The sequence below is a fragment of the Catharus ustulatus genome, chromosome 9 (assembly GCF_009819885.2).
Source record: "Catharus ustulatus isolate bCatUst1 chromosome 9, bCatUst1.pri.v2, whole genome shotgun sequence".
NCBI classification, from domain to species: domain Eukaryota; kingdom Metazoa; phylum Chordata; class Aves; order Passeriformes; family Turdidae; genus Catharus; species Catharus ustulatus.
Genome location: NC_046229.1, coordinates 29431823 through 29667717, shown reverse-complemented (window position 1 = coordinate 29667717; position 235895 = coordinate 29431823). Strand labels below are relative to the sequence as shown.

The window sequence follows — 235895 nt, the reverse complement described above, 5'->3', positions numbered from 1 at the left end:
TGTCACAGCTTTCCAAGAGCATGAGAGAGGCTTAAGAAGCATTGGAAAGCCTTAGTGGAGTTTCAGCCCTAGTCTACAGGAGCAGAGAAAGAGAAAGCTTAATTAATTTGAATTTCAGATCTCTCTGTGCCTGAGCACTCCTACTGTCCTTGTTTCTCCCAGAGTGTTTTGGGGTCACGACAAATCAATGGGCAAAAATGGGATAAAAATGGGGCTCCAAGGGAGACATGCCAGTAGGAAGCCAGGGCAGGATGCCTTCTTGGGGCAACCCCTGGGCACTCTGAGTCCCAATCTCAGGGGCACAGGCTGTGCAGGTGGCACAGAGCCACAGTGGGAGACCCCAGTGGGAATACTGAGTGAAGGAAGAGATTTGGGTTCTCTGGCACCCTGTCCTGGCTTGTTCCTCATGCACTGTGTGCCCTGGTTTTCATTTCTATCTGTTTGTATTCCATTCAGCCCCTGGCTGCTAGGCTGGCAGGGGTCAGATCTGCATAGTGACTGAAATTAGGGGTGGGTGAAGCAATGCTTTCATCTTGAATGGGATCTTGGAAATTTGCCATCTGGGTATGGCCACAAGGGTTGAGTGTCTTCATCAGCCTAGCGGAAAAGAGTGGAACCCAGAGAAATTGTAAAGCCATGTTGTCTTTGGCTGTGTTTTCAGCAGGGACAGGTAAGGGTTGTCCTTTGGGTCAGGAATGCCAGGAGGGAAGCCTGCTCCAGGCCCTGGGTAAAGGATGTCAGGGCTGCAGGGATAACACTTTTTGTTGCAAAAGCAGAGAGAAGAGATTGAGAGTCCAATTGCCCAAGTCCTGCATCCAAACCTCAACAGGAGCAGAGGACTTCAGGGGGGGAGCTTGTCCTCTGTCCGACACCTTGTAGGAAAAGAGTGATTTGCCTCGTCCAAAACTCCACAAAGAAATTCCTGATTTCTCAGTCCTTGTCACTGGGGTTGGAGGAAGCAGTGCAATCTCATTAACTTTATTGAAGACTTTGTCACTGGGGTTGGAGGAAGCAGTCCACCCTCTTTCTCTGCTGCCTCTTGCTGCAAAAAGTAGGGGAGCTCTGGGGTGAGGGTGTAAATGGAAACAGTGCCAATGGGACAGGACAAAAAAGTGCTAATTGTGGTCTGCTAAAGACGCCAAACAGAGAGGTGGCTGTTCTCACATTTTCACTCTGCTCACCCAGAGAGCACAGTGATCATGGCTACTCTGGAAAATCACAGTGGTTGTGCACCAGTCTCAGAAAATCCATTTGATATTTGCAGACACATGGGGGAGTTCACTTTCCAAGCCTCAGCAGAGCTGTTGCAGAAACCCAGCATTTGTTTTCTCCTTCAGCTGCCCAGGGAGCTCCTCTGCCCCCTCACCTCACCCCACCCCATGGCAGGTTGGTTCTGGCATGGTACCTGAAGGGAATTCATGCAGCTGAAGATCCCAAAGAGACCCTCTGCTCTAGGTCTTCATTCTCCTTAAAAAATGTGGAGTTTGTCCTCAGTCTTCCATGAGTTTCCAGATTAAGCCTGTGGTCCCTTTCCTATCCACCATGCTCAGGTTTTTCCTTTCTCTCTGCATCAGTCATTTAAGGACAAGACTTTCCAGAGGACAGCAGGACTCTTGGGAGATGTTTCCCACATCTCCAAATATCCCAGTTTTCCTTCTGGGTATCTGTGACTGATTCATGCCCTTTCAGGACATGATTCTAGACTCAGCCCTCCCACACACATCTTCAAACTTCCATGTACAGAGTGATTTCTGCCTTTTTCATCTTCAGCCTGGTCCCTGGTTCTGGGAAAAATATTGGGAAAAACTCCTAAAAAACTCACACTAAAATAGAAAAAAAAAAAAACAAACCCAAAATCCTGCCAAAAAATCGGTCACCAGAGACCTAAAATCTGCACTGAAACACCCAAAGTCTGCACTAAAACATGCCAAACCTGTCAAAATTCTGAACATTTCTGGGAAAAACATCAGGAATATCCAGGAAAAATTCCGTCTAATAAAACCCAGAAAAATCCCTAAAAATTCGCTCTAAGAAACACAAAAATACCCCCCAAATGGCACTAAAAGTGGCCAAAAAACTCCTAAAATCTGCACTAAAAAACTCAAAAAAGGTCCCAAAACTCAGTGAGATTCTAGGGATTTGTGGGGGGAAAAAGGGGGAAAAGTTGGTAAACACTGAGAAAAAATCCAGGGAAAATCTGACTCTAAATGGTTAAAAAACCCCCAAATCATACTAAATCTGCAGTCCACAGATGCTTTTCTCACAAACTATTTGCTCCTTATTTCATTTCTACTGCAGATCTTGCTTCTGCAGAGCAGGAACCTGCACCTTCTTCTTCCTCAGTGGTGTATCATTTTTTCAGACACTTTCTCCAGACCATTTGATTTTCACCCTGCCCTTCTGTGACATTTTTGCTCTCTATACCCAGCCCTGCACACAGCATGCTAAATCCAAAGGGATTGTAGGGAAAAGGAGGCAGAAGGGTCCAGGAAAACCTCATTGTTCTGTCTCTCCATCTGTTTCCCTGCAGGTATTTTTGCACACAAAGCTGTGTGTGGCTGTACCCACAACAGCAAGGAGGAATCCTGGGCTTTTCCGGAATGGGGCAGCTGGGGTTTCTGGCTGCAGCTATGACAGTGCAAACATCAGGGTTTGGCACATGGGCTCAGGAAGGCAGCATCCAGCCCTGCTTCTAGAAAGGACATTTCTGGAAAAAGGATCAAGCACGAGGAGATGACTTGGATTATTGAAACTAACTGGAAAGGCAGTGAGATTTTTGTCCTGTGAGCTGGAGCAAACCTTTTCTTGCAAAGTGTGGGTGCTGCTGGGGCCAGTGGATAATCTGAGTGTTGTCAGGGTGGGTGAGCAGCCACCAGAGTTAGTTCTTCACATTCTCAAGGATGGAACACAGCGAACCATAAAATCATTTTGGCTGGAAAAGACTTTTCAGACTATCAAGTCCAGCTGATATCCTAGCACATGGGAGACATTAAAGAAGTTTCTTGCTGGCAGATGTGCCAGTGTCTCTGGGGGCTTATTGAGGGCTTATGACAAAGGTGAGGGCTGCTTAGACAGACAGGAAAAGGGGCAGTGGTTTTACACTAAAAACAGCTCAGTTAACATGAGATACATGGAAGAAATGTTTTATAGTGAGGGTGGTGATGTTCTGGCATGGAACAAGTATGTAGCAACGTCTGTTCCAGTGTGGGAGGTTGTGTACAGAAGGATGGGACTGTTTTTTGTGTGACATTTCTGAGCTCTTGGGCATGCTGTGCAGGGCACGGGTGCCTGGCATACCCGGGGCACGTTGTGGCAGGGAGCCCAGAGGGAGGAGGGAGGGAAAGGAGCACTTGTTACCTCATTCAGCTCTTTCACTCGCCTTACAAATTGCTTTAGGAAAGTGAAGCGCTGTTTGTTTATTCACCCATCCTACTCCTTCTCTGGCAGAGATCCCAGAATGCTGAGATGGGAAGGAAGAAAGTTGTGAAACCCTTGGCATGGTTCTTTCCCAGCCCAGGGCTGGGAGGCTTGCATCACTCACCCAGACACTGACATTTATCTTCTTCTCCTTCTAATGCTTCAAAAGGCTCAGAGCTCAGAACCTCGCATTACATCAGCATCTGGCAGCCTGCCTCTCTCTGCTTCTGCCCTCCCTGGTAAAATGAAACTGCCCTGCTCTTGCTGTCACTCAGCTTGGGGCTCTGTGTCTCTTCTGGGCCAGCCTGCCAACAAACCCAGCTCTGAGAACACTGGCTGGAAACCTGGGTTGCTTGCTAGCTCAGCAATGTCAGGGAGCTGTGCAGGGTGAGCCAGGCACCTCCTGGTGCTCCCCAGCTGTGGGGTGAACCCCCAGCCCCTGTCCTGCTCCCACAGCGCTGCTCCAGGGTGGCTGTGCTAATTAAACCCTCTTCTCCTTGTGCATGGATATCTTTACAGCTCCCCCCTCCTGAATTTCTTCCCATTACATCATTAGATGCTGCTTTTATTTCCTCCATGCCTTTGAAGAACTTCTGCCCTATGATGGAGCTGGGGCTGTGCCATCAGCACCTCCAGAGCTGCCTTGCACAACTCCCTGCCCTAAATCATCACATGAGCTTTGCAAGAGGGGATTTCTTGCCCTGGCAGGGCAGCAGATGACGAGCACTGCCACAGGGACATCCAGCCCTGGCACATGGCACAGAACTCAGCTCTGGGAGTATTTTGGAGTATTGGAGCATTTTTTGGAGTATTGCCCTTCCCATTCAAGTTTGTGTAACAGTGGTTAAGTTGAGGGGCTCAGAGGCTCATCCAGTGTGGAATCCTGCCTCAGACACCAGGTCTGATGTCTATTCTGGCTTTTCCTTTCAGTAGCTTCTGAGGGGCTCCTTGTGTGTGAATCTGCTGCTACCTGAGCCTGTCCAACCTTTCAGCTTCCTGTTACAGCAATGACTTCAGCAGGTTATTTTATATGGCCTATTGCACTAACAAACTTCTAGAGGTGCTTGTTTTCCACTTTATCCCGCTACCTGTTCATTTAACAAGGTGCTCCCTTCTACCTGAGCCCACTTTGTAAGGAGCAGCCAGCACAGATCCCATGTCACCCTCCCAATGCTTTTGGGTCCTGTGTGGTCCAGGCAGGGTCCTGCAGCTGCAGGCTCCTCTGTGCTCTTCCCAGAGTGATGCAGGATGCTCCTTCCTCCCCTGAGGCAGGGATCTGGTGCAGAGGAGTCTCTGGAATACGGAGCTGGGCTGACCCAGCGCAGGGTTTTTGGAATCCATGGCATTGCGCCACGCAGAAGAGCAAGAAGCTCCTCGTGTGCTTGTGGTGAGTGAGCTATGCTGTAAATCCAGCACCACGCTGTGCTGTGGCTGGGCCTTAAATCCACAGCCCCACAGACACGCTCCAAAAGGGCCACAGGCTGGGACAGGCGCGTGTCAGCCCGTCCCTCTGCTCCCTGGGGAGCCTGGGAGTGACATCACACAACACTTCTTTTATCTGGTTTTAACCTTTGGCTTCTCTGCATGCTGCCCTGCAAATTAAATTCATATCTTTTCTCTCTCCTCAAGGCTCTGTTCTGTTGTTTTTACACTCTCTGGCAACCTGAGAGTCAGCAATTTTGGGGTTTTTTTGGTGTCCTGGTTCTTGTGGCTGATATCTAATCATTCAGATAAGATAGTCCATAACTGATTCACACTATTATCTGAGTTAGTCACACAAATAAAAGCATTTTAATGTGACATAGTTTTTAGTTTAATGTTATGCTAAGGCCTAAATGTCATATATATTTATTACACTACTATTTATATAAGCTATACAGTGCATATATAAGCTGACAGATTATACTATACTAAAAAGCAGCTAAAAGGAATTACAAATTGTAGTATGTTAGAATCTTTGTGATCAATAACAACTTGTAAAAAGCCACTATATAAATGTGAAAGCCAATAACTACATTTGTCATTTGCCCCTTCTCCCCTTGTGCTTGCCTGTGTGAGAAACAAGGCTCACTATTTAAAATTTTTATAAAAGTTTATTAAGGGATAAAAGGGACAATATCCAGCACTGGGGTGCTTTGGCAATCTGCCCCAGGTTAGTTTAAAGCAATGTTCTTTTATACTTTTACATGGGTTAATGCATATTCAGGAGGGTTTACACATACTAAAAATTTTTTGTGAGTTCAGTTGTTCTAGGAGTTTTGATTTTGTTTGGTTTTAACCTTCGGCTTGTCTGCCTGCCATCTTGTAGGCGAGATTAATGTATTTTATTTCTTCCTGTGGTTTCATCATGTTGTTTTTACACTCCCTGCTAATGAAGAGTTAACACATTTTTCTCTCAGTGCTCTGGTTTTTGTTACTATTATCATTCAGATAGGTCAAATGTGAGAAAAAATTATTTCACACCATCCTCTGAGTTAGTTGCATGAATAAAAACATTTTAACATTACATAGTTTATATTTTAATGTTATGCTGAGCCTTCAGCTATATTTATCACATTACTATTTATACAAGCTATGAGGTGCACACAAAAACTGGCAGATTATACTATATTAAAAACAGTTAAAAGGGATTACAAATATACAAATTATATATACAAATTATACATATCCAGATTGTTATGGTTAATAATAACGTGTAAAAGCTAATATATGAATGTGAAAGCCAATGTTTATATTGTCAGAAGCTGGGGAGAGACATCTGAACACTCCTGAGCTTCTGTCTCTGCTGTCTCCAGTAAGGTTTAGAAAAAAGGAGTCATCCTCCCCCCAGGTCAGAAGCAAGGAAAAACAAATATTCCATCCCTTCAGACACCTTGGTGCATTATTTGTGCATTATCTCTGCCAAGTTCCCCGGATTTGTGCTTCTTTGCACAACATCTGGGAGATGTCTTGGCTTCACCCAGGATGGAAAACCTCCCTAAGAGTGTGTGACTGTCTGGTTTAGGAACTGCTAATTTGTAAAGGTCAAGAAGGAAAAACATCTGCTCCTCCTTACAGACAAAAAACGCTACAAGTTCAGACCTAAGGGTAAGACATTTTGTTTTGCTCTTAAGGCTTTTTTGTTTGGGTTTGTTAAAAAAAACATTGTTATTTTTGAAATTAAGCCCTCTTTTTTTTTTTTTTACACAAAACATGGAAACAATCTCGAAAGGAATTAAGAGTAAATTGCTGCTGACACTGGGAATGTATCTTCATTTGTATCAAAATTATATTAATGGGGTTCAGTCCAACACTTCAACTGATTTTATCCAACTGCTGAATTGTGTTCTTGGAGGATTTGGCAGAAATTAGTTACAGTTGGGATTGAAGTACAAGAGATAGGATTTTTGTGTTTGGACTTGGCTGTTGATTTATTTTTATTTATAGTACAGTGAGTTTTTTAGCACTTCTAGCTAACAAGCTAAAAGTCAGAAAATGGTGTATCTAGCTAGTTATTACAAGGCTTTTTAAAGCTTAATTTTCTAATTAAAAACTAACATTGATACTATTTATACTTTTGACTCAATTACTAAATACTTGTGACTTGCAGTGCTATCTAACTAAAAATTACTTCTTAAAACTAAGAAGAAGAAACAAGAAGGAAGAAGAGGCAACGCCCAAGAACTTTCATCTTGTCCCGTACCTATTTCTATATTTTAAAACCCCAAATTCCAAGCCTTTCACCATGAGAAATTACACACTTTTATTTAAATTACACACCTGTGATTCTAACTCCATCACTTAATTTTGGAAGCCTTCTCCAAGGCCCCAAGTCACAGGCAGTGTTCTCCTGGGGGTCAGTGTCAGAAAGCATAGAAAACTCAAAAAAACCAGGTTTCTGGGTTCCAACAAAGGGAGATCATCTCTTTTTTTGGGAGATTTTTTGGCTTCTGCACACTCTTCCCACGGTGCAGGCATCAGTTTTGGAGTTTGTTCCTGCAGGGAGCTGGGAGCAGGGACACAAGGCAAATACTGAGTCACAAGTATTTAGTCATTGAGACAAAAGTATAAATAGTATCAATGTTAGTTTTTATTTCGATAATTAAGCTTTTCAAAACCCTGCAACTAGCTAGATCCACCAACATTTTCTCACTTTAAGCTTGTTAGTTAAAAGTGCTAAAAAACTCACTGTACTACAGTATAGTCACTTTATATGTGTCACTCTATATGTCACTTTACTGTAGTATAGTCAAACCCCAAGCTGGTTGAGACTCAGGCAGAAGGAAAATTAAGATTTCAGTCAGCTTTGCAGCCACTGTGACCTTTTCTGCCCTGCCCAGAAACTGATGGGCTGGCATTACCATCTGGGAGCTGTGGCATTAATTGAATTCTCAACCTCCTTCAGAAACCCTTCCCATCAGTGTCCCCAGGCAAAAGAACGGAACTGAAATTCCTTTCCTGCTTCCTTTGGTTGAGTGAGATGTCATTTGTGGGCTCACAAGCTGTGTGGGACAGGTTGCTGACAGATCTCAGCTGCCCACACAGCACCTGGCAGGATGATCTCATGTGCTGCAGCGAGGTGCTCCTCTCCTGAGGTGAGCAGGCAGGCAAGGAGGGGAATTTTCAGGTTTGCAGGAATTCTCACCTCAGGGCATCCCAGGAAATTGCTGCCAGAAAGGTCTTGTGGTGGCAGGGCTGTGAGATTCCCTCTCACTCCTGCTGTGAAGCCATCCCTTGGGAGCTCCCACCTCCGTAATTTGTTTTGTTTACAAAGACCCAGATGTTTCCCCCACACAGCTGAGCTACCACCACCACCTGCCAGCACACCAGGAGATATCCAAACCTTAGAAATGCAGGGACATCCCAGGCATCTTTTACCCCTCAAGCCTGCCCAAGATACTGGCATGCATTGCAGTGAGAAGTGTCTGAACAGAGGCAGCTGATTTTCCCTTCCTGACACGACTCTCAGCAATGCCAGGTTCTTCTCACCCTGCTCAAGTCCTGTGGCAATGTGGGTAGAGATGGGAAATAACCTAAAACCTTCATCTCCCAGGGAAACTTGAAAAATCAGGCGAAGACTGAATCCTGCCAGTGATGCTGGCCTGTTTTTGCACAGGGAAAAAATCCCCATCGTTCAGCTTTGGGTAAGACTTGACCTCTGTCACTGCTGCACTGGCCTCAGCCTTCCTCTGAGCTTGTGTGGCCATGCAAAGGGGTGGCACAGGGAGAATGGGACCCCAACCCCATTTGCAAGGCTGTCATGGGGGGCACATCCTTCCTGGATTCTGCTTTGGGATTCTTTAGGGTGAGCACCAAAACAAAGTGCAGGAGCAGAGGGCAAGACTCCAGCCCTGTGCTTGATGGGGACCTGCCCCAGCCCCTGCTCTGCCTTTCTGTGCCAGCTCCTGCTCCTTCACCCCTCGGCTGTGACCACAGCCAAACTCTCCATCCGCCCTCTGAGCTGTGCCAGAGTGATCCCTGCCAGCCCCCATGGCCAGGCTGCTGTTCTGAGCTGTGGAAATCCCAAACCCAGCAATTCAGCACCATTTCAAAGGGAACAGCGAGCCTGAGGTTCCTTCTCCCACCACATTGCTGAGCTCATGCCTTGCTCTTTGTTGAAGTTGGTCTCACAGGAGCTGTGAGGGTACACCTGGCATATCTGCACTTGTGTGCAAGAACAGGCTCAGAAGGAGCTGAACTGAGATGGGCAATCCTCAGATATTGGTGCCACAATTTCCGTGACCGCAGTCCCTGCTCAGTCTGTCTGAATTTACTGCAGTTTCCTGGGTCTGGAGAAAGTGCAAGTGTAAAAGTGTTGCAAGAATGAGACCAAATGTACTTTCATTTGAAGTGTTTTAACATACTCATGCTTTTGGTGATCGTGGTCAGGAGAACAAGCAGAAAAACAAAGTTTCAGACCTCAAGGTCTGACTCACTGCACTCAGTTTGGGACAGAGGGTGCAAAACAGGACAAAGAGATAAAAACAAATTGCTCTCAAACAATTGACTACAATGACCAGATAGTGCTGGTGTAGACAAAGCCACTCTGATCAGAGCTGTGCTCCGAAATTACAAGGCCAGAAAATGTTTCCCTCAGGATGGGGTTATACAGTACAGCCTTAGGCACCGCAAGAAATGAGACATCTGATAGGCATCACTGCTGAGCAAAACACCTTCATTAATGTGTTTTGTTATCAATTAATGTGCTTATGTTTTTCATTATTGAGAGAACTGTGTTTTCCCCTTATGACTAAGCTTGTTTTTCAGTCACAGCAATTCTTATTAAAACAATATGACTTTATATGCATTTGATGTGCTGTGTTGTGTCACACTGATGCTGTGTGGTTTAGCACTGTGCCTTGGGGTGCTGTTAAGCCAGGACACTGCCCCAGCCTGCCTGTCCTTCCTAGAAGCCTTTCAGAGTGCTTTACAGTGCTCAGTGCTCTTCATGGATATGGTCTGTGAGTGAGTGAGGTGTTCCCAGGACCCCAAAATCACTGTCCTGAGGAGTGTGAGTGCAGGAGCTGCTCCCAGCTCTCACCTCGGGTTGAGAGCTTAACCCAACACGCAGAGGAGCCTCTTGTCTCTCAGCAAAGCCATCTTCACAACCTGCTTGGAAAACCCCTCAGAGCTTTCCCTGCTCAGCACCCTTTGGTGATTCTGGCCCCTCTGCTATGTTCATCAGCTGTATTTACAATGTGAAGCCTGGCAGGTGTTAATCAAGTAGCACCAGCTGTTTCCACTAAATTTAGGATTTGCCCACCCATTCAGCCTCTTCTCTGGTCTAACCCAGCTTTCTTTACTCAGCATTGTTAGGCTGATCTCGAGTATTGGAGTGTTGATGGTGTGGAGTGACTGGTGCTCAGCTCAGACCAACACCAGAAGACAGCCAGAGCTTGTCTGCTCCAAACTCTGTGTCGATGCCTCTGGAAGGCTGCAGGGTCAGTGGAATGTTTTGTCTCTCCATCTGTTTCCCTGCAGGTATTTTTGCACACAAAGCTGTGTGTGGCTGTACCCACAACAGCAAGGAGGAATCCTGGTTTTTTCTGGAATGGAGCAGCTGAGGTTTCTGGCTGCAGCTGTGACAGCACAGCAGTGCAAACATCAGGGTTTGGCACATGGGCTCAGGAAGGCAGCACCCAGCCCTGCTTCTAGAAAGGACATTTCTGGAAGAAGGATCAAGCACGAGGAGATGACCTGGGTTACTGAAACTAACTGGAAAGGCAGTGAGATTTTTGTCCTGTGAGCTGGAGCAAACCTTTTCTTGCAAAGTGTGGGTGCTGCTGGGGCCAGTGGATAATCTGAGTCTTGTCAGGGTGGGTGAACAGCCACCAGAGTTAGTTCTTCACATTCTCAAGGATGGAGCACAGGGAACAATAAAATCGTTTTGTGGAAAAGACTTTCAGACTATCAAGTCCAGCTGATATCCTAGCACATGGGAGACATTAAAGAAGTTTCTTGCTGGCAGATGTGCCAGTGTCTCTGGGGACTTATTGAGGCCTTATGCTGCACTTAACCTCCAAAAAATCTGTAAACCAAGTCTCATCTGTTTGTGCCCATCACTTGTATGCATTCTGCTCACTTTTTGTGCTGGTGACAGTAAGCCAAATAAGCAGACACTGGCAGTAATAGAAACTTTGTTAAATGAACAAAACAAAACAAAGGAAAGTGAGCTCCATGAGACAACACCAGTGATGTCTCGTCTCAGGCATGTACTTGGTGATGAAATTATGAGGCTGCTGATTCCTTTATGAATCAGATCCTATGCTGGGTTAAATGTTTGTCTTTGCAGTGTGACAAGTACCATCTTTTCTATATAAAGAAATGAAACAGGTCTCTGAGTTGCCAGTAAATAGGTGAATGTTGCCTTAAAGCAAACAGAGAAAGTAATTATTATGAAAGCAATTATCCATCTATGCTCACATCAAGTTTTGTCTTGCCCCAAACTTTGCCCTGTGTCTTGGCTGGCCACCAAAGAACAGCATGGACTACCAGTCCCTGTGAAATGCAGAGGCAGAAGAAACTACAGGCTCAGAAATGGGAGTGCTCTTAATGCCTTCAGTTTGAGCTTTCACATTTCCAGGTTCTATACTGCATTAGTGTGTGACTCTGAACTCCATACAAAGTGTTACAAGTTCTCCTCCCAGCTCAGGCACACAAAACAATCCTTTTCCAGCCCCAGAACCAAGGACACCGCTGCAGCTTCAGCCCCAAAAAGTGCAAACAGCAGGGAATTGAGGAGAGAATCTGGGAGGGTGGGACTGCAGAACCTGGAGCTGGAATTGGACAATGAACCCAATATGGGAATGGACCCAAACTTATAAAAGTGTGAGAACTCCTGACTCTGAGCCCACCTTGGGTGTAGCCACAGCCGGGCTCTGGCACTGCCCAAGGTGAATCCTTTGAGGGCTTTTAATAAATCCCTGCTTTATTCTTTCAACTCTGTCCAGCCTCTGTGCCAGGCAGCCTCTCCAGGCATCATTCTTGTGTTTGTGAGCAGGTGGGGCTTGTAACCCCCTTGGTGCAAAAGGTGAACAAGAGTACAGAGCTGTGCCACTGAAAATGTCATTGTGCATGAGGGTGTTTGAGGGGACAGTGGCTCTGTTTAGGTGTTTGCAGAGGTTTGATTCATTAAGAGTGAGCTCACAGGAGAAACACTGCTTTAGTCCTGCCTTCTGCCTGTCCTACATTCCTAAAGTCATAAGGACAGGCTGACTCCTACCAGCTCCACTTCTCTCCTGAGCTCTCTTTCCCTGTGCTTTCCTGGGCTTTGTCCCATGTTCTTGCCCCTCTGGGACAGCTCAGCCAGTCCCACTGCCGTCTCCTGCCCTGGTCTGTGGGTTTTCTACTCCTCAGGCTCCTCCTTGCTGGTGCAGTGGGCACAGAGAGCCTCTCTCAGCACACTGTGGGGTGTGCTGTGCTCTGGGATGCTGAACCCAGAGCCTTTCTGCTCAGCATCTTGTGGGGAGATGTGCCCCCAGTCTCCACTCTGCTTGCTAGCCCTTAGCAGCTTTACTTATCCTGGACATGCTTGGAGAGCTGAGCCTTTAGCAGCCTTGCTCCTCCACCTGGAGAATGGAGCCCTTAACTGCCTTCCTCATCCACTTGGAAAATGAGCAACAACCTCCCAATCCTCCCTGGCCTTAGGGCATATAAGGCTGCAGAAGATGATAAATCCTCCTGCTACTCTCTCACCTCTGTCCTTTTCTGCCCTGGCACCATCTCCTCCCAGCCCTCAGTGAGTGTGTTGCTCAATTTGCTTGTTTTGGTGGATTTCCCCATAGCTGGAAGCAAGCACCTCTGGGGCTGGTCTGGATCCCTGGGAATACAGGAACCAACCGACTTCCAGCTCAGAGAACAGCTCAGAAGCTAGAGACGCTGCTGAGAAAAGTCTAATTTAAAGTCAAACCTTCCCAACTATTAATGTGCTTGATTCCATGCTATACTCCCCCATTTTGATGTTGAATAAGGAAACTGATTTCCTGTGCTTTCTGCTGCCTGAGCTGGCCAGTGCTGGCTCTGCAGCAGCAGCAGCAGCCAGCTGCACTTTGCCAAGCACGCTCCAGCTCTCTTCGCTCTCTGCTGAAGCTGACAGGCAATGGCTGTGACTCACGCCAGCTGATGAAATAGAAGTGGTGTCTGAAAAACCACAGGCTTATTATCCATTATTACTGATAACCAGATGTGGTAGGAAATGGGGTGATTTTCGGGTGTAAATGGACTTCAAGTGTTTCCCATCATTTCTTGTGTAAGGAGAAGCGGCCTCCATAGCATTTCCCACTCTGCTCTGCGTCACGTTCCGTAGCTCCTTCTCAGCCGGGGCCAGCTCCGTCCCCAGGGGTGGCCACCAGCTTTGTCACCCCTAATGTGAGCCAGGAGAGATGGGAAAGAAGAGAGAGGAGGGAGGGAGTGCACAGTGACCCCCTCCATGGCTTGTGCAACAAGTTGGACAAAAACCACAGCAGTGGGAGAGGCTGCCTTGACACCGAGGGTCAGTAATGAACCAGGGTCAATAATGAACCAAGGATCAATAATGACACCAAGGGTCAGGAATGACACCAAGGGTCAGGAATGACCCAGCTGATGGCTGTGTGCAGTGAAATGGCCTCATGGTGTAAGAGCCAAAATTCACAGGTCATGGGTGACAAGAGCCCAGCACATCAGCTGAGGGTTTGTCTGAAGCCAGCTGTAGTTCTGGTTACAGTGCATTGTTTACTTTTCATTGTAGATCATCTTAAAACATGACAACCAATCAATACCTTTACTATCACCTAGAGCCTGTCACAACTACTGACATTACCATATTCATGTTGCTATTTTGCAATCACAAAAAGTCAGTATGTTACAGTTTAAGTTAGAAGTTGTTTTTCAGTTTTCTTGCAGTGGAAAATTTCGAGATCTTTCTACTTGCAACATTGGCTTTTTTGTTTGCCTGTGAAAATCTTTTTGCTTGGTAAAAACATCTTTTATTTGCAGTGGATTTATCCTTTGCTTTGAGTCATAAAAACCCCTTCCAACTAATTTTACCCTTTGGCTTCTCAGTCACCCAGTAAGACTGGCTCAGCAATTCTTCTCTTCTATATCAAAACTTGCTATAATTTCTATTTCTTCTCCAGATTCTACATTCAAAGATCTTTCTGCTGTACATCCATATCTGTGAGACCTTCCTGTCAAACCCTCACCCTTCCCGACATGATGGAAAGGGAGGGCAGACCACAAGGTCCCCTTGCAGTGACAGTAAGCGCAGGAAAAAGAATGTGCTGCCCCTCTGTAGTCAGGGATTGTCTCCAGAATCTGCCTGGCCCAGCCTTGCACTTCCACACCCCTGCACCTGAGCCCTGGGTGCACTGACCTGGCTGAACAGAGCTGTGAGATGGGATTCCAGCACCATCTGTGAGCTCCTGCAAGGCCCTAACAGCCCCAGCAACAAAGAGCAATGTTTCTCATATCACAGAGACTTTTAACCTTGTGGAAGAAAGGGGTCTCTGGACACAAAAGCTGATGGGACAGAAACTTACTGATGAGGACAGTGAGTCCATCAGGAATCAATGCCAGGAGTTGAATCGTTTCAGCCTTTATCTAAGACAAGTGCATGTACATGTACATGCTGAGACAAAAGCTGAACTGGAAAAATAAAAAAAAAAAAAAGAAAAAAAGGAAGTATGTTATATTTTCACGTAGTTTTCATAGCACTGGAAATGTCTGTTCAAACACGGAATGTATAATTCACCTGTCACTTCCAACCTCCTTCTGCCCCAGCCCGCACCCCCAAGGGACACCACAAAGCCCAAACGTTGCAAAGGAAAAATTTATTCTTTTTTTAGGAAGAGAAACACATTCTCACTTCTGCTGGGGAGTGTGACAATCCCCAGCCTCGGGGCAGGGTGCAGCTGCCTTCAGTTCCCGTGGTGGTGAGCGTGGCCAGAGTTAAAAGCCCAAAATATCCCTTAATGATGAGCATCCTGTGGGTGCAAGTCAGCCACAGCTTCTCAGCTGAGAGGAGAAAAGCTGTTCTTGGCACATATGAGTGAACTGCTCCAGCCAGTTTCCCCTGGCCCAGGTAGGGAAGTTCATTAGCCTAAAGCCCAGGAAAGCTCTCCAAAACCTGGAGGATGTCCTTAGTTTCCTGTAGCACCTGAGTAGGACAGTCCAGGTGTGGGTGCTGCAAAGCAGGAGCAGTCCAGAGCATTGGGAGCATTTTCAAAGAGGAGTTCAGTGCTGACAACCTGATCTGAACCCTTCCCAGTGTTTCTGAGAAATCTGATGTAACATTCTTGTGCCTACCATTTGAATACATAAATACTTTGAACAGAAGACTTTGGAGTGTGCACGCTGAAATGTGGATGGAGTTCATGGGGAGACGTAGTCAAGTCAACTTCCCCTTAGAACCTGCCTCCCTTCAACCCAAAATCCCACAGCTGCTGGCTGTGCTGAGGGCAGGGCTTGTCTCCAGCAGCCCCAGGCTGCAAGGAGAGCAGGGATGGGTCAGTGAGAGCAGTGAGAGCTCAGCAGGAGCTGGGCAGGTGTGCCAGGTGCCTCAGGAGGCTGTGCCTCGGCATCTCTGGCCTGTAGGAGCAAGCCAAGGGCAGCCACAAGAACCGTCTGAGGAAAGGATGCTCAGACCTGCAGCTTCCAGTTGATCTGTTAGAGAGAACTCACCAAACCTACAAGTCTTCTTTGCCCTGCTTTTTATGTGCCTGGATCACTTTTGGATCAGGCCAGTGTGTGTGTGTCTGTGCTTGAAGGAGATTTTCATCTGACACCTTACATCTCAAGGTGTAAATGTCCCACCAGATCTTCCTTGGGGTCAGGCTTCAGTAGTCTGCAGGCAGCTGGAACTGCCAGTGGGGCTCTGCTCCCCAAAACTCCACACTCAGTGCTCCTGCTGTCCAGTGCAGTCCTGCTCAAATGCCAGCTTCTCTCACAGACTTTATCTGGCTCACTCCAAAGGCATTCCCTTGCTGCCTCTTCCCTGTTTTCCAGGCAGATTCCTGCTCCAAGTGGCTTCAGGACACTTGAGGTATCTTCCTGGCTCACCAGACTTTTATTTGAGAAAAAACACAACACGTTTCTACTATGTACAGATACTGTCAAGTAAACTGAGAAACCCAGGGTTTCTCTGAACAGGAGCTAAGCTTGGGTGACTTTCTTTGGCTTTCATTTCTGTTCTTCTCAAGGATCTCCACACATCCCTTTCCCCAGTGGTGGAAAGGTCCATCCTGGGTAGCAAATCAGCTGCACAGAGCTCCAAAGAGGCATGCACTATGTAAAGCCTGTGTGCACTGTGGTTTATCTGCACTCCACAGCCCCAGGGAGGGGTTCTAGAGCAGTCTGCTTGTACAAGGACAAAACCTACAGTTTGTCTGTACTTTCCATACATTTCAGTGCCAGCTCCTCCAGCTAGCACTCGTTTTCAGTGATTAACACCAGGCTTAAGGTCAGATCTGAGATGTTGGCATTGGAGCTGGTCCACAGAGTGATGCTGTCGTCCCCAAACAGGTAGAGCACTGTGGTGAGGTTCACTGTGGTGTCATTGCTGTGCACCATCTGCTGCCACAGGGTGCTGCTGCTCGTCTTGTGTGTGCCCTGCAGGGTCAGCCTCAGCCAGTCCTCCTTCTCCTCCAGGTAGATGAAGCTTTTCAGGGACACAAGATAGAGGCCATCACAGGGGATCATGATGGAGCCATTCCTGATCTGCATGTGGCCCAGCTCAGCAGTGAGGTTCATGGCTACTCCTCTGGTGCTCCTGCCTGGAATGGAAGCAAAAATGATCAAATGTCTTCTAGGAAATGGGTTGTTTTGCACCACCTTTATATTGAAAAATATAAAAAAGGGAGAAGTTGCAATGTAAACTAGAGACCAGAGCCAGACATCATCTACCATGAAAATTCACAGATTCTCACTCTTGACTGTGAACTCGACACAGTTAAGCTGTGCCTTCTGGCACATGGTTTATGTGGATTGCTCCTCCAAATTTTTATTTATTAACTATTTACTTACTCTGTGTTTTAGAATTCAGAAAAACACAGTAAGTAAAGCGTCATGTGCGTTTAAAAAGCACGGGTTCATAAGAAGAGCTGGAAAAAATTAGGACAGTAAATAAGATGAGAAAAAGCATCCAGAGCTGGAAGACAGAAAATGCTTTCTGTGGAGATGCTGGTAGCATAAACCTTGTCTTGGGGTTTAGTTGTGGGGGTGTTTTGTCCAGAAGAAAAGATGAAAGAGCACCAAAGAGATAGAAGCAGAAGGAACTAATTACAGTAATTTCACGACTATAAGGCGCACCCCTGTGACTAAAATTTTTCCCTAAACCCGGAAGTGCGCCTTATAGTCCGGTGCGCCTTATCTGATCTACAAAGTTGCAAAATTTACCAACTCCCGGGGGGTGCGCCTTATAGTCCGGTGCGCCTTATGGTCGTGAAATTACTGTAATACAGAGCAGAATAAGGAGAAATTAAACCAGAACTTGGCATGGAAGGTTTTCATGTGGAATGAGAAGTAACAGTTCCCAGGGCAATGCTGGTCATGTTTCCCTGCTGAAACCCTGGGACCAGGGCACCCAGAGGGTCTCCAGGCAAGGAGCAAACCCCTCTGGGCTGGGGACAAATTTCTCAAGCTTTTCCCCTAAAGGACAGGAGTTCCTCTCAGGTTGGGCTCCCTGCTGCCTCACGCTTCTAACTGAAAATCAAACCGTCAATAGTACTTTCAGTATGATCTTTGAAAATTTTAGTAATTGGTTTTATCTTTGAGGTGTGGTACAGACATCCAGTGTAGCTGGCATGCAGAGCAGCACGTCTGGTATGGAGTGTGCTCTCACCCACTCCTCCTGAGGAAATAATTTGCATTTTCCATAAATCAGGAGACCATTGACTTGTTTCAGAAAAACCCATTTAGTAAATGTGCAAAAATGCCTTTCTTGTTCACTCATAGAGTGAAAGATTGTTTTAGGAGAAGATGAGGGCTGCAGAAATCCACCCAGATTTTCAGACTTTTTGTTCTGCTCTGGGAAAATTCAATTGATTAATTTTGGCCCCTTGCAGCCCTGGGGTAGGCTTGGCCCCTCTCCCCTCTCCTGGCACCAGTCCTCCATCAGAAGAAATAACCATCCCTGTGGCACTAAGCACACAGTGGCCATTTAGGTATTTTGGGGGCCACAGGATGCCATGGAGGTCCCTGGGGACTGTGGTGCCAGGGGGATGTGGCCCAGTGGTGGGGGAACACCAAGGGACCAGGGTTTCCCCACCCCAACACCCACCTGAGTACCGGATGTGGGTCCACAGCACTTTGTCCCTCTGGGTCTGGAAAAGAAAGCAAAATTAATTAATTAATTAATTAATTGATTAAAAATAAAGAAATCCTTGTAAAGGCTGGCACCAGGCTGGCACCTCACTGCTGCTGCTGTCACTTTTGTTTCCCACCCAGGATCCTTCATTCCCTGCAGGAACAGAGCAGCTGCATCTCCAGAAACACCTGCTGCCAGCCAGCTCTGACCTGGACTGGATTTTTTATCATTATTGGAAAATACCATTTCAGTGTGGTTCCCAGTGCTGAACCCTCCAGAGCACCCCAGGCAGTGTTGGTTCTGTTTGTTTGGAGAGAGGCTTTTCACTAGAGTGATAAGGGAGGGGAGGAATGGCTTTAAAATGACAGAGGGCAGGTTTAGATTAGGTATTGGGAAGAAATTCTTCCTAACTTTGGTGGTGAGGCACTGGCACAGGTGCCCAGAGAAGCTGTGGAGGCTTCTACATCCCTGGAAGTGTTCAAGGCCGGGTTGGAAGGGGCTTGGAGCAACCTGGGATAGTGGCAGGTGTCCCTCTCTGCTTATGGCAGAGGGCTTGGAAAGAGATTCTCTTCAAGGTCCCTTCCAGCTTCAACCATTCTGTGATTCTGTGATTTGTGTTTTGTGACTGTAACAGAGAAAGTGAATGCAAATATAGAAGTGTGTATCCTTCTGGTCACATATGCAAAGCACCAAGCTGCTGCACTGGATTTTTAAATCTGAGCTCGGCATCTCAAGCTTGTGTCTCATCATAACCACAGGAGACCCAAATCCGCAGTCTCTACACAACCACAAGTTGTGATTAAAGAGTGAAAGCTTGGGCTCAGCACCCTGAGTTCTTCTCTTCACCTGTGCCAAAGCATTCCTGAGGGAGGAGTGAGATGTGGATTGGGTGATTCCATGGATTCAGGTGTCCCAGGAGCACAGGGGATGTGCAGGGTGTGAGCACAGCCTGTCTGCAGGCTGAGGGCAAGGCTGTGGGAGCTGGGGATGCTCCGTGCTGGGGATGCTCTGTGCCGGAGCTGAGGTGGGTGCTGCTGCTGGAAAAGATCTTCTCTGGCACCCTCTAGTGCTGCCACGGCTCCTGCGAGGCTGGGGACCGCTGGCAAACACAAGCTTTAAAGACACCGAGTCTGGTGGGAACTGCCTCCCTTGGCACCACCGACCCTGCCCATGGGCTCAGCTTCAACCTCATGTTCCATCTTATTTCTGAGTGCACAAGTTTCTCTGCAGCATTTCCAGGTTGTTTCTCAACAGGACAGGAGCAAAACACTGATTGTCTGAGGTCAAACAACATCTATCACAATCTGGCCACTGATGGGCCGAGTGTACTCAACACAGACAAGCTTGTTGCACTTATAAGAATATCATCCCCCCTGTCACCAATGCAAATTACCTGTTTTACTTATCTCTTGCAGCCTTTGTGTGATCTCAGAGCACTTTGCAGGTACCTACTGGTGAATCCTGCTGAGGATTCCAGTGTTGCTGGCACTGGAAGGGCACTGGGAGCCTGTAGCAAAATCAGTGATCACTTTTTCTTTGCTCTGCCTTTGGATGGGAGCCATGTGGGAAAGTGTGCCAAGAGGGCTGGGGACACAGAGGTGCTTCTTACTGGCAGCTTCAGATCTCCCTGTGCCATTTCTATACAAACACTTCCTTTCTGCCTGCTCTGGATCCCCAAACAGGAGGCTCCCTCCTGGCTGGGACAATGTCCAGGGCTGTGCCACGTGGCACAAGTTTCAGCAAAGTTTCACAAAGTGCAAACCTCACACGTGGAGATGTCCCACAGGTGGCAGGGGATTGTTCTCTGGAAGTGGGCTGTACCTTCTTCTCACCAGGATCATGGATTTTACCTCCCAAGCAAGAGGAAAGGTGTGGCAAGAGAAGGTAATTCCAACAGAGATGGGAATTCTGATAGAAAGCGCAGACTATCTCTGACCTCTCTTTTAACTTCCTCATTTGGGAATCTGAGGTTTGTTCTTCAAGTGGTATCATGACACTGTCCCTTTTTTTAAGCACAATCTGGTCTGCAGATGCTGCCTCTACTGAGTATGTGCTGTGACACCATTTATGCTCTGTTCTCACAGAACAGTCCAGGAGGGGTTTTTTTTTAAGAGCCATGTTTCCATGAGGACAATAGAAAGGAGCCAAATATGGTTCCTCTGAGAAAAAACACAGTTATTCCCTTGCAAATAAAATCAGCATGGCATTCTGCACCTTGGAGAGCAGGAGACAATTCCCAAGGATAGGGAGAGCCACTCATCCACTCCCATGGATCAGCACTCTCATGCTGCTGTGCCTCTGCTTCCATAAAGTATCCCTAAACTGCCCCAAAAGACAAGTCAGATTCATGCTGCTGTCCCTTCAGGAGACATTTATGTGGTCAGTTCATGATTATCCAGCTGAGCCCTGGGATTGCTCTGCAAGGAAATCTCCTCATGTCCCACTCCTGCACAGAGCAGTGCAAACAGGGCACCAGGGTTCCCTGTTAAAATGATAGAAACAATAGTCCTAACCCTGTAGTTAGCAAGTGTGTAAAACTGAGAACGTCCTTTGTGAGTCTCAGGACCTTGATTTCTCATCTGTTGCCATTGTGCTCCTTGAGCACCCTGTTTCTGTTGAGGAAGGGAAACTCCAGACATTCTACTGTGTCCCCTCTTGGTTTGTAAGGCTCACAGGCAGCAATGCCAGCCCCTGCTGTATTCCTCTGGCAGAGGAACATTTTTACAGAAGAGCCAGGTGCTGAGAGATGAGATTTCCCAGGCAGAGTGTGAGCTGGGAGAGGTTTCTGCACCTTGAGCACTGTGTGCTTACAGGGCAACTTCTCCCTCCCCAAGCAGTGGAAGGAGAAGAACACTGAATGCCAAGGGTTATCTCTCAATGTTATCAGGATCTCTGCTCTGCAGTTTAATAGTGAGCCTCAGGTCAGTGAAAGCTGTGCAGAGCACAGGGGTTTTCATTAAACAGCAGAGAACCTGGAGCATGAGGTTACACACCTGACTTGCTTCTGTGCCCAGCCTAGGTGGGAGGAAAGAATGAACTCGGGTAAAACAAAGAACAACAAGCTTTAAACCAGCACAAAGCTCCTGGAGAAGGAGTGGGAGGAGAAATCGCTGCTGCACCAGCAGCACTGAAGTGGCAGTGAAAGGTTGTTGACAATCCAGCTGTCTGCAAGCCCTGAGAGAGTCAAGTTTGTGTTTGCTGCAGCTTGTGCTGGAACATTGTGAGCTCTGAGCACCTCTGGTTTTCATCCTGCTTGCTCTGCTGTTATGGGAACACAAAACTCTCTCTGCTCCTGACCCTGCTTATGGGCAGGCTGAGAACACCCAAAGGTGTCAGGGGGTCTTGCTAGAGCTGTCACGAGGGTAACTTGCTTCCTCACACATCTGCTTGCCATTCAAAAATTCAGGAGGTGTCTATGAGAAATCAGGTTGTCATTCACACACAGGATCTCATTCAATTAAATGGAAATGCAAACAAGCCACTGCAGGGAGGGGGAACAGTGGGAGGGAGTCAGACTTCCCATCCTCACAAATCAGTAAAAAGAACATTCTTGGAACAGTCACTCTGCAGGAAACTTGGGCTCCTCCACTGGGCAACACTAAATATTATTTTGAGGACAGGAAATTAAATAAAAAAAAAAATAAAAACTACTATAATACAGAAGGCATTAAAAACTTGACTGGGGATAGGGATAAACTTCAAACCGTTTTTCTTTTCTTGAAAAACCAAAGAAAAGAAAGCCCATCCAAAGCTTTAGAGGCCAGCAGACAGAGGGTTGAACACGAGCTCTTACCGTGGAGGGCTGCAGGAAATGCACACCCAGGTAAATCAGGCAGGCAAGCAGCAAAATCCACTGAGCCACAGCAGACACGAGGTGCAGCGTGTTCCTAACCTGTCCTCCCTGCCACAGCATCCATCCATCCTCCACAGGCTCCCTCTGGTTGTGCATCTGCTCTGCAGCTCCTAGCTCTGCATCTGGCTCTCCTTCCATCCCAGCAGCTGCTGGGGAAGGGGCAGGAGCACAGCAGGAGCCCGGAGGGAGCAGGGGCTGGTGAGCTCCTGTCCCAGGAGCAGAGATGAAGTGAACACAGTGCCTTCAGGAGATTGCTTTATGCACACTGAAGCAGGCGGGGGAACTTCTTTGTGACTAATCTAAATTTCCCCTTCCTTCCTTTCTTTCTTTCTTTCTTTTCTTTATTTTTTTTTAATTTTTTTTTTTTTTAGTTTTCTGTGCGAATGTGGGGGCTGATTTATTGCATCCCAGTTCAGTTTTGAGTAAGGGCCTTTGAAAGGAGAGGTGTTTATGTCTTTCATAGCTTCAATATCATGTTCTTTCCAGCAATAGTGAAGAGCTGGGTGGACAGTGCTTGTCTTCACTCAGTCTTTTGTCATTAGAAGTTCTCACCTCTCTGTTCAGCCTCAGCTGGGGAGTTTACAGGGCTGTCTCTCTCCCTTTCTAGCATCTTGTGATGCTCCTGAAATCCCTTCTCTGTAAAGAAGCAATGAATAGGAAAGGATGTGGAACAGGTGGATAACAAAAGGGTTTGGAGAGAAAGTGGGAGCTTCCCTTTTCACTTTTTTTCTTTTGGCTCTAAAGCCATGGGATGTTGTGCAAAGCATAGGAGGGAGAAAATTGAGAACTGTTTAAGAACAACTTCCCCTTTTTCACACTTGGAAACCTATAGTCCAGAAAATGCCTCCAGAGGGGGGTTTCCATGCACGCTTCTCTCCCGGCAGAGGGAAGCCTCTCCCTTGTGATGCCTTTGGGACTGCTGCTTGTGACACCCAGAGCTGCCAAATATCAGGTGCCTGAAGCATCTCCTGTGCTTATTTTGAGTGAGAGACTTTGCATCACTCTTTGGGGGCAGTCCAGCACTGCTCTTTCCACTGCTCTTTTTTTTCTGCTGTAAATCACCAAATCGTGACCAAAGTCAGGCGCTGCCTTCTCCTGGTGAGGATGGAGCCCATGGGAGTATAATTACCTGCCTGCCTTCTAGGGATGAGCTGTCAGAAAGTTTCCCTTCCCCAAAATGTGTCCTCTTAACCTGTCACGAGGCACATGTCCTGACATGTAACCTGCATGCAGAGGAAGCAGGAGCAATGTTCTTTCCTGTGTTCTCCCATCTGGGCAAGGATATTTCCTGTGAACATAAACCAAACGAAGAGGAGAGCAGCAGCTGGGTAGGACCTGCTGTGAGGGTGGGTTGGGTTAGGAATACACTTTGGTGTTTGCTGGAGAACACACCACAGGTCGTGGAAGCTCAGTGAAGAAGGTTCAGTTTCTACATCGTCCGCTTTTGAGCGAGTGGAAATTCCTGTTCCTTCCCAGCTCTGGTCACTCTCCCAGGTGTGCTGGAGCTCCTGACTGAGCCCCAGCCTGAGGAGAGGCCCCAGGAACAGCCCTGAACCTCCTTCCTCTGCCAGAAACACAACTGCAGCCACAGCAAGAGGGCTGGTGCTGCCCCAGAGCAGCTCCCTCGGATGCAGAGTGTGACTTCGGTGTTTTGTGACATTTAGCAGCCACAGAACGCTGGCTGGGATGGGACCAGGCTTGGCCAAGCCCTGCAGAGGAACCCAGCGATGCCTTGAGGTGCTGCACAGGCTGCTGGGGCTGGAGGGATGTGAAGAGGATTGTTGGCTTCTGTGAATCAGCAATGTCATGGCTGGGGATTGAGGGGTGCCCAGGAAAGCTGCTCTGAGTGAGCCCAACCTGCTCCCTCCAGGAAAAGAAACTTGGGCTCACTGCTCACTGCTTAGCTTCTGCAAAAATGCCAGGATGCTGAGCTAAGACATCCCAAACTCTTGGCAGCCTGTAATTCTCACATTTTACACACATGCCTTGGGCCAGATGCGAGCTCTTCCCCATCTCCTCTCTCCCTGGCTCTGGCTATTGTACTGGTTTTCTTTCTAAACTTCTAAAAAAAGAAAAACCAGTGGGTGAAGGTTGTGCTTAGGTATTTCTGGAATTGTCTTGTCATTTCTGTAGTCCCCCAGAGCAAGTGGCGCTCAGGCTGAGTTAGCAGCACTGGTAGCACAAAATCTGCATTTCCAGTGATATCCTTGGCATTGTGTCAGAAACAGGAGAGAGGACAATATGTCCACAAGTGTCACAAACACCCCTGCACAGATTCTTTTGTGGCTTTTGATTGCTTTCAGCTTCTCCTCCTGCCCTGCACATGGGAATTCATGCTTCTTGGTGCTTTTCAGAGGTCCTGCTCTCCATCTGGAACCTTCCCTTTGGAATCCCAACACACCCAGCATTTGCCAAAATCCTCAGTGTTTATCAAATTAGTTTGGTTCCTCTTCCTCAGGGGCCCTAAAGCTGGAGTCTCTTGGGGTTTTGCCTCAACCCTTTGCAGCCACCAATTCCTTCTAGTGAGCAGGCAGGCTGGGATGGCTTTGGGCATGCTGCTTTCTTTCCAAAGAAATGCCTCTCACTGACATATGCAGGAACTTTGTTCCAGCAAGGACTGAAGGAAACCAGAGCAAGCTGGGGATTAGGTGGGCTGGTTTGTTTGATTCTGATGACAATCCAGTATCTCTTACATCAGTCTGTTGTTTCTGGGCTTTCCCTGGCTGGGCAGCTGAGTGATTTAAAACTTTGGCTAAAGCTTGTTGGTTGCACTCAAGGCTAAATTCTGCAGTGCCCTGGTTGTACCAGGACCCAGCTGGCAGTGCCCAAATCACTGGGCAGGGGCACAGAGCAGAGCCCCTGGCCCATGGGGAGCACTCTGTGTGTGACAGTGACAGAGCAGAAGCCTTTAACCAAGAGCAGGCACCCCTTACTGGCACCCACCTTCATTTAACCCTCATTTCTCAGGGAAAGTGCTCTCATCCCCTCAAAAAGGAGGAACTGGGGAGCTGCAGAGGAGAATTTAACTTCTCAGAAGAGCAGTGGAAGAGCCAATTAAACTGTTTGCAAACAGCTACATGGAAAAAGGAAGCAAGTAACAAGCGGTGTGGACTTCCAAGAACAAAACTAGATTCTGTGTATGGGGCAAGGAAAACTCCTGGGCAGAGGAGCAGCTGTGGGAATGCACTGCATCTTCAGCCTTGTTTCTCTCTTTCAGAACACCTGTGAAGCATGGTCTGTGTGAAAGGGCTGCTCAGCAGGTGGGGAGGTGACTGACTGATTTTTGGTTGGTTTTTGTTTTTTTTTACCAAATGGAAGGATGCAACTTGACCCCCAGGACCTGCCTTTCTGCAGTGTGCACTTTTCCTTGGGGATCCTCTGGCATGCCAAGCAGGAAGGGGGACATGCTCACAGGTGAGATCTGGCCTCTCAGCTCTTGCTGGTAGCTTTTATCTATAATTTAACTTTATCTATCATTTCAGGGTTTAGCCTGCACTTGAAATTAATTGGCAGGAGAGCAGTGCTGCTGCTCTCATTGCTGCAGCCAAGAATTACAATTTACACTCAGTGCTTGTGTGAGGGAGCCTCTCTTGCAGCAGGGCTGTCCTTGCCTCAGGAAGAACTGCTGGCAGGGTTTGATTTAGTGAAACAGCAGAGAAGAGCAAAGGAAGCCTTTGAGGGGGAGAAAAGCCAAGTGTTACAAAGGCAAGGTTTTTGTGTGCCCCAGCAATTGCTGTTTAGTGTCTCTGTCCACTCCACAAAGGAAGTCTTTTATAATCAAGACAGATTTATTTGCCAAAGTCAAGGAGTCCTGCCTAAAAGGTTTGTGGAGTCCTGCTCCAGTTCTCTGAACTGCATTAACTATCTGTCTCCCTTGATCATCAGAGCAAAAGACACCAAAGTCTTACACATTCAGCACACCAAGAATCTGTTGATTTCTGGCTGATGTTAGTTGTTCAGTTCACCCTAAACTGGAAAAATATTATATCTTTTTCCTTTGCTAAAATAGATGATGAATCTGAGCTGAAAGGTTTTTATACAAAGTGGCAGGTAGAGAGTCACTCTCTAAAAATTCAGGAGATGGACTAAATTGTCCTTCTGGATTCCTTTCAGCTCATGATATTTTATGATTCTGTGATTAATTTCACTTCCATGTGGCTTTTCCTTGCTCCTTGTGTACAGACACTTTTTGGCTGATGTGTATGTGTGTGTCTTGGATTTTTGGCAGCAAAGGAGGCAATAAGGAGGAATTTGTGTTAGGCTAGTTTTGGCAGTGTAAATTCAAGACAGAAATAGTGAAAGTGCTGTGAAATCACAAATAAAAATATTGACTTTAGGAAGAGCTGGGATTCTGTGGAGATATCCCCAAAGGGGAGCATGGGGTAAATCCCACTGTGCTTCATCCCACGGTGCTGCACTGATATTTTTCCTCTGAAGCTGCTTTATGGGAGCAGGGAGATGAGCAGTGGATGGATTCCCCAGGGCACACCTGTAGCAGCTGCTGTGTGCAGAGTCATTTTTCCTGTTTGTCACAGCCCCTGGGCCAAGAGAAGGGACAAGAGCTGCCCTGCTGAGCTGGACTGGGCACAGCAAAGCCAGGCAGGACGAGGAGCTGCCCCCTGGCAGTGCTGGCAGCTGTGGGATCTGTGAGTGGACATCAGTGGTCTTTGGCCCAGTCTCTCTCTGGGCTGCTGAGGACTGTGCTGTTCTGTTCCTTGTAGTGGGCTCCCCTTGTCAGCCATCAGCTGAACTGGTCAGGGCTAAGAGATGCCTTGAGAGGCTGCCTGGCACAGAGGCTGGACAGAGTTAAAGGAATAAAGCAGGGATTTATCAAAAGCCCTTCAAAGGATTCACCTTGGGCAGTGCCAGAGCCTGGCTGTGGCTACACCCAAGGTGGGCTCAGAGTCAGGAGCTCTCACACTTTTATAAGTTTGGGTCCATTCCCATATTGGGGTTCATTGTCCAATTCCAGCTCCAGGTTCTGCAGTCCCACCCTCCCAGATTCTCTCCTCCATTCCCTGCTGTTTGCACTTTTTGGGGCTGAAGCTGCAGCGGTGTCCTTAGTTCTGGGGCTGGAAAAGGATTGTTTTGTGTGCCTGAGCTGGGAGGAGAACTTGTAACACTTTGTGTGGAGTTCAGAGTCACACACTAATGCAGTACAGAATATGGAAATATGAAAGCTAAAATTTGGGGCATCATAACATTCACTGTGGCACCTCTGAAATGTCAAGGTGAACTTAGTCATGCACATCTTCCATCCTTTGTCTGACAGCTGGTCTAGCCAGAAATCCCACCACAACACACTGTGGTACTGTAAGATACTGGGAGAAAAAAAAAATGTTTTTACATATTTCTGGTACAGAGAATGAACAATCTGTGACAAGAAAAGAAAGAATTCTAGAGGTGACATTCAGAAATGGGGCTCTTGCAGAGATATCTGGGGAGCCCAGCTCCATTCCCACTCATTCCTGTGGTGTTAGAAACCCCCGAGTGGGACATGAAGATCCTGATGCCCCAGATACAGCTCAGCTCTGGGTTAAGGATGTGGTTGCTGTTCCTATCTGGCCCTGCCATCATTGACCTGAATGCTTCCCCTAATCACCCCTGTGGGAGTTTTTTGACCAGCAGATGGTCCCAAAGTCGCCCCTTCTGAAAATGAGGTTTTACTGCAGCCCTTGAGTCTTCCTGTGTGTTTCTAACACGTTCACTTTATTTTAAACTTGAGAGGAATTGCGAGCAGATTGTGGGGAAAGATTTGCAGGCAGAGGTACTTCCTTTTCTTAGTCTTATTAATTCTCTTAAATAGCTGAAGCACGGGCAGTTGTATGGAGGGCAGGTAGAGACTGCAGCAGGGAGGAAGGGAGTTAAGAGCTGGTGACATTCCTAGAGACAGCTTGGAGAGTGCAACAATTCTGTCTGCAAATCCCAGACAGAGAAAAAAAAAAAAAAGAGCAAAAAAATCTCTGTTTTGGGATGACTTGTGCTTTTTAAGCAGTGGTTGTGGCCCTGCATTTACTTCAAACTGTTGCAAGGAAGATCCATTTCCTAGTGGAGTGCCCTTCCCTGCTTAAGACACTTCACCCCTTTGCCTGTGTTTAACTGGGATGATATTTCAGCATCCTCAGCTGATCTGGATGCATGCAATACCACTTCACCTGCCTCTCACCATCAGCTTCAGCAGCAGAAGTGAATCCACTCTCTGTGGAACTTCAGAGACTGAATCACGATCTGGCATCAATAAAAACGCAATGATTGGAGTGGTGCTTTATGAACTCTGTGAACTATTTCCTTTTCTGTTTTCTCAACATTGTTTTTTCATTTCTAACAGCTGTCAGGTTAAGATTCTGGCTAAATTGTTTCCTTCTCAAATACATGTTAAAGAACTCTTCAACTTTCCATTCACAGTCATTTAGCTATTGTTCTTTCCACCTGGTCAGTTTGGCTCATAATTTCCTCTAGCTTGTACAAGCCCTTTTGCAATATCTAGTAGCTGTATTACTGGCTGGGGCTGCCCTCCTTTTGCCCATAGTGGCTCTAGGCACATCATGGTCACTCATCCTTAAGCCCTGACCACTTCTTCAGCAATTAAAAAACTTCAGCACTTAAAACCCACAAATATTGCATCCAGTAAAACAGTTCCACTCCAACTGTTTCAATATTAGGAAAAGTCCATCTGAAACTCTTGTAAACTCTCCCAACATTCTCCTTGGTCTCACACAAGTCCTGATGGAGATTTTCCCAGCAGCTGCACTGTTCCCTTGTCTGGACCCTGCAGGGGGGAGGTTGCTGGGACCTGGTGCCAATCTCTGTTTTAACACAGCACATAGGAGAGAAAAAAAAAAGGGGGGAGGGGCGCTCAGTTTTCCCTTTTTGATCCTTTTATTTGCAAAACACCAAATTATCTAGGTTCAGCGCTTTGATGAATAAATGAAAACTTCTCATCACAACAGGGTTTTTGTAGGCTTAAATTTTAACATTTCTTAACTAAGTCTTCATCAGGTCTCTGTGACCCTCTAGCACAATTTAAGGTCTCCCTGCTTCGTGATTGATTGGTGTAAAGTCCAGGTGTTTGCTATTGTTCTACTGCTTTCAATCTGTTGTTATAAAGGGTCACTTACTCCACCTCTGTATAAACAGAACTGAAACAAGCTCATAATGGCAAACATTATCAGCCCTCCATTAGCTCCAGCTTAAGTCTCAAGCTGCATCAAGGGAAAATTAGGTTGGATATCAGGGAAAAGTTTTTTTACAGAAAGAGTGATAAGTACTGGAATTGTCTGCCGGGGAGGTGGTGGAGTCTCCATCCCTGGATGTGTTTAAAAAAGCCTGGATGTGGCACTCGGTGCTATGGTTTAGTTGAGATGTTAGGGCTCGATATCTTGGAGGTCTGTTCCAACCTAGTAATTCTGTGAATTAATAATCACTAACCTATGGTTTGTTTATCTAACTCACACTCTGATCACTATTTTTATACTGCTTCTAGCCCTTGGCTAAAATCGGAACCCTCTCATGGCTCAGGCCGGTGCGGGCTGCGGGAGCCGCCCGTGTGTGCGCACCCAGCGCTCCGGGGATGAGTAACCCCGGGCAGAGGCTTTCTCTGTTTTACACACTGCAGCCCCCGTGCTCGGCTGCCTTCGCAGCTCCGGGGCTGTGCCTGCCCACCCGTGTCGCGCTGCCAGCCCCGAGAGACGCGGGCAGGGGTGCCAGGGTGTGAAATCCGGGCGGGCTGAGCGCTCAGCCCCTCTGCACCCATCCCCATCTCCGCTCTTTGCAGCCGGGTCTGCCTCTGTGCTCTTCTCCATCTGCCACTTTCACTAGTCCTTAGGTGAAAAACAGCCCAGCAGAGTTTGTCCTCATGGCACACAGACGTATCTGGGTCCAGGGGCTCCCTTGGAGCCTGGAGAAGCACGACAAGGTGCACAGGACAGGCTCACACCGATGAAAATGCACAATCCTCACCCAAGCAACACCAGTGCCCCCATCCTGTTCCCCTCCGTGGCTTATCAGAATGAAACCCCAGAACACATATACACACAAAATATAAATTCCTTCTGCTAGTCTTAGAGGTACACTCTATCCTCCTGATTCTTGAGCCTTTTGTCCTCGTTTCCAGCTGGCCTGGCTCACTGGTTGCTAGCCAACATCCCTACCCACAGCCCACTCTCTGCTGCCAGGGTGCTGTGCCTGTGGTGATACTCTCTGAATGCTGCCATCCTGGCACACAGGGTGCTGTGCCTGTGGTGATGTTCTCTGGGAATGCTGCCATCCTGGCACACAGGGTGCTGTGCCCATGGTGATGCTCTCTGAATGCTGCCATCCTGGCACACAGGGTGCTGTGCCCATGGTGATGCTCTCTGAATGCTGCCATCCTGGCACACAGGGTGCTGTGCCTGTGGTGTCCCTCCCATCACAGCTGCTCCTACCTCCACATGTGCCTGTGCACATCAGAAACCCTCAGCAGGCAAACAGCTAAGGAGACTTTGGAAAGCAGGTAGGACATGCTGTAGCCACCAGGCACAGGGCATGGCCAGACAGGCACTTGAGCAGCCTCTTTTGTCCCCCTTTCCCTCTGTTTTCCCCCACTGGTTCCTCCCACCCTGATTCATCCCTTTCCCTGGACATCCCTCAAGTCCTGTACAGTCTCAGAAAGCTCTTCCCAGCCTCCTGCAATGAGCTCCACGTGCCTTTGGCTGATCACCCTTCTTGCCTGGCAGCTGGGAAGGGTTTCCCAGCTCCCCACCGAGGCAGATGCACTAATCCACGCAGAGTCCTCTCCCCATCAGGCCAGCAGAGCTCACAATGTGAAACAGATTCTTGGACCATCTGATGCTTTTCATTTTCCTTCAGCTAGGTCCTTTGCACAGACTCCCACACCGACATCAAACGGCTCTTAAATATTTTCCTTGCATGACTGCAAATGAGTTACAACTCAGGAATTTGATGGCATCTCCATCTTGATAATTTATCTCTTCTGTATCTCGTGTTTAGGGATTCTTTGCTTTTTCAGCATTTGCAGCTTCACAGAACCTAGAAAAACTAATTTTTCAGTTGCATCTTCAGTATAGACAGAACAGAGTGCTCAGATCTGAGCAAAACAGTTCATTGTCCCAAGACAATTTCTCCTTGCCAAAGTCCTCAGCCCCCTTCAAGGCTGGGCATGGGAGAAAGCCCCAGACTCCCCTGTTTTTCACAGCATCTCCTCTTCTTTTGTGCTGTCTGTGCCAGGCAGGGAGGGAGCAGTGGTGTCCAGACCCAGCAGCTCCCTTAGGAACAGGGCAGCACCAGGGTCACCTGCACCCCATCTGTGCACCTCAGAGCTGAGGAGAAACCTCCCCTGGCTCTGCTGCAGAGAAACCCCAGGCAGAAAGAGCCCCAGCCCTCCTCCCTTTGTAGCTGGAGAGGCCTTCAGCCTGCAAAAAAAGGGAAAACATATAACAAGGTCTGTCTCAGCCCTTCTTTCGCAATTCTAAGCAACCTTTAGTGCCAAGAATGGCAATAAATTATGGTTTTTTTCCCAGGAAACGCTTTCTGTGTGTGGAGGGTGCTGGGAGGGCCACAAGCCAGTGGCAATGGCTCCTGCCTTCTGCTGCTCCAGGTTCCAGCAGCCTTGGAAGGAGGTGAAACATTGTCCTGACTCCTGTGGGGATGGTGTTCCATGTGGGAATGGTGTTCCATATGGGAATGGGATGGGCTCCATGGGGTAACAATGATAAACAGCAAGCAATGACTCAACACGTGGTTTATGTCCAAAAAGGAGACAGAGGAGTCCTGTAACTTTATTTAAATAAAGGGAGAGACCATGGGACATTCCCCTGGGATCTCTCAGATTTTTGGAGGACATAGCCTCCATTTTATCTTAACTTTCCTGGCCACATTTCCCTCTCTCCTTCCCCACTGGCTGAGGTACTTGAGAGGCACAGACTTCCCAGAACACCTGATACCTGAGATTCCCCTCTAATGTACAACCCTCCCTTTTAATCTTTAATTCTTGTAGAATTCATGGTTTTTCCCTATTGCTTCTTTCATCTTTCAATATCCAAGTTCATTTCTCAGCAAACCTACAGTTTGCTTGTAAAGGCAAACATCTTTTTTCCATTCATTAATCAGTGGAATCTTTCCCATTTAATCTCTCAACGCTGGTCTGATCTACCAGCAGACCTAGAGCTTGTTTGTAAAGACAAATCCAACATTCCTCATAACATGGATGCAAGTGGGAGTCAGCCATGCCTCGGGTGCCCTCTTGCTCTGCTCCCCTCCTCTGTGGGGCTGGAGAAGCCCCTGGCTCCCCCCAGAGCAGCAGTACAGGATGTCTCTGGCTGCTGTGCCCCCATGACTCAACTAGGTCACCGAGGCAGGGAGGCAGCCGGGCTGTGAGCGGGGCTTTCTGTGCTCTGAATGCCACGGGCTCCCGCCGAGCTGTGACCTTTTCCAGCCTGGTTTGAAAGTGGGAAATCTGCAGGCTCACTCTTGCACTCACCCTTGTCACTGTGAGTCCTGCTGGGAGTGAGCCCACGGGCTCTGGGACACAGGGGAAAGCAGGCTGCTGCCTCCTGGAACAGCACCAGGAGCTCTGCACCACTTCATCAGGGCTTTGTCTCAGCCTCTTCTGCCTTTACTCAGAGCCAGGATTAAGGAATACATGTTGGAAATGAATTTTCTCGTGTTTGGGCTTGGTTGTTTATTAAATATTATCAGAAAGTACAGAGAGTTTGACAGCACTTCTGGCTACTTGCTAGAAGCCAGGAAAAATGGAGAAAGATCCAGCTGCTGCAAGGTCTCTCAAAGCTAAATGGTTCAAAAGACAGTTAACACCTGTATTATTTATCCTTTTAACCCAATAACCAAATTCCCATGACTCTGCGTGACACTGACTAACCAGAAACTACTACCTGAAACTCATGAATAAGGAAGATGAACACCAAAAAAGACCCCACCCAAAATCCTCCATCTTGTCCCATACCTATTACAATACTACAAAAACCTCAAATTTAAAACACATCACCATGTGAAAGCACACAGTTCTATTTCACTACACACCCCTGACTTTATCACCCAAATTTGGAGCCTTCTCCAAGGCCTCAGGTCAAAAGCAGTGTTCTGCAGGGGGTCAGTGCCTGACAGCACAGAAAGCTCAAAACCCCCAGGTTTCTGGGATCCAACAGCCTCCAAGCTGGTGCCCTATCTTGCTGAGATGCTGGGTGGTGGTAGGAGACCCAGCTGTGACCTGCCATCAAATCTCAAACAGTTTGGGCTGTGCTTTGCCAGGTTTCATGGCCATCTTTCAGGCAGAGTCTCCCAGCTGATTTTCTACTCCCTCCACTGATTTTTTTCTGTGGTTGCATTTATCCTAGCAGGCTAATTTTGCTAATGGATAGAAGCATTTGTGGTTATGACTCACTGCACACTTGCCATCTATGAAATTCGTGCAGATCTGGGCAGAGATGTTGGTTAGTGCTGGAAAATAAAGCCCCTGCAGCTTGTCTCAAGATTGTGATGTTCTTAGCCCTGTCTGATTGCCCACCCTACCTCTCACAGGGACACTGGGATGAAGGAGAGACTTTTAAAACCACTGTCTCCCTGTGGGATCATTCTGCTTATGCGGGCAGGAATGTCTGAAGAGCTTCCTTTTGGTCCCTTTACTTTCTAGCATTAGCCTGATATGGGTTTAGGGTTAGGTTTAGGCATAACTGCAAAAAAAAAAAAAAAAAAAAAAAAAAAAAAAAAAAGTTTGGATTTCTTTTTTCTGGAAAAGAAAGTCTTCTGGTATTGGGTGGCTGAACAAAGCAGAAAAAAAATCCCAGAAAAGTTCAGCTGATAATGTGTCAGAGTCATCTGCATAGTGCCAGGGGCAGTGCAGTCATGTCTCCCCACCCTGCGATATCATCAATACTGCTATGACTTGCGCAGGAGATAGGATGGAAAAACTGAAACTGCTCAAGTCAGCTGGAAATTTTTAGGTGGGGTGTGCGTCTGCAGCCTCCCAGGAGCCCACCACAATGGGCAGCCCCACTGCACAACCATCCCTGCCCGAGAGCCACACCCCAGAGCAAAAACTCTCCAGCAGCCAGAGAGAGCCCAGGCCCAGCAGAGAGACCCTGGGATGGAGAAAGCAGAGGTGGAGAGAAAATTCCAGCCCCTGAAATGGAGATGGCTGGTTCTCCTTCAGCTGAAATGAAAGCCAGGGGGTTGTGGGGCTGCCAGAGAGGCAGATGCGGGCCAGGAGTTGTGTCAGGCTCTGGCTAACTCTGTTCTCAAGTACACAAATGTGCACTGCTGAGCAGAGCTTCCTGTGACTTTGCACTGAAGTGTTGAGAGACACAGCCACAGAGCCTGGGAGCCCCTTCATCTGACAGCCCTGAGGCAGCACTGCTCCCCTAAGCCTGGGAGAATTGAGATTGATCAGCCTGCAAAAGAGACCTGAAACGAGCCTGCAACAAAGAGATTCTTTGCAAGGATAAGGGGAAAATGGCTTCTAACTGAAAAAAAAAAATGAGATTTGGACTAGATATTAGGAAAAAAAACCTGTTACTGTGAGGGCAGAGAGGCACTGGCAAAGGGTGCCCAGAAGAGATATGAACACCCCATCCTAGGCTTGGAGGAACCTGGAAGTTCTTAGTGGAAGGTGTCCCTGCCTATAGCAGAAGGGTTGGAACTGAATGGGCTTTAAAGTCCCAAACCAAACCACTATAGGATTCTAACCCCAGAGATAGTGGGTGCTAACTGGTTCCTGATGTCTCAGCACAGTTCCCTCAAGCTGAGCAGGGAGGTTTGGTGCTGGGAGTTGTGCCTTGGTGTCCTTTCTTCTCCCCCTGCAGATTCCTTTGTAGGCTTTCAATAACAGTATGCAGTAGTTAAAACCTGGGGTAAAAATGCTACTTAAGGCTGTCGTTTTCCCAAAGTAAAACCAACCAGTGCTGGCATCCTCAAAGTTTTTGAAATCTTAAAAGATGAAAAAGCAAAACCCCACCTGTCAGATGCTGAGAGTCTTTTGGGGCAGAGGGTTTCTCTGTGCTGGACACCAGGTCCTTGAGAGGAGCACAGCCTGCAGAGCAGGGACACAGCCTTGTGCCAGTGCTGCCCTCCACCCTGCCCTGGCTGCAGGGGCTGCCTGAGGATGTCTTTCAAAGCCTGTCAGGAACACCAGCACTGCTCTGAAGCCTCAGAAAGGAGTGAAGCAGCTGAGGGAACTCTGTGTCCGTGCCCAGCCAGAGCTGCCTTGGAGGATCAAGAGCTGAGAGCATCTGAGCTGCAGCTCTCTGGTACCACGGGCACCTGCTGTCTCCAACCACAAACTGCTTGGGCAGATCTTTTTGAGCAGTTCTTCCCTCTGCAGGAAATCCCTCTGTCTCTGCGCTTGCTGGGTTTCATGAGAGCTGAAGGAAGAATAACAAGCTTTGCTGTGCAGGAGCAGGGAGAAATTTCCCTGGAGCCATAACCCAGTGATGTCTTTAGCAAAGCAGAGTGGCAGGAGAACACTGCAGTGAGCCCTGTGAGCTGCATTCTGTCCATGTCACCACAAACCAACAGGTCTCCACTCTCCTCCCCACCAGTCCACATTTTTGTGGTTTTGTTTTAGCCCTCTTCTCAAGCTGATGCCTCCTGGGCTCAAAAAGTCTCTTGGCAATCTGTGTGTCTGCCAGCTAATACAGCAAATAATCAGCTTAAACTAATTTAATGATGCTGTGTGGCACTGCTAATTGCTGCACTGTGAAACCTGGTTGGCCTTTACTGGGCAGGCTGCACCTTCCCCTGGCTCCAAATCTGCACAAGCTGAGAAATCTTGGGACCATTCCATCATCTTCCCTCGCCTCCTGGTGAATGATTTGCTCCAAGAGCTCATGCGGGAGGAATGGAGGGAATAAAGTTAATTAAATGGATTTCAGTCTACTAATGGCTTGAAAGCCAATGTGTCAGGGTTAGGGTAAGGGCTGCTTTTCTGGGGCGGTCACTGACAGCAGAGCTCTGCAGTGAATAATGATTTAATACTCCCTGTGGGAGCAGCATTTCATCTGCTCTCTGGCCTTATACGTGCTAGCAGTAGTATCAGCTCACATGGCCCTGTTGGTGCTGACTCCAGGAGAGATAATTCTTCATTTCTCAGGTTTCCAGAGCATTCCCACAAAAATAACTCATTAAATGAGTTACTGGATGTGACATTTCTCTGAGGCAGTGCCAAGCTAATGTCTGGCTTTATGATCTTTAAGGTCTTTTCCTTCCAAGCTAAATGATTCCATGATTTATAGCACGTTTCTCAAAAAGAGATAAACTGCAGGAAATGAGCTCACAGAGAGGCAGTGGTGGGAGAGCAACTGTTCTGTCATGTATTCACCATATGAGGCTTTGCTATGGATCCTATTCATGGGTGCAGAGCCCTCAGAGAAGCTTTTAGCTAACCACAGCTTCCCCTTTCCAGCCCATTTCCCCCCAGGCATCCCCAGTATCGCTTCCAGCTCTCCACACACACGTGCAGCCAAGTCCTGGTGGGCTGCACATAACCAGAGATGGGCCAGGAGGAATTGTCCATGCAGGTATTTGCATTTCCCACCAGGGGCTGTGACAGCACCTGTCAAAGGGCAGCCTCAGCAGGGCTGAATCACCTGCACTCTTGTGGTTCTGTGACTCACCGAGATGAATCTGAGCTCAAGTGCTCAGCAGAACTGGATGGTTTCATCCTGGAGTCATGAGGGAGCTGGAGAAAGAGCTGGCTGAGCTGCTCTCCCTGGATACCTGGGAATGTCCCAAATGACTGGAGGTTGTCCAATGTGAGGCCCAGCCACAAGAAAGGCCCATCAGCCTGGCCTTGGTGCTGGGCAGAGTTCTGGAGCAGATCACCTTGTGTGCAGTCAGGACAGCCAAGGGGGCAGAGCCAGCCAGCACAGGTGTAGGAAAGGCAGGTCCTGCCTCACCAACCTGATCTCCTTTCACAAGCAGCTGACCTGCCTGGTGGAAGCTGTGCATGTGCCTACCTGGATTTCAGCAAAGCTTTTGACACCATTTCCCACAGCAGTCTCTTGGAAAAGCTGCAGCCCATGGCTTGGACAGGAGCAGTCTTGGCTGGGTAAAGAGCTGGCTGGATGGCCAGGCCCAGAGAGTGGTGGGGAAAGGTGCCACATCCAGTTGACATCCAGACATCAGGGGTGTCCCCAGGGATCGGTGGTTTTCAGCCTTGAGAAGGCTCAGGGTGACCTTATCACTTTCTACAACCACCTGAAATGAGACTGGAGCCAGGTGGGGTTTGGCTATTTGGTTCTCCCAGGCTATTTGTGATAGGACAAGAGGACACAGCCTTAGGCTGTGCCAGGGGAGGTTTAGGTTGGACATTCAGAGGAATTTCTGCACAGAAAGGGTGACTGGACACTGGGATGGGCTGCCCTGGAGGTGTTTAAGGACTGGGCACTGGGATGGGCTGCCCTGGGAGGTGCTGCAGTCACTGCCCCTGGAGGTGTTTAAGGACTGGACACTGGGATGGGCTGCCCTGGGAGGGGGTGCAGTCACTGCCCTGGAGGTGTTTAAGGACTGGACACAGCCCTCAGTGCCATGGCCTGGGTGACAAGGGGCTGCTGGGCTCGCTGATCTCAGAGCTCCTCTCCAGCCAAACTGACTCTGATTCTGTGAGAAACACTAGAGGAGGAGGCACATACAGATCTCATTTACCCAGATACCCCCAAATCCTCTCTGTTAGTCCATGGACATGTAATTGACTGTGCCCAGCCCAGCAAGGGGGAAAGCAGCACCTCCGTGCCACATGAGGTGCCCACAGCCCCTCCCCAGGCAAGCTCTTAACTGGGGCACTAGGACATGCAAAGGACACACATCAGCCTTTGTGCCTGAAGGGTGATGGGCTTCTGCCTGATGATCCTGGGAAGGAATTAGACTTTAGATGATGTGCTTTAAATAGAAAACTCACTCCTGAAGTGAGCAGTAGATAAGGAAGATGTGAAGATATTTAAACCGCCAAGGAATTTCCCCAAGGGAGTGAGATGTGGTGGCAGCCACAGCCCTCCCTGATTTCCCTGATCCCCCCACCTCTGCCAGACTCACACAGCCACCACGGTGCCAGGGGATTTCCAGAAGACCCGAGCACAGACAGGAGCCTCCTGCAGCAGCACACCACGGGCTGCCCCACGGTGCTGTGGGCATTCATTTGCACCCTTGGTGATGGCTCCACAGCGAGCTGTGCACCGTGGAGAAGAGACATTGGCCATACCCTGGCAGCCCCAGGGGCTGGGAGGAGATGTGATGTGGTATCAGCATCCAGGCAGCTGCTTCTTGGCAGGTTTGCAGCCCAGAGCTTCCACAGCTGATCAGAAATGGGGGTGGGGTCCCTCCCTCTGCCTTTGTGCCCACATGTCCTGTGTGCTCACCACTTCTCTGGGCCCTGGAATGGATTGGGGTCCCTGGAGTGGCAGTGATGCCGTGTGGGGCTGTCACAGCTGCCCCTCGGGTTTTGGGGTCAGTGAGCAAGGACACGGGTGGCTCAGGGAACACAGCAGCTCCAGAGGGACAGGCTGAGCCCCACCTCCCAGCTGGGCACTGCAGCAAAAGGGGCTTTTGGAACTCCCTTCTGTGCCACAGGAAAGCAGCTGCAGCCTCCCTGTAAACCTCCCAAAAGGCATGGGCACTGCCCACAGCCTTCTCCTGCATGGCTGCCAGCAGGAGCACTTCCTGCTGCTTGCTCAGCCTCTAAACAAGCTGGGGCAAACTGCACCTGCTCCACTAGAGCAGCACTGTTACCCTGCCCAGGGAGCAAATGTGCCTCAGACATGTCCCAGACATGCCTTCATACTCTGCTCTCTGAAAGAAATCCCTAAGTGCTTCTCTTCCCTCTCAGTCTCAGTTTGAAAAGCAGCTCCAGCTCCTCCCTGTCACCTGTGACACCGACAGGGAGCACAGACTCATGCCCAGGGCATTCTCATGCCCAAGGGTGCTGGGATCACACGTGTGGGACACACCTAGAGCACTGGTATCAGCCCAGCAGAGAGCATGGACATGTTTGTGCATGTCTGGAAATCTTGTTCTCACAAAAATTTGCAACAGTCAAAATCATCCCAGGCAGTTCAGCCCAGTCTCTGGTTAAGGATCACATTTTCCTGTGGTTACCATTTTCAGAGAGCATTAACAAATAAACAATTAAAGCCCCAGAAAGCAGAAGCCATGACTATCAGTCTTTGAGTTTCATCCAAGTTCACCATCAGAATGAAAAACAATTACAGGAATAGGAATGAGACCACACACTGAGCAAGGGCTACTGGGACCACCAAGATGCTCCTCCATGGCCTGGACAATCTGGTGTTTAGGTGGTCAGGTCTGTGCTTTTATTTGTCAAATGCTCCCTTGTCCATATTCCTACACGTCTCACAAATCACTTTTTTTAATGTGTGGGGAATAAATTCAAAAATCGATTTTTTAATATGTGGGGAATAACACATACTACAGGCATTCCCTGTTTCCCCCACAGGACAATTGATCATAGGAAGAGCTCATGGGTCCCTCAAAAGAATTCTAGAACAACAAAAAGGCAGAGTAGAAACCCTGTCTTACTGTAGAAAGGCTCAGTAAAGCTACATATTCTGAATAATTCATTTATGGAGCCTAACCCCTCAATTATCAGACATTTTTCCAACACCACACAAGCACAGTTAAAAAAGAGACCACCTGTTCTAATCAAAGATCTTGAATCCAGTCACATCCTAGGTCCTAATTACCTGGGGAAGAAGAATTACTGTGTTTCTACAGGTAGAGGACCCTATTGGATTCCAACAAAAAAATGTAAAACCATATCTACAGCCTTACAGGAACACCAAGACACTCCACAAGAAGAATCCCAGAAGGAATCTGAGGAGTCCTGAGAACAACCAACTACCTGTTGCAGAATTCCTTTATACTTCTCTAACTTTCTTATCTTTCCCACAGATTATCCCATTAAATACGACTCCAAAGGACTCCTGCTCACTGCTGCCATCCTGATCAGATCCATACTCCTCATAAAGACTTGGATAATCCCTCAGCCAAAACAAAATGTATGGGTAACTCTGCAAAAGCCATAAAACAAAAACATCCTGTGCTTGTCTGTTGCTAGCCCTGATGACCCCTTTTCCACCTGCCTACAGAGGGATGGCCAATAATCAATAATGCCATATGAAAGATAACAATCCTAATGTCATATGGAAACACAACCCTGTAGATGCCTGGGATCACTGGACCCAGAAGCTTGAGAATAATAATGCATCACTTGAACTCCAGGAGCTAGAGATTCTTACCTATATGAAAATGGATTTTTGCATAAGATTTTTTTTTTAAATAAACCAAAGTGGGAAATGATTGAAAGACCCACAATCATATAAGAAAGAAAAATCATTAGGAAAGGTGTTTCCCTCTACCCCCCAGAGCCAATGGTGTAATTATACCTCCCCCATCACTTCTCAGTCCAGTAATTACCCACTCCACCTACCACAGGGTATGTGTTTTATGTGTGAGGACAGAACATGCCTGGCATACCATCACGTGTTAAGGGTGAGCCTTGTAGCCTGGGGATGCTTACTTTGCTGGCACACAACATATAAATGATTCATGGCCAAAAGAACAGAGTAAAAATATCTACACATTACTCAAATCTGATTGCAATGATGAAGTCACTTTTTGGATGAAAACCAAAATAATTTTGTCCCTTTTATTTCACTGGGTGACCACAGCAAAAGCTTTGGGACAATTAGATCACCATGGGTGCCTCCTGAGTAAACAAACCAACCCTATCTCCCTTGCATTAGGGGGCTTGATCTCAGATGTGGATGCCATCAGGCATTCCACCTTGCACAACAGGGCAGCAAGACTTTCTACTCTTGGCACATGGGCATGGCTGTGAGGACCTCAAGGGCACGTGTTGTACGATCCTTTGGGATCACAGTGAGTCCACTCATCACAGCATTCAAATTCTCAAGGAAGGATTCAAAAAGTTACAAAAAGATGACTGGTTCAATGGACTATTCAAAAATTGGAACTTATCTAGCTGGGCTTTATCTTAAATCAAAATGGGTTTACTGTTTTTTGTAGTTGTTGTTATTGTGGTTATGTCATTACTCTGTTTGTTAAATGGTATGTTAAGGGTTTTTCAAAATTCTTACAATTGAGAAAAAAGGGGCAGAAGTGGCAATTGAACCAACTGAAATAGGAGACATAAACCTAAGACCCTGGGAAACTGGGCACTGCAAAGATGCTAATTAGCTCATTCCAAAGTAAATCTCATTCCTAGCCCTGATTATCTCTTGGTTCAAGACCTGTCCTGTCATGTCCTTGTCCTGCATTCAGGATTGGACCTTTGCCCTCAGGCATTCCCTATGAACTTGAGCCTTTCCCCTGTCCCTGGTCACTGCCTGCCTTTGGAACAACATGGCTTTTGGATCTGCTTCTAGGACCATATGGATGAAAGGTTATCACTGGCACACCATCATACCTGCCTTATTATTATTATTGCCAGACTATTACCCAGTAAGGTTGTTGCCAGAGGAAACCCCCCAGAACATGACACCAGTGGACCTCGAGCACCTTTGAGGTTGAGCAAGCTTGAGAAGGGGACCCAGCAGGTTATTGCCACAGCACAGAGCTGTGGTTAGGCACCAGCTCTGAGGTGCAGCTCATTTGCATTGTGTGCCTTCCTCAGTGCTTTGATGTCACAGTGAGGTTCTGGCTTGGGGTGCCCGGAGCTCCTCGATACTGCAGGGGCACAGGTGTGCCCAGCACACTGCTCCCTGCCAGCCAGGCAGGCTGCAGGCACAGCCCTGCTCTCCCCTGTCCCCACTGGGGCCAGCTGAGCCAGCAGTGGTGTGGCACACCAGGGACATGGCCCCACTTGTCCATCAGCAGCTTCCCAGGAGCTAGTCAGGGTTTGGGTGGGGGCCACAGCTTAGGAGGGCACTGGGGAAGGAGGCTCACACCTCTGCTCACACCTTCATGTCATCTCTGCAAGATGGGGCAGGGGATGGTGCTCAGAATTACCTTTCCACTAGTTACTGCTCAGTTCTGCTGAACTCACCCCTGGTGCCCCTCATCCAGACAGCCCAGTCATCTTGAGATTGTCTTTTCTTTTCCTTAAAACAAAAGATTAGCCAAGCCTAAAAGGCTCCCAGGGCAATCATTTAGTCATAACTGTGTAGCTATAGCTAGTGATTAATGACTTAAAAAAGGAAAAAAAAGCAAAGTTGGTTTAAGTCTCAATAGACTTGACATCAGTATTTCAAAGTGGATTTCCAAAGAGCTACAGCTGCTCTGTATTAATGATGCTCTTCAGACTTTGCTTTATTCCTTTATTGTTTGGCTGTGGATGCGTAAGTTAAGTTTTCATGAGATCAGCAGTGTGCAGGGTCAGCTCCTCCCTCGAGCACTGGCATGGAGAACTCTTTACAAGGATCCAGAGCATGGATTTGCTCTCTACAGTGCCAAAGCTGCAAATACATCCACTACTTGCACACCAAGTGCTCTGGAGCAGGAAACAGGAGACCTGGAACACCCCCCATGCAGCAGGGAACAGCCAGGCTGACGTGCTCACAACGGGTCCATTCCCCTAAGTGCAGGACTCCTGATCCTTGTGGCTCCCAACTCAGAATCCTCTGATCCCTTGCAGCTGGGTCCCTTGCATGACCCAAGAAGCCTGTAAAGCATTATTTCTCACAAAAACCCACACTTCATGGGAAAGTGCTTTGAGAATGTGTGCCTTTCAGTTTTGAGATCTCTGCAGTGCAGCTGACACGAGTTCCCTGCTCGAGCCTTTGTTGTGCAGCAGGCGTACCAAATACCCCACTGTGTCAGTGTGGAAGAGATGACTTGGCTCTTCAGAACACAGCTCAGGCAAGCAGGAGGGAGATTCTAATGCCACACTGAGCATTCTTGTTTCAGAACCTGCCTGTGATGCTGTCAGAGGCTGGGTGCCTTCTTCAGATCTGAGATCCTCAGAGCTGCCCCAGAGTTTCTAGCAAACAAACTTAATGCTTTCATTTTACACCAGAAGCATCACAACTATCTGGGAAATCTCCCTCCCACACCCCACAGTCTGTATTTTGGATGGTTTGATGATCTCACCACCATACAGTTACTAAGGTTAAGCACTGTTTTTAAAACCCTCATGTAAAAGCCACGGAGGTCAACTTTTAACCTGCTTAAATACAGAAAAACAAAGCAGTCGAAAGAAGAGGACTAAAAGAAATCATCCATATTTTCTGCCCCACTCCCCTCATAACCATACACTGCCAGACCCACCTACAACTGCTCCCATCCTGCCAGGCCCTGCTGCAGTTCTGTATCCTTGCCTTTCCCAGTTTCTTCATAATCCTGAAATGATCTTGTAATGAAGAGAACACCAATACCTGCCCAGACACTGCCTCTTGCTATGCCTGACTCCACAGCAGGTCCCAAAGGGCACGCAGGAAAGCCAGGAATACAGGGACAATGCTGGTGCAACATCAACTGTGACAGGGGACAGGAAAGGAAGTTATAAAAACAGTAACTGGGAAGAAACATCAGGGAGCTGCACTCTCCTCAGTCCTGGGGGTACAGCAGAGAAAAAAACTTCAAGAAATATGACAAATCTCCCATCTAAATACATTCCAAAGTGGAAAACCAGAATGACGTGGAACCATGAGCTTCCCCTTTCATATCCCCCAGAAGCAGCTGTTTCAATTCCATTTATCTGGAGGCACAGTGAGTGAGTCACACTTCAGCAGGTACCTCCATGTTTAAGGTCAAAGCCAGGCCATGTAGTAATTAAGATACTTCAATGGAATTTTCTTGTTATAATAAGGTAATTCCCACAGTTGACTCAGGGATACAGCAGAGCATCTAAAACCCAGAAGGTGGAACTTCTCCTTTTACACAGTGATCTGCACATCTCCCATGTGGAGAGGTGTGGTTGCATAATTTCATAATGATAATACAAGGCTGCGTATTTTTACAAGGAAGTGATAGGAGATATTTGCTCATGCTGCAAATCCAAGGAGTCTCCAAAACCAAGAGAATTCCCTTTTTGCCTTGTTTCGTCACAGTTTCTAATCAGAAGTTCCCCTGATAGAAGAGGAACAACGTCAGCTTAGAGAACTGCTCATCTTCACAAGAGCCCATCCCATAACCAATTAATGAAAAGGATCCCACAGGCTGCAACAGAAGCTGGACAAGGCCTCTGGAGTCTGAGCTCAGGAGGGAACCTACCTGAGAGGGGAGGGCATGGAGGCAGATTCTCCATGCTCACAAAAGAAGACAAAGGTAAACCTTATTTAAAACCAACTCTTTCCACTCCCACATTTATTTTTCCTAAAAACAGTCCTTGCAAAAGTGTCTCATTTCTCCTTTCCAATTCAGTGGCATTGCTGCGAGTACTCCACATGGCACATGACTCTGGGCAAGCAGAGAAGTGTCCCACAACTCAGTCCCATTTCCATAGGAAAAGCTGACTCATAAATCACATCATCCTGGAGATGCTGACACAGGTTTGGAATGACAAGTCCCAGGAGCAGGCTGGAGGCACCTGAGGGCTGGCAGAGCTGCCCAGCTGCAGCTCTAGCAGAGCAGGAGGCCCTCCTTCGTTGCCAGGCGCTGCCGATGGATCTTGTCCTGCTGTAGCTCCTCGTGGTTGGGGTGCCAGAGTTTCATGACAATCCTCTCAATGTTGAGTGCATAGACTGTGTGTGCAGGGATCACTTCTTTGTGCACCTGGAAATGCATGTTGGAAAACAAGTTGCATGCTTCCATACACATTTGGAGGAATAACCTCCCTTTGCCACAGGATGCTCTGGGTGCCAGCTCTGCAGAGTGGGAACAAAGGGAGTCTCACACGGAGAGCTGCTCCCTGCCACCACTGCCACAACCACCTCTTACACCAAGGAAGTGATGTGCTAAGGAAACAGTCATTTTGCTCTTGGGGAGCCAATCAATAATTGGTCATCAAAACCATAGAAACAACAATTCTGACTAAAAGTGGCATGAATGCTTGATCACAGCTCTGTGGTCTGTATTCACAGCTATGAGACAAAATCCCAAGGCCTGTTCACAACAGCAGAGATCAAGTGGGGAATTTCTCACAGCTAATTTTAGACATTTAAAGTAGGCAATGCCACCACAGCTGCCAGAGAGGGAGGGAACCACAACAATACACCCTCAATGAAAATTCACCCACCTGACCTTAAATGCCTCCCCAAGCATGATGGGGTGATCACAGCTAACCCACTGCAGTGGCCTGCATGCCAGGACCAAGTATTCCTCTAAGTACCCAGCTGGAACATGAGGAGTAAGAAGGGACAAGCCAGGTAAGTTATTTTGCTGCAGCACTGTCAAAATCTGTCCAGCTCATTTCTGATATAATCACTGCAGCCTTGCTGCAGAGGAAGAGTTCACCCATCTTGCACAGAGATAGGTCTGCAACCAAGGGGATCAGGACAAGCACTAAACCATGAATCAACAGTGGGGACAAATCAAAGCCAAAGAATCTGAGAGGCAAAGAAGGAAAGAGACTATGGGAAAACAAAACAAATGCCCCTCCAGGCACGTAAACCACGCCTAAGACTGGCAGCCAGGGCAGTGCTGCCTGTGACATGAAGGTGTGACACGACCAGCTTACCTGCAGTGCCTCAAAGAGGTCGTACATGTTGACTGGAGGCAGGGAAGCTGGCAGGGTGTCCCCAGAGCAGGCCAGGAGCAGGGCTGCCTGCTGCTCAGCATCGTCAGGAGCGGGTGGAGGGGCCAGGCTCTGACCCGCCGAGGGCGCCGCGCTGCTCGGGGGGCTGGGGGCAGAGCAGACACAAAACACCCCAGTCACAAAACCAGCAGCAGCTGTGGCTGTCACACAGCAGGGGCCTTGCTGTTCTGCACCAGCTGATGTGGTCCATATGTACATAAAATTATTTCAGCTTCTTGTAATAAAAACTTCTTTTAAATTCCAGCTTAACGAGGAGCATGGCCTGACCCTCAACATGCTTAAATGGTCTCAGTTGTGCAACTTTTGTTACTTGCAGCCAATAGTTTCTACCCAGAATAAAAATTAAGGGCACACACAACATTCAACTGGAACACTGGCCGTTAGGCAGAGTTGTTTGTAATGCTACAACCAAATCATGAAACACCCACGATCTCCTGTCAACTGCTAGAAGCTGCCACAGACAAACAAAACTGCTTCCTCATACACAAACACTGCCAGTGCACTGCACAAACTCTTTGACACCAAGATTCCAAACAGCAGGATCTTGAAGCCCTGCTAACTGGAAAGATGTGCTAAGGAACCATAAGCATATTTGGATGCAGGAAATGGATGGCAGTGTTCTGCAGGTCCTCACTGACATTTCAACCTTGTGGCACAACGGCCGTGCCTCCACAAAGGCAGAGAATTGCTGTTACTGGAGTTTCCCAACAGCACTAACAAACTGCAGGACAAGCACAGGTAAGGGAGAGAGATGTAACACTGCCCTATAGCCCAGTGCTGGGAAATCCCCATATTCTCACTCCCTGTACAATCCTCCATAGCAATGCCTTCCTAGCGTGTGAAAGCAAGACACCATCAACACACATAAAAGAAGCAGCTGTGCCATGGAGTAATTCCAAGATTAGCAAAACCCATGTACATTATCAGTGTGCTGCCAGCTCCTTACCACTCAATTAAATTGTTGTAAGCAACAACACTGTTCTTCAGATATGGCTGAGGGTTGACATTGCTGCCAAAGGCATACTTGAAATGGCCATCCCTCAGACGATAGGCTTTCCTCCTGGATATCACAGAGGTCAGGATGTCCTTAAGGTGGTTCTGCAGAAAAAAAACAAAAAAAACCAAATCTTGGGACCATGTGCTTATTCACTCATGACTAAAAGGGCCTCACCAACTGGCACCATAGAAACAGTGCTGCAATGACCACAGGGATCTAACCAATATCTGGACAAACTACAGGATGTTTTCATTGCTCAACACTTGGATACACAGAACATAGCACTTTTTTTGTACTGTAAGCATCAGCCTGTGAACTACACTTCAATATGTGATGTCCTGCTTCAAATGTCAGAGGGGTGTCTTCAATGCCAGGAAACTCCCAACCTCTGATTAAGGTTAAGGTTTCATAAGCGACACTAGATGTTACACTTGAACACACCCTGAAATGACAGTGAAAAGCCACTCACTCATCTTGTTCATCTGCCTGAAAAGTGCTGGAGACGGAACCGTCTGAAAAAACAAGCAGACAACAATTTAATTTGGCCTCACTCCCAGATGGGGAACTCACGTTGGGTTGGCCTCCACATGCTGAGTGCAGAAACCATCCACACATCAGTGCTGTGTCATTCCTGAGATGTGGAAAGTGATGCACCACCAATGGCCAAAGCCAAACCAAGGTTTCACCTGCAGGTATCATCTGATCCTGCCAGGCCAGACACTGTGTCTGTAAGAGATTGCTTTTTACAGAGCTGGTTAAGCTGGCATTCCCATTCTGTCCCTGCTTTCAAATGACAGGAACAGCATTTTCCACAACAGCTAACTTAAGCATGCCTGGGGTACTGTGCAAGTACATCAAAACTAACACTTGCAGGCAGAAGTCCAAGACTTCACGTCTGGGCTGTGAGATTGTCCATTCTCACATCACTCTGGGGCAAAAGGGTGATTGGGGAACAATCAGAGCAGCAGGTTTCCACCCCATGCTGGGGAACAACGCCCCAGACTGCACACAGAGCCTTTTGCTGCTGGTGTCTGCTGCCCCCCAGCCCAGCCTCACCTCCACAGCATAAACAACTGCTGTCACTGCCTCCTCGGTGACATTGTCCAGCCCATGCTCATAGGCAGTGACAATCATCCTTCCTTCCAGCTGGCCACGTGTTGGGAGCATCATGGTGTGAGAGCACAGCTTCAAATCATCATCCTCCTGAGGATCCTTTGCCACAAACTGCTGGGCTCCTGACAGTGGGTTCTGAGGCTGGAACCGGTGCTGTCATGAAGACATTAAAGGTAATATTAATTCAGACACTTGGGTGCATCAAGGGGACATCCCTCCTCAGAAAGCATATACCTACAAAAAATCCTTTAAAAATCCTCCCCAATGATTCTTGACTGAAGAAATTGCCAAGTTAGTGTTGGTGTCATTTCACTGGACTTGTCCAGCAGCACCCCAAACCACCTGAACTTTGGGTATCCACAACACACTGCAGCAAGAAATTCTACACACCACATGAAGACTCACTTGCTCTGCTCTGTACCACCCCCACTGCCAGATTTGTTTGATTCTCCAGGGAGTCCCAAATGTGGTCAGTGACTGTCCTTTTAATCTCCTTTCACACCACCCAGGCCAGTGACTGGACCTTCTGTGCTGAGGAGTTCTCATCTATTTAATAATTTCTTGTACAGAAGGGTGTATTTTTACTTACCATCTGTACAGTTTCCCTCCAGATTAAAACCTATGATCCTAAACTTGTGTGACTGATTGTTAAATTTCTCTAATGCTTTAAACTTAGCCCAGTTCCAGCACTAATTTCATACTCCAGTCTCCCTGTGTACTTCCACTACTCTACGCAGAGCTGTGTTACAGAGAAGCCACTGAGATGGATTAGGACTATTTTTCATAACTGACTCGGCTATTTAGGGAAAAAAACTCATCACAGAACTGGAATTCATATCAGAAGGAGGCATTTCCTAGGCCACATGTATTCCAGCACAAATCCTCTCACACTCTGAGTGCCTGTGATGGCTCCCCAGATTAAGGGGGGAACAAAGCAAATGGAAATTATTGATCCTTGAGCACAGCAGTGTGCTTGGCCCAGCTCTAACCCACCAGGGAACAAGACTCATCACACTCCCTCTACACTCCAGTGGCTGTGGAATGGAGATTGCTGCAAGGCTCTCATGGGGCACCAGGACAAACACATATTCATAAATGAACATTTTTTCATATTTTAAATACGAACAATGAACATGCAGCAAAGCGGATTTCTCACATCTTCGTTTCCGGGGAGAAAAGGGGGATGCTTTAGTCAAAGGACAGGGTGGCATTTAACTCAAAGTGAAAAACCAATCCACCCACTGCTGATGTGAAAGCAGGCTTTCCTCCCCATAACTCTAAAGATTTACGCTTTCATTACAGGAAAGTTACATGCCTGGAAAAAAAGACCTTCAAAATGTAAGCAACTCTCAAGAGGAATGTGGTTTGGGAGAAAAGAAGCCAGCTGGAATGGACCCGTAGTCATTCACAGCTGTTATCCCTGCCAGTGAGGGAAACATTACGAAATGTCCAAGTTCACACTACTCAGGAATTTCACTAGTACCAGACAAGCTTATTAATAACATGCACTTCATACAGTGCTTACTGCCAAATGTTCCTGAACATGTGTACAAACACACACTAGAAATCTGGTGTATCCTAGGGGCAGTGAGTAAATCAAATTCTTAGATTTCCAGTACACTACAACTTGCTGCTGAAACCCTCATTTAACTTGCTACTGAGCTGAAGAGTTGCAGTGCAGTTTTAAGACAGGCAAGGTAACACAGACTGAATTTACAACATCACAGTTCAGCTTGCACCTGTGAGCACTGCAAAGTGATTTGACAGTTTCTAGATACAAGGAGCCTTCAGCTGGACTTGCATTCCTTTGGAACACTGGTCTGTGAAGCACACAGAATGCCTAATCACAGTCTCTAGAAGGGCACTCTGCACCTTATCAAACCCTGCCTACGGAAGAGAGAGCCCCATCCCAAATCTCTGTCACACCAGGCCCCCTCACACTGGTCTGGCAGCACAGAAACAAGCAGAGAACAGGGGTGTGACAGTACTGGGTGGATGCATAGAGCCTTTGCTGCAAGGTGAGCTAGATCTGGCACGTTTCTGTGCCACCTACCAGAAGACAGCACCTTTGAAAGGCATTTTCGGTTCTGAAACAACTTGATCTTCTGAAAACATTACACTCAAGGAATATCTTGCTTCTAACACTTTGAGAGTTAGTCAGAGAATTTGAGAGTTAGTCAGAGAATTCTGTCTGACTGCCTGAATAAATAGTAAATCACTTATTTTAAGAATTTGGCAGATGCGTAAAGAGAACCGCAGAGACTTACATCAAACTTTTGGCGAACCGAAGAAATCTTTTTCTTCCCTTTGGGTTTTCCAGGTTTAGTTGCAGAGCCACCTGGCCATGGCAGAGATCCAGCACCTTCTACAAATTTAGAAGAAGAAACAAAACAAATAAAAACAAATAAAAACAAAACACACACAAAAAAGAAAAACAAACAAACAAAAAACCATTAAGTTGGTGTTGCTCATTTAGGGTCAGAATGAAACCCTTAACATTTGGACACCGGCTAAGCCTCAAACCAAAATCAACAGCCATAGCACAGAGCAAGGTTTTTTGAGGAGAGAACACTTTTGGTAGCCCCTCCCTTCTTCTGTCAGCCCCTTGGCTACTTTGACTCACTCACAATAGCCATGACTTATGTAGCAACTTCTGTCCACACCTCACACAAAAACCATGGTGGAAGGAGAGAGATAAGCACAGCCTGTAAGAAAACCCAAAAGGGAGGAACAAGCCTTTTGTTTCATCAGGAAGGTTAAGAGCTTGCCTGGAGGTGAGTTCTCCTCTCACCCACTCTTGGTTTAGGTCAGATGCTAAACCACCTGAATTAAACAGTCTGATGCCCCAGCTCTCCTTCTGCTTTAGCAAGATTTGTCATGGATCCTTATTAAACATCACAGCTGACTATTGTGTTACACTGAAGAGAAGGAGAGGGGGGAAGAACTGCAGAGGCTGCTGAGCCCAGGAGCAGGATGTCACTAATGGGACCAATGAGTAAACAGCTGAAAAAGATGTACCTGTTGAGTACCAACAAATAAATACATATGGTCACATCATCAGCTCAAAAGTCCACTGAACACTGCCTGACGGCTACACCTACGGCTGGCCAAACCACATCCTGATAATCACACAGCCCTTGGCAAGAACAGCCTAGCAAATTTCCTGCTGAGAGGTTTACAGCATCTGTGAGCAATTAATTCCTTCAGGAACACTGTGAACACTGGCTTAGGACAGCCCTGCATTGGATGTGTGTGCACTTGCTGACAGGGAACAAGTGCAACTCAGAGACTGGACAGCCCTCTCGTGGCTACAGAGCAGCCTCTGCTGGGCCTCCAGCACCCTCCTGCCCTGCTTTGGCACTGCAAGTGAGCATCCTTGTCTTTTGCAGCAGAGCATGCCCTGAGCAGGGTCCCACCTCCAGGGAGCTTGGACAACTCAGCTCTGAAGGGATTTCAGCTGCCAGGCAATTCTGAGAGCACAGCAAGGTCTTAGACATTCTCTGGCCACACCTCAGCCAGAATTTGCCACTTCCTCCAGACAGGGACAAGAAGTTAATATTATATAGTCTCTATTTTAATGTTTAAGCCTTTCCACATCTCACCACCCACAACCCAGCTAGCCTCACTGAGCACTGACCAACACTCAGTTGTGGCTCTCTCCTGCTGCCACAGCTCTCACCATCTTCACACCAATCTCTGGCTGTCCTAACTACGCTTAATTTGCTGTAATCAACAGCTAACAATGTTTAATTTGCTGTAAACACAGTTATACCACAGCCCTGTTTGAGGCTGGCTAGAATTCCTTAGCTATGGGGAGCTTCCCACACTCACAGGCACTGTGTCCTCTGCACTGAAAAAAAAAAATCCAACAGGATCACACTCAAGTAGAGGATTCAGGTGAAGTTTGTGAATGCTTAGCTACTAAAAAGGGATTAGAAACAACCTACACACACAGATATGGCACATTTTCCCTATATTAAAAAAAACCAAAAGTTGACCAAGAAGTTTAGCAACATCCTATTAGAGAGGTGGAAACTCATAGCCTACAAACCCTGTTGTCAAAATCCACTGGTCAATTTAAGAAATTAAAAGATCACAAACAAAACCTCCCCAAAAATTGTACTGCTCATCAATACATCACAGGAGAGGCCCTAATAAAGGGGCATAGGAAATCACTGTGGAGACCCACATCAAGTTTCACACAGCTCCTTCACAGCCTCATTTGTGACCACAGAAAGTGTAATGGATGGAGACAGAAAATGCAAAGACACTTTTCTCTGACAAGGGTTCTACAAATATAATAGGTTACAGCTAAGTCTGAATTTTTAAAATACCATTTTTAAAGAAAAATAATGCAGTAAGTTTTAAATTAAATGGCAACTAAATTTTCACACTTTGACAGTAGATCTGAAAGATGCAACTTAACTGAATCTCATTTAACATTTAACAAGAACTCAGCCAAACTCAGCTGAAAACAAGGAAAAGGTGAGATACAATCTCCTACTCCCTGCTGTAATGAGCCCATAGCAGAGTTTTTGGTTCCTTTTCCAGGTTTTCATATTACCAAGCCCAACTTGCACTAGATGAAGAAAGCAAAATTTCCCTCTAGCATTCTAAGAAAACCAGTACTTGCCTTCCTGGCCACAAATGACAAGGCTGGGTTGGCTCAGGCATGAAACTTCAGAGATGTCTGCAGCTTTTATTTAATCTTGCTAGCAAAGGAATCAGACCTCAACAAGCCACAGCAGTGGCTGCTGCTCTGCCCTCAAAGATCAGTAACAGATAAAAACATTTTTCTAGGAGCTGACACATCTCTGCACAGCACCAGCCAGTGCAGACAGAGCCTGCCAGGTTTGCCTGACATGCTGCATGAGGAAAGGACAAAGATACAGAGAAAGTCACCACAGAAAGGAGCAGACAGAAAACACACATTTCCCACGCCTGTTTACTTGATCTCCAGTTTGGAGGGGGTTGTTTGTTTTAATCTTCTTGCAGCAACAAGGGTTTTGGTCAGGTATTCTGCTGATATTTTGGCTGCCAAAAACTCACACTCCCAATTTCCTACTTTTCTTCCCTTCTCAGTACTCTGAAGGGAAGCAAACAAGCAACCTGAGCCAATCTCACAGCTGAGATCCCTCTAAGCAAATTCTGTGGACAAACCTGATGAAATAAAACGTTCCTGATATTTCACCTGAGTTCTAATTCACTGAATCCCCTTTTAATTGGCTCCAGACAACTACTAAATAAATTAAATCCTTACATCACTAACTCAAGTGCTTGCAATTGCCTCAGTTTTATTGCTAACATTTAGCTAGGAAAGGAGGGTTCAAGCAAGACACATATTAATTCAGGAAACCTTGCTACCCTAAGTGCTTGCAACTGTCCAACAAACAATATATTCAAATACAATATGAAGCACAATTTCACCACTGACCACATGATTACTTTTTAAATACAAAATAACATTTTAAGGATGGTTCTTTCCCCTCCTTTCTCACACCAAATAGGAAAGTGCATGCATCAGTAACCCTTGTGATAGCGTGCCAAGTGCCTCAAAAACACTTCTTTAAAATTACTATTTCCATGAATCATGAAGTAAACACCTTCTACCCAAAAGACAAAAGCCTGCTAGCTTTCCATTCTTACATGGAGGGGAAAAAAAAAAAGAGAGAGAAAGAAAAAAAACAAACCACAAAAAACCCTAGCAGATGTCAGACTGGCATCTAGGGGAAGAAAAAGAAATCTAGATGTTAACAGCTAGCATTCCACTCATATTACATTTTCCTGGGCTTGCATGTACAACCCTACACCACACAGAGCTGATAGTGAGAGTGGCCCAGAAAGAGGAACCCCAGCACAGATTAGCTCCCAAATCACTGGGAGACTCTGCACTGATCTGTGGACAGCAAAACTGTGCCTCTAGAAGGAACAAGCAGAATGCACTGTTAGCTCCAGAGCACCAAACCACATCTTTAAGGCCACACACTCATGATTAAACTGACTTATTTCAAGCTGGCTGCTGCAAGCTGTGGACACAGAGGCAGCCAAAGCTTGCCTAAAAGCCCTGGAGGTGACCAGCAGTGGGAAAGGATCCTGGCCAGCTGATTCACCACTACAACCAGGGTTCTTGGAGGGCTCTGAAGAGAGCAGGTGCAATGGGACAAGAGAAAATGACCTCCAGGAACCTGAAATTCAAGGGGTCAGGCAGGAAATAATGAGCATATGGAAAGCACCTCCTCTGTGCTAGGGCTCCTACCTTCAACACAATCCTAATTAGGAAAGCCTAATGCTTTTCAGTTTCCCTGGGAGAGCTTGCTGTTGAATCCTGACCAGAGAGCTGCATGCCATGACTGAGAGGCACAAAGAGACAAATATTCAGTACAGCTGAGCCCAGACAGGATATTTACACAGGAATAACAAACCCCAACTGCAGGCACATGTCAAGAGGCTCTAGCCTGACCACTGCCTCTCAGAAGCAAGACCTCTGGGCTATGAACTCCACCCCAATACTCACAGCAGCTCACTGCTGAGCTCAAAGAGCAGCCTCCCTTCCCTTCCTCATTTAGACTCAGCTGCTCCAGATGATAATCAGGGGAATCACTGTTCCCGTGTAATTAATTATTCAAAGTTAAAAAGCAAGGAGCAGCAGATTCAGACATAAACCTTCTGATTTACATGAGTCCAGACTCAGAAAGGCAACAAGTTTAGGACACACAAGGTGTTTTTAAACAAAGCAAGTTTGGAGGTGGGGGCAATTAACATTCAATTAGCACAGCTACTAGAGTTAAGGACCAGCTCCAACACAAAAAACCATGGGCATCTATGAATTTGGCAAGCATTGTTTCCTCTAGCTGCAACAAGCACCTCAATAACAGGTATTCTCTCAAAAAACTCATCTCTCAGATGCCAGCCCACTTGAGCTGTAACAATTTTCTTTCCTTTCCAACACAGCAGTTCCACAACTTGAATTGCAGCCCAACTGCCCTTGCTACCACATCTCTGGGTTGAGAGCTCTTTTGAAGACCAAACAAAACACACCCTGCAACCCTGAGGACAGCCATTCTAGACACCCACAAAGTTCAAATGTAATTCTAGATGCTCACAAAGTTAAAATGTCAACAACCTGCAGACCACTGGGTTAATTTGCCATAGCTCAACCAAGACTCCTTGTAAGCACTTTTCTATCAGATATGCACTTGAAATCAAGATCACTCAGCAATACTCAGCTCTTCACAATGACCAGGAGCAAAGTTCAGAGGAGAGAGAAAGAGGTAAGCAAAGCACATCAAAGAGAAGATTGCATCTGCCTTTACCCTTCAGCTCACTGCCCAATCCAGAATCAAACCAGATTATCACAGGCAGCAATCCAGCATCAGCCTCTAACCAAGCACACACACCTTAGTCACAGAAACATCTCTGCTGAAATCAGCTGAAACACTATTTTTGCTACACTTGTACCTGTGTGGCAAAAATCCCATGAATATTAAGGCTGAGAACACTGGGGTACAGTGCACACACCCCAAACACACAAGTGGCAGGCACCACAAGTGTTACACCAAGTGTTTATGAGGCTTCTCAGGACTCACCTGGGGCAGAGACCAAGATCTGGCATCGGGTGAGAATAGCCAGGAGGAAATCATTGTGAGAGTGGACTGTGGAGAGAGAGAGAGATCATTAGCAGCACACCAGTGCCCACAGGTGCCCCCCAAAGCCATCCTAAAGTAGCTCCCCAAGCTTCCCCACTGTTGTGTTCTCCCCACCTGCTCAGTTCCTTGTCATTTCAAGTTTTTTTTTGAGAGTTTTCTTCTACTGGGCCAAGAATCTACTACTGTGACGACAACACAAAAGATATTACACACAGCATGGAAACAATGAGTGTTAACACTCACTTTTCAGTGTTACACACACACAGTGTGTTACAGCTGCTTGACAAGTCTGGTGTATTCAGCCAGCCAGGAGAGTAGCTGTGCCTCTTTCCATGCAGGCACCACACTGCAGTGCTTTTGGTTTTGCTAGAAAATCCACCAAAATGAGAGCCAGCCCCACAAGGATGAAGTCAACTCAAAGAGGTTCTAACAAAACAGAACTTCACTGCAGAGGTTTTTCCAGAACATAGAGTAACTGTGTACAAGAGAAAGTGAAACAACTTCAGAGGCAGATGAGAGGGTTACAGGATCCTTTTTGGAGTCTGAGCACCAAAAATCTCCCTGAAGGTATCACGAATGTGGAAGCCAGGAGTGCCCACAGTGAGCTCAGCAACACCCACCCGTGTTTGCAGACACACAGAGAAGCAAGGATGGAGGAATCTCTCCCCTCAGCACTCCCCCAGGCCAGGAAGGACCTGCCTGCTGCAAATGCACCCAGGTGAATCCAGGGCTCCCTCCCTACTTCAGCTACAACCAAAGGGAAAGCACAGAAAGGACTGTGCCTCCACAGTGACATTTTTTTTTAAATGGCTTTTTGGTTCCTGGAACAGCATGTTTTACGTTTGTAACACATTTACACAATATCAAATTGTCTGTCTGTCAGCGCCGGGGTTACACAGGGGCTTCCCCATGCAAACCAGGGCTCCTCCCACCATTTTAACCCCACTGCTGCCAGAGCCCTGGCCACTGCTATTTCCCTCACAAGCACTTTCCCCGTTCAGGAAGCATCTGGGAGCCTGGAGGAGCTTCCCAGGCCTGGCAGGGCAAGGCAGGGAAATGAACACCACGTGTCATTTTACCATTGTCTTGCGTGAGAAGCCTGCGTGCTTCTAGGTCAAACTCCTCCTTACTGATCTTCTGCTTGAACCAGAGCTTCAGGTTGGCCCAGTACCTCGGGAAGAGCAGGGAAGCACAGAATCAACTGGGTTGGAGAAGACCTCCGAGATGACCGAGCCCAACCTCCCAACACCACTGTGCCAACCAGACCGTGGCACTGAGTGTCTTTCCTTCAGCACCTCTGGTTGATGTCTTAAGTTTGAGCTTTCACATTTCCAGGTTCTGTACTGCATTAGTGTGTGACTCTGAACTCCACACAAAGTGTTACAAGTTCTCCTCCCAGCTCAGGCACACAAAACAATCCTTTTCCAGCCCCAGAACCAAGGACACCGCTGCAGCTTCAGCCCCAAAAAGTGCAAACAGCAGGGAATGGAGGAGAGAATCTGGGAGGGTGGGACTGCAGAACCTGGAGCTGCAATTGGACAATGAACCCCAATATGGGAATGGACCCAAACTTATAAAAGTGTGAGAATTCGGGGTCCACCTTGGGTGTAGCCACAGCCGGGCTCTGGCACTGCCTGGGGTGACTCCTTTGAAGGGCTTTTGAAAAATCCCTGCTTTATTCCTTTAGCCCTGTCCAGCCTCTGTTCTAGGCAGCCTCTTTAGGCATCAGGGGAGGTACAGACAGCGGAGGAAGAGCGCTGCTCCCACACGCAGCAAGGCCGAGGTTTTGCACGGACATGGCAGAGGGGCCGGGAGAGTCCCACAGCGCCCAGCCCCGAGCCGGCCGGGCGGGCCAGCCCAGCCCCGCACACCCCCGCTCCCCGAGGGCACTCACTGCTTCACGTTCTCGCCCAGCGCCTCGCTCAGGCTCTTCTTGGCCGCCTCCAGCTCGCTCACGTAGGTCGCCATCACGGCCGCGGCCCCTCAGCCCGTCACGTGACCGCGGGGGCGGGGCCCGCGCAGGCGCAGAGCGGGCGGCGCCGGGAATTGCACCCCGGGAGCTGTACCGGGAATCGCACACCGGGAATTGCACACCTGGAATTGCACCGGGAATCGCACCCCGAGAATCGCACCCCGGGAATCGCACAGGGAGCTGCAGCCATGCCGGGACTGCTGCTGGGGGACGAGGCGCCCAACTTCGAGGCGGACACCACGCACGGCCCCATCCGCTTCCATGACTTCCTGGGAGACTCGTGAGCGCTGGGGGATGCGCCGGGAGCGGGGGTGGAACCGGGAGCGGGTTTGGGATGTGCGCGCCCCGGGGATCAGGGATGAAGGGATGGAGCGGGACCGCTCCCCGCGCTCCTCCCGCCTGGGTGAGTCCCACGTGGCGCGATTCCAGAATGTGCGGCTTGCCCCAAATGCGGGTTTTTCTCGTGGAACCGGGGGGCTCGGGGGGCCGGGCACGGCCGGGAGGCAGAGTCCCCATCCCCATCATCCCCGCAGGGCGAGCCGAGCCCCCGAGGAGAGGGAAGAGAGCCCGCGGCACGGCAAAGCCAGGTTTGGCAGAGCGGCGCTTAGCCAGGCCGGTCCTGAGAGCGGCTCGGATGTCATGTACATCCCGGGAATTCCAAGGGCTGCGGTGACAAAGGGCTCTGCTCCTGCTGGGCACCATTCCCGCAAAGGCAACGCTCGTTCCCGGCGCGCTCGGGACTCGCTCCCGGCTTGGCAGGCTGGAATCAGCCCCTTCCGTCGGCTTTGTGAGCAAAAAGGGGGAAAAAAGATCCCTGTGAACTTCAGGCCTTCTGGAACTGGCTGTTCCTGCTCCCACTCCTCCCTCCCTCCCTCCCTCCTCGGTGCTTTGCTGCTGTTCACTCCAGGAGTGCAGTGATGTGTGAAAAGCCTCAGCACCGGGTGGCTGCTCCATAAATTCCCGTGACCCGTGGTGGTCACAGCTCCTGCAGAGCTGCAGGAACCTCACTTGATGCCTCTCAAATCCCTCAGACAGGACTTTCCCCCTGCTGTGGTGCTGGGGGCCGGGTGAAGGTCAATGCAATAAAGAGCGGTGCGATCTGAGCTGAGAAATGGTGCAGCAGGTCCCTGGCAGGGAGTTTGAGTGCTGGGGGTGGCTTTGCTTTAGCCCCTGAGAGCCTTTTTTGCTCCAGCCCGTCCTGCTGCCTTTCTCTGTGCACTGCCTACCTTACCTGTGAGGTGTGGATTGACATTTGCCTGCTCTAAAGACTCCAAACCCATTGCTGCCAAGCTGTGGGCAAAAGCGAGGTGGCTGTGTCGCTGTAACAGGAGCCACTGTGTTGTATTAACTCCTGGCCTCCCCTGCAAATGGATTAATTATTACTTTTCCAAGTGTGTTTGGCAGCTGGGCTAAGGCTTGGTCCTGTCCCATTCTTTTGAGCTGCACGATGTTCGTGTGTGTGTCTCCTCATGGGAATGAGGTGTAGGGGGCAGTGCCAGGCTTGTGGACCAGTGACCATCTCTGCAATAACCTGGCTGGCACCTGCACCCCCTCACACAGGGGCTACAGGGTGGCTCCCCCAGACTTCCTCACATGGCAAGAACCGTGGGCTATTCCAGCATCTCCTGGAGGGAGAGTGGGGAGAGAGGTGCAGGGAGTTTCTCAGAGCTTATCTCATGGAGGTTTCTCGTGATAGGGAAGGAAGAGTGGACAGGGCAGGGTTTCCTTAGCAGAGGGACGAGCTGTTCCTGCACTCCAACCATGCAATCCACACAGCTTTTTGTCTGCAGCACAAACCAGGCAGCTCACCTTCACTGTCCCCTTGCAGGTGGGGCATCCTGTTCTCCCACCCTCGGGATTTCACCCCTGTGTGCACCACGGAGCTGGGCCGGGCAGCCAAGCTGGCGCCCGAGTTCAGCAAGCGCAACGTCAAGATGATCGCGCTCTCCATCGACAGCGTCCAGGACCACCTCTCCTGGTGCAAGGTAACAGCTCTGGGCAGTGTTCAGGGGACAGCTTGCAGCCCCACACAGGCTTGGAGGGACAGATGTCACATCCCAAAGCGTGGGGATGCTATAATTCAGAGCAGGAATGGGGAATTCCCCATCTTCGTGGAGCATTCCAGTGCTCTGTGCTCTTTGATACAAGAGGAAAGCAATATTACTGCTGTCCCACTAGCTAAAAGGGTTAAAATGTGGGGAGGTGATGCCAGAACCTCAGAGAAAGGCAACCTATCCACAGACTCTCAGGAAAGTTCTGTAATGGAGCAGGAAAGGAAGAGAGGCATCAGAAATGAGGAGTGAAGTTGCAGTTCATGCCTGGGCAGAGGAGAAAACAGAGATATGTTGAATATAAAACACAAATAAGAGAACAATAAATGTAAAATGAACGTGAGGGAGTGTTAAAAAAAGATGGGAGTGGAATAACTCAGTGAAGGAGCTAAAGAAAAACTTCATGGGCAGCCTGTGTGTGCTGCCAGCAAGAATGGTTCCAGGGCTAGAGGTGGTAGGGGTCTAAAATGACTATTTCAGACAGAAATGGGTACAGTGTAAAAATCTTTGGGTGAATTACCTGCCACTCTCTTAGTTCTTAAAACTGGGAATGTTCTCACGTATTTTCCAGGGGTGAGAGGTAATAAGAGGCATCAAAGAGAAATTTCTACACTCGGACATTATTTCATGACTGACTGGCTTTAGAAATTAGCTAATTGCCTTATTGCTTAAAGCGACCTTTGTACCTGAGCAGTGCATGGCCAATGCCCCAGCAAGCCTCAGAAAAGCAACGTGCCATACATGAGATTTCTGTGCTGCTCAAACTGGCTGAAACCAGCAGCCAGATTAGCAAATAACATGTCATTAGACATAAAAGAAAGTTTGCATTGTGCTTTTGTGAGGGAGACTCATCTGCTGGTTGGCTAAAGCTAAAGTGTTCGGCTGTTGCTGACTTCTGCAAAGGCTTTGAATTTGCAAGAAGCTTTCCAATGAAGTCAGCTCTGTGAAGGGCAGGCTGTTTCTTGCAGGAAAAGCAGTAATTTGTATCAAGGGAGGGAAGTGCTGAGCTCTCTCAGGGTGTGGGGTTCAGCAGGCTCGGGTGATCTGAAAAGGAGATGAACCACGAGCTGACTCTGCTGATCCTGTGGAATTATTCAGCACAACCTCAGATGAAGCCAGGAGAAGTTGCAGAACAGCCTCTTGATGGTGGCTGAGGGGAGGCAGAGCAGGAAAGCCTTCTGGAAAAAGGGCAGTGATCCAAGCTGTGGTGAGCTTTCTGTGAGCCTGGCAGAAGCCTTGGAGACAGAGGTTTGGAAGTGTCAGCTCAGCACCTGTCAGAAAGGACCAGGTGAAATTCCTCCAGAGCAAAAGATCCACTTAGTGAGAACAAATCCACAGATAGCTGGAGTGTTCCATGCAGCCTGTGCTTCACTGGATTAAATTTAGAAGCCCTAGGAGTGAGCAGAACTTTTGGCAGAACTCTCTATGCAGCATTCCCAAACACACCTCTGCTTTCTCTCTGGATGAAGCTGCTTTTACCTGGAGCACAGCCTGCAAGGAAGCAGGTGGGCAAGAGGGGTGGCTGAAATCCTGCATGAAGCAGTAAAGAAACTTCTGCTTGCTCTGCTGCCAAATTTCAGTGGACAGAGCCAGTAATCCTCGTGTCACTTGGCGCAGGCTGTGCTTTCCAGCCAGAGATGTCACAGCTATTCTTAGCCATCCCTAGCCAAAAAACAGAGGCTTGCTCCAGGTCTGGGAGCTGTAGCTCAGCCAGGGATTGATCCCACCCTCCAACCTCCCTGGTCAGGAGCTTCTCCAAGGGCTGGATGAATGCCTGAGCTCCTAGAGCAGGCCTGGCTGGCACATGCTGTGCATGTCAGAGGTTTCAGTGATACTCTGAAATATTGGCCACTGATACCTGCACCTTGGTGAGTCGGTGGTGAACAAATCACTCCAGGGATGTCTGGTTTCAGCCTGGACTCTGGAAAGAAAATTAGTGGCAAGGGAAGGGAGTTGTGGGTGTTGTATTGCAACACAGAGTGTGTTTTGTGAGGCTGCTTTCTAGAGCTCCCCAGGTCATGAAATTACGTGCATTTTGGAACGAGTCACAGTCCATAGGGTTCAGATATTGCTTCTCAGAAACCCTCCTCATCCTCAAGCCCGTGCTCTAAAGAGAGAGGGGTGGGTGACTCTCATTTGCTGGTGCCTATCTGCAGCCTGCTGTGACTCTGTGAAGCATTCAGCAGCATTTCTCCTCAGCTGAACTCTCCAGCTCTGCGTTCCTTCCATGTACCAGTCCTTTATCCCTGTCCCTTTCCATGTCCCTTATCCCTGTCCCTGACAAGGCAGGTTTTCAGGGCAGCAGGACCAATTCTTTGCCTCCTTCCAAGGCAGGTCTGACCACAACCCAGCTGAGATCAATGGCCCCTTTTTGCAGAGCCATGGTGACACAAAACAAGCAAACAGAAAAGTTGGAAAGGAAACGCTTGGCCACGTGTGCACCACTTGACCTGCTTGCAGCATCCAGAGCAGCTGGGGCAGGGCTCCAGCCCCTTCTGTCAGCACCAGCAAGCCACAGGGGGCTGAGGAAGGGTGCAGGGCCTGACTGCTCTTGCTGCTGTTGGTGTGCTCTGAGCACTGCCAAGGAGCAGCATTTCCAACCCTGAGTGCCCTTCCTGCTCCCCCACATTCAAAGCCTGGAGAAGGCAGAAAAATTTGTACATGGAGGTTATCAGCTGAGCTGATAATGCAGCACAGCAGTGCCAGGGAGGCTGTCAGTCAGTATTGTAGCATGAAAAGGGGGGGAAGGAACAGACTGCCCTGTTCTGGGGCAGGAACCTTGAATTCTACTTGCTTTGATGCTGGCAGCTGCTCTGCCTGTGCTTCTGGGGCTTTGTGTGACCTGTGAGGGTGGTACTGCAGATTCCAGGGATAACTTAAATGCTCTGGTCAAGTCCAGACCAGGTTTGGAGATGCTCAGAATACTTTTTTTTGGTGTGTATTTGTGAAGCAGTTCTGACTAGTATAGGGAAGAACCTCATAAACCATGGTCACAAGTTTGGTGGTCACAAGTTTGGTGGTCACATGTACCTGCAGGGCTGTGGAGGGGAATGGTTTTCTCTTCTGTCCCAGGCATGGTTCAGAAAGGAGTGAGCAGTGTCCCAGCACTTGCACTCAGGCTTCCATTCTATTTTTTTGGGAGCCTTTAGTTAAGTAAGCTGTGAGTGACTCACTGAATGGAACTGGTCCCTTGCACAAGAGTGGAGTGTCGGACCTTCCTTTGTCAGCTGTAGCATTGCTGGTTTGCTCTGCCCTAGAGAAACAATTCCTTAGGAGCACACTCCAGTTCAGGTGATACCCACACATCTGTCAGCAGTGCTAGCAGAGAGCTGGCAGAGGGACACAGTTCTCAGTGAGAGGTGGTTAAACCTCCCTGTGTCACTAAAACAGGCAGGAATTCCCTATTCCTTGTGCCCACTGCCTGGGCAGAGCAGCTGCTCCATGGGGTGTGAGTAAGAACTGACCCTCAAGAACAAGGCACAGCCCAGCCTGGCTCAAAGGTTTCTGGTTTGTAACCTGTTTTCTGGAAACTTCATGGAAGGCCAGGAGCCCCTGACTGTGCTGAGACCTCGGGGCCAAGGAAGTCAGGAGCTCCTGCAGCTGCAGCTCCTGTTTCTGCCTGGCCTCTGCCTCTGTGGTGGTGCCACAGGAACATGCCATGGCTTTTTCTCTGCAGGACATCAATGCCTACAACGGGGACCAGCCTGCAGAGAAGCTGCCCTTCCCCATCATTGCTGACAAGAACCGGGAGCTGGCCGTCAAGCTGGGCATGCTGGACCCCGACGAGCTGGACAAGGACGGGATGCCCCTGACTGCTCGTGTGGTGAGAGTCTGACCCCACAGCAGTACAGACCATGCCTGCCATCCTGCCCTGGGGCTGTGGGCAGCTTGCCTGGATGGGCATGGCCATCCTCAGGAGCTGGGATGACTCCCTTGGGCTGGAACCATGGGTTGTGTCACGGTGACCCACTTGATCCCAAACTAATTTTTGTCAGTGCTTGATATGCTGGACTTTCCCCTACAAGGGCACGGGTAGCAAAACAAGCTGGTGTTGGACACAGGAGCTCCCAGAGCAAAAACACTCCCTGGGCATCAGTTATTCCCTAGATCCCCTTCACAGAATCTCCCCTATCCCAACACCTGTGACCAAGCAGCTCCCAGGAAAAGAAGGAGCATCAGGGCTGAGCAGATCCAGCAGAGGAGTCAGACAAATGTGCCCAGCCCCTGACACTGTCCCTGTACTCAGGTGTTCGTTTTTGGCCCGGATAAGAAGCTGAAGCTTTCCATCCTGTACCCAGCCACCACTGGGAGAAACTTTGATGAGATCCTGAGAGTGGTGGACTCCCTGCAGCTCACAGCATACAAGAAGGTTGCTACCCCTGTGGACTGGAAGGTGAGGAGCAGGGCAAAGCTCAGAGCCAGGCACTGAAATGGCAGCCAGCCTCCCTTGCAGGGGGACACACAGGGTGGGGGAAGCAGCAGCTGGAGGCAGCCTTGCCTCTGAAGGCTCCTGTTTCTTGCAGCACAGCTCCCAGTGGGGTGGGCCAGCTCACCCACCTGCCAGGAAAGCAGACCTTTCCCCAGGGCTTGGAATCAAGGGGGAGCCAGCACCACATGTCCAGGGGTGCCTGAACAAAAGGAATGGATGAGCAGGCCCTGTGCAGCATGGCAGCCAGGCTCACATTTCCCCATCCTTACCCCATGGGAGTGCCATGGCTGTGGGATGCCGCTGGCAGATGGCACAGCTCTCTCCCTTTGGACATCTCCTGGTGTAGCTCCCACTCTGCCCTCACTGCTGGCTCCATGGGACATGCTGGGGCAGAAGGGCTGGGCATTCACAGGGAGGCAGTGCCACCCTGCCAGCTCCTCACTGTCCCCTTTTGTCCCCACTAGCCCGGTGACAGCGTCATGGTCGTGCCCAGCTTACCTGAGGAGGAAGCCAAGAAGCTCTTCCCCAAAGGAATCTTCACCAAGGAGCTGCCGTCGGGCAAGAAGTACCTGCGCTACACCCCGCAGCCAGAGTGAGGCGTCTGTGTGTCCGTCTGTCCTGCCGGGATGCCCGAGCCTTCCCGAGCCCAGCTCCCGCCCCTCTGACACCGCACAACCACAGCCTGGTCCGTCACACTGCAGTACTAAACCAGCCCTCCTGTCCCTTTCACCCCCACACCCCCTCAGGACTAAATCCCGGGTGTTTTCCTGCCTCCAAGGCTGAGAGGAGCAGAGCAGTGGGGACTCCAGGGCTCCTGCTGTGGTGTCTGTCCCGTTTGCTCCCAGCCATGGTTGTCCCAGAGGTGTGGCAAGAAGGGGTGTCCTGCTGGGACAGGGAGCTGCTGCGTGCCTTTCAGAGCAGCCATCTAACCTTTGGTCCCAGGAGTAGGGGAGGAGCTGCAGAGCCAAATCTCTCGCTTCTTAACTGCTTTATCATGTCTTGCTGGAAGGTGATTGTTTCCAGGTTTTGTGGAAGAGGGAATCAAGCAAATAAACTGACCTTCAGTACTACCAGCAGTGTCCCTTGTGTGTCTCTGCTGGCAGGCACCCCACAGCATTTACAGTGGCCATGCAGCTGGGATTTGTGCCCAGGCTCTGGAGGGGGGTGGCAGCAGCACAAACTGCCCTTGTTCTTGCTCTGCAAGGAGGGCATTTTGGAAAGACAGGTTGTCCCAGGGCACACGGTCTCAGACAAGGCACTCGTGCTTCCCCTGCTGGGAAGGAAGAATGTGCCTCAGCCTGGCCTGCCCTTGGCTATGAGCAGGCAGGACAGGAGCTGTGCAAACTCCTGCCTGCTCTCCCACACCCCCATCTCAGGGATTTGTCAGGAGATGAGCAATGTTTTAATATAACAGTAGGAAAGGAAGCTGCTCACTGAATAGCTCGTAGGGTGGCTGCCAGCATCCCTCAATGCCCAGCACAGCCAGCAACACCCAAAAGGAGCAGCTGTTAAAGAAATCAGCTGTCTTGGGGCACAAATGTACCCTCCCAGCAAGTGGGGACTGGCAGGTTTGATGTTTAAGGTGAGCAGTGCATCAGATGCAATGAGATCCCCCTTTCAGGCTAAACCTCAGGCAACACCTACAACCCTCTTTCATTATCCCTCCCCCCACAAAAAAGGGGTTATTAATCTTTAATTGCCTATGCAGTGAATATTGGTGTATTTCCCCAAATGGCTTTTAAATGAACTCTCGTTATGAAATTCCATATTATTCCCATGAATTATTTTGACTGGAAGATGGGAACAGTTGGTATCTGGGCTGACTTTTGTTCTCGCTCTTCCACTCTGCAAGAAAGGGGAGGGGGAATCTACAATCTCAAAAAAGAAACACGTTGTTTTCTGTGTAGCTTTTCAGCTTTATCAGGCTGGACAGCTTTCCTAGTTCCCATGGTTGGGCTGCATGAACTCCTGGGTCTCTTGCTGTTCCCTTGCTTTGATCTGGTTTCCTAAGGGAAAAAGGAATGTCTGCCCCCTCCAAGCTTTGCCCAATTTTCTGGAAGCTCACGGACACAGCCCCACAGCAACCTTTGTGCAAACAGCCTGCTCAGAGCATGCCCTGGGGAAGGGCACTGCAGGGCCAGCACAACCTCTCTGGGACATCACAGAAGCCAACTGCAAGGCAGGACAAAGTGGAGCAAACCCTGTCAGCAGACCCAAGGGCTTAAAGCCAGCAGGGACAAGCACTGGTGCCACTGCTGAGGCAGGCAGGGGCTGATTGAAATGCCAGTAATTCAATTTGCCTGCTCCACGGTGCTGCCGTGGCCCCAGAGGTACAAACCAGCCAGAGAGACTCAAGCAAACACAAGCTTTGGCTCCAGTACAGCTCGAGTAGTTTTCTTTTAATCCCAGAGAAGTAAAATGCAACACTTTTCGAGTTGGTAATAACATCCAGAGACAGAAGTCCAAGCCCCCTACTCGGTAAAGTCATTTGTGTTTAAGGCACTCTGCAAAACCAGCTTTCCTCTCGTTCTGATTTTCCCCACGCGGCAGCAGAATACCTGGTTTGGTCTGTTCTCAGTAGTGACATTCATCCATCCTGGCTCCTCCCGCCCTCTGGAAACAGCAAATCCGGCGGGAGAAGCGCCAGGAGGCCGGGTCAGTAAACAGGGATGGGCACAGGAGGGAGCACCAAGCTCCTGCAGGGAGGGGAGGAACACAGGGTGCCCTCCCCGCAGGCACCACTGTGGTTCCCCTTCTTTTTTCTCCCTCTCAAAAAGGGGATGGGAGCGTGGGGCATCCCTCCCCAGAGGTGCTCCCAGCAGCATCCCAAAATGCAGGGGGGGCTGGGTGTGTGGGGGAGACCCAGCTGCCCCCACTGTGCAGCAGAAATTACCCCTCCCCACCCACCCCCCACTTCCAGTTGTCAATAAATACCAATAAATAAATAAATAAATAGATAGATAAATAAATAAGTGACCCGAGGAGGCTGAGGGCACCCCGAGGCTCAGGGCATGGGGAGCATGAGGATGGGCATTTCCATGAGCTGCCCCTCCCTGAGATAACAGGGTGCTGGTGGGGAAGGGGGGTGCAGGGAAAGCATCCCATGGGGGTCTGAGTGCTCATCCAGCCACAGGGAATGAGCCAAACTCAGACTCACACATGGGAGCTCTCCCCCACCACCTCCCCTCCTTCCTTTGAGCAGCACCAGCCCCAGAGCTCCACCTCCACCCTGGTGTGAACACCTTTTGCCAACATGCAAAATGCCTGCACCTTTCTGGAAATGCTGCTTGCACGTATTTCTTTGCAAACAATTTTTGCAATTTTTTTCTCCCCTTTCTTTTTTAACGGGGAAATGCCCACAAAGACAACCCATGCACCAAACTGAGTTAAGTGCAAAAAATCCAGCCTCAGAGGAGCAGGGATGGAAGTCTGGCAGAAGCCTGGAGAGGTGAAAACACAGGCATGGCCCCAGGGCTCAGCCAACACCTGCCTGCAGGCTGGAGCAGCCCTGGGGGGGTCAGGCACATGGCTACAGCCAGGCACAGAGCCTCACCCTGGCACCAGGATGTTGCAGACATTCATGGACAGAAATTCAGCTACTGCTGTCTCAGTGGCTCAGACTGGCCAGCAAATCCCAAAAGGTGTCAATGAGTCCAACAGCCCCCCTCCAGCAGTGTTCCCATTCTCCCAGACAGCTCCCCAGGCTGACAGCAGCATGCAGCCATTTCCCATGGGTTTTGGGGAGCTGGCTCACACAGCCTCTGGACACAGCATCCTCTCCCAGCAGGAAGCTCCCTGGGAGCCACCTGTTTTTTGGGGAACCTCTTCCTCTGGTGTTTTAACTCTGATGCTGCCAGATATGTTTTTGTCCCCCTGGGTCAAAAGTATACACCTGCCCTACTTCAAACCAAAAGGTACTTACCCCTCCTCCCCCAGTCCTTAAGGAAAATTGTATTTCAAGTTTCTAACCCCTCTCCACACACACTTTTTGAGAAACAAAACATCAGTGATGGCAAAACCTGCCATCAGTCCCACACCAGGACAAAGCCACAGTCTCACAAGAGCAGGACATCTTCCCACACCAGCAAGCTCCCTGTGGGAGAAAACACAGCAAACCAAAGCTCAAAGCCCTCTCTCCCTCCCAAGCTGCCCCACAGCAAGGCTGCAGCCCCTATAAACCCCCACATAGGCACGGAAAGCAGCAGGTTCCCAGCCCGGTGTGAGGCCGGGCGGGAGGAGCAGGAGCGGCCCCGGCACAGGGAAATGTTGAGCCAAGGCGTCAAAAGGAAACGCTCCCAGACAAAAAATAAATAAAGAACTGCATCAGCAGCAAACACTACTGAGGGCAATAAATAGCACGGGGATTTCACAGGGATTTTTGGTCTAAGATGCCTCAAGAGCCCCTGTGCACAGAAGTGTCACCCAGGCTCCTCCCCAGGATAGCACGTGGGACCTTCCCAGCAGGAATGTCCCGGGAATGACCTGCATCCCCAGGGCAGCCAATCCCTCCTGCAGAGTGAAGAAGGCAGGGCTTCGAGCTGGAGGAGCTGCAGGGCTCACACTGGGGAGGAGAGAGCAGAGAAAGCAGCAGAAGCTGTAACCAGCTGCCCAGGAGTATGGAGCCAGAGCAGCAGCACAACCATGGTTTAAGCCTCTGCTGCAGCTCCGGGGTGAGATCCTGGGAATTGCCCCAGCACCCCGCTGCCCCATGGACCAGCTGATGCCAGCCATCCAGGCAGCAAGGAATGAGGAGAAAGGCAAATAAATCCCCCTGTGACCCCTCTCAAGCTCAGCAGGCAGCACATTCACCTCCTCCTTCCCAGGCAAACCCAGGCCTGCCCTCAACAGCCTCCACTCACATCCCTGCCTTCCACAGAGCTTGGGGAGTTACCACAAGGCGTGCAGTCCCCTCCACTGGTGGCCCAGCCAGTAGCCCCTCTGCTCCATGGGTGGCTGGGGAAGAGGTCTCCATGTGAGCCAGCATTTGCACGGAAAACAAGCAAGCACCCAACTTCTAGCAAGGGAGTGGGGTCTGCAGTGAAGCAAAGTGACTCCAGGGGTACCTCTGAGCTGGCTTGTGTACCCCACACACACTGAGCACCTGGGCTGGGGGAATGGCACCGCTCCCCACTCCTCACTCGGCTGAGAATCCGTTCTGCTTCTGTAAGAGAAGGGCCAGCAGGACTTGGGAGGGGAGGCTGAGCAACTGCAAAGACTCAGTGCACCTTAAAACAAAAGGACATCTAACCTGCCCTCAGACCTCACTCCAAGACGGAAAAGAGCTACGGCATCTCCTACACTCACGACTACTCCAAACACACCCAGACGCATGCAAAACGTGTCCTGCTCCCCGGGGAGCAAACAGCACCGGGCTCTGCTTGCCCCCCAGCACTGCCCATTCCCACCCCACTGCCAGCCCTCCTGCCTGCTCCCATCCCAGGGCGGGTTATCCATCTGAAATGCATAGGTATGGACAGAGCAGGGACATGGGGCACTGCAGCAGCCTCTCCTCTCCCTCCAGCTGGGTGGGAAACAGCATCTGCCACGGGCATGGTTCAACCACACTCCTGCTCCTCGCACTGCCCCGCAAGGAAAGGCGAGTCCTTTACGTCAGGTAGCCTCTGTGCCAGCTGCAAACACTCCATTCTGCTTCCTGGGAAATCCTCCAGCTCAGCAAACCCTCTTCTGCACCCTCGTGCCAGCCAGGCTCTATTTCTGACCGAGGAGGAGCCACGTTTCCAACCACAACAACAAAGGCAGGAGAAGCCGAGAGGTCTGCTTTGGCTCGGAAACCCTGTTCGCCTGCAGCGGGGCTGGGGGCACCCAGGCGCTCACCTGCACGCCCTACTTGGGAGGTATCACCACTATGGGCTGCCCTCTCTTGGGCCTCCACATGAGGACCTGGGCGTCGTTGGCGTTGGGCTTCACCAGCGCGTTGGGTGGGATGGGCTCCATCCTGCTGAGGATCCGTGGCTGCTCCTGCTGAGTCCTGCCCACCAGCCGTGCCCGCTGCCCCAGCAGCTGCATGGGATCCACCTCAATGTCCACTCGCATCCTCCACTTTATAGTCTGCAAGATGATCTTCTCCTTGGTGGTCGTGTTCATGGCCACGAGCCACGTGGTGAAGCTCTGGTCCCTTTTAATCCTGGTCAGCAGCGGCACGTTACTGTTGCTCACAGGGACGGCCCACGTCACACTGGGGTAGAAATTGTCATTCATGCTCACCGAGAACCTGGAGATCTTGTTGGTGGGCCCAACCAGGGTCACGGTTTCTGTGGTGTTTCCATACCAGGGGTAGCTCACCCCATCCGAGTCGCTGATGGCTTTTACTCGTCCTTCTCGCAGGTCGGGCAGCTCCCAGCTTGACCTAGTGAAGAGGAAGAGACAGATGAGCAAGGAAATGGCACCAACAGTGCCTGGCGAGGGATGGGGAAGCCAGCAGCACAGGGACCCTCTGCCTGCCTGCAGCAGACTCTCAGGGACAACCTGAAGAACAAATTCAGCTTTGGTTCCTTTACTGAGACTAGCACGTCCAGCTTGAGCCCTTGCCCTGCTGACACAATGCCATTTTAACTAACCTGCAGTTAAACCGACTGGGCCAAAACCCACTGCTGAGTCTCTGTGGGGTCACTCTCTCCTTAATCAGCTCCTGTGCTGGAGAACAGCCTTCCCTGTGACCAGGGCACTGGCCCAGCCCATCAGCAGCCCCCTCCTACAGGAGGTTTGTGATTTTTACGCCTTAAATACAGAGACACCCGCAACAATTAAATCCCATAATTACACCTGCTACTGGCACGATGAAATCCCACCAATATGGCTGAGGAGGGAGCGGAATTCAGCCCAAATCTTTGCTGCTGGCCAAGCTACCAACACCGTGTGGCCACAGCAAGGCCTGTGTGGCAACAACGAGGGAGCAGCTTTGCAGCAGAGGGGCTGGGGCCACACTTCTGCCATCCCTCCAAATTATGCCCTCCACTAACTCCAATGTCCCCAAGTGCCTCACGCACATAAATCCATCATGATACAAGGATGCAGGCAGGCAGCACAAGGACCTGCTGCTCCCCAAACACCCACAGACCTGTGGCACCAGCAGCAGCCCACCAGACCAGCAAGCTGCAGAACAGACCCCTCTGGACAGCTCCCCTCTTGCATCATCCCTTTCCAAAGGTAGAAGCCACGGATACAGAGCCGACAGCTTTGCTCCTCGGCATCCCCACAAGCCACCTGCACGCTCAGCCTTGGGAAAGGCTGTTTTTTGGCTGGCACTTCTGCCCAGCATTGCAACCTTTCCCTCTTCTAACACAAGCCAAGGGGGTAACTCCCCCAGCACTGCCCATGCTTACATCCCAGCCCCAAAGCAGCGATGCTTGGTGGGAGGCAGTGGCTGCAAAGCCCTCAGAAGGGCAAGGTCCAGCCCAGCGGGATGGTGTGGGAGCCACTGTGGGGGGGCGAGGAGCAGGAATTGCGGGGTCAGGGAGAGGGGTCGGGGTGAAGGTGTTGCCCGTGCGTGGCTGTGGCTGCAGAGGTGGGGTAGAGGGGCACACAGGGTGCTGGGGTGCGGCACAGGGTACCGGGGGTGCGCCATCCAAAACCAGGGATGCAGCATCCAATGCGGGGGGTGCAGCACACGGTACCGGGGGTGCAGCACCCAATGCCAGGGGTGCAGCATCCAATGCCGGGGGTGCAGCACACGGTACCGGGGGTGCAGCATCCAATGCCGGGGGTGCAGCACACGGTACCGGGGGTGCAGCTCCCAATGCCGGGGATGCAGCTCCCAGTGCCGCGGGGGAAGCAGGGCAGGTGCCCGCCCCAGGGGTCCCACGCCGTACACAGCCCAGACCCCCGTGCCCCAATGCCCGTCTCCCCGGGCCCGGCCGGACCCCCCGTGCCCTCATGCCCGCTCCCCGGGCCCGCCCGCGGTGCTCACACGCCGAGGTCGCTGTAGGTGTTGTAGAACTCCATGTGGTTGCAGGCCTGGATCCAGCCCACCACCCAGGTGTGGCGCCGGGCGATGGGCGGCATGAGGACGCGGGCGGAGGCGCGGAAGTAGGGCGTGCGGTACCGCAGCACCACCGGCGAGCTCTCCTCGATGGCCGTGGCCGCCGGCTCGATGGTGGCCGACACGTCCGACACCACGATCTGCTCGCGGCGCACCCGCGCCTTGCAGGCCACACTCTGCAGGCACCCCATGGCCGCGGCCGAGCCGCCGTCACCGCGGGCCCGGGGGGGCGGCCGGTCCCGCCGCCGCCCGCCCGCCGCGCATCGCCGCCCGCCGCACGGCGCCCGCACCGGCGCCGGCAGGGCGAAGGCGCCGCCGCGTCCCTTCCGGCCCTCGCCGGCCGCCGTACGCCGGCCGGGGCGGGCACGTGCGCGCCGGTGGGCGGGGCGCGCCGGGCGCGTCACGGGGGGAAGCGGAACAGGAAGCGGAAGCGGCGCCGGCACCGCCCGGTACCGGGGGAAGCGCGGGCACGCCGCACCCGCCGCGTCCTTGGGGGCGCGCCGGGGACACGCTGAGAGCGGGGGACCGCGCCCCGGCGGTGCGGTAGCACGGGGCGGGGATAACGGGCAGGGCGCGGGGAGGGGGAGAGGGAAGCGGCACCGGGCAGGGTGACATGCTGGGTCCCGAGCGGGTGCGGCAGCGGGTGACCGGCGCCCGCCTCCCGCAGGCCGCCTCCCTTTGCCATGCCGAGCCCCCGGAGCAGCCGCGAACGACGCGCCGGCGGCAGCGGCGGCCGCCTGGAGTTCCTGTCCCTGAGCCAGCGCGGGCCCGCCGCCCCCGACAGCCCCTCCCGCCGCAGGGAGCCCGCCGGTGCCGCGGCCGCCCCGCTGCCCGAGGAGGACTGCATGAAGCTGAACCCGTCCTTCGTGGGCATCGCCCTGAGCTCCCTGCTCGCCATCGACCTCTGGGCCTCCAAGCGCCTGGGGGTGTGCGCTGGAGAGGGCTCGGCCTGGGGCAGCGCCCGCCCCCTCATGAAGGTCATCGAGGTGTCGGGCCATGGCATCCCCTGGCTGCTCGGCACTTTCTACGGGCTCTGCCAGAGTGACAGCTCGGCGGCCAGGGAGGTGCTGCTCAACCTGCTCTTCGGTGAGGCGGGGGGCTCGCCCCGGGGCTGTGCAGGGGAGGGGGGACCCGAGGGATGGGGCAGAGCTGGGTAAACCTAAGCCCCGAGAGCACCGGCTGGATTTGAGCAACCTGTGCGAGTTCATCTGGGATGCCTGCAGCAGTGGGAGTGACCCTGCAGCTTAAAGGCGTGGTGGCACCAGCACGACTCATCTTTCACAGGTGCAACCACGCACTGGGAAACTCCCGACAGCTAAAATTGCTCCTGCGGTTACAAAACGCTCTGGGGGCTGAAAGCTCTCTCAGCTCCTCAAGCAGCTCATTCCAGGTGCAGCTGCCTAGTGTTGAGACACAGCACATTCCCTGAAAAGCTGCTCTGGCATACAGACATTCACCCTTGGCTCCTTGCAGGCAATGCCTTTGTGGATTGTTCTGTAGCAACCAGTGAGGAAACCTGGTTTAAAGCACGAATTTTCATTTTGCATGGTGCAGTATCTCACACACACATACACACAGAGTAGCCTAGGTGTATTTAAGGGCATTCATTTTTGCTTATTTAGAAACTGTAATAGCTCCAGAACACCAGATCTTTTCAGATTCCTTGTTCCTTTCAATTCCTTGTTCTTGTATTAAGTTGCAAATAATTAGGATCTCATGCTTAGAATTTGAATTGAAATTTGCTTGGTGGGAAACACAGGTTTGTGCATCTTTCTCCTGCAGCAGCACGTGGTTAAATTAGAGCCCTACAGCAGAGCTGTGGGAAGGAACCTGGATGCCTTCAGCCTAACCTCTGCTCCAAGGAGATCTGTCCCAGCATCAGGGCCTTGTGTTCTGGGCAAGAGCCACCCACCTCTCTGGGGATCTGTTCCTGGGTTGCAGCACCCATGTGGGGAAAGAGGATTCCCTCATGTCCAACGTGAATCTCCCAGATCCTGTGTAGAAAGAGAAAAAGCCATTGATCTAGTTTTACATGTGGGGGGGAAAAGAAAAAATTTGTTCTTAAACGATTAACCGGAGGAAATGAACTGAAGTGACCAAAAGATTTGGTGTCCAGAAGCAAGTCTTAGGACAAACAGAAGTTGGTCTTACACAACAAGAACCAGCCCTGGCTGGGGGTGCTGTGCTAAGCTGAGTTAACAGGGATGGAGAAAGCACCCTCTGCCCTACATGAGAAGCTGCTCTTGCCAAATACTGTCTGAACACTTTATCACAGGTGCTTTGCCTCTTCTGTCAAAACGCCTTTATTCTCAGGGGGCAAGCCACCATAAATTATCCTTTATTCATCTCTTGAGAACCAAAGCAGGGTTAACTTTTCCCCTAGCAGCAAGGAAAAAGCCAGACCCCAGGAGCCCTGGCACCACACCAACTCTGAGCATTTCCCATTGACCTGTGCTGGAGTGGAGTGGGTTGATCATTCACCCAGTCAGTTTAACCCCGGTCACCAGGACTGACAGAGCAATGCAGAGTCAGCACTGCCAGGAAAGGAGCTGTGGGGACTTAATGACTCTGCTGCCTTCAGATTAAACAGCAGATTGAGCCCAGAGTCATGGCAAGATCAGATTTTACACAGAGAGAAAATGGGCAGAGCCCTGTGGGCTGTGGCAGGCCAAGGGTCTGGTGGTGGAGGAGGGGTGTGTGCAGAGGAGCAAAGGTTGAGGATGTGCTCATTCTGCTCCACAAGGCCAAGAGCAGCTGCATGCTGTGCTCTCCCAGCCACGGGAGAAAACATCACCTTCAGGCAGCTTTGACAGCAGAGTCCTCCCTTAGCTGAAGGTTGTGCTTTCAGTTGTCCTGTTCCTGTGTCTCCCAGCACTGCTGGCTCCCTTAGCTGAAGGGAGCTTTCAGTTATCCTGGTCCTGTCTCTCCCAGCGCTGCTGGCTCCCTTAGCTGAAGGTTGTGCTTTCAGTAACCCTGTTCCTGTCTCTCCCAGCACTGCTGGCTCCTTTAGCTGAAGGTTGTGCTTTCAGTAACCCCGTTCCTGTCTCTCCCAGCGCTGCTGCTGGACCTGGTGATGGTGGCGGTGGTGAAGGGGCTCGTCAAGCGGCCGCGGCCCACGCACAACAAGATGGACATGTTCGTCACCATCTCAGTGGACAAGTACTCCTTCCCCTCAGGCCACGCCACCAGGGCCGCTCTGGTCTGCCGCTTCGTCCTGCGCCACCTGGTCCTGGCTGTGCCGCTGCGGGTGCTCGTGGTGCTCTGGGCTCTCATCGTCAGCATCTCCCGGGTCATGCTGGGCAGGCACAACATGACGGACGTGCTCTTCGGGCTGCTGCTGGGCTACGCTCTCTACGGCGTGGTGGAGCACTGCTGGCTGTCCCCGGCCACCGCGCCCGCCCTCTTCGCGCTCTGGAGCCACTGACTGCGGCACAAAGCAGGGCTGAGCACGCACAGGGAGGGGATCCTGGCACTTAAACTGGCATCCTAAACCACATCAGTCTGGCCAAGACTTCTCCATGAGCGGTGCTGCGGGCTCCGGGGCCTGCACTCAGACGTCTGGTGCTGTGCTGTCAGGCAGGGTCTGCGCTGACTGTTCTCTGGTGACCAAAAGCAGTCTCTGCAGAGAGTGGGGAGCTCAGCACACCCATCTGGCAGCTCACTGCTGATACTGTGAATCTGCATGCTCTTGCTGGGCACCTGCAATAGCCCATGGTGTATGTGGTAGCTGTGACTTTGCAGAGGTTTCTCTACAATCACCCCTGTATCTGTATCCTATAAATACACTGATCATGCTGCTGTCATAAGCATGCCCTGCACAGCCTGCTCTACAGCACCTGCCTGGAGGGGACCCACAGGGGTCTCTCCTCAGGGTGGTTATGCAGAGCTTTGTCTCCCTAAGCAATCTTTCCCTATAGCTCCCAATTTAAGTACTGCACTAAGGCTAGATGTCAAGCACATGACTCCCAGAGCCATGGGGAAGGGATAGTAGCACTGAAGGGTTGATCATCCAGTGGGCAATAGGGGAAGCAGCTCCTAGCAGCAGCCTGCTCTTGGAGCTCTTGTCCAGAGCTTCCCAGTTCCTTTTTCCTCCACAGGGTTTTCAGTTTCTCAGGGGGTACAATGCATTCACAGCAACTCCTGATCAACAGCATATTCCAGACTGCAGAGGGTCTTGCAGAGCCAGCCCCTTCCCACAGCCCAGAAACGCAGCCCCAGGTCTGAGCCTTGCTTGCACCTCCTGCAGCAAGAGGCCCTGGCTCTGCCAACCACCACCAACAGCTCCCTGTGCTCAGGCAGGCTGGCTCTCCTCCCCTGGCACCACTGGCAGCCTTATTTTCACAGAGGCCTGCTGGTCCTTGGCAGGAGGGGACCACAAGGAGCCTGCTCTCCTTAATAATGAGCTGGAGCTGAGACTGAGACAGAAAATTATAGAACACACTTCATCAGAGACCACAGCCAAGCAGGGAGTGAGAGCTCTAGACTGAGCTCAAATAATCAGCTTAGACAGTGCTCCTGGCATGTGGGTAGAGGGATTGGGCCCAGGTGAGGCTCTTAGTGGTTATTGAGGTCTATTAGTGCACTCATGCCCTGGAAAACACCAATTAAGTCTTATTAGGACCAGGCAGTGTTTAAGTGTGCTGTTCTCCTGGGTGTAGTGTACAGAAACAACCTGATGGCTGCTGGTATGAGCACCCTGTCACTGCCAATTGTGCAGGGGCGGAAAGGGAAGTGCTTGACATAACAGAATCCCTCTGGAGCTGAGCCCTGACCCTCTGACAGGGTGAACCAGCAAAGCTTCCAGGTCTGAGTTGGTGCTGCAGTAACCAAAATATAATCCCCTGGGTTGCACTGCATGCCTGGCAGCCAGCTGGGCCAGTCTGGCATTTGCACAGCAGCACCAGGACACACTGGCCAGCCCTCCTGCCCCAAGGCAGAGACTAGCCCTGTGGTGGCTGTGGGAGCACAGGCAAGTGGCACACTTTGGCTGGGCAGGGATTGTTGTGCTGTGCCAAAACATCTTTGCTGTACCTTCCCCAAAACACAGTGTCTTTTTTTGTCTGCATTAGAGTCTGTTCTTAGAGCTATTGGGGTCTTCCCCTCTACATCATGGAGGGTACAGCAGCAACCTGTGCATCTGTGGCTCCCACTCAGGTGTGTGCCAGAAAATTGCTCTTGACTCACTTGCATGATGCTCCACGAGGTCCTTGTAGCACCCACCATCACCACTGCACAGCCCTGCTGGGTCACAGGCTGCCTGCCCAGCCTCCCAGCTCTTCAAAGCTCCACCAGAGAGACCTTTGCTCTCCTTCTGTGCTTATCCCTTGTCACTGCTCCTCCGAGCATGGGTGCAACCCACTGACAGAGGAGCTTTCTGCTCCACTTGTCCCACGGCATTTGTGCCCACTGTGGAAGCCCAGAGCAGACATTACAGCAGACAGTGCTGCGCTCTATACCCTGGGTGCTTGCCAGGTGTGGGGACTCTGAATTTCCACAGATATCAACCAACCAAATACCATCCTAGTCCAAAATATCATGGCATGACCCTGGTGCCCAAGAGAACAATTTGTCTGTACTGAGTCCAGCTACAGGGTGGGTAAAGTCCAGGGCTGTGCAGTGTCCTGTAGGGAGAAGGGCAAATTCAGAGGGCAACCTCCACAGAAGTTTCATAGCACAGCAGAACGGTGGAGAGCTCAGAGGTCCCCTATACCTGTTGCACTTGGGCAGTCTGTGCAGAGCTTGCAAAAGAACCAGAAGCCAGCTGACAGCAGAGCAGGAAGAGTAGCACTGCCAGTGCTGCCACCTCTCCATTTCTGTGCTGATCCCTTGCTTGGTAAGATGTTTTTGATGCTTTTTGACAGAGTGTGGGTTGGCAGCTCAGCACCTCTGCCCCAGGCAGCAAGGGACAGAAGGAGCTTTATTAAGCTTACTGCAAACATACTATGGGTTTTAGAAGGTTAAAACAATTTCAGCTGCAGAGCTTAGCCCCTCTGCCTTTCTCAGCTCTATGGCAAAGTTCTCTGCATAGGGAAGAGCAAATTCCCCCTGCAAGCCTCAGGGGCTGTCTGGCTGCGAGTGTGCCAGGAGCCAGCAATGAGTTTGGATCCACCTGCTCTGTCCCTCCTGCTGCGAGGGATAACCTTTTCCTTACTGATGCCACCACCTTCACAACCAGGGACATCCCACCTCACGCCGAGGTTCCACCGGCCCCAAGGATTTTGTTTGTTTAGGAGTGAGTGTATGGGGATGCTATGCCGACATGCCCAGTCCAGGGGATGTGGATGACACAGATCCGTGTGTCACCCCAGCTACCAGAATTACCGGGCGTGGGTTGATCCTGATAATCCTACGGTAAAAGTTCAGGGCAGCGTTTGTTTACCAAGCACGCAACCACGAGGAGCAGCTGCGTGTCCATGTCCGTGTCCGTGTCCCCGCGCAGCGCCGCCGATGGCTCCGAGGCTACCGGAGCACCCATGCCAGGACCCAACCAGTTCCGGGCTCCCTTTCCCCTCCGGCCGGGAGCCGACCGGCTCTCGGCTTCCTCTCCTCGCCCGTGGGAGGAGTGTCGGAGGGGCCGCCCCGCTCCCGGACGCTGCGCACCATAAAGGCAGGCCGCGCTCCGGCCCCACGGCTCGGGGCAGCTCGGTGGGGTCCCTCTCCCGGCTCGGTGCCTGCCGCCAGCCTTCCCTGGGCTGCTCATCGCACGGCCGCAGGTCGGTGAAGGGTGTCCCCACCGCGCCAGGAGGGGAAGGCAGAGGGCAAAGGGCAGGCGGAGGGGCTGTCACCCACTTGGAGGGAGCCGTGGGTCCCCATAGCAGGGCACAGTGCTGCTGGGCACCTCCATCGCCGGGACCTGGCGTGGGCGGGGAGATTTGGAGGCTCCCTGATGCTCGCTAGGATTTCTCCTCAAGGCAGCCAGAGGCAACACCTCAGTGGTGCAAATCCCAGCACTGGCCAGGTCCACACCTGAGAGGGGACAACAGCAACCGCAGACAAACTTCTGAGGGGCTGCCTCTCTTGCCTGGGACCTCCTTGGTGCAGCAGGGTCAAGGTGTTGCACGCCCCAGGCCGCTCAGCCCCGCTGTCCCCCGCTGTCCCCAGGCAGAGAGGCAGCGGTGGAGCGCAGCATGGCAAAGAAGGTGGCCATCATCGGCGGGGGCAGCAGCGGGCTGTGCGCCATCAAAGCCTGCCTGCAGGAGGGGCTGGAGCCCGTCTGCTTCGAGAGGACCGCCGACATCGGAGGCCTCTGGAGGTTTGAGGTAAACCCTGCTGGCCACGTGTCGTGCTTGGGATGAGCACGGTGACCCTCAGTGGTGGCTGTGGGGTGGCAACCGGCCGCAGTGGGATCCTCTGAGTGAGACTGAGGGCAGGGGCTCCATGAAAAGGAGCAACACATCAGCCCCAGCCATCCTTCCCCATGTCTGTGCCCCGCTCCCACAGGAGCGCCCTGAGGATGGCCGTGCCAGCATCTACCGCTCCGTCATCATCAACACCTCCAAGGAGATGATGTGCTTCAGCGACTTCCCCATCCCCGACGACTTCCCCAACTACATGCACAACTCCAAGATCATGGAGTACTTCCGCATGTACGCTCAGCACTTCGACCTGCTGCGCCACATCCGCTTCAGGGTGAGAGCTGGGGCCCGAGGGGGAGGTGGCAGCAGGAACGGGGGGCACAGGGTGCCTGACAGCGCTCCCCCTGTGCCCAGACCAGCGTGTGCCGCGTGTCCAAGCGCCCCGACTTCGCCAGCAGCGGGCAGTGGGAGGTGGTGACGGAGAGCGAGGGCAAGCAGGAGGCGGCCGTCTTCGACGCCGTGCTGGTGTGCAGTGGGCATCACACGGACGCACATCTCCCGCTCAGCTCCTTCCCAGGTACAGCCCTGGACACTGGCACGAGGGGACGCTCTTGAAAGCTAGTCCATGCCAATCCCTATTCTCCCTGCTACCTTCCCTCCTGGCCCCAGCATTTCCCTGCCTTGCTTTGACTCCAGGAGTGCTCCTTTGCTTCCCACGAGTGGTTTGGTGGGGCAAGGGGGTGTCTCCAGTCCTTAAGGGAGTGATCCTCCAACCTGGCGCCAGGAACCCAAGCATCTCTCCTACTTGCTCACAGGAATTGAGAAGTTCAAGGGCCGCTACCTCCACAGCCGAGACTACAAGGATGCTCAGGCTTTCACAGACAAAAGGGTTGTTGTCATCGGCATTGGGAACTCAGGGTCAGACCTGGCTGTGGAGATCAGCCAAACAGCCCAGCAGGTAAGTAGGAGTAGGGTCCTGGTGGGCAGGACTGCCCCTGTGGGACACTGTCAGCAGCACAGGGACACCAGGACCAAGGCACTGCACGGCTGCTGCTCCGTGCCAGCAATTGCTGTGGTTGGCAGTGCTGGCTCCTGCCAATCCCAGCTGCCAGGCAACTGAGACTTGGCCCTGCTCCCCTGCGAGATGCCAGTCACCAGCTCCCTCTGCCCTCTGGGTCTTTACCCAGTGCTTGGGCAGCAAACAGCAGAGCGATCCCAGGGCAAGGGCATGTCCCCTGCAGGACAGCCCTTCCAGGACCATCACTGCCTTCAGGAAGTGATCCTTCCTCCTTGTCTAGGTCTTCCTCAGCACCCGCCGGGGTGCCTGGATCCTCAACCGCGTTGGAGATCAGGGCTACCCCATCGACACCATCTTAACCACCCGCATGAAGACATTCCTGCAGAAGCTGGTCAGCTCATCCATGGCATGTGACTACATGGAGAAAAAGCTGAATGCCAGGTTTGACCACTCACGTTACGGCCTGAAGCCAAAGCACAGGTATCAGCAAACATTCCCCCTACCCAGAAGGGATCATCTGCCTCCCTCTGTGTCCTGCCCAGCTTGGCCATTCCATCCTCCCTGTGCTTGGACTGGGTTTTTAGTCTTGTTGTGCCCAGGCAAAGCTTGAGGAAGCCACCACTGCCCCTTGGAGACAACAGTGCAGGGGCAGCTGCTGAGCATCCCTGGGGATGAGTGTTCCCAGAGCAGGGAGCAGCAGCTGGAGCAGGACATGGAGCAGAACCATTCCCTTCTCAGTGCCCTAATGGCTCCTTGCACCTTCCAGGGTTTTTAACCAGCACCCCACCATCAACGATGACCTGCCCAACCGCATCATTTCGGGCAGGGTGCGGGTGAAGCCGAACATCCGGGAGTTCACGGAGACATCTGCCATCTTTGAGGATGGCACCAGGGAAGACATCGATGCCGTGGTTTTTGCCACAGGATACAGCTTCTCCTTCCCATTCCTTGAGGGCTGTGTGAAGGTGGTGGAGAACCAGATTTCCCTCTACAAATTCGTGTTCCCCCCTGACCTGGAGAAGCCAACACTGGCTTTCATTGGCCTCATCCAGCCCCTGGGTGCCATCATGCCCATCTCAGAGCTCCAGAGTCGCTGGGCCACCCGTGTCTTCAAAGGTAAGTCAGGCAAACCTGCCCTGTGGGTACAGCCCTGGTGTAGGGGAGATGGTGCCTAGCCATGTTGAGAAGGCAGCAGCTGGTTGTGCCATTGTGGCCATGGTGATGGTATGGCTGCCTTGCAGCTGTCACGGTGAGATGGCCTCTTCTCTGAGAGCCATGCATACCCTGAGCTCCACGGGCTGCTCCTTCCCATCCCGAGGCACTTGGACATGCCTCAGGTGCCAGACCACACACTACAACACCCAGGCAGGGGCAGCACCACAGTGTCCTATCTCATCCTCCTCAGGGCTGAACGAGCTGCCCCCGCGGCATGACATGGAGGCTGACATTGAGCAGAAGAAAGAAGCGATGGCAAAGCGGTAAGATCCCTGCGGGAACACCTTCAGCACAGCTGCTTATGGGCATCCATCCTGTCCTAGGCATTTTCTGGCACATTTGTATATGCCAACAGAGGGCAGGGATGTGGTTGGCCACACTACCCACAGTCCAGTCTGTCCAATACCGCCTTCCTGGTGTGCAGGGCATCTGCCAGCTCTGCTTCCAGCACCTACCCGCCTTCCCTCCTGCCCACAGGTACGTGAAGAGCCAGCGGCACACCATCCAGGTGGATTACATCCCTTACATGGATGAGCTCGCCTGCCAGCTGGGGGTCAAGCCCAGCCTGCTCACACTGTTCCTCACAGACCCTAAGCTGGCACTGGAGGTGGCCTTCGGTCCCTGCACGCCGTACCAGTACCGGCTGCAGGGCCCGGGCGCGTGGGCCGGTGCCAGGGATGCCATCCTCACACAGCAGCAGCGCATCCTCAAACCCCTGCAGACACGACACGTGGAAGAGAGCACTTCAGCAGCTGCCATGCCGCTCATCTTCAAGCTGGTTGGGGCCGTGGCCATCCTGGCAGCTGTTTTTGCTTACTTGTAGGTGCCCTGCAAGCGCAGGAAGGGAGGCTTTGCTATGTGCTGTGGGACTGGCTGGCCACCCCTGCCCCAGTGGTGGCAGAAACCTTCCTCCTGCCTGGCACGGCCCAGCTGTGACCACACCATGAGCTAGGGATGCACAGAACCTCCCCAGCTGCCAAAATAATGCTTGGGCTCCTGCTCTGCACCTCCCCTTGGGGAGTGCCGTCACGGACAGAGGAGAAAACCTGTTCACTGCAGGCTAATTTCCAGTCCCTCTCAGCCAGCGCTCCGGGCTTTTCTGTCCCCTGTAACCCAGCTGTGCCAATTTTGCCACATGCTCACCAGAGCTAAGCAGCACAGGCACAGCACACTTTCTAAGTAGATAAATGCATTAAACAGCCAAGTGTCTGTTCTGTTACTGACACCATCACCACCCTCCATGTGCTGCGGGAATGCTCATGGGTTTGAGATCGGCCCACTACAGCATGAGCTGACATGCACACACATTCCACAGCAAGACAGCCTCTCTCAGGGTGTGGGCCACCACAGTGGGGCCTGGTGGCCACAGTGGCACAGCTCAGTGCCACCCCTGTCACCTGCACACAGCCCCTCTGGAAGGTGTCTGGGTGGGCTGGGGACCCAGAGTGGGTAAAGGATGGGGGTGCTGTCCATCACACACCTGGGCTGGTCATGCCAGCTCCCCCTCATCTCCTAGGTTTGTTTTCCACGCCACAACCTGCTGAAATCTGAAGCACAGCCACATCTCTGCCCCGCCCAGGAAGTCCTGGGGCAATATCAGCATCATTAAACACTTAGAGACCTCAATGCGCCTCTTGCAGAGGGCAGGTGCAATCCAGGAGGTGTGGCAGGGTGGTGGGGGAAACCTGTAGATCATGTCTGGAACAGCTCTTGTGCCACCTCAGCCACCCACAGCAAGCACAGGGACAGTCACCCCTAAACCGAGCAGCACTGGGCAGCCTCCCTTGAGGGACATGCCTGGCTCTGCAACTCCTGGCCACGGCTTGTTCAGCACCCCTGCCACCACCACACCAGGGGACATGGCTGCCAGGACAGTAGCCATCATTGGTGCTGGTGCCTCTGGCCTGTGTGCCCTGAAATGCTGCCTGGATGAGGGGCTGGAGCCCACCTGCTTTGAGAGGAGCAAGGACATCGGGGGGCTCTGGCGCTTTGAGGTAAGCCCGCTGGAGCCAGGCTGTTCCATGGCAGCAGCACAGATGGGCTTGGGATCGGTCCTTGGCAGATACTGATGCATGCATACCAAAGCTCCCCTGCCTGGCATGCGTGCAGAAGGCAGGTTTCCAAGGAAAACCACAGAAAAGTAAAACTGATTCAGCAGCATGGTGCCAGCTGGTGTGCCAGGCGCACAGGACACTCCTGCTCACCAGCAGCAGGATGAAGCCTCTCCAAGGACTTCACTCCATGGCTTGCTCCCCCAGCTTTCCATCCCTCCCCTCCCAGTCTCATCCACACCTTCCTCGTTCTTTTGCTCTTGGTCACTCACAGCCCTTTCCTGCCTATCTTGTCCTATCTGACCCCAGTGCCTGTCCCCGTCCCTGTCCTGCCCAGCCCTTTCCTGGAATCATGGTTGCTCCTCTTTCTGCTTCTGTGCCACTCGCCCACACAGAGACATCATGCGTTGCCTTCGCTGTGCCTTGACTCTCCCTGCCTTGGAACAATCCTGGAGCTCATCTCCGCCCTCACCTAATGAGGTTGCTGACTTTTATCCCATGGATCCACCAACAAGATGACTAGTGTTCCCATCATGCCCTGATACATGTGTGGGAGAGCCCTGGGGGGACACAGGTGGCACCATGACAGAGTGTGGTCTGGGGTGGATCTGTCACAGTCCGCTAGTTCTGCCTGTGATGGGTCCAGAACACGCTTGGTGGAGCAGAACCACAGCAGCAGCATCCAGTTGCTGAGGTACACACACGGTAATCAGGAGCCCTCACTCAGCAGGAAGTACTGGAGCTGGCTCCACAACCGGAGAAACCTGCTGTGGCAGCCAGGGAAACGGCACCTTTGTTGCTTTGGGGATGCACTACCTCACAGGGGTAAGGAGTGGAAGTGGGGAAACTGAGGCATAGGGCCACTGTGACCCGCTGTCCACACTGCCTGGCTCCCAGTTCAGAGCTACATCCCTGTTTTTGGTGTAGGGGACTCAACCACAGGAGAGGGCTGGGTGCAGGGATGAGTGCTACAATAACCTGTGGATTAATCCTGCACCCACAGGGAAGGTGCCAGGCAGGACAGGCAGGCAGGCTTCCCCACCATTCCCTGGGCAGTGCTGAGCTGTGCCCCGCTCCCACAGGAGCGCCCCGAGGATGGCCGTGCCAGCATCTACCGCTCCGTCATCATCAACACCTCCAAGGAGATGATGTGCTTCAGCGACTTCCCCATCCCCGACGACTTCCCCAACTACATGCACAACTCCAAGATCATGGAGTACTTCCGCATGTACGCTCAGCACTTCGACCTGCTGCGCCACATCCGCTTCAGGGTGAGAGCTGGGGCCCGAGGGGGAGGTGGCAGCAGGAACGGGGGGCACAGGGTGCCTGACAGCGCTCCCCCTGTGCCCAGACCAGCGTGTGCCGCGTGTCCAAGCGCCCCGACTTCGCCAGCAGCGGGCAGTGGGAGGTGGTGACAGAGAGCGAGGGCAAGCAGGAGGCGGCCGTCTTCGACGCCGTGCTGGTGTGCAGTGGGCATCACACGGACGCACATCTCCCGCTCAGCTCCTTCCCAGGTACTGCCTGCAGGCTGCTCGCCTGCTCCCTGACATCCCTAAATGCCTTTGTCAGGTGAGATTCCATGAGTGTCCAAAGCATCCTGCTGGCAGATGTCACTGCTGCCGGCGTGCCTCTTCCAAGCACCTGCTGGGCTCTCCAGCTCCTCACCAAGGCTGGAGGGCTCAGCACTGGTGGTGGTCTTGCCTCTGGGTGCCAGGAGAAAATGCCTGAAGAACTTTCAGCTGTGGAGACCCTCTTTGGCTGGGGAACAGGCTGGAGCATGCTGTCACCAGGGTCTGGTGAGATGGCACAGATCCTGGTTGCTCCTCTACTGGCAATGCATGGCACCAGACAGGACCTGCAGCAGAATTTTGGGATTGAAGCATGGAATTCTCCAGTCCAAGCCCTGCTCAAAGCCAGGCTAGTCTCAAAGCCAGAGCAGGATGCACAGGGCTACACTGAGAATCTTCCACACTGGTGATGTCGCCACCTGTCTGGGCACCATCCTAGGGGCTGCATAACTCCTGTTGGTCACACTGGTCCTAGTTTGTTCCCAAAACACACCACCACTGTGAACAGGGGGCAGCCACCCTCCTGCTCCACATACCAGCCCAGCATGGCTTCCTTCTCTCTTCCAGGGTTGGAAAAATTTGAGGGCTGGTACCTGCACAGCCGGGACTACAAGAGCCCTCAACCCTTTTTGGGAAAACAGGTGGTCGTGGTTGGCATTGGGAACTCGGGCATTGATATCGCAGTGGAGCTGAGCCACGCAGCCAAGCAGGTGTGCTTAGGATGGGACCCCAGTGGGCACTGATCATCCCCCACCATCCCCTGTGGACTCCCCTCCCTCCAGCACCCGGCCACAAAGCACCCCATCCCCTCTCTGTGGGGGTGGCCATTGTGGTCCCAGCAGCTGTGCTGGCTTCCCTGTCCCTGGAGCACAGCAGAGGCCCTTCCCAGGCTGAGGACACTTCTGTGCCACCACCTCTCTTCACCTTCCTTCCAGGTTTTCCTCAGCACCAGGCGTGGGTCCTGGGTGCTGCACCGGGTGGCCAACAGCGGCTACCCCTTTGATTTCAGCTACATCAGTCGCTTCACGCAGCTCCTCCAGAACCTGCTGCCTCCAAACATCATCAGTTTCTTCCTGGAGCGGAAGCTGAACGCCCGCTTTGACCACACGCTCTACGGCCTAAAGCCCAAGCACCGGTGAGCGCCCCAGCAGCACCCCAGGTGCCTGCTGCAGCAATGCTCATCTCCCTGCCAGGACCTGAGTGAGGTCTGTCTGTGCCTTCCAGGATCCTTGACCAGCACCCCACCATCAACGATGACCTGCCCAACCGCATCATTTCGGGCAGGGTGCGGGTGAAGCCGAACATCCGGGAGTTCACGGAGACATCTGCCATCTTTGAAGATGGCACCAGGGAAGACATCGATGCCGTGGTTTTTGCCACAGGATACAGCTTCTCCTTCCCATTCCTTGAGGGCTGTGTGAAGGTGGTGGAGAACCAGATTTCCCTCTACAAATTCGTGTTCCCCCCTGACCTGGAGAAGCCAACACTGGCTTTCATCGGCCTCATCCAGCCCCTGGGTGCCATCATGCCCATCTCAGAGCTCCAGTGTCGCTGGGCCACCCGTGTCTTCAAAGGTAAGTCAGGGAAGTTTGGGGGATGCAGCTGGGCTCCCCCAGCCACACCAAGACTGAGTTGTTGCTGGCAGCATCCCCTCATATGCCACCTCTCTGCACTCACCTTTTTATCCTCCTTTTGCATTTTTCTACAACTCTTGTACTGTTCTTATCTTGTGGGGGTCACTAACTGGTGCTGTTGCCTGAAACCACATTCTTCCTTTCCTTTCCTGGTGTTACTTTCTCTGCCCATGCCTCCCACTTTGCTCCTGATGTGGCAGCACATCCCAAAAGCCCCACGTGCAAACAGGCTGGGCAGTGGAGCCATCCAGACCATGGCAGGAGCACAGCCCACCCTGCATCTCCATCCTCCTTTTGCCCAGGGCTGCAGGGCCTGCCGCCGCCCGCCGACATGCTGGCTGAAATCGCACAAACCAAGCAGAGAATGGCTGAGCGGTAAGGCCCGTGCACAGCACTGCCCTGCCACCCTCACCCCCGGCACCCCGTGTCGATGTCAACCTCTCCTGCCCGCAGGTACGTGAAGAGCCAGCGGCACACCATCCAGGTGGATTACATCCCTTACATGGACGAGCTCGCCTGCCAGCTGGGGGTCAAGCCCAGCCTGCTCACGCTGTTCCTTACAGACCCCAAGCTGGCGCTGGAGGTGGCTTTTGGTCCCTGCACACCGTACCAGTACCGGCTGCGGGGCCCGGGCGCGTGGGCCGGTGCCAGGGCTGCCATCCTCACACAGCGGCAGCGTGTGCTCAAGGCCCTGCAGCCGCGGAACTGCGGCCGCCAAGCCCGCTCCAGCACCGCGCCCCACGCCCTCACGGTGCTCTTCAGCATCGCCATGATTGCGGCCACCCTCCTCTACGTCTCGCTCTCTCCTTAGCCTAAAGGGAAGGAGACAGGCGGGTCCTGCCCGCTATCTGCTCCATTTCCCTCGGGCCTGTGTGTGCGGTGTCTCGCTACCTGTGCCGGAGCACGGAGGGAGTCGTTCCTTGAAGGCGCAGCCTGCACTGTTGCGCTTTCCCGCTGTGCTACCACCAAGTCCGGTCACGGGCTGCTCTGGGAACAGCTCCCGAAATCAGCAGCCCCTCAAGCTTTATCTACGCGTTAGGTCACAGAGGTGGTGGGGAACCTGAGATCGTGCCCAAGCGGGACGCCGCGGGAGAGAGCAATAAAGTTTGTCCCCGTGCCTAGGAGACTGAAAACCACAGTGCCCGGCTGTGCCAGTCTGCCAGGCCCATCCTGGGCCCGGCCCCAGCCCTGCCCGCAGCCAACATGGCGGGTGCCCGGCGGCGGGGCCGCGGGCCGGGGGCGGGGCGCGGCCGCGGAGCGCGGCGGGGGCGGCTCAGAGCGCCCCGCAGCGGCCGGCGGGGGGTGGCGCCATCTTGGACGGAGGCGGAGAGCGGGGCGGCGGCGGCGGCGGCGGCGGCAGGTGGGGTCGGGCCGGCCCGGGCCCGGGGACGGCGGGGCGGGTGTCACGGGTGGGTGTGAGGGTGGTGGCTCCCCGGGACGCGGTGGGTGAGGCGTGGCTGCGCGTCCCCGCGGTGTAGCGGTGTCCCGGAGCCCGCAGCGGTGCACACCCCGTGTTGGCAGCCCCTCGGGAGGGCCTGGCTCTTGCCGGTGCGTCCCGCTCCTCCCTCGCTCCACGGCGGACCCGCGGGTGCCCGTGGGCCGAGCCCGCCGTGACAGCCCCGCCGAGCAGAGCCCCAGCCCAGCCCTGCCTGCTCGGAGGGAGGTTTTCCGCCCCCGCTTTCCCAGCTCATCCCTTCACCTCACGGCAGACTCGGGGCTCAGCTCTGGCTCCCGTCTCCGTAAGAGGGAGAGCCCGGGCGGATCGGGTCCCCCCAGCCCCGGGCGGTGTCAGCCCGGCGAGATGCTGGAGCCCATCCCTCCCTCAAAACCGGCTGGGAGTGCCTGCCAGTGCTCCCAATGCTGCTGGACAGACCCCATCCCTCCCTCAAAACCGGCTGGGAGTGCCTGCCAGTGCTCTGGGGACAGACCCCCATCCCTCCTGCACAAACCCCCTCGGGCTACCAGCCAGCGCTTCCCGGCAGGTCAGTGGCCGGCTGGGAGAGGCAGCGAGCCTGGCACATCCCGGGGAGGGGAATGGGTATAATTCACTTGTCGTTTTCCAAGTGGGAAGGTGGGGCTGGCTGGAGCCGAAGGGCCCGGTGATGGGGCAGGCAGACACCTACCTTGCTGTGGGCTGCGGCTGGCAGGGGCTTGCTGCCAGACTGGGAGTAGATGTGCTGAGATGCCGTGGAGGTTTGCTGGGGCTCTGGTGTGGGCAGCGTTTCCATCCTTGGCTTAGGTGTACATGTGCCACACCATCTCCCAGTGCTACGAGGGCTGGTCTGGATGCAGGAGGGTTTGAGCTGTAAAAGTTAATTCAGCAAAGCCAGGTACTGCAGGCTGCACAGAGACCTGTCCTGGCACAGGCTGGGTGCCTGTGTGTGATGCAGGGCATTCAGATGGCACATGCCAGACAGGAGCCACTGCTTGGGATAAACCTCAGGGAGTTTTTGGAGAGAGTGATCTGTAAGGGACAGGGGTACTGGAATCCTTGTAGAGAAGAGAAACACCTTCACACTTGTTAACACTGGCACGTATCTCTCAGGTCTGTCCAGCTACAAGGAAGCTCAGCCTTTCCCACCTTCCTCCCTGTAGATGAGAAGTAAGGGAGCCTTAGTGCAGATACTGGAGAGGAAACTCCTCAGCAGCAGGTCTGGTGGTACAGGGACAGTTTTTGTGAGGAGTTGTCTGAGCTCCTCAGGGCAAATTGGGAAGATGTCAGAGCAAGCTCTCTGACCTTGATCTGCACTGAAAGGCATGGGGGTATGGATTAGCTGCCCACTTGAGCTGCCTTTTAGCCCCCAGGGTTTAAGAAATACCGTAGTAATTGCTCCATAATGTTCTAAAGCCTGGCTTTGGCTGGCAGCCTGGCTTGGCATCCTTAGTATAACTTGATCTTTTAAATAGACGTCCAAATGTCACAAGTGAAGCAAGGCTGGCTGTCCCCTTGCTTGCTCTGCAGAGCCCAGAGTAAGCTAAAAGCTGTGAAATTAGCCTGGAAGTGGGCAAGAACCCCAGTCCATCTCAGTTCCAGGAAAGAGGGTAGGGCCTGAAGAGTCCTGTGTAGCTTGCAGTGGCTTTGTTGTTTATCCTGAAAGGTATGTAGTTGTTCATGGCTTGATCAGTTCTCCTGAGCTGGATGAGATTGGGGATGGTGGCCCATCTCCAGCTGCAGAGGGACACTGAGGTGGCCAGGGCTGCCCTTCCCTCACCGTGTCTCTCCAGACAGCCACGCAGGTGCTGGCTAGGTCACAACAAATGATCCTGCTCGCTGTGCTGTGCTGTGCTGCAGCTGACACGGTGACTTGCCTGGTGAATCATAAGTGAATGCTGCTGAGAGCTGAGCTTTTTGCAGACACCACAGCATTAGCCCCACTCCTTGGACAAGCTCCAGCTTGGGCGATTCCATTCGGACACTTTAAATGCTCCCTGTCGCCTTTGCAGGCACAAGGCTCTGCTCTTCTGCCTGCGAGCTCTTGGAGACTTGCTGGGGACTGTAAAACAGCTGCTACTTTCACTCCCTGGCTGTTTTCTTGCTGGATGTCGGGGATTGTCTGTGGAGCCTGACTGCAGGACTGTGAAAGAGGCTCTGTTAACGCCAGGCAGTTGATTTGCCAATAAAGGTTGGCTTTATTTTTCCCATCAGCTCTACTCTGTTGGCTGCCTGGGGCTGATGCGGGACACAGGTGAAGTTGTATTGGTTTTGGAATCTTCACAATTATCAGCTTAACTAGAGTGATTGTTCTTAAGGACAGGGCTATAATTAGGTCAAGCTGTCTTTGTTGAATTCCCATTCAGCTCCCAAACTTGGTAGTGGAAAAGAACTTGGGGCCTTTTTGAGGATTGCTGTTCCTCTCCACTGGCAAAGAATATTTGGGAGAGAGCTCTTGTGCTCTTCTCCATGCTGCCAGAGCCCGTGGGCAAAGGCAGAGCATTGCTGTGTCTCCCTGGCAGGGGCTGCTGAGCTGCCATGGGGAACACTACGAGCGAGCGGGTGTCGGGGGAGCGCCATGGGTCCAAGTCCCACCGCTCGGACGGCTCCGGTGCCTCCCACCCCGCCAAGGAGCACCCACACAAGATCATGGTGGGCAGCACCGACGACCCCAGCGTTTTCAGCTCCCATGACTCCAAGGTAAGGGCTGGCTGCTCCCTTCCCTGCCTGCCCTCTGCACGCTACCTGTGTGGGGCTGTGTTCCCAGCCGTGCCAGGGGTCTCTGGGGAACTGGGAGGCTGGAGGAGCTCTGTGGTGATCCTGTGTGCCATGTGCAGGTGGGCTGGTAGAGAACCTCTAAGTGTTCTTACAGCTGTGTGAATGTGTTCACAGTTGTCTCTGTGTCTCAGTCACATCTCTCTGGTTTTCTTTGCCCAGATTCCTGGGGACAAGGAGTTTGTGTCGTGGCAGCCGGATCTGGAGGAGTCAGTGAAGCCATCCCAACAGGCTCGTCCGACTGTCATACGTTGGGCTGATGGAGGCAAGGAGGTCTTCATCTCCGGATCCTTCAACAACTGGAGCACCAAGATCCCACTCATCAAGAGGTAGCCAGTCCCTCAAGTCACTTATTCTTTGTTCATGTCTGCTCCAGTGCTGCTCCACTGCTCTGTTCCTTTGCTCTCTTGGCTTTTCTCTGAGACAAATACAAAGTCAGTTCCTTCCCTGAGTGGTGCTGCAGGGACAGTGGAAGGTTGTGTAACAGGGACAGGACAGGATGGGCCACTTTGCTTGCCCAGCTGGATGTCACACAGCAGCCAGTGCTGGCAGCAGAGCCTTGCCCAGGTATGCAGCAGTCCTCTGGAAGCTGTCAGCTCTTCCCTTGGCTGCAGCATTACCCCATGCCTAGTTGTATTGCTGCCAGTGGGTGTTAATTGTTTGTCCCTCACGTATCTTCCTCCCCTAATGATGTCCTCGCTGTTCTGTAACACATCCGTGACTTCCATGGAAGCTCATGGAGGACTCTAGCAATTAATCTGGAATGAGTTTATCTCAATTTCAGACTTGACAAACAGAGCTGTCCCACTTGCTCCTGTCCTGCTGTGCCAGCACAGGGCAGGAGTTTTTCCCACGTGTTCTTCTTAGCCTGTCTTGGCCAGGGTGTCTGTCACATCCACTTTGTCATGCCTTGGGTCACTGACAACGAGCAAGCCTAGCCCTGCATGAAGGTGTTGGGTTAGAGGGGCTGAGCAGTGCTGGTTCCTGGGGCCCCATGGAAGAGCAGCATTCAGAGCATCAACAGGGTGATGCTGTTGCACATTTTCTCTCTGCACAGCCACAATGACTTCGTTGCTATCCTGGACCTTCCAGAAGGAGAGCACCAGTACAAATTTTTTGTGGATGGCCAGTGGGTCCATGATCCATCTGAGGTAATGCTCCAGGCTTTATCCCTGCAGATCTTGTCTTCTTCATGGAACTAGACAGGATGTAACTGCAGCAGAGGAGGACCAGGGAGAGCAGAGACTGTCTCCTGAAACAAAAGGCACACCTCCATCCCTGGAGTCATTTCAGAGGCTGGTTCCTCTGGACTTAGTCACACTTTATGGGGAAGCATTGGGAAATGGCAGAAGGCCCTCAAGTCCCACTGAGAATTGGCAATGGGAAGATGGGCCATGAGGTCAGCACTCACAGGTTCTCCAAACTGACTCATGCGGGAGCAGCATGGGAAGGACAACACACCTACCCATAGGCATGTAGCAGGATGGAGGATGGAAATAGGAGCTGATTTAGGAGCCTGTGGTAAAGGAAAATCCTCCCACGGTAAATAGAGATCTACAAGTGTAGGGCAGAGCAGGACACCAGCCACCCATGCTCGGCGATAGCGTTGCAGCAAAGACAGCTTTGGCTGGAGGGGTCTAGGAAGCGTTGAATGTGCCTCAGTTGGAGGTGAACACAGGAAGATTCTCACCCCAGTTCTTTCCAGCCTGTGGTTACCAGCCAGATGGGGACGATAAACAACCTCATCCACGTCAAGAAGTCTGACTTCGAGGTGTTTGATGCGTTGAAGGTGGATTCCCTGGAAAGCTCCGAAACCTCAGGTCGGGGTGAGTTTTGTGGCATCACAGCTTTGCATGTGCTATTCTCCACCTCCTCTGCTCTGGGTACACAGACCCCCCTGGACAGAGATATGGGGATGAGTAGTGTTGGGCAGTGTGTCCTCGAGGCCTCATCCCTCTGGAGGGGCTGTGTTGGTGTAACTTGTTCTGTGCTAGCACCATCCCAGAGCAGAGCTGCTGCCTGTGCGTGGCTGAACGAGCCATTTTGGACTGGGAAATGCCAGGAACATCAGCCCTTTCTGTCTGGTCAACTGTAAGTCATCTGATCCGGGGTACAAGCTAGGTGATAGCAGGATCCAGTTTATTTTCAGTAGCTACTCTTGGTTTTCACGCCAAGGTAATTTGTACCAGTGCTAGCACATTGCAAACCTCCCTGTCTGCTTGTGTTACAGCAGCAGGTTAGGTTACCACGCAAGCACTGGTGGTGCTGGCTCAGTGTGAAATGCTGGCAGGAAGCTGAGTTGTGTGTCTGTCCCTGGTACAGCCCCATCTCACATATAGCTCAGCTCCATGTCCTTTCCCAGCCCAGGCAAGAGACGCTCTGCTGGAGAGAAGCCAGCAAGCAGCAACAGCCCAAGGAGATGGAACCCTTCTGGAGGCTGGCTGTTCCCAAGTGTTCAGATCAGATGTAGCTGGGAGATGCAGCCAGTCCAGCTTTTGGTGACTGTGAGCTCCTGAGGTCCTTCCTATGTTTGGAAGAGCTGCTCAGTGTAGAGTTCCTATTTGCCTTCCCTGGACCTCTTCATCAGGCAGCACCAAGAGTAACCTGCTCCCTGTGCCCCTGCTGCTGAGAGCACAGCTCTGGAGCAAGCCAGCTACTTCCTGCAAGGACAGAGACCTACCTGTGCTGAGAGCTGTGTGCTTGAGGGGTCTTGTGATGGGTAGCATGGGGTGCTTGTTGTGTGGTGTCAATGCATGTATCAGCTTACAGCCCTGCATGGAATTGCCATGGGCTTGCCCAGCTGCGTTTTCTGCTGTGAAAAGGCTGAGCTGTTGCTACAGAATAGATCCCTGCGTGCCTTGTGGAGGATGCTTGTGCTTGAAAGACCTTGCCGAGTCCTTCTCAGCTTCTTAGGAGCTGCTCTGTGCTCATCCATCCTGCTTCAGTCATTTCATGCCTCTGCCTTTGTCTTCTCTCTAGATTTATCCAGCTCCCCACCGGGACCTTATGGCCAAGAGATGTACGTGTACCGGCCTGAGGAGCGCTTCAAATCCCCACCCATCCTCCCGCCTCACCTCCTCCAGGTCATCCTCAACAAGGACACCAATATCTCGGTGTGTACCAGCATACTGCCCACAGAAAGAGCCACACTGGGGTCAGAAAGGCTCCCTGTCTGCAGGGAGCCTGGGCTCCCCTTGGCTGGGGTCTAGCCCTTGGCATTTCCTAGGAAAAGCATGGCTTTCCCCATTACCACACTGATTTGGCCTCCTGGTGCTTAGCTGAGCTCTGTTCCTGTTCAGAACGGCCAGAGGCAGTGGCAGCTCAAGCTGCCTGGGACAGCAGCTCCCTGTGCAGGCTGGGGCTGGGGGATCAGGGCTCTGCTGTTCCCCTGTGACACTCCTCTCCTCCTAGTGTGACCCAGCACTGCTGCCTGAGCCCAACCACGTCATGCTCAATCACCTCTACGCACTTTCCATCAAGGTAAGCGCAGGAACCGCGAGGCTGCAGGTGAGGAGCCGCTGTGGCTCCCAGGAGCCTGCAGCGCCTGCAGGGAGCAGAACCTGCTCAGCCCGGGGGGTGGAGATGGGACCTGGCTTCCTGGTGAGGTGTGGCAGGCACAGGGGCAGAGGGTGTGACTTCTGACAATTCCCTTCAGCTGCCTCCCTGTGGCGTGGAGGAGCTAAGCACATACCAGACACTGCCCTTGCTCTGCCCCATGCCCTGTTGCTTGCGTGGTAACCTGTACTGGGTCGGCTGTGGGACTGGGGACAGCAGGGCCAGGCTGGGGCAGCTCCCTGAGCCCCAGGGGTGCCCTGGCCCCACATGCTGATGCTGTGCCTCCCACAGGACGGCGTGATGGTGCTCAGTGCCACGCACCGCTACAAGAAGAAGTACGTCACCACGCTGCTGTACAAGCCCATCTGAGCCAGGGCCTCACACACTCCCCACGCAGGACACGCCGCTTGTCTGCACACACTGGGCCACAGGACTGTGTGACAACTGGCCACTGGCTCCAGCCTCCAACCTGGCAGGGACACGGGCCCTGGCAACAAGCTCAGGGCCACTGGGGCCTGTGACGCTGTCCCATCCTACTGGCGTGGTTTAGCCCTTGGTTTCCGCCCACCTGCAGCTTCCCTTGGCTTCTGTGAGTCTCTGGGACCACTTTGCTGCTCACCAGCCCCTCCTCACGCCCAACACGAAAAGGGCTTCACCCTGCCTGTCTTCTTCAGCCTGCAAGGGCCTCAAGGTGGTCCTGGCACTGCACCTGGTCCAGGCTCCAGGAACACATCCTGTTCTTCTGAAAGTTGCGCTGCTGCCCTGGTGATGAATCTCCAAAGCCACCTTGTCTGCAAGGGGCTCTGTGACACTCCAGCCTGGCACCTGCTCCCTGTCCCGCAGCCCTGGCTGTGGGGCTGCCCCCCAGCTTTGAGAAGGGCTCTGCAGCCCCAGCCCACTGTGAGGTTCAGCATTGAGCCAGCATGATGGACGGTACCGCTGGACACAGCCACTCTTACCTGCTGCTGTGAAAGCACCACAAGGACTGCATCACCCTGTCCCCAACATCAGCTGCTTCTGTGGGACAGGGCTGACTTTGTCACAGCCAGAGGGGCACCAGGCCATGCCCATGCTGGAGGGGCCTGGGAAGAGCAGAGCCGGGCAGGCACTCCAGGACCCCGGCTGCACCGCCTGCTGCCACAGCAGTGCCAGGGGACAGGGGTTCTCTATTTATTACAGTATTTATTGTTCTCGCTGCTGCTTGCCTGATGTTGGAGAGGGGGTCTAGAACAGCAGGAGGAGGGCAGGGAGCGCCCAGTACAGCACAGAGCTGCCCTTGGGTTGTTGGGGTAGGGCACAGAGCCACCTCCCTGGGGAGAGCCGGTGTCTTTGGCACTCTGTGCTGCAGGGGGTTTGGGGAGGGGGAGCATGGCTGTAGAGACAGGCATGCCAGAAACACCACAACCCAAAGGAAACCTTTATTGGGCACTCTTTAGCCACTGAACAGAATATGGCATTTCTTACATCTTCCTCCTGTGCTGGGGCCCCGACATGTACAGAGGCCCCAGAGCACATTTCCAGTACCTCTGTCTATATACATATACATACATCCACAAGCAGGGACAGTGACTCATCGGGGTTACAGAAGGGACCAGGTCCCAGGGCAAGGGGTGCTCAGCGTGGGGGGCTGTGTCATCCCACTCTGAGCACTGAGGGTGGAAGGGAGCAAGTGCTGAAGCATGGGCCAAACGAAGCCCAAACCAGCAGCTGCTGCTGCCATGCCAAGCAAAGGCTGGTGGAGGGCATGCAACCACCACAGCACCCAACCCACTAACTGTGTAGCATGGGACACCCCAGACCCCTTTCCACCCCAGCCCTCAGAGCAGCAGGGTCAGGGTCTGCTCCAGCCTTCTGGCACGACACAGCTCAGCAGCCAGTGGGCTCTTCCATGCTGGCCCTTGCTCCTTGCCCTACACAGGGCTCATGCAACAGGCAGAGCCTGCTGGGCCTTCACCTGGCAAGAGATGACACAAGGCAGTAAGTGCCCTGGGAATAGGGACATGCTGGCTAAGGACAGACAAGGAAAATGTGTCCCTGTGTCCCCCACATGCTTCACCCAGCTAGCCCTCAGCACCCCACAACAGCCACCACAGGGTGTGTGCCATCTGTGTCCATCCCCAGGGCATCGGGACCAGGACACCCACCCTCATCCCACACTGGCCAGGGCAAACTCACCTCTAGGTTCGTCCTGGCCTTGCGCAGCACACTGTGGGTCCTGGTCACTGCAGGAGAGAGACATGGGGTCAGTGAGGTCCCTGTGCTGCAGAACCACATGGGACACACGGGGACCAGGCCAACTTGGCTGTGCCACCAGAGCACGTACACTGGCTGACAATGAACTGCTCCATGCTGTCTTTGAGCTGGGCTGTGCTGCGCAGCCTCCTGGCCGTGCTCTGCAGAGCATCCTCCCTCTCAGAGAGCCGGGCCCGCAGTGCTGCAATCTCGCCCTGGAGCACCTGCTCCTGGGAAAGAGGAGTGTGATGAGTAATGAGCACCCGGCCCCAGTGCCCTGCCGGGCCCCAGCCCCTGCTCACCTTGCCCTGGTGCTGGGCGGGGCTCACGGGCAGCACAGTGCTCCAGAATGCAGTGAGGAGGGACATGCACTCCTCCAGGATGCCGTGCAGGGTGCTGGCGCTGCCCCACAGATGCCCCTGCCCTGTGCCCGTCCATCCCAGTGCCTGCGGGAGAAGGGTGCGGGAGCAGGTGCTGCTGGGGCACCCCCGTCCCGCTGTACCCGGGGACTCGCCGTGCTCAGCCCAGCGCGGCAGGGCAGTGCCAGCTGCAGTCCCCAGGCCAGAGGCTCCCTGCCTCCAGCTGCCCCTGCAGGCCTCGAGGCTGCTTCTGAGCTCGGGCACCACGTAATGCACAGTGTGCTGAGGGTCTGGCCCCCAGCTGCTGCCTGCCCCGTCCTGCCCACGCTTTACCTCCTTTCCTGGGAGCGAGCAGTTGGGCAGCCCGAGTGCAGGGCGTGTGAGACACATCAGCTCGCGGGCCAGGGCCTTTCCCTGCACGACGTGCTCCTCCAGGGCTCGGTACGTGTCCAGGCGCCCGACAACGTGAGTCCCCGTCAGTGCCTCGCTCTTCCTCGCCAGCACGTCTGCCCCACGTGGCTCTGTGGAGCGAGCTGGGTTAGGTGAGGACACTGCCCACTCCCTTCGTGTCCCACCCTGTCCCATCCCGGGCCTTTGACTCTGCCCTGAGCTCTCCAGTCCTGCTCAACAGAGACCAGCAGCCCCTACCCATGTGGGCAGGCTCTGGTACCTACCATCCATCCGTCGGACCACTGATGTGCCAGAGGGCGCTGGGGAGAGGAGAGCAGCTGCTGAGTTTGTGCCAACATCACGCACTGGAGGAGATGGGAAGCAGCCTGGAACAAGAAACATCTGAGCCCCTGTAGACAGATGTGGCTCCATGCCTAGGGCTGCTGGGGTCCTGCCCACCCTCTCTGCCTGCCAACAGGGCCACTGCATGCAACCTGCTGCCACAGGAGAAGTGTCTGAGACCACTCAAGGGTCAGAGGGGCCAGGCACCCCGTGGGCAGGAGCTGGGCAGGGATGCTGTGCATGGGTCCCATACCTGCTCGTGTCTCAGCAGAGGGGCCAGGGAGGCTCTCGTAGACGTGCAGCTCTGCACGCAGGGTCTGCAGGAGCAGGCGCTGCTCCTCACTCTGCTGCTGCAGGAGCGTCACTGAGTGCTGCAGCCTGCAGAGATTACTCGTGGGTGCGGTGCCAGCCATCCCTCCCAGTCCTGCGGCCCCAAGGCCACCATGCCCCACACCTTACCTGTTGTTGTCCTCCTGCAGAGAGCGCCGCTCGTCCCGGAGCTGCCGGACACTTTCCTGGCACTCGGAGAGCTCCTCCACCAGCCTCCGCTGCTTCCCACGCCTCTGGCCCAGCTCTGCCTCGGCCTCCCGTGCCCGGGAGCAGGCAGCCAGGAGTGCCTCCTGCACCCGTGCCAGCTCTGGGAACGGAGACCACAGAAGTGTCACGGCCACCCCACTGAGTGCCCTGTGGGACTTAGCCTCAGGATGCTGGCCCAGCCCTACCTTGGGAGAGGTGGTCACGTTGGAGCCGCAGGGTCCGGTTTTCCTCGTGCAGAGCCTGGTTCTCCCTGCTCAGCTGCAAGCCCAGCTCGGGGGTCTGGGCATAGACATCACTGGGCAGCCCTGTGGAGGGGAGCAGTGCTGAGTGTCTCTCCCCAGTGCCCCGTTGTGCACGGGGTGAGCAGAGGGATGTGCACAGCCTGGCTCCCAATAGCCCCGTACCGCTGGCCTTGCCGGTGGAGGCCAGGCGGCGCTCCAGCTGCTCCCGGAGCCGGTCGTTGGTGCAGATGGACTCCTCCAGGCGCTGGCGCAGGTTGCGGATCTCCACCAGGTGTTCCTCCAGCAGGTCTGCCCCTGCCACAGCCAGGGACACAGCTCAGGGCAGGAGAGGCTGTGCCACTGGCCCTCCCCACAGCAAAGCCCTGCCCCACAGCTGTTGTGGTGCAGATCTCCTCCCACTTCCCCCACAGGCAGGTGGGATGCCCTGTGCTTTCCAACGTGGACCATACCTGTCAGCTTCTGGCCAGAGGGGTATCCCAGGGGCAGGGCTCCCCACAGCAGCTGCCCAGGCGGGGGCACGTCCCAGAGGGTGCGGCTGTGGGTGGCTCCAGGGAGCTCAGCCAAGCCCTGCAGTGCTCCGTGTGGGCAGAACGATGGTGGGGCTTTGCTGCCCTCTCCAAAGGGGCCCAGTGGGACTGTGGGCTTTGCTGGTGCCATGGGCAGTGTCACACCTGCATACACAAGACAAAGCAGGGAGGAGGAGAAGGACAATGAGCAGGGAGGAAGAATGGGGCAACACACTCCCTCCGCTTTTCCTCCCCTTCTTACTCTGTTCAACTGTTGTCCACCCAGTCCATGTCCCCCATCTGACCTCCTGTCCCATCAAACCTACTCCCCCTGAAGAGCAGGGGCTCTTGATTATGTGACACAAGGTGGAGGGTCTCAACCCCGCTCCCACACAACAACTTACCAGATCAGTCTTTTCCTAGAGGACCCGGGATATGCCAGTGTCTACACCTACAGCTAGTACTGTCCCTGGATGGGTCCCTTCAACCCACCAGGTCCTCTCTACATGAGAGGGACACATTCCCATTGTCCCCCAGCCAGAGCAGTGGGGCCCAACCTCAAAGCCATAGCCCAGAAAAGAAGGAGATCAAGGACATGCAGGTCAGAGAGGGTGGGGATGATGTGTCACAGCACAGCATGCAGGAGAGGCAGGACCAAACCCAAGCCAAGAGGCAGTGTGCTCACTTTCTCCCAGTTGCCTCCGGAGCACCTGCAGTTCCTGCTGTGCCTCAGCCAGGGAGCAGACAGAATTCCCACAGCAGCCCAGGAGTGGTGGGGCTGCAGGAGGAAGGGGCCCAGCAGGGAGGAAGGGGGACAGCTCAGGGGCCAGGGCGGGCATGGGGGCACTAACAGATTTGGACAAAGAGTCAAAGTGAAGGCCTAGAGACAGGAGAGAGATGGAAAGAGGTGTTACATTGGCTCTGGCTCAGCCTGACAGAGGGCCCCTGAGGCTCTGGGGACCCTGGCACACCCCAAGAAGCCAAGTCCCTGTGTCCAGAGGCACTAGAGTTAGAGTTACTGTACTGCAGTACAGTACCTGTGTGTTGGGCAGGCTCCTTGTGGCACTGGCTGTACTCGCTGGCTGCATCCCCATCAGAGCAGGGCTCCAGACCCTCAGAGGTGAAGGACGAGCTGCTGGCAGAGTGGGATGACTCCGAGGGTGGGCAGCTGCTACCTGGGGACTCAGAGCGCTCCTGCAGCTTCACCTCCAGGCTCTCAATCACCTTCTCCTTCTCCTGGAGCTCCCGGCTGAGCCTGCAGAGGTGGCACATCAGCAGATCTAACCATGCCACAGCCCTTCCCTAGGTAATGCCCCACATGCCATGTCCCACTAGTGATAGCTGCTCAGAGATAAAGAGTGCCCCAGAGCAGAGGCAGCCCCAGGACATCCACCTGAGGCAGAGACCCCAAGGGCACCCTGGGCCCCCACCCCAAGAGCAATGATAGACCTCAGGGTGCCCATGCCAAACATGTCCCACAAACCTTTCCCTGGGAACAGGTACCTCTGTGCCAGGAGTTCGTGACTGGTTTTGTCCTCCCCATCTTGTCGATCTCCTGAAAAGTGAGCCAGAGAAGAGCCAGTCAGTGCCTCCATGCCCCAGGATGCCTGGTCCCACACAGAACCATAGCAGGTCAGGACAAAGCAGGTATCTCACATGATGTGAGAGTGTCTACTGCTCTTTACCCATCAAAGCATCCCTTCCTGACCCATCACACACCCATGACATCCAGCCCCACTGCCCCCTAGAGGTACTTACTGATGCCCAGCTTGTCGCTGAGCCTCTCAGCCAGTTGCCTGCCCTGGGCCAGCTGCTCCCGAAAGCCCTGGCCCAGGTAGTAGTCGATGTCAGTGCCACGGAGGAGGTCCTCAAAGGACCGCAGGGCATCCCGCAGGTGCTGGGCCAGGCTGCGGCTCACCCCACGGCCCTCCCGCAGCAGCTGCCGCAGGTGGGACAGCTCCCGAGCCTGTGCCTGGATCAGAGAGTTGTATTTCCTAGGAGACATGGGCAAGCAGGGTGTTCACAGGGAAGCCACACTCCCTGAGAACACAGCAGGGAGGAAGCGCTGCAGAGGGAGTTTGTGCATCATGCACTGCTAGGACTCTGCCCCACCACACAAACACCCCAGGCACCTGCCTGCAGGGAAACCATGCAACAAGGAGCAACCAGCCTGGAATTCCTCATATGTCCCCAAACGGTCCCAGCCCCCAGGGCCATACCCTGGCCAAGTGGCAGACTGCAGCTCCTTGGGCAAAGTGGCTCCGTGCTTGGCTGCGGGCAGCTGTGCCTCGAGCAGGGCTACGCGGTGCACCAGGCTCTGCAGGTCACGATGTGCCCGCACGGCGGGGGGGCACAGCGTGCCGTGCCCATCCGACTGCCAGCCCTCGTCCTCGTCCGTCAGGCTGTGGGCTGGGGACACCAAGGCCTTGGGAGCTGGCAGGGGTCGCTCAGCACTCGAGGTGTAGCCACTGGTGACAGAGATGGAGCGGGCACGGCGCTGCAGGCTCTGGATCACCTTGTTGGCATTGAGGAGCTGGGTCTTGAGGTCCTGGATGTGCTGCTGCAGGGCCTCCACATCCTCCAGGGCCATGGTTTTCTGGGCAGTTTTGCCCACTCTGGACATCCCTGGCTGGCACGGGGACCCCAGCTCCTCACCCAGGCTGGTCTCACTGAATACATCTGGCTCCTCGCACTCTGCAGAGAGCACAGTATGTCACTTCTCTATGCCAGGTGGGCAAAGCACAGGGATCCCTGGAACCCTGGCTCTCCTTACCAGGGCTGGTGGTCTCCTCACGGTCAGCCTCGGTCTCACTTCGCCCACAGGTCTCATAGCCCAGGTCCTGGAAGTCCACCTGCACTTGTTTGCTGAGCTGCTCTGTCTGAGGTTCACCTGCTGGGCAGGGCCATCAGCTCAGAGCCCCCCGGCCAGGATTCACCTCCCCTGCCCCACGCCCAGCACAGTGCACAGGACACGCCAGGCTCAGAACACACCCCCACCCCACCCTGGCTTTTAACTCACGGAGCAGGACGTGGTATTTCTCCAGCTGCTCAGCCTGTGCCCGCACTGTGGCCTCCGAGGCAGCAAGCTTGTCCTGCAGCTCCTGGCACTGCCTTTGGCCCTGTGCCACCTGGGAGCACAGCTCTGCACCCAACCCTGGCCAGCCCCCGCCGGGAACCGAGCCCTCCACCTGCCGGAGGGAAGACGGGCTGTCAGCTCCCGGTTTCCACCCTCATTCCCATCTCTATTTTCATCTCCGTCCTGGTTCCCTGTGTACTTACATGGTTCCCATCCCCTCCAGCCGGGCTGCCAGGGCAGGGTCTCTTGGGCATGTCATGCTGGGATCGAGCCTCCAGCGCTGGGCGTTTGGTGGGCACCGTTCCCCTCTCTGCCGGGAGCCCCTGGACATCCCCAAGGGAGCTGCGGCTCTTCCGCTGCAGCCTACGGGGCTCAGAGGCCAGAGGGCTGCCCAGCCCAGGCTCCTCCTGCTCCCCACTCTCCAGCAGCGACGTGGCTTCACCCATCCGCTCTTTCAGCTCCGCGTTTTCCAGGCACAGGCTCAGCATCGCCTTCCTGAGGGCACAAGGCACAGTGAGGGACAGGCAGAGGCCGGGATGCAGGGTGCCCCCTCCAGCCCTGGCTCCAGAGCCCCAGAGCTCTTGCCTGATGTGGGAGACAGAGGAGAAGCCGGCTTCCTCCAGCTGCGCCTTCAGCTCCCGCAGCTCCTGCTCGGCCCGCAGCTGCCGCTCAGGCGCTGTGCTCCTGTCAGTGCCCCCATTTTCTTTGGGGGCCCGGGGGTTGCTCTAGGGGCACAAAGACAGAGGGTGACAAGGACGTTTCCCAAGGGGCTGGGACGCAGTTTGGCGGTGGCTCAAAGCCCGGCTCTGCCACCCCTGTTCCCGGCTTGGCGCTGCCCCACTCACCTGCTGGGCTGCCAAGCCTCGGGCTGCCTCCTCTTTCATGCTGTCGGTGAAGTTGGCGCTGGCATCGGTGAGTGTGCCCGCGGCCTGACCTAGGGGACAGCACAGCACGACAAGGCGCTCAGGGCAGCGGCACCAGCAGCACTGCCTGTCCCCTCCTCCCTGCTGGTGGCACCCACGGTCACTGCGGGCAGCCCCAGGTTCTGCTCTCATACACACCTGGTGCTGGGATGCTCCCGGCCGGACCGAGGTTTCCCTGCTGTCCCTGGGTGCTGCCACCCCCTCCCTGCACACTGTACCCTGTGCTGGCCCATCACTGAGGGGACAGCTCCGGGGATGGGAGCACAGCAATGGTTCCTGCCCCATCCACCCCTTGTGCTTGCTGCCCTGCGCACAGGCACACGCACCACCCTCCCAGCAGTCGCTTCCCAAGCCACAGCAGCAGGAGCACAAGCTTGGTCAGGGAGCCTCGCTGGATTGCCCCAGCCCGAGGGGAGGATCGGGGTGTACACCCCTCCCACAGCGCCCAAGCCGTGCTGTCAGGCAGGGCCTGGGGCTCCTTGCAAGCCCTGTGCTGGCTTTGCAGAGGTAAAGGGGCACTTGTGTCCCACACCACAGTGCATGGGGAGCTTGGGCAGAACTGGGGTCACGCTTTTCTGCTTGCACAGCGCTCTGCTCCTCTCCCCTTGCTGCCAAACCCTGGGTGAGGGCTCAAACCCCTTGTCTGGGAGATGGGTGTATCCCCAATCGCTCTTCTCCCCGGGGGACAGACGTTTAGGCAGGGCCCAAGACTATCCCTTAGGGCTCTGAAGGTTCCACAGCTGCCTGTGCACCAAATAACTGCTTTGCCTGCGGCCAAATCCATCACCACCAACTCCAGAGCTGCCAGGCAAGGCAGAACACACAGCAGGGGAACACAGAGAGATGCCAAGCCTCACTGGTAAAGGGGAAGCCAGCAGGAATGCAACTGGCTCTCAGGAGGAATAGCCAAGGACCAGCCAGGAACATGCCTCGTAGCAGGGCAGGCGTTTGCACAGAGCACCGTGCTCGTAGATGGGGTCACACTCAGGAGACCCACGTGTGTCATGAAAGGCACCGGGGCAGACATCACCCTGCGTGGTGGAGCCTGTCCAGGGAAGCACCGTGTCCCAGGGAGCACGGACAGCCAACACGGAGAACTGCTGCTGTGGGAGCAAAACGCTCAGCGACAGCTCTAAGCAGCAGCAGCACCGCAGGAAAGAAGCAGCTCCTGTAGGTGGCACTCGGCACAGCCAAAGCACAGCCCTGTGAGCCCCCAGGGACAGAAGCTGCTCCCTGCTGGAGCAGCCAGGGCGACAGCAGTGCTTGTGGGGCCCTGGAGGGTGAGGGGATGCATATTTTGCTGGGGGCCTGAGGGCCACAAGGCCCTCAAGGTGGGTCACCATGGCTGAGGGATCACAGCAGGGTGACACACAGCTGCTCTGGGAACACGGGAGAAGCAGCTCTTGAGCCAGGGCACAGCACCCCACTTCTAACCACTGCCCACTGCTCCAGGACTGAGGAGTAAGAGGGAGCACAATTGTCAAGGAAAAAGGACCCCAAACCCAATTAAAAACAAGGGGCAGAGCAGGAAGCTGGTGCTGAGGAGCAGAGATGTGTGCACACAGGGCAGCAGTGCCCACGCTGGTGGTCATCCTGTGTCCATCACCCCCCAGCACAGCAGGAGCACAGCAGGCTGCTCAGCTCTGTGTGCGCCACCAGCTCAGGAGACGGGAGCTGCAACCACAGCTCTGCTTTTCCACAGACTCCTCGGGCTCTCAGCCCAGCCTGAAGGCACAGAGAATTAGTTACATGCTGGTAAATTGTACACAGCCCACAAGCACGGGACACTCAGGTACCCTGGCTGTACAGGAACCTTCACACTGCTGGGAACAAGGGACAGGAAAGTTCAGAGAAAGGAATGACTCCCACAAAGAGCCACGAGACAGCACAAAGCACTTCACAGTTTGACAGAAGGTGAGTTCAGGCAGGGAATACTCAGCCAGGTCTACCAGGGATAAGAGGAGGACTTAAAGAACAGACCAGAAAAGCTGGGGCACCTGAGCCTAGGATAACACTGCCCCTAAAGGGGCACTTTACAGCAGTGATGCTAACAGAGTCAAGGACAAATCAGCAGAACAGGTGGAGAAGAGAGATGCCTGAGCACCAGCCATGACTCCTTTCAGGCCATGCCAAAGAGTCTGGGCTGGGGCCTGGGCTCCATGGGACCCAAGAGACCAGGAGGCCAGCTGGGCATCAGTGCCAGGATGGCAGAGGGAAAATGGAAAGGTAAGAATAGCGACACAAAGGCTTCTACAAAGTGAGAAGCAAAAGGATGAAGATGATGCTAACAGAGAAGTGAGAGGAAGGGAATGAGACAAAACACAAGAAAAGCTAACAAAATCCAGAGCTGCCCAGCAGCTCCCAGCTGTGTCCCTTCAAGCCACAGGGGAAGTGCTGCAGTCACAATGCAGCTGAGTGCTGACCCAGAGGGGCAGTGCTGACCTGCTGTGTGGAAAGGGAGAGCTCTGCTGCCTCCCATCCCTGTGTGGCACAAGGAGGAGAAGCCCTCAGGGCAGCACAAGGCAGCTGAAGCAGGTGCAAGGAGCCATGCAGCAGAGCAGGCACAGGTCCAGATGTGCAGCCCAGCAGCAAGGAGTTCTTCTGCTGTGCCTGCCCCAGCAAGCACAAACGGATGCTCAGAGATGCAAAATTTCTCCTGCCAGTGATTGAGTACAACACAACAGATCCACAGCCCACTGTGCGTGGGAAGCCCTGGCCCTTGGAAGGTTCTTGGTAGTGTTTTTCAGCTTTCACACAGCTCCCACATTCCCAGAGGAAGTGGAAGAGGGCCTGGAAAAGGTATGGAGTGGTGCTGAGGGGGTCAGGGGGTCAGCACCTCAGAAACAGGGTCCTGTCCATGGCCCAAGTGGCACAATGGAGCATGTAAGGGATATGTGCACATATGAGTGAGGGAGCAGACCCAGCCCAGACCCTGGGAGCAGGGACAGGTCTCAGTCCCCCCAAACCCTCTGTCAAAAAGAAGAGGAAGCTCTCCCATGAAGGCATTCGCAAGTTAGTTTGAAACAACTTACAATTAGGAAAAAAAAGCCAGTCAGTAAAATCATCAACACTGGAGTAGGATTTGGTTTAAGCATAAACTGAATTGCTGGTTCTACACTCAAGTCTTGTGCAAAAGGCTCAGGGAAGTGTCCCCAGGTCCTGAATTCTCCGTCTCTGGAACACACTTTTCCATATACGCTGTCTCCCTTTGGGCCAGCCACCACCAACCCAAGGGGTGGATGTCAGTGGGTCAGAAGAATGGTGAGGGAATACAAAAACTCACACTCATGCACTTGGGAGATGATGGAAAACATCTGGTGTTTCCTTCAGAGATAGGGAATCTTTATTTGGCCCATGGTGGTGGGAAGAGAAGGGAGAGAGAGGGGAATTACTAAAATGGAATGATTTGAATGTGCAAATACATCAGTGGCCACCAGGGTGGGTCAGACAGGAACGTACACAAGACACAGGTGGATTGCACTGATCGCCGTTTCCAAAGCAGCTCAAAAATAAAACAAAAAAACGAAAAAAACAAAACAAACCCTGCACCAGTTCTATCGTACCATGACTAAGTACCAAAGCTCAGAGTCAGTGAGACAGGTTAGTGACCCGTTTCCGTGGCAGGCGGGCGAGCGCCAGTGCTCAGAAGGCATGCTGGGGTAGGACTCTCACACGCTCCTGTTCCCCACCTCCTATGGCGCCCTGCGTCTCCAGCCTGCTCAAACACTCCAAGCTTCTGCCAAGAGCTTCTTCCAGCTGTCCGCGGAGCTCGTGGACCCCTTCCAGCTCCACCTGCAGGGCGTGGTCTCTCGCAGCACTGAGCGGACACGCGGCACAGGAGGGAAGAGGGTTAGACAGGCTGCAGCCAGTGCAGCCCGCACCGGCACCGCCCTCGGGGACACCGAGCCAGGGAACAGCCCCGGCTTGGCCACCTCCTGCCTCACCTCGGACCTCCCCAGGGCACAGCCACCCCCAAAAAAGGCCCCAGCTCGAGCTGGGGGCCTCGGAGTCACAGCTGTTCTGCAGCACTTTCCAAAGCACTCCACTTATGTGCTCCCTTGCTATCAGGTAGCTCAAATATCCCAGAGGCTGCAGCCCTGTGAAGGGCGGGGGATTAAACCAGGGGACAGGCAACTGCCTGGATAAGCACCTAGAGAGATCCTTATCAACCCAACAGTTGGTTGAGAATTTGACAGCAGTCTTTGAAAGGTGGCCAAGTGTGGCTGAGAATCTGAGTTGGGAAAAGATAAGCCAAGGAACAGAGATGGAAAGCCCATGGCAATGTGGGGAGTTTAGGGAGCCATTAAAGCTGGCCACTGCAGCCTCTTCGAGGGAAAGGGCAGCCTAAAACTTGGGACTCTCAGAGAAGCATTTGGCTGATCCCTTGCCTAGACTCCCTCCTCCCCCACTGAAAATTCTCAGACTTGCAGAATGATCCCTGCTCCAGGGATTGCCCCCTCAGGGCAGCACAGAGCCAAGACAGCCTCACTTACCTGTCTGGGTGTGTGTGAAACTTCACCAGGCTGCCATAGAGCTGCCTCTCTGCCTGGAGAGCCTCATTTAACCGATTCCTCTCAGCCACCAGCCCTTCCAGCATCAGTAACAACTGCTTGGAGAAAAGAGACAACGTGCAGCTCTTCAGCAGAGATGGAAATTAAAGGAGGTATCTAGTTGTCCCTGATGAACTGGGGGTTCCTTTTTTTCTCTTGCTTGTGTCAAAGATGGTCCATATCAGCCCTGGACTCCCAAAAGACTGCCCTTTGGAGAAGCACTGAAGGAGAACTGATCTTTCCTCTGTATTCCCACAACCACACACAGCCAGCTTTTCAAGAACAAGCACATCCTGGCATATCCAAAGGCTGAAAACAAAGCCTCCTAACCGAGCACCTGCAGAAATACAAACACATCCAAGCCTGCCCCACTGGCACACTACCTGCTGCCTTCTGCTTCCAGTAGCCTCCTGTCCTTGGGACTCTGCTATGGCCACTTTCTCCCGAAGCACCAGCACTTCTTGTGTCAGCCTTTCCATGGCTGGAATTTCTTCAGGATCCACCAGCTGCATCTGCAGATCCTGAAACCCAACAAACAGCAGGAGAGCTCAGTGAGGAAGGGATCAGTAACAAAGACAGCTGGACCTTCACAAACCTCCCTGGAATGCAACTGTCAGAAGTTTCCAGGGTTCAGAAAGATCCAGGTCTGATAAGAAATAAATGCCAAAGCACCAGGAGTGGATTAGGCACAGACCATAATGTTCAGCAAGAACCAAGAAGGGACATGCTGATTAAAGGACTTGAAAGAGGGTGTTTGGTACAGAAAGAGCAAAACACTATATAAGAACAGTCTGGGGGTTTGGGGCCTTTGCCTTCTGGCCAAAGGAACCCAGAGAGCTGTAGGCAAACCAGCAACAATAGCATCCACAGGCAGCCAGCCACACTGCTCTGAGGATGTGGGGGATAAAGAGACTCGTCTGCAGCCTTCCCAGGTGGAACTCACCCAGCCTAGCACAGCATCTCACCTTGATGAGGTCCTCTTTCATCTGGATGGTTCTGGTCAAGGACTCAATATCCGAGGCCTGCACCTGCAGCTCCTCCTCCTGTGTGGCCACCACAGACTGAAGAGCAGTGAGCTCCCGCTGCAGAGGGAAGAGAAGAGAAGCCCATCAGAGACTTCTGAAAGCCAACACCCCCCTGCAGGATGCTGCCCCATTTCTCACACTGGGGGCACCCTCTCAAGAGTAGGGTCCAAAACCTTCAGCGAGGAGAAGCCCTAAGGTCTCCCAAAAGCAAAGGAGATCAGCACAGGCTCCATCACAAGCTCACCCTGCTTTCCCTTTCCTTCTTCACCATTAGCTCCAGCTCCTCTTTGGCATTGACAAGATCCTTCTCCAGCTCTGCTGCTGATATGGCAACTGCAAAGACAGCCTGGTTACTGCAGGAACACCATGTGTCAGTTCAGACCCCAGGATCACACACAGTTCCTCTCTGGCAAGACGCTTGTACTCCCTATCACACTGTTTCTTAGTAAATGCTCTTCTTCCCTGCTTGATCTTTCAACAGCAGCCAAAAGCAATGGCAACATCCCAGTCCTGCTGTCCTACCCCTGGCAAAGTTCAAGTGTCCTGGTCCCAAGGATAAAACCAACACAGTTACACTTGTCTTTGCTCAGCCTGAAACACAGCCAAAAACTCTCCAGTGGACAGCATCAGATCTTAAGTAGAAACACCTCAACTCAAACCCACCTCACTCCCATCCTCACACATCACCCAGAAGAGAAACAGAGCTTCATTTCTAATTTCTCTTGTTCAAAGTTCTCTACTCTTCATAGTTTCATGTAATTTTGTTTTCCCCACAGCAGAAAGCCCTGGTCATTCTCAGGACCTCAAAACAAGCTGTCCTACACTCACCTCCCTGTGTCCTGCAGCTGCTGTCCTCCTGTGGGGATCCAGCAATGACTGTAGCTCCACAAGTTCTTTGCAGTATGTCCTGAAAATATAAAAGTCTCCAGGTTAGCATTTTCATGGGGAACACGCAACTTCCCCAGAGTTCCAGGACTGCAGCAAAGCTGCTGGTTGTTCTGTTGACATCTCTAAAATGTGAAAAAAGCAACGAAGGGGATACAGCCAGGCAGCAGAAACAAATTAATTGCACCTAGAAGTTGTATGTGTAGGGAAGAGGGCACTGGCCTTGTTTTATGCGGCACTGGGAAGCTGCTGGCAGCAAGTGTCTCCACAGTAAAGATTAAATGGGTTTCACTCAACTGCAGCAACACCATCTTTCAACTGAGACTCATCTTTACCTCAGATGTGGTCCAGAGAGACCATTCAGGAAGGAAAACACATCCCTGGAAGTCTCTAGAGCTGGGAATAGAAACCTGTTTACAGCTGCTTAAAAACATTCAACACTGTCAGCTCACCAATAAACCATTAACAGCTGCTCAAGTAGGAGCCATAGCATATGTAGCTTTGGAGCTGAGCTCAGCCTCAAAGGGGGTTTTAGCAAAGCTGCTTTAAAAATACCAACTCCAATTGTGGAAGAGACAGCAAACAGCCAGCAGGCTCTGCCAAGAATTAGTGGGACCTAAATTTAGCTCTCTTGTCCCCTCCAGAATGTGACAGTGTCAGGGAGGGGATTACAATACAGCAAGGCAGCCCAGCCCAAGGAAGGAGTGGGTCAGTGCTGGAAGGTCAAAGGGTGGATGTCTTTCATACTCTCACGTGCCCCAGGGATTCAATTACTGCTCCATCAAAACAAGAAGAGACACTGAGTGACAAAGGCTGATGAAATCAAGATCAGAACATTCAGGCAGCATTCCTGCTCCTCAGTTTCTTTTCCTCCTATAGGAAGTCTTTTTGGTAACCCCTCTTTCATTTCTATCATTCTCCGTGGTGCTCTTCTCTCTCCTATTTCCTTCTGCGGCAATCAGTTCTTTCTGAAGCCCCAAGGCCTCAGGCAGAGAAACACAGTGCCTGATTCTTACCTGTATGGGTTGTTTGTCCTGTTTCAATGGCCTGGCACCAGCTGACTGGGTCCCAACAGGTTCCTTCCCCAGCACGTGCTGGCGCAGCAGTTGTAGCTCACAGCTCCTTTCAGCCAAAGCCTGCGCCATCTTCTCTGCAGCCACCTGGTTGAGGGAGAAAATTAGGGACAGGGCCATGACCAGGGGTAGGAACCTGTTCCCTCGTCTTCCTTAGAGACTAAGGGAAACCATCTCAATATTTATCTGTTACTGGAGACTCCAAGTGCTCTACAAACCAGCCTGGCAGTTACCATGTCTGGCCCCTCACACCCACTACAGTGCAGCCCTCCCATCTCTGCTCACCAGCCCCTCATGCACAGAGGAACAAACTCCTCCATTTCTGTCAGCCCACTCAGGAGCTTCGCTTTGCTTAAGAAAAGTCACCTCAGCCTCCCACTGTGGCACTGCACAAAACTCACTCTGCTCTGCTGTTCCTTGGTGCTCAGAGCCTGCAGCAGCTCCCGAATTTCAGCATCGTGCTCCATGCTTTGACGGTTGCGGTCGCTGAGGAGCTCCTGCAGCATCTTCTCCTTGTGCTGGAGACGCAGGCACAGCTCCTCTGCCACCTCGCTCTGCCCGGGGCCCAGCTTGCACAGCAGAGTTGCTGTAAGCTCCTGAGCAAGGGGGAGGAAAGGAGAGAGACCAGAAATTGTTCAAGGACTGTCCAGCCTGGGTGTAGCTGAAGGAGCAGTGTCAGCAGGCACAGGTATGTTCAAGTGCCAAAAGCAGCCACCTCCAAATGCTGAGCACAGCTTCAGGTGAGGCAGACAGCAGCCTTGGTTTGGGACCACTTCCCCTATGGACAAATTAGCTGAAGGCTCAGGAAGCCAAGCTAAGGCCTTACCTCCACTTCCTTGTTCCTGTCATGCAGGCAGGTCTGCAGCTGTTGGATGATACCCTCCTGCTCCTTCTGCCTGCTGCCAGATTTGGCCTCAATCTCCTCTTTGAGCCAGCGAAGATTTTGGCAGGTTGCTGAGACCTGCTCCAGTTCCAGGGTTTTGGCTTTCAGGAGGCTCTCCAGGCTCTGAGTAGCACAACAGAAGCAGCTCAAGCAGGGACATAAACTTAATCCTGAATTAAGAAAACTGGAAATGCCAGTCTCTACTGCTAGCAGAGTCACACAGATTCACCCATCTGCTCCAGGTGTCCTCTACGAAACAAGAGTGACCCAGGAACCTGCCCTACACACAAAGCCAGAGGAAGCCAAACACCTGCAGATGCTGCCCAGAGCATTCACAGGGAGGTCTGTCCAACACCACACCCCCAGAGGCACACTCTGCAGGCCCAGGTCCCAGCACTCACATGGATGGTGGCCTCGTTGCTGGACAGGACACTGCGCAGCCTCTCCAGGTCACTGCCGCGCTCGCGCATGCGGAGACGCAGCTGCTGCAGTTCTTGCTCCTTCTTCTCCAGGGCACAGAACTTCTCATCTACTGCTCGCTGTGTGACAGGGGATAACTCAGAACGGGGTGTGGGGCTCTGCAGCCAACACTCCCCTCTGCGTGCTGGACTGCAGCTCCCCTGCCAGGGGGACTCCTCAAACGATGAGCCATGAAAAGCATGCAGAGATATGGTCACCCCTGGGGCTGATATTAACACAAAGACCGAGCCTCGGGGATGACTGAAACATTGCCCACAATATGTGCTCACCTCCAGAGCAGCATCCCTGTCACTGACACGCTGTTGCAGTTTCTCCAACATGGCATTCATGGCTGCAGGGCTCTTCTCCAAGCTTTGCTGGCACTGCAGAAGTTCCCTGGACTCCTAGAGATCACACACACGTCCCCTAGTACAACTGACAGTACAGAAACTTCCCTCACCCCCAAGAGCAGCACAGGACAATCAGGGATAACTTCCTCCACCCTAGCCTTCAGATTAAAGGGTGGCAGTCCCAGCACCTGCCAGGGCTCACCAGGCACTGCTGTGGGGTGATGTACATGGATATCTGTGCCTTATTCCTCACCTCGGGGGCCTAGAAGCCTCTCCTTCCTTCCCTTCCTCAAAGGGCATGCATGAAAGCTACACACAGACTTTTGCATGGCCGAATACCAAAGGAGCACCAGCGACTCCATTTAATTATGCTCCACTCGGGTCTTTCTGCATCTCACCTGCAGAAGCTGCTCCTTGCGAGCTAGCTGCTGAGTCAAACGCTGAACTCTCTGCTCCTGGACCTGCAGCTCACGGCTTTTCTCCCACTCCAAAGTCTGGAGCTGCTGAGCCTTGTCCTGCAGCTCTGCCTGCAGTTGTTGTACCACAGCACGCAGCTCCTGCAAGCAAAAAGCCCATACCTTGGAATTCAGTCCTCAACACAACCAGAAACAGTAGGCCAGTCTGAGAAAGGGCTGTGGGAGCAGTTAAAAATGCTCTGCAGTGCTACAATTTTCACATCTCAAAACACACTGCCATGATGTTGGAATTTATTTCATTGCCCAGGGTATCCATCCATCTAAACCCCTTGCTCTGGCCATAGGCAGAGCTTTAGTCAATCATAGCTAAGCTGTGCAGCAGAGAACATACTGCTGAATGAAAGAATATCACAAAAAGAGATGGGACATTTGCACCAGCCAATGATGTACAAGTGACAATATAACCACTATCAAGCGATTTGCTGATTTTTAATCCTCAGCTATGACACTAAGGAGGCTGCAGAATTTTTCCTGCTGTGTTTACAAGACGGTAGGCAAGTGTGCCCAGTCTGCTGTCAGCAGAAATGAAGAATGAGAGCAGAGCATTGACTACATCAGTGCTTCTTTGTCCTGTGAACCCAGGAGCCTCCAGGCTAAGTGGGTGTCACACCTGATTGTGTTTCCAGGTTGCCTCTTTCTGCTGCTCCTCCTCATGCACTGTGGTCTCCAGGAGCTGGGCTGCTCTCTTGGCTTCAGCCAGCTGATGCTCCTTCTGGAGCTGAGCTCTCTTCAGTCTCTGCACCTCCAGTTTGGTGCAGAAAAGTGTGTTCTGGAGATCGAGTGGTGACATTTGCTGCTCCTGGGGTGACAGTGGGCTCTCTGACACCTACCAAAAAGCAGGGTTCAGAGAAACTCAGAGATTCTCTTCACTTGAGGGATTTAAAAGCAGGATCCCTGCAGAATGAAACCTGCTGTATCTGAGGTTTTCCAGGACATACCTGCAGCTGTCCCAGCTGGTTTCTTTGTAACATGTCCCGCAGCTTGGCCATGGTCTCATTCTGCCCTTCAATGATGTGGTACAGCTCCTCTGTCTGAGTCCAAGCACAGAAGCCCAGTCAGTGGCAAACCAAGCACACTCTCAATGGCAAACAAGCTCACTTTCAGTGACAAATAAGCAAACTCTCCCACCCCAAGCCTCCAGTCTGGATTATGACACCTCAGCACCACATGAAAGAGGCTTTGCAAGAAATAATTAACTGAGATACAGGATGCCAAGCAATGGCTCAAGCATTCCTTTTCAGCCACTGCCCACAGGGCTAGAGCACAGCTCCCTGCTTTGGTGAGCATGACCCTGCCCACCTAAACTATTACCTTACTCTCTTTGCTCTTCAGGGCCTCGTTCAGACTCTGGATTGTACGATCTTGCCTTTGTGATGTTTCTTGAACAGATTTCAATTCGAAATTCAATTCATTCAGCTTCTCCTGTAGCAACTGAAGACAGAAATAGGTTGGGTTTATTTAATCCTGCTTAATGCTCTATGTAAACACTCTTAAGACACCCTCCACTCCTTACTCCACACAGCCCTGGTGCTGACCACATCGAGATCAACGTGGCTCCCTCTAGAGTCTGTAAACACCATTGGAGCTGGGTGGAGACCGGTGAGTAAACACCAAGGCCCTTCACAAGACTTATTTCAGTGCCTCTGCTCCCTCATGTGCAGGGCAGACGTTTCAGGCTTGGATTCACAGATCATACTGCCTCCCACATAATCCAGGAGAGTCTCACTCAGGCTGCCCAGCAGCCCTCCCTCCAAGTTTCTATCATTTGTTTGTTTCCTCAAAAGGAAAGGGGCTGCTTCAGCCCAAAATCCTCACGAAAATCTGAATGAAAAATATCAGCATGAAGAAGCTAAACATTCACTGATGAAATCAGTGGCTTATTTAGCATTAAGTTCTAGCTTCAGCATTAAAGAGCCTGGCCATGGCCAGCACGCCAACAGCACAGCTGCAAAGCAAAGGGGAACCTCTCACCAGTCTCCATGGCTGGTTTAGAACCTGAGAAACCTCCGCCTTTGACACTCTCACCCTAAAGAGAGCATCACCCACTCAAACAGGTCCAGGACAGTTTGCTGCTTTCACCATAAAGCTGACACAGCACACGCTGTGCAGTTAAACAAGTGCTTATTAGCATTCTTAAACATGCTGCCTCTTGGATTCTCAAAGCTGGATGATACACCTCTTCTTATAAACTTACTCAGGACTCAGCTTTTGAAGGAGCTGCCACATAATTTCCTCCTGTTGTTCATTAGTTTACACACCTGTCCTGTTATCTCTTCTGAGACACTCCCCCTAACCTGTTTAAACACTTCAAACTGCATTTACTGGGCCTTGGGTCTCCATTTCCATCAATCTTTGCAGTCCAAGCAGCTGCAGCACCTTATGGCGATCCCCAGATTTAAATAAGTATTCCATCCAATTTTTTTTCCCCACATTTAACCTGTTTTTCCAGAGGATATAATTTACCTTAGAGTTCAAGAGCATAATTAAAAACATATACCCTTCTCAACATGTGCTGATATTGATCTGCCTCAAGATAACTCAGATACACATTTTTTTCCCAAGTATTTAAACAGAAATGAAACCAGGACCCCCTTACATTGATCTCCCCTGCTGCTTGGAAAAAAAAATAAACTAGGACTCCCTTCTCTCCTACACCAGGCTCAACCCATGCAAATCCAAGAGACAAGGAAACAGTCCTGTGCATGTCTCCTTCCCTAGCTCCTGGAAGGCTCACCAGGCAAGTGGAAAGTTCTTTCAAAACAATGATTTGCAAATTAGATATGGAAAATTTATACAGCCCAGCTGCAGGGGAAAAAAAAAACCAAACAAAATCAAAACAAAGCAAAAACCAAACCCAAATGCTTTGAATTGAAGCTGGCAGACAACAGCACTGAGAATCACACACCCTTGCTGGGAGAGAGGTGCAGGTACCTGCCTCCAGCCAGGCCAGGAGGCACCCTCTGACACTAACCACATCAGACTCACTAGCACTGGATGTGCTCTTCATGTAGAAATACCTTGTTGGCAGCTTCAGAGTGCTGGAGTTTGCCCTGCAGCTCTGCTGCACGCACATCAGACACGTGCTCCCCTGCTGCAGTGTTACCTGGAGCTGCCTGCTGATGTTCATTCTGCAAATTCTGAAAGAAGAAAAGCAAGAAAAAATTCAGAGAATGGCTCGACTCTTCACTGGGACTGGGTTTTTCTGCTTCGATTGGGCTCCCTGTCTCTCCTCACTGCTGTACCATGAGCCCAGCAGCTTGTTTAGCTATAACCACTGTCTGTGGGCTAATGATAGATCTTCTTCCCACACCCAAGCCATATCCCTGAAACCTGCTCTTCTCACCCTTGTGCCTTGCTGGCATTTTAAAAAAGCTTCACTGAAATGGTTCCCATGTTCTGCTGAGCTTGTGTGTCTTTATCAAGCCTACAACCTTCAATCCTTCCTAGCAGCTCCCCTCCTGCCACGACCTAGCAGGCACCCCCTGCTCTGAACCCCTCCACTTGTGATTTTCTGGGCTCTCCTTCACCACTTCCCGTGCTCCAGCACCCACACTGTGTACAATTCCTTGCAGTTCCTCTAACAGGAGCAAATTCAGTGCCACAGCTGAGCCTTTTTTCATGACACATACCCATTTATTGGGAATGTAAACAGCCTACTTTGTGACACGTGGCCTGCCAGAGCCGGCTGGCTGAGCACAACACTAATCCCTTGTCATCCCTCCTTACAATTTTGCTGTCTCCCGCCCAGAGAGTTAACCCCTTAGGGCAGCACTCCATCCCAGCCACCCTCCTTAGCCCTCACAGAGCTCCTTCAATATTCCTGAATATTATCAGCCACACAAGACTGCTGCCTGCTATAAGTGGGAGCCCTGGAAAGGGCTGCAGGGATGCAGCACAGAGGCAATGGAAACGTGGCAAGGATTTTTGGAGCGCACACACACAAGCACCAGCCCCAGGCAGTGCAGCACACCCAGAACAGTCAGGTCCAATTAGCCCTGTCAGGCTGAATCCTCATCCTCAGCAGCCACAGAAATGCTGTCTGGGGGGAAGCCATGCAGCACAGGGGAGCTCCCTCAGATCTGTGCACTGCCTCTCACAGGCAGAAGTAACACTTCTCTCTAATCTGATGTTTTGTTAGAATTTCAGTGAAAACTTAGAGTCGTGGTGATTACAAATTTTCTCTGTCAAAAGGCTTTGGATGAGACAGAGAGAGCTGCTGGAATCTGTCACAGCAGCTATTTTGAAATAAAGTTCATTAAAACAGAGGGGGGAGAAAAAAAGGAAAACACATTTCCTCAATTTTCACATTAAAAAAAACAAATTTAAAAAAGCAGAAAACCTGGAAAGAGGGAAGAGCAGGGAGGGGAAGGCAGAGTCAGTTCCAGAGTCCAAAGTTCCAAAGCCCAAGCTGCTTCCCTTGTGCCTCCCTGCAGCCATGTCAGCTTCTCCAACATGAGCATTCTACTGCCAATCTCTCCTCAGCACAGTCCCAGCAGTGCCAGCACACACTGACCTCACCAGAACACTTATTTAAAAAACAATCACGGCACTCTCTGAGCCTGCCCAGAACAGTGGGGAAGAGCCTGGCTGTCAGGAGGTCTCACAAAGGCTCCGTTAGGTGTCACTTCCCTGGGGCTATGGTGGGGAAGGGGAGGAATTGTTGGTCCAAGAAAACCCCGTGGAGGACGGTGGTACCTACAAGGTCACATGCCCTGACACCAGAATGCTCCATAAATTGAAAGAACTGCAAAAGCAGTAAGAGAACTGTGGTCCTACTTATTCTAGATATTCCTTTCACCTTTATGCACAGGAATTGCTGGACAGCAGCACCTGACTTGCAGGAAGGGTGCTGCTTTTACAAACCCAAAGAAAAATCATTTGGGCAAGAACTATTCAGCCTACTAGCTGCATCTGCCTTCCCATTTTCTCTCTTAAAGCCATCGGAAGGATTAAGCCCTTCCCCCTTCAGCCAGACCCTGTGCTGCGGCAAGGAACCAGCAGTAAAAAAATCCCGCAGGATAAATTCCTGGCAGGGCCGGTCGGATGGCAGAGACTGGAAAAACTCCTCAAAACACAATTCCTAGATGAGGATGGCCATGCGTGTGACACAAAGCCAACCTGTAAACACGCCACGCTGTTCAGAGAAAGCCCATTTTAATCCTGCAAATACACCCCTAGCAGTGAAAATCATCAGCAAATGACACGATGCCCTGGCTCACATGTTCAGCTGCCAGCGCGGTGCCTTTGTGCTCCAGATGAAAACTAGTTCTCCTACGTTCCTCCCTAGCATCGTTTCTCGAGCAGGCTTTTATGGAAAAAAGCACACAGCTCCGGGAAACGCCCGAGCAGATGGGGCGGCTAAAGAGGAAGAGCAATTCAGCGCTGCCGCAGTTGCCATAGTAATAAAGGACCATTTTCCTAATCCCCCAGGCTACCTACAGCATTAGGCAGCACTAAGGCTGCTAATGGGAATGCAATTAGGCTGACATGGATATTCCTGAATTGAAGCTGACTGAGGCCTTCTATTCATTACTGAAAGTGGCAAAGAAGTTACAAGTTCGGTTTTTTGACTGCGTACTAAAGAACACTTCATTAAAGCCATCGAATCAGAGGCAACCTGAAGCTAGGACTGCTATCAAGACAGATAACATCCCGAAAGCAGGAGCTTTCATCCCCTCTCAGCAACACCTGCCACTAATTGATAGATCTTTTCAAAGGATCAGAAAATAAACCAATTATCTTGAATACCAACCGTAAAGTCATCCTCTGGCACAAATCCACCCGTAAGGAAAACACCTTTTCCTCAGGGCACATGCCACAGGTGCCTGGGTGGTTCTGCACGTTGGGCAGGTCGGAGGCCTGACCTGCAGAGGCAGGCGTTCCTCACACTCCAGCCATTACTCAGGCACAAAGAAAACACATCTGCTGGAAAACATGCCTGGAAGCTTAAAACACTCCCCTTAGTTGTGGAAAAAAGCCACACCGACTTTAAGCTTAAAGATGAAGTGAAGCTGGTGTTTTCTCAGCAGGAATGTGACAAAGAACCCAGACCCACCTAGAAGGCTGCATTGTCAGGGAGGGCTGATGGAGGCGGGGTGGGGGGGAAGGTTCATTTCCCAGAACACCGGGAGGAAACAGGAGACAAGAGAATGACTGAGGAGAGAGGCAGCACACCTAAAAAGGACCGAGCTGCCTATTCTTAGCCCCCCCGTTCAGCCACACGTGGCTGTCTGCATTATCTCAGCACAGAAGAATCCCCAGTGGGCTCAACACTGTGAGGACAATGCTCAAGGGAAGGGCGGCACCGTGACCTCTACCTGTACCCGCAGCGGCACATAATCCTCACAGAGGTCATCCCACAGCTCCTGCAGTTCAGAAATTTCCAGGGGAAGGCCCAAAGGAGCTCTGGAAAAGGACTTTCTGTCTGTGTTCAGGAAGGCAGAACTAGCACACACTAAGCCAGCAGAAGCACTGCCGTCTGCCAAGTCACGGCTGAGCTTGGGAGGGGGCAAGGTGGACTTCACAGGAATGGGCAGTCGGCTGCCTCGGGGGCTCTGAAGGGGTTTGTAGTCCAAAGTCTTGATCAAATTGAGGGCCAGCTCCAGCCTGTTCCCGCTCAGTGAAGAGCTCGGGGTCATGCGATCATCCGAGAAATCGTCACATTTCCCATTCCCTTTCACCCCCTTATCTGCATCTTCATCCTTCTGCTGCGGAGGGCTGGCCTCCACGGTGGTGTCCAGGGACTCGACAGAGGATGCAGGCGTGCCTTCCTCCATGCTGTCCCCATCCACAGCCACCCTGGAGCTGGTGGACTCGGCCACATCACACACAGACGACGACTCCTCGTTGCCCATGCTGGCTGACCAGCGGCTGGACAGCCCGCAGGAGATGCTCCTGGCCACCTTTCGGGGCACTTTGCAGATGGCTTCATAGTCGGCGTCGGCCACACGCAGGGCAGCGCAGCCCCGGCAGCGCCGCGGGCGGCTCCCTGCTCCCTCGGAGCCGTGGCAGCTGTGCGGCTCCAGGCCGTGCTCCTCTTGATCCATCCAATATTCAAACCCAGAGTAAGCGAAGTCCTCCTGGAGGAGGGCAGCGTACCGGGCGTCAGGCAGGTTGGAGAGGTCCACAGTCCCCTCCCCAGCCCTGTCCTCCGTGCTGGACTCGTCGTTGTTCCTGCGGTACATGCTTGCGATGCAGAACTTGAGACGGTCCTTCTCCAGCAGCAGCTTCTGCAGGCGCTCGATGGAGAGGGCTTCGATGCGGGCGATGACGGTGTCGAACCTGTAGATGCGGTCCAGCATGAAGGCACACTTGCTGCAAGCGAACTCGGACCTGCCGTCCCGGCAAAGCTCCCTGCCCAGGACGTGGGAGAGCAGCACCTGGAGATTCAGCTTGGCCGCCGTGTGAAAGATCCATCGCCGCTGGTTGCCGCACAGCTCCCGGCCGCAAATCCGGCAGTTTTCCTTCATCCTCCCTTCTTCCCTCCCTCCTGCCACCCAAACCTACTCCTGCGGGCCCTCAGGAGACCTTCCCGAGGTCAGCACATCTCCCTCAATCCCTGAGCCCGCCGGCACGCCTCACCGCACCGATCTCCTCTTTTCAGGGTGCTGACACGCCGGGACTCCTGATGCAACAGAAACATCCCACCCTACCCCACCTCCTTCACATCTTCACAGCCACACCTGGGCTGCCCCCTTGTCTAGGCTGGCCCCCCCGCCCCTCCGATGCTGCTCCCTCGCCTCACAGCTCGAACCCTCGCTGCAGCCCCTCTCCCTACACAGCCCCCATCCGCGGGGCTGCCCCTCACTGCGGGCTGCCCGTCCCGGCCCGGTCCCACCGCCCCGAGCTGATGATGCTCCTGCCACGGCAGCGCCCGGCTTCTGGCTCAGATTTCAAGATGGCGGCCCAGCCCAGTCTCCCGCGCATGCGCAGTGCCCGCAACACCTGCCGGGATATGTAGTTGCCCCGCCCGCATTACGCATGCGCAGTGGCGGCCCGCGCCACGCCTGGGTACACGGCAGCGCAGGGGGCCGGGACAGAGAGAAGGACAGCGATCGATCGCGATGCGACAGGGCAGGGGTCCAGTCTCAGTGCCAGAGCCACACATACACACTAGTGCTTGGCTCCAATGCAAGTGCCTGTCCCAGTGTGCTACCTCCCTGCCTACCCCAGTACCTGTGCCACGTCCCCGTCTCAATGCCACTGCCTGTCCCAGTGCCAGGTCCCCACCCCAATGCCTGTGCCATGTCTCTGTCCCAATGCCAGCACCTGTCCTACTGTCGGATCCTTGTCCCAGTGCCGGATCCACACCTCAGTGCCATATCCCCATCCCAACGCCAGTGCCTGTCCCAGTGCCAAGCCCCCACCCCAGTGCCAGTGCCATGTCCCAGTGCCAGCCCCAGCAGGCTGGTGGGCACGTCCCCACAGAACAGTGCCACCAGCACCCGCAGAGCAGCCCATGGCACCCGGTGGACAAACAGCAGGGTCCCTGCAGGACCACGGCACGGGCAGCTCACACACTGATGGCCCGCGGCCGCTGGGGACAGCACCGTGCCACCAACATGCAGCACGGCCAGAGCTGTGCAGCTGCCAGGGACATGCCGCTCTGATCTCTCACAGCCCCGAAATCCTGCCTGGCACCATGCCAGGCTGCCTGGAGTATTTTAAGACTTGGGATTTAAATGGCAGACGGGAGCAAGAGGCACCAACACCCGCAGAAGGACTGCACAGGCTGGTGGCCTGTCCCCCGACAGCTCACACCGTGTCCTCTGAGCCCCCCTGCTCCTCCCAGCTCCTGGCAGTCACCCCACCCTGCCAGGCTGAACATGGCACGGCCCTGGCCACAACCCCAGAAGGGGACAGGGATCACAACAACCAGCCAAGCCCTGAGTGGATGTCCTCCTCCCCACCCTTGCCCACTTACCTGCCCCTCCCTGACTGGAGACCCCTCCAGGCACTGCTGCAGGCCACGCTTCTCTGCTGACAGCATTTCCACAAGCTGCTTGCTGGCAGCCAGCTCTTGGGTCAGCTCTTCGATCCTCCTGAAAGCCACAAAAGGGCATGGGATGCTCAGGGACTGGGTTGGCCCTGGGATGACACTGGGGACAGCTGACAGAGATCAATTTCTGGGGCAAAGCAGAGCAGCTCAGGACTGCTCCCCCCTCCCCACAGCTCAGCTCTCCCCCATTGGGGTGACCCTCTACACCCCACCACATATGCACAATCATGCACATCACAAGCCCCTGGGTAGTCCCCAAGAACTGGCACAGCACACAGGCTTGCAGCAGAGGAGACATGTCCTGGACACCTACCTCTGGGCCATGGAGATACAGCCATTGTCGCTCCTGTCCTCCTGCTTTGTTCTTGCCACTTCCTTCAGCTTCCCTGTCAGCTCCTGGCATCTCTCCGCCTCAGCTCTGGCCAGCGCTGTGGCCTGCTCGGCCTCACTCCGTGCCAGCCTGGCCTCCTGCATGGTAGCAAGGTGAGCCCCGAGGCAGCAACTCCTCCCTGGTCCCCACCATCCCTTGACTCACCTCCTGCAGGAGCTGGATCTTGTTCTCCAGGAGCTCATAGACGTGCTCCGACTCCCGCTGCCGCTCCTCATACTGCTGCCGGAGCGCGGCCTGGCTGCGGCTCGTCTGGTTCTCTGCAGCCACCCTGCCAGGCACAGCACGGTGTGCCACAGCCTGCTATGGCATGGCATGGCACAGCATGGTCTGCCACAGCCTGCTACAGCATGGCATCTCCCATGGCATGGCCCAGCCTGGCACAGCACGGCACGGCTTGGCAGTGTGCAGCATGGCACAGCCTTTGTGACAGCCACCACCCCAAACCAGCTGGGCTGGGTGATCTGTACCACTCCAGGTGCCCTCAGCCTGGCTGCCCCCATGTCCTGCCCTGGGAACATAGCTCCTCTGGCAGCACCAGGCCATGTTTAGGCTCTGACCCACACACTCTCAAAACCAGGGGCTCACCAGCTGCTGTGCCACTGGCCCCCCTGCCATCGGTACCCCACGGTGAGACACCCATGCCATGGCCATGGCGCTGCCCTCCCCCACCAAACAGGTGCTGTCCTTTATTTTTGGCTGGCACCAGGGCTGTAAGAGGAGCCCTGCGGGTGCCCAGCCCCATTGCAAACCCCTCCAGCCCCACTGCAGGTTCCTCAACTGTCTGCTACGGGCAGAGTGCTGACAGACACCCCCATCCCTGTGCCCACAAAGCCACCAGAGACGGGGCATGGGCACCATGTTTGCCCTGGGATGAGGGGCTTGGCCAGCCCCACTCACCATGTGTTGTCCAGGGCTTGTTGCTTCTCCTGCAGCTCCCGCTTCAGGCTCTCCACCTCCACCTTCAGCTCAATGTTCTATGGAGCAGCAAGAAGGTGGGTAGGATGCCCTCATGCTTGCCTGGACACCCCAGCCCCACTGCCCACGAGAATGAAGGAGAAGCGGCACTGGGCACCCCCATGCCCTGGCAGGGCTTTGGGTGCTCATGTCAGTCAGTGGCACGGGGGGTATTTTAGCCTGTCGGCGCTGAGATGGGGTGTACCCACTCCATCTGTCTGCCCCCAAACTTGCACTGTCACCCACTCCGGGCACCCCACAAGGCTGGAGACCCTCCCCAACCCTCTCCCCGCTCCTGTCAAAGGAAACGAGAGACAAACTCCCATAGAGCGGCTCTCCCCGCCCCAGTGCCCACAGCTCTCTTCAGCATCCCCCCTGGCTACACTCTCCTCACCCCATGCCCTCCCAGAAAAGAGAGAAAACCCCCTCACCCCTGTCCCCTACAGGCACTCACCCGCCGGTAGACATCGTCCCGGCTCTCCTCGCCCTTCTGCTGGACGCGCTCCTCCAGAAAGTAGATGCGGAGCTTGAGGCTGAAATTCTCCTTTTTGAGGTCATTGAGGTGCTGCGAGAGCGTGCGGTACCCGTTAGCCATGGCCTGCGCTCCATGGGGCGGGCATCCCGGCACCCCTCACATGGCGCCGCCGGGACCCAGCCTAGGCTCCCTGCCCGCCCGCAGCTCCCGTCGCTGGCCCCGCTGCTCTCCCTTTCCTCTCCTTTTTTTTTTTCGCCTCCCAGAGCTATTTGAGGAATCGCTGGAGCGGGGACAGCGGCTTGGTGAAACCCGAGCCGCGGAGGCCCCCACGCGCCGCAGCCGTGAGGGCGGTGAGGGGAGCGGGGCGCCCGGCCGGGCTCGGCCCCCTCTCCCTGCTCTGCCTCTGCCACCGCCGCCCCTCCTGCGCTCCACGCGCCGCTGCCGTGGCCAGGGAGCCGGCAGGAATCCTGCCAGCACCCGGCAGGGCCCTGCGGTCTCACCTGCTCGAAGTCCCGCAGGGTCTGTGTGTGGGCGAGGGGACCCATCTCCAGATCGCGGAGGAGACACGACTGCACCAAGGGGTCCGGCTGGGAGCCCGGGGGGCCGCTGGAGCCCCTCGGCTGGGCTGGCACAGGGTCCTCATCTCCTTCACCCCACAGCCCTCCGTGGGAAGCTGGCAGGGAGCAAGGGCGAGCAGCAGTCAGGCGAGCCGAGTGGCTGCTCCACACACAGCTCCGCGGAGAGGAGAGAGCAGGGGAGGCCCAGAAAGGCACCGGGGCGATGGAATGGGGCATGCAGCAATGCCTTACCCGCCATGTGCGTGGCGCCGGGCAGCACGGCTGGCACAGTGTCACTGCTGCAGGGCTCCCTGCGGAGAGCAGCACACGGCCGGTCACCCACAGCACCGGGGCTCCGGGCCGGAGGGACCGGGGAGGGTGACAGAGTGATGCCACGGGTGTCTGTGCACACGCGGGGACACACGTGTGTGTCCCCACAGCCGGCTCTGAGTGCACAGACAGCAGGCCCTGGGGGCTGCGCAGATGGCAGTGTCCCCTCAGCAGCACTTTAGGTCCATTAGCAGCCCTGCCAGGGCCACCTGAGCCCCCAGAGCAGACCCCACAGCCCCAGGGAGGGTCTGGGGCAGGGCTGGCCCTGGCTGCTCTCAGAGGGCCCTGTGCCTCTCTGCTGTCGTGGCTCACCAGCTCGTAATCGGGTTTATTTTCAGCTCAGAAAGCATGAGTCATTTCATGATTTAAAAGGAAGAGACAAAGAGAAACCCTAACAAATAATAAATTAAAAAATATATAACCAACCTAGATTGTTGGGGTTTTTTTTTCCTTTTAAAGAAATAAGAATGTTTGTTTTCTTATCTCAGCCTGACAGGTTTTTGGTGGGGTGAGCAGGGAGGTGGGCACTTGCCCCAAAATCAGTGCTCTGCCCACATGCACAAGGCTGAGCCCCAGCAGCCAAGGAGGGCCAGCATGTTCCTGTGGCACATGTCCCCATGGCAGGGACCCCATGACCATGTCCCCAGAGCCTTGAACACCACACCAGCACCTTGCAGCGGGGAACAGCACTGCCAGCCTGGCAGGGAGCAGGAGAGGCAGACACAGGGTGCAGCAATGGAGGGAAACTGAGGCACAGCGACTTTAAACACACCAGCGCTGATCAGGAGTGGCTATGTGCCCTGCCAGACACCATAAACCGTGATACCCAGAGGGGTTATACCTGCAGACACGGCACCCAGAGGTGTGGAACCCAGAGGCACCCAAATTTCAATAACCAGAAGTGTGCTGCCTGAGGAGATCAGGAGGCATAATATCCAGGGAGGTGTGACCTCTGGAGGCACAATACCCCAGGAGGATCAGTGCCCGGGGTGTGACACCCAGAGGCAAAACATCCAGGACTGAAGATGCACAAGGATGCACAACACTTAAGGAAGCACAGTACCCAGGGGCATGATATCCCTGGAGGCAAAATACCCAAAAAAGCATATTAACCAGTGACATAATATGCAAGGCTTGACACCCACAAGGGTAATACCCAGAGACTCAACAAGCAAGGAGGGATCACAGCCAAGCAAACACTTGATGCACAAGGAGACACAATACCCAGAGGCAGAATACCCATAGGGACAGTACAATGTCCCAAATCCTGGGAGCCAGGAGGAGCCAGGGGCTAAGGCTTACCACCTACAGCCTGCACTGTGCACCCTCCACGTTCACTTTGCAGATGGAGATGTGCATAGCTGACAGGAAGGAAGGATGAGCTGTGCAAAGGATGAGGTCCTGTGAGATAGGATCATACTGCTTTGACTCTGAAAAACTGCACAGAGCAGAACAAAGTCCTGTGACTGGAATTTTGAAGGACACCATGGGCAAAAAAAGCAACTTTTCCCTGATTAAGGATTATTTAAATACACACACCACTGCACAGGCAAATAATCTTAATGAAGTATATGTTGCCACATATATGATTCTGTTACCCAACTCTCCACCTATATCATGCCATACGTATCATAGGAGGAGGGGGATAAGATTGGGCTGTACATAAGGAGGATAAAAATTTCACCTGGTTAGGAGGGAGACCCTAAAAGACCTTGGAGACAATCAATGGGCTACCCTTGTCTCTCTTGTCCCGATCTAGGGACACCTTGCTAAATTTCTACATATTATTGTTATTACTTGGGTTAACCCAAGTGTGCACCATCCTGAGAGGGAATAGAATGGGTCCAAAAATGTTGGAAAAACAACAACAGAGCAATTATTGGTACAGTGTTGTGGTCTCGCTGATCTTGTGTGCAAAAGGAAATCGGAGCACCCTCTCTCCTAAAAAAATAGCAGATGTAGAATATACTGCTTTGAAATCAGAAAAAGACCAATTTAAAATGCATTTGGCCACAGCTGAAAATAGGGGAAAAGCAACTGCAGAAACACTTTGAGGAAGACAAAGAGAAAAAAATAAAAATTGGAAGAAAAGGTAGGGATGTTTGTGTGAGCTCTTGACCCCCCTGACATCATATAGAATCATATTCCCTGAGGAATAGGATGGAGACATATGGGACGACCTAAATGACAGAAAACTGGGGGAAGAGGATTCTTTGTCTCCTTCCAATCCCCCTGAGTATGAAGCCAGATACATTATAGAAGCAGAAGAGACAACTGAACCTTGGTGCAGAGTGGGAAATCATAGCTGAAAAGCAGTCCCATTCAATCTGATTCAGTTTGAAAAGTGCTGTGGCCATCAGCCAGGCTGGACTGAAATTCAGCAAGTGGAATCCTATCAGTGCATACATAATAACAGCCCACACATTCTGATTCCAGGTGGGCCTCCTCAACTATTAATGACATTTCTAATAGATAAGGGTACACAAATTCCAGTATTAACACAGCAAGACACTGAAAAAACTGTGGACAGAGTTGAAATCACTGGAGTGAACAGAGCAAGTGCTACATGCCAAACCACCAAGGCTAATTTATGGCTCCCAGGCGATAAGCACATCCTCCCCTCACTTTGCAGCAAAAGATCACAATGAAAACATTTTGGGTTTCAATGTTCTGAGCAGCCAAACCTGGCAGCTGAAGCAGAGCAATGTTTGGTCCTCCTGTTCAACCCTGACCCTAAAAGAAATCCAGATACCACAGTGCATGCACCCCACAGGGGGCTTACTCTCCCTCATTCAAAAGCTGATAGTGTTCCACGATACAATTCTCTGCTGCAGCACAAAATTGAGCTCCTGAAGCTACAGCTGATTTGGAAAAAAAGACAAATCAGCTCCAGAACCCACTCTTCATATCATTCACCGATTGATAATTTGCCAAACTTTCACCCTGTGTAATTCACCAGTTTGGTGAAAAACTGGAAGGGAGATGGCAACTAGCTGTTGCTTACTGGCTCATAGACAGGGTGGCACCAGATTTGGAGAAAAGAGAGATCCCAATGCCAATACTGAGCCTTTAACCATTGCTGTGCCAAATATCAAGGAACTGGTAAATCATCTTCAGGGAGTGCCCCGCTCATGGATGGCAACCCTAGGTGTAAAATACATGGTTTTTGTGATTCCACTCCAGGAACACAACAAAGCTTGTTTCACCTTCTCCTGGAAGGGAGTGCAGCATATTTTTGATAGGCTGCTCCAGGGATGTAAACAGTTGTCCCACTATTGCTCATAAAGCCCTGGCAAAGTCTCAGCCCCAATCGTTCCTCGCCAACAGTTATCAGTAGATCAATTATATCACCATCATCATCATATCATCCCAGAATGGCCTGATTTGACAGAATCTTAAAGATCATCTTGTTTCAACCCCCCTTCCACTAGCTGAGGTTGCTCAGGGCCACATCAAGCCTGACCTTGAACACTTCTGTCAATGGGACAGCCACAGCTTCTCTGGACAACCTGGGCCAGGTCTCATCACCCTCACAGTAAAGAATTTTTTCCTACTATCCAATCCAAACCTACCCCCTGTCAGTTTGAAGCCATTCCCCCCTTGTCCTGTCACTACATGCTCTTGTAAAAAGTCTCCCTCCATCTTTCTTGTGGGCTCCCTTCAGCTACTGGTACAATTAGGTGTCCCTGAAGCCTTCTCTTTTCCAGGCTGAACAAACCAAATTGTCTCATAGAGAAAATTCTCTCAAATTCCCTCATAGAGGTGCTCCATCTCTCTGATCAGTTTGGCTGGAGAATACCCTATGGTGGTTTTGCCCACAAGGAAAAATGTGAGCCTGGAGCAGTCCTGCATCCCAGCATCAGGGGGCCAAGCAGGAGTTAAAGCTCCTGTGAGCCTGTTGGATTAAAGAAGCCACTCCTGTCCTCTTGCAAACCCCAGAAAAAACAGAACATGGACAGCATCTACCTAACATAAAGGAGTTACAGCAAGTTCTGGGAACTTCAGAATTATTATTAAGAGAACTGTTGTTCCATAAGCTTGAACCCATATACCTATGGTACCATATAACCATATATATCTATGGGGAATTAGGGGGTTCAGTGAACATGGTTCCCATTTTAGTCTGTGTCAAAAGGGGCTGGAAGAGCCCCTAGACATTAGATGCCATTCTTTCAATGACACTGGAACAAGATATTCCTCTCTAGAGAAGAGCTGGCTGTCCCTGGTGGGGCAGTAACACAAGCAGAACAGATAGGGAAAGAACAAAGGAAAGGACAGAGTGAGAATATATGGGAGAATACCCAACTGACTGATACCAGGCACCCTGTGCTGGTTACAGTGCTTCAGACTGGGACCCTGGCAGTGGCATTAACAGCCCAAAAATAACCTTATGTCTGGGAAACAAAATAGTACTGCCCAGGGCCACCCTGAGGCAGGGCCAACCCAAGGCAGTCTGTGGGCTCTGGGGTGAATGAGCCAAGCACCTGCTTTCCCAAAGTCCAGCTGGTCAGCCAGCACTCCACACACCCCACACAGCCAGAGTGGCAGCCCCATGCCTGGCCATGGGAGTCCTGGGCCAGCAGGAGCCCAGGGCTCTGCCACAGCCGTGGCTGGTTGGGCTGAGCGGGGGCTCCCCCCTCCCTGCCCCTGTGCCCAACACTGGGAATTTGTTTGCTGTGAAGGGGAGGCCACTGCAGTGCTGCTGGGGCCGCAGGAGGACAAGAGCCCTTTCATGCCAGCCTGGAGCACGGAGCAGAGCTGCCAGCAAGCATACAACGAGGGGGGCTCAGCCCCGGGGCCCCCCACTCACCGGGCAGCACTGCCCACCCACTCCCATGTGCCTCAAGGCCCTGGCACGAGTGGCACCACGAGTCCCTGACTCAGAGCACTCACTGACTCACAGCATCACTCCAAGGCCACTGGCCAGCACTGGCACCCCAGTGTGCCATCGGGGAGAGGGGACAACGAAGGGCTAGAAGCCAGGGTGAGTGGGCTGTGTGAGAGTGACTGCTGCCCTTGGGCAAAGCATCCTGGGGTAAAGCATCCCCAAAGCACACTAGAAACCAGCAACAGCAACTCACCTCCTTCTGCTGCTGGATCACCTCCTGCGGGGAGACAGATGGACAGAGGGACGGATGGAGGGATGGACGGCAGGCCACTGTGTGCCAGTGGCTCCAGCCTGGCAGAGGGGCTGTGGCTAGGGCCAGGCAAGGCCAGGGAGAGCGTGGCAGCTCAGATGCCGAGCGTGGCACATCCCAGCTCCCCGCTGACTCGTCGGCACAAATGTCTCAGCAGGGGCGGAGTGCAGGGGAGGAGGTGCAGCGGGCACAGCCGTCCCCAAACGCGGCGGCTGCCGGAGTGTGCGAGCACGGAGCGCACGGCACGGCCACCCACCGACCTGCACACGGGGCACGGCAACAAGGTCCCCATTGAGCACGGCTGGCCGGGGGGAGCGGGGGCTGGCGCTGGGCGGCTCCCGGCACGGCACCGCAGGCGTGGCAGCCGGCACTGCTCCCGGGGCCCGGCAGAGGTACCGGCACCGCTCCCGGGGCCCGGCATCCCCGCACAGGTACCGGCACCGCTCCCGGGGCCCGGCATCCGCACACAGGTACCGGCACCGCTTCCGGGGCCCAGCAGCCCCGCACAGGTACCGGCACCGCTCCCGGGGCCCTGCAGAGGTACCGGCACCGCTCCCGGGGCCCGGCATCCCCGCACCGGTACCGGCACCGCTCCCGGGGCCCTGCACAAGTACCGGCACCGCTCCCGGGGCCCGGCATCCCCGCACCGGTACCGGCACCGCTCCCGGGGCCCGGCACAGGTACCGGCACCGCTCCCTGGGACTCGGCATCCCTGGGGAGGAGCCGGCACAAACGACCAGGCCAGCGGCTCAGCGTGGAACCGGGCATGGGCACAGCCAGGGGAAGAGCGGCAACGATGAAAATGGGGCTGGGGAGATGGGGCGAGGCAAGCTCCCTCCACCCACAGCAGCACCCTGAACCCCTTCCTTCAGCGCCGTGCTTGGCCCAGCATCTCCCAGCAAATCTCAGATGCCCAGCGCACCAGGGAGAGCTTAGAGATGGTGCAGGCAGCAGCCCAGAATCCCACAGCACCCCACAGCTCCTGCCCTGTCATGTGGCACACACACGTTGCCCTGACACTCACAAGCCGCCGTGGCACAGCACCAGTGCGCCCCCGGTGCGGATTCCTGGTCCGTTCCATGCACACCAGCGGCTCCCGAGTTCTCTTGAGCTTGCCTGATGCAGGGCCCAGAGAGCCACCAGCCCGGGGTCCCAAAGCCCCGCCGTCAGCCCCAACCCACGGCACCCCAGCAGCAGGAAGGGCCAAGGGAATGGGGTTTGGGACAGGAGGCGTCCGGCCCTGCACAGCCCCGAGGGAGCACACTGTGATCCCGCCCGCATCCCAGCCGCATCCCGGCGGCACCGATGCCGGGGGGTACCCGGGCCTCAGCCTGCCGCGGCACCACCACAGCCCGGGCTGGGCACACGCAGCCCCCGGCGTGCCCGGGACACACGGACATCGCCACCCGCATCACCCCGGGCACGCACCCGCGGATGTCACCGAGCACGGACGCGCTCCTCACCTGCGCCTCGGGGCTCGCATCCTCCTCCGCACCGCGCCGGCTGGCACCGGGCCACGCACCGGCGGCACCGGGCCGGCCGGCACCGGGCCAGGCCACCGGGGGCAGCGGGCCGGGCCGCCGGGTCCCCGCAGGCGCTGCCGAGCCGGCCCGGCGTGCGCCGGGGAGGCGGCTCTGCGGCACCGGCCGGCTCCGCCCGCTTCTGCTTCCCCTCCTCCTTCTCCCTGCCTCCATCCTTCATCTTTCCCTGCCTCCCAGCATCCCTCCCTTCCTCCTTCTGACCCGCAACCTTGTTTTCTTCCTTCTCTCCATCCCTCCCTCTGACCCCCCATCTTTCCTTCCCCGCTTTCTCCCTCTGCCCTCTCCCTGATCCATCCACCCTTAATCTCTCCAGCCGCCATCCTGTCCCGGCTGACACAGCCACCCCCCCCGCCCCAATTCCCCACTCCACCCAGTCCCTCTGGACTGAGTCCCAATCCTTCCTCACGCTTCAGTCCCCCAGAAACAATCCACGATCCCTTCCTCTCCCCTCTCAATCCTTCCAACTTCACGGTCTCCCCAAAAGACACCCAATTAGCCAAGATCCCCCATGGCACCTCAAACATCCATCCTGACACCCCAATTACCTGCCCAGTCGTCCTTGGATGCCTCCATCCCAACGTGACACCCCCAATTCCCTGTGCCATCCCAGAGCCCCGTGAGTCCCCGGGTACTGTTCCAGTCCCTCAACACCCGCACTTGCTTTCTGATTGTCCATGACTCCACAGTCCTCCACTGGGACATTCCCATAGCCCTTGATCCCCATAAATCCCCTTGAACAGCCACCATCCCAACCAAGCATCCCTAATCTCCCCCACCCCTTTCCTCTTCTTTGCCACTCCCCTTCCCAGCCCCAATAACCCCAGTCCCCTTTGCCACCTGTAGCTCCTCTGCCTGCTTGACACCCCAATACTAGCGCTGCCCCTGACTCCTCCCCAGCCCCATTCTCTCTGCAGGGACCCTCCCCCAAATTCCCTGTTGCTTGGACCCATTCTCCTCTGCCCTGCACCCCCAGCCCCCAAAACATCTGTCCCCCATGGCCACCAAGCAGAGTCTGTCCAGGACCCTTGTGTGGAATGATGGATGACCCAGGAGCCAGGCGAGGGCTAAGGGTTGCTATCCATTCCCTCTGTGTTACCTGTGTGGATGGAGAGCCACAGAGCTGGTGGCAAGAAAGGAGGAGGAGGTCCTGTGGTGATTCTCCTTTGGCTCTGACAAATGGAACAAAACCATATGACCAGGAATTTGGAGGACATAGTAGCCAAAAAACCTGACTTTTGTCTGATTAAGGGCCATTTAAAATATTAACACACACCCCCTGCATATGCTAATAAGCTTAATGGTACATGGAACCATGTCTGTAGCTCCATACTCTCCACTTAGGTTGTGCTCTAAATAACAAAGGACTAGAGAGAGAAATTGGGCTGGATGTGAGAAGGGTAGGAATTTTACCTGGATAGGTGGAAGACCCAAAAATACTCCTCTCCGTCCTCCCAAGTGGGGACACCTTCGTGGTGAGTTTCTGCACACAATTGTTGTTATCATCACACAACCCATCATTGCAACTGGTGCATTTATCAACAGCAATTCTGTATCTGTATTTCTGCTGCTTCCTTGTACTGCACCATTCATGAATCTGTGATCATGAAGGTTTTTATGGAATGTGACCAAACCTATGGTGTTGAATTAATAAGCTGTGAAGCTGCACTGCTGGAATTTCCTAGTGAACACGACCAGACCTATAGTGCCAAATTGGTTATTCTCAGAAATTTGGCTCAGCTGTCCCCAACCCTCTGATCTGTGAAGACCAGCTGGAACACAGGTGGGTTTATTTTCTGCCAAATTACTGACTCTGAACGCAACACCTGGTACAAATGGGGTCAGCAGAGAGCTGCTGTGCCCCCATAACCCCCCATTTCGTCCCCGTTGTGACTCCACAGCCACCACAGCCTCAATCCCCTGGCCCTGCCAGCTTTGGGTCCTCTCCAGCCTTTGGGTCCCCTCTATCTGGCTCCCTTGGGACCAAGGAGTGGGAACACACACCTGCTGGCACGGCCACCCCGCCAGCACTCCCAGCGTCTCGGGAGAGCCAGGGTGCCGCGGGAATGTGCCTCTGGCCACAATCCCCAGGAGAGGGCACCAGCTGGCCGGGAAAAGCCGGCAAATGCGCTGCCACAGGCAGCGATGGCTGGGCCACGCGTGTCCCCCGCACAAACACACCACAGACGTGGGACAGGAGGCACCGAGGCCATGGGCAAGCCCGGCCGGTGCCGGCACGGCGAGCAGGGAGCCGGGATGGCAGGTCCTGGTGTGTCCTGCGGGCACCTGGAGCAAGGTCCTGATGGCTAAAACAGAGGCCGGGGCTGGTGCCCGGCTGTGCCGAGGGCTGCGGGACCACGGCCCGCAGTGCGGGTGGCCCCAGCCCGTGGCGAGGGAGCCCTGTGGCGGTGCCCGGGTCACAGTTCCGTGCCGAGGGGACCGCTGCAGATTTCACCAGCCGCTGCCCTTGACCGCATCTGTCACCCCGTGCCGGCCGCCCTGGACTTTCCCCGCTCTGGCGTCACGGTTGTTCCCTGGCTGTGGCTGCAGGGTGGCACGGGCTGTGGGTGGTGCCAGGCTGTCCGTAGCTCCAGCCTGTCCATAGCGCTGGGCTCTCCCACCTCGGCGGCGCTGCCTGTGGCCAGGACACCTGACCATCTCTTGTCTGCTAGGACAGGTCCATCCCTTGGGCTCTGCTTGGTTTTACAGCCTCGAGGGCCACCCAGGTCTCTCACAGGGCAGTTTGGTCCAGACCTTCTGCCTGGGGACGGCCTAATCCCATTGGGACCTGGCCTGGCAGCACTGGGTAGGTTCTGCCCACCTTTCTACGGGTGGGAAGTGCTAGAAAGAAGGGCCAGCCTGATCCAGGTACCCGGTGAAGGTCTGGCCGCATCCCTTGCCATCCCCATGCGCGGTCTCACGGACCCCTCCCCGCCGTGTCTCAGGGCCAGCGCTCCCCGCTGCGGGGTCACTGGACGCAGCCACCTGGCTCTTGCCCCATGGAGGGCGTTTGCTGGGTGGCTCCCACGCACCCCACGTCATTGGGAGCGAGTGGCCAGGGCTGGCCCCGTGTCCCCGGCCCCTTATCAAGGGCATTGCTCAACAGCAGGCACGAAGTTGGGGGTGGGCAGGGGCCACGGCACTGCCTCGCTTCTGAGCTGCGGGGTCTGGGGAACCCCCATTCCTGGGCGAGCTGGGGAGGGCACGTCTGGGTTCGCCATGGGCCGGGCCGCTCCTGGCCAGCGGCACCCCCAGCTTTGTGGGGAGCCACCCACGCCATCGTGGATGCCACTGCCGTCCCCGTCCTGCCTTACTGAGCTGTGATATACGGGACAGAGGTGCACAGGGTCGGGACACGCTGTCCCCGGTTTTCGTGGCTCCCCGACCCACAGGTCCTGGCAGGGCACCCCTTCCTTTTCTCTGCGGCTGGGGGGCCCAGCCCAGCCCCAGCCCCGCACCCCCGCCTCCTCCCCCCGGGGGCGGGGGGGATGAGGAGGGGACCGGGCGGGCTGGGGCGGGGAGGGGAAGGGAAGGAGGTGGGATTATGGAGACGGGACCCAATGAGCCCGAAAAACGTGCGCGGCTCGGAGCTCTTTTAGCGCGGCGGAGGGGCAGCAGCAGCCTCTCGGCGGCGTGCGGAGACAGCCGGCACCCCCGTCCCGTCCCGTCCAGCCCAGTCCCGCCATGGCATTGGGCAAGCTGCAGAAAGTGCTGATCAGCGAAAGCCTGGACCCCTGCTGCCGGGAGATCCTGCAGGCCGCCGGGCTCCAGGTGCTGGAGAAGCCCGGGCTGAGCAAGGAGGAGCTGCTGCGGGAGATCCGGGTGAGGCAGGGCTGCACCCACGCGTGGGTGGGTGCGTGAGTGCATGGGTGGGTGGGCACAGCTGCGGGCCGGCGGTCCCGGGTGGCAGCGGGACCCCCTCGACCGGTCCCCGCCTCCCGTCTGATGCAAGAGCCCGGCCGGTTTCGCACGGCAGCTCCCGGACCCTGGCAGGGCTGTCCCCGTCCCGTGACCCACCCGGGGCCGCCGGACCCTGGCCTGGTCCCATTCGCCGTGTCTGTCACCCTCAGGACTGCGATGGGCTCATCGTCCGCTCTGCCACCAAAGTCACGGCCGAGGTGCTGGAGGCAGCAGAGAGGCTGCAGGTGGTGGGCAGAGCTGGCACCGGCGTGGACAATGTGGACGTGGAGGCAGCCACCAGGAAGGGCGTCCTGGTCATGAAGTAAGAGCAGGAGTGTGGGGACATCCATGCCTGTGATCCTGGGGAGGCTGGGGAGACTTCAACAGGGTGCCCTCCCCACCCATGGCACCCCGGCACCACCCTGTGCGTGTCCATTCTCACGGGGCACAGACCCCTGTCAGCCCAGGGGACACACCAGTGACACTGCTCTCCATCCTCAGCACACCCACTGGCAACAGCCTCAGCGCTGCCGAGCTCACCTGCGGGATGATCCTGTGCCTGGCTAGGTGAGCACAAGGCCGGCTGGGAACAGAGCCCTACAGCCCCCTGCCCCACGCTGACCACAGCCTCCTTTTTAGGCAGATCCCGCAGGCAGCTGCCTCCATGAAGGAGGGCAAGTGGGACCGTAAGAAGGTAGGAGGCAGGTGAAGCACCTCTGGGTGGGGGGTGTCCTTGTGGGGTGTGCTCCCTCACTCTCCCTGTGCTCCCCAGTACATGGGCATGGAGCTGAACGGGAAGACACTGGCCGTGCTGGGGCTGGGACGCATCGGCAGGGAGGTGGCCACTCGCATGCAGGCCTTTGGCATGAAGGTGAGGAGATGGGGCAGGGAGGAATGATGGGGAGCATCGACCTGCCTGACCTGGCCAAAGCCACCGTGCCAGGCTGTGAGAGTGAGTGCCCGCTGTGCCTCAGACCATCGGCTACGATCCCATCATCACCCCCGATGTCTCAGCCTCCTTCGGCGTGGAGCAGCTGCCGCTGGAGCAGATCTGGCCCCGCTGCGACTTCATCACAGTGCACACACCGCTGCTGCCCTCCACCACGGGTATGGAGAGGGCAGGATCTTGGGGAGCTCTGGGGAGAGCTCGGGCAGCCCCATTCTGCTCACAGCGCTCCTTCTGCAGGGCTCCTGAATGACAGCACCTTTGCCAAGTGCCGCCGTGGGGTGCAGGTGGTGAACTGTGCCCGCGGTGGCATCGTGGACGAGGGCGCGCTGCTGCGGGCGCTGCAGTCAGGGCAGTGTGGTGGGGCCGCCCTCGATGTCTTCACACAGGTCAGTGGGGCTGTGGGGACCCCTGAGCTTGGCTTTGTCTCAGCACCGCCTTAATTTTGCCCAAACCAGGGTACCTCACCCTGTGGGGCTGGAACCAGGAGCAGCCCTTCTCAGCTTCCCTCCTTGCAACGGAGGGTAAATGCTCCCTGCTCCGAGCTGCCAGGTAGGTGCTGGGAGCTGATGGCAGGATGGAACTGTGTCTGCAGGAGCCCCCAAAGGACCGTGACCTGGTGAACCACCCCAATGTCATCTCCTGTCCACACCTGGGTGCCAGCACTCGGGAGGCACAGAGCCGCTGCGGCAAGGAAATCGCCATGCAGATCGTGGACATGGCCACGGGGAAGGGGCTGACAGGAGTAGTGAGTGCTCCTGCAGCACCTGAGCTCTTACCCCAGCTGTACCCCACGGGTGCATTGGCAGCAATGCTCCATGTGGGATCCTGGCAGGCTCTCACCACCCACTCTCTCCCGCAGGTTAATGGGCAGGCTCTCAGCAAGGCCTTTTCACCCCAGACCAAGCCCTGGATCACCCTGGCCAGGGCCCTGGGCACTGTGCTGTGCACGGTGGGCAAGAAAGTGCAGGGCAGCCTGCAGGTCTGCACCCTAGGTGAGCCTGGGCGTGGGACCCCAACGGGCAGGCATCAGAGCAGATAGACAGGAAGGTGGAGAACAGTGGGACTGGAGCCCTGGAGTGTGCAGGGATGGATGGGTGGATGGATTGGGTGGGTGGAAGGACCAGCCCCAGGCTGGCCACTCCACTGCAGGCCTGACTTCTCTGCTGCTTGCTCATGCACACCTCCTCCCTGCACCCCAGGGACACCCCTGAAGGAGGCTGGCAGCTACCTGACACCTGCTGTGGCCGCGGGCATGCTGGCTGGAGGGACACAGAAGGAGGTGACCCTGGTGAACGCCACGCTGCTGGCCCAGGAGGCTGGGCTGAAGGTGTGTGGGCACCTGGGCTCTGCACCCCAGCTTGGTGCACCTTCCCCACCAAGCAGCATGAGCCTGGAGGCACCCTGGTGTTCCTGGGGTGCTTCCTGGGGTGCTTCCAAGGACACAGGACATCCCTTCCCCACCCCAGCCACATGCAGGACCTGGGTGCTGAGTGGCTGTGTCTCTCTGCCAGGTCACAAGCACCCACAGTGATGTGGCCCCCGAGCCTGACAGCAGCACTGGGCTGGTGCAGGTGTCCCTGCAGGGCACCCCACACCAGGTGACAGGGACGGTGCAGGGCAGCACCCCGGCCCTGCGGCAGATCAACGGGGCCACCTTCAAGCAGCCAGCCCCGCTGTCCGGCCCCCTCCTCATCTACAGAGCCAAAGCCTCAGACACCAGTGCTCTGGCCACGCTGACTGGTGAGTCCCTGTGCCAGCTCTGAGCAGCAGGGACAGCCTGGGGAACCCCACATCCAACCTAGAGCTGAGCCCCTGCTGCAGCAGATGTTGCATGGATGGATGTGGGAGGTTTGGGCAGTGGGTTGTGTGATTTTGAGCAAAGGATTAGGGGTGGAGGAAGAAATGGCACCCTAGACCTCTGAGTGGGGTGTTGGGGTGAGCAGGGCTCAGCTCCCTGCTGGATGCTGGGGCAGAGGGCAGCCTGTGGTCCCTAATTCCTGTCCTCCTCTCCAGGGCTGCTGAGCAAGGCAGGGGTGCAGCTCCTGTCCTACCACAGCTCCAGCATGGTGGCAGGGGAGCAGTGGAGCATCGTGGGGCTCTCAGCCCCCCTGCCCAACCTGGGTGAGCTAAAGCCACGAGTCACAGAAGTATTCCAGCTCCACCTGCCATAGACCCCACACCCTGACTGCCCACAAGGACTCTCCCCACAGCTGCAGCATCTGGACCCTCCCCCAGCTGGGGAAGCATTGCACATGGCCGTCCCTGACCCCTACACTGGGTTTGGGGCGGCCCCATGTTCAATAAAGGGTCTAGAAGGAGACAGCATGTGCTGCCTGGTCTGTGCAGTCCTTTGTCCTCAACCCCAAACCCCCTCCCTCCTGCCCCTGCTGCTCCTCGGCGCTGCTGCTGTTTGCTGAAGGGTGCAAAGGTCTCTGTGGCTGCCGAGGTCCTGGCCACAGTCCCACAGACACGGCCCAGAGAGCAGTGCTGCAAGGGGCTTGAGCCCTCCTGCGAGCCACTGTGTCACCTATGCCCTCCTGCCCACGGGTTTGCCATGAGGATACTTCAATTTAATGCTGTCATGGGGAAAATGCCATCTTGCCCCCCTAAACTGACGACTGGGAGGCTGGGGCTTACTTGACTCCCCCAGAGTGTCAGGGCATACTCCCATGTCTAATGGGGCAAGGAATAAATCCCATAAGTAGCTGTGCTCCAGACTGGTGGTTCTTAATTGGGAGGGACCTGGGGTGGGAGGAGACCGTTCAAGACCAGGAGCCAGAGCCGGGCTGCTGCCCCCTCCCATCGCACCTTTATTCCCCTGCACTGCCCAGGTGTTCGCACCTCCAAGCCCCTGCTGGCCACTCCCCATCCATACAAAGGGAGTTTTCCCACTCAGGCCAGCCCCGGATGGGGGGAGTGAACAGGGATGACAGCGGGAAAGAGAGCATCGTCCTCCCCAGGGCTCACCACGCTGGTGATCCCGCTCTAGATGGGTTTCCTGGCGTACTGGCGGCGGTACTTGGAATCCACCTTCGTCAGGTACCACGTTCCTGGGAACAGATCCGCCTGGGAGCCGTGGGGAGCGTGGTCGGCTGCAGGGACAGGGCAGTGATGCTCAGGGCTGTTGTGGGGTGCCGGCAGGGCAGGGTGACCTCCCCCCATCCCCACTCACCCAAGTGATGGGTTTCCTCCCGTCGCTTCATGATCTCGGCAAAATCCTGCGGGGCCACGCGCTTGCGGGCGTCCAGGCGAGCGGGCAGGTCAGCCAGGCTGGACACCAGCTTGTCCAGGGGTGAGCCTGGCAATGGGCACCCCACGTGTCAGAGGGCACCACGGACAGCCCCAGGCTGCCCTCCCCTCCCTCTCTGCCCTGCGGCACACCTGGGGCTGCATCCTGCGAGACACGGAAGGAGAACATGCTGGCGGCCAGTCCCGAGCCGTAGGAGAAGGCTCCGATCCGGGAGCCGGCCAGGTCCCGTGCTGAGCACCTGCAGCGAGAGGTGAGGGGGTTACAGGACATTTGGGCTCAGGGGGAGATGGGGACATACGGGGCTGTGGGGGCAGTGGAGGGGGCTGCCTCCTTTGTAGGCAGGCAGATCCTTGGGGCTGCGTTTCTGAGGGAGCAGAGCCCCGGAGTGCGGTGGTGGCACCGGGAGCCCCGGGACAAGGCTTTTGTTCCCTCAGAGCCTGTCTGTTCCCATGACTCCTTTCCCTGGGGGTCATTCATTCCACTGGGCATGACAACAGGGGTTTTCATCCTGCTGGTGATGACAGAAGGGCTTTATGCACTGGCCCAGCTCCAGCGAGCCGGGATGAAAGGTCTGGCAGGGAGCAGCACACATCCACACTGGGGGCTGTGTGCAATGAAATGATCATGTCCCTGCTGAGGCAGGGGGAGATGAGGGCTGGGAGATGAGTTCTGCCCCTCTACCCAGCCAGGGAGAGCCCTCCCCAGAATGACCTCCTCCCCAAGCCAGCAGTTTGGGGGACTCACTGGGACAGGAGGGAGGCCAGGCAGCCATACATGGATGGTGTGTACATGTTGCCATTGCGGGAGGAGAGGAGCAGGGAGGGCTTGGTCTTCTGGTTGAAGATGTCCTGGCTGGCTGTCTGGAATGCCTTCTCCACCTCCTTGCTGGTGTAGGTGTCCTCCAGCTTCACACCGCTGCCCAGAGAGAAAGCAGCTGGAGCCCAGGCCAGCACATCCCTGGCTGGGCTGAGGGGTGGGGAGCACGGCACAGGGACCCACCGGAAGGACTGCAGCCCCTTGTAGAGGCCAGAGGCTGTGTCGGGGTTGGGGGAGGCCAAGAAGTCATTCAGCAGCAGCCGCCCCACCGACTTCTGCACCAGCTTGCAGAAGGGCGTGTGGAAGATGATGTACTTGAATTCATCGAGGGTGAAGGGTCTCTGGATGCCAGCTGGGGAGCAACACGGGGCCATCAGCACCCAGGGGGCTGCGCTGGGTCCCTCAGGGGTGCTGCCACTCACCCTGCTGCCACTGGGTCTCTGCCTTGCGTCGGTACACGGCGTAGCAGCGGTCCAGCGCCCGCAGGTAGCACTGGATGGAGAGCTGCCCGTCCACCACCGGGTACTCAGAGGACAGATTGGGCTTGTAGAAGTCGTAGGCATGCTCCATGTGGGTTCCACGCAGGCCTAGGGGCACGGGGAGAGCCAGCTGTCAGTCAGCATCGGGAGGTCCCAGCCCAGTGGGACCTGCCACGCCACCCCTGGAACCCTGCAGCTCCCGAGTCACTCCATGGCCCAAAGGGATGTGGCTAGCCAGCATCCCGGAGTACCCAGCAGAACAGCCCTGCCCAGGGCTGGGACATGGATGCACAGCCTCCGGGGACAGCACCCATCAGCTCAGCACCCCAGGGTCTCGTGGCACCCACCTCTCTCCAGCACCAGCGGGGCGTTGGGTCCCACCAGCATGGCGATGGCACCGGCGCCTCCCGTGGGCCGCGCGTTCCCCGTGGCATAGACAGCGATGTCCCCGCACACCACCACGGCGTAGCGACCTGGGGCAGGACAGAGGGATGGGCAGGGCCACCAGCAGGTGGAACCCTCCATCCTAGGGCCCTGCTGTGCTCCCACCTCTGTGTTACAGGTGTCACACCAAGACGGGTAAGAAACAGGGGTGATGGAGACCTGGAGGTGCAGCTGGAGCATCTCTGGGTTTTGGGACACCTCCTGCCTCCTTCCCCTATCCCACAGCACCCCCCAGCCCCACAGCACGGTCCCTGCCTGCACTCACCATCCCAGGCACTGGACTCCACCCAGGAGGCCGCGTTGAAGAGCGAGGCCGTGCCCCCGTAGCAGGCGTTGGTGGTGTCGATGCCCTCCACGTCCGTGTTGCCAGAGTCGTGGAAAAGCTGCATGAGGACGGTCTTGACGGCCTTGGATTTGTCGATGACAGTCTCGGTGCCCACCTCCAGGCGGCCGATGGCGTCCCAGGAGAGGCGCCCGCGCTCCACCAGCCGCTGCACCACGGTCAGGCACAGCGAGTTGATGTCCTCGTGGGCAGCACAGAAACCCATCTGCTTCTGGCCCAGGCCCCGCGTGTACTTGCCGGCCTCCACGCCATCAAACCGCTCCAGCTCCTCCTGATCCACGTACTGGGCAGGGAAGTACACCTCCAGGGCCAGGATGCCCACGTCCTTGGGCCAGGCACCTGTGCCGGCAGCACTGGAGAGGCTGTGGGGCAGAGGGAGTGGTGACAATCCCATGGCAGCCTTGGGGACAGATGGTGGCCCTGGGGAGATGCCACCTGCGAGCAGCCCAGGCTGGGAGCGCTCCAAATTCCTGCTAGCTCCTGGCAGTACTGCAGGGAGGAGGGAGAGGCTCCCTTTCCCCACCAAGGTTTAAGAGCAGAGCCAGCTCCCCACCCTACCCTGGGTATGTCTGCAGCCTCCCCCCCGCTCCCTGTGGATGCTCACCATGCCCTGTGCCATGCCGGGGGGTGCTGGATGCCCCGGGGTGCCCGCTCCGGCCCCGGCTGTGCCCACCTCGCCCCCCAGCACCGCGCGGCGCGCCCGAACAAGCGCAACATCTTTGCTGCTCAGACGGAGGGACGGCCGGCCGGACAGACGGACAGCGGGATGGGCCTTGGCGTAGTGCTTTTATAAACTGCGTGGGCAGCTCGGCACAGCCCTCCCGGCCTTTATCAGCCTGCCGGACCCTGGCGCTCAAAGGTCACCGAGCGCCGGCCAACACGAGAGGGGCGGCGGAGCTTCGGAGGGGGGAGCGTGCGAGGTGTCTTCGTCTTGCGCCCCAAAGCCTGGGGACACGGAGCCGGAGCCGGGGCTCAGCAGCAGGACGGGCTGCCCCGGGGAGCGCCAGCTCGGGTGCCAGGCTGGGGTCACTCGGTCCCGGCAGCGAGCAGGGGGCGGCCCCGCTTTGGTGCCGGCAGCATCGGCGCTGCCCGGACGCAGTCCACGTCTGACACGTGCAGCAGCTCTGGGGGGGGTAAAAACCCCGTGAGCTGGGTGGGGGCAAAGCCATCTTCAAAGCAGCAGGGCAAACAGCCACGTGATGCCTGTGGCAACATAGCAGTGACACGAAAGGGACCTTTGGTCCCCGCGCTGCTGTCAACATGGCCCTGGGGCAGTGTTGCAGCTCCAAAATCCCTGACTGCACCTGGGGGAGCGCCTGTCCCCATGCCTGCAGGCCCACGACAGCTCCTGTCCTCAGCCACATCTCCATTCCGGGGACGCTCCTGTCCCCCCACCTGCTCCCCCGTTGTTTTTGGCACCCGAGGGCCGGTATGAGCAAACACGAGTGCTCAGCCAGGAGAGCCACTGTCCCCGCAGCTCCTGGGGACTCATCCCCAAACAGCTCTGCCCGCAGCGGCGGCGCAGAAGCCTCTGGAAGGCGGGGAGCTCGGGGAGCCGTGGCAGAGCCCGTCTCTCACTCTCACAGACCAGCACCAAGCTCACACAGCACTCTCATGCTTCACTTTTTTTTTATAATATGTATTTATAGGAGTTGAGGGAAAGGAGTCGGAGGTGGCACGGGAGGAACGCCGCGGGCGCGGGTCCCGCTCGGGCCGGGGCTGTGCTCAGTGCAAGGGGTAGAACTTGCAGACGTAGGGATGCTTTCCGGAGCACTCGTCACTGGACCACACTGAGAAATCTGCGGGAGAGACAGGCAGGGGGCTGGCGAGGACGGGCACCAGCTGTGCCCACCGCAGCCTTCCAAGGGGATGGGATGTGGAGAGGGAATGCCGGCCGAGCCCAGGCGCTGGAGCCGGGCACAGGGAGCGGGCACTCACCGCTGTTGTGGGTCAGCGCGGCGCAGCTCCCCCCTCGGGCACCGTTCCCTGGCATCTCATTGTCCGTGCGGTATTCCTTCCCGTTCGACCACTGCCAGGTCTGGCTCTGTGCAGGGACAGGGGGGTTCAGGGCACGGCCCTGCTTGTCCCCCATCACCCCTGCCGCCCACACCTCACCTCTTTGTTCTTCTGGAGTCCGATCCAGACGGGCTGCACCTGCTGGTAGTAGGAGATGACTTTCCGCAGGGTGACTGCCTCGTGGATATTCTCTACCCAGGCCAGGTGAGCTCCTTCCTGGAAGCCCTCGCACCGACTCTGCAGGGACAGCTGTCAGTGCCAGGGCTCCTCAGGGAGACGAGGGTGTCCCCGTTCCCCTGTGTACCCCTGAGGTGGGCTTACCTCAGCTTCGTCCCAGCTCAGAGGCTCGGAAAAGTACTTGAGGCAGCTGAGATAGAAGTAGGACCAGCCGGGGGGGCAGTAGCCTATGTACCTGCCACCTGTTTGGGGAGAGCCGCGGGCAGGGATGAGCCACAGCCGGCATCACCGCCTGAAGAGCGGGGCTCCCTCCTGGCCCAGCTACAAGAGCAGCTGCCCCCCGAGCCTGGCACTCACCGACCGGCCGCAGGAGCCCCACGCAGCCCAGCAGCAGCAGCAGGGCGAGTCTGGCCGCGGCCGCCATCCTCCTGGCTCCCTGAAAAAGCTCGGGAGGGTCACACAATGTCCCTTGGGGACAGGGGATGCTACCTGTCCCCAGAGAGTGCCAGCCTGGTCCCTCTGAGGCGCCTGGAGGAGCAGACAGGCTGTGCCTCCCTGGCCGCCCCACACCTGCCCCCCGTGCCCCAGGCATGGCTCGCAGTCCCCAGCCCGCACTGGCAGCAGGTTGTGCTGGCCCCAGCAGTCCCAGACGCGGCAGGAGGCATCTGGGAGAGCCAAGCTGCTCTGTGGGGACAAATGGGGGGTTGCTGTCGCCGACACGAGTCGGGGGACCCCACCCAGGCAGTGGCACAGGTGGGCTGCAGGGACTACGTGCACGGCCCCGCTTTCACGCCCTGAGCTCTGCCCAGGCTGGGGAGGCAAATCGGCCGCATCAGCGCAGTTCCCCTTTATCCGAGCTAATCCCCGGGCACCGCGGCCGATTTGCAGATTCAGCTCGTCTTCCCCTCAAAGAAGCAGCGACAAAAGTCAGCGCAGGGCTGGAAAATGCAGCATCACAGCCTGCCCCATCCAGCGAGGGCAGAGCTCAGCTCCCCTGGGGGCTGCCAGGGAGAGGAGAGGGACCGGCTGCTGCTCGCCCTGGAGCTCTGAGCATCCCGAGTCCCAGCTGCCTTGTGAGGGGCCTGTTCCTCACCTGTTGTCCTGGAGATGGTGAGGAATAGCGGCTCGTCGCGGTTCACCGGGACAAGAAAGGAGAGGAGCTGCCCTTTATAGCACGGTGTTCATCAGCACCTGTGTTTGCCTAACTCATGTGATTCTCACCATAAAAATCTTACTGCTGACCCCCCTCCGTCACCCCCACTTTGCTGGAAAATTGCCCAGATCTCCATTCTGTTTGCATTTAACATATCTTCAGAAGCAGACAGGAAGAACCTGTCCTAGTTGGTCAATAAAGCCTCTGCAATTATCATTAATTGCTCCCGCGATACAGATGCAATCTTCCAGCCCAGAGCAGCCTGTCACCTGGCGGGGATGCCCGCTGGGCCAGCCCTGGATTGCCCCGGGGCTGGCAAGGGTGAGCCCCGGGGGTGATCCCCCGATCCCGACCGGAGCATCCCTGCCATGGGTCCGAGCCCCTGGCACTGCCCCTGTCCCCAACCGAGGGATGGCACCGCGCCCTGCCCGGCTCTGCCATGCGTCACCCACACACCGCCCTTGTTTGAACTGCCGGGGGATGTTTGCGAGCAGGATGCGGGAGGCCGGGATGTGGGAACAGCCTGCAGCCGGGGGCTGGCGATGCCATCAGATAGCGGGGAGGATGCCCAGCCCTCGGGGCTGGCCCTGACGCAAGCCCTCGTCACTGTGTCCCTCCGGGATGAAGGGACAGCTCCCACCTACCCGGGGTGGCATGGAGCACAGGGATGAGCTCCCGGCCCCAGCAGCTGGAGGCCTCCGCCAAGGTCTGGCACAGCCTTCTCTGCCATGGTCCTTGCTCCTCCGCACCTGCGGGAGGCACCTGGAGCTCTGCACGCCCCTGCTGCCACCGCAGTGCTCTGGAGCGTCACTTTGCTGGCTCCTGATGGACCAAAGGAGCCATCCTGCTGCTGCCAGCTCCCTCCTGGCTCTCCTCCCCCAAAACCCCTGGTGGAGGCCAGTGGGGAGGAGAGGAGCTGCCCTTGAGGGCCTGGTGCTCTCCAGCATCAGTGTGAGGCAGGAGGCAGCTACCTGCAGAGGATGCAGAGCCAGGGCTGAGCCCTGCTTTTCCCCGCGAGGAGAGCTCGCTGTCAGGCACCAGCCGTGTACAGCCCAGGGATCTGCCGCGGGATCTCTGCAGCAGCACGTGCTGAAACATGCAGCTGGTGAACAGGGAGCAGCTCCCTGCCGGCGTGCAGAGGCAGGTCTGGCTCCTGCCCCGGGGAAGGAGGAGGATCAGACCCCTCTCCTTCACCCACACAGCAGGGTAGAGCTGCTGCTACTTGCAAGACACCCTCCGGGATCCAGGGGGTGAAACCTTCTCGTGTCCAAACACAGCTGCTGCCTGCTATCAGCTCTGAAAGAAACAACCTGCCACCGATCAATGGTGAAACCCTGCAAACACAGCAACTCCCCAGAAAACAGGACTCCACCCTCGAATTATGGAAAAACTGTGAAAAAGCTCCCCCAAAGAGCCCGAGGCTCCTCCACTGCTCCTCAGTGAGATAAAAGGGATGTGGCAGCTCCCTGCCTGGATGGCTCAGCTCAGATGCAACACAAGTTTCCACAAGCCCCTGGCCATCCCGGGCTGGGGAAGAGGTACGAGCAGTCCTGAGGAGCTTCAAGCCTCAGCCTGAGCACCACTGAGCTCAAGGCAGCTGTGCCAGGGGCTCGGCAGAACTCGCTAAACTTTGGCACAGATGTGCAAGCTGTGGGAGAACATGGATGAATGCCTCCCGGAGGTTTGGACTCACCCAGCTGGCTCTACCAGGAGATAAAGGAGCTGCACTGTTTGAATATTAAACCCTTAAAATGCCCCCAGCAGCTTTACCCCAGCTCAGCGTCGTGATTCAGCTGCTCATCCGAGCCCACAGCAGGAGCTGGAGAACAGCCAGGTGAGCACCAGTGCAGCCCAAGGCTCCAGTGGCATCTCCAAGCTCCACAGTACAGCAGCCACCGACAGCTTGTTTTCCCATTGCTCCAGTCAAACTCTTCAAACCTGAGACCAGTACACAGGAGTGGAGATTCCCTGTTTTAGAGGCCAGAGAATCTTTGTGCTCTTAAGTCTGGAGAAATGGAGGCTCAGGGGGGACCTTTTCACTCTCTATAAGAACCTGAAAGGAGGCTGTAGACAGGTGGGGCTTGGTTTCTTCTCCCAGCTAAGAAGCAACAGGATGAGAGAAAATGGCTTCAAGTTGCACCAAGGGAGGCTTAGATAGGATAGGAGGGAAAAATTTATCAATGACAGGGCAGTCAGGCATTGGATCAGGCTGCCCAGAAAATGGTGGAATCACCACCCCTGGAACGTTCCAGAAACATCTGTATGTGGCATTTGGGGACATGGTGAAGGGGTGAACACAGCAGTGCCAGGTTAAAGGTCGGGCTTGAGGATCTTAGGGGGCTGTTCCAACCTTAAGGATTCCATGCATCAACTGCTGAGACAAAGCCCCAGGGATGAGGGTCCCCTTCCCTGCTGGAAGGACAGGAAAAAAGGCTCACCACCTTTCTAAGAGCCACATAACACCCCAGCCCTTTTCTGGCTCCCACAGGCAAGCAAAAGCTCTTATCCAAAATCCCTAAGACAGGACCCATCCCAGTCCCTCCCGATCCTTCCCAGTATGCCCAGATGCTTGGCTGCTGGTTACTGCCCCCTTCTCAGCTAACCAAGAGACCCAAAATCCATCTGCTACACCCACACCAGGCTGCCTCCAGCTTCCTTGGGTGGAGCTAAGTCGTGTGGTGCTGAGATAGAGCACCCCTGATTCATTCATTTATAACCCAGCGCCACAGTAGCCAGGAAAACAAAATGAAAACAGCAGCACCCAAACACTGGGCACATACTTTTTATTCTGGGGATAAAAATTGCTTATACATTTGGCAGCAACTATTTTCATAAAAGACTTTTATAAAAAATGTAAAAATAAGCAAATATTTTCCATTATTAATATAGGAAAATGCTGCTGTGTGAATGGTTACTCTACAACTTACGAGATAAAATACCACCTTAAGGAGATATTATCTTTACAAGTAGTTAAAAAAAATAAAATAAAGAGACAGAAGAAAGGCAGAGGGCCATCATATTAACAGGCCAGGCACGGAACTGGCTTCATTCCACAGAAAGCACTCATCTTGTAAAAGGCAGCCACATATATAAAAAAGGCACTTGGTTATTTGGAGCTAAGGAGCCAAAGCCCTTTGTTTCTTTAGCATGGATGCAGCAACACTTCATTATTTGCAGTGAAAGGTGTACCTGGACAGACCCCTCCCTGGAGGTCTGAGTCAGCTGCAGCTGAGCTCTGCAGGCCATGCTGCAGTGGGAACTTCACACAGAATTAAAAACTTCAGCCCAAAGTGACGGCCCCGGGAACCAGCTCCTCCTGAGGCCCTGCCTTCATGTACCATTGAGTGGAATTGTGGAAAAAAAAAAAAAAAAGAAAAAAAGAAAGAAAAGTAACTTTGACTGTTGATTAGAATGGAAAGAAACACCAGAGACAATACTGTACATGGTAGGGTGTTGGATGGCCCAACTTCAGTCCTTTGGCAGCAGCCGGCAGCCCCCAGCTCTTTGGAAGACGTGTCTGTAGCATTCCCCTGAAGAGGCAGGAGCAAACCATCCCCACAAATGTTCACTGGGCCTGCAGGCTGCTCTGGAGCCCTTCAGAGAAGCGCTGCTTTTGTGGACAGAGCAGGAAGAGTGGCTTAGGTCAGCGACAGCTGGCTTCCACAGCCCCAAAACCACTGGGGGAGCCGTGCTGTGACAGAGCACGTGGGCCACCTTGGGTGGGAAATCTGCACTCAGGCTGAAGCTGAGAGGAGAGCACAGCCCCAAACCTGGGTGCCAAGTGGCAGGAGGCAATGGTTTCTGAGAGATTTGTTCTGCTGCCACAGCCCAGCTCCTGGCACTCAGCGCTGCAGCTTCTGCATGCTGCCAGGGGAACACAAGGCAGCTCTCACCCAGGGCTGCAGCAAAAGGGACTTTCCAAAGGGCTGGATGTTGCTCCTGACGCAGAAGGACACACACCGCAAACATGTAACCGCATGTTTGACACTTGATAATACCATAAAGAGGCAGCATATGGTATCTGGAGGACAGGACACACAGCCACCCTTGGATGGAGGGGAGGGACTACTGTGCAAGAACGCTGGGAGCTCGTGTTAGCAGTTCGTGAAACACTCGTGTGCTCATCCCAAAAAGGCCTGTATCGGTTGCAGTGCATCTCTTCTGGCACGGGAGCCCACGAAGGCAGTCATGGACACTCCTGGCAGGATGGGGGGCACGGGGAGGGTAGTGTGTCAAAATGCTCAGGGGAGCCTCGGGGAAGAGATGGGGCCACACTGTGGTGGGAAGACCAGGTCAGACCAGCGTTTTCGGGAGGGAAAATAACAAAACAACCAACCTAAAAAGACTATATGCATATATAACCTCCTAATACCTGGGGAGCAGGCAGTGAGGATGCTAAGGGGTGTTAGTGGGTCTCTAGAAGACAAAGACTCCTGAAGAGGAAGTGGTGAAGCTGCGTGACAGGAGGTGTCACTTGACCTGCAGGTGTTTCGGGAGGTCCGGCTCGCTTGCTGAGCAGGAGCGGACGAGGGAAGGAGAGGGGCTGGGAATGAGGGTGCAGCTCTGAGCTGTGTCAAGGCAACTTGAACTCAAGGAGAACTAGTAGAAGGTGCTTCAGAGAGAGGTTACGTGGGTAACAGGAGGAGTAACAAAATAAGGATACAAAGCTGGTTTTGGCTAAATTTCTGGAGAAATGACCAGAAGATGTACTAAGCTGAAGAGCTGTCTCCCCCAAAGCAACGGTGGAACATGTTTAAAAGCAGACTGGAGAATCCAGTACAGACAGCAGTCACATCCAAGGTGCAGGGGAGTTGGTCAGAACTGGTCTTCTCCATCACCAGCTTCTACAATTCTCCGTTTAGCATAAAAGCATACAAGTCTACAGCGACCACAGTCCCTCCGACGAAAGAACATCCTGGGCTCATTAAGACTCTTGGATACTAAAATGGTTCTTCATTTCCATCCTGGAAGACCTTCATGAGTTCTGGAGTCCGTTTTAGTGGGGCTGCTCCGTGGGCAGCCTTCAGGCGTACACCTGCATGTTGCTGCGCTGCTGCTCCGTCATGTGGGCGGCTGCCGGCCCGCGCTGGTTGTTGCTGGGGCTGGTGGCCACGTCGGACCAGTCGGAGGCAGAGTGTGGCGAAGAGCTCGACCACTGGTCTGGAGATTCGGGCGACGGAGTCAGGTACGGGTGCTCCCCTTGTAAGTGCCGGTTGTGGCTAGGAGTCCGTTCTGTGGCCGAGGAGTAGCAGCTGTGCTGGGAGGGAGGCGTGGGGTACTTGCCCATCGAGCTCTGGAACTGGTGGTAGGCCGGCAGGACCGTCTGAGCCACCTGCCCGTCCTGCTGAGGGATGGCAGCCATGGAGAACGAGGCGCTGGGCAGCTGGGCTAGGTCTGGGATCTGGTACATGGAGTTAAGGGGCCCAGCCATGTTCTGAGCGCAGTTTGACTGGGCCTGCTGCGGCAGTGCTTGCTGGTTTATGCTGCCCTTGGGAACCAGCTGGAAAGTCATGATGGGGGGCAAAGACTCCCTGGACACCCCCAGGTGCTTCGCATCCGCTTGAACCAAGCCGCCCTGCTGGGAAACGCTGGGGTGGGAATGCATCACCTGGGGCACCATGCCGAACATCTCGTTGTACTGCGACTCGTTCACCTCCATGCGGTTCATCCACTCGCTGGAGACGTTGCCCGGCCGCAGCCTGCCCAGCCCGCTGTTGGGAGGGGTGGTTCTGTGCTGTGACAGCAGCTGGCTGACGGACGGCAGCACCGTGTTGGAGCCGCGGCCCAGGGGCTGCAGCTCGTGGAGGTTGGAGAAGGACATGGTGTGCGCGGCCTGCACCGAGGGAGCGGCCAGCAGCGAGCTGGGCGACGAGTGCAGCACTCCCGGCGACGGCATCACGGGAGAAGAGGTCGGTTCAGATGCAAAAGCATGGGGAGACTCCAGGGAATCCACCGGCGACAGGGTCACTGAGCTCTCTGAAAACTGCCCTTTGCCCTCGCTGAGGGACTTCTTCCTTCTCCTCTTGGCATCTTTGGTGAGGCTGGTGGGCATGCCTTTGGCGTTCGGTTTTCGTGACTTCTTGCTCAGCGAGGCGTGTTTCAGGTTGAGGAAGGACCTGTTGGGGCCGCAGATGACTGGGGAGAGGGCAGAGTTCAGCATGGCCCCGGGGTGGCCGGCAGGGCTGTGGGCCACATTGTACTCGTTGAGGAGCTGCACGATGTCGTGGTGCATGCGGTCCTGGGCCACGTCCCGGGGCAGCCGGTCCATGTGGTCTGTGATGTCTCGGTTGGCAAAGTGGTCCAGCAAGATTTTTGCGGCTTCGAAGCTGCCTTCTCGAGCAGCGAGGAAGAGTGGAGTCTCCTCCTGGAAACACAGACAGTAAATATTTCAGCGGCTTCAGCATGGGGGGACTGACTGACAGCTCCTAACCCCTCGTGGTGTGGCAACCCAGCAAGCGCTGTATAATGCAGTGTCACACTGAGAGTCCCCAAGAGCCAGCTCCTGGAGAGCTGCCCACTGAAAAAGGCAGATCACAGATGATTTCATACACAGCAGCAGAGCACAGGCTCAACTTTTTCACCAGGAAGGGCACTTATTGTGCCCTGGATCCTTGGAGGTACCTCCAAGCACGTGTTGCCTTTCTCCTATTGGCTCCTATGAGGAACAGTTACAAAAGGCTAAAACAACCCGGGTAAGGGACTAGAGTTTGTTGGTAGCTCTAAAATCAACTGAGCAACACACATCAATCAAAAAAAGACACTTTAGGCAGAGGAGAGAAATCAAGGACTTAGACACAGCAAAAACTAACAGTGAAGCTACAGAACATCTGCACAGTGCAGTCTGTCACACAGAGGGGCTTGTCCCCAACTCCACCCTGCACCGCGATGCCTGGAAACATCACAGGGCACGACTGCTGCTGTGCCACCAGCTATTTTTCTATCTGCTAACTGGAATCCAGTTGTTTGACACCAGCAGCACTTCACCTGCTGCTCTCACACTCCACTGACTGTGTCTTGCATTCCTTCTTTGCAAGGAAAGCAGGACAGCACTGATGCCCAGCACTTGGCTAAACAAGGAAGAGACCTGCTCTCCCATATCAGAAACCCTCTAAGACACCCAGCGCTTGGGGAGAGCTCCAGTCACAGCCTGGGTTTGGAAGGCCTGCACTGAGCACCAAGTTAAGAAAATCTGAACTTAGCTCACTACCAACAGTGAAGAGATGCTTTGAGTTAGGAAGCACAGGCCTGCTGACACTGCCACACTGTACCTTGTTATCCTGCATGTCTCTGTTGGCTCCATTTTTCAGCAGTACTAGTGTTGCTTCCACATTGTTGACAGCAGCAGCCCAGTGAAGAGCAGATTTACCTGCAGGGAAACACAAAAATGTCAGTAACAAACCAAGGAGCTGTTTTGCTACTTTGCTTCTCCTCCAGGATTGCTGAACCAAGCCACTGTAGCTCATTACCACTGAAGGACTTGGCAGGAGAGCTCAGTGTGTGATTTAGCACAGAACTCACAGAGAGCCCCCACTCTGGGAGAGCAGAACCCATCCCTCCCTACTCACACCATGGCAAGTATTTGCCCAGCCTGGCACATGGTGTTCACATTACCATGGTCATCCACAGCGTTGACATCAGCCTGGCAATTAATGAGCTCGGCCACCATCCCTTCCACAGCCAGACGCGCAGCCAGGATTAATGGCGTTGTCCCGTCATTCATCCGAGCATCCAAGTCTGTCACTCTGTTACGGATCAGGATCTGGACAACAGGGGAAGATGGATTTTTTTTTTTTCAGTACCACAACAGATCAAAACTGAGGATTGGCAGAATTTCAAGAGAAATTTTACAGTGACAATGAAGTGCAAGGACCCAGAAAAGACGTGATGGGCAAACAGACCAAATAAATACACGCCAGATGATTCACGCACACCAAGTTCTTCAAGCTACAAATACCCAAAGAAACTGGATACAAATAGCTCTGCCTGGCCACCACACTGTGGAAGAGCAGAGCTGTGAGCAAACAGAGGCTCATATAAACACAGAGCTCTCCCATGGCCATACCTGGAAGACTCCCTGGGCGTCAGCAGCCACGGCTGCGTGCAGAGGGGTCCGTCCCATGTTGTCCCGAGCGTTGGCGTCCGCCCCGGCATCCAGGAGCCGCTTGGCAGCGTCGGCTCGGGAGTAGCGTGCTGCCAGGTGCAGAGCCATCTCCCCCGTGCGGTCTGTCTGAGCCTGCAGGTTGGCCCCCTGGTAGATCAGGTCTGTGATGATGTTTGCTGAGGAGTCTTCCCCGTCCTCATCGTCCTCGCTGATGTCGGAGCCGCCCGCACGCAGAGATGCCAACATCAGTGGAGTGCATCCGTCTGCAGAGGGGAGATGGGGGTACAGTAATCCAGCAAAGGCATGGAAACCTTCCTACAATCCTTCTCCCCTGAGCTACAGACAATCCCTCCAGCTGCTTTAACCCAGACCTCTCCTTAAAGCCCAACAGCTAGTGAGTTGTCTTCCTTCCAAGCATGAGTACCTACTGCAAACCTAGCAGAACTTGAAATATTCCTCTAAAGACTGAGACCATCACAAAACAAAAAAACTTTGCTGCTAAAGTGTAACACTTCCACAAAAAGTAAAGGCTAGCTTAGAGAAGCAAGGGCTACAAAAATCCAAATCAAATCTGACAACTAAGTGTAACTGTTCATACAGATGCTCTAATCACATCCCTGGGGAAAAGAAATAGTTGAAGGAAAATTTATTGAACACCTAGTCACTGATTATTGGTGATATTCACTTCAGATATTTAACTGAAGTAAAATGCAGACAAAAGCCTTCATATCTACAGCAAGGTTATCATGAGAAGGATCCTGAAGCTGTGACAGTCAAGCACTCAGAGCTGACAAATGCCCCAGGATGAACACTCTCACACAGTCTGAGTACTTTGGGAGACACTGGTCTCACTCTGCTAAAGTCTCCAGTGATGGGATGTCCACAAAGGCTAAAGTCACCCTTTTCCAACCAGGATCCCTGCACTGTCAGTGGAAGGAGAAAGGCTCTCCAAACCTCTAATTTAACTTTGCTCCCTCTGATGGATCTCCCTCTCTGCTAATCAGAGAGGACAGAGCAGGAACACACCACCTCATGCTGCTGATTTTCACCCTTGTTAATACCCTCCTTGATGCAGAATAATTAAGATTGAAAACATCTCCATGTATTTTCAGCAATCCATAAAAATGCACGTTATGTGAATTCCCCTAAAATCCCACGACTGCAGCTGTAGACCCTGATGCTTTCTTGCTGATTTTACTGCTTTCCTGCACATCCCTCAGAGGAAAGCAAGAGGGACTGACACGGCAACAGAAAGGAACCTCACTCTGCTAGTCACTTCACTGGGAACCCCCCAGCAGAAATACAAGACCATTTTTTCAGCAATGATTTGTCACAAGCAGGAGACACAACAGCTCCTCTGCAATCACAGAGCACTGCAGAAAGCCACACTGGGTTCTCTGGACATAAATAAGGTGATGTCTCCTACTGGAAGTAACACACACAGCTCTAATGCCCTGCTCTCATTTTCCAGTTTCTGATCACTGAGTCTTTCCTGCTCTCTGCTTTAGGACAGTTCCAAAATTTTCTAGAAATGCAGGGCACTGGAGGAGCAGGCTCTGCCCAGGCTTCAGCAGCCGGAACACTCCTCCTAGTGGCTCCCCACCACAGGACACACAGCCTTCCTTCCACCCTGCTCCTTTCCCAGGATTTGCTGGACAGACTGCAGCAAAGAATGGGCACGGGTTCAGTTCCAAGATTCAGCCCTGTCTAGAGACCCTCTCTGCTGCTCTCCAAAGCTATACCTCCTTTTGTGCTTCTCCCCGCCACTGCTGGCTCTGCTCCCTTGTCCCAAATGAACACTCCTCAGTATTCCAGTCAGGCTGTGGTCTCCTCTCTACTGCCACAACACAAAGAGCAGGGAGACAGAGCAGAGAAAGGAGCTTTCCTTTCCTCCAGCACCACAGCTCTGGGAAAAAACATTCTCAGGATAGGTCTGGCTTGCTCAACCCCTGCAGTTGTCCTGGCCTGTCTTCTGCACAGGGACAGCACAGCATTAAATCCCTGGAATAATTAGCTGCCACCCTCCACCAAGTTTCTCAGGTACATGCAGCTCTTTTCAGAGCCTTGCAAGCTGGCCACACACGGTTGGTTTTATGAGGCTAGCAAAAGCACATCCAGCTAGACAGTCACAATTAAGTGCTTTATGGACTACTAGAGAAAAAAAAAAAAGCTGTGGACACAATGTCTTTTTTCCTCCTTCCAGCTTGTTCTCTCAAAGAGCTGGAAAAGAACCCAAAAGCATCTAGCTGGAGGCAGACACCCAGCATGGAAAATTCCAGTCTAAACCACTGAAGTTTTACTAACTGAAAAAAAAAAAGAGGAGCATATAATAGGGACAGTTCATCAATTTTAATTATAGGTGGTGTTACCAGTTATGCCTATAATTGCATTACCCTGGTTACACACTCACAATAACTCCAATGAAAAGAATGTCCTCACTGCTCTGGGGGACAGCAGAAGAATAGAATGGGGAGACAAAGGTGGTGGCAGCATTTTATAAACTCTTCTGTTTGCTGTCTTTCCGTAGGACAGCCCCTGAGTACATGCACAGTGACACAGTAAAGTCCACCAGACTCAGGCATAAGCTACTGCAAGCTGGGATATAAGGAACCAACAGGAAAAATCTCTAGGCAATGCTTCTGGAGGACACTGGTGCTCTTGCATCCCCCTAAATCTGAGAGACTGCAGAAGGTGGTGGGTTAAGAGAGGGAACAAACCCTTGGTACACTGAGGTGCTTCTCCCCTCTCTAGAATAGATCTCTAGTGTTCAACCTGCACCTGCAGCAAGGATCTACCTCACCCAGCTTCATGTGGCTCCGGCCCAGAGACCTGCACTCAAGTCAGTCAGCCTGAACACACTCTGCAATTAATTGGGGGCAACAAAGCATTACTGGGGTGTGAACCATCCAGTTTTCAGATTTCTTGGGACAGAGGGGAACTACCTCTCAGAAGGGCCCATTTTTTCCCATCTGTCTGCAAAAGTGAGGGTGGCCAGGGCAGAGAAACAGCCACATTAACTGTGAGGAACCCTACCCCTCCTTACTAACCCATTATTCCAACACCTGTCAGACTTTTAAAATTATTTCTGCCCCTGACAGCTGCTTGCTTCTGATGCCACAGAGAGAAACAATTTAGAGCAGCTTGCTGCAAGCTTCACAATTGTATCTGGATGGCAGGAAAACAACTCACAGGTCAGTATTATTTCATTGCTGTTGTTGGACAAAGCTTTGGGGGAACATGAAAATAAGCAGTCTGGAGTCTTACGAACATTACTGCCTGCACTTGGAAAGCTTCTAGCCTGCCACACAACTAGAAGTTTCAATAGGGGAAATAAAGAAAAGCTTAAATTTGGCAGAAACTGATGGTTTATGTTCTCACACTCATTACACAAAAATCCCTCCTTCCCTTTGCATTTAGAAGAGCTAACGGGTCAATGAGCAGAAAAGACAATGGAAAGGAAGTGAGAGAATGGGTCCAGTCATCCTTCAATTGCACAGAAATATTCCCACAAAAAGCAGCAAAAAAAGGAACTGCAGCAATATCATCAGCATCACCTCTCTGCATATAAGCAAGAGCCGCGTTTGCAGCTCTTCCAACCAGAATGAAGTTCTTGGTCAGCTGTCTCCTCTCAGAACCCAGAGATCAGTTATTGCCAGATGACCCACCCAGCCCCTTACCAGCTTATGCAGCTTTCATAAAAAGCAGGAGAGGTTCCCAGGGCATCTAGTCATTTGGGACTGAGAGAGAGCAAACCTGCCTGCATGTTAAAGAAACCTTCCAAGTCCACAGTTTTATTATCAATTCAATGACTTGATTATCATAAGCTGAAGATATAAATTAGGGAATAAAAAAAAGTCATGCACAATCTTGTTGCATTGCTACTGTGCTCAGGACAGACACCTCACACACTGCTAATGAGGGTGGACTGTCTGCCACAAACTCACTTATTCAGGAAAAGGCCATCCCTGCACACACCTCAGGTATAAAATCTGCTAACCTGGTCCTTAGAAAAGTCTGGCATAGATCTCTGCGGTGATCCAACTGGAGAAACTGGGGGTTATTCCCAGCACAATTATGCATTCAAAATTTTGGACAATACCACTTAGGCACACAGTATTATAAATTAGATGCTACAGGTGCTTGCTCTCTTCCTCCTGGCTCCATGATATTCCATGTGCTACATAACACAGTTTAACCTTTCTGGCTTTTTTTTTTCCCAAGAGTGCACACTGTGCTTTCCTTGAGCACCATAAAACTCCTGCTGGTGTTCCTGTACACTCCATTTAATTTGTAACATCAGCACCCCAGCCACTGGAGACAGGGGAGGTTGGTGCCTGGCTGGCAGGACACACAGACACTGAATACTGACCTGGCCCTCTGACATTGACATCCAGAACATCCACTTCTTGGTCTGCCTGAGGGGGTGTGAGGGCCAGTGAGGTGCTCCCACAGACGTCTGCAGCCTCCAGGTGCTGCTGTGTCCACTGGCGGTGGTCAATCTGCTCGTCCCCTTCTGGTAGCAAGGCCTGGTCCTCAGCCTGAGCACAGCAAATGAGCAGTTGATTCAAAATATCCAGCAAGTGACACCCAGAGTTCTTGGGGTGTTCTTAGTTATGGCTGGGTTTCTTAGGGTTTTGTTTGCTTTCTCAAATTTTAAGGGGGTTGGTTTCCTTTTAAGCTAATGGTAGTCTACATTTACTTCTGCTTGGCATTCTCAGCTTTTATACCCTCACCATACATTATAAGGACTGAGCTGCAAGACATGACATTAACCTTCTTGTCCCTTTTGCTGCTGTAGGGAGGGAACACTGGAACAGAAGGCATTGACTTTCTCCACTTTCTCCACCAGCCTGTGGTGGCAGTGTTAAGCTGAGGATTTGCTCCTCAGACACCATTAATATATTACCAATCCCTAGGCCAAGGGGGGTTTGAGCAAGGGAAGTTAATGTAGATGGTTGTCCCACCAGCAGTTTCAGGTGGTATTTAAGTCTTGGAGCTGCTTACCTTAGCTCTCTTTGGCTGAGGTCCACCATCACCTGCCCAGTGCTCAGTGGTGCCAGGGTCAGCCAGGTTACCCTCTGGTATCTGCACTGACAGATTTCTGACAAACAAGGAGAACATATCACTCTGCAGCCTGAGCAGGTGCTACTGCTGCTACTTACACTATCCTGCAGAGACTACCAAAGGGGTGCTTGTAAGTTTGGTAGCTTGCAAACAGAGGAACCAAGAAACTACAAATTTCAGGCAGCCAACAGTGGCATTAAATGCACTTAGAATTGCAAAGTTATTTAATTCAGTGGAAAGCCAAAACTGCATAAAGCTTTTGAAATTTTGCATTACTTCTGAGTCACATTTTTGATGCACTGAGCTAGAGATATTAGAAGTTTGTTGTCATCTATCAACCTAAAAATGTCTCACCTATTCCAGGAGAAAATTAGGCAAACAGTACCTGGCTGCTGATCTATACTGCTCAGTGTCAGAATACCAAACTAAACCAGGAGACCAGATTCCTTGCTGGCATTTTATATATTACAATTAATTAAAATCCTTCTGTCCAAACCAGATGTTTTTAAATGTAGAGGAATAGCCTAAGAAGTTCCACCTTAAAAGGAAGCTTTCTTTTAAGTGCCTTTGATAAACATACTTCAGCCACATTCTGAAAATCCTCAAGCCACTAATAAACAGAATGTCAGTGGCCTAAATGCAAACTTACTTGAGTCCAACAGCATCTTCCCCAACGGGCTCTCTGCGTTTGTGGTTGCTGGGATCCCTGCGCAGGATGAATCCCTCTGGCAGCCACAGGGAGCCGTGCTTGCGCTTGCGCTTGGCCATCATCACACCCAAGAGAAGGATCAGCAGGATGATCAAAGCTGCCACAGCTAGGAGGTAAAGCAGCTGGGTCTTTGGTGGTAACAAGGGTTCACCTGAAAAAACACAGTGTGATTAACACAGTGGAGACAACAATCTTCAACCTCTAGACTCTTTTCTCAGCACAGTCCTTCCCACAGGGAGCATGTTGTCTCTACACAGAGTTTAGGCTCCACTGAGACTGCTGTAAGTACGTATCACTTCTTTTTGACTTCCCTTGGTCTGATTTCTCAAAGTATTTTTTAGAGTATCTGGCTGCTGAACCAAAGATATTCCTCCTGTCACCCTCACTCAGCATAGAGAGAGATGACCTACATGAAGATACAAGCATGACCCAACTAGGAAAAGCAATAATGCCAATCAGAACAGGTTTGCAGCTGAGCCTCTGACTGAGGGAGATGGAGCAGAAATCAAAGAGATTACATATTGTCAGAGGAGAAAACATCTGGTAGACTGGACTGAGGCATGCCTCCCAGCCTTTCTCTCTAAATGGCACCTTTTCCATTGAATTCATGGCTTAAAGCACATGAATGGTTTTAGTGCAGAGATCACCACTGCAGGGCTCTAGCATGAGAGATTACTGATTCTACAAGTATTAAAGTGACTGGGCTCTAAATTAAATGTCCTGCCCTACTAACCAGATGTGCCCTCTGTGCACTTTGCACAAACATACTCCTATAACTGGGGACAAAAAAGTTACATCACAGAAACCATACTAGACACAAGAAGAGGATGATCAATAATCTGAGTATTTTGCAAGCCCAGCTGCCTCCCTCAGTAATTTTTCCTCTAAAATTACTCACTTTGGACAGACACAAAGGGATAGGGCAGCATGCCCTTGATGGCCTGAGCAGCTAGGAGAGCTGCAGCAGCTTCTGTGTTGTGAAAGCATTGCTCCGAGTCCTCTACACACTGGCGGTTGTCAATCTCCAGGAACACCTTGGTGCTGCAGAGACACAGTAAGAGGGCACAGAAGTCAGTCACAGAAACTTATGCCAAAGCAGTGGGTGAAACTGCAGCAGCCTTTTATGCTAATCTTTCTACCTCAATGCTGGGCAGTTGCAAGAGTGCTGCGTTTTCTAATTTACAAAACAGCCCACACCCCTAGAAAGTCTAGAATGCCCCATACAACTACAAGCAAGAGTACCCAGCACAACAAGGCCAGAGGGAGCCTGCTGGAACCCAGAAGCTTGGGAGTTTTGAACTTTCTGTGCTTTCTGGCATTGACCCCCAGGAGAACACTACTTTTGACTTGAGGCCTTGGAGAAGGCTTCCAAATTTCAGTGACAGAGTTAAAGTCACAGGTATGTAGTTAGAATAGAAGTGTGTAATTTCACATGGTAAAGGGTTTGGAATTTGGGGTTTTTAGAATATAGTAACAGGTATGGGACAAGATGGGGGCACTTGGGCATTGCCACATCTTCTTTTTCTTGTTCCTTCTTCTTTATTCTTCTTAGTTTCAGGTAGTAGTTTTTGGTTGGATAGTTAGTGCTGCACTGCAGGTCATAGGTGTTTGGTTATTGGGTCAAAAGCATAAATAATATAGGTGTTAGCACTTTATTGGACTGTTTAGCTTTAAAAGATCTTGTATTAAGCTAGATTCACCTCTATTTTGCTTGTTTTTAGCTGGTAGCTAGAAGTGTTGCAGAACTCTCTGTACTCTAGATAAGATTTAATAAAATCCAAACAAGAAACCAAGTCCAAATGAAAAATTTGTTTCCTTTGCGTTTTTAATCCTGACTCTGAGTGAAGGCAGAAGAAAATTAAGACAAACCACTAACTGGGTGGTGCAGCTAACCCATTACAGGAGCCACTCACCCAATGACCTCCTTCTCCAGCTCTCTGTGCTTGCGAACGACCACGAGCGACCGACGGCTGCGCGCCGCCGATTTCTCCCCGTAGTAGGGGAACACCATGGGGTTTCCCTGGGAGTCCAGCTTGATCCTCAGGTTGGTGTGCAGCAGCGTGCCCAGGGTGCGCAGGAAGCTGCGGACATCCCCCAGCAGCTCGTCGGGGCGCATGAGCACCACGATGATCAGGGTGCCCTCTGCCAGCTTCTCGGCTTTGTCACCGTCGCAGTCCAGCCCGTCCCAGCCGCACTCCTTGCTGTTGCAGCCCTGGTCGCAGCGCCCGTCTGCGTAGTGGTCTGCACAGTACTTGTCATACCTGCAGCAGGGAGAGGTTTATGGGGCAGCACACAGCACCTGTGTGCTCTGCACTGCACACCTGCACTCTGGGTCTTACACTCTCCAGCGTCATTTGAGGCAAAACAAATTATCAGGATATCAGGAGAAGAAATGCAACCCCAGGATAAGCTTTCACCCTCTCAGGCTGCAAGTAGGATGCACAGAAACCCCCCAAGAACCCATTATTTAATTCTGGTAACAGGGTAAGATTATTCTGTTTTGTAAGATGTCTAACACCTCCTGCCTCACCAAGGCAGCATCATCACTGCAAAGCTGTAGCATTTGCCACAATTAACTGAAGAGAAAGAAGTGCCACCACAAACAAGCTAGAGAACGCGTTCAGAGGCAGCAAACACAGCTGGCATTAAAATACAGGTATTAGTAGTATGCAGCAAAATTCAGGATAGCAGGTAGTACTATTAAAATCCAGTACAAGGTTAAAACACTACCATTGTTCAAGTTATTGACTTAGTGCACTGCACACAAATCCCAAAAACAGACGAGAAGTACACAAAGCAGCAGAAACTCCTGGATGCCAAGCTTTCAGCAAGGACAGCAAGAGAAACAATGGGAGAGAAGGGAGCAACAGGCAGGAGTTATGTTAGTGACACAGAGAAAATGCTCTCAGCATGGAGCCTTACTTGCACGTCCTGCTATTTTTCTGACACTCAAAGTTGTCAAACAGGCACTCGGGCGTGTTGCAGAACTCGTCACACTGTCCATTGAAAAGCAGCCAGCAGGGCAGGGAGGAGGAGCAGTTGGCCCAAGGATTCTCCATTTTCAGGGAGCAGTCGCCTCCATCCCACTGGCAGGCGTGGGTGTTGCAGTCTTCATCACAATAGTCATCATTGGCTTTTTCTGCACACTGGGGATTCTGACATCCTCGGGGCTCCGGGCTGAAAGTCACAGGCTGCTCACAGTGGCTGCCCTGGGTGTGAGCAGGGCACTGGCAGTAATAGTAGGGAGGCTGAGGATGAGGGTGGCAGCTGCCCCCATTCTGGCAGGGGGCACTGGCACAGGCCAGGTTTGTCTGGCATTCCTCTCCCACAGACAGCTTGGGGCAATAGCACCGTGGACCAGAAGATGTTTGAATGCACTGCTCCCCCTTCTTGCATTTCACTTGTCCACAGGTACTGTGGCTGCTGAACTCACATTTTGCTCCAGAATAACCCTGTAGAAAAAATGGGCACAACAATCAGTGTCACAAACCTATTCCTCCACACACTGAGGGCTGGAGGCAAGGTGTCATGTGCAAATCCTTTCTCCCTGTAACTCCTCTAGCCTAACTGCAGGAGCCATGACTTTCTGGGCCTAAACTCCTGGATAAACTAGGAAATCACAAGGCTCTGTTATGTTTGGAAAACAGCCTAGAAGAGCCACAAATAAGGGGAATCTTGCAGCAAGCAAAGAAAACACAGGACTGTGAAAAAAAAAAAAAAAGTTCTAATTTTATGGTAGGTTTAAGACAAAAAAGCCAGATGTGATACTTAAAGATCACACTTGTATGGGGTAGCCACAGGCAGCATCACGCTCCTGGGGCATCTGAAGACCTGGGTTTCCCTGCTAAGCAGATCAACTGAAGAGTGTCCAGGCTTCACCTGCAGTGAAGCAGTGAGAGCCCTGGCAGTGAGCTCTGGAGCTGGGCAGGCACTGCAGGCTGGGGACACTTGCTTACCGGGGGACACTGGCAGATGAAGCCATCGGGCATGTTGCTGGCCACAGCGCAGGTGCCGCCATTCTGGCATGGCTTGCGGGGACACACGTCGATGACACTCTCACAGTGACGGCCTGGATGCAGCACAGGGAGAGAGGAGAGCAGAGAAATGTGTGAGTGATCACTCCAAAAAGCCATCAGAACACTCCAGTGGATAAGCAGAGAGCTGGGCACTCTGGTGAGAGTGTTTTGGAGGGAGCCTCTTTGGGTAACACGTGGTCTCTGCGTAGCTGCCTGAGCTACAATTTTGATTTAGCTTCTGAGCCAATATTAGCTCTGCCAGTTAAATCTGGCAGACGAAATGCTAATCATAAATAAAAACCAATAGATCATAAAAATGTTAAAGAGCTGAAGAAAGTGATTAAAAAAATGGACTGGGCTCACTGTATTTTAAGCAATTGCTGAAAAGAATATTTAACATTGTGGATTTAACACCACATGACTATTGTTATATTTCTTCTGCATTCTTACAGATTCACAATTAATTTTGTGGGAAATGAAGTGCAGTGCTCAGTGATGTCAAGCAAGCTGCTTGCAAACCCCTGCTTCTGACTCTACCAGTAGAAACCCCAGAAGAAGATTTTGTGCAAATAAGACAAGGGCCAGAAGCCACAAGGTGTATTTGGAGACATCTGACCGTGTCTGCCTCCTCAAGAACACACAACACAGCACAAAGACAGACTGTGCTGCTGTCATCTCCAGGTCAGCCAGGCACAGAGGCTGGAAGCTATGTACCACACCAGTCTGGGGGTTCCTAACACTTCTTTACTTTTTAGGAGATGCTCAATGAGTCCAAATCACACTGTACCAGGAGTGAATAGGAGCACCAAGCAGAGTCTCCTCAGACTGATCAGCCAGACAGAGACCTTACTGCACTGACCAGCTTTGCAGCAGCTCCCACAGTCAAACTGACACACCAAACTTCTGAAAGCTGGGGATGATCTAAGCATGACTTGGACCCCCTAGGGAAACATTCACAGAAGTCTCCAGACATGTGCAGCCAAGGTTTTGCAGACAGGGCAGGATGGCCCACAGAGTGCTGGCATCCCACCAGTCCTAGGCCACAGCAAAGCCACCCTGTCCCCTCCCAGGCAGAAGGGCCAGTGTGGAATGTGCAGGAGACAGACAGCTAGAGGAGGAAGCATGTTCCCCCTCTGTGCCTAACATTTCCAGACAGACCTCATGTCTGAGACACAGCAGCTCTGCCTGCTCCTCCTGGGGTGCAGCAGGCCTGCACTCCCCATGGCACAAGACCCAGCAACCCTTCTTTGAGGGTAAGAAGCCACATGAGGCATAATTCATAAAAGCAGCCTTAACAGACAGGCTTAAAATAAATCCATCTGGTGCCCTGCACCAGTGTCCCACCAGCTCCACTTCCCTCATACATCACTCTTTCAAGAATTTCTTTTGGCAGGATAAGTAATGAATGAATTCTTCAAGCGTGTATCTTTGTGATTTTTCTTCCAAATTTAGTGGAAAACCACAGCATCTTTAAATTTTAAGAAAAAATAAGAGTAAAAACTGCTGGTAAAGCATGCAGGAAAGGTCACTGCTAAGCAGGGAAAGTGAAAGGTTTTAATGGAGGAAAACCGAATGCATAAGAAGTTCAACTGACATGGAAAATGGAAAGCTGAAAGTTAAGACACATCTGGAGACTATTAGACCAAACTTAAGCCCAGTGGGAGGCAGAAAGCAGAATAGCAGCAATGCTAACAAAGATGAGCTCTAGAGAGAGTGAGACATAAGTCTGCACAGCGTGAAGTTCTTGCAAAATTGTGATTCAAAGTCGGATTGTGGAAGGATCACCAAGCTAGGAATGTACAGCCTGTCTGTGCACGGAATGCTCCATCCTGAGCACATCACCAACATAAGGAGGAAAGGCAGTGAGGAATAGAAAAGAAGCCAAAATCTGATTATGACACCATGACACTGATTTATAGACAATATGAAGCCTATGGCTGCTTCACAACAGGAAAAGCTGCAGATAAGCTGACACATGAACTATTACACTTTCAATATTAGAAATGTGAAATTATGAAGGCAAGAAAAGCACCACAACGAAAGAAAAGTCCAGGAAGCCAAGTGTCTCAGGAGATTCCTTTGTCTGAGACAGCTCTGGAAGCCAAATTTCTTGGAAGGCTTAGAAGAAAGACTGGTTTAAAAATTGAAACACGTTGTAGGGAAAACAATCAGACGTTGTGAAGGGAAGTGGCTGGATAAGAGCACTGCCAGGAAAGGACAGAACTCAAGAGCATTCCTCAAGATGCTGCCATTAAATTGGAAGCATGGTCCTGACTACTCACCAGTGAAAGCACTACGGCAGATGCACCTGTAATCATTTGTCAGCTGGACACAGTCCAGGCTCCCTCGAGGGTTGCAGGGGTTGGAGAGGCACTCGTTGATGTCCCCCTCACAGCGTTCTCCTGCAAAGCCCTGGGGGCAGAGGCAGCTGTAGCCCCCAATCTGGTCAATGCACTGCCCTCCGTTGAAGCAGCGGGGAACTCCAGAGTCAGAGATGCAATCATCCACGTTCTCCTCACAGAAGCGCCCTGCCAACACAGGAGTGACAAATTCAGCATACAGCACCGTGGTTGCCTTTCCTGTGATGCCTTAATCCACATTCTGTACTGCATTAATATGTAACTCTGAACTTTATATATTAGCAAGTTCTCTTCACAGTTCAGTCACACAAAACAATCCTTTTCCAGCCCAAGGACAGCACTGCAGCTTCAGCCCCAAAAACTGCAAACAGCAGGGAATTGAGGAGAGCAATCTGGGAGGGTGGTACTGCAGAACCTGGAGCTGGAATTGGACAATGAACCCCAATATGGGAATGGACCCAAACTTACAAAAGTGTGAGAACTCGTGACTCTGAGCCCACCTTGGGTGTAGCCATAGCCGGGCTCTTGCACTGCCCAAGGTGAATCCTTTGAGGGCTTTTAATAAATCCCTACTTTATTCCTTTAACTCTGTCTAATCTCTGTTCTAGTAGCCTCTCAAAGCATCACCTCCACTGCTCATCCACCTTCCACTGCTCATCAAGTTTTAAGGCCACGTCACACACAGTCCCTGAAATAAGCAGGAAAAGATCTCAGCTTAATACACTCCCCACCCTCTGCAGACAGCCAGCTCCAGAGCAGGCTTAGGGTACATGTGTTTTACATCCAGGCTGCCCTCAGTGCTGGCCCATCCTGGGGTATTTGGCAGCTTTCATACTTGACTTTATTTCAGGGCATAATTAAAAACACAAAACCAAACCAAGCCCAAAAAAGATGCACTTGGTTTAGCCCTGAGAGTGAGCAGAGTCCCGTGCTGTCCTTGAAAAGCCACGAGCTGCCACCAGGCTCCCCTGGAACTGGGCAAAGAGCATTTGTAGCAACAGCATTAAAACAAGCAACAGCAAGCCAACAGGAAAAGCAGTTGGGATTAAACATCGATTCCTCCAGTCTGGCTTCTGGGGAACTACAGCAAATCCCCAACAGCAGCCAGGGAGGGAATTTCTTCTCCTCCCTGCAGGATTTCCTTTCAAGGCACAAGATCTGGTGCTGGTTCTGCTTTCACTGCACAAGGGGACAGAGAGGGGAAGTTTATTGCTGTTGTTCCAACCAGAGCAAGTAAAATCCTTCACCTACATATGGAAGATATACTGGCATCAGTAAAGTACTAATTACAAACTGGGTTGGGGACAAAAGCTAAGTTTTGCTATCCTAAATAATTGTATCAAGTCCTCTCCAATTACTTTCATTTATCAAAAAAAAAACCAACGAAAAAAACACAAAAACCCCCACCAAACCCAAAATACCTGTCACATGCAAAAAAATAATTTATCTGAACAAAGGAAGACTGAAGGATTAAAAGCAGTACACTGAACCTCTCAAAGGATGATGGGGGATTTAGTGGAATACAGAAATTCTGGCAATGCAGATAGTGGTACATAAATACACTCTTGGGGGTAGAGACCTAAAATGCAGGTTTGTTTCTGCTTTTGTTTTATTGCACCTTTTTTGCCCTTTTTTTTTTAATTGAAGAATAATACTAAGAACAACACATGAAGAATTGGTAGTGCAGTGTTTACAATGAAATAAACACTTATCCAGAGCGGGGAGCTGTGCTGAGAGCCACATTAAGTGAATGAACTGGCGATATGCATGGGCAGGAGGTAAATATATTATTTTATAATTGCACTTAAATTTGCTTTATGAACCAACAATTTAGTTCTATCTGACATCTGAAGATTTCACCTACATGGAGATGACACTTCAGAAAGAAAAGCTTCAGAGCAATGTAAAAATTTTAACTGACTTGAGAAATAAGCTTAAAAAAGAACATAAAGTGAGAAAGTATTTACTGATGGGTTAGAATGTTAAATTCTGAATATTTTCACAGGTAGAAGCTAGGTTCATAGGTCAGATATCAAAGGGAAGGCTAGGTTTCAAGAAATTTGACAATAAACAGGCAGTGGAATAATGCTTACTGAAAACCACTGATGTAAACTCAGGACTATTTTTTTTTCCTAAGGAGTTTTTAATAAAAGAGTTCAAACGTGCTGAAATAGTTTAAGGTAGCCTAGAGTCACCCAACTGCTTTTCCACAAAAGACTTCAGGACAGAGGACAATGAAGGGCAAAAAATTAGGCAAGTAAAGGACATTGGGAGTTATGCAAGAACTAAGAAAATTTCCTATTTATTTCATTGCATCTTAACCAAAAAGAAACCTTGGATTTACTGTATCAAAATAGATAGGTTTGAGAGAGACCTTAACAGCAATCTCATGCATCCACATTGCCAAAGAGGGATCACACATTCCCAAGGGACACTGCCATGACCTATTCCTTTAAAAGAACAAAAATTAAAAGGGAGGGGAAAACAGCAGCATTTATTTTTAAAAAGAAAATATGTGTCTCAAGGGACCCAGTATGCTTTGGGAACATTCTTCAAAGAACATAATGCATTCCCTTTAAACTGTGTCTTGTGAAACCAGCAGTCAGGGAGGAAAATTCCCTCTTGTAATATTGATTTAATTGCTGAGCTTCCTACCTCGAGTTCCTGGTGGGCAGGAGCACTTGAAGTGGTTGATGAGGTCGATGCATGTCCCTCCATTCTGGCAGGGCTTGAACTGGCATTCATTCACTTCATATTCACAGTTGACACCCTGGTACCCAGGCACACACTGCCAACAGAGAAATAAATGTGAATTTTCTTCTAACAGACACACCAGCAGACATCTCAGAAAGGCTTGTTGGAACCCAGAAACCTGGGAGTTTTGAGTTTTCTGTGCTTTCTGGACTGACCCCCAGGAGAACACTGCTTTTCACCTGAGGCCTTGGAGAAGGCTTCCAAATTTGGGGGATGGAGTTAAAATCACAGGTGTGTAGTTAGAATAGAAGTGTGTGATTCCATATGGTGATGGGTTTCGAATTTGGGGATTTTAGAATACAGTAATAGGTATGGGACAAGATGGAGGGTCTTGGACGTTGCCACATCTTCCTTTTCTTGTTCCTTCTTCTTCCTGATTTCAGGCAGTAGTTTTTGGTTGGACAGTTAGTGCTGCACTGAAGGTCACAGGTGTTTGGTTATTGGGTCAAAAGCATAAATAATATAGGTGCTAGCTCTTTATTGGACTGCTTAGCTTTAAAAGTCCTTGTAGCTAGCCAGATTCAGCTCCATTTTGCTCACTTGTAGCTGGTAGCTAGAAGTGTTGCAGAACCCTCTGTACTTTAAATAAAATTTAATAAACAATCAAGTCCAAATGAAAAATTTGTCTCCTTTGTGTTTTCAATCCTGACTCTGAAAGCTGAAGAAATGAAAACAAGCCACCAATTCAGTGGTACAACTAACCCATCACAAGGCTAACACAGACTGATGGGGCAGGTTAGGACTGCTTTTGCAGTTGAACAAGTGATTCCAAGGGCTGCACAGCCAGCAGCTTAAGCACACAACCGGACCATGTGACATGTAACAGGGCACTGCAAAACTCAATTCGAGTGATTTGATTGCTGCAAAACAGAGCAGATCAAATCCTGGTCCCTCTAGCACTGAAACTGCCTTAGTGGTTTTGGCTTAAGGGTTGCATGAAACTCATGCTTTCTCTCTGGGCATGGGCTTCCAAGGAGCTCTACCATTCTGAAAAGCTTAGGGAGGTTGATATACAATAATCTCATGGTCTACTCTGCTGTCTGCATCAGCATTAGGAAACAGAAAGCATTTCCCAGCCTGAGAGGCAAGGGATACTTTGCCCATCCAGCAGGGAAAATACAGTATTACTTTAATACATTTTACAAATATATTAATATAAACCACACCTCAGGCAAAAAGCCTTTCCAGATAAGAAACCCCTCTCCAATGACACAAAGAGGCTCATCAACCACAGCTCCTTCCAATCACACCTCTTAATTCAGTCTTAAAAACCTCAGGAGCACTGTTTGGGCTACAGCCAAATTAAAAATTCCTTCCAGGTGCAGGCTGCTTTTATTCCCTATGTGAAGGCACTCTACCACTTGAATGTGTTTCTGATTTCTTTTGAAGCCTTTGTATTGCTGTGCCCAAAGTATTTACCCCAAAGTATTCTATTCATCTCTCTGTATCACTGTGCTCTAAGTACTTCTCCCTAAGTACTCTATTTATCTCTTTGTATCACTGTGCCCTAAGTATTTATCCTGAAGTATTCTATTTATCCCATTGTATCTCTGTGCCCTAAGTATTTATCTCAAAGTATTCCATTTATCCCATTGTATCACTGTATCCTAAGTATTTCTCCCTAAGCATTCTATTTATCCCATTGTATCACTGTGCTCTAAGTATTTATCCCAAAGTATTTTATTTATCCCATTGTATCTGTGCCTTAAGTATTTATCCCAAAGTATTCTATTTATCCCATTGTATCTCTGTGCCCTAAGTATTTATCCTGAAGTATTCTACTTATCCCTCTGTATCACTGTACTCTAAATATTAATCCAAAAGTATTCTATTTAACCCCTTGTATCCCTAAGTATTTCTCCCTAGGTATTCTATTTATCCCTCTGTATCACTGTGCCCTAAGTATTTATCCCAAAGTATTCTATTTATCCCATTGTATCTCTGTGCCCTAAGTACTTTTCCCTAAGTATTGTATTTATCCCTTTGTATCTCTGTGCCATAAATATTAATCCCAAAGTATTCTATCTAATCCCTTGTATCCCTAAGTATTTCTCCCTGTTCCCAGGGAACCTCAGAGTTACCTCGCACTGGTATCCGCCCAGGTGATCCCGGCAGGTGGCTCCGTTCTGGCAGGGGCTGGAGTCACACTCATTCAGCTGCACCTCACAGTAGCTGCCTGTGTAACCCACCTGGCACTGGCAGTGGTGGGTGTTGCCCACATCCAGGCAGTGACCAGAGTGCTGGCACAGCTGGTCCACGGGGACTCCTGAAACCAGAGTTAAATCAAGTGAGCAAACATGGAAAAATGCGCTTGCTGCCAGTGCTGGTAGCTCAGACAGGAATGGATATGGGTAGGCCCAAAAATTTGAAAAGTTGCGGCTTTAAAGCTGAAGAGTTACTCCTTACATTACAGTGGATCAGAACAAAAGTGGCTTACAAATGAAGCCACTGCTCTGTCTTCTTTGGATGACTGGATTTGACACTGGCATGAAGTATTCGTGCTGCTGTATTACTTCAGCTTTGGTTGGTGAATCTGAAGTACTATTGCTGCTCTACAGAGGTTCAATGTTTGTAACTAGAACATCCCCAAAAAGTATGGGAGCTTGACACCTTTCTTCTTTGACACTTGATCTGCCTGTCTGGATTTCCTGGACAAAACTGGCATGAACATCTGCCTGGGCCACAAGCCATACTGCCTGACAAAATTCACTCAAAATCCAAATCCTTTACATAGACATCATCTGAAGTAGCAAATTACTACTTTGGGGGGTTGTGGTACAACTTATAACTTATGAGGCTAAATAGTGCACTTAATAATCACTATTCTCTGCAAAAATACTTATTATTGAGTTCTAAGAAGGCTTTCTTATACAAGGACATGTCTTAAACCTGGGGTTTAGCCTGCCTGGGGTTTAGCATGAAGAGCTGATGCATTTTCCAAAAAGGAAGACTGTATAAAACAGTAGTACTGAAACTCTGAGACCTCACAACGTATTTAATTCTTCTTTTCTGGTGGTTTTTTTGTGATGGGGACAATCAAGAAAACCTTGACTCCCAAACACAGAGTATTTTCACTTGAGAAGTGACTGTCACCAAGCACCTGGAGGCAAAGCTCTGTGGGACGTGCAGGGGGGAAGGAGATGCCTGGGGAGATGTTTCAGCTGAAGAACAGAGGATGCTGCTTTACCTCTCTGTGAAGCTGCCACCTGACACGAGACGTTGGGCACGTCGCAGTAGGCGCCGGTCCAGCCTGGTGGGCACACACAGCGAGTCTGGGCCAGAGTCTGGACACATGTGCCTCTGTTCTTACAGGGAGACTTGCTGCACAAATCCACCAGTGACTGCAGAGGGAAAAAACCCACAGGAAATATGGCAAATGCAGGAGAAACAGCACTTGGAGAACAAGGTCAAGATATGAAGAAAGGGAGCTCTGCAATCCTGGTTCCCCATGGCACTGGAAAGTGTTTCCCACACGACAGTACTTCCCAAGCCTAAGCCAACTACTTTACTGACAGTCTCATAAGTCTAGGAAGGTGCAAATGTACAGAGGAATAAACCCCAGATGGCAGCATTATTCCAAAATTCTCACACCTCACCACGAAGGTGGATCTTTGGCTGGCTTAGTTTTAGTCAGGTTTTATCTCAGACTAACTTTCTAGTTCCACATTAGCAGGAGGCTTCCAGCTATTCTCCCTAACTCCCCTCATCTTCACTGCTTTTTGAGGATGACACATGTTCCACATTTTGATCCATACTTTTCCTTTCTGTCATTAGCTCACCACACCTGCTTTTGACCCCATTTGCTGCAGTATGGTCTCTGAGTTTTTGTGCCTTCCAAGATTCAACTGAAAACCCACACTAGTTTTATAAACTGAAGATGGGCTAAAATATATCGCTTTTCTTGATTTCTCATATAAAAACAAAGAGCCTAAAACTCAGTAAATCATCATATGAAAGCAAAGACCCAAGATAACTATCTGATGTAATATAAACCAGTCACTAACCATAATTTCCTTTTTAAGCAATTAATCTTCAAATTAATACAGCTTTTTGACTGATGTCAAGCTGACTTGAGGAAGGGGTGAGGTTTTTAAAGTGAGCACTGAATTTTGGCTTAAAATGCAATTTCAATTGCAGAAAGTTCTGCTTTTCAGATGCAAACTGTCTCCTCACAAAGATTAAAGTTAAAAAAAAAATCTGTGCTTTCACAGGCAACCAAAAGGAAACTTGGAATTAAGTTTTATCACATGTAGTTGAGCGTGAAGAAGAAAAAACACCAAGCCTCTTGCTTCTGCATTTGTAATGAGTAGCTGACTGTTTTACATGCAAATTCTAAAACTTATGAATCATTGTCTGATTTTGTGCTGCTTATTTAGCTTCACTAATTAGGTCAAGCCAGTTTACCACTAAGACAAGAACTACAGTGTAGCTGTAATCTATAAATCTCCCCAATACAGCTCTCAGCAGTACTTTTAAATTTAGAAAGTTCTGGTTCCCTGTATAAAATGGGTAATACAATACAATCAGGCTTCTCTGAACATAAAGCAGACTTTCTGAGAACCCACAGCATTTAATTTGGGGAAAGGAACATTAATCCTTTTCTCCAGTAAAAACAAAGCAAACATAACAGAAGAGGAACTACTGAACTTCACAGTGCTTCACGATCACTCTCAATGCTAATTCTCCCAATGAGGTTTAAGTGGTGTGCCCAGAATGCATAATTAGGGTAGCAGAGGGGTTGCTTTTTTCTATCACTTCATTACTTTGCATTCACTTCCTCCATTAGCAATACCTAGAAGCAGACCTGACAATTTAATGTCTAGCAACATACTTCTGAAAAAGCACCTCCCCCACTGCCACTAAAGTGCTTCTTTCCAACACTTGCTGCTTTACAAAGAGAAGTCGGCACAAAAGAGAGCTGCAAAATTCTTACAAAATTGCAGTGTTTTCCAGCAATTTAAGAAATTCACCTTTGTTTTTTTTTTTCTTAAATGGCAGCACTCAAGACTGTTGGTAAAGGAAGCCAATACAGAGTTCATCATTCCAAAAGCAGAAATAGTCTCAAATCATTCTTGCTGTTTTGATAAGAACAGAATCAAAAGAAAGAACTCTGATTTGAAAAACATCGTCCTGTTTCCACTGTGCCACGCCAAGTTAGAGTTTTTAATAGGCACTAGTCAGTCATTTACAGTATACAGGGTTTGCAGCTCCTGTGGAAAACTCTAAACTGCCTGAACTTCAGTGTGCAAGTAAGGCCAGAGATTTTTATTAAGGTTGTGAAGAACGTCATTTACTGCCCCGAAACATTTTCTGGCTTTTCATGAAAAAAAAAAAAAAAATTACAATCAACCCTGATTAAAACTCACTTCCCTGTAAAAAACGAAACAGTTAAATCTAAATCCTGCTAATCAGACTGATAATATTTTTGTTTGCTTGTTGGTTTGTTTATTTTTAAATACAGGACTGTCTTTAACCAGGACAATTTTATGCTGTGAATGAAATGCAGCCATTTCCCAGGGTAACAGCTGGTTTTCATTTAAGAAAACTAATCTAGAAAGTTCCAGTGACACCTGTTCTCATAAATAACTCCTTTCCTCCTCCTTGCAAATAGACAGGAGATGCAACTAGATGATCTTTAAGGTCCGCTCCAACCCATTCCACGATTTCCAGTTTTGAACAGGGGCACCTAAAGGGCCAACCACACCTCAGCAGGACTGAAAGAACAAGAGCTCAGCCATTTGTCTGGTAATTCCTAATTACTTGTTGGTAATTCCTAAGGTGGCTCTGATCCAATTGATTTCCCCTAAAAGTTGCTGCAGGTCGTGCAAGTGTTAACTTTAGTTCAAAGCTGTATGTTTTGAGGCCTGATAGGGTGGAGAATAACAGAACAAACTAAGTACTTCCATGGTGGGATTTCTTTCATTTTTGAAGTGGAAATTTCAAGTCCTGCATCTTGGACTGCTGTGACAACACTGCCATGAGTGTCTTCCACTTCCTTTTGAGTTGATGCTGCAGTAGGTAAATCATCTGTGCAATGTAAAATCATTGCTTGTGGATGTTTCTGTGGAGCTGGAGACTTGGCCCCTCTGAGTTTGGCCCCTCACACCTCACCCAGTCCCCGTTGCTGCTGGACAGCTCAAACAAGGATGCCACAAGAAGCCACCCACCTTGCAGTTCTTGCCAGTGTAGCCCAAGGGACAGATGCACCTGTATGTGCCCAGGCTGTCCACACAGGTGCCCCTGTTGAGGCAGGGGTGGGAGGCACACTCGTTGATCTCTGTCAGGCAGAAGGATCCCGTAAAGCCCAGTGGGCACTGGCAGGTGAAGGAATTGATTCCATCCACACAGGTGCCTCCATTGAAACAGGAGCTGCAAGAGAGGGGCAAGAAAGGTGAGCTGAGATGAAATGCAATTAGCTCACATACAAAAGAGAACATAAACATGACTGAAATAAGGGACAAAAGTGGCTAACAGGATCTTTTGAATGCTAACTTCTGGCTGAAGAAGCATAAATCAAAAACCAGCAATTCTAGGGGATTCCAGATCACTCTCCAGCTCACTTTCACCTCAGCAGACCAAGAATGTAAAACAGGTTTTTAATGAGTCATTAGTAACGAATGTAAATTATTTAATGAAATCTTCCCAGCCTCAATGCACTGCAGTGTGTGGCTGCTCAAACTGATACATTTCATTACAAATTACAAATTATGAGAAACAAAACAAATTGCCTTTTCTTAAAATCTTCAAAGGAGTCAGGGTATGTTTCTCAAGGAAAAAGTTCATACAACATGCAAAACACAAGCATGTTCTTCACTGAAATTATGTGAAATTATTGGTATTGCTAAATCCCTTCCCTCTCTTCTCATGAGAATCTTAAGACCTGATTTGTAAAACTACTCATACATGCCCTGGCAGAATTCAGATCAAAGGAATTATCCCCCTCCCCCCAATCTTCTGATCATAAGAAATTCTGCCAGATTAGGTGTCCTAGGGAGAAGCAACTGGGAAGTTTGGAGAATTAATGCCTCATGCAAAATTGACTCAGTTTTCCTTGTAAAAGAACTCCTGCTCCTCTAAGAGCAACCCTAGATCATACTTGAGATAATCAGTTTGGTAAAGCACACAAACCAAACTTGTGCCTCCTATTTGCTCTGTGCCCTGTCAAAGGGTATTTCCACAAGAGAAGCCACTGACTCACAGTGCAGGGAAGCAAGTCTGAAATACCGAAATCCTGACTGTGATTACGGTAGAGATGTCAACATTAACCTATTTATCAAACATCAAACTGCTTATCAGAGAAGTTCCTCTGTCTTGGGGGCTGAATTCTGTTTCAGAGGGAGAACAAGCTGCCATTTACACTCGTGGCAAAGCAGGGAAGACAGAGGAACTGCCAATCACCTCATGTGTTTCACTGAAACCAAAAGGAGAGGGCACTCTCCCATAGGCAGCTTCTCACACAACACAAGGAAGAATAATTTGACCCAAATTCAAATTAGCCAACCACCACGGTGCTCTCAAGCACAGCTCAGTAATTTTGGTTGAGAAGGTGTGACTGGTTTAGCTTGGCAGAGCCTTGAAAATTGCTACATCCTTAATTCATACCTGCAAGACTGGTTCCTGTCCTGACTGATAACAAAAACAAAAGTAGGATGAACCTCAAGGAAGAGCCAGGAGTTCTGCTAGAACACCCAGCATACTTCAACAACTGTAGTGCAAATTAAACACACCCTCATCAGTGACACAATCCTGCTCTTAAGAAAAACACATTGAAATACCTCCTCCTCAAATGCAATTTTATAAAAGGCAGGAAAGATCTTTTCTATTTGTGCAGAAAAGACTTAGGAAAACCAAGAGTTTTGCATAATTTGTCTCGGGTAACTAGACTAGAACAGACCACTTCTTAATTATTTTTTTAACTATTGCAAGTTTTAAAGAAATTTTTAGAACTGTTTCCCATTTGAGATTGAAGTTACTTACATCAGTCCTAACTAAGCTTAAAATAGATATGCAGGCAGATGATGGAATCACATGTTAAACTCTCAAAGAGCTCTTAAAACTACCATTTATGTAAAGACCAGCTGTTGAGCATTTTAATTTAGTTCCACACCTCCCACTTTAGAAGGACCTCAGGTTTTATCTCAACACTGCTAAATACATCCAATTTGTAAGCATTAAATATCTCTAACGATTCAATCTTTCCAGCACCAAATTCAGTGGATTTAGTGCCTCTCCTGGTTGCTTCTTCATATTGTCTGCTGTCAACAACTCAGGACTAATTTATTTTTGCTGCCTTTTGAACACTTGGCCATTGCTTGTACTTTTGCAGCTTTTGTATTTCTCAACAGAGTAACCATTCATAACCAATTATTTCCCCTCCCCTGTGTGATAATGGTCTTGTAAAAATATGAACTATTTATATCTCAATAAGCTTGCATCCCTAGCTGTTTCAAACTTTGTTAAACATTGTTAAAAATGTCACATTCATTCTGTAATGGAACTGTTCAGAAGGAACTGAGGACCAGGCAACCATCTTTCCTTGCAAGAACCACAATTATGTAATGACATATCATTTTTCTTAAATTTTGACTGTGTATTATTAAAAAAATACCTAAAGATTGGTGGGTTGGGTTCTGTAGAAGAACTGTTCAAAAAATTATAAACATACAAGGCTTTACTCAATCTCATCTGTGGTGCAGCTTGTGTGCCAATTCTCCCTTTTGTTGATCTAAAATAAGTTTTAAAGAATGATGCATTCTTTCAACAATTGCTTGGCCTGTGGGAGTGTAAGGAATACCAAAAGTATGTCAAACACCCCAATCCATTAAAAAAACAAACCAGTTAATCTTTTGGCTGTGTATGCAGGGCCATTATCTGTCTTTACCTCTTGAGACACCCCTAATGAAGCCTTGCAAAAAACGCTGACACATACAGTTGGCTGTCTCCCCTGAATGTAGGGAGGCACAGACTGCACCTGAAAAAGTGTCCACAGACACATGGTTGGTTTTAAATTTCTATTTTCAAATGCAGGGGAAGAGGACTGCCCTGGTGAAAAGCTGCTTCTGAGCAGGAGCTCAGAGGTGTCTCACCTGTCGGTGCACTCGTCGATGTTGCTCTCGCAGTTGGTTCCCTCGAAGCCCGGCGGGCACTTGCAGGTGTAGCTGTTGACAAAGTGGGTGCAGGTGCCCCCATTCCTGCATGGCTCACTCAGACACTCATTGGTGTCTGTCTGACATTTATCTCCATGAAACCCAGGCAGGCAGATGCACGAGAAGGAGTTGATGCCATCCACGCATGAGGCTCCGTTCTGGCAGGGGTCTAGGACAGAAGCATCACAGTCAGTGTTAAAATGGGTGGTAGTGAAGGGCCAGGCCTAGAGCAGCTGTTTCTATGGAAAAAAAAGGTGTCACACAGCCCACAGTGTGACAGAGTACTGACAAGTCTTTCTGAGCCACTTTATGAAACAGGTAACTGCAAAGCATTATCAATAACAAATTTACAAATAGGTGTGGATCAAGGCCAACCTTCAGGACTTAAAGATTGCTGGAATTTGTTCAACCAAAGTCTCTTGGATTATTGTTTAACCAAACCCCAAAGCCCCTAGGTTTATTGTTCAACCAAAACCCAAAGCCTCTTGGTTCAAAATTCAAATGCTGCTTTTGTGACAGATGCCTACTGGTGCAATAAAAACAGAGCAGCAACTGTTTCTTCTTCCTCTCCAAGTTTTATTCATGAGAGAACTCAGCACATTCTCTGTTTTCCAGACTCTGCTCAACACAAGAGAGAACTTGTGTGCTTAATTTTCAGCATGAAAGCAGTCCAGCCAAATCAAACGTGTATGTGTATATTAGCACATATATGAGCACTTATGCATTATTGAGCACTTGACATTTTTCCCAGCATCACTGACTGACTGGGGAACGGCTGGCAGAAAAGCTCACAGACTCACACAGCACTTTGGATTCTCCTCAATCACTGCATTTCTTGATATTTTTTTTATCCCTGCTATGCTCTTGCTACTTGCACACCACTGTTTTTTGGTCTTAGCCACCTCCTACTACTCTATTCCTTCTGCTTCCACAAGTACCAATCTGCCTGAAAGATTTCTGCCAGTTTCTGTTCAGTAATTTCTTCCTGCTTTTCTCCTTCCACTTTTGGATTTAAGACCCACATTCCTGAAGCCAGATCCCTTTTCTACTCTGCATTCCACAGAGCAAAAGCCTAATATATGAAGGCAGAGAGGGAAACTGGGAGGGGGGAGGAAAAAGGGAGAAGGCAAGGAGGTTGAAAAATAGGTCACTGAGCCTTTTTTTGAATTTAGGACTATCCTTAAGTACTACTAAAATATGCACTTGAAAATGCAAATAGATTCCATTAAAAATTTGCATTTTATCATAAGTATCATAAGCTGATTCTGTTTACTGGGAAATGAAGAAAAGAAATGTGAAAGGTAATTAAAGCTCATTTATTGACTGAGAAATATGCTCACATGTTAAAAATTTGTACTATGAGACACACCTGCATTCACTTAAAGGTCATTTGACTACTGCAGAGAAAAGGCACATTCAAAGCAAGACCCCTGGCAGCTATAAAATGTTGTGTCTGTGGCAGTCAGCCATGTATGAGTGAGGCCAAAAGCTGTGCATTAATTCTCTGTGCCACACATTTACTGACAGAAGAAGGAGACTCGGGTATCAACTTTTCAATAAGTTCCTGTTGTTGGAGGGTTTGTTTGCTTCACAGATTAAAGACATTTGGCTCAAGGCATGGAAGGTTTTTGTTATGCTAAATGAAATCAGCTGTGGCAGCAATGTGAAATGCTTCTTCAGCCTCATGGGTGTGCTGCCTAAGACAACACGGGGTGAATCTCACAGCTCTCAGAATACTCAGGAGGAGGGAGAGAGATGTCCCAGCTGTTGGAGAGTGAAAGATGAACACTTGGGGAACGTTTTTATCCTCAGGCACCCACACAAAAACTAACAGGACAGGCAATGATTTTGTTAGCTTCAGTGAGCAAAGTTCTGGGTGGCTGCACTGTGACACTTTTTGTACTGTACCTGTTTGCTCAGAAAGGAGGAGTCAAAGGCTCAGGCTGAGCCAGACACCTCAGAAGTTCTTGGAGCAGTGCTGCTTTGGGGGCTCCCACGGTAACTTTTGCTAATAGACTTGTTTGGATCCTTCTCTACAGCAGTCATTAATTTACATTTTTTTTCCAATGCAAAACACAATTTGCTAAGTTCATGCCTAAAGACTTCAAAACTCCATTTTGGTTTTAAATTGATAGTAAAAAATAGGGGATTTTTTTAATGTTTGTTTTGGGGTGGTTTTTCCGGGTTTTTCTGTTTGTTTGTTGGGGTTTTTTTGAGACCCGGCCAATCCAAGAATTACAGCATTGTGAACTCCTCCAAGGTTTGATAAAGCACTTTTCAAATAGCAACACATGAACTTTTAAACACGTGACATTTCTCAGGAGACTCTGATTTTATCTGATGATGATGATACAGAATATGCCCAGTAAGAAAAAGACGCTACTATGTATTTGGTTACCCTTATAAACAGCAGTGTCAAGGACATGAAATTAATACTTGTTCTCTTGCAATTTGAGCCATTTCACTATTCAGTGTATGGGCTACCCTCCTGCAACTGATGCCTATTCCAGAACAGGCTTAATTTGTTTTCAAATATGGATTAACTGGAACTGCAACAGGACCCACTCCTCCCAGAATATTAATGCCAGACAGACATTTCAGGAAGGACTGCTATACCCCAGATTCCCACCATACCTCAATCAAACTTGATGTTGAAATACAGGTAAGCCCTGCAGTGGCACTTTAACTTGATGCATTAAAATTTCAGGCAAATACAATTTTGCATTTAACAGTGCTTCTTATTAAAGTATGTAAACTCTAAAGGCCTTTTCATGTTAAGGATCTGGGAACAACAGCTGCCATCAGTCAAGACACCATGGTCCACTTCTAGTGTCTGAACACAATGGATTTTGACTGCCTCAAAGCTGAAATTTGGGATTTTTTTTTTCCTCTTGGCAAGACATCATAAAAGACCGTTCAGAACCCACCAAACAGCAGTCAGAAAATTTATTTTTAGGGTAAAAAGTGAGAAAGACTGAGCAATGTGCAGATACCCACTGGCCAGGCAGTCGTCGATGTTACTGTCGCAGTCCCCGCCGGTGAAGCCAGGCTGACACTCACACAAGTAGCTGCCCTGGATGTTGTGGCACAGAGCATGGTTTTTGCAGGGCTTGGAGAGACACTCATCAATATCCACTGTGCATCTTTCCCCTGAAATGTGGAGAGTCCAAGGGTGAGACCTCTCACAAGAGCTGGTGCCAGCACTGAAAGCACAACACTTTCCCCACTCATGTTACCTTCCCAGCCAGGGGCACACTGGCAGCTGTAGCCTTCAGAGTCAGGAGATTCTTGGCAGATTCCCGAGTTCTCACAAGGATTAGGGGAACAAGGAGAAACCACTACCTGGCAGTTCACACCTGGAGAACAGAATGGGAAAAAGCAGAAGAATGTGCTGCTAAGAGCTTGGTGCTTCTTGGAAGAATGAACAAAGAGGTTGTAACTCACATGATTATTCCAGTACTGCCACATTTTGAAAAATCTCAGCAGAAACAAAAGGAGAGCAGAGTACTCCTCATGGGCTCATTGCAGAAGTGGTCATTTTGAGTTTAATGCCCCTCCAATTTCCAGGGCAATTTATCTAAATTTCATCATTTACAAAGAAAATTAAGCTAAGCTTCCAACAGGACATTTCTTACTGAGTCCAAGTAAGGCTTAGACAAGCCTTCGCTAAGTATTCTATCACTGTATCATGTAATTTAACTTCCATTACTGTATCATGTCTCTAGGAACTAACTGTAATTTAAATTCATACAGCCATGGTATTTCCCATCCTGATTCCTATTTCCACGAAGTTTAATGAAAAGCAATGACACTAAAGGTGCAATGAAGTAAAAAGGGAAAAGATAACAAATTTTCTCTGAATTTTCACCTTTGAATCCTTTTTTACAGGTACATCTGTATCCGTTCAGCAGATCCTCACAAGTTCCTCCATTCTGGCATGGGTTTGATTTACATTCATTCCCTTCTGTTGAACAGTAATCTCCTATCCAGCCTGGGTCACAGACACACTTGTACCTTGAAAGGCAAAAACAGCAGTAATTTTAGGGAATTCTGAAGTAGCTCCTCTAGCAGGTCTTCCTGCAGATTAGTTTTGAGAGAAAACCAGAATAAATCTCTCTAGAAGAGCCCTAAATTACTTTAGATTGCTTACCCCAGCTGTATAGTTTTGAAAACACTGAAAAGAAACCCTCCCTCAAAACCACACTTCCCTCATTACAGTTTTCACAAAGTGCTCAGTCAACCAGCAATATGCTTCAGCTTTGATAAGACCATCTCAACATATTCAAACAAAGACAGAAAGAAAAAAAAAGACTGAAAAAAAAAAGTGGAGGGGAACAATAGGTTCCAAAGATAACTAGACTGATTTAATACCAAATAGTGGTTTCAAATGAAAACAGCTGGCTGGGAGCAGGAGCAATCTTCTCCATCACGTTTCAAAATCTGAAGTAGAGCACACTCCACCCACGTGACATAGAAGCAGGGGCTGGTGAAATCACCCTGGACTCAGGCCACACAACCCATCCTGGCCTCTCTCCCTGCCGTGCAAACACAGCTTCTTTCACCTGGTACAGTGTGAGGTGTACATGGGTATAAATGCAAAGTGACAGATGACAGACAAGTTGAATAAAATTCTGTTTTTCAAGCTCACAAGGAGGCTGAATTAGCAATAAAGGCAGCCTTCCTGCGAGCTCCAGGGAAAGTGCTGCATCCTGCCCTACAGAGCTACCTGCAGTAGCAAACCAACTCCTTGTCCAAGTGCTGACAACACTTCCCAGGGATGCAGCACATATTTGGAAGGCTATTCCATGTACAGTTGAGAACTTTCCCAAACAAAACATCCCCAGACCTACCATTACCAAAAAGAAGTGTGATTTAGGGCTCCCAAAATCAGCACTTGGTCTTCCTGGATGGGAAGATTCAGAAGGTTCAGAGCCAGAGACAATCTTCCTTCCCTTTCTCAGAGATGCAACATTATAAGCAAAGCTGACAAAATCTCAGCAGTGGACAAAGTGTCCAGGGTGAAATATCCATCCCTAGTGCAAAAGTTGTCAGCCTGTTCCTTGATACAGTGTTTGATTAGGAAGAACAGCACTAGCCTATAAAGACAGTCCCCATGCTCAATGCTTTAGGTTTTGATGGAATAGATTGCTGCTGCTGCTCCCCAAAGATTTAATTTGGAACCATTCCTTTATCTTAATTGCATTCACTCAATTCACTAGAATGACCAAACCCTCGCTCTCGATGGTGGCAGCACACCCTGCACTACATGCCAGCAAACAACACAAGGCAGGACAGAAAAACCAGCTGGTGGTCCACACCTTACTGTGATTATATCAAAGGCATCAGATAAATTGGGATCTGAATCTGAGAAATCAGAGAAAAATGGGAAGCTGGAAGTCCGGACAAAGCAAGAAACAGTAAGCCAGAAGGCAGCAGGTAGGTTCAGCGAGTCCTTACCCCGTGGCAGTGTGTGTGCAGTTGCCATGCACACAGGGGTTGCTGAGGCAGCCATCTGCCTGGGACTGGCAGTGGGGATGGTGGAAGCCCTCGGGGCACACGCAGCGGAAGCCGTTCACCTCGTTCACACACGTGCCCCCGTTGTGGCACGGGCTGGACGTGCACTCGTCGATGTCCGTGTTACAGCGGGGCCCTGGGGAGAAACACAGCACTCACTGAGCAGCACTTCTTACCAGAGTGCTGGCTCTGCAACAACACACACTGAGACACAGCTCAGGGAAGCCAAGGCAGCAGCATGGAGCTCCGTGCTTTAACTCCAGCCAAGAGAAGCGTTTCTGAGAGATGCAGCACTTTGCTGTGCCTGGAAAACAGCACTTCCACTCAGCAAGTATGCACAAACCATTCCAGAACCTCCAGGAAAAAATCACCGGTTAATATTGATTAAGAAAGCAAAAACCACTCAGCTGTATCATGCTTGCAACAAACCTCTTGAGCTGCACTTGTCGTAGCCCTGCTCCTGTGCTTTGAGGTACCTACCCTTTGAAGAACCAATACTGCCCAAATGTCTGCAGTAAATACGGTTCTTGTGGTTTTATTGCGCAAAAGGGGCTCTAAAAAACACCGTTTCCTGTTTTGCCTGCCTCTGATTACGACTGCAAGATCCTTGAAGCAGTGACCAAAAGGTCTTGTGAGGCTGGAAAGCTAAACAGAGTGAATGATGCAGTAAGTTGAAAGCATTTTTGACAGAAGGAAATGACAAAGTAAAAGACCCCACGCAAGCCAGCTCCTTAAAGGCTGGAAAACGCCAAATCATTATGTTACTGAATTATTTTAACAGCAAGAGATCCAGCAGAATAACAAATATAGAATGCCAGCAGCATAGGAGAGTGGTAGGCATGAGTGATCAGCATCATCCCCCATCTTATGCTGGGGATTAAAGAGTACCACCATGCCAGAGCCATAGGAAGGAAGGAGCACTAGGAGTTTAGAAAGATCCCAAAAGAAAAGCACAGAACACATGAAATCTTTTAGTGCTCTTTCTAATGCATTTCAGATCTATTCTAATTAGAATCACTCAGGAGTAAACGGTAACAAACATGATGAGAAAGCTGTAATAAATGGCAGCAATTGCCTCACAATAATTATTTTGTATTGCCCTCGATGGCTCAAAACACAAATGCCCCTAATAAACAGTGGTGAGATGTGCCTTAGTCATCAGAAATAGTTCTGATGTTGACTCAGACTTCTAAATATGGATCCAGAGGGGTCTAAACACTTCTTTTTTTCATCCCCACTTTTACTGTACCAGAGAAATTTTGTAGTTTAAAAAGAAAAAAGAATAGACCGTGCTATGACAGAGAAGTACTGAAAAAAATCAGGTTATTCATCTGAAGACTTCAGAGTGGGAACCAACTCATGAGAACACCAAGTTAATGCTCTGGTTTCACAGAAATGGAAATACTGTTCATGGTCAAAGCCCAAGGTAGAGTCTAATCAAACACCTCCACATTGTCCACAATCTCTCTGTCCCTGGAAAGAGGCTGTAAATAATAAACCGAAGTCACGTAGGTTTTTTTGTTATAAAACCAAGAACCACGAATTGGACTTAATTACCTAACAAGAATGGTATTTCACAGCACAGATTAGGCAATTTTTCTGCTTGGGAGAACTGGCTGTAATGTAAGATGCTAAGATCCAAAGATTAGAAGGATTTACTGAGACACTAACAGAATCCCCCACAGTCAGTATGCAAAGCACAGCTTCCCTGGCTACTCGGATAACTATCTTCAAAACAATTCCAAGCTCTTGGGTAGCTGACTTTACCTGTAAATCCAGGTTTGCAGGCACAGTTGTAGCGATTAATGCCATCAATACAGTCCCCATGAATGCAGGGGTTACTGGCACAGTCGTCAAAGTTATTTTCACAGTTTACTCCTGGATTAAAAAAAAAAAAAAAAAAAAAAAAAGAGTTAGAGGAATAAGGGGGGTAAACCTTACAAAGAAGGCAACAAAACTATTTTCCCAAAATAGCCAAATTAAGAATCCTACCTGCTTCAAATTGGGGAAATTTAAACAGGTGATGATGCAGAAGCACTGCAACACCAAGGAATGTCACCCGAGACATTCTGGCTGAATACAACCCTGAACTTGTACTAAATATTTAAACAAAGGAATAAACATTTTGAACACTATGCCTAATTCTTCTGCAGGCCTGACTTTTTTGGAGTAAAGAGGAAGCAAATTCTCCCAAGATCAGTTGCAGCACCAGTGAGGATTAGGCAATCCACACAAACACAGCAAAGTTCAGCAAAGGAAAAGCAATGTGAAAATGATACTCTCACACCCTAATCTGTCTCAAATTCAGCACACATAACAAACCATTACATGCTTGACTCCAAGGCTTTTTTGCATACCTGAGGTGCCCAGCAAGCAGTTGCACTGGTAGCCATTGACCAGGTCGATGCAGCGCCCTTGATGGAGGCAAGGGTTGCTGTGGCACTCGTCGATCTGCTCGCTGCAGATGGCACCCATGTAGCCAGGATTGCAGATACACGTGTAGGAGTCGATGCCATCCTGGCATTCCCCATGGTGGCAAGGATCAGGATCACAGTTGTTGATATTCTCCTCACACAGAAGGCCAGTAAAACCTGAGGAAAAACCACCAGCAGGAGTAAGGAAGGAGTTAACTGTTAGGATGCTGCAGTGAGTACAGAAAGAACTGTATCAAGAATCAGCAAAGTGGCAGAGAACACAAAGGGGAACTGGGCACCTCAACTGCATTTCCAGCCCTGGAACACAACACTCTGCACTGCTCACAGCATTACAGAACAACATCATGCATGGAGAATCCTGGCACTGGAAGTGGTCACCTTCAGTTTATTTGGAACTGCAGCCACGAGAGGAAACATGTAAATCTCCATCAGAAATATTTACTTGCATCAGTATAAACTCTCTGAAGGCACACTCCTGCCACTACTGCCTCTACACAGTAGCAGGGGGACAGAGTGGGGCTGTTAGAATTCGAAATTACTGCAAAGATGCTGCTGAAACCTTCCCAAGGGAACTCCCTTGGCTCACATCAAAGCTTCTGCAGCTCTGCTTATTAGAAAGTTTCTTGCCTCTTTCACTGGGAAACTTGTCAGTAATTGCAATCAAACACCAACTGCAAACTTATTGAAGGCTGCATGCAACCTGTGGGTTAGGAGCAATGAAACAAGCAGCAATTTGGCCTGTTTCATTCTGCTTCAGCTGGGAAACATCCTGAGCAATGGAGAAGGACAAAACCTATGCACAAAAAGGGCTAAAGGGTTCAGGAAGATAAGAGCAGCAAACAACTCCCTCAAAAGCCCTGCTTTCCATGATGAAGCAGAGCTATATAATACATATATATTATAATTCCAAATGGTTTTCAGAGCTAAGGCTTTGGAGCAACAGCTCATGCTGCCTTCCAGGAGCTGAAGATCAGGAAGGCAGAACTTGAAATTTCAAGACACCAGCTGGGGACTGATACAAACCAAGCTGCAGGGAATTTCAACAGCTGAAGAGTGGTTCTCACCTGAGTATTATAAGTGGATAAGAGGCTCCCCATTTTTCATACAGGTTTGTGGTTATTTCTGTGGTCAAACATACCAGGTGACGGCTAACATTTCCAAGTTCTGCGAACGTGTGCTTGGATGAATGGGTGTGGAAGTGGGTGGGGAGAGGGAAGGGAAGCTAGTTAGAGAGATGGATATAAAAAGATGTTAGGGAAGGAAGAAAAACAAACCGATAAGGGGGACAAACGGTGGCAGAGGGAGGGAAAAAAAAAGAGGGTGGAGACAAATAAAAGAGGAAAGACCTGAAACAACCCAAGAAAAGAAAAGCCATGATCTACCACTGGGAAGGAGAAGTGGAATAATGCCAGAAGGGAAAGAAAAGACAAAAAGCAAGCAGTAAATAGAGCTATCTGTACAGCATTTGGCCAAACATTTTGCAGTTTTCAATCACGTTGGCAGCCGGCGATTACCATTCAGGGAACACATCACTCACATTATGAGATCAGCAGAGCAAGAAAACACTCAAACATTATTGTCCAGAAACTGACCTGCCCCCATGAGGAATTCCACATTTCAGTCTTACAGAAGGCTGTCAATATTAAATATAATACTTAGCACATGTTCATTTAAAAGGCATTACCTTGCCTGCTCGACTGAGCCACTTAGAGACCAGGAATATTTCTGGTCTCTTAACTGAACATACCTCACCAAAACATGATTTCTCTTTTTGCAGACAACAGTCAGACTAGGAAAAAACTATTTGAATATAGAATACGAGAATCCTTCAGACAGGATGGAAAACAGCTCTAATACAGAGTCCCTGCTTCCATTTTCAAAGATTTAACCAAGGATTTTACCAAGAACTGCTGCTTCAGTAAACATGCATTTGGTTGCTTTCAGCCTGAAAATGCTCTGTCACATCATTTGCCTTCATGGAAGCAATTATGTGCCCTCCTCAGGTGGGATACCTAGAATTTCTGTGTTGAAGTGATTTAAGCAGTTTTAGTGCCAAATTCAGAACTTGCTTTTCAAGGCACAGCTCTCCACATTGTTCTCCTCTACACAACCCAAAACCCACCCAGGCCTGACAAGCTCTGCACTCTCAGTGAATGAAAGCAACCAGAACACAGCTTGAGAAAGACTAAAACAGTTTCCAAGTTTGGAGAAGATTTGAGTTTTTCTTTTTATTTTTTTGCATGTGTCTGCTTAGTTTGTCACATGAAGTAGCCAAAAAGAAAATTCTGACCACAGTAATTATTCCTCTCCTGGTCAGAACTATTGCATTCTCCTTCTTCCAACAAATTCAGTGCCTCTTCAGGAACTTTGGGAATGGTGGAGATCATGTGTGACAAATAACAGGCTATTTTTAGGCTAATCTCTGCCACATTCTGTGCAGTGAAGTCAAATTTGCCTTAATAATTTGATTATTGGAATTATTCAAAAAGAGAAAAGTGGCACATAAATCTAACCAAACTCACTGTACATTACTGGGACTAAGGTAGCTCCAGGAATCCAAGAATTCCATACCTGAATCTGCATCACGAGCAGAGTATCAAGGCACCATTAACAGAAAGTAACCAAGAACCAAGCTGTTATGTTCCAACTCTCTTTACTGAGAATTAGAATATAACAGCTCTGAACCCTCTTATTTGACCAGATGTAAAAATGGAGATAAAAACATATCCACATCACCCTGGAGGTCTGAAGATAAGGAAATCCTATAATTAAACCTGACGCTTCTGAATATGTAATTCACCAGGCATTAAAAAAACCACCTGAGCTCTGGCCACAGCTCTGTCAAAATTTCTGTGTGATACCTGGCAAATCATTTCAGCTACTCTCTGGCAGGCAACTACTGAGGGTGGAATTTCTTCCACAAGTGTTACAATATGCAGTAGCACTGCTCTGTCCATCTCTTGTTCTTTGACTGCACATGGCATGATCTGACTCGGGAGAAAGGGAGGCAAACCACAGATAAGAGCCTTCATGCTGATGTTTTGCCATTTGTGGATTCCACAGCTAATACAGAAGAAACTGTCATCTTCTGGGAAGCAAGAGATGGTGCTGAAGGAGGGAGGCCAGAACTGCCATCCACTGTGAACTTAACTTCTATAGGTGAAAGGCTTTCACTACTTAAATACTATTCCCTGTGCAAAGAAGTAGACAAAGCTCTGCAACAAAACAAGCAGCACTTCAGAGAAAGAAAGAAAAAGCACTGGCATCTTTGTGAGCAGCCTTTCGTGTGTTTAGATTGTGTTCTGTCCACCCAGGGGCTCTGGACAGGAGACTGACCTGTGGCACACTGGCACTCGTAGCCATTGGGGTGGTCAATACATTTGGCTCCGTTGAGGCAGGGCGTGCTGGAGCAGTCGTCTATGTCGATCTGACACACGGCACCACTGAACCCTGGAAGGCACAGACACAAAGGGAAACCCAGGAGTTACTGGAAGGAGCTCATCCACACAGCTGCACTGTCAGGAATTACCTACCAGCAAATCCCCCAAGCCGCCCAAACAGAAGCTCAGCAAACCTGCATGCAATGGCATCATCAAGCACGCACACACACACACCACACCCCAGATGGACTGGCTCCTTATCCAACCCACCCTCCAAAGGTTCTGCCTTCCAGTCAAAGGAGCCTCAGCTTGAAAACCGAGATGGCCAAGCCAAACAGAAATAAAGCAGATGGAGCTCAAGTGGTGGACAGTATGCCTGCCTGTAAAACTGAGAGCCCACCAATAAAAATCTTTGAGGCAATCAAAGCTAAAAATAAAACAACAGAGTAAAAATAACATCAGTAGAGCCTTCAGACTAGAATTACTATAGCAATATGTGCTACAATACAGCACTGGAACTTTCAATACAGTCCTTAAAATAGTTAAAGTATTGACAGGTGATGCAGATCCTTAGGCAGTTTGAGAGAAAAAAAAAAAAACAACCATCAGGAATTCTTCTTGGAGGAAGCAGCCACAGCAAGAGCCTGATCATCATTAGTCAATAAGAAGGGATGCAGAGCAGGCTTTTGTCATGTGTATGCTGAACTTGAAATCTTTTGTAAGCCTTGAAGAAAACAAGTGAAGTTCACTCTACAACTAACATTGATCCCTCAGCTCGGCTCTTTTCCTTTTCTAGTGGAGCCCAATTCATCTCACTGCTCATGCAAGCACCATGAACTATGCTGATGCAAAACCAGCTTCTGTCTAAAAACCTCAGAAAAAGACAAAAAGCGTGCAGAGGGTCTGGTCTTGAAAATGTGCTGAGAATCTCACTTTAGTTTCCACAACAACAGAAGCTTGTGTTGCCAGCTACCCTTTTAGATGAGGTGTCCAACTGCGTGTTTGTCAATGCTTACCCAGTTATTGCAACCAGTGTGAAACTGTTCTGATTTAAGAGCAATTGCAACTCACTCACTTGAACAGGTGCTGCACCAAGAATAACAGAAACTCACAGCAGAAAAAAGAAACAGATCACCCCCAGCACCTGGGCAGTTCTTGGGAGGGTGAAGCAGGAAAAGCTTCCAGAAATAAGAACTCACCAGGAGGACAGACACAGAGGAAGCGGTTGACTTTATCAAGACACACTCCATTGTTCACACAGGGATTACTTAGGCATTCATCAATATCTTCTTCACAGTGAACTCCTTTAAAACCTGTTTAAAAAATTAAAATAAATTAGAAGAGGTGACTGAAGACTGTAGAAAGTGTCCTTGAGAGTGTCACTGCCTCTTATACCAGGGCTGAAAGCCCAAGCAGAGTTTCATTGCAAGTCTGCAGTCTGGACAGAAACTATGAGGTAAGAATATACACCAGGGGTTAAAAAGGGATGTTGATTGTGTAGGTTTCACTGTTGCTGAAGATGCTCACCCAACCAGCAATAGTAGAAGTCTATGCTGAATTCACATCTAATGTTTTCCTCCACTTAAGAAGGGGTTATGTTAATTACTTTGTAAAAGGTATATAAACAAACACAACAGATAATTTTAGCTCAAGGGCTTTCAGCTAATGGCAGAGCACAAGAAAAACATTAAGAAGGGTGAAATACTTGGAGCTAGCCTTTCCTGTTCTACCTTTCAAAACATACTATATATTAATAAATATAATATTAACAAAAACTCATTGTAATTGTCATGGTATCAGCTGATCACCTGCAGGGGTCACAATTCTTTATTTATATTTATGGTTTTAGTACTTTATAAGTCTGTGCAGCTGGCAACTTGCATCCTTCTCTTTTTTCATCACTTTCTATCAGAGTGCAAAATTGGTCATTGGTTACACTGGCCACGCAAATTTTACAAGCACAATGTCAATCAAGTTGCTTTTTTTACAGTGATTTCCTCAGTTCAACGGCAGCTTGCATTATTTGGGGTACTTTAAGCAAAGAAAAACCCCAAACCCCATTACCCAAAATCATCATGCACATACCTCAAAACACAGTCCCTCTTTTAAGGGTTGTACCTGCTTTGCTTTCACGAAGAGAAGGCTCTGCACATGCACTTTACCAGGTATAATAACAAATACATTCACACATACCCAGCTAACTGCATTGCTGATGCACAGATTGGTTTCTTTCCCAATCCTCTAATTGCTTTCTCCCTCCCACACACAAATGCCAGGTCCTCCTGGTGCCACCACAGCAGGCTCTCTCTCACCATTTAGCCTCACCCCTCTGCAGCTTTGTGCTCCACCTCAGCAGAGCTGGCAGCCCTCCCTGAGTTCTACCTTTATTACTTATTAGGGTGGTTTTTTTCCTTCTTGCCAAGGATGAAAGGCATGAGAGATGGAATTTTTGTTAGACTCAGATGTTTATTAATTACAACCTATGTTACAACACTTCTAGCTAACAAGTTAAAAATGGTGAAATGGTGATGTATTTCACTCATTACAAGGTCTTTCAAGGCTTAATTGTCTAATTAAAAGCTAACACTTAAATTGTTTTTACTTTTGACCCAATGACAAAACACCCATGACCGCAGTGCAGCATTTTCTATCCTATCATAAAAATACCACCTATACCCAAGAAGAAGGACAAGAAAGAAAATCTCTGCCCTAAAACCTCCATCTTGCCTTCTACTTATTACTACATTCTAAAACCCCAAACTCCAAACCCTTCACCATGTGATATTACACATTTTCATTCAAACTACACACCAGTGATTCTAGTTCTACCACTCAATTGTGGAAGCCTTCTCCAAGGTTAAAAGTAGTGTTCCCTTGGGGGTCTGTGTCTGACAGCACAGAAAACCCAAAACTCTCAATTTTCAGGGTTCCACCATGCCTTCTCTGATTTCTTTTCCCTTGCTGCAAGTCCCCTCTTTGTCAGAAACTCACCTGGCATGCAGAGACAGGTGAATCCTCCAATTTTATCCAGGCAGGTGGCATCATTTTGGCACGGGTTGGAGTGGCACTCATTGATGTCCATCTCACAGCGAGGTCCTGTGTAGCCCTTCAAACACTCACAGTGGAAAGAGCCCTCTGTGTTCACACATTTCCCAGCATGCTCACACGGATTGCTGTTTGCTGCAAGAAAAGCAGAGATGTGAGTGTGTCAAAAGCTCTCCTCAGAGCAGGAAAGCCACAGCAATCATTATTAGTCATGGTCTTTTCCAGTAGGCATTCCCTTCTGGCAAGTAATATTGGGGAAAGACTGTTCATCCTTCTGGGACATCCTGGTTTCAGTTTGAAACTGGGCAGAAGCACTAATTTAATGTAGTGTAAACATTTCACTGATAAATAAAATCCACTATAATAATAATAGCTAATATCAATAAACACTAATTTGATGTAGTGTAAAAATTTCAGGTAAAAATTTCATAAACTTTTACAAATCACCTCATTGGGAAAGGCCACTGGAGAAAACAGGGACAGTCATTTGCCTGTCAGGGCAAAAAGAAGGATTGCTGTCACTACCAGGGACCAGAGGAGTAACTCTGCTTCATGTTAGTAATGACAGTTCTGAAAAGTATCAGCTAGCAGGGATTAGAGAACTAATGATGTTTTCAAGGCTTTATTTCCAGATCTCATTTTACATTTACTTCGTTCCTGAGGCTGACAAGATGCCGCCACAGCCACAAAACAACCAAACTTTTCCTTTCTGTTCTCAAAAAGGAACAGCACTCTTGTCCAAGGCAGACTGAGGAATGAAATTCAAAGAAGTGCTTCTTTCCAACCCTTCCATGAGTGCTGGTTAGGCATTACCTTCACGCATCATGCTCTAGAAGCATGAACGAGCACTCACAAAACTGTAAGGAAGTCTGTAAGAGTCCAGTTAATCCCCAAAACAACACAACAGCATGCTATCAGAGAACTACAGCTTTAAAAGCCCACGTGGTCAGCAGTCTTGGAAGGCACTCAAAAGACCCAGCCATATTCTGGCTGTCAAACAGCCTTGATGTATTTCTACCAAGGCCATGGCTGCAACAGCTCCCACATGAACTGTGGTGCTTTCATTGTACCCTGCAGTTCTAAGGGACAGCTTAATTATCACATCTGTTTGCATGCACTCCCCACACAGTGCTAAAGCCCTCTTGCACAAGGAAGAATGGTTAAGCATCTTGCTGCTTTTCATATCCCAGTTCAAGCATGGACAACTATTCCACCAGCTCAGCCCTTTGCCCCAGGTCCCACACGAGGTTTAAAACACACCTAAAAACACTGAAATGGAAGGGAGAGAGCACCAAAGGAGCCCCAGGGGTGTGGAGAAGCTGTGACAAAATGTGTGTTCTTGCAGAGAGAGCAAACACAAACTCACCCATTGCACACTCATCCACATCCTCAGTGCAGTCTGCTCCCTTATGGCCTTGGGGACAGGTGCAGATGTAGTTCCCATTCACAGGGTTGGTGTCACACAGAGCACCTTTCTGGCACGGGTTGCTAACGCAGGCATCATCCAAGTGGCACAGAAGACCTAAACAAGCATCCAAGAGTTTATTAAAATAGAGAAGTACAGCAGTCAGACTGTATTTTACACAAATTCCATGTCCTGATATTTCAAGCAGACCCTCCCACAGCTAGAAACCTGAGCAATGTCTTACAGGCTTGAGCCTATGAACTGCCGTAGAGAATTCATCACACACTTACAGAATTTAAATACAAGTTCTGTTACTTTAGAGGTGTCTCCAGAACTTCTGAGGCAGGAAAATGGCTGACCATTACCAAAATCTCATCCTTGGAACAGTTAACTAGCTCTTCTCTCAAACCAGCAGGATTATTTTACTGACAGCTGAAAAATTGCACATGAAGCTCATTTTAATTCAGATATGCAGATCACTTTCATTTCCATGTAGTTAGGAGATCCACTTTCACTTAACCTAAACCAGAAAATTTTCCACTATACCAGTGAGGGTACCCAGATCCTAACACAATCACATAAAAATACCTAAGTTTGCCTTCTGGAATCATACAATTGTTATAAGAGCAAGTCACATTCATGTGCAACTTCTTCAACAAATACAGATTCTGCTAAGGGCTAGGAAAAAATCTTCCCTTGCAACCTAAACTGTAATAAGTTTGTCTTCTAGCCTGGTACAAATACTTCTTTGTCCCAGGCTGGAGGTATTTTGTATGGGGTTAGTTGTGTTACTTAATAAGTGGATTGGGGTATTTTTGGTTGTTTTCTGCTGGTGGTTTGTTTTGTTTTGTTTTTTATTTAGAGTTAGGATTAAAGCATAAGAGAGATGGATTTTTTTGTTTCGATTTGGTTGTTTACTAAGTTTTATTTAAAGTACAGAGAATTTTTGTAGTATTTTTAGCTACTAGCTAAAAGTGAGTAAAATGGAGGCTAATTTAGCTAGTTACAAGATTTTTTAAAGTTAAATCGTTTAATAAAGGGTTAATACCTATATTATTTCTATTTTTGACTTAACAACTAAACACTTGCGACGTGTAGTGTAGCACTAGTTATTTAACTAACTACTACTTGAAACTAGGGAGGAAGGAAGGGAGGAAGAATGCTTAATAACTTTTATTTTGTCCCATACTTATTATTACATTTTTAAAACTTCAGAATTAAAACTCCTCACTATGTGAAATTATACACTTTTATTCTAACTACGCACTTGTGATTTTAACTTCATTACTCAAATTTGGAAGCCTTCTCCAAGGCCTCAAGCTAAAAGCAGTGTTCCCCTGGGAGGGTCAGTGCCAGAAAGCACAGACAGTGCAAAACTCCCAGGTTTCTGGGTTTTAACACCAGCATACAGAGGTTGAACACACTTTGCTCACAGACAAAGTGTGTCAAAGCACATAAAACAAACACAACACTTCCAACAATAAGCCCAGGAAGCACCTTCCGTGGAAGCTGCAAGCTCTGTGCTCTCACCTGCCTTTCCCTCTGGACAAATGCAGGAGAAAGAAGCCACCCTGTCAATGCAGGTGGAGCCATTGGCACAGGAGGCAGTGAAGCAGTCGTCGATGTTCTTGCTGCAGTCGTCGCCGCTCCAGCCGTTGACGCAGACGCAGGCGTAGCCCCCATTGTGGTTGGTGCAGGTGCCCCCGTTCTGGCAGGCATTGGGCTGGAGCTGGCATTCATCCACATCCTCAGTGCAGAACTGGCCTGGTGCACACAAACAAGCAGGTTTAGTGGGTTTAACTTGAGATGCTCAGACTCAAGGAGGTTCTTGCACAGGCAACACCACCAAAGGGAACGCCGTAGCTCCTTAATTGCTGCTCCTTAATTCCAGTGTCAGAACTTCCACAGCACTGTCATCACATCAGGCAAAGACAACCAGCATCCCTGAACAACCCTAAAGCAGGAGCTGGGTTGCAAGTGACTTTGAAAAGAATTACAGTAATTTCATGATTACAAGCCGCACTTCTGGGTGTCAGCAACTGTCTTGGGTTACAATACAGAGTGTGATAAAAGGTATCTATTCTATCACCATCTGTTGAGGGTGGGGGCAGTGATCCTTATCGCTGTGGCAGATATTCTGCTAATGGGCCATCCATTGAAACCAGGCAGGGCATTGTTCTTTATCTTTTCACAACCCATCCTTCCTCCAGTGAGTCATTTTCTGCTCATGGCCATTGAGTCCCACTGTGTGACTGATAAAATTACTGCATCCCATTGGAAGTTGCTCCAGCCAGGGGGAAGAGCCCAACATTTCTTACCAAGATAAAAACAGAGGTTTTGGGACACTAAGGGAGCCCTTCCTCCACTGGACTCCAGAGGAAAACCGGATTTCTCCACATCACCACTGGACCTCCAGAGGGAAACTGCACCTTGTACAGGAGCACTGCTCCAACTGAATCACATCTGTCACTGCAGGAGGACGCAGCCACCATTTAATGGGACTGCTACCAACACCCTGACTGACGGGGTGTCAGGTTGTACTCTGACTTTGTCAGGGTTTGGAGTTTGTTTCTTTGTAGTACTGTATTTCTATTTAAATTTCCCTAGTAAAGAACTGTTATTCTTAATTCCCATATCTTTGAAAGCCCCTTGATTTCAAAATTATAATAATTTGGAGGGAGGGGGTTTACATTCTCCATTTCAAAGAGAAGCTCCTGCCTTTCTTAGCAGACACCTGTCCTCCAAACTAAAACAGCAACTTTTCGTTCTTTGTCCGTATATAAGCCGCACCTGATTATAAGCTGCACTCTGGGTTCGGACCAAAATTTTAGTCAAAATGGTGCGGCTTATAATTGTGAAATTCAGTGTGAGAGCCAGCCTGCAGCGTGGTAGAGATTCACCGATGAGGAGATGAGAACAAAAAGAACGAAGGGCTGCCTGCAGGACAGCCAGAGGGACTAAGAGAAGAGATGGCATGACAAGAAAAGCTTGGCTAAAGGAGTATCAACAGACCAGCAGCACAGGAGAACTTAATTATTTCCTATAAAATTATTAAATGATAATTGAATAATATTCTTCATTGAGGAAGAATTCTTAAAACTCTTCCATCTGAAATAAGTCTTTTCCTTGCCCCAGGTATTGTACAGACAACCACAAATGCTTGGTTGCGGAAAGGTTTTCTTTTTTTTTCTTTTTTTTTTCTTCAGTAGCAAAATAAATCATCTAAAAGTGTTCCTATGACTGGAGATATTAGAAGAAAACAAATCTCTCTCAGGGAGATTTAAGGACCAAAGGACCAGTAAGTATGAAATAATTTTCAAAGGATGCTGAACTTGACAGTCACATCTATGGAAAGCTCTGCAATTCACACTTAGTGAAGTGGGTTTTTTTTCTGAAATCCATCTTGCTTTGACATCAAAATCTGAAGAACCTACCACATGCAATAATATTTTGCTTCAACAGTTATTCATCTTCCCCATTAAAGCTGTGCAGTTTACATTTAAGCCAAAATTGTTCAGCTGGAGTTCGAAGTAATTTTGAGTTTCCTGAACAGATAAAAACCTCACGAGCACCAGCTCATTTCTTCCCAGGCTGGCATATGGGTGCACATGTGCAACCACAGATTACTGGTCACAGTCCACAATCCTCTTCTTGATAAACTATTTCTCTCCTTTCAGTTACATTAAAAACTCTCTAAGCACTGGAAGCTTGGTTTGGTTTTTTGGGTTTTTTTTTTTTTTTTTTCCCCCCCAGACTTCTTGGTAACTTGCTTTTGCCACCCTTCCTAAAACTCTGAGAGGATGCACACAGCATGAGAAGATGGCCCTTTATCAGAGAGTAAGATTTGATCTGTTTGATGTGACCTTCCCCTCTTCCTCAGCTGACACCATCTCCTCTCCCACTGCTTTCCAGCAGCTTTCTGTTTTTTGGGCCAAGGCTCTCTAGTAACTGTGTTCTGCCACAAGATTTCTCCAGCTACTCTAAATCACATTTACATTTGCATGGAATTTCCCTCGTATTCCAAGAAGAAATCCAAGAGCAGGCCACAGGTCTTCTCTGCCAATGCACCTGGGCTCCAGTTTATTCAGGCTTGCCAAATTAAAAATACTTATTAGATGTTGATAAGTCACATTGTTTATTAATGGCACAGAAATAATGATGTGAGAGCACAGACACACCCTCCTCCATTACACCTAATTGACACATTTATCATGAGAAGGACTCTAAAAATGCCCAAACTTAACCATGTCCATCTACTATACTCATGATTCCTTTAGTTTTTAAAGTAATTAGATAAATCCCAGCCTTTGATCCTGTGAGACTTGGAATTTTTTTTCCACTTAGAGGTAAAGCAAAAAAATTATTATTAAAAAAAAAAAGTTGCACAACTGTGTTCTGTGCATACGTTCCATTCTTTGGTAGGACTACTTCAAAAGAATAATTTTATCACTTGAAAAACCACAACAAAATTTTGGCATCAATGATAATTGCAGTAGAGTTTTCAGAATTAATCTTCAATTCTTGGTTTGCTTCGTGAAACAGTGGGGGAGAACTCATTTCTCCTTGCTATTGTTACCTGTAAAACACCTCTGTGCATTATGACCAAACAAACCACACATTTGTCACACCAGAAACTCTTTGTTCAGGAGCTTTCAGGGCTGGCTTATCAGTGGCCACCCTGAAAGGAGTCAGGGAACTAGGGCTGGTTCTGAGCAGTCACGCGTATCTCACAGCTCAACACAATCGCCTTCCTCCAAGAAAAAATAATCAAGACCTTATTTGCTTATTATAAAAGTGCTTTTCCTTCTGTTCTTGGAGGGGGGCCCTCTCTGAGGAGCTCTCACATCCTTTTGGCTCAGCCAGCCTGAGCTGCTGCCGCCAAAGCGTGAAGAGGTTTCCAGCCACTCCACAATGTGGTGCCTCGCAAAAAAAAATCATCTGCCTTTTGACTGGCTGAACAGAACTCAATATATGAAATAAAACATAACTCAGTATATGAAATATAACATTCTAAGGGCTTTCAGCAAGGGCGATTGAGTGTGGGAGTACATGATTTTAATTTGCATTTTGTTGTTGTTTTTGATGTTTTTTAAAGCAAAGATGGGCTAACTAATCACCCATATAACCTATCAGGGCTTGGTTCTGACTTCCCATTTTAAGTGTCACTAGTAATACCAACACTTAGGACTTTTTTTTAGGATTTTTTTTACTAGCACTCACCCTCCACTTCCAGAAAGGACAGTACCAAGTGACATCATTGATGTCCTTGCAATAACCCTGTGTCCTCGGCTACTCCATTTTTCTGCAGTCCTAAATTAAAACAAACTTTTAAGAGGTCTACCAATGCCTCCACAAGAGAAGAAAAATACAGAACTTAAACTTCTTCAACGAGTTGAACTGCATTTTAAAGACATACCACATGTGAGCTCCTTGAATCTGGTCCTCACTTGGCTTCTCCAAATTCTAATGCCCCTTTTGCAATAAAACTGCATTTGTGTTTGATTATGAATATGAATCAGAGGTCCAGCATAATGCAGTTTGTTTTAAAAACAAAGGAAATCCAATTCAATATATTAAGAGGCATAAATGAACAATTAACTACTGCATTTTACAATTGAGCATTTTAATGAAAAGACCTTGTTCTTAATTGGAGACTTCTCTCTGCCAGGCCAGTTAGATTTAAAAATCAAATGAGATGAGTTCTCTGAAACAATTTACTTATGGGATGCTGCTTTGGCTTAACTGTAACAAAACACATTTATTTGTAGCCATGTAGTTGGCAAGCTTGTTTTCTGCTTGTCAGAGAGTTTTAAGAAGAATCAAGTCTTTCATTCGCAGAACAGAAATTCAGCTTCCAAGTGCAAAGTCCATTATGGATTGCACAAACTGCACAGTGTAATACACATGTCCATAACCCAAGAATGCTACAACTACTGAATGTTAATTCAACTAGTTGCAAGTTTACGTAGGTTTTTTTTTTTTCTTGTGCTATTGCTAGTTTCAATTACATTTCTAAAACATGCATAGTAAACATAGGCTGAACTAGTGAAGTGTGAATACACACACAGCACAATATTTTGATGGAAATGTACAAACACACACATAAAAGACAACAAGAAGGGAAACACAATTTACTCCAAGATGGTAATGAAAACCTAGGCTGACCTTGATATTTGCAGAGCCTGGGAAATCAGTAAAATGCCGACTCAGGTTCTAAGTGACCTTGTACAAAGTAAACAGCTAGTCCATGTGGTATTTCAAAATTGAAAACTAGAAGTAGAAAAAGGGAACAGCCTTCAACTCTTAGCACTTTTTGCCCACTATGAAACTAAGTCACTTCCTGCATATTTCCCCTCAGAAAAGTCAAATGGAGTAAGCCAGACATGTTTGCTGCTTTGACTGCTCCCATTTTCAGAGCCTCAGGAACTGCAAGGAACTCCAGGAGCTTCTCTTCTGGCAGGCACAGGGTTCAAGGCCTCCCTCAAGGAACTGTGTCAGATCTTATTGATGAGGAATTGACAGCCCTTCTCCTTCTTTATGTTAGAAAGAAAATAAAGCCTGATTTATACAGGGAAAGCAGCACACAAAATTAGAACAATCCCACACCAAAAGTGAGGAGCATTAGCTTGAAGAAACCGGCCAGTGAAACATCCACCCTGGAAAGAGCACCAGACATCTCCAAAAAGCTGATCCTACTAAACCTCAATTCATTGATGCTGCAGCTGAATGCAGAACCTTCAGACAGTTCTATCAGAGGACTTCATCTCTGGCAGAACAGACTTCCCACAAAGGAGAACATTTTCTTGGCCTCTTAACAGCAGGAGAGTCTGCTGATGCACAGCTGGAGTATCAGAGGCTAAAGCTTCTGACAGCAGATCTAATACAGTTTAATCACTAAAAACATTTTGTAGGGCAAAGGGTGCAAATACTTTCCTGTGCCTTGAAAAAAAAATCAGTTCCTTGAAAACTGAACTGGGAGGAGACAGCAATATCCCATTTCTCTCAAAATCACAACCAGCCCAGTACTGGGCTCAGACTGAACTGTAAGTCAGAATATCTGACAAGTTTAGTGATACTGGAAAGGTAGCTTGGTGAGGATCACAAACTGTCCTTAAAAGACTCAGTGGAAGGGGAGCAGCAGGTTTCAATAAGCTTTTATGCCATCATCCACTCAGTAGCTCAAGAAGTTTGTCACTTATCTCAGACACAGCACACAGGGAAGAGGCCACAGCTCTCCTGAAAGGGCTACCTGGGAACCCTAAACCAGACCTAGGCAAAGTCTTTGAAAGAGTAGTTCAATTCACAAACTATTCCAAAGATTGCTGAATGGGTTTTGAATACAACCAGTGTAGTTAAAAAAAGCATGGCTTGTTAGAAATGTTTGCATCTATAATCCAAATTTCAAAGGACTACTAGGTGAGAAGGTGAACAGGATCTTATCAAGACTCAAGAAGGGGCTAAGAGATAAGGAGCAGTGTTTGCATAAATGACCAAATCTAATCGTGGCAGAAGGTAATCAGTGCCACGCTCCAAAGGACCATGCAGGTTCTTCTCTCCAACCCCATGTGTGGACATCCAGGATGCCAGCTGGCAGGCCACAGCTGGCAGGGGAAGGACATTCCTCTGGCCAGTTTTGTCTTGTAACACAAGAAAAATGTCTGCATTGACAGTGTAACCCAACCTGCATCCATCAGCTCAAAGCTCAGTTTCCTCAGGCTCCTGTGTGAGCCTCCCCAGCAAACAGAAAGGGAAAAATGGCATGGAACCATTGAGCCTTCTAGGAAAATGGTATCTATGAAAAATACCTTAGCTCCCATGTTTTTGAATTGTGCATTAGTAAAAGCATTCAGTTCAGTCTTTAACCCCCAGAACTATCCATACTCCTTGAAATAGTTCAGCAACAATTAACACATACAGGCACTGGAGTGTCTGATTAATGACCTAGAAGGTGATGAAACAGTAGGCAGTGGTGACTTTTACAAAATAACATTTCTATTTTCCAAGAGGAAGCCAGGGAGATTCAACCAAGTGAGGCTGCTGGGCAGTGCAACAGCAGGTGAGGCTTGAGGCACAAATGCCAAGCAAAATACACAGGCAAACAGAGTTGCTGCAGAAGGTTTAGGTTAGGCACTCCTTGAGGAAACATCAGCTTCCCTGGAAGAGCTCAGCGGGGACCTCTGCTCAATCACAGCTTTAATCAACAAAATAAACAGTGCTGAGCAGACGTTTGACTGCAAGGAACAATAACTAATGCAAACACTCGTTGTGCAATGGCCATGGCACAGCCTCAGCCAGGAACACATTCTGCAGCACTGAAGCCACCATCTCTGAATAAAAGAGAGGTAGAGCTCATAGTGTGATAGAGAAGAACTTCCTAGGAGACTTATGAAGGAATTGCTACCCACAAAGGGAGAGAGAGAGCTAATAAAGAGTACAATACATCAGTTATTGCAGGGAAGATACAGCATATGGCAAAGTCTACAAAAGAAAATATTTGATTGTTTACATAATTTGCTTTATTGACACTAGGTATCTCAAAGCAGAGAACTGCAAACTTCTCTGAAAGAGGCAACACCTTTATCCAGAGCAAAATGCCCCCAACAATAAACAGGCAATACCAAGAGGGATTTCAAGTGTGATGCCCAGATCATATCCAAATTCTAGACACTTCAACAAAGCCATCTCCACAGCTCCTGCAGGAAATCCAACAAGGAAGACTGATACTTTCAGCTCCAAGGATGGCTTCAGGGGCATACAGAATTCCATGGACTACACTGTTTGCACCTGTCAGCGTTGCATGTGTGTTCAGTAAAGGTCTTCCCTGATTAAGTTTCACAGTAGTTCCCCCAGAAAAAAAAAAAGACTGAAGTCACCTATTTTTCCCCTTGCAGGAATTTTCTAAAGAACAAGCATCACAGCTCTCAAAAAACCATGCTCCTTTCCCCAGGATCTCACAGCATCTTTCTTCTAGAGCAGCAAAGCAGTAGCAGCCATTCAGGTGCTGGGGTTTTGGTTTTGCTTTTATTAGATCTCAGATGTCAAATACCATCAAAGAAATAATAAATTTTAAGAGCTTAATATAGAATTTGAGCACTTGAAGATGAACCTACAATTGTAATGAGCAGAGCAGGCATCTGTGTTTATTTTAGGCTAATATGGTAGAGAAAAGAGTTTAATTTCATAACCACACTGGGAGGCATGCAGTGGAACTAATGGGCTTTTACAAGGGATTTTACAAGCCCCAAATACAAAACTCTGGGCTTTAAGAGACTTATGCACGGCCTGATCCATTAAATACTGCCCTAAATCACTCCCCACAGACTACTGGGTAGAGAGTCCTGACTGAGCTCCTCAGAGGCAGTAACCCAAATGATCAGAACACGATTCATTAAAAATTCATTAAAACTGATGGGCTAATGACAGACTGGTTTAATATGGTGGTGGCAGGTGAAATGACTGGGGACAGCAGCAGGACACAGAAGTAACCCACAGGAAATACACATCACCAAGCTACTCTCTGCTCTGTCCTTCCCTTTACCTCCTCTGGAAAACCCTGTGAATCAGGGAAATACCAAACAAGTGAAAAGATCTGTGAGGCAAAAAAAATTTAACAGCTGGAGCCAAAACTTACAATGAAAGCTTCATATTCTCATGCTATCTCAGCAGCCCATCTTCAGTAATTACCCAAAGACAAATCACCTCATTTCAAGTACAAGGGAAGGGACAGAAACTGCCAGAAACAAGTCAGCTGGAGATGTAACAACTGCTACCTATTAGTCTGGTCTCACAGCAGACATCCACCAATCCAGCTCCACCAGAGGGGTCTGGCCTAACCTGCTTTAGTGCCAAGCACATAAAAGATGCACTGAAAACCCAAGGACATCTCCACAAAAGATCATTTGGCACACTTGAGTGCTAAGAGGATTTTGGAAAGTCACCAAAGGCGTAAAGGAGGAGGCAGCAGCGTACTCTGAGTTGGATGCTGTCATTCTGTCATCAGATCAGCTCAGCTGTTAACACCTCAGGTGTTTTATTACTGCCTCCCTCCCACCCAAGGTTTGCCATTGGGAAATGAAAAGCAGTACCAGGCAAACAGGAGGTTGTGGTAGGTGTTGCAGAATCCGTACCGGATAAAGGACTAAGGGTGGAACTTTTAATGCCTCTGGAATCCATCCCCTCTGCACAGCATTGAGATCAAGGGCCACAAGAGAAACAAACAACATACAGGATAAAGTCTGTTTGTGTCCAGCACTTCAAATCATTTGTACACTCAAACTTGGAGCTGCCAGCTCTGGAGGCTGCCACGTGCTCCTTGCTCCCTTTGTGTCTGCCAGTTCAAACATGACGGAAGAAGACGAATCATGATCCCTCTTGGCCTCTTTCAGAGCTGTCTCTTGGACATGCTACTGCAGTGACACCAGCCAACTCGTCAAGCTTGGCACAGACAAATCCCAGCCACTACCAAAGAGGCCACTCTGCTTTTTAATAAAGCCTGGAGAAGCACCAGGAAGCTGATCATTGCTGCACTGCTTAAGGAAGATGACTGCACTTCTCATGGGAGCGTGACCCAGGCTCCCTGAGCTAACACAAAGGTCTTGGGACGTCATCTAGGAGGGAAAAGAGAACAGCCCTGACAGGGCTCTCTGTCACACCATCAACAGCACTCCCCACAAAACAGCAAGGATGTGTATTAATGATTTAGGAGACTGGCGTGTTCAATATTTATCATCCATGTCACCTATTGTCAGAGTTGATTCCTCTACATTTTGACCCTCTAAGTACTCCAAGAAGGCAGCATTTTTTTGAACACTAAACTAACACAACTTGTCACTGTGTACTTTGGTGACACAGAAGCTGAGAAAAGTGGTATTTGGCAAAGAAAGTTTTAAGAAACAAAATACCAGAGCATATTTAAATGTTACATATGAGCCTTTTGGTGTTTATCCCCCTTCTCAGCAAAGAAAAGTCACATCTGCCCAGAGTTTTTAAGACTGGGATTTTCAAAGAAAACCAAGGTAGGGAGCAAATATTACTCTAATTAAATAGGAATCAAACCCTTAACGCCCCACTTTGAAAATTCCTGCCTAAAGCTCTGCAGAAAAAGTAACCCTTCTGCTAGTGTTTGAGAGCATTATGACCAAGCTAACAGCTATTTTAATTAAAAAGCACAGCCCTGCTGCCTGAAGAGCTTTTCTGCTCAAGACAAACATTTGCTGCTTAAGCTAGCTCCCAGTGCTGGACTTCTTTGGTGGAGTCAGCTGTTAGCACACTGTGCTTCCCTTAGAGACAAAGGTCGCCTAGATTTTAAAATATACAGTTCACTGGAGCCCTCTTTTCAGGAGAAAACAAAGCCTAGATAAATAAAACTGCCATGGGAGTCCTGCCTTCCCAGCCACAGGGGTAGAAATAATGAAAGGGAGTGAGCAGGCCAAGCCTGCAGCTGAGGTTCTACAGTGCTGGCCTTCCAAAACCCACCTGAGAGTGCACACAGTGTCCCCCAAACCCACAGACTCATCCCACAGCTTCTGCACAGCAAACTGAGGAAAAGACTTAACTCCATGGAGGGCACAAATCTTCATCTCTGCTGTGCACTGCTCCTGAAACATGACTGGGGCCAAAGGCAGATTCATGGTGAGCCTCAAACATGACTGGGGCCAAAGGCAGATTCCTGGTGAGCCTCAAACATGACTGGGGCCAAAGGCAGATTCATGCTGAGCCTCTGAAACACTGGAGACTTTTCCAGGGGAGCAGGAGTCATTCTTACACATACAAAAACCCCATAAGAATTTACAGCATTTAATATTGGTAAGCACTTAGGCACCCAAAATTCTCAAGACATCTTTCTTAACTCAAAGCTGCACAGGTTAGATCAACAGGTGCATTTTAAACCAAGTTTTGTTTCTTTAGATGAATTGTAGCTAGAATGACTTCAAATTCTCAGATGTTTTCCCCATGTGTGTGGAAGGACATCCTAATCTTCCACATGACTTTCAGCCCTGGACTACCAGCACTTCCCTCTGCACCCATTCACTGTAAGACTGCTCTGTGAATTTTAATTCCTGATCCCCGTAAAAAAAAAAAAAAAAAGAAAAAAAAAAAAGAAAAAACGGAAAAAAAAGGGGAAAAAAGGCAGTTCGACAGGATTTTTTTACTAGATTAGTGAGTTAAAGTGGCACACTCCAAATCCCAGAGGCAGCTCAAGGGAAAGGGAAGAGTGTCAGTAAGCAGGGAGAGAAGGCAATGACTTTCCTCCTCAGACCTCAGTAAGGCTGAAGCAGCAGCATAAAAGAGTCTTCACATGGCACTTTAAACTGACATTAGGCAGGATTTTTGGCTAACTTTGACTCAAACTACACTTACACCAAATTCTCTGGCCTGTCAGGCACATAGGAAAAGACTTCACACATTCACAAAAGTAGCCAGGAATGTTTCCAAGGAAAGCTTCATTACACATCTGCAGCACTGTGCTTTGAAAGGACCCAGCAAACAGTGGTTCTAACAAAGGCTGTATCCTGGGACAAGATAAAGTCATCTTTAAACAAACCAACCATCAGTTAACATTCAGCAACAGGAAAGATCTGGGGCAGTTTCACCCAAACACACCCGAGGTTGCCTTGCCAGTTGCAAATTTATGAGATTGATAATCACTGTAACATTATGAAATACGAGAACTTTGAAGGTGAAAAAAACGCTGGTGACAGCAGGAATTTCACATCATTGTTTTGAAAGGCAAGATTTTATCTTTCCGGAAAAAACAGCAAAATGAGAATGAGAAGGCAGGCAGGCACTTCAACAGAAAAGGAGCAGAGAACTCTGTTTGAGGAGCAGGAAATAAGACTGAAGGCAAACAGCATCACAAAAGGTAGGAGCAAAAAGGAAAAAAAGTATTTTTTTAAAAAAATGCATAGTTACATAGCCCAGCCTACCACCTGTCAGGGAATTACTGGAGGCAGATGGTTACCAAAAGGAACTGGGACAGATTCTGTTTCAGTAAAAGTTGCTTCAATATTGCTTTACACAAAACTTGTCTTGATCAGATGCAGTACAGCTTCTTGATTTTTCTAGCAAGGAATGGGACTGGTTTCTCTATGCCATGAAGTACAAACCATATTAAACATGAGAGAGCATCACCCACAGCACAAAGATTAAGAAAAGACTGAAACTGCAGACAAACTCAATCTTCCCCAAGAATAGTTGACAAGTATTTGAAAGCAGAGACTGTTGCAAAGACAGCACATCTACACTGTCAGGTATTTTTAGAAAATTTAACATCCTTTCATTTTTTGCTGATGTTTCCTTACAGATATGGGTATTTGGGCTTTTTTTTTTTTAGGCAGTACACTACGTCCTCTAACCTCATGATCTCATTGGAAACTTTTGTTTTCCTGAAGTGTTCATTCTCACAGTTTAGCCCTGTTGAGCTGTAACATTTATCAGGACAGACTACAAAAAAGTGGGCTGCTCAGCTCTCCCCTCTTCACTTCCCTCAGAGATGATTTAAAATGCAATAAACCCCCTTTGTGAAAAGGATGGACCTGCACTTATGCACTTCCTTTCTGTTGAACAACTAATGTTTGTTTACTCCTTTCAGCACCAACTGCAGTTTAACCTGGTAAAAGAAAATCAGCTTTCTCTCCAAGCTATTGCAGAAGTCCTCTATCCACCCTCCCTGTTTTGTGCCCTGCCTCAGTGTCACCTCTCATGTCTCCAAGCTGGATGAGTATTGTTTTCCTCACCTCCTTGGCCTCTAATTGAAGATGCAGGAAAGGAATTGAATTCCATTCAGAAAAAAAAAAAGGAAAAAAAAGCTTCTTTTACAAAAATGCTACTGAGATGACAGAGAGGAATCACAGAAACTTGCACTGTGCATTTCAGATGGGACAGTTGAGTTCCATAAAGGTTCTAACCTTCATTGTTCAAACAGCCAAGCTGCTGCTTCCAAAATTGTGAGATCACTTTTATTTCCACACTGAGCTAAGCCTAGAAAGACAACAGCCTTGAGAAGCCATCACCCAAAACCACTGCTGCATCCACTGATAACCTCAGCTGCACCATAAACAAAGAAATTCTCAGAAAGCCTGTTCCATTAAATTGTGTTAGAGAGCCACGGGAATCTAAAATGCTCAGGGGAGCTGCTCCTGTCTCTTTGCAAGGTTCCCCTGGCAGGAAGCATCCTTCACACACACAAGGTTTTCTGGAAGCACCATCCACACAGGAGGAAGGTGGCACAAGAAAGGCCACAACCGCCTCACAACTTTTCCCAACACTACTCAGAGCCCATAAGAGGTTCAGAGAGGGAACCACCACAACTGCACCGCAAAGAGTTGATTGGGGAGACAACCTACCACAAAACCAAAAAAATCACAGCCCACTGCCTGTGACAGAGACCAAGAGACCAAGGTCTCTTCCAGGTGAGTTAGAGAAGGCATCCCCAGCTGACAGCAGACAGCCACCTAAATCCCGTAAGCCAAGCTAAATTTATGATGCCAGAATAATCCCTTGGAGACTGTATGATCATGATGATTATATCCTCTGTGCTGGGGAGTAAGACAGATTAATTTGCTACTGACAGACACCAGAAATCTGGTTTGTGTCATTTAAATTATATTCTGCCATAAAATTATAACAAGGGTTATAATTTCTGTGGAATGGAGCGAGACTTTAGGGGTCACTACGGGTTTGTTGTCTCCACACCCAAGCTCTCACATTTTCTTTCACAGGTTTCACTTTCTGCAGGCTTTCAGGACATGGAGAAGTAGCACAGAAGCAAGAACACTTGCCCATCGTGGAGAGGATTCATTTTCTCCTATTTACACATTGTTCCAAAGAGCTACGGTGCAAACTGTGGTACACTTCACTCTTACGTGGTTTTAACTTCATTTAAGAATATATAATTCTTTTAAATTAATGAGGGTTCTTAACTGGTAGCCTCCTTTGCAGTTAATGACAAGCTATTTACAACCAGAATCAATGTTCTGTGAGAAAAAAAGCATTTTAAAAACTGGTTTTAGGTCTTTTTTTTTCCCCTGTGATTTTCAAATAAGGGCAAAACCATACTCAGCTGAAAAAGTGTGCCAGCTAAGAAAGACTAGTATGACTCAAAAAAACTCACCCCATAACCGGAGGAGTTTGTTTATTTTTGAGGTATGGAGACATTTTGCAACCAAATATGACACCGAGTTTCCTGTAAGCTGCTTCCTTATATTGTGCATAACACTTTCTTGAAATTCACACTTTTTTTCCCCTTTAGACTCAGAATAAAAACAGACTCATTTATGAAGCAAAAGCAGCTTTGCTAGTCAGAGAACTCTAGATAAAAATAAGTCAAGCAGGAAAATAACAGTAGCAAAACCATCAGCTTCCCATACATGCACTTCTCTTCCCTCCTTTTCCCCCTACCTTTCAGATTTGCCCTGTTTCTCGAAATCAACATGATCATTATCCCATCTTAGAAACAGCCCTAAATTGGTAACAGCAAACACCCACAGCTGTAACAGCAAAGCCACGTCTTGTGCTTTTGGAAAACATTTATCCATTTACAAAGCATATCCACACGAGAAGCGCAACCCATGGGGAAATCATCCCTTGCTGAGGTGGTGAGCTTTTCTTTTAAGGGTTGCACTGGCATCTCCCCATGACTGCAGCCATGGGCACGGGGTCAGGGCCAGCAGCCCAGTGCTGGTGGCCCCCAGGACGTACCTGTCCACTGGGGAGGGCAGCGGCAGTTGTAGGTGTTCACGCCATCCACACAAACGCCCCCGTTCAGGCACTTGTGGTTCGGGCAGTCGTCCACGTTGTGTCCACAGACAGTTCCCTCGAAACCTGGACAAAGCACAAAGACAGCAGGTTGAAATGGGCTTCCCACCTCTTTGGGAGCAGCTTCCCCTCCTTTTTTCCCCTGAACAACTGCCCTGTTCACCTAATCCTGACGAATCCCCACCTAGCACGACGCTGCCTTTGTCAGGTGACACAGTTCAAACGCTTCCACCATGGGTAGATGGTCAGCTTGTTTCACAGCCCAAAAGACATGAGGAGTTTCTCTTTAAGTGACTTAAGGAGCTCTGTCAAAGCAAACAAAGTGAAGACCAAGACATTTCCTTTACCATGAGATGAACTCATCGCTGCCCACCAACCATCAGCCAGGACAAGTTTTTCCCATGGCAAAAAAAGTGCTGGCATTCACTTCATGGATACCTCAGCACAGTCTGCCTTGGATACACCAAGAGTCTTTCATGCTTTGAAAAGGAGCTCCTGAAGTCCTGATCTGGCTCTCTTCAGTGTTAGACAAGTCAATCAATGAACAGAACAGCCACCACCCAAGTGATGCTTACATACTAAGCCCTGCCTGAAAAGCAGAAGGAACCAGATACCCACCCTTCCCTCAATGAAAATGCAGGTTCTTAATGAACACACTGACAAAATATTCTTTCTAGAGCTCCCTCTCCTTTTCAAAGAAGGAGAAGTGGGGACATTAGGGAAGGGAGCTGTCAGTGATGCGTCTTCCCCTTGATTTCCCCTGCTGATTTATTTCATGCTTCATTAAACAAACCTGCTATTTCTGCTGGATGAGAGAGCTATTTATCAAAGCACAAGTGGAATGCATGCTAATGTGGATGAAGTAAATGATTCCAGAGCACACATGTTAATTTAAAACACCAGCTCTGCCTCTTCACTGCTTTGGAATGTAATATTACCATGACACAGTTCTCTCATCCAAAATCATGCTTTAACCCCTCTACTTTTGATGCCCTGTTCCAGACGCTTCCATAACATCTGTGTCAAGTCACACAGACCCTCTGAGTGACATCTGGTCCAACACAGATCATGCTGTGTGGCAGATGAGACGGGGACTACAAAGCTCTGAGCCAGCCTCTCCAGACTACTGCTGCTCTCAAGAGACTTGAGGTGATTCATGTGCATTCCCATCTCTTGAATTTCCCCAGCTCTACAGAAGAGCAGGGAAGTGCCAAGTGATATCAAGTGCATTAGCAAGGAACAACAGACTAAACATTACAAAACAGAATACAAAAACAAAACAACCAAACCAAAACTACAAGACCTACAATATTACTCTCTCCCTTCAAAGCCCTTCCAACCTCCACCCAAGATCCTAGAAGTTTCAGGCCAGTAGGGAAGCTTAAAACAAAGAGGAAATAACATGCTTAGCCAGAGTGCTGATCATTATAGCAGCACCTTCCTGGCACAAGCTGCTGAGGAACAACTCCCAGGGAAAACAATTAGTTTTAGATCCCCCTAAGTTTAAAACTGTATAAAGCTACCAAGCTTGGACAAAGGCTCAGCTGTAAAACACAGAGGTGTCCTATCAGCTTGTGTTTCAGCTTGGGAGGAATCATCCCACTGACCACATATTGCACGTGATCAGCATGGAAATACACCCAACAACCACAAAGACAAAAGGTTTAGGTACTTATCTCTTCAGTTTGGATAATATGGAGATCAGCCCTACTTTCTAGTAAACAAATTTCTGACAGTAGGCATTTAAACTCTCTCACTGTACCTCACACAAATTTCAAGTGGCCCAGTTATTTCCAGAATAAAGCATGGAAGTCACCCCACTACTAAAATCTCACTCAGCCATTCCACGTTTTCACATTTAATCAGTTATACTACCAAAGAGCTGCTTGCAGATACGTGAGCTTTTCTCTAGCTGGTCCCAGGATCTAATTTTGCAGTTATATAACCTGACTCTCTTCCAGAAAGCCATGGAGTTCACTGTTTTGATGTATTTGGACACCTGACACTGTTTCCTGCTCCCTCCTGTGCTGGGACTCAGATGTTGTCCTGTGTTTTCTCCCTGCACGAGAGTAGTTTGCAATGCATATCCTGACTTTTGCTCCATATCTCAAAGCACATCAAACTGAGGAATGAGAACCTCAAGGGGAAAAGTGTTCCCACTGCTAACAGCATGTTGTTCTTCCCCTAGCACACAGACTGACACAAGCAGATAACTTTATTCCTATGTCATCTGAAATCTCCACCCCGCTGCAGAGCATCCGATCCAATTCCCTCCAAATCTCTTTAGCCTTATTTCAACCTATAAAATACACCTCAGACTTTCTGGTCCAGTTTCAGGACCATTTTCAGGGCCAGTTTCTACTGGGGACAGGAAATTATGCCTGGAAAATGTTGTGTTATTGCCAGACTTAGGGCCTGCTGACAGGAAATCGGGGATGCAGAGAGATAAAACTAAACTGGCCTACTCACGGCAACATCTGGAGCAGAGGGGCACCCACCTCAGCTGGAACCAAGGCTGCAGACTGCTCAGGGGAAGGTGCTCATCCCCAAACCCCAGCAGGCAGGGGCTGCCCGTGTGTGCCAGTCCCCACTGGTGGCACTGCATGAGGTGACTTCCCCTTTCCAGGAAGAGCTCCAGCTCCTCACAAACAGCTCGCTCCAGCCTGACAGATCGTTTCCTGAACAAGCCCTTGGAGTTCCCTAGGGTCCTTATCTTAGTTAATGGGTAATTATTTTGATGGATAACAATGAATAATCACTTTCCCAGCTAAGAACTTCCTCTATTGACTTGTTTAACATTCCATTAAAGGTTAGATGCCAAATTAAGTCCTTTTTTGTCAAATATTTATAACTACGAGCTCATTCTTATATTCAAAGGAGTTGCTAATGCTTCAGGTTCTGTCTCCTTCAAGGAAATATTTTTTTTCACTACTACACTGTTATGATTGACCTAACATACTCACTTGTCTACAATCCTGCTCCTACCTAAATCAACAAAGCCCAGAAGAAAAATGATTAGAGCTAGACAGATAAAAAATGAGGTTACCTTCCAGATAGATGCAATACCAATAGTGTAGATATATATAACTTCACTTGATGCTTGCCACCAAATGCTGACTTAACACACATGACTTCATGGATTACCTAATGCAGGATTTGTTTGTGTACATCCACAAGTGACATGGGAACCTGGGAATTTCAAATAGCAGCTGGACTACGCTGTACATAAACAGCACTCGTGTGATAGTAGAGAAAGCTGCTGTGACACACAACTACTGGTTACAGGTTTTTCCTACTTCTTCAAGCTCTCATTCTCACCTATCTGTACCTACAAACAGATTAAACTCACTGAAAAGCTAAGAAGGGAAACATCTACAGGAAACAAGAACCCATTTCAAGGCCAGTGCAGTAGTAGACTAATTATGCCTAAACTGCTGCTCGGGCACAGTTTCTTCAAAGTACTTTTACAGGTCACAAGATGCAAAATCCCATCAAAAAGCTCTCCAGTAGTTTGAGATGTAGCTGTCTGCAGCCTCTGTGGCCGTAACACTCAGTGATGGCAGCATCTTAAGGCAGTCCAGAAGAGCCAGAGCAATTCCATTTATAGTCACAGTATCATCGGCATTGCTCCAATTCAGAGAGGGAGTTTAAGTGGAATTTCTCGTCCAGAATCTTGGCACTGTCTTCCAGAGGAGCAGGCCTTGATCACATCCTCCCTAGGCGTGACAGGGCCACCATTTCTCTTCTCTTTCTGCTGACCTTTCCTTCCCAGACAGAACCTCTTCCAACACTTCAGAAATTTTGCTCTGCATGCTCTGTGCTAAGGGGGGAAAGAAATGGCTGGGTGCCCTGCCTTTATCAAAGAGTTTAATGTAAGCATTTGGGCCTCTCCAACAGCTCCCTTTTTTGCTGTTTTTCAAATGACTGGTTTTAAAAATCAAGCTAGCAAAACAGCCTGGCCAACCTAAACAAATACAGGAAATAGAAAAGCAAAGGCTCTCAGAGCCACATTAACTCACCCCCCACTATACACAGCGTGTAGCAAGTCAAAAAAGACAGCTAACAATCCAAAACGCGTAAGGAGTGTAGGTGTGTAACTGTTACTATAGTAATCTCATTTCCATTTCCTGACCATATTTCAGCCAGCCCACACACTTGTCTAAGGGAAAATCTGCTCCTACTCAGTCTCGTGCCCCTGCAAGAGAATCTCTAAAGCAAACTGTCTCACCAGCTTGACAGGATTCAAGTCCTTCCAACTCTTCCTCCCACCACACTGCTCCTGCACAAGGCCTTAAAGTCCTTCAACTGGCTAAACAGATCTGACTTTCCAGGAAATTCTGAATTTATGGACAAGACTGTTAATCCAGAGACACTTGGTTTATAATTTCATTTGAAAAAAGATGCAAAGCAGAAAAGCAATAAATTCCTCCAGGGCAATGGTTAGTTAAGATACTGCATTTTCAAAGAGTCTTTCAAAGCACTCTCCCTTCAAACGTGGTTAGAATAATTGCTTTCAAAAATAAAGATGACCCATCCTTCTACTTTAAGATTGACTTTCCTAAATTCTTCAAAGTCATATGCTTGCTCAGACAACCCAGAAAGTGGTTGTGCAGACACTAAGGTTGGCAATGTACTTTTAAGGTCATTTGAGCCAACACCTCAAGACAAATGTCTCCTAAAAGAGAACAGTTTTCACAAGTTCTAAATGCCTCTTCCACACAGACCTGTGACTCCAGATGATCCTCATGAGAACACAACCACTCTATATTCATCCCAAACAGCACAGGGTAGCTACATCTTTCACATAAATAATGCCAGAGACATGCTTAAGGGAAAAGAGTTTACTTTTCTAGATTACCACACACCGAGTCTGTGTGTGCCAAACTGCAATACACTCAAGTAGGAAGTCTAGTCAAAAGCATTTCCAAACAGACAGTTTCCCATGGAGTTGAATTACTCAGTTGAAAAAAAAAAAAGAATTCAGCCTAAAAATACCCTGAATATGCAAAGACAACTAGTAGGGTTCTGTGGTCAAGGCTGACAAGTGGAGAGGGAGGAGAACAGGATGAGCCCAGCATCCCAACCAGGTGACACTCGTAGAGGTGACACAAAACCAGTACAGTCCCTGGCCCTGAGCATGTCACCCCTGCTGTGCATGAACTCAGGGCAGCTAACAGCATCAGAAAACAAGCAATCAAAATTTATCTGGAGACAAGAAGGGTGTGGCAAGTTGGAACTGATGCCTTGTGAGGTTTGGAGGAACTGGAGAAAGAAAGAAAAAGAAACTAATGGAACTTAGTGTGTCTTAGGGTTACAGCTGGAGAAGGAAAAAGACAATTGTTCATTCTTCAAACACTGAAGTTAACTGAGGCCTTTACTGATACAAACTATGTTTTTGTAGGTGTTTATGTTCATAGAATTTCACATTTCAGATGAGCATTATGAGACACCACCCTAATCTCCTTGAACCTACCTGGCAGTTTTTACCTATTTGATTCTCTGACTAACTGGGTTCCAAAGAAACTCATCATTTCTGTCTTCCCTTTCCTTCCTTTCTGTACACAAAATCCCAGCACTCAGGAATTAACATCCTACAGAGCTCCCCAGTTTGCTGAGACTGCTCTCTTCCACTCAGGAATTAACATCCTACAGAGCTCCCCAGCTTGCTGAGATTCCTCCCTTCCACTCAGGAATATCCTACAGAGCTCCCCAGCTTGCTGAGATTCCTCCCTTTCACTCAGGAAGTAACATCCTACAGAGCCCCCCAGCTTGCTGAGACTGCTCCCTTCCACCTAGTACCACACACTGACCCCACACAAACCCCGAGAGAAATCCCCTGGGAGAACACAGCCAGGAGGGCAGTGCCAAGCCTGCCAAGCCCAGCTCTTGGGGCATTACCTGGCAGGCAGTTGCACTCGAAGGTGAAGTCGCTGGTTTGGTGGCAGGTGCCCCCGTTCATGCAGGGGGAAGGGGAGCAGGGCACGTAGACGCTCTCGCAGCGGTGCCCTGTGTACCCCGGCTTGCACTGGCACCGGTAGGAGCCAGGCAGGTTGACACAGGTGCCACCGTGTTGGCACAGGCCTGGTGTGGCACATTCATTCACATCTATCTCACACTTCTGGCCGGTGTAGCCAGCCAGGCAGGAGCAGGAAAACTTATTTCCAGACACGGTGCATGTACTCCCATTGGCACAAGGTTGAGACGTGCAGGCATCGATCCACTGGCATTCCTTTCCTTTAGGAAATCAAGACAGATTAACAAAATATTTAATAAAAAAATATTTCTGTGGAAAAATCTCTGCCTCAAAATTTTTACTGAGCTAAAGCCTTGCTACAGGAAAACTGATGTCTGCATTTTACCGTATTGCAGCTGAAGTGGAAATTAATTTGTGGTTACACTATAAAGTCATTTACTGGCTTGCAGCAAGATATAGAATGTTGTGATTTATAAAAATGACCTGAAGTACACACTGATGGTCATTCTTCTTCTACCTCATCTTTAAGAGTGAAAGGAATAAATTTCCATGCTTCCTCTGAGGCATCAAAATATTCTTTCCCCATAGAAAGAGTCTGCTGGTCAAATTCGCTGCTTTTTTTTTTTTCAAGAAGCTAGACTCTGAATTCAAAGTGTTACAGCCACTCCAGAGTAGTTTCTGCATTCAGTTTTCCCATGTGGACAACCCCACAAGATCCAAATATTTTTCTGCTTACGTGTAAAGGGTAGGGAGCCTGATTCCCTATTCCCCTTTGCTTTTTTTGGTCATGAAGTCATTTAGACTTCCTCTCATTTCCTGTGCTGGAGCTAGAAAATTTGAGAGCATATTACAACTGCCCCAGAACATTCCAGGGTGAAGCTGGTCCCAAAGGAGGGGGGTCTGAGGCACAAATGCAGAAGCCTACCTGTGAAACCTGGAAGACAGACACACTCATAGGCATCCTGGCCATGGGGGTGACAAGTGCCTCCGTTCAGGCAGGGCTGGGACATGTAGCAGAGGTGAGACTCTGAGTATTGGCACTCCTCCCCTGTGAATCCTGGAGCACACTTGCAGGTTGGTTTTCCTATCAGGGATGCAGCTTCACAGGTTCCCCCATTCTTGCAGGTGTTGCTTTCACAGGGGTTTCTGTACTGACAGTAGTCTCCAAGAAATCCTTCTCGACACCTGCAAGAGACAAGAAGTGAATCACAGCGGTCCCACCTGAAGCCCTGCTGTTCTGGGAAGATCCCAGGAATGAAGTCCCATGAGCACCAAAAGTCCTGAAGTTTGCCATAAGTGGTGGTGACACTCACAAACTTAAAGGTTGACGTCACATGTGTAACAGAGACTTCCTGTGGGACTGTCCCAAACGAGACCTCTGAAAATTTAAGTGCAAATGGTGAAATCGCTTGTTGCAAAATAAATACCACACTCAATCAGAGCTGTATCAAATGCAGAACCTCCTTTTTGCACTTCCCTTCAAAACTTCAGAAAAAGCCTAAGCCTTAAAGAACTGCTGAGTAACAACTCCTTGCATCTACCCCCATTCTAACAAGCACCCTTTTTTAGAAGAAAACCAAGCAGTTTAATAAGGCATTAACACCAGGTATTATCTGTCTTCCAGGAATATTTATAAACATTGTACATTGTCTGGGGAGATCTGCAGCAGATCTTTCTGCACAAGGGCTCCCGTGAGACAGGAATACCCTGTTATCCTCAGGCTGATAAGTGCATCTGGGACTGGCTGCAGCCTGCACTCAAATAGCAACACAAGCACTGCAGTCAGGTCTCCCACGCCCCTGGTGAGCACCCTAACGACAAGGTCATTGTTCCTCTGTCTCCCACAGAAAAACGAGTACACACACACTATCTGCAGCCAGGGCAGTGTTTTATACAAAGATCTCCAACTGCAGAATAATTGCAGTTACTTCTCTCTAACCTAAACTTATGTCAATACAGCCTGACTACGCTTGTCAGCTGTAATCCATCTTTTAACTGGCCTTTGTACTGCAGATTTACCATTTAACTTCCAGAGACACAGATTCCAGGCAAGCAAAGCCTGCAAAGCCCACCTCTGTGGCCCCCACCCCAGTTCCATTTGCTGCTCTCAGGTAGCAGAAAGCTGCAAGGGTACATACTAGATAAAAATAACACCTAACACCTAACACACAAGACTGCCCCTTGCAGCTCTTTCTGTAGTGCACAGCTGCCTGCTATAACTGGTGAGTAACTGTAAAAAAAACAGAAGTGAACATTAGAAATGTTTTGATTAGGAAATTATGAAATCAATGAGTTACTCATATCTAAAGGGAGGAGATTCCAACTGCAATAAATACACGAAGTCTCTAGTCCTCAAGCAGGAATGTAACAGTAAAGCATCTTCTTTTTTCCTCACGCACTTAAAAGTGTAAGGTAGATTGGAGGAGGGAAAAAGCAAAACCACACAACAACCACCACCACCATCAAAAACCCCCCATCACAACAAAACCTCTCAATTAACCAGACAGGCTCTAAAAATCAGCTGAAAAAATCAAAGAATGGACATTAAGTTGTGCTTTAAACAGAATCCTACAGGAATCTGCCTCTGTTCCCATGCTATTCGACACATCTATTGATTATTAACAATGGAAAACATCAATGCTGGTCGAATATATAGACAGGAGAGAAGACAAGTTCTTGATGGGGAGTAGCAACATGCTTAACAAAGCAGTCAGCACCCAAAATGCACTTTAGCACTGCAAAGTCATACATTTAGAAACAAAACACATAAGGCATCCCCCCCAAAAGAGGAAACTGAGCTGGGAACAACATACTTGCTCTGGGGATCCCTAAGAGCCAGAAAAATGTGAATTCCTAGCATGGCAGTTTGGTTAGGAACACTTTGCACCTACAAACAGCAAGTAGGAATAAATGAGATTGTGCTACCCCTGATAAATGCTTGGTACAGTCACTACATCAGTTCTGGTGTTTGCTCTTTAAGAGGGAAAAGCTCAAATGAATTCAAAGAAGCCAACAGTCATGGTTACTAGAAAACTCTGGCCACAACAAAAAGCCCAGGTAGCTCAGTCTATTCAGCAAAGAGAAAAGGGAACAAGACAGTTAATCAAAAGCTCCAAGTGTCCACTGTGAAACACAGATTTAATAATTCCCACCCTAGAAGACCTGGGATAACAGAACCGAGCATTTAAAACATTAAGCTAAGTGAATTTGAACTAGAAATAGGAGAATATTTCTATTTTCAGACACTGACTTATACACAGTCTCTCAGCAGCAGAGAGAAACAACTGGAACAAGGCATTTAAGGTTGTAGTGGAATTTCTCCATCACTCATGCTTGTTTAAAAGAACACCAGGATTGGTTGTTTCAGGGAGAGTATGCACGCTAGTTCAAACAAAGCTATTCAGAGAGGTTATTATCCAAGTTATGCAAGGGGTCATTACTAGATGACCACAACTGTTTTTTCTCATGTTAGAATTTATTAACTAGCTTTAGCCATCTGTCTAAAACAGGAAAGTCATATGTGCATAATTGTAATTTGTCATTGCCCACACCCAAATTAGGCTCCTTTCACCATACCTTAATACTTTCAACTTCATACCCAAGAACAGACATGAAAGGGAGTGATTTTGCAGGGCAAGGCAGGATTAATAAAGTTACAGAAAGCAAATCCTGAGACAATAGCAATGCAGAACATCCTCTGCCTCCTGTGCCATCCTCAGTGTAACAGCCCAAGGCTGTGGGTCAGCATGAGCTGAAGTGCTTTTCCATTGAAAGACTGTGAAGCAAAGCAGAAAGTCTAGAAGAACATTTCATGTTTTGTCTGCAAGTAAATAAACACCCAAAATACATCTTTTCTCTGACCCCTAATGCTCAGGGACACTGGAAGGTGCATTTAACTGCTGCCCCCAGACAAGAGGGAGAAGGGAGCCTAAACACTGATTAAGAACATTGCTGGTATGAATTAAAAGGAAAGCTGAGATATGTGCTGTGAGACAACCAGCACCCACAAACATCCCAGCATTTTGTATACAAATGTTCTGGTACAAAGTTGAAGAGCACTCCAAGACCAGGCTTGTTCTGGTATCTTCTCAGGCTAATCAGAGAAACATGAGGGAGCACTCCCAACAGGGGAACAGCAAAACCTCTTAACTTTAGCTCTTTTTATCTGGAGAAAGGAACATGCCTGCCTGTGGAAAGAGGCCAGGTCAGGTATCCATGGCCATCTTACCCACCATTTTGTTCTCCTCCTGGAGAAGTGCTTGGTCACAAAGTTAGGCAATTTTGCCCTCCAGCAATTCAATGCAATCCTTTTTGAATGTTAAAGGACAAAAAACCTACAGTCCAGATTTTCAACCATGTCTCATGTCATCAATGTTTCTAGGCACAAATACTAGTAATTTAGTTCTAAATGTTGGTGTAGACAAAACTGCAAATATTTGTTCCTGATTCACGTTGGGCACCACATTGTTTCTCTAAAAATAGAGGCAAGCACTGAAAACACGGTGTAAGACCAGACTTTTTTAAAGGATATGATTAAACTCAACAGCAGCTTCAGCTTCCCACCAGCCCTGCTCTGCTCTCATCCCAACCTACTCTTTCAAGTTCTCTTTAGGAGAAGGAAAAAAAAAAAACACTTGTCTACAGAGTAGCTTAAAATTGTAGCAGCTTGTGTCAGCTCCAAATGACATGCTCAGAACAGGAAACCAAATCTTTTCCAAATAAAAGCCACTGTTTCTCCTCAGTTTTCCATCTAACACTGAGAAAAAGAAACAGGAAGATGAAGTTTGTTCTGGCACTTTCTGGAAGCACATGAGGTCTCTTAACCTACTTCAACAGGAATTTAATCTTTTAAGAACAAATTTCACATACAACTTAATTCAAATCATGATTTCTGAAAGCTAGAGAGTTTGAAATGGGAAAATGTCCTGTGGGCTGCATCAGCTATGCAGCTGCTTCTAATTAAAGCTTCTCCTTTACTCTCTCTGGGCTACTTTCCAGCACAAATACTTTAGAGCTCAGCCTTTTTTTTTTTTTTTTTTTCCCCTCCTCCTTTTCAGCTCCAGCCTGCATTTGCCTTAGCTCAGGCTCTCATGGAGCTAAACAAGAGACGTAGAAACAAAACGAAGGTATTTATCCAAATTTCAAGTATCCACAAATCCAGAGAGTTGCGTTCACTCTAACCAAATGCTGCAAATCAAGGCAGAAGACTCACAAAAGCTGAGCTTTTGGCTCCTCTGCCACAAAACTACATCAAAGTTACCTTCCAAAACTTAGCTCTCTCTTGCTTTCAATAGACTTTTGGAAAATATGTCTGGTCTGTTGGAAAAACTTCCTCATCTGTTGTACTATATTTGCCTGGGCACGCTCATAAGACAGTCTCTTCAAATGCACCTTATAGACAGCTTTAACCAGACTTCCAGATGTTTGATTTTCATGGGAGTTTTCTCCTTGGGCCCATGATATCATCTGGAGATGCAAGGAAAAAAGCAGATGGTTTTCATTTAAAAAGCCAAGGGAAGAATTTCCTCGTCGTCCTGCTTCTCCCCCCTCCAACTCAACACTCCCTTCGCTTTGATTGGGAAGACGCCTCATCGAAAAGAGGGAAAAAATTCCCTCTGATGACTAACGTGAGAAGGGTCCCAGCTATTTTGTTAGAGATTTTAACCAGACTTCCCTCTGGCTCCCGGGTTCTGACTCCCACACCTACACCTCCTCTCAGGAGGGAGAACAGGATTCTCTGGTTAGCTTTGCAAACGCTCCTTCCCATGTCTCAAGGCGCCCATTTATGCGTCATACTTGGGATGGGACGGCCTCCCTGCCCTGCCTTTAAAGCAGCGCACAGCTATTGTTCCCAGCCCACAGAAAGTGCCTCTGCACAGAGCCACTCCACAGCGCTCTGCACAAGCTTTAGCTCAGCTTTTTTTCGCCCATCGGAGCTCTGAAGAGCTTTTGGTGCGCGCAGGTAACTCACAATAAAGAAATTCTGACTGGCAGTCATTGCTCTGTTCCCAGAACCTAAGCCAGCAGTGCTTGTACTCTCCCCTTTTTCCTCTGCCCTGGTCTCAAGGGTCTCCTTTAACTTCTGAAAGGAGACGGAAGGAAACAGAAAAGGGCAGACCATTCTCAGAAAGGGACAACTTCTCAACTTCTGCATTTAGCCTCTTCTGGAAAACTCTCAGACCTCATCCTGCTACAAGGTCTCCTGTGGGTATTCCCCATTCACCAGCCTAGGAGTGATTACTCTCTTGAGACAGATCCTAAGCAGATATCAGCTCTGGCCTCAGAAGCAGTTCTGTGGCCTTGGATCTTGCCTTCAACCCCAGAAGTCCTCTTAAATCCAAGTTAAAATTCACTTACGAAGGTTCATCTTGAAGGAGAGGTAGGTCAAAAATCTTGCAAGAGAGTTGAAGTTACTGGCAGGTAGAATTCGAATAGGTGCTCCTTATTGCCATGCCATTGCTGCTTTGATTTCAGCATTTTTAGAGGTCCTGCTGTTGCCAGTCTACACACAAGATGCAGAAATTGTATGGTGCTATGTAAAAGGTGCACAAACTTCCCAGAGAGAAGCACTGCTCACTGACAGAGCTGTACAAACCCTGGCAGCTTGGGGCATGAAAGGATGTGCTGAAGGACACTGTCCTTTTGGCATTCCATTTGACTAAGCACAGCTCTGAGGTTTTTTACGCCATCAGAACTAACAGAAGACCTTAGTGCTAAAGCAGTACTTGGGTTTCACAGAGGTGCAGCTATCCCTTCTGGATACACAAATTGTAACAGTCCCAAGGTCAAAAATTCAGCTGCCAAAGCCTGCCAAGCACAAGAAGTAGCAATGCCCAGTTTCCTCCCTAAACCTTGTAGCACCCCTGTGTCAACTCCCTTCCCACTTCTGCTTCTGCTCCCTGCTACTGGGGCGGGAAGCTGGGAGAGGCCACAGCTGATGGAACACGGGGAAATCGGTTCAGAGGCTCTCTGCTCTGGGGCCCTGCCCCATTCCAGGTAGAGGCACTGTCCAACCCTGCACCCACCTGCAGCAGGGCAGATCCCTGCACTCAGGAAACAGCAGGTAGCCATGCCAAAATCTCTGCTCTGCTTGTCCTTGGAACAGTCCCTGTGCCCACGCCTTCCGTCCCAGCCTGCTACAACTGCAGAAATGCTGCAAGTTCACAGCACTGTCCCAGGGACTCTTCCTGCTACTGTTGCCCAGCCAGCCAGCCAGCTGCAGGGAGACAAGAAATTGCTTTGCTGTGATGGTCATAATCAGCGTTAAGCAATGAGGAACTCCCACCCTGCTTCTCTGGTACAAGAAGGCTCCTCTGTGTTTGACACCTCAGTGTGTAAAAGGCTGCCTGGAGATGCTTTGAGGGGAAAAAACCCCCCATTGGAAAAAAACCACCCATCACAATAAAACACCCATCACAGCGCAAAGCAAAGCCAAACTCCAAACTGAACATGCCTTTTGTCAAAGCAGGACCGAGAAAGCTTGGAAGGACAGGTCCCCTTCACTGCTAATGCAGATATATGCAGACATATTCTGTGGAATAAGGCCTGCACCCTCACCATGGAGCCGCTGAATGAGTGTAGAAAAGAGCCCTCACACACACAAAAAAATCTGGCTTTGGAAGACGCAAACACAGGAATGCGTAATTTTCTAAATATAAAATCAAGGTCAGATGAGGTCAGTAACTTTATCGAGCAGTGCCACAGAATGACAGCCATGGGCCAGCAGCGTCACCAGGGGAACAGAGCTGCTTAAAGGGCGCTCGCAGGAGCGATCTGATAAAGCTCCAAGCCTGGCTTCCTTACAAGGGTCACAACCACTGCTCCCAGAACAGATGCCAGACACACCATCATCCAGGTTTCTTAGCAGAAAAACAGCTTTCTTTTTTAATGGAGTAGATGCTACAGGATTTTCAGACAAAGGAAGCTGCTTCAGCAACATGCTGCCATCCACTGCAGGACCAAGTACCCAGACTAGGTGTTATCAGTGCTTACTCATATCTTATCACATTTGGTTATTGCTGATTCAGGTTCTCCCTCAGCAGCTCACCTAAGAGATAGCAAGACTGACAGGACAGCCCCACCACACACTACAACACACAGCTCAGCCAACAGGAGATACAGAAAGAGGAATGGAGCCTGTTATAATAACTTATTGCCCAGCAGAGGAAGTACTGCTGATAACTTTTAAGAAAGTGGAAGGGGTGGAGATGCTGCTAATCACTGAGAGATCCTGCAGACTTAGAAGCCAAGCCACTTGCTTTAGTAATAAATTCAGTTTCCTGAGCAAAACATTTCTAGTCTCATAACCATCAAAAATTCAGAAAGTCATTTAGGTTACTAAACCAGAGAGAAAGTTCCCCTATTCAGAGTTCCTCATAGTGCAGGAAAGAAAAAAAAAAAGTTAAAACCAAAACAGGATGCTAAGAATCAGCTTGCTAAAGGTAGAGACTCCACAACTGAGGTGGGTTTTGCTGCTTTGTTCCTTCCTTTCTGTAAAAAAAAAAAAAGTGTTCTTGAGCCAGAACTAAATGACACTTACTAATCTCTGTATACAGCTCTTTGTTAGCCTTTCCAACTAATACGGCACCTGCAAAGGAACTGAGCTGTTTCTTGAAGGAGGGGCTGGTTTAAAATATGCAAGGACACTTTGCACAACGAGGAAGGCAACATTATTATTATAAATGTGTGCTAAAAAAATGTAACAGTGGTCAAAGCTGCCACTGTAGTGAGGGATATGCGTCAAGATCTGGAGTGCACTACAAACAGTGCAGAAGTTAATCAGATGAACCAGCCCAGGCTGTAAAAAACAACTGTTAAGACATGGTTAAGAGGAGCATGTAAGTTGAAGAAAATGTCATGAGGAAGGTAAAAGCAGCAACATCAATACCAGTTTTGCTTATTACCTTTACTGTGACCTACATACTTTGGCTCCAGACTAACATGATTAAGTACACACCAGAAAGACCTACAAAAGACACCTATTTCTTGTTTCAGTCTTAAAATACGAGTGAAAAGCAGGAAAAGTTCCTGTTCTCTTTTCATAAGGGCAGCTCCTTTAAGCTGACATCAATACAAAAGCATGGAAAAGGAAAGAATAGGCAGCAGCAAGAGTTAGAAATTTTAAAAGAAACTTACAGGGAATAACAAGTTACATATTTGCTTTTCTGTGGCCTTTCTGCACATCAAGTATTGATCTGAACCTGAGGAGAACCTCAAATTAGATTTTGATTTCCCCTTTGTGCGCCACAGGTGCAATTTAAGTACACAGGACTCTATGCACCACATTAATAGAGAACTAAAGGTTGTGTTTAGGGAAGATGGAAATGTAGAGCTCTGTACTAGCCAAGCTAAATCAACAGGAGAAAATTCACTAATATTTTAAAAATGCTAGCACTAAGATAACGTCTTAGCAGGCTAGAAAATTATACAACTTCAACTGATGAAGTAAACAACCTTTAGAAAATACTCTGGTTACTGCAGACATAGCAAATTAACCCAGCCAAAGAGGATTCATCCTTTGGCAAAATATCACTTTATTAAAAAAAAATTTAAAAATCTAAGTAGTGCAGTTCGAAAGATGAACTGAATTTCAATAGATATGATAGTCTCCAGATATACACACCCTGGCAAAGATGCTGCTGAGCTTCCCATGCAGCAACAAAGTGAAGATGGGTGCCAACATTTACCAAAATCAATTTACATGATGCAAACAAATGTGGATGTTTGGTTGGGGGAGCAACTCAGGAATAGAAGGGAATTGGCACACTTCAGAGTGCAGAATAGTTCTGAAAAACCTCAGAAATATTTAAATTGAGGCTGGAGCTCTACAAAGTAAGGTGAGCTATAAGATGGAGAGCAAGTTTCAACTTGGCTTGTGGGTCTGGAAACAAGGTACAGAGTTTACTTCTATGAGGGGTTTGGCCTCAGCTCCCAACGTAGTGCAAAGAAATCCAACTGTCAAGACCCAAACACTGAACAAGAATCCCAGATTTCCCACATTGCACAAAAGCTAGCACACAAGGACTAATGCAAAGAAACACCAACTGAGCTAAAACTGTTATGCTGAAAGAACCCAGTAAGAAAATCTCAGAAATTCACACTTCCTTTCTGGCTAAGGTCCTGAAGGAAAGAAAATGGGTAATTAAATTGATTAGAAATGAAACCAACTTACTTGCAATATCCTGTACCATTCTGATATGGAATGCACTTTCCCTCATTAACACAAGGCTTGGAGTCATCCATACACTGCAGAGCTGAAAGAAAAGAACAGAAAACAACCATCAAACCCCTAGCCACAATACATGTCAGGTCAAGGCTTCATTAGCGTATTTGGGGGAATGAAAATTTTATAGGACTGGAACAAAAACAAAGACACTATCACATAGTTTAATTTCATCTCTGGCAGCATCAAGAGAGCCAGACTGAGGGGAATCAAATACAGATTTGTTCATCAGGCAACCAAATCTTTCCAAAATTTCTTTAAGGTAGGTTTTCAAAGCAAAGCATGCAGTAATTTCAGCAAGCTCCAAAGACATTCATGTCAGCACCTGCATACTTTGGGTTAGGTGTCCTCAGTTACTACTTTCTGATCAAAATTCTGGACTGAAATTCTCTGAAATACAAAGCAGCTACTCCTAAGTTTTCTTCCAGAGAAGAAAATCCTTTCCTTCTTTTTTACTCTTTCTAGGGGTACCCAGCACTGAAACAGGCATCTGCCCCTCATGGCTGACCAGCTGAATGTCACCAGCAATCCAAAATTTGCTGCAACATGTACTGTTGTGGCCCTCTGATTTCAGACAGGATCAGAGCTGTGAACAACTTTCAGCAAAGAATTTGGTACTTCTAAGGAGATTTCTAAGTTTTTGCTACTGTCTTTTTTAAAAAGGTGTTAAGCATGACACAGCTCAGGGCCAGCCAGTTTTTATCCAAGTCTACTGGAAGCTCTTGTGAGGTCTGTCCTGGTGGAACCTCCAGCTCTGGCAAGTGCTTTTCCCCTCACAGGGACCTGAAGCAGCACTCAGCCAGTGGTTGTTTCCAAAGTGACCAGAAGGGTGAGAACTACAGAAACTCTGCAGGAGCAGGGGGCACTTTAGAACCACAAAAACTGAGCCATTCCACCTAGACCGCAGCCTGCCATTTAAAGCTCTCAGAACCTGATCAGCTGGGTCCTGTCCTGAACTTATCCACAAGACAAAAAGTCACAAGCTCTTCCCAGCCTCCACTTCTGTCTCCTGGCCCCAAACTCACACTTCAACGCCTTTACCCCCTCTCCACAACCTTATTACATTTGGGAAAGCACTGAACCTTAATTAAAGGCATCTATAATACCCAACCACCTAAACTGCCCACTTGTCAGCCAGCTGTTGTAGGGTTGACTGCCCCCCCACTTTTTTTAAAATTTTTTTTTTTTAAGGATGGTTTTCCTTTCCTCAAGTGGTACTAAATTTCCAATACAAACTCAGCAAGGGGCATCAGGGAAAACTGGTCCAAATGGATATGCTGGTGAGTGAGGAATGAGACTCAGAAGAGTTAACACAACAGTCTCACTAAGCTCTCCCTGCAAATTCAGTCCAGCAACTGGACAGCTTGGAACAGACTCTGGTTCTGCTGTCCAGGGCTTGAAGTGTTATTTCTCAATAACCCTGGAGCACATAAACAGGTCACACGCACTACGAGGCACTATAGGAACGTTTCACGCTTGCAGTCCCTATAGAGATCACAGTTAATTTTCCCGGGGAACTGGGTTCAATTTATCAGCATTTCCCACAACACAAGTATGCTTGCTGCTGTTAACTTGATTTCTGAAAAAGGGGCACTTTGGATAGCGCTGCTTCTGCAGAGCTCTCAGGAAATGAACAAAATTCCACTCTGAGCCCCTTTGAGATAACCCCCGAGGTCAGGGTTACCAAGCGACAGAAATATTAACGCGGATTTCGCATGGCATTCCCCCCCACAGCGGGCAGAAACGCTCAGGCTGACTTGCACCTGTCTGACAATTTCTATCCCATTTAACCACGTCCACATGGCTCTGACTCCAAACTTCATCTGCTGCTGTCTAACACTGCAGCAGCTTGTTTTCACAGTAAAGATTAGCTCTAGCTAGCAGGGCTCAGTTACACCGTGTCCAAGAGAAACTGCCCTGAGTCCAAGAGAAAGTGTTGGGATTCCGATGTCTCCCATCATCCAGAGAGATAGAGCAGGGTTAAAGCCACGTTTCAGGGTGCCAGGAAGGGAACCAGCCTTGGTATTCTCATCTCACCACCTTGAATTTCCATTCCTTTCACAGCCATGGAGCCAGTGAAGCAAATGCTCAGAGGATTATTTCTTTTGTGCTCGTGCTTTCAAACACGATTTTGTAATCTTGCCGAGTAGCCGCGTCCCCAGCGAGGACTGAGCAGCCAGTTGATTTTGTAACCCACATAGTAAAAGCTTAACCAGCATTTGGCCAAAAACACCTTCCAGCACAGGGGCACGGAGGGGAACGAGAGGCTGTCAGCTCTCAGGAACCCAACCAAGGATTCCAATTTGGTTTGCTAGGCCAAATAGAGAGAGGCTTTAGCAAAGTAATGATTAATTTTCCTCGGGTTTTTGACAAATTATTCCCACCTTGAACTGCTGTTTAGCAGGTCATTAAGCTACCACCAGCCTTTAGAGTCCTTTCACAGAGACAATGGGATAACAAACTTTTAAATACATATTTTGTCTCCAGTAATTCAGAAGTGAAAGAAGCCAAGAAAAATATTTTTAAAAAATTTGCACTTCTTCAGCTTTAGACTGAATAGAAAGACTTTGAAATGCAACTAAAGCTGAAGCAAATGTAAATGTAGCCATATTCTATATTAAAATAAGTATTAGAGTCATGTGACTTCTCTTGGAAAAAAAAGAAATCACAAGGGAAATAGAAGACTACAGTTCTCACAGTAAAATTAGCATTTTGTGCACAAAGCACTGTCTTCCTGTATTTCACTATATCTTTCATAAAAATTTCACAACACATGCAAAACCAAGGCATTTCAACATGAATCACTTCAAAAGCTACTTCTCTGCTACTCTACCACGCTGTGATCAAGAGTCAAAAGTGCCAGGAACCACCTTCTACCTCAGCCAGCATAAAAAGTTTGTTTTTATTGTGTGAACTGGAAATACTCTGGTGTGTACAGCATGAGAGAAGGCAGCCTCGCCTTGGAAAGATAAAGCCACTTTTCTAGAAGCCATATATAGACAGCATCAGCACACTGCCAAGGCTCTGACAGTTGCTTTTGACAGATTTCTTCTGTGTTTAACACAAGCAGAAATGGGGAATTGCTGGGTGGTGTTCTGGGCTTGCCATAGCCCAGTAGAAGGTGGGTTAGCCTCATGAATTTTAGGCATATGCCAGGGATATTTGGAAGAAACTCCCTGGTTTGCAAAAGACTGGTTTCTCATGGAGAGGGCAGGCCATTCCAGAAAGGAGTACCCAATTTCCAGCGGTCACTGCAGCCAAGGTTGAAGGACTTCCCAGAAAAGGGCTCTTGAGTCAGGCAAGATGAACACTTTAAAGGATACTGCCCAGCCTGGAGTCCATAGCAACCCTTGCACACGCCTGCATTGAGATGCAAACTCCAACCTGACATTTAACATCCTACCAAGACTATTTGCTAAGGCCAGAGGGAAAACCAGATAAGCACTGCTGTGAAAGGAGCACAAGATACACTCTAGGGAATGCTGGGATTTTCGACATCCAAATCCAAAGCTCACAACTGGGGCACAGTTATGCCTAAGTTTAATTCTTCTTTTTGGCTAAAGAGACAGCTAAAGTCTAGGGGGAAAAGAAAAGTTTTGTTTCTGCCTCAGTGTTCTTTACGATGCCAAGATGATCTGGATGTTGTGATTTGGTTTCCACACTTCATCTGCCTACTATAAATTCAAATATTTTCTGGGTCATAAATTTAAAAGAAATAGTGCAGGATTAAGATCAGAAGCTGTGTCAGAGTTCAGCTTTGGACAGAACTTTGCTATAGGGAAATTGAGCCAGAACCAGAGCAAGTCTGAAAGGGCTTTGTTGAAACCACCCAAAGGAAAGTAATGCCAATAAACTCCTTGCCCACAAGTTCAGAAAAAGTCAAGCAGAAACAGATATGAAAAATACCAAAACAATTAACGCTGTGAAAAAGAGACCATTATAAAGCTGATTTCCTGCAGCTTTGCGGTTGATGATCCTGCATCTCAGAAGGTGCAGGCTCTGACCAGGGGTTTATTTTAGAGAAGGGGAGGGCGGTGTCCTGGCAGAGAACACAGCTGAGCTGCTGGTACAGCTTTCTCCTTGGGAGGACACTGCATGTGCCTCTCTCCTCTTTCTGTCCGTAAGTCTTTCATTATGTTCATAGAAACTCAGTACCAGAACTGAGACTTTTGTCCTACGTGGTTAAATCTTGCCCATAGGTTCAAAAGCTTTCTTTTGTGGGAGTGGGTAGAAAACAACCTACTTAAACATTGAAAAAAAGTCAAGCTAAAAACACATCTAAGAAAATAAAGGACAAAATAAGTTTCCATAACCTTTATGCAGCCAGTGAATTTTCTGTCTCAATTGAGATTCATGAGAAACTGCCTGTCAGTTCAACTGTGCCACCCTTTATGTATGAAGGGAGAGGAGGAAAAAGGATTTGAAGCCCTCAAACAACAGCAACACAAGACACATGGAAAATCCCATGCTCAGGGCTGCTTGTCAGAGGTGGATCAGCTCTGAAGAGCACAACCATCAGCGTGGCCAGAAACACCAGTCACACAACAAATCGAGGGGGTCTCAAATTCCAAGGAAGGAAAAGACAGCTGCTGATTCCCTTCAGGAAAAACAGAGCGTGAAAAAAGCAGTTAATGCTGAAATACGAGGTATGTTCTGCAGGAAGGTCCTGGGTGTGCAGAAAGGGACAAAATGCTTCCACAGCAGCACAACTGCTGGAAGAGCTGGTAAGGAGTAAGCAGCACTGGACATATGGAGAGAATACCCAAAGATAACCAAGTTTTGGAGGAAAACCACAAAGGACTAATTACGCTGTTCACTAACCTCAAGAGATTACAGCTCCAGCGAGATTATAGAGCAGGGAAGAAACCACTAGTAAATACCAGCTAGCTGAAAATAGTAAAATAGGTTTTTTTCTTTTTTTTTTTTTTCCCATGAAGAACAGATCATCCTATGGTAGGCGCATGGAGGGGGAAGCAAACTGGTAAAAATCATTACTATGAAAAAGCAGCAAAGCCTTATGCTCAGCTCAGATTTAGAAACTATTAACATTTGGGGAATTTGAACAAACTGACCAGTTTGTACTTCACACACTGAGGGTAGTAGTTAAAGGCACGGAAACAATCTGTAAAGTGAATTGCTTTAATCAGATTAAGACATCTCCACTGTTTTTACACACAAAAGCCTGAAATCAATTGGATAATGCAAGACTCATCAATTGAGAAGCTAAGCAGAGCTCAGAGAAGTGTGAAGACACTCCACCAACACCCTATTCCTTTTGGGATAGAAAATTTTAAATCTAAACTGGTGACTTCCACTAATTTTACTCTAACAAGTGGAAAATATTTTGAAAAGAAAATATTTAAGTGGATTTCAGAAGAACAAGCCTGTAAATATAAAGAAATTCTGCTTTAGAAATTCTTCAGGTTTGGGGTTTTTTTTATTTGAGGATGTGAACAGCAAATCTGACTACACAAAGCTCTTGGACATGCAGAACCCCATGTCCTGCCATCATCTGGTTCAAATATCTCTTCCAAACACGTAGGATCAGCAAAAACTACTAATTAACCCTCCTAAGAACAGAGCTGGGAACCATGCTGTACATTCACAGGTAGAGTTGAAGTCTTTCATTGCTGGGATCTTAGGCCCAGGAAGCTGCAGGAACACTGACATTTATACCAGATGCAGCTACAGTTCATGTGCTGCTGCTGAACAACTATCCATAAAAAACTCACATTGAAATAGATACTGAATTTAGGATGAAATTGTAACACAGTTTTAAAGGCTGCCCATCACCATCATTCTCCATCTCCCCACACAGCTACTGTTCTCTGCCTTCCCCCATTCACAGTTTTCCAAACAAAGCCAAAACGCCTAAAATCCAGAACTGCAACATAAAGCACTTAGTTAGGAGAGGAAAAAAAAAAGTTTTCCACAAAAAAATGTAGGGAAGGCAATTAGAGAGCTGAAGAGGTATTGGTGTTTCCATGGCAATCTGGCAGGCGGGAGCCATGCTCGCCTCTTCTCCCAAGTCTCCCGTTCATTCTGCAGCACTAAATCTTTATTAATTTGAGCGTTGAGCATGTTCTGCCCGTGCAGAAATGTTATCCCACCGCTTGTGCCGAGCAGCCCTTCCGCAGCCATCCAGGCTGATGTCAGAGAGACGGGAGGAAGGCTTGCTGCATGGAACAAACAGCAGACGCCCGTGCCATTTTGAGATACAAAGCTCTTTTTTCATCCCCGTGGCAGTCTAAAAAAAGGACATGTGCCCTAGGAACAGACTATTTTCTAAACAGAACGGATGATTATTTCTGCAGATCTCAGATGACCCTGCTTAGAATGATATAAGCACTGTTTCTTCTAGACAAGCCCTTGACTTCTGTTGGCAAGAAGATTTCGAAGTGAACACAGAGAAAACGAGGACATAAAAAGTTCACAAATAGAATTTTTAACTTGTGCTTAGGAAAGACCTTTTTCCCAAAAACGTGGATGATGTTTCCCTGAGGTCTCCCAAAGGAGAAGTGACAATAATCACTGTATCAATGTTCCACCCAAGAGTCATTAGCCAAAAGTACAAAAAACTCAAAGAAAATGATGTTTCACCAGGAGCTACTACTGTAACTGCTTGGTTTTGATGTTAAGCAAGACAGATTCCCAGGAGAAACAGGCTGCCAGAGTCCTGCTACTGCTTTTCCACCTACTCCTCTATTAGATTTCTTTTTCTTTTTTTTTTTAATTGGAGTTGGGATTGAAAGCACGAGAGACAGGATTTTGTGTTTGGAATTAGTTGTTTATTTATTTTTAGTTATAGTACAGTGAATGCTGCTGAACTTTTAGCTAATAAGCTAAAAGCAAAAAAGTGGAGCGCTATCTTGCTCATTACAAGGTTTTTTAAGGCTTAGTTGTTTAATTAAAAACTAATAGCTAAATTATTTTTACTTTTGATCTAATGACTAAACACTCATGACTTGGAGTGCAACATTTTTTATCTAATTTAAAAAGTACTACTTAAAACCTACAAGAAGAAGGAACAAGCAGGTAGAAAAACTAAACTAACATTCCAAAATTTTTATCGTCTCATACCTATTACAATATTCTAAAACTCCAGATTCTTCACTATGTGATATTTAAACTGTACACTAGTGATTTTAACTTTATTACTTAATTTTGGAAGCCTTTTCCAAGGCCTCAAGTCAAAAGCAGTGTTCCCCTGGGGGTCTGTGTCAGAAAGCACAGCAAGCTCAAAATTCCCAGGCTTCTGGGTTCCAACATCCCTTGTCCTGGGTTCAGCCACCCATACCCTCTCATGGCACAGACACCCGTTTCGGAAATGCAAGAACCCAAACAGGATCTATTGAAAGGAATCACTAAGTTATTGCAACAGTAGCAAATTAAAAAAAAAAAAAAAAAAAAAAAAAGGGAGGGGAAGTAGCTGTGGAAGTTGACCAAAAACCCAACCCATCCACTGGAGGAGATTCAAATGCCAAATGCCACCAGAGGCGTGAGTCTTTTCCCAAGTCCAATCCCTTTCCCAAGGATTCAAGTCCTGAGAACATGAGCAGGAGGATCTTCACGTATTCTAATCTGACTAAGTGATGCCCTGCAGGAAGTGATGCCAGTTAGCCCGATTCTCATAACGCTCCCTTTTGAAAGTCTAAATCAGCATCTTTGATAAGAATAAATTTGATAGATGGCAACACCTTCAAAAAATCAAGTCAAACTTGCTCTCCCATAAGCAAATCCCTATCAAGCAGACCAGCACTGTCAGCGATATCTGAAGTCCTCCAAATTTCACTGGGTGAATACTAAAGACCTCAAGCTGCAGTCCACAGCAGCACAGCACTGATTAAAAATTGGATGAGGATTGTAAGATTGTAACCTGTTAGAAACACGGGCTGGCAGGCAGCAGCAGCCTGGTGAAACAGAGCACCAGAGTTAATGACAGCAGGTAATTAGGGTGGGCTTGACTGCCAGAATCCCTCTGCCTCACCAAGAGAAGGGAATGGTTCTCAGCAATTATCAGGTAAGTATCCTCACCAAAAGCGCAGGTGTTGCTGCCCCACCCCAGCTTACTGCACCTTCAAATGCAGCCCTTTGCAAAACTAAACTGGAAAAGCGAGTTGCTGCACCATGGGGCTTGCGTGATGAGACAAGGCTGAGCAGTCCCAACCATAGTGCTCCGTGCATCCAGGAGCCTCCTATTTATTGACCAAGAGGGCTGACATCAGGTACCTGCCCTCTCTTGCACAAGAGCATCAAGCCAGTTGAATATGCACCCGAAAATACCCTTTCGGTGACTTCATCCTTCCCTTTCCCATTAACTCAAGGCACAGCTCCGCTCCCAGGAGGGATACCGGCCAGATGCAGGTCAGCATCTCACAACAGGCACTTTCAGCCTGCATTTGTCATCACCAGCCTTTGTTCGGCACCAGGAAGAGATTTCACCCACATAGGCGGAAAATTTCGGCAGCGTTTGAGGAAGGACCTCAACCACCTCAGGTGTGCATCAGGTGATGGCACAGCTCCTTCTCTCAGCCCCTGAGGGGAAGGGCCAGCAATAAGCTGCTAAATTGTTCGTATGAAAGTACAGTTTCACTAAGTGGACAGACATTTAGTCTTTGCAAAATTAGTATTTTGCCATCTTACTGGATTGTGTAAGCCATTTCCAGAAGTGACAGTGCTACTATGCACCACAAGTCCATGCTGCCACAAAAGCACACTTCTAAGACACCTACCCCTGAAAGACCCTTTAATTTTCTTTTTGAACAAACCCAGTCAAAACGCACTTGTAAAACAGCTTTTTTTTAAAAGCTCCAACCACCTTCTTGCAACACATTAGCAAAACTAAATCGGCTTTCAGAGGGGATTATTGGGGAAAAAAACCCAACATTTCTCCCAGAAGAGAAATGGATCATTTCAAAGTAAAAAATTGACCATTTCTAATTTGACCATTTCAAAGTCTAAACAGATCGATTGACTGACCCAACTACTCTGCATCCAAGCCAGCAAGAAGAGGTTAAAACTCCACATTCATCAACTTCCACTCCAAAACCATACTGAACAACAAAACTACTGAACACACCAATGCCTTGTTGGTCATTCCTAAACAACTTCCACTAGCAGCTTCTCCCATCGCCGCGCTCTCACAAGTCATCTGAAGCCTCTCAGGAGTCAAAGGAAGGAATGAGAAGGCACGCAATTAATCAATGACTGCTGGTGTTCTGAAGCCTTAACGCGGTGCTTGCACAAGCTTTACTGCGGGAGCCGCTGGAAATGCCAGGAGATTTCCACCAGAACCCACCAGGTATGGCTATGAACCAGCGCTCCGGGCAAGCTTCAAACTCCAGAAATGCTTCAGATAATGCCAGCGTGCAAGGGGGATCAGTGACAAAAAGCAGCGCTTCCCTCAGATGTGCACACACGGCTTTATCGCGCCCGGACTGATTAGGAGGAGGAGGACGCGCAGAGATTCTCTGTGTGTGTGCAGGAATGTCCCCAACAAAGGCTCGGTGCGCAGGTATGCGAACCGCACACGCTTTTCTCGCTCTGCGGCCGCCCCCTCCCCGCGGCTCCTCGGGACCGGCGCATCCCTCGCACGGGCAGCCCGGCCGGCAGCGGCTCCGGCAGCGCCGTTCCCCCGGGGCTCAGCCCCGCCGCCGCCCCCGCGCCCGCCCGCCCGCCCGCTCGCACAAAGCGCCGGCGGCCCCGAGCCCCCCACACGATGTCACCCGGCCGCGGCTGCCCTTCCCCGCCGGCGGCGCGGGGGAGGCGGCGCGGCGGAGAGCGGCCGGTCCCCCCCGCGCCGCCCCGCGCTCGGCGCCCCAGCCGCAGCCTCCCCCCATCTCACTCCCCGCGGCACTCACCGGCGGCGGGCTCGGCACGGCGGAGCACGGCCAGCACCAGGGCGAGGAGCGCGGCGAGCGCGGGCCCCGCTCCGCGGGCCATGCCCACGGCCGCTCCCGCCGCCACGGGCTCGGCGGAGGGATCTGGGCGCCTGCCCCGCGCGGAGGGACACGGCCGCGCGCGCGCCGCCCCCGCTTCCTCCGCCGCGCCGCGCCCCGCCCCGCCCGCGCGGCCGCTAGGGGGCGCCCGCCCCGCGGGGACTGAGGGGCGGGGACGGGGCGGGGAGCGGGGGAGAGGGGCGGGGGAGAGGGACGGGGGGAAATGGGGAGGGAATGGGAGCCATGGGGGGAATGGAGGCAGTGGGGGGAATGGGGGAGCAGGGCTGGACCGTGGGGATGGGGGAGACGGGGGCAATTCCATTCCCTTCCCTTCCAAATGCAATGGCCCCCATTAGCAAAGGGGTGATGGAGGAGCGGTGCTGGACCGTGGGGATGGGGGCGATGGGGCAGTGGGGGAGTGGGGGCAATGGGGGTAGGGAGTGGACGGGAGGCAGTGCGCATGGGGGCCCGGGGGGCTGAACCGGTAGGGATGGGAAATGATGGAGGGCAGTGGGGATGAAGTGCGGGGATGGGAATGATGGGGAGCAGTCGAGGTGGGGTCCAGCACAGGGGGCTGAACTGTGGGGATGGGGGAAGATGGGAGGCAGTGGGGATGGGAGCGAATGGCAGCAAGGGTGGGGGAATGGAGGGTGAGGGCACAGGATGCGTTGTGCCTCTGTAGGGTGGTGGCAGCAGCAGCAGGTCCCCACAGGACAGGACACTGGGGCTCTCCATCTCACCTGCTGCGCTGCCCTGCACTCAGATGTGGGGTGCAGGCAGCTGCTGGGCAGGGGTCTGGAATGTTCCCATCCAAACCCAGCCTTGGCCACCGAGGCTCACTGCAGTGAGCAGGGGAGCTTCTGGAGCAGACGGACAAGCTCAGTGCCCCATGGCTCACCCCCACAGCTGCTCCTCTGCACAAGCCCGGGAGGAGACCTGTGTTCCCACGGAAGAGGTCTCAGGAGGACAGCAGCTGGATTCAGCCTCAAGATCCCTCCCAGCCCTCAGCTATCATTTAAAGCGTTAAAAATCCTTCTGCCCTGGCTCAGGCTCCGGAGGACTGAGAGCCCTTTGTGTGCAGTGCTGACACGGCAGCCTGGCCCGTGAAGGCAGGATTGTACCGGGTCTGGGGGAGAGAGGGGACCATGAATAAACCTCACTGTTTTCCCCCTCTAATTCTCCAGATCACAGAGTTCCTCCCAAGCGTGGGGCTGGACTGTCAGTGCCCTAACCCCATTATGATTTTTCCAGGTATTCCAGTGCAAACCTTTGACAAGTCCCCCTCTGTCCTGCACAGCTGCCAGAGCCTCCTCCCGCTGCTGCTCCAACAGCTGCCCGTGGGCAGACAGTTGTGCTTCACAGCCATGACAGCCATTCCATGGGATTGCCCCTGGCCCAGCGC

General features: G+C 50.4%; 12 protein-coding genes across 27 annotated transcripts; 5 read left to right on the top strand and 7 right to left on the bottom strand.

Moving 5' to 3' along the window:
* Window positions 1-14786: 14786 nt before the first annotated feature.
* Window positions 14787-22169, bottom strand: TNFSF4 (TNF superfamily member 4). The gene is made up of 3 exons (XM_033067830.1): window positions 21972-22169; window positions 18152-18194; window positions 14787-16646 (listed from the first exon to the last, which is right to left on the bottom strand). The coding sequence occupies exons 1-3, from the start codon at window positions 22167-22169 to the stop codon at window positions 16297-16299; spliced, it is 591 nt and encodes a 196-aa protein (XP_032923721.1). The 3' UTR covers window positions 14787-16296.
* Window positions 22170-43212: 21043 nt separating this feature from the next.
* TADA1 (transcriptional adaptor 1) lies at window positions 43213-57710 on the bottom strand. Its single transcript, XM_033067169.1, is given in 8 exon segments — window positions 43213-44726; window positions 45631-45793; window positions 46655-46806; window positions 47762-47971; window positions 50086-50183; window positions 55405-55470; window positions 56544-56635; window positions 57359-57710. Coding segments are annotated over 8 exon segments (1275 nt in total). The 5' UTR covers window positions 57700-57710; the 3' UTR covers window positions 43213-44573.
* Window positions 57711-64743: 7033 nt separating this feature from the next.
* Window positions 64744-72107, bottom strand: LOC116999974 (protein FAM78B). The gene is made up of 2 exons (XM_033067167.1): window positions 71844-72107; window positions 64744-70283 (listed from the first exon to the last, which is right to left on the bottom strand). Exons 1-2 carry the CDS (start codon window positions 72104-72106, stop codon window positions 69761-69763), a joined length of 786 nt encoding a protein of 261 aa, XP_032923058.1. The 5' UTR covers window position 72107; the 3' UTR covers window positions 64744-69760.
* Window positions 72108-72436: 329 nt separating this feature from the next.
* PLPP6 (phospholipid phosphatase 6) lies at window positions 72437-75721 on the top strand. Its single transcript, XM_033067337.2, has 2 exons — window positions 72437-73001; window positions 74969-75721. The coding sequence occupies exons 1-2, from the start codon at window positions 72599-72601 to the stop codon at window positions 75337-75339; spliced, it is 774 nt and encodes a 257-aa protein (XP_032923228.1). The 5' UTR covers window positions 72437-72598; the 3' UTR covers window positions 75340-75721.
* A 1742-nt stretch (window positions 75722-77463) lies between these two features.
* Window positions 77464-82647, top strand: LOC117000032 (flavin-containing monooxygenase 5-like). 4 transcript variants are annotated; one of them, XM_033067332.2, is made up of 9 exons: window positions 77464-77748; window positions 79017-79174; window positions 79356-79544; window positions 79625-79787; window positions 80026-80168; window positions 80509-80708; window positions 80995-81344; window positions 81634-81706; window positions 81921-82647. In XM_033067332.2, exons 2-9 carry the CDS (start codon window positions 79043-79045, stop codon window positions 82264-82266), a joined length of 1596 nt encoding a protein of 531 aa, XP_032923223.1. In that variant the 5' UTR covers window positions 77464-77748; window positions 79017-79042; the 3' UTR covers window positions 82267-82647. The 4 variants fall into 4 exon arrangements, with proteins under 4 accessions (XP_032923223.1, XP_032923219.1, XP_032923221.1 ...); XM_033067328.1 differs by having other exon boundaries at window positions 77656-78628; window positions 79021-79174; XM_033067330.2 differs by having other exon boundaries at window positions 77733-77748; window positions 79021-79174.
* Window positions 82648-83302: 655 nt separating this feature from the next.
* Window positions 83303-87507, top strand: LOC117000033 (flavin-containing monooxygenase 5-like). 2 transcript variants are annotated; one of them, XM_033067333.1, is made up of 7 exons: window positions 84577-84765; window positions 84846-85008; window positions 85630-85772; window positions 85998-86197; window positions 86287-86636; window positions 86999-87071; window positions 87150-87507. In XM_033067333.1, exons 1-7 carry the CDS (start codon window positions 84640-84642, stop codon window positions 87505-87507), a joined length of 1413 nt encoding a protein of 470 aa, XP_032923224.1. In that variant the 5' UTR covers window positions 84577-84639. The 2 variants fall into 2 exon arrangements, with proteins under 2 accessions (XP_032923225.1, XP_032923224.1); XM_033067334.1 differs by lacking the exons at window positions 86287-86636; window positions 86999-87071; window positions 87150-87507 and adding an exon at window positions 83303-83437 and having other exon boundaries at window positions 85998-86201.
* Window positions 87508-87991: 484 nt separating this feature from the next.
* Window positions 87992-95651, top strand: PRKAB2 (protein kinase AMP-activated non-catalytic subunit beta 2). Of its 2 annotated transcripts, none has more exons than XM_033067336.2 (8): window positions 87992-88056; window positions 90651-90828; window positions 91066-91232; window positions 91961-92054; window positions 92609-92723; window positions 93883-94016; window positions 94315-94383; window positions 94750-95651. In XM_033067336.2, exons 2-8 carry the CDS (start codon window positions 90667-90669, stop codon window positions 94825-94827), a joined length of 819 nt encoding a protein of 272 aa, XP_032923227.1. In that variant the 5' UTR covers window positions 87992-88056; window positions 90651-90666; the 3' UTR covers window positions 94828-95651. The 2 variants fall into 2 exon arrangements, with proteins under 2 accessions (XP_032923227.1, XP_032923226.1); XM_033067335.2 differs by having other exon boundaries at window positions 92609-92729.
* Window positions 95652-95860: 209 nt separating this feature from the next.
* Window positions 95861-131152, bottom strand: LOC117000031 (myomegalin-like). 9 transcript variants are annotated; one of them, XM_033067327.2, is made up of 45 exons: window positions 131073-131146; window positions 124394-124452; window positions 124085-124257; window positions 123564-123674; window positions 123053-123129; window positions 122300-122423; window positions 122078-122232; window positions 121690-121807; window positions 115784-115903; window positions 114078-114197; window positions 113705-113797; window positions 113377-113592; window positions 112689-112847; window positions 112231-112344; window positions 111883-112020; window positions 111425-111604; window positions 111000-111194; window positions 110542-110685; window positions 109469-109547; window positions 108885-108973; window positions 108581-108697; window positions 107999-108136; window positions 107559-107674; window positions 106755-106882; window positions 102988-103076; window positions 102728-102867; window positions 102346-102637; window positions 102086-102254; window positions 101840-101956; window positions 101286-101760; window positions 100825-101060; window positions 100570-100621; window positions 100104-100321; window positions 99752-99946; window positions 99010-99231; window positions 98723-98854; window positions 98504-98623; window positions 98241-98418; window positions 98035-98159; window positions 97724-97825; window positions 97383-97570; window positions 96993-97136; window positions 96782-96920; window positions 96634-96680; window positions 95861-96412 (listed from the first exon to the last, which is right to left on the bottom strand). In XM_033067327.2, exons 1-45 carry the CDS (start codon window positions 131090-131092, stop codon window positions 96380-96382), a joined length of 6396 nt encoding a protein of 2131 aa, XP_032923218.1. In that variant the 5' UTR covers window positions 131093-131146; the 3' UTR covers window positions 95861-96379. The 9 variants fall into 9 exon arrangements, with proteins under 9 accessions (XP_032923218.1, XP_032923214.1, XP_032923215.1 ...); XM_033067323.2 differs by having other exon boundaries at window positions 96993-97570; window positions 107559-107671; XM_033067324.2 differs by lacking the exon at window positions 131073-131146 and adding an exon at window positions 129553-129735 and having other exon boundaries at window positions 96993-97570; window positions 107559-107671.
* A 3580-nt stretch (window positions 131153-134732) lies between these two features.
* On the top strand, window positions 134733-138316 carry PHGDH (phosphoglycerate dehydrogenase). The gene is made up of 12 exons (XM_033067980.2): window positions 134733-134969; window positions 135218-135369; window positions 135549-135614; window positions 135687-135741; window positions 135820-135918; window positions 136022-136154; window positions 136234-136382; window positions 136589-136741; window positions 136856-136988; window positions 137196-137323; window positions 137508-137736; window positions 138010-138316. The coding sequence occupies exons 1-12, from the start codon at window positions 134832-134834 to the stop codon at window positions 138165-138167; spliced, it is 1593 nt and encodes a 530-aa protein (XP_032923871.1). The 5' UTR covers window positions 134733-134831; the 3' UTR covers window positions 138168-138316.
* Window positions 138317-138783: 467 nt separating this feature from the next.
* On the bottom strand, window positions 138784-142083 carry HMGCS2 (3-hydroxy-3-methylglutaryl-CoA synthase 2). Its single transcript, XM_033067981.2, has 9 exons — window positions 141933-142083; window positions 141251-141690; window positions 140889-141014; window positions 140485-140649; window positions 140246-140414; window positions 139991-140161; window positions 139378-139484; window positions 139169-139294; window positions 138784-139088 (listed from the first exon to the last, which is right to left on the bottom strand). The coding sequence occupies exons 1-9, from the start codon at window positions 142043-142045 to the stop codon at window positions 138982-138984; spliced, it is 1524 nt and encodes a 507-aa protein (XP_032923872.1). The 5' UTR covers window positions 142046-142083; the 3' UTR covers window positions 138784-138981.
* Window positions 142084-142989: 906 nt separating this feature from the next.
* REG4 (regenerating family member 4) lies at window positions 142990-145228 on the bottom strand. 2 transcript variants are annotated; one of them, XM_033067791.1, is made up of 6 exons: window positions 144615-145228; window positions 143879-143957; window positions 143666-143763; window positions 143444-143581; window positions 143267-143372; window positions 142990-143127 (listed from the first exon to the last, which is right to left on the bottom strand). In XM_033067791.1, the coding sequence occupies exons 2-6, from the start codon at window positions 143943-143945 to the stop codon at window positions 143054-143056; spliced, it is 483 nt and encodes a 160-aa protein (XP_032923682.1). In that variant the 5' UTR covers window positions 143946-143957; window positions 144615-145228; the 3' UTR covers window positions 142990-143053. The 2 variants fall into 2 exon arrangements, with proteins under 2 accessions (XP_032923682.1, XP_032923681.1); XM_033067790.1 differs by having other exon boundaries at window positions 143879-145228.
* Window positions 145229-147440: 2212 nt separating this feature from the next.
* NOTCH2 (notch receptor 2) lies at window positions 147441-234497 on the bottom strand. Of its 2 annotated transcripts, XM_033067317.1 has the most exons (33): window positions 234416-234497; window positions 224505-224586; window positions 215259-215518; window positions 214258-214593; window positions 208303-208425; window positions 194134-194367; window positions 192565-192720; window positions 191145-191333; window positions 189353-189466; window positions 188110-188223; window positions 184696-184929; window positions 184106-184216; window positions 182282-182474; window positions 180693-180838; window positions 180061-180180; window positions 179822-179974; window positions 176765-176993; window positions 173846-174047; window positions 170866-171019; window positions 169760-169944; window positions 167580-167712; window positions 164847-165092; window positions 162505-162617; window positions 161471-162000; window positions 160462-160809; window positions 159447-159589; window positions 158489-158699; window positions 157780-157876; window positions 157145-157313; window positions 152737-153038; window positions 152286-152433; window positions 151943-152040; window positions 147441-151038 (listed from the first exon to the last, which is right to left on the bottom strand). In XM_033067317.1, exons 1-33 carry the CDS (start codon window positions 234495-234497, stop codon window positions 149698-149700), a joined length of 7296 nt encoding a protein of 2431 aa, XP_032923208.1. In that variant the 3' UTR covers window positions 147441-149697. The 2 variants fall into 2 exon arrangements, 1 of the variants encoding a protein (XP_032923208.1); XR_004418687.1 differs by lacking the exons at window positions 147441-151038; window positions 151943-152040; window positions 152286-152433; ... (17 more) ...; window positions 182282-182474; window positions 184106-184216 and adding an exon at window positions 185838-186157 and having other exon boundaries at window positions 184846-184929; window positions 234416-234492.
* Window positions 234498-235895: the final 1398 nt, after the last annotated feature.

Excerpts from the sequence above, each read along its gene's own strand:
- NOTCH2 (XM_033067317.1), bottom strand. The coding sequence starts at position 234,497 with ATGGCCCGCGGAGCGGGGCCCGCGCTCGCCGCGCTCCTCGCCCTGGTG. Across the intron at positions 188,224-189,352 it reads CCTCTGTGTCTGTCCTCCTG|GGTTCAGTGGTGCCGTGTGT; the intron begins GTGAGTTCTTAT and ends TGTGCCTTCCAG. Across the intron at positions 167,713-169,759 it reads TGGGCGGATACCAGTGCGAG|TGTGTGCCTGGGTACCAGGG; the intron begins GTAACTCTGAGG and ends CTCTGTTGGCAG.
- PLPP6 (XM_033067337.2), top strand. The coding sequence starts at position 72,599 with ATGCCGAGCCCCCGGAGCAGCCGCGAACGACGCGCCGGCGGCAGCGGC. Across the intron at positions 73,002-74,968 it reads GCTGCTCAACCTGCTCTTCG|CGCTGCTGCTGGACCTGGTG; the intron begins GTGAGGCGGGGG and ends TGTCTCTCCCAG.
- PRKAB2 (XM_033067335.2), top strand. The coding sequence starts at position 90,667 with ATGGGGAACACTACGAGCGAGCGGGTGTCGGGGGAGCGCCATGGGTCC. Across the intron at positions 92,055-92,608 it reads GGGTCCATGATCCATCTGAG|CCTGTGGTTACCAGCCAGAT; the intron begins GTAATGCTCCAG and ends AGTTCTTTCCAG. Across the intron at positions 92,730-93,882 it reads CTCCGAAACCTCAGGTCGGG|ATTTATCCAGCTCCCCACCG; the intron begins GTGAGTTTTGTG and ends TCTTCTCTCTAG.
- PHGDH (XM_033067980.2), top strand. The coding sequence starts at position 134,832 with ATGGCATTGGGCAAGCTGCAGAAAGTGCTGATCAGCGAAAGCCTGGAC. Across the intron at positions 134,970-135,217 it reads AGCTGCTGCGGGAGATCCGG|GACTGCGATGGGCTCATCGT; the intron begins GTGAGGCAGGGC and ends TGTCACCCTCAG. Across the intron at positions 136,383-136,588 it reads CCCTCGATGTCTTCACACAG|GAGCCCCCAAAGGACCGTGA; the intron begins GTCAGTGGGGCT and ends CTGTGTCTGCAG.
- TNFSF4 (XM_033067830.1), bottom strand. The coding sequence starts at position 22,169 with ATGGAAGGAGAGCCAGATGCAGAGCTAGGAGCTGCAGAGCAGATGCAC. Across the intron at positions 18,195-21,971 it reads ATTTCCTGCAGCCCTCCACG|ACCCAGAGGGACAAAGTGCT; the intron begins GTAAGAGCTCGT and ends TTTCTTTTCCAG. Across the intron at positions 16,647-18,151 it reads GACCCACATCCGGTACTCAG|GCAGGAGCACCAGAGGAGTA; the intron begins GTGGGTGTTGGG and ends CTTCCATTCCAG.
- REG4 (XM_033067790.1), bottom strand. The coding sequence starts at position 144,113 with ATGCCTGGGGCACGGGGGGCAGGTGTGGGGCGGCCAGGGAGGCACAGC. Across the intron at positions 143,582-143,665 it reads TGAGCTGGGACGAAGCTGAG|AGTCGGTGCGAGGGCTTCCA; the intron begins GTAAGCCCACCT and ends CTGTCCCTGCAG. Across the intron at positions 143,128-143,266 it reads CGCGCTGACCCACAACAGCG|ATTTCTCAGTGTGGTCCAGT; the intron begins GTGAGTGCCCGC and ends TCTCTCCCGCAG.
- LOC117000032 (XM_033067328.1), top strand. The coding sequence starts at position 78,363 with ATGGCTCCGAGGCTACCGGAGCACCCATGCCAGGACCCAACCAGTTCC. Across the intron at positions 79,788-80,025 it reads CCCGCTCAGCTCCTTCCCAG|GAATTGAGAAGTTCAAGGGC; the intron begins GTACAGCCCTGG and ends ACTTGCTCACAG. Across the intron at positions 81,707-81,920 it reads AAAGAAGCGATGGCAAAGCG|GTACGTGAAGAGCCAGCGGC; the intron begins GTAAGATCCCTG and ends TCCTGCCCACAG.
- LOC117000031 (XM_033067319.2), bottom strand. The coding sequence starts at position 120,235 with ATGAAGGAAAACTGCCGGATTTGCGGCCGGGAGCTGTGCGGCAACCAG. Across the intron at positions 102,255-102,345 it reads CTGGAGGGGATGGGAACCAT|GTGGAGGGCTCGGTTCCCGG; the intron begins GTAAGTACACAG and ends TCCCTCCGGCAG. Across the intron at positions 98,160-98,240 it reads CTGCAGGAGGACAACAACAG|GCTGCAGCACTCAGTGACGC; the intron begins GTAAGGTGTGGG and ends TAATCTCTGCAG.
- HMGCS2 (XM_033067981.2), bottom strand. The coding sequence starts at position 142,045 with ATGTTGCGCTTGTTCGGGCGCGCCGCGCGGTGCTGGGGGGCGAGGTGG. Across the intron at positions 141,015-141,250 it reads GGAGTCCAGTGCCTGGGATG|GTCGCTACGCCGTGGTGGTG; the intron begins GTGAGTGCAGGC and ends GTCCTGCCCCAG. Across the intron at positions 140,650-140,888 it reads CCCGCTGGTGCTGGAGAGAG|GCCTGCGTGGAACCCACATG; the intron begins GTGGGTGCCACG and ends CCGTGCCCCTAG.
- LOC117000033 (XM_033067333.1), top strand. The coding sequence starts at position 84,640 with ATGATGTGCTTCAGCGACTTCCCCATCCCCGACGACTTCCCCAACTAC. Across the intron at positions 86,637-86,998 it reads GGCCACCCGTGTCTTCAAAG|GGCTGCAGGGCCTGCCGCCG; the intron begins GTAAGTCAGGGA and ends CCTTTTGCCCAG. Across the intron at positions 87,072-87,149 it reads AAGCAGAGAATGGCTGAGCG|GTACGTGAAGAGCCAGCGGC; the intron begins GTAAGGCCCGTG and ends TCCTGCCCGCAG.
- LOC116999974 (XM_033067167.1), bottom strand. The coding sequence starts at position 72,106 with ATGGGGTGCCTGCAGAGTGTGGCCTGCAAGGCGCGGGTGCGCCGCGAG. Across the intron at positions 70,284-71,843 it reads ACCTACAGCGACCTCGGCGT|GTCAAGCTGGGAGCTGCCCG; the intron begins GTGAGCACCGCG and ends CCTCTTCACTAG.